The sequence below is a fragment of the Bufo gargarizans genome, chromosome 4, assembly GCF_014858855.1.
Source record: "Bufo gargarizans isolate SCDJY-AF-19 chromosome 4, ASM1485885v1, whole genome shotgun sequence".
Lineage (NCBI taxonomy): Eukaryota > Metazoa > Chordata > Amphibia > Anura > Bufonidae > Bufo > Bufo gargarizans.
The window spans coordinates 504,141,105-504,429,462 of record NC_058083.1 but is presented as its reverse complement, the minus strand read 5'-3'; the positions used below and the strand labels follow the sequence as shown (position 1 = coordinate 504,429,462).

General features: G+C 45.7%; 3 protein-coding genes across 3 annotated transcripts; 1 reads left to right on the top strand and 2 right to left on the bottom strand.

Annotated features, from left to right (window-relative positions):
- Window positions 1-28,404: 28,404 nt before the first annotated feature.
- NENF (neudesin neurotrophic factor) lies at window positions 28,405-58,628 on the bottom strand. Its single transcript, XM_044291712.1, has 4 exons — window positions 58,457-58,628; window positions 31,634-31,694; window positions 31,392-31,495; window positions 28,405-29,121 (listed from the first exon to the last, which is right to left on the bottom strand). Exons 1-4 carry the CDS (start codon window positions 58,613-58,615, stop codon window positions 28,945-28,947), a joined length of 501 nt encoding a protein of 166 aa, XP_044147647.1. The 5' UTR covers window positions 58,616-58,628; the 3' UTR covers window positions 28,405-28,944.
- Window positions 58,629-69,024: 10,396 nt separating this feature from the next.
- Window positions 69,025-106,605, top strand: PACC1 (proton activated chloride channel 1). The gene is made up of 8 exons (XM_044290581.1): window positions 69,025-69,154; window positions 82,797-82,899; window positions 87,805-88,008; window positions 89,509-89,663; window positions 93,363-93,505; window positions 103,562-103,706; window positions 103,913-104,020; window positions 105,565-106,605. Exons 3-8 carry the CDS (start codon window positions 87,828-87,830, stop codon window positions 105,724-105,726), a joined length of 894 nt encoding a protein of 297 aa, XP_044146516.1. The 5' UTR covers window positions 69,025-69,154; window positions 82,797-82,899; window positions 87,805-87,827; the 3' UTR covers window positions 105,727-106,605.
- A 16,585-nt stretch (window positions 106,606-123,190) lies between these two features.
- Window positions 123,191-228,115, bottom strand: PPP2R5A (protein phosphatase 2 regulatory subunit B'alpha). The gene is made up of 13 exons (XM_044289120.1): window positions 227,713-228,115; window positions 174,922-175,118; window positions 155,994-156,095; window positions 149,729-149,821; window positions 148,209-148,339; window positions 145,985-146,044; window positions 145,234-145,342; window positions 143,100-143,153; window positions 136,908-136,958; window positions 132,590-132,709; window positions 132,150-132,277; window positions 130,942-131,043; window positions 123,191-128,037 (listed from the first exon to the last, which is right to left on the bottom strand). Exons 1-13 carry the CDS (start codon window positions 227,858-227,860, stop codon window positions 127,911-127,913), a joined length of 1,422 nt encoding a protein of 473 aa, XP_044145055.1. The 5' UTR covers window positions 227,861-228,115; the 3' UTR covers window positions 123,191-127,910.
- Window positions 228,116-288,358: the final 60,243 nt, after the last annotated feature.

Here is a 288,358-nt window from a genome sequence, read left to right as displayed (position 1 = left end):
GAGCGTTGTGACGTCAGCGCAGGTCCTTCTAGATGAAGATAGAAGATCCTTCTATCTTCATTCAGCAGGACCTGCGCTGACGTCACCACGCTCACCACGTGGTGAGCGCGATTACGCCATCAAAGGTCCTTTGGCAGGTCCTGAAAGAAGAAGAAAGAAGATGATGCCGGCTGCGCGAACAGGATGAGGTGAGCTATGTTTTTATTTATTTTTTAACTCCTAAAGCCACATTTTATTAAGCATTCTGTATTAAGAATGCTATTATGTTCCCTTATAACCAATGTGATTGCATTCCGATGTTCAGTATTGCAATGCGTTTTGCACGTTATCCCGATCGTCTCCTAGCAACCATGAGTGAAACTCGCACCGCATCCGCACTTGCTTGCGGATGCTTGCGATTTTCACGCAGACTCATTAATTTCTATGGGGCCTGCGTTGCGTGAAAAATGCAGAATATAGAACATGCTGCGATTTTCACGCAACACACTGCTCATCTGCACAGCCCCATTGAAATGAATGGGTCTGGATTCAGTGCGGGTGCAATGCGTTCATCTCACGCATTGCACCCACACGGAATTCTCGCCCGTGTGAAAGGGGCCTTATTCTCTGGGTCAGTATGATTACAGCGATTTGTGAAGTTTTTTGTGTGTTTTAAAACATAAAGGGGTTATATGCCATGATGGATGTAAAAAATGAAAATCAGACATCCTATAGTGCATGACAATACCTTTCTAACAAAGCTAGAACCAGCCCTGTACCTCACATGGACCCAGAGATCTCCACCTTCACAGCTTAAATTGCTCGGCTAGATTATCTTCACCCTGGCAGCTCAGGGGGCGTGTCCTTTCTGCTGAAGCTCAGAGGGTGTGTCCTTTCTGCTGAAGCTCAGCGGGCGCGTCCTTTCTGCTGAAGCTCAGAGGGCGTGTCCTTTCTGCTGAAGCTCAGAGGACGTGCCCTTTCTGCTGAAGCTCAGAGGGCGTGTCCTTTCTGCTCTAGCTCCTTCCCTGTAATTGCTACAGCTTTAACAGAACATAAGGCTGGTGACAGTTGAAGATATAATCGGAGTACGTTCAATCAGCTCAGTGAGTTGGACAAAAATATGAAAAAGAACAAACAGCAGGTGGTGCTATACTGATACATATTATTGAATAATTCAGTGGCTATACAAAATTTTAAATTACGTGCAATTACAAATATATTCAGATCCAGGTGCTGGTTTGAAAAATGTAGAATATGCTCCGTGACACAACCTCTTTTTTTATTTTTTTTATTCATCTTTTAATCGCCATATTCTAACCCCCAAAACGGTTTTATTTTTACATCTACAGAGCTGTTTAAGGGTTCATTTTTTGCCGGATGATCTGCATTTTTTTATTGATACCATTTTGAAGTGTGTATGACTTCTTAATCACTTTTTATTAAAAAAATTTGGAGAGGTGAAGCGATGATAAAATGGCGAATCGGCCATTAGATTTTTTTTTAAGTTATGCTGTTCGCCATATGGGATAACTATTTCGATATTTTAATAGTAGGGTGTTTTGGGACACAGCAATGCATATTGTTACGGATCATGCATACAGACAATGGTTGTGGAACCACTGTGCCAAGTAACTGGTTTGACATTGGGCCAAACCCTAAAGGCGTTATTCTGGCGCCTCCTTGGTATTCACCCTTTAACCCCTGTACATGGATGTGGACCTTGTTGCAGGTTGCCGACCAGACCTACAGTACCTCCTGGGATGGTCCCAGTGTACTTGGCAGCTGACCCTCGGACTCAGAAAGGCAGGAGGAGCAGATGAACAGATCAGGAACCCAAACACATAGATTTCATGCACTTGAAGACACGGGCTACTGGAACTAGGACTCTGTACAGACATAGCACACTTGGCAAGACGGACGTCAGGAACAGGAACGTAGTTCAGCCAAACATACTAGGTAAGATAGACTTCAGGAACTGGACACTGTTCAGACACAGAAGACATGGCAGAACATGCACTCGGACATTCAGACAGACAGAAGCTCCATGCAGACTAGGGAAATTACTATGACAAGGACACAGGCAGATTTCAAACAGTTCAAGGCAAAACATGTTACAACAAACAAGAAAAACTTGACAGGACATGACATGAATGTAAAACCTAGGCAGGTCATAGCATTCGAGACAAATCCAACACTGACACAAAACTCAGGAACTAATACAGCAGACAGAAACTAGTACATTAGTCAGACAGGTGCACACAAACGGAAAGAGGCATCAGGGGTGAACCACCAATGAGGCCAGGTAAGGTGATCGCCTCAGGCCGCACCAGGTACGGGCAAGAGGGGGGCAGCGGAAGGGCCATGGGCAATGAGCAATGAGGTTAAGAATGGCATGGGGAGGCTCCGTTTTAGTTTTCGCTTCAGGCAGCAGAAAGGCTCGGTGCACCCCTGAGAGGCATTAACACCTGCTAAGGCAGGCATGTCCAAACTGCGGCCCTCCAGCTGTTGCAAAACTACAACTCCCAGCATGCCTGGATAGCTTACAGCTATTAGGGCATGCTGGGAGTTGTAGTTTTGTAATAGCTGGAGGGCCGCAGTTTGGACATGCCTGTCTAAGGAATCAATGTGATTTTTCTCATAGACGGCAATGAATTATCATTGAAGTCTATGAGAGATTCACTATGTTCATATGAAGTCCTGCCATAGGCAGGGTCTGCATAGGACCATAGCTGTTGCAGCCTCGAATCCTTCAAAGGGACTGAGCCTGCCACAGATAAATTACGGCTCCCCCTATTGCGCAGCGCTACTGGGTTTCCAGGACTCACATTTGACCACGGCATCTAAGTGATTAAATGTCTGCGATTGTCGTTATCTCTAATCGCAGACAATAGCCCCGGGTGTGAAACAGCAGGCACCCAGCGGCTTTGGTGCCACAGCATCTGCCATACATTTATGCCAGATGTCATCAAGAGGTTAAAGGGGTTTTCCAGGATTAGAAAAACATGGCTGCTTTATTTAAAAAACAGCCCCACACCTGTCCATGAGTTGTGCCTGGTATTACAGCTCAGCCTGTGTGCCAGAGACCCCCAAAAAGCCCCCTAGTTAACAAAAATGCCAATAGGCTATTTACAAAGGCTGCGCTGTGATTGGTCGCTGTGATCGGCCTCCATGGGACGGGCCTGGTGTGTGTCTCAGATAAGGAACGGGTTCAGGACATGTGAGGAATCCAGTTCTGTGAGAAAGCAGCTGTGCCCCGAGATTTCACAATCATTTATTGTTATCATTATTCACATTTCTTTTCCTTTTTCTAAAACATACAGTAAAATTCCTGCCTTTCACAAGTCCCAGCGCTGGTAAATGAAACTTAACCAATGTACTCAAATTTTAACCCCTTGAGGACCAACCCTATTTTGAGGGTGACATTATTTTTGTTTCCTCCCATCCTTCCAAGAGGCGTAACTTTTTTTATTTTTCTGTCGACATGTATTTTTTAATGGGACCATTTAAAGGGGTTGTCCCATCTCGTCATTTCCATGGCAGATATGGGACCATGGCGGCATTGTGCTGTTTCCACAACTCCCATAGCAGTGCATAGGAGCTACGCAAAAAGCATAGTATGGCACGATATGCTAACGTTAGGCAAGTTACAGAAACAACGTAGGCTGTCGTGCTATGCTTTTTCAGTGGCTCCCATGCACTACTTGAAATGGCGAGATGGGACATCCCCTTTACTGTTCCATGCAATATACTGAAAAACTTTAAAACCAACAAAAATTATCCATGGAACGGAACTGGGGTAAAAAAACACACAATTTTGTTACATTTTTGGGTTTCGATTTTTTTTCCTGCAAAAAAATCGTTAATTTCTAACGATAATTTGTTTTCCCTTAGTCCTAACAGCAGCACAGATGGGGTTAACTGCCCCTGTGGACTGGTAGGACCGGCGGAATTTTAATGAGCCCAAGAACCAATAAACGATCTTCAGCTCCCTGAAAGGGAGGAGATCACCCCCCAGCCCACCGTGTCTTTAACAAGTATGATGTAAGTTAGGGAGGGATATTTGTGTGCTGCTGTTAGGACTAAGGGAAAACAAATTATCGTTAGAAATTAACGATTCCCTTACGTCCTACCAGCAGCACAGATGGGGAGATAGCAAGATAAAACCCCTAGGGAGGGTCCTCATGCCTGGCAGAAGTAAGAACTGTCTGCCCGAAAGCCGAAAACTCTGCCATCCTAGCATCTATCCTATAATGGGAGATGAAGGTTGACTCAGAGCTCCAGGAGGCCGCCTTACAGATCAACTCTAAGGGGAGAAGACTTCTTTCCGCAACCGAGGTGGAGACCGCCCTAGTAGAATGGGCTCTCACAAACTCGGGAGGATCTAAGGTTTGGGAGACAAAAGCTTCCTTAATGGCCTCCTTGATCCAGCGACTAATGGTGGCTTTAGACGCTTTACGGCCTTTAGACTTACCGGCAAACAGGATAAGGAGATTCTCATCTATCCGGAATTCCCTGGATCTATCCACATAGATCTGGAGGCATCTAGAAATATCCAGCGGATCTCTAGCTGGAGTATCAGAGGAGGAGGCTGTAAACAAAACTGGTAAGGAGATTACCTGGTTGATATTTTGAAAAGTAGGCACCTTAGGTCTGAAGTATGGTAAAAACTTCAGGAGTACTCTGTCCTGTAAGAAAATAATATATGGATGAATTGCAGAGAAAGCCTGCAATTCAGAGACTCTTTTGGCTGAGGCTATAGCCAGAAGAAAAACCATCTTTAGAGTTAAATATTTAAAATCAACCTCCTCCAAAGGCTCGAAGGGGGGAGATGCTAGACCCCTGAACACTACTGAAAGATCCCACTGGGGAATGGGCTTCAGTATAGTAGGCTTTAGTCTTTCCGCTCCCTTCAAAAAGCGTTTGATGAGTGGGTCCCGAGAGTATGGCCTGTTGAGACAGGCCGAGATGGCACACATTTGTACCTTCAAGGTAGCTGGAGATAGGCCTCTATCTAATCCGTCCTGAAGGAAATGTAGTATCGCAGGAAGGGGCGGATCTGCAGACGCCACCTGTTTGGAATCACACCATGCCACGAAGATTCTCATGATCCTGGAGTAGGCCTTGTTTGTAGACTCTGCTCGGGAATGCGACAAAGTTCTCAGGACCGACTCGGAGAGCCCTTCTATGTTGGGAAGGGGCTGATCAACCTCCAGGCTGTCAGGTTGAACCTGTGCAGATCTGGGCAGAGTTGAGTGTCCCACGACACCAGGGTCTGCTCTGGGGGGAGTCTCCAGTATTGTCCCCGACTCATCTGAATGAGCTGGGTAAACCAGGATCTTTTGGGCCAAAACGGTATGATGGCTATTACCGAGGCCTGATCCTGACGGATTTTCATCAATACCCTCGGTATCATGGAAAAAGGAGGGAAGATGTAAGCCAGCCTGAACCTCCACGGTATCGACAGAGCATCTATTGCCAGGGGGTTGTCTTCCCGGTACAGGGAACAGAACCTCAGCACCTTGGCGTTGAACCTGGTTGCCATGAGGTCCACCTCTGGCATACCCCAACTGTGAACTAGCTGCCTGAAGACCTCCGGATGCAGAGACCACTCCATGGTCGGTAATCCTCGACTTAAGCGGTCTGCTATCATATTGAGGGAACCTCGGATATGAACGGCAGATAGATAGGAAAGGTTCAGCTCTGCCCACCGAAGGATCACCCCGATCTCTGATAGAAGGGGTAATGACCTTGTGCCTCCCTGCTTGTTTATATAGAGAACCGCAGTCATATTGTCTGACTGGACTTTCACCGCTTTGCCCCGAATCTGAGGGGCGAAGTGAAGGAGGGCTAGCCGGATAGCTCGAATCTCGCGAAGATTGGAGGAAAGATGCCGCTCCAGGGGGGACCAAGATCCCTGCACTTGGGATCCGTCCAGGTGAGCGCCCCAGCCTACGAGGGACGCGTCTGTAGTCAATATGACCCAAACTGGTTGGGTCATAGACTTCCCTGCTGGCAGTCGAAACCACCATCTGAGGGAATTCCGGGTTTGACCGGACAGGGAGCACAGGGAATCTAGCCCCGCAGGGCTGCCGTTCCATAAATGTAAGACCTCCGACTGAAGAGGACGGAGGTGCCATAGCGCCCAAGGGACTGCGTCCGCAGCCGCTGACATGAGCCCCACCATCTTCATGAGAGTCCGAATAGAGACTCGACGAGGGACATGAAGGACCTTTGCCAGGTCCTGAATCCGCGCTCTCCTTTCTTGAGTCAACCGGAGGGACATCTCCACAGAGTCGACCACGAATCCTAAATATTGGATTGAAGATGATGGGCTCACATTCGACTTCTGCCAGTTGATGATCCAGCCTAGGCGGAGGAGAAAGGAGATTGCGATCTGAAGATGGTGGGTAAGGATCGGAACTGAAGAGGCTATGAAAAGCCAATCGTCCAGATAAGGAATGATAGTCAGCCCTTGGAGTCTCAATGCTGCCACCACCGATACCACCACCTTGGTGAAGATAAGGGGGGCAGAAGAGATTCCGAAGGGGAGCGCGGTGAACTGAAAGTGCCTGCGAACCCCTGAAACCTGGACCGCGATCCTGAGAAATTTCCGGAAGGCGGAATGGATCGGAATGTGAAGATAAGCATCTTTGAGGTCCAGAGTAGCCATGACATCCCCGAGGTTGAGGATATGGGTGACTGACCTTATGGTTTCCATACGAAACCTTGTTTTCCTTATAAATCGATTGAGAAATCTCAAATCGATGATAATCCGGAGGTCTCCCGTCTTCTTGGGAACCAGGAACACTGGTGAATAAATGCCTAGGCCTCTCTCCCCTGCCGGCACCTCCTCTAGGGCTCCCTTGGAGATATAGTCCTGGATGTAAGATTCCAGGACCACTTGTTTGGCCGGCCCGAAGTTTCGTGTAGCGACGAATCTCTCTGGGGGGAGAGAGAGAAAGTCTACCCGGTACCCGACGGAGACTAAGTTCAGAACCCAAGGGTCTGCGATCAACTGACTCCAGGAGTCTTTGAAATGGGAGAGACGGCCCCCCACGGGCGTTTGGGGGAGTGGTATGGGAAAGTCTAGAGGAGACACTGCAGGGGCAGCAGGGCTTATCCAAGAGCCTCGACGAGGCCCATAGTCAGGAGGGTTTTGCCTCCTTAGCGGGTTTACGGGAGCGCCTCGAATACTTACGAGACGGTCCCCCCCAATCTCTGCGCCTAGATTGCTGCCCCGGGCGTCCTTCGCGCTTCTTTTCCTGCCTGGGGCGTCCCCGAAAGGGCTGCTGAGGGAGGCTCTTCCCCTTTTTGTCGGAGAGCCCCTCCATGATTTTATCCAATTCGGACCCAAACAGCCTGTCTGGTTCGAAGGGGAGCCCACAAAGATTAAACTTGGACGCGTTGTCCGCGACCCAAGGTTTCAGCCAAAGTGGTCTGCGGGCAGCCGAAACTAAGGCCATAGTTTTGGCGGCCAGCTTCAACTGCATCTGGGTGGAGTCGACTAAGAAATCCATAGCCAGGTTGGCTGACTTGAAAGCTGCTAAAATGTCATCCCTGGATACGCTCTGGTCCACATCTGTCTGGATCTGATTGAGCCTAGAGCGTAGATAGGTGGCCACTTCAGTGGCCGCAATCGAAGTTGATGCGGAGGCAGCGGCCGCCGCATAACTCCTTCTGAGGGTGCACTCTGCCCTCCGATCTAGAGGGTCCTGCAGACTAGACCCATCATCTGCAGGGACTAGAGTGCGCCGGGACAACTTGGCTATCGCCATGTCCACCTTGGGAATGGAACCCCACGATTCCACCAAGGGTTTAGCCATCGGGTACATAAGCTTGAACTTTCTAGTGAGAACTGGGCCTTTCTCAGGCTTTCGCCATTCTGTGCGCATCACAGAAAGAAGGGTCTCATCCGCTCTGAAGACACGCTGTGTCCGTACGGCGGGATCGGAGGACTCCCCAATGTCAACATCATGGTCCCCCGACCTGATGGACTTAAGTAACTTCTGCGTTTTTTCTGGAGGGAAAAAGCAAGAAGTGACCTCTTCTTCCTCAGAAGAGGACCCCACCGAACAGGGGGTGGGTCTTTCGGGTGGTGCGACTGGAGCGGCCATATCCATGGGAGTCTGAGAGGGTCCTGGTAACCTCTCATTCAATAAGCGCACCACTCCTTTAATGGAATCATCCACATATGTTTTCGTCCACTGAAACATCTCCTGCATCGTGGGTTCCGTGGACGTCGTGCGACAGCTCTCACACCTAGAATAGGGACAGCCGTCGTCTAAGGGCGTGTTACAATCAAAGCACGCCAAATGCTTCCTCTTGGCCCCAGATTTTCGCTGATCCGGATCCTTGGGGGAAGCCATAGTCCTGTAATTGGAAACAAAAAAGACAGGTCATAACACCTACAAAAAAATTGGAGGTGGAGAAACGAGACCTTAAGGGGGCCCACCAGCACTAGAGATATATAGAGCTGCAGAAGGAACACACAAACCCACGGTCAAGCAATACAACTAAGGATATCACAAGGCGCAGGGAACTCTGGAGCTAGCTTGTCAAAGCGATGCAACCAGAGCACTGAATGACAGGCTCTGGGCGCTTAAAAGGAAGAAGCCCCGCCCCCTGGGCGGGTCCCAAAGTAAGTATCCTAAGATCTAAGAGAGCTAACAAAACTAGCTCAGCCTGCTCTGAATAGCTGCCCCGGGTCATCCTGGATCACAGGATATCTATCGGGAAATAATTCTTTATAAAAAGGGTGAGGAAAGGACCTCAGCCGCGCTGCGAAAAAACCGGAAGTGACGTAGCGCAACTAGTGCGCGTCACTTCCGGAAGATGGCGGCGCCCATAGCGCCACACGTGTGTGGCGATGGGAGGAACGGGAGACCAGGAGAAACTGAAAAGGAGAGGGGAGGGGGACACCCCGCTCCCCGCGGTCCCCAGGTATAGCAAAATCGCCGCGATCCGCCTGAAAATAAAGGCAAAAGAGAGCCATGTAGAAAGACGGGGCGATCCTTTACATTAGAAAAAAAGGAGCCCCTAACTCTCAGCTCCAAAGGAGCGATACGCCAGTCCAACCTGTCCAAAGGACAGAAAAAAACACGGTGGGCTGGGGGGTGATCTCCTCCCTTTCAGGGAGCTGAAGATCGTTTATTGGTTCTTGGGCTCATTAAAATTCCGCCGGTCCTACCAGTCCACAGGGGCAGTTAACCCCATCTGTGCTGCTGGTAGGACGTAAGGGAATATGTTTTTGTGTAGCCATATTCTGACAACCACACAACCAGAACTATTTTATCTCTCTTTTTTTATTTATTTTTATCCCTTTTCGGACTTCTGTATATGCATGGAGGAAGTTGGGTCTTTAACCATGATGCTGAGAAGGCACCATAACCACCAGGTTTCTGCTGTTTTACAAAGCAGACACCAGGAGGCAATGTCTGTGATGGGTAATAATGCCAATCATGTACATTTAACCCCTCAGATTCCGTGGTCAATTGCAACACCAGCATCTGATAGGTCTTTTGGGCCGCAGGTGCACAGACCATTCAGTTGCTGTGGCAGCTATGGGCCCTCTGAATTCTCCGAGGCCTGGCAGGGCCGTGGCAGGGCTCCATGGGAACATGGCGAATCTCCCATAGAGTGCAGTGGTAATTCATTGAAAGGCAATCCTACATTCCCAGGAGTACCTTACAACAAAAAAGAAAAAAAATGTTTTTAAAAAGATAAAAGTATATAAAATGTAATTCACCTGCCCCTTTCCCCAAATTAAAGAAAAAAATTATGAAACCATTAAAAAAATATTATGAGCACCGCCGTGTTCCACAATGTCCGTACTATAGAAATATAATAACATTTATCCGATACCGTGAAAACAGTTTTTTTTGTCCCTTCACCTCCCAAAAAAATAGAAAAACATTGTCCCACAAAAAATGAGCCATCACATAACTCTGTAGATGTAAATATTTTAGTTTTAAAACACAAGAAAAAGTATATAAATTTGGCATTGCTGTAATCGTACTTGCGTAAATTCCATCCCATTTTTTTCCCCAGCTTCCCACTACATAGTCCCGCAAAAAACAAGACTTCATACAGCTATGTGAATGGAAAAATAAAAAAGTTATGGCCCGGGGAAGGCAGGGAGTAAAACACAGAAAATTGCAGGGTGTTAAAGGGTCACTGAGTTTTCATAAGGCTACATGCACACGACCGTGTGTGTTTTGCGGTCCGCAAATTGCGGTTCCGCAAAACAAACGGATGACATTCCGTATGGCATCCGTTTTTTTGGCGGATCCGTTTTTTTTGCGGATCTATTGTAATAATGCCTATCCTTGTCCGCAAACTAGAAAAAAATAGGACATGCACTATTTTTTTAGTGGAGCAACGGAACGGACATACTGATGCGGACAGCACACGGTGTGCTGTCCGTGTTTTTTGCGGACCCATTGAAATGAATGGGTCCGCATCCTATCCGCAAAAAAAACGGATCGGACACTGAAACAAAATACGGTCGTGTGCATGTAGCCTAAGTCGTAGAGAGTGAGTCATATCAAAGGGTTTGATTACTGGGGGTCTGAGTGCCGAGATCCCGCTGATCAAAACCTAAAGAAAACTCAATGATTGGCCTCTTTGACGCAGTCAGTATTTGGTCAGTATTTCGCATCAGTATTTGTAAGCCAAAACCAGGAGTGGAACCTACAGAAAAAAAGGTGCCTCTTCTGTGTTTTGGATCCACTACTGATCTTGGCTTACAAATACTGATGCAAAAATACTGACCAAATACTGACCGTGTGAACAAGGCCATTCTTAAAATTTTTGGTTTTTTTCCCAGTTATCCAATTCATGCAATTCCAAGACTGTACAGTTGTTTTAATGGCATTTACCATACTGGATAAATAACCTGATATTTAAATATTTCTGCACAATACACTGCAAAACTTCTGTACTGCAATGTATTCTGATTTCATCATTATCCTATTACACGGCATCAGGCAGTATCAGGATTATTTCCTATCCCCGCCACATGGAGATGTATGGAGTGGGCTGGGGAGGCGGGTGGCGGTTGTGTTATACAGCTGAGGCCTAGGGTTAAAGGGGTATAACTATCAGATTGGTCAGGGTCCTACCACAGGGACCACCACCTACCCTGTGGACCCCCCTCCTGAAATGGATGGAGCGACTGGTCGGAAAAGCTTGCCGCCATTCCATTCATTTCTGAGGGAGCACACTTGGCTTGGCTATCTCCAGCATTCCCATAGAAATCAATGGAGCAGCGGCGCATATTTCCAACCAGCCGCTCCACAGGTTATACAGGAACACAGAATAGGGGATAACTTGTTATAACCGGAATACCCATTTAATCAGCAATTTACAAGATTTAACTCCAATTTATTTGATTTTATTGATACTAAGACCGCCACCGATCCTGAGGATGGACCATCAATAGGAAAATCCTGAACAACCCCTTTCAGGAGGCCATACACATTGGATGAAAATACTGTAGGTTGATGGTCGAACAACTAGATAACAAACAATCACCTGGTGAACCTAATGGAAAGATAGTTCAGGGATCAGTGACTAGTGGCCGACTGGGCTGCAATACCAAGCACAGCCACTATACAGTGTATGGCGCTGTGCTTGGTACAGAGGCAGCAGCGCTTGTCCAAACAGCTGATTGGCGGGGGCACCAGGATTCAGACCCCACCGATCAAATACTGATGACCTATCCTGAGCATAAATCATCAATATTGTACTCGAAGAGAATCCCTTTAAGAAAGTTGATGGACGACAACACTTTTTTTTTCTACCTTTAAAACTTATTAGTCAAACAGGTCATGAAAGTAGGTCAAATGGGGATCCAACCAATTGGGCCCCCACTAAATAGGAGAAGAGGCACAGTAGGCATAATACATAGTGCTATTCTCAAGGACCGGTAGCAACGCCATCATGGCAGTGCCAATCGCTGGCCTATAAACCCCCCTAACCATAGTACTACAGAGCCCCCATATAGCACCATCCATAATGCCATCATACTGCAGTCAGCCTGCTGGTGTATCAGTACCAGCTGGTATGGAGTGCACAGATACACCAGCTACCGTATATCTTTTTCACTATGGTTGGCACTGTTACCGCATGGCGACCCTGCCATTTATCTGCCCTATGCCGTCATGTACGTTTTACTCATAATATGCACCTATTTTAAATACCGGAAGGTTGTTGGGAAATAGGGCGGACCCTCTAGAAAAACATCAGCTTTAATAAATCGTCACATTTGATGCTCATGGATAGACTGTATGTTGCTGGAGTCCTTGAACGTGTCCCTAAGGCCTCTTGCACACGACTGTATGTATTTTGCGGTATGCAAAAAAAAATACGAATGACGTCCGGGTGCATTCTGCATTTTGCGGAACGGAACAGTTGGCCCATGATAGAACAGTCATATCCGTGTCCGTAATGCGGACAATAATAGGACATGTTCTATTTTTTTGCACAACGGAAATACGGACATACGGAAATGGAATGCACACAGAGTAATTTCAGTTTTTTTTGCGGACCCATTGAAGTCAATGGATCCGCATATGGTCCGCAAAAAAAACAGAACCGTCACGGAAAGAAAATACGTTCATGTGCAAGAAGCCTAAGGCCCATTTCACACGGGTGAGAATTCCGTGCGGGTGCAATGCGTGAGGTGAACGCATTGCACCCGCACTGAATCCGGACCCATTCACTTCAATGGGGCTGTGCAGACGAGCTGTGATTTTTGCGCAGCACTTGTGCGTTGCGGAAATATTGCAGCATGTTCACGCAACGCAGCCCCTATATAAATTAATGGGGCTGGGTGAAAATCGCAAACATCCGCAAGCAAGTGCGGATGCGGTGCAATTTTCACATATGGTTGCTAGGAGATGATCGGGATGAGCAACCCCGGACCCCATTAAAGTCTATTCACTGTAACATTGTTATAAGGGAAAATAATAGCAGTCTTAATACAGAATGGCAAGTATAATGTTCCTTGAGGGGTTAAAAAAATTATAAAAAAATAACTCACCTCATCCACTTGATCGCGCAGCCGGCATCGTCTTCTTTCTTCTTCTTTCAGGACCTGCACAAGGACCTTTGATGACATAATCGTGGTGAGAGCGGTGACGTCAGCGCAGGTCCTTCTGAATGAAGATAGAAGATCCTTCACCACGTGGTGAGCGTGGTGACATCATCAAAGGTCCTTGTGCAGGTCCTGAAAGAAGAAGAAAGAAGACGATGCCGGCTGCGCGATCAAGTGGATGAGGTGAGTTATGTTTTTATTATTTTTTAACCCTCAATTGACATTATACTAAGCATTCTGTATTAACCACCTCAGCCCCCCTAGCTTAAACCCCCTAAATGACCAGACCACTTTTTACACTTCTGCACTACACTACTTTCACCGTTTATTGCTCGGTCATACAACTTACCACCCAAATTAATTTTACCTCCTTTTCTTCTCACTAATAGAGCTTTAATTTGGTGGTATTTCATTGCTGCTCACATTTTTAATTTTTTTGTTATTAATCGAAATTTACCGAAATTTTAGCAAAAAAATGAAATTTTTCACTTTCGGTTGTAAATTTGTTTTTAAAAAAACTAAATTTCTATATAAAATTTTCTCTAAATTTATTGTTCTACATGTCTTTGATTAAAAAAAATGTTTGGGTAAAAAAAAAAAATGGTTTGGGTAAAAGTTATAGCGTTTACAAACTATGGTACAAAAATGTGAATTTCCGCTTTTTGAAGCAGCTCTGACTTTCTGAGGACCTGTCATGTTTCCTGAGGTTCTACAATGCCCAGACAGTAGAAAAACCCCACAAATGACCCCATTTCGGAAAGTAGACACCCTAAGGTATTTGCTGATGGGCATAGTGAGTTCATAGAACTTTTTATTTTTTGTCACAAGTTAGCGGAAAATTATATATATTTTTTTTCCTTACAAAGTCTCATATTCCACTAACTTGTCACAAAATATAAAATCTTCCATGAACTCGCCATGCCCATCACGAAATACCTTGGGGTGTCTTCTTTCCAAAATGGGGTCACTTGTGGGGTAGTTATACTGCCCTGGCATTTTAGGGGCCTTAATGCGTGAGAAGAAGTTTGAAATCAAAATGTGTAAAAAATGCCCTGTGAAATCCTACAGGTGCTCTTCGGAATGTGGGCAACTTTGCCCACCTAGGCTGCAAAAAGTGTCACACATGTGGTATCGCCATACTCAGAAGAAGTAGGGCAATGTGTTTTGGGGTGTCTTTTTACACATGCCCATGCTAGGTGAGATAAATATCTCTGTCAAATGACAACTTTGTATAAAAAAAATGGGAAAAGTTGTCTTTTAGAGAGATATTTCTCTCACCCAGCATGGGTATATGTAAAAAGACACCCCAAAACACATTGACCAACTTCTCCTGAGTACGGCGATACCACATGTGTGACACTTTTTTGCAGCCAAGGTGGGCAAAGGGGCACACATTCCAAAGAGCACCTTTAGAATTTCACCGGCCATTTTTTACATATTAACTACTTCTCACGCATTAGGGCCCCTAAAATGCCAGGGCAGTATAGCTACCCCACAAGTGACCCTATTTTGGAAAGAAGACATCCCAAGGTATTTCGTGATGGGCATAGTGAGTTCATGGAAGTTTTTATTTTTTGTCACAAGTTAGTGGAATATGACTAACTTGTGACAAAAAAAGAAAAATTCTAGGAACTCGCCATGCCCCTCACGGAATACCTTGGGGTGTCTTCTTTCCAAAATGGGGTCACTTGTGGGGTAGTTATACTGCCCTGGCATTTTAGGGGCCCTAATGCGTGAGAAGTAGTTTGAAATCCTTGGATCCACAAAACACGGACACCGCGGATCCGCAAAACACATACGAACATCTGAATAGAGCCTTCCAGGGGGGTAATTAATGACAGGGGGGTGATAAAATGACAGGGGGGTGATCAGGGAGTCTATATGGGGTGATCAGGGGGTTAATAAGGGGTTAATAAGTGATAGGGGGGGTGTAGTGTAGTGGTGTTTGGTGCTACTTTACAGAGCTGCCTGTGTCCTCTGGTGGTCGATCCAAGTAAAAGGGACCACCGGAGGACCAGGTAGCAGGTATATTAGACGCTGTTATCAAAACAGCGTCTAATATACCTTTTAGGGGTTAAAAAAATCGCATCTACAGCCTGCCAGCGAACGATTGCCGCTGGCAGGCTGTAGATCAGCTAGTTTACCTTCCGTTCCTGTGAACGCGCGCCTGTTTGCGCGCGTTCACAGGAAATCTCGCGTCTCGCGAGATGACGCCCTGGCGCGTCCAGGAGGATAAACAGGGCCGCCGCAAAGACGCAATCCTGCGTACGGCGGTCCTGTAGTGGTTAAGAATGCTATTATTTTCCCTTATAACCATGTTATAATGAAAAATAATAAAATCTACAGACCCAACCCAAACCCGAACTTCAGTGAAGAAGTCCGGGTTCGGGTCTGGGTACCACATTCAGTTTTTTCTCACGCGCGTGCAAAACGCATTGCACTCGCGGGGAAAAAACTGAACATCGGAACGCAATCACAGACAAAACTGACTGCAATTGCATGCCATTGTTTCCCGCAATGTACCCTGAACGCATCCAGCCCTCACCCGCGACGCCCGTGTGAAGGGGGCCTAAGTGTAATGCAGGCAGGTTTGCTACAGGCATACAGATACAGATAGCGCACGCACGCCATCTAGAGGGACCCTGCAGAACAGCATGCACAGTTTGAACAAGCAAACCTAGGTAAGTGATGCCAACCTCCGTACAGCACTGCTGCCCATGTAAGCGCTATAAATAAAATAATAAATTATGTCAGGAGCCTTTCTATACCCATACCGGCCCTAAGTTGTGGTTTATTTTCCGCAAATATTTTTTTAGGCCATTTTTTCATTTAGGCCACTTTTTACTTTAGTAAGGTTTCACATGGCCATAGTCTGTATTTTTGCCTCCGCTCTATTGATCTAATCTGTAGAATCTGCATAGCCCCATGTGCTGTTTGCTCTTTTCCTTATTTCTCCATCCACCTCCGTAACATCGCTGATGTAGTCGTACATGCTCAGTTCCATTCCCGAACTACCACCAGCCGGATCTTCTGTTAGAAACGGTGCCACTGAACGGATGAGAGAGCTGCAGCAGAAAGGACACGCCCACTGAGCTGCCAGATTGAAATCAATGTAGCAAAGCAATAAGAGCAACGAATGGGGAGCTCTCTGGATCCATGTGAGGTACAGGCCTGGTTTTTAGAAAGAGATTGTCAAGTACTGTATGATGTCTGATTTTCATGTTTTTATATTAATCATGCAGGATGAGAGCTCAATGTAGCAGGGCACAACAGCTCCGTTCTCATAGGGGATTCCGGGACCTCCATTTTTGTGATCGTTGGGGGTAATGGCTGTCCGACTTCCAGCAATCAGACACTTATCCTCTCTCCTGCGCATAGAGGACAAGAATTGTTAGTAGGAAATCCCCTTTTTAAAGCCACAGTTTACAGACAAAATTGAACCAGTCCTGAGCTACAGCCTGTATTATGTCCCAGAGCTGCATTCACCATTCTGCAAGCATCAGTTCACATTTCTAAACATTTTCTGCTTGATCTGCATTAGGGAAAGTATAATTTTACAGCAGAAAAAAAAACTACTGTCCCCCTTCATAACCGGGGTTTCGCTAAGCTGATGAGATGTGAATGTCAACAAAATGCTGACTGTTTCCCATAACATAGTCGGACCCCAACCAATCAGATCCTGAGGATAGGTCATTGGTTTAAAACACTCAGAAAACCCCTTTAATTAGTGTAAAAAATGGAAATCAGACATACATGAAAAGCTCTTTCTAACAAAGCTAGAACCAGCTCCAATTGTTCAGCTACATTTATTTCAGGGTACCAGCTCCTTTCTCTGGGGGCATGTCCTTTCTGCTGCAGCTGGTGGTAGCTGAACGATGGAGCCGAGCATGTGCGTCCACCTCAGGGAGCAGGAGAGAGAAATTAGAAAAAGAGCAAACAGCAGGTGGCGCTATACAGATTTCAGTGAATAACTCAGTGGCTATAATACATTTTTAATTACATGCAATTACAAAAATATTCAGATCCGAGTGCTGGTTTTAAAACTGGGGAATATTTTTCACGGGACAATAGTTTTGGGGCTTATGATGTGAAATATCTACTATTCCAGAGAGCCCTTTCAAAGAGTCTGCGTATTAGAAGGTTGTGTAAAACCCAGCGGTGGTATACTGTACAGATATAGCATCCATGGGTAGAGAGTCGCGAGTGATGTAACTTGTGGTTTTCTGACTCTTACACAACGCACCGCAAGCTCAGCACAGCAGTCACTCATATTACAGGGCAACAGTCATCTATGTCATATACGTGGACGCTGGCCAAACACGACCACAAGTTTCCATCTGTGATGTCAGAAGTGCACGTAACATTGCTGCGTAGGACAAATACATGGTGTCAGCATGGTTAGATGTTCACAATGTACAGGACTGTTAACTAGGGGGAATATGTCTTGTACGGCACTGTGCAGACTGGGTCTGAGCATTCAAAGAGAGGTATACCGGATGCTGGGATTGGAAATAATGTACACTGCGTGGCAAGGGCCATTGCTAGGGTCTCAAAAGATCGGGGGGCCCAGGCCCTAATGAATATGGCACAGTTCTCTAAGTCACCCCCCACACTAAATCGCCCCCCTATGTTCCCCCGGTGGTAATACAGCTCTCTACAGACCCCTCTGTAGTAATAAGGCCCCCATAGTGCTCTTAGTAGAAATAAGGCAGATCTATAAGTCCCTCCTATAGAGCCCCAGGTAGTAATAAGACCGCCTAATGTCCCCCAGACTAATAATACCCCTACAGTGCCCCCAGTATTTATACTGCCCCCTACTGTTATAATGCTCACCTTGAAGTGCCCCCAGTATTTATAATACCCCCTGCAGTGCCCACTGTAGTTATTTTTACTGCCTCCACCATACAGTCCCATGTAAATAACCATCACACCATCTCTCCTGCCCCCTCCAAAATACTGTCCTATGTAAATAACATCACTCTCCTCCCTTCAGCCCCTCCAATATATAGTCCCATGTAAATAACACTATTTCTCACCCTCCACCATAGAGTCCCATGTAAATAACATAATTCCCTCCATCAGACCCCTGTAACATTCAGTCCCATGTAAATAACATCACTGCCTCCCACAGCCCCTTCCGACATACAATCCCATGTAAATAACATCACTCCCTCCCCAGCCACCTTCAACACACAGTCCCATGTAAATATCATCCCTCCCTTCAGCCCTAACATGCAGTCCCAGTTAAATAACCACAACTCCCAGCATTGCTCTGCCTCTCCCTTCACTTACATCTCCTCATGTACAGACATCACCACAGCTTCTTCCCCCAGGTCTTCTCCTCTCCTGCACAGGTCACATGATGGTGACATCATCGCAGGCCCTTCTCAACCACTGCCTGTTTTGCTGGTCACATGACCGGTGATGTCACCACAGGTCCTTCAGCTCTTCCAGTGCATTAGCTTCAATTGTATTGCCGTTAATAGGACAGTTGTATCTAGCTGGCAGGCAGGACATTCGGGGCCTGGGACAAAGATTTCAGGGGCCCGAATGTTTTAACCTAGCAACACCCCTGCTGCGTGGTATACAGCTTTCGGGCTCATGCACACGAACGTATTTTCTTTCCGTGTCCATTCCTTTTTTTTTTTACTACGTGTCCATTCCATTTTCGTATTTCCGTCCCGCAAAAAAATAGAACATGTCCTATTATTGTTTGCATTACGGACAAGGATAGTGCTGTGCTATTAGGGGCCAGCTGTTCCGTTCTGCAAAATATGGAATGCATCCGTATTTTTTGCAGATCTGTTTTTTGCAGACCGCAAAATACATACGGGTGTGTGCATGAGCCCTTCTGTTGTGACCACTACTGACTTCACTTGAGTTGAATGGGTCCTGCATCCACATATGGCGGCCCTACGGTCGGTGCCCGTGCGTGAGCCCTTATTCAATTAAATCTATCTGTATAGCACCACCTGCTGTTTGGTGTTTTTCAATATTGTTTGTCCAGCTCACCCAGACAGAAGCACATGCTCAGTTCCATCCTTCAACTGCCACCAGCTGCAGCAGAAAGGTCACACCCCTGAGAAAGGACACGCTCCCTGAGCTGACAGTTTGAAATAAATCTAGCAGAACAATTGGAGCAATGAATGTGGAGATCTCTGGATCCATGTGAGGTACAGGGCTGGTTCTAGTCTCGCCAGCGGTTTATACATTCATGACTGTGTTGAGTCATTTTGAGGGCGCGCCAAATGTACACTGTTATACAAGCTTTACACTGACCACTGTACATTGTATCAAAGCGTCAGATCTTCAGGGTTGTCCCATGAAAAGATAGAATAAAATATTTACATAAATGTGAGGGGTGCACTGACTGTGGTGAGGTACTGTATATATAGAAATCAATACACCATCGATTATAATACAAAGCAGTGGGTTCAGATACCAACATAAATCCAGATGGTCTACACCAGGGATCAGCAACCTTTGGCACTCCAGCTGCTGTGAAACTACAACTCCCAGCATGCACACTTACTTGGCTGTACTTGTAACTTCCATAAAAGTGAAAAGAGTATTCGGGGAGTTGTAGTTTCAGAACAGCTGGAGCGCCAGAGGTTGCTGATCCCTGGTCTACACTAAAAAGTGCAGTGACTACATGTAATTGTAGGTTTATAGTGCCATCTAGTGGTCATCTGAGTTTAATGCAACACAAGATTTTGCAGCTAAGGCTACTTTCACACTTGCGGCAGAGTGATCCGGAAAAATGTATGCCAACTGATGGCATTTGTAAGACTTAAAAATGCCTGATCAGTCAAAAAAAATGCATTGAAATGCCGGATCCGTCTTTCCGATGTAATTAGCCGGCATTTATTTTTTACACCTTTTTTTCGGTCTGCGCATTCCGGTATTTTGAATGCCGGATCCGGCACTAATATATTCCTATGGAAAAAAATGCTGGATGCGGCATTCAGGCAAGTCTTTAGTTTTTTTTTGCCGGAGACAAAACCGTAGCATGCTGCGGTTTTATCTTTTGCCTGATCAGTCAAAATGACTGAACTGAAGACATCCTGATGCAAACTGAACGGATTACTCTCCATTCAGAATGCATGGGGATATGCTTGATCAGTTCTTTTCTGGTATTGAGCCCTTTTGACGGAACTCAGTGCCGGTAAAGAAAAAAAGCTAGTGTGAAAGTACCCTAAGGCCTCTTGCACACGACAGTTGTATGCAACCGTGTTCCGTTTTCCGTGATTTTCCGTTGAAAACTCTGAAAATGCACCGTTTGTCATCCGTGTCCGTGATCCGTGTTTCCTGTCCGTCAAAAAAATAGGACCTGTCCTATTTTTTTGACGGACAACGGTTCACGGACCCATTCAAGTCAATGGGTCCGTGAAAAGACACGGAGGCACACAAGATTGCCATCCGCGTCCGTGATCCGTGTCCGTAGGCTACTATAGCACAGACGGATCCGCAGATCCGTCTGCATGCAGCTTTTTCAGAGCTGAGTTTTCACTTTGTGAAAACTCTGATCCGACAGTATATTCTATCACAGAGGCGTTCAAGTTAGACTATACTAAGAACTGTGTACATGACTGCCCCCTGCTGCCTGGCAGCATCCGATCTCTTACAGGGGGCTGTGATCCGCACAATTAACCCCGCACAATTAAATTCATTGGTGGCCAGTGCGGCCCCCCCCGGCCCCCCTCCCCTGTATTAAATTCATTGGTGGCCAGTGCGGCCCCCCCCCCCCCCATCGGAGTACCGATCAGAGTGCCACCAATGAATTTAATACAGGGGAGGGGGTCCCGGGGGGGGCCGCACTGGCCACCAATGAATTTAATACAGGGGAGGGGGGGCCGCACTGGCCACCAATGAATTTAATACAGGGGAGGGAGGGCCGGGGGGGACCCGCACTGGCCACCAATTAATTTAATATAGAGGAGGGAGGGAGGGGGGCCGCACTGGCCACCAATGAATTTAATACAGGGGAGGGAGGGAGGGGGGCCGCACTGGCCACCAATGAATTTAATACAGGGGAGGGAGAGAGGGGGGGGCCGCACTGGCCACCAATGAATTTAATACAGGGGAGGGAGGGAGGGAGGGGGGGTCGCACTGGCCACCAATGAATTCAAAACTGCGGAGGGAGGGGGGTCTGCCCCCTCCTGCCTGGCAGCACCTGATCTCTTACAGGGGGCTATGATATGTACAATTAACCCCTCAGGTGCGGCACCTGAGGGGTTAATTGTGCGGATCACAGCCCCCTGTAAGAGATCGGGTGCTGCCAGGCAGCAGGGGGCAGTCATGTACACAGTTCTTAGTATATTCTAACTTGAAGCGCCCCGTCACCATGGGAACGCCTCTGTGTTAGAATATACTGTCGGATCTGAGTTTTCACGATGTAACTCAAATCCGATGGTATATTCTAACATAGAGGCGTTCCCATGGTGATGGGGACGCTTCAAGTTAAAATATACCATTGTATTGGAGAAAACTCCGATAGGGACTCCTGACTTTACATTGAAAGTCAATGGGGGGCGGATCTGTTTGCAATTGCACAATATTGTGTCAATGTCAAACGGATCCGTCCCCATTGACTTGCATTGTAAGTCAGGACGGATCCGTTTGGCTCCGCACAGCCAGGCGGACACCCAAACTACTTTTTTTTTTTACTTTCCTTCATGTCTGGTGATCCTCCAAAAATCACGGAAGACACACGGAAGAAAAAACAGACACGGATCACGGAACAACGGAACCCCGTTTTGCGGACCGTGAAAAAATACTGTCATGTGCATGAGGCCTTACTGTGAAGAATTACCCCAGCCGCCATGTAGTAGATTACACTGTAGTAGATTTTTGTGTTGTACCATGATGCAATTTTCCCTAGAAAAAGAAAGCTATGTGTGAATGCGCTCTTAGGCCTCATGCACACGACAGTTTATTTTCACGGTCCGCAAAAACGGCGTCCGTAGGTCCGTGATCCGTGACCGTTTTTTCGTCCGTGGGTCTTCCTTGATTTTTGGAGGATCCACGGACATGAAAAAAAGTCGTTTTGGTGTCCGCCTGGCCGTGCGGAGCCAAACGGATCCGTCCTGAATTACAGTGCAAGTCAATGGGGACGGATCCGTTTGACGTTGACACAATATGGTGCCATTTCAAACGGATCCGTCCCCATTGACTTTCAATGTAAAGTCTGGAGTTCTTTTATACCATCGGATTGGAGTTTTCTCCAATCCGATGGTATATTTTAACTTGAAGCGTCCCCATCACCATGGGAACAACTCTATGTTCGAATATACTGTCGGATATGAGCTACTTCGTGAAACTCAGATCCGACAGTATATTCTAACACAGAGGCGTTCCCATGGTGATGGGGACGCTTCTAGTTAGAATACACTACAAACTTTGTACAAGACTGCCCCTGCTGCCTGGCAGCACCCGATCTCTTACAGGGGGATATGATAGCACAATTAACCCCTTCAGGTGCGGCACCTAAAGGGGTTAATTGTACTATCATATTCCCCTGTAAGAGATCAGGGCTGCCAGGCAGCAGGGGGCAGACCCCCCCCCCTCCCCAGTTTGAATATCGTTGGTGGCACAGTGTGCGCCCCCCATCGGGCCCCCCCCTTCCTCCCTCTAATGTTAGAAATCGTTGGTGGCACAGTGTGCGCCCACCATCGGCCCCCCCTCCCTCTATAGCAGTAACAACATTGGTGGCAGTGTGCGGCCTCCCATTTCCCCCCCCCCCCCATCATTGGTGGCAGCGGAGTTCCGATCGGAGTCCCAGTTTAATCGCTGGAGCTCCTATCGGTAACTATGGCAACCAGGACGCTACTGCAGTCCTGGTTGCCATGGTTACTTAGCAATAGTACAATAGTAGAAGACTCATAGTTACCTGCTTGCTGCTGCGATGTCTGTGTCCGGCCGGGAGCTCCACCTACTGGTAAGTGAAAGGTCTGTGCGGCGCATTGCTAAAGAACTGTCACTTACCAGTAGGAGGAGCTCCCGGCCGGTCACATACAGCGCAGCAGCAAGCAGGTAAGTATGAATCTTCTACTGTTGTACTATTGCTAAGTAACCATGGCAACCAGGGCTGCAGTAGCTTCCTGGTTGCCATGGTTACCGATCGGAGCCCCAGCGATTAAACTGGGACTCCGATCGGAACTCCGCTGCCACCAATGATGGGGGGGGGGGGGAGATGGGAGGCCGCACACTGCCACCAATGTTGTTACTGCTATAGAGGGAAAGGGGGCCGATGGTGGGCGCACACTGTGCCACCAACGATTTATTACAATAGAGGGAGGGAGGGGGGGCCCGATGGTGGGCGCATACTGTGCCACCAACGATTTCTAACATTAGAGGGAGGGAGGGGGGGGGGGTGATGGTGGGCGCACACTGTGCCACCAACGATTTCTAACATTAGAGGGAGGAAGAGGGGGCCCGATGGGGGGCGCACACTGTGCCACCAACGATATTCAAACTGGGGAGGGGGGGTCTGCCCCCTGCTGCCTGGCAGCCCTGATCTCTTACAGGGGAATATGATAGTACAATTAACCCCTTTAGGTGCCGCACCTGAAGGGGTTAATTGTGCTATCATATCCCCCTGTAAGAGTTTGGGTGCTGCCAGGCAGCAGGGGGCAGTCTTGTACAAAGTTTGTAGTGTATTCTAACTAGAAGCGTCCCCATCACCATGGGAACGCTTCTGTGTTAGAATATACTGTCGGATATGAGTTTTCACGAAGTGAAAACTTAGATCAGAAAAAGCTTTTATGCAGACGGATCTTCGGATCCGTCTGTATGAAAGCAACCTATGGCCACGGATCACGGACACGGATGCCAATCTTGTGTGCATCCGTGTTCTTTCACGGACCCATTGACTTGAATGGGTCCGTGAACCGTTGTCCGTCAAAAAAATAGGACAGGTCCTATTTTTTTGACGGACAGGATACACGGATCACGGCCTGCAAAACGGTGCATTTTCCGATTTTTCCATGGACCCATTGAAAGTCAATGGGTCCGCGAAAAAAAACGGAAAACGGCACAACGGCCACGGATGCACACAACGGTCGTGTGCATGAGGCCTTAAAGAGAACCTGTCCTCACTCCTGACATGTCCGTCTTAGTAAATAATTGTTTCTCTTCATGAAATAAGAATTCTGAAATATCTGCTCTTAGAACTTTGTATTGTGCAATTCCTCAGTTATCCTTCCTGGAATTCTATGAGTACCTTGACTAATAATGGTTAGGACCTAACCTGGGTATGGTTTATTAACAAATAATTTTACAAATGCCAAGGAAGGCAATAAGACCTATCTTGACCCAGGTGAAATTTAATACTTCACTTTTATTATTATATATATTAAAATCTGAATTACTAAGCGAGTGCTCATTTTATTTACCTTTATTAACTATTTTACAAACCAAAAATGGTGTGTACTATAGATTGTAGGGCTATTTGTGGTCTGGCATTAAGCTGGCCTCATGTGTATAAGGGGGTCATTAGCATCCCTCTGACAGTGGGTTGATGTCGCCTGTTCCCCACTGCTTTACACTGCCATACTGACAACAATATTCAGTTGGCAACAGCCCTGCACTAAGTAACACGGCATTGTCCTGTATTACAAGTTAGGCTACTTTCACACTTGCGTTCGGGGGTGAGCTCCGTTTGAAGGCTCTGACAAGCGGCCCCGAACGGATCCGTCCAGCTCTAATGCATTCTGAGTGGACGCAGATCCGCTCAGAATGCCTCAGTCTGGCACCGTTTGTCCTCCGCTCCGCTCAGCAGGCGGACACCTGAACGCTGCTTGCACCGTACGGATGTCCGCCAGGCCGTGCGGAGCCAAACGGATCCGTCCAGACTTACAATGTAAGTCAATGGGAACGGATCCGTTTGAAGTTGACACAGTATGGCTCAATTTTCAAACGGATCCGTCCCCCATTGACTTTCAATGTAAAGTCAAAACGGATCCGTTTGCACTATCATGAACAAAAAAATAATATTTTTTTTTTTGTTTTTTTTTGTTCATGGTAATGCAAACGGATCCGTTCTGAACGGATCTAAGCGTTTGCATAATAGGTGCGGATCAGTCTGTGCAGATACCAGACGGATCCGCTCCGAACGCAGGTGTGAAAGTAGCCTAAGAAGTCTTCCACTCCATTGTGACCCAACTGTGTTCAGTCCGTCTGGACTACATCTCAATAGAGAGAACAATCAAGCTATTCAGTTCAAACACAAGCTCATGGTGTGTACTATAGCTTGTAGGGCTATCTGTGGTCTGGCATTTAGCTGGCCTCACGTGTATAAGGGGGTCATTAGCATCCCTCTGACAGTGGGCTGATGTCGCCTGTTCCCCACTGCTTTACACTGCCATACTGACAACAATATTCAGTTGGCAACAGCCCTGCACTAAGTAACACGGCATTGCCCTGCATTACAAGTAATAGGGTGGGAGGTAGTGCACCCCTCCACGCCCCGTCATTGCCGTTCAACATCTCAATTCTCTAGTGGAGTGCTGACTGTATTTTTAACATCAAATTATTTTTTGGTTTGTAAAATAGTTAATAAAGGTACATAAAATGAGCACTCACTTAGTAATTCAGATTTTAATATATATAATAAAAGTGAAGTATTAAATTTCACCTGGGTCAAGATAGGTCTTATTAGGCATTTGTAAAATGATTACCTTGACAACCCGTGTCAGGCCTCATGCACACGACAGTATCCTTTTGTGGTCCGCAAATTGCAGATCTGCCAAATACGGATTTGTGTCTGAGTGACTTCTTTTTTGCAGACCCATAGGCCTCAATGGGTCTGTGGTCCACAGTTTGCATTCGAGTATAGGACGTGTTCTATCTTTTTGCAGTATCTTTATACAGTGAATATGGGGGGACTATATCTCTCCTTGGGGAGAGACGCCTTAGTCGGCATGAGAAGTCTTATAGGCCATGCATGCTCCTCTGGAATTCTGGGATGAAAATGAACTGTTAACAAGCTCTGCCTCTGAAGCCACCAGATGTAAGGCAGCTATCCTGTAAGTCAATGTCTGACCCTTTAAAGGGGTTTTCCCATCTTAGACAATGGGGGCATATTGCTAGGATATGCCCCCATTGTCTGATAGGTGCGGGTCCCACCTCTGGGACCCGCACCTATAAGGAGAACGGAGCTGGGGAGAGTTGTGGCTGGAGGACCCTGGGTTTCCCGGGGTCCGTCCACCACCAGGCGCAGCTCCCCGCCTCTCCCATTGAAATGAATGGGAGCGCACCGCGCATGCGCGGCCACCGCTCCCATTCATTTCTATGGGGCCAACAGAAATAGCCGAGGCAGCACATGCTCAATAGCGTCCCTGCTCCCGTCCTCCTCTCAGTACTGGCGAAGTGATCTCATAATGAAGCAGTCCAGACACCCATCCCTACTTCTAAATTCATAGAGAATACAGCTATATCTCTCTAGACCGTGGAGAAGGAAATGTGGGGGCATTACACAGCTTGTATCTCCGGGGATACATGCGAGGGAATATTTCTTTGCAGGGGAGAAAGGGGTTAATAAGAGCTAATTATATAGTTATATTTTCTGGGAGATACAAGTATCTGATGAGCTGCTGCCCACGCACAGAAAGGGGAGAAAGTCCTCCAGATAATGTGAGTAAAATAGTGATACCATTGAGGGATGGTGCTATATGTGTCTGTACAGTTATACATGTAACCCCCACCCCCAAGGTTAATTAACCCTCTACAATAAAAGCCTCCCACCAATAAAATGAGAATAACCAATAGACAACATAGATGAACAGTTTCCAGAGAAGAAGTCATTGTACAAAATCTTTATGGACCGATTGTTATAACAGAATACGAAGATATTGTACATGATGAGGTATATGGTTCAGGGCACGACGGCCATACAGTATCATAGCGATAGACACAACTCCACCCGGATCCTCTACATATACGTCAAATCAAAGGTACATTTACAGTCAAAATGTGTTTATTTGTCAAGATTTAGTGTTAATTAGTGCAAAACTACATTTTCTCCATATCGTGTGAACACAGACTAATTAATTCACACCTACGGTACTTTCCCTATAATGCTTCCTGCACACGACAGGACTAGGTATATGGAAGCTGTAGAAAGGCACATGGCGTCCTTGCATTACATAGACGTGCCGTAAGCCGCCATATGGTACCTCCAAACAAAGCCTCATGCGCACGACCGTATGTATTTTGCCGGATCCGCCAAATATGGATGACCGCATTTTGCGGCCAAGAATAGGACTTGATCTGTCTTTTGGAGAACGGATGCGGATTGACTTCAACGGGTCCGTGGTCCGCATTTTGCGGCCAAGTATAGGACATATTCTATCTTTTTACGGATTGGACATATGGATGTGGAAAGCAGACGGGTGCAACACGGACGTCATGTACATAACGCATGGGCATTAATCAGAATTGTTGTGCGGTACATACAGGTCTAACTAAAACACTTCGGAGGACGCTCGAAATACACTTAGCGCAGTTTCTTCTAGTGACGGTAAATGAATGAGAACCTAGTAACCACGATGCAGCAGGTGCATAAGGCGCCATATTTTTGTAATGGTCTTACTCATGCGTTACCCTTGGAGCAGTACAATTACCCAAAGGAGTTTTATTTCATAAGACAAGGACATCTACCTTCAAAGTAACCCTTGTACTGCCAAATGGGCCCCTGAAAAAAGGGGGCCCGCTACTGGTCGGCTTTCTCCTTGTAATGAGTGGCGAGGAGCTGCACAGGGATGGGGACTCCATAGATGCTGCCATGTAAGAAAACCAAAGCAGAAATGTATTCCCGCCATGGAAAGGGGATGTAAGCATCAAGACCTCCTGTCACAGATGGTTGTGGCAGTATCCGGCAGAAAGGGGCTCATTCTTCATCATTGAGGACACAGAAGGTTATAAATGCCAAATTGGATGCAGTATTTTTGGGACTGTTCCCTAAACTAGCAATCATGCCCCCCCCCCCCATTCTCTAATGACACTGCTATGATGAGGGTACTCCATCCACACTTGCATGGCTACATTGACGTTTAGTGCTTGAGGAGACGTCACCAACCGTGGCTTTCCATTACAGCATGTGTGCACGGCCGTAGACTGAATGTTTTCGATCCACCATCCCATATTGGATCGGGTACTATTATTTAGGGCTCATGCACATGAACCTATGTATTTTGCTGTTCGCAAAACACAGATCCGCAAAAAAAAACAAAAAACAGATGACGTCCGTGTTGCATCCGTTTTTTTGTGCGGATTCATTGTAACAATGCCTGCCCTTGTCTGCAAAATGGACAAGACTAGGACAAGTTCTATCATTTTTGCGGAACGGACATGCGGACACTGAGTCATTTCCGTTTTTTTGCGGACCCATTGAAATGAATGGTTCCGCATATGACACGCAAAAAAATAAAACAAAACGGGACGGACAAAAAAATACGCTCGGGTGCATGACCCTTAGGGTGCCTTTGGTAGTTCCCTTTCCTGATGTAAGCTGAACATGCCTTCTCCCTCCGAACCAGAAGACAGGTATATATAACTGTCTAAACCCTGTAAACTCTATGGTTTGTTACTCCTATGTTATAATACTCAGACTGATAGAAGAAGGAAAGAAAAAAAAATCTAATATTTAAATAATTGTGGACAACCCCTTTAAACAAAAAAATTGGCTTCTTTAAAAGAAACAGCGCCACAATTGTCCGCAGGCCGTGTCTGCTACTGCAGCTTTTGAGTGAATTAGGCTAAGCTGCAATACCACGGACAAGAGCGCGCAGTTTCATTAAAAGAACCCGCCCCTGTTTTTTAGCACACCACAACCCCAAGGCAAATATTTTCTTTATCAGTATTCAAGTTCTTTAAAATTCATCTTTGATCTTGAAGTGCGGTTGATCCTCGGGTTTAAAGCCCGAGTTGGGGATGCCGTCTTCATTCAGGATGCGCTGGGCGGTGTAGCCGACAATTGGGTATTTTTTCTTATACACGTTCTCAAAGATGTCGTCTAGAGACTTCAGCTGTTCCTCGGTGAGGCCGGTCTGAAGAAAATAGGATAGAAGACGGTGATAAAGTTATGCAGCACCATTCACACCGAACATGCAATCACACGACCTTCATCTTCCTAAAGGGGCTGGCCACCATTTTAAATTTTTTTTTTGCAAACCCCAAACCTCATCCTGGACAGACCCACAAGGGGAAGCATTATTACCTGCTCCAGGCTGCTGGGTCTCAGCTCCTTCACTCCGCGGCCCCGCTCCTTTCCTTTGGCCCTCCACTTTGACACCGCTACAGCCACTGGCTGCAATGGTGACTTGGCCCTCTTGCGTCATGTGACTAATTTACATGACGGAAGGGGAGCAGGTCACTGCTGCGGTCAGTAATTGGCTGCAGCGGTGTCAAAGCAGATATTGACCATAGGGGAGCAGAGGCCGGGGAGTGAGTAAGAATTCTTCCCTTTACAGGTCTTCCCAGGACAGGACATTTGCCAAAAAAAAAAAAAAGGTGGATGACCCCTTTAAGGTCCCTCCCATATCATCCAATATTTTTGGGGACTCCTCCTTAAAGGAATTTTTAAGGCTCTAAAAAAAAAAAAAAAAGTGTCTCAAGGAAGGGAATGTTCTGGTCAATTTTCTGATGCTCTGTTCAACACCTGCAGTGTTTACTTGGCTGCAGTGGTAACATAGCCATATAAGCCAGTGTGGTATACGGCACGGGACTGTTGAGGCCAATGATTGGCTGCAGTGGTCATGTGGGGTATGTCACCGCTGCAGCCATGTAAACACAGACTGGAGCAGCACGTGAATATATAGCGAGTACACAATGTTTAAATAGGAGGCTGACACATGATGGACCATAGATTCCGTTATTTATGTGTACAAGACCCTCCAATACACGTTGGTAGCTGTTTTCCATTGCTCTTCAATGACCAGAATAATGTGCAGGTCATAACAGATCTTGCCAGGTATGTAACTGACTGGATGGAGGATAACATGGCTTTGACATGATTGCTGGAAGCAGCAGACTCAGCCCCCACATGGCATCGGAAACTAACAAGAGATAACTCCTGGCTGCCCATCTGTGATGCCCAGAAGGGTCATCACAGCCATAAGTAGTATAATTGTTCAGGTTCCCTAATGTAGATGGCTGACGTCATTCACCCCAAGCTGAAATTCGAAACTGCAAACGTATCATGAGGCCTGTACTACATGGTGGCGAGAGGATCACCTGGGGATCTTCGGGGGGGGGGGAGGGAGACATTCCCTGAAACAACGGGGGCCAATAGTCCAGTAGAAGTTAACCCTATTTGGAGAAGACTTAGGGTAAATGCACACGTCCAGGATTTATGTGCGGACGATCCATACTGAAATCTGCAGGTGTTCGCAGGGAAATCTGTGCGGTCAATTCACATCAATTGGTGCGGATTTGGTTTGGATTTTCCGCATGCAGATTTTACTCTCCTCATTGAAGCGAATGAAGTAAATCCGGTCAGGAAAAAATAAAATAAATTTACATTCTGCAGATTTTAAAATCTGCACCGTAGGTCAAAATCCGCACAGAAAAAAATCGGCATCGTGCACATGACAATTTCAAATTCTCATAGAATACAATATACATTTTTTTCCGCACGCAATCCTGATCGCGTGCATTTAGCCTTAGGGTAAATGCACACGATCAGGATTGCGTGCAGATTTTCCGCATCGATTTGCGTGCGGACAATCCGCACCGTAGGTCATGTATATTGTATTCTAGGAGAATTTGAAATTTTGACCTATGGTGTGGATTTTAAAATCAATTTATTTTATTTTTCCTGACCGGATTTTCTCTATTCACTTCAATGGGGAGAGGAAAATCCGCACCAAATTCGCATGCAAAACCGCACATACATCCGCACCAATTGATGCGGATTGACCGCACGGATTTCCCTGCAAAGACCGGCGGATTTCAGTGCGGATTGTCCTGAACGAGTGCATTTACCCGTAGGTATATATTTTATGGGTTGATCACAAAAAATCTATTAAATCTTATCATACAGTGTACAATGATCACAGTTCACAGTGCCGTTAACATTGGATGTACACAAGTTCTGTACAGGTGGAGGGTGGACCTCAGAATCATCTCCTCTGGTGGATCCAAGGAAATTATCAAAATTTTGGTCATTATTTTAATTGTCCCCTATGGGAAAGAAAGTCAGCAGCCACAAAAAGTGACCATGTCTAGAATATTTTCCTCCGTAGGGAATGGGCTGACATTGCAGGACTGTATGTTATTTCGCCATTAGCCCTAGCCGTAGTGCGACTGCTGACCTTACCGTGTCAGAAATAAGATCTTCTGGTTCCAGAGACATCTTGGCCACAGCACGTGTAGAGTCCTTTCCCGCCAGTGCATTATATGGAGCTCCCTTTCCATAGAACTCTGGAAAATAATCAGATTCTCCCCATTAACCGCTGCAGATCCTCTGTCCGTGGGCTGTGTCTGGTATCGCAACCGTATTCGAGCTTTAGCAAAGGATGTACGGAACGCGTAAAAGATTTCTTAAAGAAGAAACATTACCTTTTCCAGCTGAAACATCAAACACAGCTCCCTTTACTGCCATGTATATGGGCTGATCCGCCTATGGAACATAATAAATCTGCGTGTAAGCTTTAATAGTACTTCCATATCAGGCATTGACAAATGATGGAAAAAGTGGGTTTGTTAATACACATGATTTTATATATATATATATATATATATATACATAAATATACACACTACATGAAGAAAGGTATTGGACTCCAGCTCTTAATCATTGAATTCAGGTATTTCATTCGGTCCCATTGCCACAAGTGTGTAAAAATCAGCCCCAGCTGTGCAGTCTGCCATTACCACAGGTGTATAAAATCCAGCCTCTGGGTTTTTTCTCCCAGGCTGTGAGCTCTGCGATGCGATTGGCCAGCGCTACAGCCTAGGAGAAGGAGATGCCCAGCAGAACAAGGGAAGACTCCGCCTACTATAACCAAGTCCCCGAACATACCGGAGGACATAACGGGAGTACGGAGCGGCGCCCAGGGATAATAGTAAGTGCAGTGAGATCTCTGGGCGCCGCTGTATATGTCATGATACTCAGTTCACAATGTTTGGACCGATGAAAGGTCCTCTTTAAGTTTAGTGTGCCAGCCACCCCGGCTAGGGGAAGGCTGTGCTGGTAGGTAGGAGCTCCCAGAAATAGGGATCCCAAACCAGGATCTTGTCTCGGTTGAGACCAAAGATCTTCATTCCCAGTCTGAGCCCTTCAGCCTCAACTGGTGACAAGCAAGCAGCCATCTTCAGAACTCCAGGACGAGCCATTCCCTCTGAGCATAACTGTGAGTACCATCCAGAGACCAGGAGAAGCCAAATTCCTCCTCAGTCCCCAACACAGCAGAAGATAGCCAGAGCAGAAGACAGATTCCTGCCATATTCTCCAGGCATATGATAGAAGCAGAAGAGATAGTAATCCCTGCCACATATTGCCAATACCTGCTGGGACCCAAGACTATTGCTGTAACTGAGATGGATTAATGCTGCCTCCAGTAAAGACAAGTTGAATTATATTTCAAGTCTGGATCTCATTCATTACTACCAAGTTCCTCAATTACTCCTACTAGCAACACACTCATTTATTGCAAGTGAGCCAGGATCCAGGAGTCCAGCCGTACCCAGGTAAGAGACACAGTTGCCAGAGACACAGCCATGAAGTCTGCCATTACCACAGGTATATAAAATCCAGCCGCTAGCCATGCAGTCTGCCATTACCACAGGTGTATAAAATCCAGCCTCTAGCCATGCAGTCTGCCATTACCACAGGTGTATAAAATCCAGCCTCTAGCCATGCAGTCTGCCATTACCACAGGTGTATAAAATCCAGCCTCTAGCCATGCAGTCTGCCATTACCACAGGTGTATAAAATCCAGCCTCTAGCCATGCAGTCTGCTATAACCACAGGTGTATAAAATCCAGCCTCTAGCCATGCAGTCTGCTATTACCACAGGTGTATAAAATCTAACCCCAGCCATGCAGTCTTCCATTACCACAAGTGTATAAAATCCAGCCCCAGCCATGCAGTCTGCCATTACCACAAGTGTATAAAATCCAGCCCCAGCCACACAGTCTGCCATTACCACAGGTATATAAAATCCAGGCCCTAGCCATGCAGTCTGCCACTACCATATGTGTATAAAATCCAGCCTCTAGCCATGCAGTCTGATATTACCACATAGTTACATAGTTAATACGGTTGAAAAAAAAGAGTCCATCAAGTTCAACCAAGGGATAGGTGGGAATGCGAATCCCACCACAGGTATATAAAATCCAGCCTCTAGCTATGCTCCGATGCTCATGTCAGGGGGCGGCCTGGGTGAAAATGGGGATATGTCTGGGCGCAGCTTCGAACCCAGACAACCCCTTAAAATGACTGGCAATATGTTGCTATCCATGGATATTATTTAGGTCAGCTTTTACTACCTTCACTTGATCGTACATGTCATTTTAATACAGTGGGGGAAGATTAGGGTTTGCCAGAAGCCTCTGGCGCCACTTATCTCCAGGGGAAAAAAATCCTTATTTCTCCCTATGGCAGAAGTCTGGGGGTCTTCCAGGCTCTGATTCTCATTTTATTCTGCAGTCTGAACAAGTAGCAACTGGTTGTCAGTTGCTGCAAATATCTGACAACCAATACAGAGGAGAATGGTTTGGTGTCAGATGTCAGGAAGAGGTTACTTTTCTTTACCGTCAGGCGTTATATGCCGCATTTCAGGTTTTACCACCATGCCGGTCCAAGACAGCCACCTAGGGTGGATCAAGGGAGGTGGTGCAATTTATAGACATAAAAGGAAGGCCACGTTTACAACAATGGGGGTCATTTACTAACATTATTACACTGGTTTTTGGCATTTTGTGACTTTTTTATGTCAGTGCAAAAATATTTTGTCGCACAGGCGTTTTATGCTGTGGTTGACACTAAGGAGTGTCAGGGGCTGGAACATCGGCCCTAGCAAATTTATTAACACTGCAGTAGTATTTATGCCTGGCAAAAGCTCTGCTGGAGGTGCACCTAATTCATGACAAGGTGCACGTCTAGTCATAAATTAGCCGAATCCTATGGCATTGCAGAGGGGAAACTAAGTAAATGACCCCCAGTCTTTTCTCTGCTTCTCCAATGTATTAACTTTGCAAACAGTCTCTTAATTTTAAAAAATCCCAATGTTCTGTGTCTACAGCTCCGGTGCAAACCTATGCGTCTCCTCCATGGCTACAGACTACAAATAAACTTCCTTCCATCTGCGCTCTACGTCCAGATGTCTGTATATATATTTACATGAGAGATGAGTAAGATTACATTATGGCCATGGGTGCAGACAGGGCGAGGACATTAATGGGACCTATAGAAATTAGCTTGGCCAAATCATCTTTTGGTTGACACCCATCACTCCTTATCGCCAAGTATCAAGGTGCATAGGGGGCTCCACTTCTCTTGGGAAGTTGAAAAGGGCTTAGTTCCCTCCGATCATTCGAGAAATAGACAGGTGAAACCTGCAGTGAATACAGTAGCAGCAAAGTGTGTAAGATACAGGCTGCGAAAAACTTCCACAACAGAATCCCCACATAAATTGACAGGCGGTGCACATACAGAATGTACATCTGCAGCATGTCAGTTGAGGATTTCTGATGCTGATTTGCAATGGAGAGGGCGAAATCTGCAATGAATTAATCACAAAAATCTGCACCTTTTGCCTGCGTGTGGCTGTACGCTCATGATATATGCACATATCGGCTCATGCACGCGGCCGACATGCCCGTATTGCAATATATGGACACAGGCCGCATGCGCACAGTATCACGAATGTGGATCCATTCACTTGAAGCTATCCAGAAGATACGGTGCGGAGGCACGGAGCGGAAGGCTAAGGAAGCACTATGGAGCACTTCCATGGCATTTCTGTCCATGCCTCCGTTGTTCTATTTTTTTGCGCTGCAGAAGGATCACAGACCCATTTAAGTTGAATGGGTCTGCATCTGTCTGTGCCAGTCACACGGACGGTGCCCATGGATTGGCGACCACAATATGAGGTCCCCAATGCACGGAACGGGCAACACACGTTTTTGTGCATGAACCCTAAGGCCTCTTTCACACGAGCGTCATGGATTTGGGCCGGATAAGATGCGGATGCGCGATTTTTCCGCGCGAGTGCAAAACATTTTAATGCGTTTTGCACGCTCGTGATCCGCATGTTTGGTACCCAAACCCAAACTTCTTCACAGAAATTCGGGTTAGGTGTTGTGTAGATTGTATTATTTTCCCTTATAGCATGGTTATAAGGGAAAATAATAGCATTCTTAATACAGAATGCATAGTAAAATAGTGATGGAGGGGTTAGAAAATAATAAAAAATAATTTAACGCACCTTAATCCACTTGTTCTTCAGGACCTAGGTAAAGGACCTTTGATGACATCACTGCGCTCATCACATGATACATCACCATGGTGATGGATCATGTGACAGACCATGTGATGAGTGCAGTGACGTCACCACAGGTCCTTTTCCTCCTGGGCATCAAAAAAGATGACAGAAGAGAAGCCAGGCTGTGCGAACAAGTGGATTAAGGTGAGTTAAATTATGTTTAATTTTTTTTTAACCCCTCCATCACTATTTTACTATGCATTCTGTATTAAAAATGCTATTATTTTCCCTTATAACCATGTTATAAGGGAAAACAATAACGATCGGGTCCCCATCCCATCCGCACTTGCTTGCGGATGCTTGCAATTTTCACGCAGCCCCATTCACTTCTATGGGGCCTGCATTGCATGAAAAACGCACAAAATAGAGCATGCTGCGATTTTCACGCAACGCATCAAGACATTTTGCAGGAGAACTTAAGGCCATCCGTCCACCAGCTGAAGCTCAACAGAAGATGGATGTTGCAACAGGACAACCACCCAAAGGATAGAAGTAAATCAACAACAGAATGGCTTAACCGCCTCCGGACCCCCTAACGCGTCTACGCGTCATCTCGCGAGACTTCCTGTGAACGCATGCACACAGGCGCGCGCGTTCACAGGATCGGCAGGTAAAAGAGTGGATCTACAGCCTGCCAGCGGCGATCGTTCGCTGGCAGGCTGTAGATGCGATTTTTTTAACCCCTAACAGGTATATTAGACGCTGTTTTGATAACAGCGTCTAATATACCTGCTACCTGGTCCTCTGGTGGTCCCTTTTGCTTGGATCGACCACCAGAGGACACAGGTAGCTCAGTAAAGTAGCACCAAGCACCACACTACACTACACCCCCCCTTGTCACTTATTAACCCCTTATTAACCCCTGATCACCCCATATAGACTCCCTGATCACCCCCCTGTCATTGATCACCCCCCTGTAAGGCTCCATTCAGACGTCCGTATGTGTTTTACGGATCCACGGATCGGATCCGCAAAACACATATGGACATCTGAATGGAGCCTTACAGGGGGGTGATCAATGACAGGGTGGTGACCACCCCATATACACTCCCTGATCACCCCCCTGTCATTGATCACCCCCCTGTAAGGCTCCATTTAGACATTTTTTTGGCACAAGTTAGGGCTCTTTCACACCTGCGTTCTTGTCTTCCGGCATAGAGTTTGTCGGGGCTCTATGCCGGAAGAATCCTGATCAGTTTTATCTTAATGCATTCTGAATAGAGTGAAATCCGTTCAGGATGCATCAGGATGTCTTCAGTTCCGGAACAGAAAGTTTTTTGGCCGGAGAAAATACCGCAGCATGCTGCGCTTTTTGCTCCGGCCAAAAATCCTGAAGACTTGCCGCAAGGCCGGATCCGGAATGAATGCCCATTGAAAGGCATTGATCCGGATCCGGCCTTAAGCTAAACGTCGTTTCGGCGCATTGCCGGATCCGACGTTTAGCTTTTTTAGAGTGGTTACCATGGCTGCCGGGACGCTAAAGTCCTGTTTGCCATGGTAAAGTGTAGCGGGGCGCGGGGGAGCAGCATACTTACCGTTCGTGCGGCTCCCGGGGCGCTCCAGAGTGACGTCAGGGCGCCCCACGCACATGGATGACGTGATCGCATGGCACGTCATCCATGCGCATGGGGCGCTCTGACGTCACTCTGGAGCGCCCCGGGAGCCGCGCGGACTGTAAGTATACTGCTCCCCCGCTCCCCGCTCCTACTATGGCAACCAGGACTTTAATAGCGTCCTGGGTAGGGATGAGCGAACTCGAACTGTATAGTTCGGGTTCGTACCGAATTTTGGGGTGTCCGTGACACGGACCCGAACCCGGACATTTTCGTAAAAGTCCGGGTTCGGGTTCGGTGTTCGTCGCTTTCTTCGCGCTTTTGTGACGCTTTCTTGGCGCTTTTTGAAAGGCTGCAAAGCAGCCAATCAACAAGCGTCATACTACTTGCCCCAAGAGGCCATCACAGCCATGCCTACTATTGGCATGGCTGTGATTGGCCAGAGCACCATGTGACCCAGCCTCTATTTAAGCTGGAGTCACATAGCGCCGCCCGTCACTCTGCTCTGATTAGCGTAGGGAGAGGTTGCGGCTGCGACAGTAGGGCGAGATTAGGCAGATTAACTCCTCCAAAGGACTTGATTAACTGATCGATCTGCAGCTGTGGATCATTGAGCTGCTGATCCTCAATTGCTCACTGTTTTTAGGCTGCCCAGACCGTTTGTCAGTCACATTTTTCTGGGGTGATCGGCGGCCATTTTGTGTCTTGTGGTGCGCCAGCACAAGCTGCGACCAAGTGCATTTAACCCTCAATGGTGTGGTTGTTTTTTGGCTAAAGCCTACATCAGGGTGAAGCTGTCACACCAAGTGCATTTAACCAGCAATAGTCTGTTCATTTTTTGGCCATATACAAAATCAGGGGCAAGCTGCGCCTGTCACCAAGTGCATTTAACCCTCAATGGTGTGGTTGTTTTTTGGCTAAAGCCTACATCAGGGTGAAGCTGTCACACCAAGTGCATTTAACCAGCAATAGTCTGTTCATTTTTTGGCCATATACTAAATCAGGGGCAAGCTGCGCCTGTCACCAAGTGCATTTAACCCTCAATGGTGTGGTTGTTTTTTGGCTAAAGCCTACATCAGGGTGAAGCTGTCACACCAAGTGCATTTAACCAGCAATAGTCTGTTTATTTTTTGGCCATATCCCAGTCTAATTCTGTCACTAAATCCATACCGGTCACCCAGCGCCTAAATACTAGGCCTCAAATTTATATCCCGCTAAATCTGTCCTTAGTGCTGTAGCTGGGCGAGTTATTTAGTGTCCGTTCAAGCACATTTCTTGTTCTGGGTTGAAATACAATTCCCAATTTAGCAATTTCATAATTTAGTGGTTTCTGCTATATCAGAGCTATTTGAAATCTATCCCTAAAAGGGTATATAATATTCAAGGTGCACATTGGGTCATTCAGAATAACTTCACACACACCCGCTACTGTGTATTTCCAAGTCTAATTCTGGCACTAAACCCATACCTGTCACCCAGCGCCTAAATACTAGGCCTCAAATTTATATCCCGCTAAATCTGTCCTTAGTGCTGTAGCTGGGCGAGTTATTTAGTGTCCGTTCAAGCACATTTCTTGTTCTGGGTTGAAATACAATTCCCAATTTAGCAATTTCATAATTTAGTGGTTTCTGCTATATCAGAGCTATTTGAAATCTATCCCTAAAAGGGTATATAATATTCAAGGTGCACATTGGGTCATTCAGAATAACTTCACACACACCCGCTACTGTGTATTTCCAAGTCTAATTCTGGCACTAAACCCATACCTGTCACCCAGCGCCTAAATACTAGGCCTCAAATTTATATCCCGCTAAATCTGTCCTTAGTGCTGTAGCTGGGCGAGTTATTTAGTGTCCGTTCAAGCACATTTCTTGTTCTGGGTTGAAATACAATTCCCAATTTAGCAATTTCATAATTTAGTGGTTTCTGCTATATCAGAGCTATTTGAAATCTATCCCTAAAAGGGTATATAATATTCAAGGTGCACATTGGGTCATTCAGAATAACTTCACACACACCCGCTACTGTGTATTTCCAAGTCTAATTCTGGCACTAAACCCATACCTGTCACCCAGCGCCTAAATACTAGGCCTCAAATTTATATCCCGCTAAATCTGTCCCTAGTGCTGTAGCTGGGCGAGTTATTTAGTGTCCGTTCAAGCACATTTCTTGTTCTGGGTTGAAATACAATTCCCAATTTAGCAATTTCATAATTTAGTGGTTTCTGCTATATCAGAGCTATTTGAAATCTATCCCTAAAAGGGTATATAATATTCAAGGTGCACATTGGGTCATTCAGAATAACTTCACACACACCCGCTACTGTGTATTTCCAAGTCTAATTCTGGCACTAAACCCATACCTGTCACCCAGCGCCTAAATACTAGGCCTCAAATTTATATCCCGCTAAATCTGTCCCTAGTGCTGTAGCTGGGCGAGTTATTTAGTGTCCGTTCAAGCACATTTCTTGTTCTGGGTTGAAATACAATTCCCAATTTAGCAATTTCATAATTTAGTGGTTTCTGCTATATCAGAGCTATTTGAAATCTATCCCTAAAAGGGTATATAATATTCAAGGTGCACATAGGGTCATTCAGAATAACTTCACACACACCCGCTACTGTGCATTTCCAAGTCTAATTCTGTCACTAAACCCATACCTGTCACCCAGCGCCTAAATACTAGGCCTCAAATTTATATCCCGCTAAATCTCTCGTTACCGCTGTCCTGTTGTGGCTGGGAAAGTTATTTAGTGTCCGTCAAAGCACATTTTTGTTCTGGGTTGAAATACAATTCCCAATTTAGCAATTTCATAATTTAGTCGTTTCTGCTATATCAGAGCTATTTGAAATCTATCCCTAAAAGGGTAGATCATATTGAAGGTGCACATAGGGTCATTCAGAATAACTTCACACACACGCTTCTGTGCATTTCCAAGTCTAATTCTGTCACTAAATCCATACCGGTCACCCAGCGCCTAAATACTAGGCCTCAAATTTATATCCCGCTGAATTTGAATACAATACATTGGGCCAAATAATATATTTGTTGTTGTGGTGAACCATAACAATGAGAAAAACATCTAGTAAGGGACGCGGACGTGGACATGGTCGTGGTGGTGTTAGTGGACCCTCTGGTGCTGGGAGAGGACGTGGCCGTTCTGCCACATCCACACGTCCTAGTGTACCAACTACCTCAGGTCCCAGTAGCCGCCAGAATTTACAGCGATATATGGTGGGGCCCAATGCCGTTCTAAGGATGGTAAGGCCTGAGCAGGTACAGGCATTAGTCAATTGGGTGGCCGACAGTGGATCCAGCACGTTCACATTATCTCCCACCCAGTCTTCTGCAGAAAGCGCACAGATGGCGCCTGAAAACCAACCCCATCAGTCTGTCACATCACCCCCATGCATACCAGGGAAACTGTCTCAGCCTCAAGTTATGCAGCAGTCTCTTATGCTGTTTGAAGACTCCGCTGGCAGGGTTTCCCAAGGGCATCCACCTAGCCCTTCCCCAGCGGTGGAAAGACATAGAATGCACTGACGCACAACCACTTATGTTTCCTGATGATGAGGACATGGGAATACCACCTCAGCATGTCTCTGATGATGACGAAACACAGGTGCCAACTGCTGCGTCTTTCTGCAGTGTGCAGACTGAACAGGAGGTCAGGGATCAAGACTGGGTGGAAGACGATGCAGGGGACGATGAGGTCCTAGACCCCACATGGAATGAAGGTCGTGCCACTGACTTTCACAGTTCGGAGGAAGAGGCAGTGGTGAGACCGAGCCAACAGCGTAGCAAAAGAGGGAGCAGTGGGCAAAAGCAGAACACCCGCCGCCAAGAGACTCCGCCTGCTACTGACCGCCGCCATCTGGGACCGAGCACCCCAAAGGCAGCTTCAAGGAGTTCCCTGGCATGGCACTTCTTCAAACAATGTGCTGACGACAAGACCCGAGTGGTTTGCACGCTGTGCCATCAGAGCCTGAAGCGAGGCATTAACGTTCTGAACCTGAGCACAACCTGCATGACCAGGCACCTGCATGCAAAGCATGAACTGCAGTGGAGTAAACACCTTAAAACCAAGGAAGTCACTCAGGCTCCCCCTGCTACCTCTTCTGCTGCTGCCGCCTCGGCCTATTCTGCTGCTGCCGCCTCGGCCTCTTCCTCCGCCTCTGGAGGAACGTTGGCACCTGCCGCCCAGCAAACAGGGGATGTACCACCAACACCACCACCACCACCTCCGTCACCAAGCGTCTCAACCATGTCACACGCCAGCGTTCAGCTCTCCATCTCACAAACATTTGATAGAAAGCGTAAATTCCCACCTAGCCACCCTCGATCCCTGGCCCTGAATGCCAGCATTTCTAAACTACTGGCCTATGAAATGCTGTCATTTAGGCTGGTGGACACAGACAGCTTCAAACAGCTCATGTCGCTTGCTGTCCCACAGTATGTTGTTCCCAGCCGGCACTACTTCTCCAAGAGAGCCGTGCCTTCCCTGCACAACCAAGTATCCCATAAAATCAAGTGTGCACTGCGCAACGCCATCTGTGGCAAGGTCCACCTAACCACAGATACGTGGACCAGTAAGCACGGCCAGGGACGCTATATCTCCCTAACTGCACACTGGGTAAATGTAGTGGCAGCTGGGCCCCAGGCGGAGAGCTGTTTGGCGCACGTCCTTCCGCCGCCAAGGATCGCAGGGCAACATTCTTTGCCTCCTGTTGCCACCTCCTCCTTCTCGGCTTCCTCCTCCTCTTCTTCCACCTGCTCATCCAGTCAGCCACACACCTTCACCACCAACTTCAGCACAGCCCGGGGTAAACGTCAGCAGGCCATTCTGAAACTCATATGTTTGGGGGACAGGCCCCACACCGCACAGGAGTTGTGGCGGGGTATAGAACAACAGACCGACGAGTGGTTGCTGCCGGTGAGCCTCAAGCCCGGCCTGGTGGTGTGTGATAATGGGCGAAATCTCGTTGCAGCTCTGGGACTAGCCAATTTGACGCACATCCCTTGCTTGGCGCATGTGCTGAATTTGGTGGTGCAGAAGTTCATTCACAACTACCCCGACATGTCAGAGCTGCTGCATAAAGTGCGGGCCGTCTGTTCGCGCTTCCGGCGTTCACATCCTGCTGCTGCTCGCCTGTCTGCGCTACAGCGTAACTTCGGCCTTCCCGCTCACCGCCTCATATGCGACGTGCCCACCAGGTGGAACTCCACCTTGCACATGCTGGACAGACTGTGCGAGCAGCAGCAGGCCATAGTGGAGTTTCAGCTGCAGCACGCACGGGTCAGTCGCACTACAGAACAGCACCACTTCACCACCAATGACTGGGCCTCCATGCGAGACCTGTGTGCCCTGTTGCGCTGTTTCGAGTACTCCACCAACATGGCCAGTGGCGATGACACCGTTATCAGCGTTACAATACCACTTCTATGTCTCCTTGAGAAAACACTTAGGGCGATGATGGAAGAGGAGGTGGCCCAGGAGGAGGAGGAGGAGGAGGAGGAAGAGGGGTCATTTTTAGCACTTTCAGGCCAGTCTCTTCGAAGTGACTCAGAGGGAGGTTTTTGGCAACAGCAGAGGCCAGGTACAAATGTGGCCAGCCAGGGCCCACTACTGGAGGACGAGGAGGACGAGGATGAGGAGGAGGTGGAGGAGGATGAGGATGAAGCATGGTCACAGCGGGGTGGCACCCAACGCAGCTCGGGTCCATCACTGGTGCGTGGCTGGGGGGAAAGGCAGGACGATGACGATACGCCTCCCACAGAGGACAGCTTGTCCTTATCCCTGGGCAGCCTGGCACACATGAGCGACTACATGCTGCAGTGCCTGCGCAACGACAGCAGAGTTGCCCACATTTTAACCTGTGCGGACTACTGGGTTGCCACCCTGCTGGATCCACGCTACAAAGACAATGTGCCCACCTTACTTCCTGCACTGGAGCGTGATAGGAAGATGCGCGAGTACAAGCGCACGTTGGTAGACGCGCTACTGAGAGCATTCCCAAATGTCACAGGGGAACAAGTGGAAGCCCAAGGCCAAGGCAGAGGAGGAGCAAGAGGTCGCCAAGGCAGCTGTGTCACGGCCAGCTCCTCTGAGGGCAGGGTTAGCATGGCAGAGATGTGGAAAACTTTTGTCAACACGCCACAGCTAACTGCACCACCACCTGATACGCAACGTGTTAGCAGGAGGCAACATTTCACTAACATGGTGGAACAGTACGTGTGCACACCCCTCCACGTACTGACTGATGGTTCGGCCCCATTCAACTTCTGGGTCTCTAAATTGTCCACGTGGCCAGAGCTAGCCTTTTATGCCTTGGAGGTGCTGGCCTGCCCGGCAGCCAGCGTTTTGTCTGAACGTGTATTCAGCACGGCAGGGGGCGTCATTACAGACAAACGCAGCCGCCTGTCTACAGCCAATGTGGACAAGCTGACGTTCATAAAAATGAACCAGGCATGGATCCCACAGGACCTGTCCGTCCCTTGTCCAGATTAGACATTAACTACCTCCCCATAACCATATATTATTGGACTCCAGGGCACTTCCTCATTCAATCCTATTTTTATTTTCATTTTACCATTATATTGCGAGGCTACCCAAAGTTGAATGAACCTCTCCTCTGCCTGTGTGCTAGGCCTAAATATATGCCAATGGACTGTTGCAGTGGTGGCTGACATGAAGCCTGATTCTCTGCTATGACATGCAGACTAATTCTCTGCTGACATGAAGCCAGATTGTCTGTTATGGGACCTCTCTCCTCTGCCTGGGTGTTGGGCCTAAATTTATGACAATGGACTGTTGCAGTGGTGGCTGACGTGAAGCCTGATTCTCTGCTATGACATGCAGACTGATTCTCTGCTGACATGAAGCCAGATTGTCTGTTACGGGACCTCTCTGCTCTGCCTGTGTGCTAGGCCTAAATATATGCCAATGGACTGTTGCAGTGGTGGGTGACGTGAAGCCTGATTCTCTGCTATGATATGAAGACTGATTCTCTGCTGACATGAAGCCAGATTGTCTGTTAAGGGACCTCTCTCCTCTGCCTGGGTGCTGGGCCTAAATTTATGAAAACGGACTCTTACAGTCCTGGGTGACGTGAATCCTGATTTTCTGCTATGACATGCAGACTGATTCTCTGCTGACATGAAGCCAGATCGTCTGTTACGGGACCTCTCTGCTCTGCCTGTGTGCTAGGCCTAAATATATGCCAATGGACTGTTGCAGTGGTGGGTGACGTGAAGCCTCATTCTCTGCTATGACATGCAGACTGATTCTCTGCTGACATGAAGCCAGATTGTCTGTTACGGGACCTCTCTGCTCTGCCTGTGTGCTAGGCCTAAATATATGCCAATGGACTGTTGCAGTGGTGGGTGACGTGAAGCCTCATTCTCTGCTATGACATGCAGACTGATTCTCTGCTGACATGAAGCCAGATTGTCTGTTACGGGACCTCTCTGCTCTGCCTGTGTGCTAGGCCTAAATATATGCCAATGGACTGTTGCAGTGGTGGCTGACGTGAAGCCTCATTCTCTGCTATGACATGCAGACTGATTCTCTGCTGACATGAAGCCAGATTCTCTGTTACGGGACCTCTCTCCTCTGCCTGTGTGTGTGCTGGGCCTAAATATATGCCAATGGACTGTTGCAGTGGTGGCTGACGTGAAGCCTCATTCTCTGCTATGACATGCAGACTGATTCTCTGCTGACATGAAGCCAGATTCTCTGTTACGGGACCTCTCTCCTCTGCCTGTGTGTGTGCTGGGCCTAAATATATGCCAATGGACTGTTGCAGTGGTGGCTGACGTGAAGCCTCATTCTCTGCTATGACATGCAGACTGATTCTCTGCTGACATGAAGCCAGATTCTCTGTTACGGGACCTCTCTCCTCTGCCTGTGTGTGTGCTGGGCCTAAATATATGCCAATGGACTGTTGCAGTGGTGGCTGACGTGAAGCCTCATTCTCTGCTATGACATGCAGACTGATTCTCTGCTGACATGAAGACAGATCCTCTGTTACGGGACCTCTCTCCTCTGCCTGTGTGCTAGGCCTAAATATATGCCAATGGACTGTTGCAGTGGTGGCTGACGTGAAGCCTCATTCTCTGCTATGACATGCAGACTAATTCTCTGCTGACATGAAGACAGATTCTCTGTTACGGGACCTCCCTCCTCTGCCTGGGTGCTGGGCCTAAATATATGCCAATGGACTGTTGCAGTGGTGGCTGACGTGAAGCCTCATTCTCTGCTATGACATGCAGACTGATTCTCTGCTGACATGAAGACAGATTCTCTGTTACGGGACCTCCCTCCTCTGCCTGGGTGCTGGGCCTAAATATATGCCAATGGACTGTTGCAGTGGTGGCTGACGTGAAGCCTGATTCTCTGCTATGACATGCAGACTAATTCTCTGCTGACATGAAGCCAGATTGTCTGTTACGGGACCTCTCTCCTCTGCCTGGGTGCTGGGCCTAAATATATGCCAATGGACTGTTGCAGTGGTGGCTGACGTGAAGCCTCATTCTCTGCTATGACATGCAGACTGATTCTCTGCTGACATGAAGCCAGATTGTCTGTTACGGGACCTCTCTCCTCTGCCTGGGTGCTGGGTAGTGTTGAGCGCGAATATTCGAAAAGCAAATTTTTTTCGCGAATATCGCAACTTCGCGATTTCGCGAATATTTCGAATATAGTGCTATATATTCGTAAAAACGAATATTCGTTTTTTGTTTTTCCCCCCCCCCCACAAAATTACAGTACACATATAATTGATTGTTTCCCAAAGGTCCAACAGCTCAGATCTTACTCACATTGCCTAGAAAGTGATTGAGGCGCGAATCTTCGTAAGGCGATTTTATTAGCGCACATGCGAATATCGGCACGTCCCAGAACAGAGGCAAAGGGCTTTGCATTCATACATTAGTGAATTGAGTTGCGAATCTTCGTAAGACGATTTTATTAGCGCACATGCGAATATCTACACTTGTCCCAGAACAGAGGCAAAGGGCTTTGCATTCATACATTAGTGATTGAATTGAGCTGCGAATCTTCGTAAGGCGATTTTATTAACGCAAATGCAAATATCTACACTTGTCCCCAGAACAGAGAGGCAAAGGCCTGTGCATTCATATAGTATAGCACCATATTCGCGAATACGTAGAACTTCGTAAAATTCGATTTACGAATATTCGTATTTTTTATTTTACTTTCCACCTTACAGATTACATTGATCTGTACTCTGTCAACTACTGTCATCACCCCCCACTGTATCTCGATTGATTCCCAAAAGTCTCACATTCCCTAGAAAGTGATTGAGGTGCGAATCTTCGTAAGGCGATTTTATTAGCGCACATGCGAATATCTACACTTGTCCCAGAACAGAGGCAAAGGGCATTGCATTCATACATTAGTGATTGAATTGAGTTGCGAATCTTCGTAAGGCGATTTCATTAGCGCACATGTGAATTTTGCATAGCATATGTATTATGCGATGCGAAAATTCGAATTATCGCATATGCGAAATAATAACGAATTTGAATAATCGCGAATATTTTACGAATATTCTTTCGAATATTTACAAAATTTCGCGAATTCGAATATGGGACATGCCGCTCAACACTAGTGCTGGGCCTAAATTTATGACAATGGACTGTTGCAGTGGTGGGTGACGTGAAGCCTGATTCTCTGCTATGACATGCAGACTGATTCTCTGCTGACATGAAGCCAGATTGTCTGTTACGGGACCTCTCTCCTCTGCCTGGGTGCTGGGCCTAAATATATGCCAATGGACTGTTGCAGTGGTGGCTGACGTGAAGCCTCATTCTCTGCTATGACATGCAGACTAATTCTCTGCTGACATGAAGACAGATTCTCTGTTACGGGACCTCTCTCCTCTGCCTGGGTGCCGGGGCCTAAATATCTGAGAATGGACTGTTCCAGTGGTGGGTGACCGGAAGCCAGATTCTCTGCTATGGAACCTCTCTCCAATTGATTTTGGTTAATTTTTATTTATTTAATTTTTATTTTAATTCATTTCCCTATCCACATTTGTTTGCAGGGGATTTACCTACATGTTGCTGCCTTTTGCAGCCCTCTAGCTCTTTCCTGGGCTGTTTTACAGCCATTTAGTGCCGAAAAGTTCGGGTCCCCATTGACTTCAATGGGGTTCGGGTTCGGGACGAAGTTCGGATCGGGTTCGGATCCCGAACCCGAACATTTCCGGGATGTTCGGCCGAACTTCTCGAACCCGAACATCCAGGTGTTCGCTCAACTCTAGTCCTGGGTGCCATAGTAACACTGAAAGCATTTTGAAGACGGATCCGTCATCAAATGCTTTCAGTACACTTGTGTTTTTCGTGATCCGGTGTGTAATTCCGGCAAGTGTGAAAGAGGCCTTAGTGGAAATTTATATTTTTTTTTTTGTTTTAGTTTTTTCTTACAAAGTCTCATATTCCACTAACTTGTGTCACAAAATAAAATCTCACATGAACTCACCATACCCTCACGGAATCCAAATGCGTAAAAATTTTTAGACATTTATATTCCAGACTTCTTCTCACGCTTTAGGGCCCCTAAAATGCCAGGGCAGTATAAATACCCCACATGTGACCCCATTTTGGAAAGAAGACACCCCAAGGTATTCGCTGAGGGGCATATTGAGTCCATGAAAGATTGAACTTTTTGTCCCAAGTTAGCGGAAAGGGAGACTTTGTGAGAAAAAACAAAAAAAAAATCAATTTCCGCTAACTTGTGCCCAAAAAATTAATCTTCTATGAACTCGCCATGCCCCTCATTGAATACCTTGGGGTGTGTTCTTTCGAAAATGGGGTCACATGTGGGGTATTTATACTGTTCTGGCATTTTAGGGGCCCTAAAGCGTGAGAAGAAGTCTGGGATCCAATGTCTAAAAATGCCCTCCTAAAAGGAATTTGGGCCTCTTTGCGCATCTAGGCTGCAAAAAAGTGTCACACATGTGGTATCGCCGTACTCAGAAGTAGGGCAATGTGTTTTGGGGTGTCTTTTTACAGATACCCATGCTGGGTGAGAGAAATATCTCTCTATAATGACAACTTTGTATAAAAAAAAAGGGAAAAGTTGACTTTTAGAGAGATATTTCTCTCACCCAGCATGGGTATTTGTAAAAATACACCCCAAAACACATTGCCCTACTTCTCCTGAGTACGGCGATACCACATGTGTGACACTTTTTTTCAGCCTAGGTGGGCAAAGGGGCCCACATTCCAAAGAGCACCTTTAGGATTTCACAGGGCATTTTTAACACATTTGGAATTCAAACTACTTCTTACGCATTAGGGCCCCTAAAATGCCAGGGCAGTATGACTACCCCACAAGTGACCCCATTTTGGAAAGAAGACACCCCAAGGTATTCCGTGAGGGGCATGGCGAGTTCCTCGAAAAAATTTTTTGGCACAAATTAGCGGAAAATTATAACTATCGTTTTTTTTTTTTTTTTCTTACAAAGTCTCATATTCCACTAACTTGTGACAATTTTTTTTTTTAATTCTAGGAACTCGCCATGCCCCTCACGGAATACCTTGGGGTGTCTTCTTTCCAAAATGGGGTCACTTGTGGGGTAGTTATACTGCCCTGGCATTTTGGGGGCCCTAATGTGTGAGAAGTAGTTTGAAATCAAAATGTGTAAAAAATGCCCTGTGAAATCCTAAAGGTGCTCTTTGGAATGTGGGCCCCTTTGCCCACCTAGGCTGCAAAAAAGTGTCACACATGTGGTATCGCCGTACTCAGGAGAAGTTGGGCAATGTGTTTTGGGGTGTCATTTTACATATACCCATGCTAGGTGAGATAAATATCTCGGTCAAATGCCAACTTTGTATAAAAAAAATGGGAACAGTTGTCAAATGTTGTGACACTTTTTTGCAGCCTAGGTGGGCAAAGGGGCCCACATTCCAAAGAGCACCTTTCGGATTTCACAGGGCATTTTTTACACATTTTGATTTCAAACTACTTCTCACACATTAGGGCCCCTAAAATGCCAGGGCAGTATAACTACCCCACAAGTGACCCCATTTTGGAAAGAAGACACCCCAAGGTATTTCGTGATGGGCATAGTGAGTTCATGGAAGTTTTTATTTTTTGTCACAAGTTAGTGGAATATGAGACTTTGTAAGGAAAAATAAATAAATAAAAAATCATCATTTTCCGCTAACTTGTGACAAAAAATAAAAACTTCCATGTACTCACTATGCCCATCAGTGAATACCTTAGGGTGTCTACTTTCCGAAATGGGGTCATTTGTGGGTGTTTTCTACTGTCTGGGCATTGTAGAACCTCAGGAAACATGACAGGTGCTCAGAAAGTCAGAGCTGCTTCAAAAAGTGGAAATTCACATTTTTGTACAATAGTTTGTAAACGCTATAACTTTTTCCCAAACCATTTTTTTTTTATCAAAAGACATGTAGAACAATAAATTTAGAGAAACATTTATATATAGATGTCGTTTTTTTAAAAAAAAAATTGCAACTGAAAGTGAAAATTTAATTTTTTTGCAAAAATTTTGGTAAATTTCGATTAATAACAAAAAAAGTAAAAATTTCAGCAGCAATGCAATACCACCAAATGAAAGCTCTATTAGTGAGAAGAAAAGGAGGAAAAATTCATTTGGGTGGTAAGTTGCATGACCGAGCAATAAACGGTGAAAGGAGTGTAGTGCCGAAGTGTAAAAAGTGGTCTGGTCATGAAGGGGGTTTAAGCTAGCAGGGCTGAGGTGGTTAACCACTTCAGCCCCGCTAGGTGAAACCCCCTTCATGACCAGGCCACTTTTTACACTTCGGCACTACACTCCTTTCACCGTTTATCGCTCGGTCATGCAACTTACCACCCAAATGAATTTTACCTCCTTTTCTTCTCACTAATGGAGCTTTCATTTGGTGGTATTTTATTGCTGCTGACATTTTTACTTTTTTTGTTATTAATCAAAATGTAACGATTTTTTTGCAAAAAAATGACATTTTTCACTTTCAGCTGTGAAATTTTGCAAAAAAAACGACATCCATATATAAATTTTTCGCTAAATTTATAGTTCTACATGTCTTTGATAAAAAAAAAATGTTTGGGCAAAAAAAAAATGGTTTGGGTAAAAGTTATAGCATTTACAAACTATGGTACAAAAATGTGAATTTCCGCTTTTTGAAACGGCTCTGATTTTCTGAGCACCTGTCATGTTTCCTGAGGTTCTACAATGCCCAAACAGTATAACTACCCCACAAATGACCCCATTTCGGAAAGTAGACACCCTAAGGTATTCGCTGATGGGCATAGTGAGTTCATAGAACTTTTTATTTTTTGTCACAAGTTAGCGGAAAATGATGATGATTTTTTTTATTTATTTTTTTCTTACAAAGTCTCATATTCCACTAACTTGCGACAAAAAATAAAAAATTCTAGGAACTCACCATGCCCCTCACAGAATACCTTGGGGTGTCTTCTTTCCAAAATGGGGTCACTTGTGGCGTAGTTATACTGCCCTGGCAATTTAGGGGCCCAAATGTGTGAGAAGTACTTTGCAATCAAAATGTGTAAGAAATGACCGGTGAAATCCGAAAGGTGCACTTTGGAATATGCGCCCCTTTGCCCACCTTGGCAGCAAAAAAGTGTCACACATGTGGTATCGCCGTACTCAGGAGAAGTTGGGGAATGTGTTTTGGGGTGTCATTTTACATATACCCATGCTGGGTGAGAAAAATATCTTGGTCAAATGCCAACTTTGTATAAAAAAATGGGAAAAGTTGTCGTTTGCCAAGATATTTCTCTCACCCAGTATGGGTATATGTAAAATGACACCCCAAAACACATTCCCCAACTTCTCCTGAGTACGGCGATACCACATGTGTCACACTTTTTTGCTGCCAAGGTGGGCAAAGGGGCACATATTCCAAAGTGCACCTTTCGGATTTTGCAGGGCATTTTTTACACATTTTGATTGCAAGGTACTTCTCACACATTTGGGCCCCTAAATTGCCAGGGCAGTATAACTACGCCACAAGTGACCCCATTTTGGAAAGAAGACACCCTAAGGTATTCCGTGAGGGGCACTGCGAGTTCCTAGAATTTTTTATTTTTTGTCACAAGTTAGCAGAAAATGATGATTTATTTTTTTTTCTCTTTTTTCCTTACAAAGTCTCATATTCCACTAACTTGCGACAAAAAATAAAAAATTCTAGGAACTCGCCATACCCCTCACGGAATACCTTGGGGTGTCTTCTTTCCAAAATGGGGTCACTTGTGGCGTAGTTATACTGCCCTGGCAATTTAGGGGCCCATATGTGTGAGAAGTACTTTGCAATCAAAATCTGTAAAAAATGACCGGTGAAATCCGAAAGGTGCACTTTGGCATATGCGCCCCTTTGCCCACCTTGGCATCAAAAAAGTGTCACACATCTGGTATCGCCGTACTCAGGAGAAGTTGGGGAATGTGTTTTGGGGTGTCATTTTACATATACCCATGCTGGGTGAGAAAAATATCTTGGTCAAATGCCAACTTTGTATAAAAAAATGGGAAAAGTTGTCGTTTGCCAAGATATTTCTCTCACCCAGCATGGGTATATGTAAAATGACACCCCAAAACACATTCCCCAACTTCTCCTGAGTACGGCGATACCAGATGTGTCACACTTTTTTGCTGCCAAGGTGGGCAAAGGGGCACATATTCCAAAGTGCACCTTTCGGATTTTGCAGGGCATTTTTTACACATTTTGATTGCAAGGTACTTCTCACACATTTGGGCCCCTAAATTGCCAGGGCAGTATAACTACGCCACAAGTGACCCCATTTTGGAAAGAAGACACCCTAAGGTATTCCGTGAGGGGCACTGCGAGTTCCTAGAATTTTTTATTTTTTGTCACAAGTTAGCAGAAAATGATGATTTTTTTTTTTTCTCTTTTTTCCTTACAAAGTCTCATATTCCACTAACTTGCGACAAAAAATAAAAAATTCTAGGAACTCGCCATGCCCCTCACGGAATACCTTGGGGTGTCTTCTTTCCAAAATGGGGTCACTTGTGGCGTAGTTATGCTGCCCTGGCAATTTAGGGGCCCATATGTGTGAGAAGTACTTTGCAATCAAAATCTGTAAAAAATGACCGGTGAAATCCGAAAGGTGCACTTTGGAATGTGCGCCCCTTTGCCCACCTTGGCATCAAAAAAGTGTGACACATCTGGTATCGCCGTACTCAGGAGAAGTTGGGGAATGTGTTTTGGGGTGTCATTTTACATATACCCATGCTGGGTGAGAGAAATATGTTGGCAAAAGACAACTTTTCCCATTTTTTTATACAAAGTTGGCATTTGACCAAGATATTTATCTCACCCAGCATGGGTATATGTAAAATGACACCCCAAAACACATTCCCCAACTTCTTCTGAGTACGGCGATACCAGATGTGTCACACTTTTTTGCAGCCTAGATGCGCAAAGGGGCCCAAATTCCTTTTAGGAGGGCATTTTTAGACATTTGGATCCCAGACTTCTTCTCACGCTTTAGGGCCCCTAAAAAGCCAGGGCAGTATAAATACCCCACATGTGACCCCACTTTGGAAAGAAGACACCCCAAGGTATCCAATGAGGGGCCTGGCAAGTTCAAAGAAATTTTTTTTTTTTTGCATAAGTTAGCGGAAATTGATTTTTTTTTGTTTTTTCTCACAAAGTCTCACTTTCAGCTAACTTAGGACAAAAATTTCAATCTTTCATGGACTCAATATGCCCCTCAGCAAATACCTTGGGGTGTCTTCTTTCCAAAATGGGGTCAGTTGTGGGGTGTTTGTACTGCCCTGGCATTTGAGGGTCTCCGCAGTCATTACATGTATGGCCAGCATTAGGAGTTTCTGCTATTCTCCTTATATTGAGCATACAGGTAATGAGATTTTTTTTTCCGTTCAGCCTCTGGGCTGAAAGAAAAAAATGAACGGCACAGATTTCTTCATTCGCATCGATCAATGTGGATGAAAAAATCTCTGCCAAAAAAAAAAAATGGAGGGGAAAGGCGTCTGCCAGGACATAGGAGCTCCGCCCTACATCCATACCCACTTAGCTCGTATGCCCTGGCAAACCAGATTTCTCCATTCGCATCAATCGATGTGGATGAATAAATCATTGCCGGGATTTTTTTTTTTATATATATATACATACAAAGTGCTTGCCAAAGCATAGGAACGCCGCCTCCTCCTCAGCTCGTATGCCTCGGCAAACGTATCTGTCACTGCAGAGGAGAAAATCCCGTCTTGCAGCGCCGCATACACCGACTTGCGTGTAATCTGACAGCAGCGCAATGCTTCTGTCAGAATGCACATCGGTGCTGCAGCTAGTAGATCGGTTGGTCCACCTGGAAGGTAAAAAGACAAAAAAAAACAAAAAAAAAAAAAAAAAACAGGCCACAACGCAATAATTTTATTAACTTTGGAACAGAACATGTAACTTTAACTTTTGGAACTAAACATTAACCTGTTTGCTTACCTGTTTTTTTTTTTTGTTTTTTTTTTTGTTTTTTTACCTTTATAGAACAAACCTCTCCTTCCCCATGGGTCAATGTGCAAAGCGCAAATCGCCCAAAGATGTGGCGAAGTGCGTTATGCACTTTGTCCCATGTGAAAGGAGACGTTTGCAGCAGCAGTGAGTGAATGGGCCCTAATAGCCCTGTGTGCCTGTCCTGGTGAGATGATCCCTATGCTAATAGTGTACCTGTGAGTGGTACTTCCGGAAACACTCTCCAAAGCATAGGGCAGGGTGGTCCGGACAGTCAGGACAGAAATAGCGGGTGTCACGCCTTATTCCACTCCTGCTACAGACACGACATCTTTTTCGGGGTGACGGTTGGGTTGAGGTACCAGGAACGACATTGGGGAAATGTCGCTCGTGTAGACGGCTAACTACACTGGTGGTTGGGGCCACGGAACCTCCTGGATACAGGAGGTTCTCGATGATCTCTTCCTGAAATTTGAGGAAGGATCCAGTTCTCCCAGCCTTACTGTAGAGAACAAAACTATTGTACAGAGCCAATTGAATTAAATATACAGACACCTTCTTATACCAGCGTCTGGTGCGTCGGGAAACTAAATACGGAGACAACATCTGGTCATTGAAGTCGACCCCTCCCATGTGGAGGTTATAGTCGTGGACTGAGAGGGGCTTTTCAATGACACGGGTTGCTCGCTCAATTTGTATTGTCGTGTCTGCGTGAATGGAGGAGAGCATGTAAACGTCACGCTTGTCTCTCCATTTCACCGCGAGCAGTTCTTCGTTACACAGTGCGGCCCTCTGCCCCCTTGCAAGACGGGTGCTAACGAGCCGTTGGGGGAAGCCCGCGCGACTAGTTCGCGCGGTACCACAGGCGCCAATCCGTTCTAGAAACAAATGCCTAAAGAGGGCCACACTTGTGTAAAAATTGTCCACATAAAGATGGTACCCCTTGCCGAATAAGGGTGACACCAAGTCCCAAACTGTCTTCCCACTGCTCCCCAGGTAGTCAGGGCAACCGACCGGCTCCAGGGTCTGATCTTTTCCCTCATAGACACGAAATTTGTGGGTATAGCCTGTGGCCCTTTCACAGAGCTTATACAATTTGACCCCATACCGGGCGCGCTTGCTTGGGATGTATTGTTTGAAGCCAAGGCGCCCGGTAAAATGTATCAGGGACTCGTCTACGCAGATGTTTTGCTCTGGGGTATAAATATCTGCAAATTTCAGGTTGAAATGGTCTATGAGGGGCCGAATTTTGTGGAGCCGGTCAAAAGCAGGGTGGCCCCTGGGACGGGAGGCGGTGTTGTCACTAAAGTGCAGGAAACGCAGGATGACCTCAAATCGTGTCCTGGACATAGCAGCAGAGAACATGGGCATGTGATGAATCGGGTTCGTGGACCAATATGACCGCAATTCATGTTTTTTTGTCAGGCCCATGTTGAGGAGGAGGCCCAGAAAAGTTTTAATTTCGGAAACTTGGACTGGTTTCCACCGGAAAGGCTGGGCATAATAGCTTCCCGGGTTAGCGGTTATAAATTGTGTGGCATACCGATTTGTTTCTGCCACAACTAAGTCTAAAAGCTCCGCAGTCAAGAACAGCTCAAAAAATCCCAGGGCCGAACCGATCTGAGCCGTCTCAACCCGAACTCCAGACTGGGCGGTGAAAGGGAAAACTACGGGTGCGGCTGAAGTTGGGGACTGCCAATCAGGGTTTGCCAGCACCTCTGGGATTCTAGGGGCTCTACGGGCACGTCTTTGCGGTGGCTGCGACGGGGTCACTACTGCACGTGCCACCGTACCAGCTTCAACTGCCCTTCTGGTGCTCGCTACTTCACCAGGTTGTACGGCAGTGCTGGTACTAGGTCCAGGAAGGGCTGGGCTGCTGGTGTATGCCTCACCACGTAATCCGACAGCACCAGCCCCACTCTGCTGCTCTTGAAGCGGATCCTGCGCAACCTGCGGTCTAGCGACACGGGGCCGGGTACGCCTGGTTCTATCAGGGACCTCAGCCTCCTCGTCCGAACTTTGGGTCAGAGAGCCACTGCTTTCTACAGGTTCGTATTCTGACCCGCTGGATTCATCAGATGAGGGTTCCCACTCCTCATCCGACTGGGTCAGAAGCCTGTAGGCCTCTTCAGAAGAATACCCCCTGTTAGACATGTGGGCAACTAAATTTAGGGGTATTCCCTGAGACTACCCAAGAAAAAAAAAGCAAGCCTGTCTTACAAAGGGGAGCCTAGCGAAGTACCGGAGGCCGCTGCGGTTGATAAAAAATATCAAAACTGATTTTTTTATCGCCGCAGTGCGTGTAAATTGAATGTGCAGCGATCAAAAAAAAATGATTTTTTTGTCACTGCGGTGGGGCGAGTGTGGGCGAACGCACGTGTGGGCGACCGATCAGGCCTGATCGGGCAAACACTGCGTTTTGGGTGGAGGGCGAGCTAAAGTGACACTAGTACTATTATAGATCTGACCGTGATCAGTTTTGATCACTTCCAGATACTATAAAAGTACAAATGCTGATTAGCGATACGCTAATCAGCGAATAACGGACTGCGGTGCGGTGGGCTGGGCGCTAACTGATCGCTAACTACCTAACCAAGGGACCTAAACTATACCTAAAACCTAACGGTCAATAACAGTGAAAAAAAAAAGTGACAGTTTGCACTGATCACTTTTTTCTTTTCACTTGTGATTGACAGGGGTGATCAAAGTGGTGATCAAAGGGTTAATTGGGGTTCAGGGGGGTGATCTGGGGCTAAGTGTGATGTTTGGTGTACTCACTGTGAAGCCTGCTCCTCTGCTGGATCCAACCGACGAAAAGAACCAGCAGAGGAGCAGGCAGCCATATAACAGATCATATTTACAAATATGATCTGCTATCTGGCACTTTGATTGGATTTTTTAAAAATCAGCAACCTGCCAGCCACGATCATTGGCTGGCAGGTTGCTGACGAAATGGTCCTTAACGAAATGCCGGCGCGAAGTGCGCACGCGCGGGCGCATACTCGCGTCATCTCGCGTCTCGCGAGATGACGCGTATATGCGTGACTCTGCGCAGCGCTGCCACCTCCGGACCGCACATCTGCGTTAGGCGGTCCGGAGGTGGTTAAACAGAAGTAAATTTGCCTTCTGGAGTGGCCCAGTCAGAGTCCTGACCTCAACCCGATTGAGATGCTGTGGCATGACCTCAAGACAGCGATTCACACCAGACATCCCAAGAATATTGCTGAACTGAAACAGTTCTGTAAAGAGGAATGGTCAAGAATTACTCCTGAGCGTTGTGCACGTCTGATCTGCAACTACAGGAAACGTTTGGTTGAAGTTATTGCTGCCAAAGGAGGTTCAACCAGTTATTAAATCCAAGGGTTCACATACTTTTTCCACCTGCACTGTGAATGTTTACATGGTGTGTTCAATAAAACATGGTAACATATAATTCTTTGTGTGTTATTAGTTTAAGCACACCGTGATTGTCTATTGTTGTGACTTAGATGAAGATCGGATCACATTTTATGACCAATTTGTGCAGAAATCTAAATCATTCCAAAGGGTTCACATACTTTTTCTTGCAACTGTATATGTGGATTTTCAGCTTGGTTTTAGCTGCGTTTTAAAATCCGCACGACAGGTCAATTTCCGCACAGAAGAAAAAAGCAAACTGTGCATGAGATTTGCTGGTTCTGTACTGCGGTTTCTCCATGTAAAAATCCACCCCTAACAGTATGTGCAGATGGTGCATATTATGTGCACATTTTCAGGTGGAAAATCTGCAGGTTAATACTCTACCAGTGGTACTTGAGATTTTGACCCGTGGTGTGGACTTTGACATCCTCAGCATGTCAGGTGTGTTTTGAATTTTCTGTGCAGACGTCACCCTTTAGGCCCCTTGCAGACGAGCGTTTGTCACGCTGCGAGTCCGCAGCGCAGCTCCCGTCCTGACCTCCCAGCACTGCCGGGGTTGCATAGCGTTATATTAATTTATAATGCTATGTAACCCTTACAGCTCTGGAATGTATTGCATAACACTGACAGCTTGATGTCAGTGTCATCTAATACATTCCAGAACTGTAAGGGTTACATAGCATCATAAATCAATATGCGACCCCCCAGCAAGTGCTAGGAGTTCCGGCCAGGAGCTGCGCTGCGGACTCGCAGCGTGACAAACGCTCGTCTGCAAGGGGCATTACAATGCAAATTTGCAACAAAATTCACAAGCAGCCCACGTGGATTTTTGTATGGAAACTGTGCAGAAAATCTGCATAAAATACACAGCCGCTGATGGGATCCACCATTAGCAATCTTAATGGATCTATGAGGGGGGGCGTTAGAGTACGTGTTTTTTTTTTTGCAGTCCGTCAGCAATTCCATGTCTATTCCATCCGTATGCTTTTATATCTTTCCCGTAGAGATCACACATTTTCCATGCTAGCACATTATCCATTTGCCTCCATTGCTGGGACTAATTATTTTTCCGCATTTGACCGTTACAGCAATACCAGCCATTGTCAGCTAATATCTGCATCGAATTGGACCAAAGTCATCTGGTTCATGAAAGAGATCGGAGGAAATGAGACAAGAACAGCGCCACCTAGGACAATGTCCTGTGTCTGGCATTGCAGTTTACAGGGCGCTGCTACAACACATTACACACATCACTTTCCTCATGTACCCTCCGTCTAATGGATGTTCCAAATCCTAAATGACATAAATTGCACATCAACAAGTAGCGCAAAAGCAAGTCGCAGACGAATCGCACTTAGTTTTTTTAAGATGTGTAACTTGTAGCAGATCATTGATTCATTTCTGCAATGCACGAGAGCATTAGAACCCGGGATAGTTACCTGTTCCCCATTGTAGTTTGCCAGGTCCTCGTCGGTGAAGAGCCTGACTGGCTTATGCGGATTCGTGCGTCGTAACTCGGGGTCCACGTCCGCAGAGCTGAAAACGACAGAACCCAGCAACAGCACAAAGTAACACACAACTCTGCTGCACGGCGACATGTTGTGCACCACTTCCTAGAGAGGGAGGGGAGCAGCAGCCTGTACAAACCCACCCACGTGTAACCCTTACACTGCCGGGCTGTAGCTGCCAAGGAAGCATTCTAGACATTAGAAGCATGAGAGCCACAACATGCATAGACCTGTGCATGCATATGTGAGATATACAGACACATGTCCGCACTTCCGCAAACCACCTTGCTGTATTAATTCATTATTTATAAAAAATATATACAACAGATGTCTACCTGTCTGAGACATAAAAGACATATAAATGACAAAACATATGAATAAACAAATAAATAAGCAAATAGATAAACGATTAATCTCATGGTCATGGATCCTGGTCCGATCTAGTCTAAAGAAAAAATAAAATTAGATTAAAACATGCAGTGGGGTCTGCGCTCGCACATCAAAAATTTGCAGTCACTAGTTAGCAGTGATGGCCAGTTCGCGAACACATGCGGGCTGCCATCTTAACTCACAAGTCCGGCGAGGCACAGGTAAGTCCTTACCTGTGCCTGCGCCGCGAGCCCGTCTGAAAACAAATGCGGTCAGCGGGAGCAGGCAGCTCCGAGAACAGCCCGATGAAGGCCCCCTGCGGCTATTCTCGGAACTGCCTGCTCCCGGTGACCGCATATGTTTTAGACGGGCTCGCGGCACAGGCACAGGTAAGGGCTTACCTGTGCCTCGCCGGACTTGTGAGTTAAGATGGCAGCCCGCATGTGTTCGCGAACTGGACATCACTGCTAGTTAGTATCTATTCAGACTGCATCCAAAAAATATAGTACTGCGTGCGCCCAAGCCACTTTGATAGCTGTTGCTTCGTCTCTGTTCGGACTGTATGTTCACACTATGGGGGGTCATTTATTATACTGAAATATGCCTATATGTAGACCTACTGCTACCTGGGTACCAAAGCCGAAGTGTTTTCAAGTTGAATAATCAATGTCCGAAGTTATTCACCGAAGTCTTGCAAGATTTTGGGGATAACGAATGTCACCTCCGCGAAGCCCATACATTTGAATGCTGTACAGAGACGGATCTCCATACAGTATTCAAATGAAGCTTTGCCTGAAGCGACTTCAGATCTATGATCGCTTCGCTCAACACTAGTAATCGTCGTACTGTGAAGAGATTGTGGCTGATTCAGGGCACAGACGGTTCCTGCAGATAAAGGCAGAACGAGGAAGGTTTCTGCCAGACAAATTCATCGGATTAAGGGCTCTTTCACACGAGCAGATGCCGTGCGGGTAATCCGCTGCGTGAAAGAGAGCCAAGCCAAGCAGAGACACAGAGCATTAACATGATGATAATGCCTGTGCCTCTCTGTGATCTTCTTACTACACAGTGAGATAAAGTTGTCACTGTGATTTTGTAGTAAAAAGGTCACAGAGGCACAGAGCATTATCAATCATGTTAATGCTCCGTGTCTCTGCTGTCCGAAACGGGGCTTGGCTCTCTTTCACGCAGCGGATTACACGCACGTGATCCGCTCGTGTGAAAGAGCCCTAAGGTCCCTTTCACACGAGCGAGTTTTCCGCGTGGGTGCAATGTGTGACGTGAACATCCTGGAAGGAATCCTGACCCATTCATTTCAATGGGTCTGTGTACATTAGCATTATTTTTCGTGAAAAATGTAGCATGTTCTATATTCTGCGTTTTTCACGCAGCCCTGGCCATATAGAAGCGAATGGGGCTGCATGAAAAACGCATTGCATCCGCAAGCAAGTGCGGGCACGTGCGTTTTTCACTGATAGTTGCTTAGAGATGTTGTTTGTAAACCTTCAGGTGTTTATCACACATGTGAAGAACGCATCAAAACGCATTGCACCCACGCGCAAAAAACTGAACAACTGAACGCAATCACAGACAAAACTGACTGAACTTGCTTGCAAAATGGTGCGAGTTTCACTGAACGCATCCGGAGCCAATCCGTCACGGTCGTGTGAAAGAGGCCTAAGAGAGCAGCTGCTAAAAGGCCATTACAAAGCAGCAAACGGGTATTTGAAGCTGCTGGTGCCTCTGGACTCCCGCGAACCTCAAGGTGTGGGATCCTCCAGAGGCTTGCAGTTGTGCATAAACCTACTATTCGGCCACCCCTAACCAGTGCTCACAAGCAGGAATGGTTACAGTGGGCCAAGACAGACATAAAGACTCATTTCCAAACAGTCTTATTAATGGATGAGTGCCGTGCAACCCTGGATGGTCCAAATGGATGGAGTAGTGGATGGTTGGTGGATGGCCACTATGTCCTAACGAGGCTGCAACATCAGGAAGAAGGTGGCGGACTCATGTTTTGTGATGGAATCATGGGAAGAGAGCTGGTAGGTGCCTTTAGGGTTCCTGGAGGTGTGAAAATGACCTATGCAAAGTATATAGAGTTTCTGACTGACCACTTTCTTCCATGGTACAAAAAGCAGAACCGTGCCTTCTGAAGCAAATTCATCTTCATGAATGACAATGCACCATCTCATGCTGCAGAGAAGACCTCTGAGTCATTGGCTGCGATGGGCATAAAAGGAGAAAAACTCAGTGTGGCCACCATCCTCCCCTGACCTCAACCCTATTGAGAACATTTGGAGTATCCTCAAATAAAAGCTCTATGAGGGTGGGAGGCAGTTCACATCAAAACAGCAGCTCTGGGAGGCTATTCTGACGTCCTGCAAAGAAATTCAAGCAGAAACTCTCCAAAAACTCACAAGTTTAATGGATGCAAGAATTGCAAAGGTGATATCAAAGAAGGGGCCCTATGTGAACATGTAACTTGGCCTGTGAAGATGTTTTTCATTGAAATAGCCTTGGATTTTAGTAAATGTGACTTCTTAATGCTGCAAATTTAACAAATGACCATTTTCAGCTCTTTACAACTGTGACAGGACCAGGAGGAAAGTAGTAGAAGGAGTCTACATTTCACTGAGGTTCCTGTCTAAGGGCCCTTTCACACTTGCGTTGTCCGGATCTGGCGTGTACTCCACTTGCCGGAATTACACGCCGGATCCGGAAAAACGCAAGTGTACTGAAAGCATTTGAAGACGGAGCCGTCTTCAAAATGCGTTCAGTGTTACTATGGCAGCCAGGACGCTATTAAAGTCCCGGATTTACAACAGGTCTGCTAAAGTAAGAAACTTTAACCCTGGGGATAGGGTACTAGTCCTTGTTCCCACAGTAGAAAGTACATTTTTGGCCAAATGGCAAGGGCCTTATGAAAAGGTCGGAGAGGTAAATTACCAGGTTCATAAACCAGGTAGACGTAAGCCCTACCAAATCTATCATGTGAACTTAATCAAACCCTGGAAGGACCGAGAGGCGTTGTTAGCAGCTAACGGTAGTTGCAAAAAGGGATGTAGCACTGAGATACCAGAGGTAAAGATTGCAGACCTCTTGTCAGGGTCTCAAACCCAAGAGACAAAGGAATTTGTACAGAAAAATAAAGATGTCTTTTCTGAGCTACCTGGTCGAACAGATATAACCAAGCATGATATCCTAACCGAACCAGGGGTCAGAGTATACCAAAAGGCTTATAGAATACCTGAGGCTAGGTGGAAAGCCATTTCCCTAGAAATACAAACAATGCTTCAGTTATAGAGGGGTTATAAAGGAGTCCCACAGTGACTGGTCTAGTCCTATAGTCTTACTTCTCAAACCTAAAGGCACCTTACGTTTCTGTAATGACTTTAGAAAACTGAATTCTGTCTCCAAGTTTGATGCTTTTCCAATGCCTCGAGTGGATGAGCTGATTGATGGGCTTGGTAATGCCAGATTTTTTTTTACCACATTAGACCTTACAAACTGTTACTGGCAAGTACCGTTGACTGATGAGGCAAAAGAAAAAACAGCTTTCAGTGTCCTGGATGGCCATTTTCAATATGTAGTCCTTCCCTTTGGTTTGCATGGGCCCCAACCACATTCCAAAGATTGATGGACAACATTTTAAGACCACATCGTAAATACGCAGCTGCCTATTTGGACGATGTAGTATTCTATAGCCTGGATTGGGAAAGTCATCTACCCAGGGTACAGCAAATCAAAAAAATGTGCCACTGGGCAAGAAGAGGCAAAGTACGTGGGATACACGATTGGGTGAGGGGTTATAAAACCTCAAACAAAGTGGAAGCCATCCAGAGCTGGCCAAGGCCTTTGAACAAAAATCACGTTAGAGCATTCCTGGGTTTAACTGGTTGTTATAGGCGATTTATAAAAATTTGTGCTAGCCCTTTAACAGACCTTACAAAAGGGAAGGATTCAACCATGGTCAAGTGGACCACGGAGACAGAACAAGCTTTTCAGAACCTGAAGCAGGATCTATGTGCCCAGCCAGTGTTAGTCACACCAGATTAAAAAAAAGAGTTTGTCGTGCAAATAGATGCCTCAGATGTGGGTGTAGGGATGATGTTGTCGCAAATGAGGGCTGGTGAAGAGCATTATGTAGTTTACCTGAGCAAAAAGTTGAATGAGCATGAGAAGAAATACTCCATTGTAGAAAAAGGAGAGTTTGGCAATTAGGTGGGCGGTAGAAGCACTCGGGTATTTGGTAGGGAGAACATTCAAACTGGTAACTGACCATGACCCCCCTCAAATGGATGTGCGAAAAACAGACGAGTGACCCGATGGGTTATATCTTTGCAAGATTATAGTTTTACAGTGGAACATAGACCCGGGCGTCAGCTTTGAAATGCCGATGCCCTGTCCAGGGTGTACTGTTTTTAAGAGCAGTGTGTTCCTACCCCAAGGTCGAAACAGAGGGCAGGATATGTGACAGGACCAGGGGGAAAGTAGTAGAAGGAGTCTACATTTCACCCAGGTTCCTGTCTTATACATTTTAGGCCTATTGCACACGGCCGTTTTTTTTTCCCGTTTACTGGCCGTTTTTTGCGTTCCGTATACGGTCCGTATACGGAACCATTCATTTCAATGGTTCCGCAAAAAAAACGGAATGTACTCCGTATGCATTCCGTTTCCGTATTTCAGTTTTTCCGTTCCGTTTTAACATAGAACATGTCCTATTATTGCCCGCAAATCACAGTCCGTGGCTCCATTCAAGTCAATGGATTCGCAAAAAAAACGGAACACATACGGAAATGCATCCGTATGTCTTCCGTTTCCGTTCCGTTTTTTTCTGAACCATCTATTGAAAATGTTATGCCCAGCCCAATTTTATCTATGTAATTACTGTATACTGTATATGCCATACGGAAAAACGGAACGGAAAAACGGAACAGAAACGGAAACACAACGGAATCAAAAAACGGAACAACGGATCCATGAAAAACGGACCGCAAAACACTGAAAAAGCCATACGGTCGTGTGCAATAGGCCTTAAATAGCAGCCAGGGAGTTGATGGAGCAAGGAAAACTAGGTTTTCTGTTTGTAAGGGTTTTATCAAAAACCTGGTTAGAAGGGCCTGGCTGCTTGGAGCAGGGAGTTGGGTGGGTCCTTGCTCCAATTAGCCGCTCCAGGTATTCATGGTGAATGTGGTTAATCACCTGAGCACCTGGGTGGACTATAACAGAGGCAGACAGCTCACTAGCTGAGGCCTCTGCTCCTGGGAAAAGCTCTGATGTGAGTACAAAGCAACAGTGTGGTTTGGTTTATGGTGCTGGGCATAAGGCTCCTGTAGTTAGGAACTGCTGTATGTATAGATGTAGCAGCCAGACGGCCAGGTATTTCTTTTATGTTGTACTGTTTTATTTAATAGTTTTGCCGGCAAAAGCCAAATAAAACTGGCTGCGGTCAGTTGCACCATACTTGCTTGGACTGTGTTTTGTGTGCGTACAGCGCCCGTCTATCCCAGGAGACGCTAATCCCGGTACACAACCTATAAAATGTTTTGAAACTCTGTTGTGAAGAATAGTGCATTTTGGGTTTTTTAATTTGAAAAAAAAAATATTGTTAGCATTGGGAGGTTTGGTCAATAAAATTTGATTTAGGCCCTTTCACACGAGCGAGTTTTCAGCAGGGGTGCACTGCGTGATGTGCATCAGTTCTGCGTTGCGTGAAAAACGTAGCATGTTCTATATTCTGTGTTTTTTCACGCAGCCCTGGCCCCATAAAAGTGAGTGGGGCTTCAGTGAAAAACGCATTGCATCCGGAACCAATGTGTTTTTCACTGATTGCTAGATGTTTGTAAACTTTTTTTTTTTCACGTGTGTAAAACGCATCAAAACGCATTGCACCCGCTCGGGAAAAACTGAACGCAATCAAAGACAAAACTGACTGAACTTTTGTCTGCGATTGCGTTCATTTTTTTTCTGTGCGGGTGCAATGCGTTTTTTACTTGGGTGCTAAAAAGCTGAAGGTTTACAAACAACATCTCAACAATCATCAGTGAGAAACGCATCGCACCCGCACTTGCTTCTGGATGCAATGTGTTTTTCACAGAAGCTCCTTTCACTTCTATGGAGCCAGGGCTGCGTGAAAAACGCAGAATATAGAACACGCTGCATTTTTCACGCAACGCAGAACTGATGTGTCTAAAACGCTCATGTACACAGGCCCATTGAAATGAATGGGTCCAGATTCATTGCGGGTGCTGTGCGTTCACGTCACGCATTGCACCCGCGCGGAAAAATTTATCGTGTGAAAGAGTCCTTAGGCTAGGACTACACAGCGACATGTGTCGCGCGACAGATAAGGAACAACTACACTGCAACATTTTTTACCATAGTGTCGCACTGCGACATGCTGCGACAGTCTCAGAATAAATCATTTTGAATGGCTTTTTTGCCACTGGTGCGTTGCACAGACTATTATAAAAATTGTCGTGCAACAAAATGTCGCTGTGTAGACCTAGCCTTATTTGCATCGACCACTTAGGAAAATAGGAGAAATATAATTTGGAATGAGGTGTATGACAAAGCGGGTATCTCTTGCAGTGGGTGGCGTAGATTTTGGTCTTTTACACCAGAAAACTGGCGTAAAAAAGATAAATGTGCTGGGCCCGCTGCCCCCCTCGTCACACCCTCTTTTCGGGAAAGTGGCGAGGACAGAGGAAAAACTAAAAATGTAACCGCCAAAAAACTGGCGTGGGGGATAAGTCCCCTCCATGATGATTCTTCACCACAAAATGTGGGCTCATGCACATGCCTGGATGTGTAGTGTAATGCAGAGCAGATGAGGCCCCATTCTTTTCAATGGGGGCTGCAGAAGATGCAGACAGCACACTGTGTATTGTCCGCATCCGTATGTCCGTTCTGCGGACCTGCAAGAAAGATAAAACGGACAAGAATGGGACAACTCTATAGAGGGCAGGACAAAGTGCGGATCACATGTGGCCGGTTTCCGTGTTTTGTGGATCACAAAAAACGCCAACAGCCGTGCGCATGAGGCCTATGTGCGAGAAACCAGCCTAATATTTGTTGGTTGCATGAAATGAAAATGTTAAAAATGGCACATGAAGTAACACTCGACGTATTTCACACATATTCTAGCATCCACTTATGGCTGCCATCAATACTTTGCGCAAAAATATTCATCTTTCTGACTCCTCTAGCCCGTGCCCCCCCCCCCCTTTTTATAAAACAGTAAAAATTTCTGTCCGTGTGCTTTTGCGCCTCTTTCTAACTCCCATTAGTAGAAAACACATGTCCTATAGCTGGCGGAACGGCCGTGCTGATCCACAGAAAATACGGATGTGTTAATGGGTCAGTGTGCTATCCGGGAAAAAATTCTGAGAAGACGGGTGAAATGTCGTGTGCATGAGGCCTAATCTAGTACACGCCATGTAGTAATCTATACTTTTTTTTTTTTTTGTTGTTGCCGCCCATAGCAACCAATCACATCACATCTTTCACTTTGTACAGTGCCCATGACTTATGAAAGCAGCACTGTGATTGGTTGATATGGGCAACAAAGTCAGTTCTTCGTTTAGACATTTTTTCGTACATATGACTTCATGTTTTGCCGCAAATTTAGGGGCCATAGAGAATAATGGAAATGTAATATTTGAATTAGAGACAAACATTTGACATATCTAATAATAATTTAGCAGACATGCTCTCCAAATTCTGTGTGATTATTTAATGTTCAGATCAAGTGGGATTATCATTGGTTTCTATGAAATGACAAGGGGAATGACACAAAGGAATGCCCATAGACTACAATGGGAAGTAAAATATGCGTTCATTTGCAGGTAAATCTGTGTTATGTAGGACATTAACCTTTACCGCAAGTGTTCCCTGGGTAGAGTAGCAAATTGTTAAATGAAAATTACCTTGGATTATAACCGTTTTCTATAGAATGCAAAGGTGAATGACATAATGGAATGCCCATAGACTATAATGGGAAGTTCTATAGAAAACCGCTATAATCCAGGGTAATTTTCATTTTACAATATGCTAGTCTACTCGGGAAACACTTGCGGTAAAGGTTAATTTCCTACATAACACAGATTTACCTGCAAATGAGCTCCTAGTTTACTTCCCATTATAGTCTATGGGCATTCCTTTGTGTCATTCCTCTTGGCACTTCCTAGAAACTAACGATAATCCTAATTATATATAATCCCATTGAACTTGAAGAGTAAGCCTGCTACAGATTTATTTGATATGTTGAATGGTTCAGGCACCAAGTCACGTTTTACTTCCCATTATAGCCTATAGGCATTCCATTGTGTCATTCCCCTTGTCATTTCATAGAAACCAATGATAATCCCACTTGATCTCAATTTTAATAATCCCACTGAACTTGAAGAGTGTCTGCTAAAAATTTTATTTGATATGTTGAATGGTTCAAGTCACGTTTTTTCTTTTTTTTTTTTTTTTTTTTTAAACACATTAGTCTATGGCAGGGGTCTCAAACTCAATTTACCTGGGGGCCGCAGGAGGCAGAGTCTGGGTGAGGCTGGGCCGCATAAGGGATTTCCCCAAAAAAAGTCCTCAAATGTCATTATTAACAGTTTTAATAATTTCTTCTGAACATGAAGTGTCCTGAACATGAATAGAACATTGAGTGAAGATCATGAACAGTTCTTCTGAACATGGCATCTTTTGCCTACTCCCTGCTGCCAGAGACTCCCTCCGTGTTGTCACATTTCTCCCCCTCTGGCTCCCTCCATCTTGTCACATTTCTCCCCCCCCCCCATCCATGTTATCATATTTCTCCCCTCCATGTCACTCACATCACACTCGCTACCCTAACACAGCCTGACCTGTCCTGACTCTCCTGCCGGCTGCCTGCGACTCTTCAATTCAATCTTTTTCTGACCGCTGTGGCTGTGTCAGACTGCTCGCCTCTGACAGTCCCTCTGCTCTGGCTGCTTCCCGCCGCCGCGGCCGCGCTGCTCACTCACCCTGTCACACCCCCGTGGCCTGCCCTGAGCCCATGTGACCGTGTGTTGCCATGACGGCACTCGCGGGCTGGGCGGGCGGCGCGGCGTTGCAGCAGTACTACAGTAAGTCAGATGTTTTTTTTTTTTTCATTCATTCATTTTTGCGCAGGCCGGCCGTTGGTGCGGGCCACAAAATATTGTACTGAGGGCCGCGAGTTTGAGACCCCTGGTCTATAAGCATAATATTGCTAAATAACAGATTAACCTACAAATAAAAACATTATAGTCTATGGGAAGGGAATTCCATTGTGTCATTCACACTTGTCATTCCATAGAAAATAATGATCCCACCTAATCTCAATTTAGATCAATGCTACTGTGTTCGGATAGTATGTCTGCTAAAGATTTATTTGAGGTGTCCTATGGTTCTCGTCTCCAAGGCCCATCTTTCTTCCCATTATACTCTATGGGCATTCCATTGTGCTATTCGCCTGTCATTCCATAGAAAACAGGAAAAATCCAAAGTTATTTCAATTGTAAAAGATGTTACTGTACACGGGGAAGGTCTGTGGTAAAAGATAAGTTGATATTTTTTGCAGATTTGCCTACAAATCTGATACTTTGCTTCCCATTATACTCTATGGGCATTCCGTTTGGCTTCATTATAGTCTATGGGCATTCTCTTCCCATGTCAAAGTCTATGGGCATTCCATTCTGTCATTCCTTTTAGTATGCCCCCAAACTTAGTCATTCATCCCCAATTATAACCAAGACTTTAAGAACTTTGCCGCCATGTTTGATAAGTGTTAAAGTTTTGTCATTTTGACTCGGGCTGTGCTCGGGTGACCACTGACTGCTATATATATATATATATATATATATATATATATATATATATATATATATATATATATATATATATATATATATAGTACAGCTATCACTTTGGCATGACGTGCAGGGTGACAAAGTCCCACTAACTCCGCACTACTGTGTCCCGCTGTGGAACTACAAAACCCAGAATTCCCTGCTGCCTGCCCGGGAAAAAAAGATGACTACTGAGAAGTCCACGGACTACATTTCCCAGCAGCCTCCGGGGCAGTGTGTACTGCGCATGCGCGCGGCTGTCCGGGCGCTGAATACGGGACCGCAGTAGGAGCGGAGGCAGCATCCTTGTACCGAGAGCCCGGGGATCCTGTGCAGCCAGCCCGTCACCCTGGAGTCCCTGCCCAGTGCCATAATCAGGAGGGAGATCTCCAGATCCTACCAGGAGGTAAGTGATCCCTGTGAGATCCCTTCAGAAACTTCATATCCCGGCACAGCAATGCCTGCAACTACAGCTCCCAGCATGTCCTGCCTCCCAGCCTGGACACATCTGCTGTGAGCTGACCACTCCAAGCACGCTCTGGCAGCCAGCTGTTGTGGAACTGCAACTCCCAGCAGACCCTGACGTGAAACTAACTCCCAGCAGATGGGGAAGGCTGGAATATGTAGTTTCCTAGCAGCTGGTGGTTGTAATTTTATAGCTGTGGTGTGAGAATGCTGGGAGTTGTAGTTGCACTGTTTGCGCCAGTCCAGGGGAGGTGCAGATTACTGGAGATGATGGGTGATAACACTCTGATCGCCATGTCCTGTTACGACGCACATCGCATTTCATACGTAGATCTTCTGACAACTCAGAATAACGAGGAGGTAGTCGGGCTAGGAGGGGTTATGTGTGCGCCAATTTATTAGAGGAAAAAAAATCCCTTTATCAAATAAGGGATTATCAAATATCCTGGATTATCAGATGTCTCATGGGTCGTTCCCTCTGTGGATCAGTTACCAAACAGCTGATCGATGGGGATGTCAGATATCGGGCCTTCTATATATGAAAGGAGTGGACAAAACCTTTAAGGCCTCTTGCACACTGAACGTTGTGTGCACTCTGCATTACGGAGGCGGACCCATTCACTTGAATAGGTCCACAATCACGGAGATGTGGAACGGAAGCACGGATCGGAACTCATTAGTGCTTACGTGGTGTTTCTGTCCGCACCGCAAAAAAATAGAACTTTTTTTTGTGGTGCGGACGGATCACGGAACCATTCAAGTTGAATGGGTCTCGCTCCTTCCTGGCCGCCGCACGGAACGGACGCACAACGTTTGTGTGCAAGAGGCCTAAGTATGTGATGCAGTTATTGGAAGACTGTCTGTACTGAAGGCAATGCAAGTCATGGGCAGCACGTGCCCCAAAAACTGCCCTGTGTGAACCCGGCCGTGTATCCTCTTCTTCGGTCACGTGTCGGCTGCGCTCCGGCTGTCACCCTTCACCGCTCCGTAACCTTAATACATTATTTATTGCTAAAGCCGGCGGCTGAGACCAACACGTCCCTCCTCGCTGAGGTTTTTAGTTCGATCTGTTTCTTGGGTGACCACCAGTCCGGCCGCCATTACGGGGTTGTCTGGTTTCCCAAAAGCCTGAATGGCGTATTGGCCCTGACTGCTGCGGCACAGCTGGGCAGACGTGTAGTTTGAGGTGCGTAGAGACGTTGGGTGACAACCCACTGGACACTGTCATGGCAGCTGTTAGTGGTTGTCACCCAGAAACAAGAAGATGCGGATTCCGGGTCTCCACGGATGAGGATGGACCGGAGGATGTTTACTAGGAAGTCACGAGATAAGGATGTGTTAGAGGAGCAGGAAATGTCATCTGTGAGGAGGCTTATTCAGCTCTTACCAAGCGCCCCTTTAAGGCCGGGTTCACACTCAGGTTTTCCAATGTAGTTTTAGAAGCCAAAACCTGGTGGAGATCCTAAAGAGCGGCTAAGTAAAAACGACAGATATTACTTCACTTTTATTTTTTAAATCCACTCCTCGCTTTAGATCCGAAAACTGCAACGTGTGAACACAGCCTAACCGATCCCTCATGAATCCTCCACACTCACAGGTCAGGTCAAGCAGGCTTGTGTTTTCAGTGGGGAAAGTGGGATAATCCTCTCCCAAAAAGGACTCGTGCACACGACCATATGTATCTTACAGTCCGCAAAAAAATACAGATGACGTCCGCGTGCATTCCGTATTTTGCGGAACTGAACAGTCCTATCCTTGTCTGTAATGCGGACAATAATAAGACATGTTCTAATTTTTTTTATGGAGCGGACATACGGAAACTGAATGCACACGGAGTACCTTAAATTTTTTTTTTTTTTGAGGACCCGTTGAAATGAATGGTTCCGTTTACGGTCCTCCCCTCCCTACATCATTGGTGATAGTGGCAGGGGTCCCCCTCCCCCCCCACATCATTGCTGGCAGCAGCAGTTCCGATCGGAGTCCCAGCTCCCGGTTACCATGGCAGCCAGGAGTCTCGCTACCTATGAGAGGGAGCGCCCGGCGGCCACGGCGCACGTGAGTATAATGCTGCTCACTGACATATCATGGCAGCCAGGACTTCAGTAGCGTGACTCCTGGCTGCCATGGTACCCGATCGGAGCCCCAGCATTACACTGCTGGGACTCCGATCGGCACTGCCGCTCCGTGATATTGCGGTCCGGCGATATGCACAAAATCCATATCGTGGCACAAATTTATATTGCATATCGCCTATACCGCCCACCCCTACATGAGCTCTAACACCTCTACCGTCCATGGGCAAAAAGGATTAGGAATCTTTAAATCCAACATGCCTGAACCTTCTTTTCTACAAGGTCTGCTGTCGGGGGAGCAGTGACTAGTGCTGAGCACGAATATTCAAAAAGCGAATGTTTATCTCCAATATCGCCACTTTGAGAATTCGCAAATATTTAGAATATAGTGCTATATGTTAGTTTTTCGAATATTCGTCATTTTTTCCATCTGAACACGACTCCTTCTTGCTTGTGGGCCAATGAGTGATTGGCCCAAAAGCAATTTGAGCAGGGAGGAATCATGACTTCAGATGGAAAAAAATGACTAATATTCTAAAAAAAACTAATATATAGCACTATATTCTATGGTGCTATATATTCGTTTTTGACCCACACCTGTATTGATTGTGTAATATTTGCATATTACGCAATCATTACCTTGCCGATTTTCGAGTAATAAAAAAAAAAAGGGGGTAGAATATAACGAATATTCAAATTCGCGAATATTCTCCAAAATATTTGTGAAATATCACAAATTCGAATATGACCCCTGCCGCTCATCACTATCGGTGACGCCCCCATACAATTCGGATAGATGTCTGGGCCTTGTAAACCTACAAAACCTCTGTCTATACTTGACAGCACAACATTCCACCTGGAAAAACATCCAATATCCTAGCAAAAAAGCAAGTGGCGATCATATATCCAAAATAATATCAATTTTATTATATATTAAAATATGTAGAAAAAGGGGGCAAGATGGAAAGCGGTAAACAGAGAAGCGAAGGGCAAAATATACAGCGGGACTGTCATGTAACCCCACAAGGCAATTAGGCACTTAGCTGGTACCAGGTCAAATACTGTGACTCACGGGCACCCAAAGTCTGTGCCACTGATAATAAATAGCACCCCAAAAGGGGACTATATGGCGTGATACACAATAGATGGGAATTCCCGGGATGTCCGTGAGATACAGTCGGCGTCCTAGACAGCATATAACTAGCAGGCTTAATACAATGTATCCGCAGCCTAGTCTATAACACAGTACATATATACAGCCTAAGGGATAACGTAGGCCTAATATGGATATGGTCTATAGTAAAACGTGGAATGGTGTCTTATTACACCTAACACAGGACGTACCTGAAGACATGATATATGTGACCCTAAGCGCAAGACCTTGACGCGCGTTTCACCTCAGCGGCTTCGTCAGGAGGTATCAGAATATGAAGTAGCAGGATATATATATATATACTCGAGATATAAGTGGGAGGGTTTACCTGGGTTGCGAACACCTGTGGTCTAACACAGCGGGCGTGGAAGCACCATGATCCACAAAGCCATCTCTCAGCGCGTCCCCGCCAATGCACCGCCAATGCACCGGCGCATGCACGGCGCATAATGACGTATCGGAGCACGTTGAGATGGCGCCGTGCAGTGCATGCGTGGAACCGCGACCCAGTGAAACGCAGGTGACCCGCAAACACAAGCAAATGGAACTAAGCTGGTGCAATTTAGAAGAAGTACGGAATCCCTGTATATAACAATCATCCATATTAGGCCTACGATTATCACATATTTGTAGGTGCTGTTATTTGCATGTTAAAATATGACAGTAACATATCTCTAAATACACTCTACATAAATGAGCGAAACGTCCAGCAATTAATACACCAAGTTAGATTATACCACCAATCCACATGATTGCAGTATAATGTTGATTACTAAGGATGGTATAGCACATGATCAAAGTTAAATAAATATTACAATAATAAATAGAAAAGACACATAAGATAAACCCCATAAAAGAAGTCCATAACAATCCATAGACATAGTGATTGACACAATAATTCATATAAAATATCTAGTTCATAATCTACAATAATTCATAATGTCCTGCATCACCTTGATTCAGAGTAGACTAAAAGTGCCTATAGTGTATAAGATACTGAAATAAAACTCAGTCTATAATAATATATTGTGCATGGTATTAGTGATAAAGTATCCGTGCCAAGAGTTACTGGACACACTACTGATAGTGTAAAGTGTATATGATATCATAAAATGGGGCGAGAGTGCCAGAAACAATCCATCAAAGACATGGTTATGATGATTATAACAGTGGTAGAGGTGGCAACCCGTTAGGGAAAACGACCCCACCAATGGTCCACTCATGGGATCGGTTGTGGCACTCCCGACCCATCGCCCATAAAACCAAATCGACCAACAGTTAACTCGACACTTATATAATAATGACGTGTTAGTTTATGCAGAGATTACCCCCAGGTGATTCTGTATCACGGAATAACTAAACTGCAAGTCCCCAAAGATAATACAGGGAAGGGACCCAGCCGATACACATAATCTTCAGTGTGATACATTCCATGTGTGTTTTTATCCATTTCGGGTCATCTCTAATTGGTTCGAAGCTCTTCTTCCCCCCCTGGTTGCTTGTTGGATCAGTTGCCACCACATCCCATATAGAGGATGGAACAATAATCTAAAAAAAAACCAACAATATTATAATGACGAATTAAAGAATACTAGAACTAAAACCTGCTATACCCTACAATTTTAAAATTTGCGCTGTTCTTATAGAAAGGAGGAGAAGCTATTGGACTCATTGAGGCCATACGGGGCTTCAGTGTCCAGGACAACTATCCATCTGGTTTCTCTACGGAGCAGGGCTTGTTTAACATTCCCGCCTCTGGACCCCAAGCTAATTTTGTCTATGCCCCTCACTTTCAGGCCCCGTGGGTCAGATCCATGGAACCTACTGAAATGCCGTGGAATAGCTTGCAATGTGTCAGTCTTTCTCGGGTACCTCGGGGGCTGCATGAATTTTACTAATATGTTCCAGCACCCGGACCTTGAGGGCCCTGGTAGTCATCCCAATGTAAATCAAGTTACATGGGCATGTAATCGGGTATACCACTGCCTCTGTATTGCATGTGATGTTATGCACAATTTTAAAGTTCTTTTTCCCAGAGGAATCGCAGAAGGCAGTGAAACGGACCATATACTTGCATGCCACACCTGATCCGCACGAGCATGATCCCCATCTAGGACCCTTACTACCAAATACGCCTCCTGCTGTTTTTGGTACATAATGACTATTGGTCAGGAGATCACACAAATTACGCGATCTCCTCCATGTAATCTGAGGGTACGGGTTCAGACACGTTGCCAAGTCCCCATCCGTTTGGAGGACCGGCCAATGCTTGCGCAAGATGTTTTGAATGAAACGCCATTTGTTATTAAATGGGGTAATAAACCTCACCCCTGAGTCTCTACTGTCTTTTCGTCTAACTTTGCTTACCAGTAGGGAATCTCTTGTGGTATTTATGGCTCTCTCGTAACCTTGTTGAATCATATTTGGTTGGTACCCTCTCTCCAGAAATCGTTGTCAGAAGGGACGCCTGCTGTTCAAAGTGCTTGTCATTAGAGCAGATCCTAGGTGTTCTTAAAAATTGTCCCGTTGGTATTGCCTGTATGGTTTTCGGGTGATGTGCAGAGGAGGCGTGGAGAAGGGAATTGACAGCTGTAGTTTTCCTGAAAAGATTAGTGGATAAATATCAATCGGGTCCCTTCGTGATCATGATATCCAGGAACTCAACCTTGGTCTGGCTATACTTCCGAGTCGGCTTAATATTACGTTCATTGGTATTCAAGCGGACCAGGAAATCCTCCAGGGCAGGTACAGAGTCCTGCCACAGGAAGAATACATCGTCTATATACCTAGACCATAGGAGTGCGGCATCATACCCAGGAGTCTTCTGGACAATCTCTTTCCCATAGCCCCAGGAACAAATTAGCATATGAGGGTGCACAAGACGCCCCCATCGCTGTTCCCTGGAGCTGTAGAAAGAGGCGGTCCTTTAATTCTAATGGGGCCAAAATCAGTTCTACCGTATTGTTGCCATAGTCAGTCATGGATAGAAAAGATCTAGATGCCCGCACTCCCTGGTCATGGTATATAGACGTGTATAGAGACTTTACGTCACAAGTGACGAGAACTGCATCCTTGTCCACGTGGATACCATCGAGACGTCTCAACATGTCTGGTATCCTTCACAAATGATGGGAGGATCTCCACGCTTTTCTTGAGAAAGAAATCAATACATCTCCCCACATTAGCACATAGACCACCAATCCCTGAAACGATAGGGCTTCCTGGGGGATTTGTTTGGTTTTTGTGGACCTTTTGGGAGCAGATATAATGTTGGTTTGATAGGAAATTCCATCTTCAACCCTTCCATCATTTTTAGGCTAATTGTGCCCTGATCATATCCATCCACCAAGATCTCGTCTAACTCTCTTATAGAGGGCAGTAGGGTCTTTATCAATTCTCCTATAACAATGTCTGTTGTTCAACTGACGAAGGGCCTCTTTCTCATACATCTGCACCGGCCAGATCTCACGGACATCCCGGGAATTCCCATATACTGTGTGTCAGTCCATATAGTCCCTAGTGCTATTTATCATCAGTGATACAGACTTTGGGTGCCCGTGAGTCACAGTATTTGGCCTGGTACCCACTAAGTGCCTAATTGCCTTGTGGGGTTACATGACAGTCCAGCTGTATATTTTGCCCTTCGCTTCTCTGTATACTGCTTTCCATATTAAGATGTCTGGGCCTGCCAGAGTTTTCATGGAATTCATGGACTCTTTAAAGGGGTTCACTTTGTTTAAACTGATGATCTATTCTTCTGGATAGATCATCAGCTTCTGATAGGCGGGGGTCCGACACCCAGGACCCCCGCCGATCAGCTGTTTGAGAAGGCAGCAGCGCCGCGGCCTTCTCGCTGTTTACCGCAGGCCTAGTGACGTCACGACTAGTATCACTGGCGTGGGCGGGGCTACGCTCTATTCAAGGGAACAGAGCTTAGCCTCGCCCAGGCCAGTGATACTAGTCGTGACGTCACTGGGCCTGCGGTAAACAGTGAGAAGGCTGCGGCGCTGCTGCCTTCTCACAGATGATCAGCGGGGGTCCCGGGTGTCGGACCCCCGCCGATCAGAAGCTGATGATATATCCAGAACAAAGTGCAGAACCCCTTTAAGGCCTGATGCATACTGCCAGGTACAGCGTTGTACGTGTCGGCCTCCTTTGCCCCTACTGTACCTCTATCTGCTTTTTTTGTTTTGGAAAAGTGACTCTCGCGGTTCTCCATGATTTATTATTTTCGGAAATTACTTCTAAGACCTTGTGCGCACACCCGGATTTTTTAAATTTTTTTGCAGATTGCACACTGGCCAGTTCACTTCAGTGGGGCCATACACTCATCCGGATTTTTGGGGGATCTGTGTGGTCGTTCTGTAAATTATAGAACGTGCCCTATTCTGCTCCATATTGTGTATGATAATAGTCCTTTCTAGTGATGGGAGTGAGAAAATGCGAAGTGAAGGGGTCTGTAATTTGCGGATTGAATTACTGACACGACCGCGAGCTTCAAGCCTCGGAAAGATTTCGCTGCCTCCCGCTGCATCTCATAGGGATTGTGGGGCCAATTTATCTCAAGGAAATCCATTTTGCTTTGAGTTTGTTGCCACAATTTGCAACGAGTGTATCAGATGGCGCGTGTAGTAGGATACATTTACTCTTCTTTTTTTTTTTTTTTTTTTTTTTTATAAACGTCATCTTTTTGTCTACAGCAGTTTTGGGCGGCTCCCAAATAAATTCTTGCATTTTAGTTTTATTTGGTACTTTTTGTGCCTTTTTTTTATTTTATTTTTTTACTGGTGGTTTTTGCCCAAAGGGGCCCTATCTGCACCAAAAATCTGTGAAAGGGGCACGGTTTTGCACATCTAGAGTATCTACACACTTTTCCCGATTTATTCTCGACTGGGGTGGGGCTTAGTAGTAAGTGGGCGTGGCTTTGTTAGAGGCAGACTGTAGATGCACTATTTTGTGCCAAAAGTTTGGCGCAATTCTGCTGTAAAAATCTGTCTCAAAGTTGGGTGCATTCACACGACCATGTTTTTGGTCGGATCAACACTTTATGCAGATCGCACGCGGACCCATTCATTTCTATGGGGGCTGCAAAAAATTCTGACCACTTGCGGACGTCATCCGTGTGGCCGAGCCGCAAATTATAGAATCTGTCCTATTCGCTGTTTGGTGACAATAGGCATTTTTTTTTCAATGGGGCCCTCAAAGTGTGGGATGCACGTGGACCGCGTCTGTATTTTGCAGATTCTGGCTTTGCGGACCACAAAACGGATACGGATTTGTGAATGCCGACCAATCGTTGGTATAGAGTCAGAGAAAAGTGTCCCCCCCCCCCCCCCCCCTTCACCATATTCATCCTCTGAGCCCCGTGATAAGTCTGAGCGTACGCAAAATACTGGATTAGTAAATTTGGGCCACTGTGTCTTTACCACTAGTGTGTGTTTTTTTTTTTTTTTTTTTTTTTTTTTTTTTTTTTTTCTTGCCATTTTTCTCTGATGGAGAAAATGATTGAAAAAAATGCCCAAACACCAAGAGCTCCAGCATGCTGCATTTTTGTAAGGCTCCATTCACACATCCGCAATTCCATTGCACATTTTGCGGAACTGAATTGCGGACCCATACATTTCGGGTATGCAATTCCGATCCTGAAAAAAATAGAACATGTCCTATTCTTGTCCGCAATAGCGGACAAGAATAGGCATATTCTTAGTGCCGGCAATGTGCGCCGGCACATTGCCGCTGTCCGTGTTTTGCGGATCCGAAAATCACACACGGATGTGTGAATGGACCCTAAAGAAGCCAGAAAGACAAGTGTCACCTAATGAGCAAACAAACTCTTGTGCATCCTGCATTTTGCTATAGACCAGGGGTCGGCAACCTCCGGCACTCCAGGTGGTGGTAAACTACAACTCCTAGCATGCACAATTGCTAAGCTGTTTTTGGAACTCCCAAAGAAGTGAATGGGCATGCTTGGAGTTGTAGTTTTACAACAGCTGGAGTGCTGGAGGTTGCTGATCCCGGCTATAGACTTTCAGGTATCATCTGGAGCTGGTGTTTTTAGTGCAAAAACCTATGACTGAACCCGTCCTCACTGCGATTTTTTTTATTTTTTATTTTTTGCAACTTTTTTAAAACTCGACATTGATAAATCTGGAGTGCCTCTAGTTAAGGCCTCCTGCACACAAACGTGTGCGCCCCGTTGCCGTATTGCGGATCCGCAATACACAGGTGCCGTTCCGTGGGCATTCCGCATCACTGATGTGGACCCATTCACTTCAATGGGTCTTGAGATGTGGAATGGTGCAGAACGGAACCCTACGGAAGCACTATGGAGTACTTCCGTTCCGCAAAAAGATGGAGCATGTCCTTTCTTTTTGCGGAACCGCCGGATCGCGGACCCATTAAAGTGAATGGGTCCGCGACCTGCATTGCGGCCCGCAGCACGACCACGGGGCTCGCACGTTCGTGTGCAGGAGGCCTAACCTAAAAGCTAACCAGGTGCCGAGAGAAAAAAAAACACAAAGGGGAATCTGTTTTTGCGCAAGTGGTGGTTAAAAAAAAAAAAGATGCAAACACTGTATTTTCTGCCAGAAAACTAGCGTGCGGGGGATGGTTAATTCCCCCCTCCCCCCCCCCAAAATGTTGCAAAATTGGCATGTCTGCTACCATATGGGGGCTGTACAGGCCTCCTTTTTTTTTATATATATTTATTTATTTTTTGTCATGAGTTTTTATCTGTTTTGTTTTCATCATGTCATTGGTATAAAAAAGAAAACTAAACTGCCGACAACTTTTCCATGAAAACACCCGCCTCCCCCAAGTTTCCAAAACTGAACCTGATTTTGCTGCTGATTATTTGTATTTTTCTCAGAAAACTGATCGTGGCTGTTGTGACGCCAGTTTGCCGGTGGTTTAGGTCTGATAGCCGCTAGCGCCTCACTTAATTTCTTTCTGAAGAAGTGACGTGTTTTCAGATTCGCAACTGGATTCCCATTGTACACAGTGAGTTTGATGCAGATATTGGTGGCCTAGCTGCCATAAAATTACCGCCATGTGAATATACCCCGATAGTGCTGCAGTTCATATGTACAGTTAAGGTTCAAAAGACGATATTAAGGGCTCGTGCACATGAACGTATTTTCTTTCTGTTCCTTTTTTTTTTTTTTTTTTTTTTTTTGCGGAACCATTCATTTCAATGAGTCAGCAAAAAAAAAAATCTGTTTCCGTATGTCCGTTCCGGAAAATATTAGAACATGTCCTATTATTGGCCACATTATAGACAAGGATAGGACTGTTCTATTAGGGGCCGGCTGTTCCGTTCCGCAAAATACTAAATGCACACGACGTCATCCATATTTTTTGCAGACCGGAAAATACATACGGTCATGTACATGAGCCCTAACGGTGTAAGGCCTCATGCACACGACCGTGCCTTTTTTTTGAGGTTCGCAAAAAACGGAAGCCGCCCGTGTTGCCTTCCGCAATTTGCAGAACGGAATGGGCGCAGGCAATATAAATGCCTATTCTTGTCTGCAAAGCGCGGACAAGAATAGGACATGTTATATATTTTTTTTTTTTTGCGGGGCCGCGGAACAGAGCCACGGATGCGGACAGCACACGGAGTGCTGTCCGCATCTTTTGCGGCCCCATTGAAGTGAATGGGTCTGCATCAGAGCCGCCAAAACGGCTGTGGGCAGGAACCCTAAAATCGAGAAGAGGGCTGTTGTGGGTAGTGTGAGCCTGCTGCCTGTCTAGTCTTCAGCACTACCATACAGTGTGTTTTATTTATATATAATAAATCACCCACTTTTTTCATGAATTTTTGGAGTGCTGCCTTCTCTTTTTTCAAGATAACTAGCAAGACCTTGGTCGCTGGTCTTTTGAAGGAATTTGCACCTCTATTTGCTGTTTGTGTGCTGCTCTTTACTTTTTTTTATTTTGATATATAATTAATATATGGTGTGTATGTTCCGCGATCATTTAAAAACGCAACCATCAATTTCAACTAAACTTGGTATACACATCCCTTGCTACCTGGAAAGAAATCTTGTGGGGGTCAGAGCTCCCTAGGACGTACCGTTCCTGAGATATTCCCCCAAAATGACCTGCATTAGCCAATACAAGCCTGCAAGTCTCTCTCTTCACATCCCAACTGCCATACACACGGTCACATGACTTATCAGCCAATTGAAGCTCGCAGGCCATTAGTCTCCACATACACACAGTTTTACTCCAGGTTTCTATGACAACCCAGCCATTTTTCTTCACTGCTGTAGCTCCGCTTTAGGCCTCATGCACACGACCGTTGTGTGCATCCGTGGCCATTGTGCCGTTTTCCGTTTTTTTTCGCGGACCCATTGACTTTCAATGGGTCCGTGGAAAAATCGGAAAATGCACCGTTTTGCAGCCGAGACCGTGATCCGTGCATCCTGTTCGTCAAAAAAATATGACCTGTCCTATTTTTTTGACGGACAACGGTTCACGGACCCATTCAAGTCAATGGGTCCGTGAAAGAACACGGATGCACACAAGATTGGCATCCTTGTCCGTGGTCCGTGGCCGTAGGCTACTTTCATACAGACGGATCCAAAGATCCGTCTGCATAAAAGCTTTTTCAGATCTAAGTTTTCACTTCGTGAAAACTCATTTCCGACAGTATATTCTAACACAGAGGCGTTCCCATGGTGATGGGGACACTTCTAGTTAGAATACACTACAAACTGTGTACAAGACTGCCCCCTGCTGCCTGGCAGCACCCGATCTCTTACAGGGGGCCGTGATCTGCACAATTAAGGGGTTAATTGTACTATCATATCCCCCTGTAAGAGATCAGGGCTGCCAGGCAGCAGGGGACAGACCCCCCCCCCCCCCCTCCCCAGTTTGAATATCATTGGTGGCCAGTGCGGCCACCCCGTTCCTCCCTCTATTGTAATAATTCGTTGGTGGCACAGTGTGCGCCCACCCGGCCCCCCTCCCCCCTCCCTCTATTGTAATAATTCATTGGTGGCACAGTGTGCACCCCCCATCGGCCCCCCCCCTCCCTCTATAGCATTAACAACACTGGTGGCCAGTGTGCGGCCTCCCATCTCCCCCCCCCCCCCCCCCCCCCCCCGATCATTGGTGGCAGCGGAGTTCCGATCGGAGTCCCAGTTTAATCGCTGGGGCTCCGATCGGTAACCATAGCAACCAGGACGCTACTGCAGTCCTGGTTGCCATGGTTACTTAGCAATAGTACAATAGTAGAAGATTCATAGTTACCTGCTTGCTGCTGCGATGTCTGTGTCCGGCCGGGAGCTCCACCTACTGGTAAGTGACAGGTCTGTGCGGCGCATTGCTAAAGAACCAGTAGGAGGAGCTCCTGGCCGGACACAGACATCGCAGCTCCCAGGTAAGTATGAATCTTTTACTATTGTACTATTGCTAAGTAACCATGGCAACCAGGGCTGCAGTAGCGTCCTGGTTGCCATGGTTACCGATCGGAGCCCCAGCGATTAAACTGGGACTCCGATCGGAACTCCGCTGCCACCAATGATGGGGGGGGGGAGGGGGGGAGATGGGAGGCCGCACACTGGCCACCAATATTGTTAATGCTATAGAGGGAGGGGCGCACACTGTGCCACCTTCCTCAAGGAAGACCCACGGACAAAAAAACGGTCACGGACCTACGGACCCCGTTTTTGCGGACCGTGAAAAAATACTGTCGTGTGCATGAGGCCTTAGGCTAGGGCTACACGACGACAATAAGTTGCACGACACATAGGGCACAACTACACTGCTACATGTGTCGCGCGACATTGTCGCACCAATGTTGTGCGACAATTTTTATAATGATAGTCTATGGTGTTGCACTGAGACATGTGATGCGACTGACGCGACAATCACTGAAAAATCCATCTTGGATGGATTTTTTGCAACGGTCCTGTCACATGTCGCAGTGCGACACCACAGACATCATTATAAAAATTGTTGAGACAAAATGTCGCGCAACACATGTCGTCGTGTAGCCCTAGAATTAAAGAGGCAGGGCACTGTGGAGGTCACTGTTAAGGGGGCAGGCTGCTGTGGAGGTCACTGTTAAAGGGGTGGACACTGTGAAGGTCACTGTTAAAGGGGCAGGGCACTGTAGAGGTCACTGTTAACGAGGCGTTTACTGTGGATGTTACTGTTAAGGGGGCGGACACTGCGGGGGGGGGGTCAGTGCTAAGGGGTGGAGGACTGTGGAGGTCACTGTTATGGCAGACAATGTCGATATCTTTTAACGACACACAAACATTAAGTGAAATAGATGAAATATACCCCTGCGAAGCCGGGTCCTTCAGCTAATGTAATATAAATATATAACAGTCTTGCTTTTCCCTCAGTTAGGTGAAGAGTTAGAACAGAGTGCGGAGGATGCGGAGACTCTGGAGGACGTGGATGAAGAACAGGAAGACCAGGAGGAGCCCAACTCCGATCCTCTGCCAGGTGACAACTCGATTACCCGCTAATCAGATAAATCGGGTGCTGGGAATGTAAGGCCGTGTGGACAGGCCGCATTCCGCCCACAGCAGTGAATGGTTGTGCTATTTTGCAGTATTATTTCTGCTAGAAGTTATCAATTGAATTGTCAGCAGCCTAAAATAAAGGTCCAGGTGGGTGTTACCGGTTGGAAATGTGTCCCTGCACAATCTGACACTGGCAGCACTGATTTAGTGTTAGACTGTGCAGGGGAACACCCATCTGAATCTGCACCTTGTAGGAATATTGGGCTGCTTTCAGACGAGCGCGTTTCACGCATTGGACTTGCAGCATGAGTATGTGGCAGCACCCATCCTGACCGCCCAGCACTGACCGAAGTCGCATAGCATTATATTGATTTATGAGGCCATGTAACCCTTACAGTTCTGGAATGTCTTGGATAACACTGACAGCATTATGTCAGTGTTGCCCAATACATTCCAGAACCGTAAGGGTTACATAGCGTCATAAATCAATACAAAGCTATACGACCCTGGCAGTACCAGAGTGCTCAGGACGTTTGCTGCCACATACTCGCACTGCAAGTCCGGAGTATGCAACTCGCTCGTCCGAAAGTGGCCTTAGAGGAATGACCTTTATCTGCTTCAGAAGGCGCAATTTTGAAGTATTTTAACCTTGTTAATGTGACAATTAAACAAATAAACCACAGTAGGCCTGCACGATATATATCGCCAAAGCAATCGTATCGCAATAATTGCCAATTGCGATATAACAATTTGGCCAACCCAAAAATGCTGCGTTTATTTTTCGCTTTATAAGACACACTGTGCGTCTCATAAAGCGATGGTTGACTTTTTACGTGGCTGACACTGATGTATCGCCGACCGCTATGCTGCACAGCGCGGCTGGCGATACATCAGTTACAGTGGGGGGGGGCTGGAGGCAAGTCGCGGCGGGCCCCGTGCACATAACTGTCTTTGTATGCAAAGTCTTTCTTTACTGCTGAAACAATCGCTCTCCTATTGATAAAATCACCAGCCTCTGTACTCACTATGAATGCACTGCAGCGAGCGGGCCAGCCGACGCATGACTTCAGTCAGTCGCGCTCCTGCTTCATTAATGAAGTGGGAGGAGCGTGACTGAGTGATGTTAGTTATGCGCCGGCCGGCCCGCTCGCTGCAGTGCATTTATAGTGAGTACAGAGGCTGGTGATTTTATCAATAGGAGAGCGATTGTTTCAGCAGTAAAGAAAGACTTTGCATACAAAGACAGTTATGTGGGCGGTTTAGGACACATTAGGGGACATTAACAAACTAATGCTATGACACATAGGGCCATGAGGGGGACCAACATAATATGCTATGTGTGTCATTCACACATTCAGCATCTTATGCTGGCCCCCCTCATGGCCCTATCTGTCATAGCACACATCCCCTATAACAGTGCGTCATCCACAGTTCCCCTCCATAACAGTGCGTCATCCACAGTTCCCCTCCATAACAGTGCGTCATCCACAGTTCCCCTCCATGACAGTGCGTCATCCACAGGTCCCCTCCATAACAGTGCGTCATCCACAGGTCCCCTCCATAACAGTGCGTCATCCACAGGTCCCCTCCATAACAGTGCGTCATCCACAGGTCCCCTCCATAACAGTGCGTCATCCACAGGTCCCCCTCCATAACAGTGCGTCACCCACAGGTCCCCCTCCATAACAGTGCGTCACCCACAGGTCCCCCTCCATAACAGTGCGTCACCCACAGGTCCCGTCCCCCTCCATAACAGTGCGTCACCCACAGGTCCCCCTCCATAACAGTGCGTCACCCACAGGTCCCCCTCCATAACAGTGCGTCACCCACAGGTCCCCCTCCATAACAGTGCGTCACCCACAGGTCCCCCTCCATAACAGTGCGTCACCCACAGGTCCCCCTCCATAACAGTGCGTCACCCACAGGTCCCCCTCCATAACAGTGCGTCACCCACAGGTCCCCCTCCATAACAGTGCGTCACCCACAGGTCCCCCTCCATAACAGTGCGTCACCCACAGGTCCCCCTCCATAACAGTGCGAATCGTTATCGCACAAAATTCCCATATCATGCAGCCCCTAAACCACAGTCATAAAGTATATACCACACTAGTCATACACATAGTCTGAGTCCTCTGTTACCGCAGTTTCGGTTCATGCTGAGCACATTAATAGTCACAGACAGGATGTCACAGCGGCATAACAGGCGTCAGTGGTGCCGTTTTATTCCATGTTCGTAGACTGTCCTGGGATTATGAAGAGGTCTCTGTAGGGGCTCATGCACACAGCAAACGGCGGATCCGCAACATACAGGCACAGGCCGTGTGCACCCCGCATCACAGATGCAGACCCATTCACTTGAATAGGTCTGCTATCCGGAAGGTGCGGTACAGAATGTAGGCACGGAACCCCACGGAAGCACTTCAGAGTGCACTGCTTTTTTGCGATCACAGACCCTATTTAAGCGAATGGGTCCTGCGTCTGCATACGGCAGCCCTGCGGTCGGTGCCTGTGCATTGCGGACTGCAATTTGCTGTCCGCAGTACGGGCCCGGGCGGAACACATTCGTGTGCATGAGCCCTAATGAGGAGATGGCACATTATATGGGAGGGGTTCACATAATTTACCACCTTGTTTCAGTAAAGTAAGTTTTAAAGGGCATTGCCAGCCCCTGTGTAGCCTTTCTGTGTGTTAGTTCGGGTTTAGGCCTCTTACACGAGTATATTTGCAATCTATATATGGCACATATTTTGTGTACTGGAATCTGAGCGTATTCCTGGATCGGAATCCAGATGGTTTTCCAAACGGTTGTGTGAAAGAGGACATAATGATTGAACCTCATGTGCAGGTGCTAGGCTGTGTGGTGCTGACTACCCCTGCTATATATAGTGTCCCACCCCTTGTCTGTGCGATTATGTCTCTGTAGATTTGCCAGGTCACTCTCTGGTCTGGTTGACCCTGCAAAAAAGCTAATCTGTTTGTCTCCGGACTAGGTCTGTCTGTATGTCTGCCATCTGGCCTGTCCTGTGCCTGTTACCTTGATCTGTTTGCTCTGTTTTCTGCCCTGACCATGGGACTGTTTCTTGGATTTGCATGTACTCTGCCTGCCTGAACTCAGCCTGGTTCTGTCTATAGGGGTCATTTTTACACCGGTCTTTATTTCCTCTTTGCGTTGCCGGAAGATTAAGCTAATTTATGAGAAGGCATGCCCCTCGTCATAAATTAGGCGCACCTCCGGCACTCCAATCCTTGACTTGATAAGTTTTCACTTCTTTTACGCTTGTTTCTAGGTGTAAAAGATGGTAAATTTGTTGGTGCCGAAGCCCTGGTCCCCGCCACTCGCAAGTGTCAAACAGTGCAAAAACACCCGTGTGACAAAATATTGTCACAGGGGTGTTTAAAAATCCACAAAACACGGGCTTGCAACATTTTTTACTCCAAAAAGTGGTGTGACACATGTAGTAAATGATCCCTTGTGGGATTTGCCTTAGTGTATTTACTGCCAACTACATCGGGACTATTCGAAGAGGTAGCAGCCTGGTGGTTCCCCTGCAGCAAAGACCAGATCCCTGTATAGGATTTAAAAGGTGAAAACCAGGGGCCACTAGAACAGCGTCCTCTGGACTAGCCCAAAGTCAAACCGGTTAGTTGGAGCAGTGGTTCCACAAGCATTGTCAGTAACGCTCTGTAACTGAGAATGACATACGTGTATGTCATCGACGGGATGTAGCTGCTGTGCTCGCACAATCTGGAGATGGGGTGTGGCTCTGTCAGCCATCCTCCTGCACCAGTATTTGTGGAATTGCTTTGTCATGCCCTCCCCATACTTAAAAATTCATATAAATGAAACACTACCTGAAAAAAATGTCTACGACTCGTCCCACAAACTATAAATCCTCCTTAAATAGCTCTGTAGTTTAATAAGATGTAGGATGCAGAGGAAATGTGTATGCAGACTCTGACCACACAGGGTTTCTTTGTAGTCTGTTACTATGGAGACACATAGGTCTTCATAGGAGATGCAAATACAAAGCGGTAGGAAATTTTTAATCAACGTTGTTTGCGGAGTTGCTTCATTATTATTTACATGTATATGGAACAGTTAAGAAGTGATAGTGGACCTTCCCTTTAAATAAAGTTTATTGGCTTGTTCCTGGTAGCCATTTTTTCTCTCTCCATTTTCCAGCACCCATAACTTTCTTTATACTTTTATGCAGCTGTATGAGATGAGGGCTTGATTTTATGCAGCTCTTGATCCCGCCCCATACACCCACTGTGGCATTATGATGTATATGTATGGCAAATGTTATGGGAGGGGTTAAAAAAAACAGGAAAAACAAAATCCGTAGTGGAGTTGCCACATTCTGTGCATCCTGTCCTGGATGAACAGTGGCAGATAAGTACTATGTCAGTAGCTAACCTCCGGCAACTCCAGCTGTGGTGAGATTATGACTCCCAGCATTCTCCATTCATTTCTATGGAGTTCTGAGAACAGCCAAGCAAGTGTACATCTTGGGAGTTGTAGTTTTACCACAGCTGGTGTGCCAGAGGTTAGTCATCCTAGGTATGTCATCAATGTATAAGTTCAGGGGTAGGCAACCTCCAGCACTCCAACTTTTGTGAAACTACAACATCCCAACATGCATGCTTCCTCTGCTCTTCTCAGAACTCTCATAGAAATGAATGGAGCATGCTGGGAATTGTAGTTTCACAACAGCTGGAGTGCTGCAGGTTGCAGATCCTGTGTTAGGTCATCAGAATCTCAGTAGTGCAGCCTCAGGCTTTGGGACCTGTAACATTAAACAGTCACAGCTCTACATAGAAGTTAGATGTTAAGTGTTTTTCTCACTAAGGGTCTTTTTATGACACTTTTAACCTTTCTTGGCAGAGCGGGAGTTGGACAGGTCCTCCATGCGGTTCAGCAGGACGTGTTTGAAGAACGTCTTCTCGGTGCTGCTAATCTTTGTCTATCTGTCGCTCATGGCTGTCGCCGTCTTCCTGGTCTATCAGACCATAACTGACTTCAGGGACAAGCTAAAACACCCCGTCATGTCCGTCTCCTACAAAGAGGTTGACGTGTATGAGGCTCCCGGTGAGTGAGCACTGATGTATTTCTCCACACAACCTCTAATTTATGTCATAGAACTAAGGGTTAATAGTGGCATCATTCCCAGTGAAACATTTGTGCATTATGAGGTTCTGCAGCAGCTGAGGTGTGCATTTTGATGTTGTGCAGAGGATGATGTGTGTATTATAATGTTCTGTAGCAGTTAAGATGTATATTATGAGGTTCTGCAGCGGCTGTGGTGTGTAGCATGAGGTTCTGCAGTGGCTGACGTATATTATGAGGTTCTGCAGCGCCCGAGGTGTGTAGCGCGAGGTTCTGCAGCGCCCGAGGTTCTGCAGCGCGAGGTTCTGCAGCGCGAGGTTGTGTAGCGCGAGGTTCTGCAGCGCGAGGTTCTGCAGCGCCCGAGGTGTGTAGCGCGAGGTTCTGCAGCGCCCGAGGTGTGTAGCGCGAGGTTCTGCAGCGCCCGAGGTGTGTAGCGCGAGGTTCTGCAGCGCCCGAGGTGTGTAGCGCGAGGTTCTGCAGCGCCCGAGGTGTGTAGCGCGAGGTTCTGCAGCGCCCGAGGTGTGTAGCGCGAGGTTCTGCAGCGCCCGAGGTGTGTAGCGCGAGGTTCTGCAGCGCCCGAGGTGTGTAGCGCGAGGTTCTGCAGCGCCCGAGGTGTGTAGCGCGAGGTTCTGCAGCGCCCGAGGTGTGTAGCGCGAGGTTCTGCAGCGCCCGAGGTGTGTAGCGCGAGGTTCTGCAGCATATCTCCTCCATTGTTACCTCTGTACGTTTTCTTTGTGACTGAGAAGTGGTGCAGATATGATCCTGTAAAGTAGAAACATTGCTGAATAATTTACACTTTGTTTTTGTCAGAGATCCCGTTGCGTGCAGGTAGTGTCAGGCTCCGCTCCGCAGCAAGAAATACTGCGCAATCGGCAGTACACAAGAAGCTTCTCTTACAGTGCGCTGTCTCTTTAAGACATTATTTCATAGTGCTCAGTAACTTTGCTGATACTTTGCTTTACTTCTCTTGACCTACATTGACACCACGCTGTCTTTTTTGTTAGTCTTTAGTTTGGCTGACTTTGCATCTTCCAGCAGTCCCTGCTGATTCAGGGTCTGTGCTGAACACTCTAGTGTTTACAGTAAGTAAAGTAGTTTGATATTTGGGACAACATCTGCCATAGTGCATTGTAGAAGATTGCTTTGCATAAGATATTGGCACCCTGAGGGTGGAGATGCTGGAAGGCGGCACTAAAGAGCAGCTGTGGCCCAAGATGTGGCAGACATATAAATCGCACAGCTCTACCTTCTGAATTTTACTGCATGACCGTGTGCTCCAAGTTCACATCCCTTAGCAGACCCCTGCTGGTACAGTGTCTGCAGGGCAGTGGTTGCTGTGGTGCATTGTTGGATGCAGTTTTTACAGAAGTCTGATCTAGATGGGCACCATCTCCGCACAGGGCAACATCTTGGAGGGGTCAGTATTGTACTAGTATATTCCATGTGGATCAGATATCTCACCTCTCCGGTATTATGTTTCAGGTATAGCCATTTATCCAGGAAAAGCTCGGCTCCTGAGCTGTGAGCATCATCTCTATAACCATATTCCACCACTAAAAGATCCGGGACAGCCGGGGAAGAATAATTGCATCACTCAGACCATGAACTACACCGATCCCTTCACCAACCAGACTATGGTAATGGCGCTCCCATCTTGTACTGATGCAGAGCGGTAATATTTCCTGTGCAATGTTAAAGGGGTTGTTCGCCATGGGGGTGTTCTCTATAGACCCGCGCTGGTAATCATACTTGCTTGATCCCTCCCGCTGGGTTCTAGCTCCATCACTGCCCCGTTGGTTCTGCAAGTAGCCGGGTCTGTCCGTGCCAGCGTCTGGTTTGTTTCCAGTCACGTGACCACTGCAGCCAATGACTGGCTGCATCGGTGACTTGTGACTCGGGCACCACGTGACCGAGTGACATGGTGTCTCGTCACCAGATGTTGACACGGGGAAACCCGGAACCTGCATAGTTGGTGGGGCAGCAATGGGGCTGGAACCCAGCAGCGGGGATCAGGCAAGTATGATCACCACCGCAGGTCTAGGAAAGCATTTCCCGGAATGAACAACCCCTTTAGGTTTTCTTCTCCACACACAACCAAAGTAAAAATCTGGTTAGAGTACGATTGCTAATATCTGGCAAGTAATAGGAATCGTAGCCTGTCCCTGAAGATTCATACTTCCCTGCTGCAGTCCTTCCTCGCTGGATCCGCTGTGTCCATCTTCCGATCCCAACAGCTGTTTACATCCCGCAGTGCATGGACATGGTCACATGCCCCGCTCCAGCCATTGACTGGCTTCAGCCTGTGATGTGGCCACAAGCAGAACACTGCTGGAGCGGCGCATGTGACCATGTCCATGCACTGCGGGATGTAAACCGTGTTGGGATCGGAAGATGGACCCAGCGAAGCCAGCGAGTGAGGACTGGAGCAGGCAAGGCTGAATCTTCGGAGACCAGGCTGCAGGCACTTGCAAAGTCATCAATACCGGAAAACCCCTTTAAAGTGAATGTCCACCATTGAGCTCGTTTTATTTTAGCTTTATCAAAATTGATTCACAAAAACAGCCCGTTTCAGTTTATTCGTTGTTTTTCATTAAATTGAATGTTAAAAAAGTTTTCTCACTCCCATTTCTTCTTGTTGCATGTTGAAGCTCTACTTAGAACCTTGTTAAGCTCCAGCCATGCTAAATATGATTTTTTTTGCCATTTTTCAAGTGGTCTTAAACTTTTGATCAGGACTGTATATCATGTCAGTAGGTTCAAGGGTGTCTTCAGCAGATAGTTGCCAGCTAATGCCCAAACCCTCACGTACCGCTCAGCAGGATCGCCCCCAAGAACAGGGATACTCAGGGCTCTATCCCAGGAGTAGGATGCTAGGAGCCAGCCCTGGAGTGTCACGCCACCCAGAGCTACTTAAATTTAGTGTCTGTTCCCTCTTTTGAAATATTGATTTCTCCTGTATCAGCATTGTGTTTGCATTCCCCACAAATTCTCTTGGTAAGCGCACATGGCTGTATTTTCAGTCTGTTATTTAAAGGGGTTTTCGAGATGTTAAGGGTCCATTCACACATCCGTGTGTGTTTTGTGGATCCGCAAAACACTGACACCGGCAATGTGCGTTCTGCATTTTGCAGACCGCATATTGCTGGCACCTAATAGAAAATGCCTATTCTTGTCCACAATTGCGGACAAGAATAGGACATGTTTTATTTTTTTCGGGATCGGAATTGCGCAACTTGAAGTGAATTGCGGACCCGGAAATGAATGGATCTGCAATTCCGTTTTGCAAAATGCGGAACGGAATTGCGGATGTGTGAATGGAGCCTAATACTGATGACCTGTCCTCAGGATAGCTCATCAGTATCTGATCAGTGGGGGTCTGACACCCGGCACCCCTGCCGACCAGCTGTTTGAAAAGGCATCTGTGCTCACAGTAGTGCCGCAGCCTTCTCCAGCTTTTCCTAGGTCAGTGACGTCACGTATCCTAGGCGCAGCTCACCCCCCGTAGAAGTGAATGGGTTGAGTTGCGATACCAAGCACAGCCGCTATACAATGTACGGTGTTGTGCTTGGTGAGCTCCGAGGTTGTGGTGTTATTGCAAGCGCCACTGCCTTCTCAAACAGCTGATTGGGGGTCTTGGACCTTTACCGATCAAATACTGATGACCTATCCAGAGGATAAGTAATCGGTTAAAAAAAAAACTCTTGGGAAAACCCCTTTAACCAGTTCAAGACCGGACCATTTACCTCCCTTCTTGACCAGGTGTTCTGTTTTTTTTTTTTTTTTTTGTGTTCGGTTACATAAATATGATACATGGGGGCTTTATTTTTGTAACTTTTATTTTAGTTCATTAAAAATTTTATACCTGGGGAAAAAAATTATGCGCTTTTCACTTTTATTTTTTAGTAGCACAATGTGAATCTAAAATACTCCTTTCTGTCATATACCGTATGTTTGCCAGGGATGGGGCTAGAAGAATCTTTTGCAGCCCCATTGAGATGAATGGGTCCCCATCTGAGCCTCAAAAAATGTGACTCTGATGCGGACTGAAACTACGGCTGTGTGAATGAGCCCTTATAATACTGACTGTAACTCGGGGTCAAATCAACCAGTCATTTACAAAATTACTAAATTTTTAATGCATGTTTATTCTGGATCTAAACTGGAAAATTGCTTGCTTTATTTATCCCTTACAGTTGAAAAACACTAGAGGGCAGCACTGACCATGATAAGCAAATATAGTGCATGTCATGTAGAAGGAGGGCTGTGTAACAGTGATCATTGCAGTGACCGTTTCTTTTTTATATGTTCATAGAGATGGACTACTTCATTGTGAGTTTCTATTGCATTTTTAAAGTACCGCATTTCTCTTCCTATAAGACGCACCTGCCCATAAGATGTACCTATATTTTAGAGGAGCAAAATAAGAAAAAAAATGCTAATCACATCGAAGCTCAAAGCCCCAATCAAACCCTCAGTGTAAATCAGACCTCAGAACAAGCTCCCAATATGAACAAGAACTCAAATCAGACTTCCATATAATAAGTCCCCCAATCAGACCTCAGATTAGAACCCAATGTGAATGACCCCCATTCAGACTCCCATGCTCAAATCGGAGAAAAATAAATAAAGCAACTTACCTTTCCCACTCCAGACTCCGCTACCGTTCTTGTCATCCAGCTCTGTCTCCTTCTTCCTGCCGCACGCTGTGCTGTGACCCGATGCTGCAAAGTGTGTGGTCAGAAAGCATCGTCATCCTCATGCTGTGCGCGGTCTCTGCATTGCGAGCAGCCGAGGAAGACCAGGAACCGTTGTTGAGTACAGATGCTGGCAGCGCTTATTAGTATTCACCCCATAAGACGCTCTAAAATCCCCCCTCCCACATTTGAGGGGACAAAAGTGCGTCTTATGGGGAGAAAAATATTGTAGTTTTTTTTACCACAGATTATAATGAATTGTATATTGCTAACTCTGGGGCCCTTATTTATCACTGGAATGAAGTGACTAAAGCACTGGCAAAGTGGAAATCAGGATATTTCCATACACTTTACCTAAGGCTGTGGTCCCTCTGGGTTGGAGGGGGTTGCAGCCTTCAGACCCCACGTTCTACAGACATAGTGTACGGGCGTGTACATATATAGAACATATCTAATGCAGAAAGATTCAACCCCTTCAAGTCAGTACTTAGTAGATCACGTTCTTGTGATTTCACTTTGATATTGAGCAGTTTTTAGATGTCAAAAGCCTAAATGAAAGTGGTGACGCAGTAAACAAGGGAAGGAGGTGGGGTGTGAATACTTTTTATAGGCGCGGTAACCTTTTTGATGTTCTCTTTCCAGAAGCACGCCCTCATTGTTAAAGGGCCGCGTGAAGTGTGGAAGAGAGAACTGGTTTTCCTGCAGTTCCATCTGAACGAAACTGAACAAGACTTCAGCGCCATTGACTATCTGCTCTTCTCTTCGTACAAGAACTTCCTAGCCAGGTGCGTGTCCCCCTGACAAACATTACAGTCAGGACCAACCATCGTACAATAATGAGGGTGGATGCAACCATGCCAGATCACTCAAGGATACAATTACCTTGATTACATTAGTGTTATATGCTTTTCTGGGCTCTGTTCACACTAGCGTCATGGCTACGGTTCATAACCCTGATGGTTCTGATCTAGGATTGATCTGGACAGTTCCCATTGACTTTTAAAGAGGTTTTCTGAGAGATTTTAACGGATGACCTATCCTCCGGATAGGTCATCAGTATCTGCTCAGTGGGGGTCTGAAACCCAGGACCCCCGCTGATCAGCTGTTTGAGAAGGCACCGGTGCTCGCAGTAGCACCATAGCCTTCTCTCAGTTCACCAAGCACAGCGCCGCACATTTTATAGTGGCTGTGCTTGGTATCGCGCTCAGCCTCATTCACTTCAATGGGGCTGAGCTGTGTCTAGGCCACGTGACCGATGAGCAACCTGTACGACCCCCTTTAGAAGGGTTTTCCAAGACTTTAATAGGATAGATCATCAGTATCTGAACAGTGGGGGTCCGACACCCAGGAACTCCGCCGATCAGCTGTTTGAGAAGGCACCAGCATTTGCAGTAGCGCCACGGCCTTCTCACTGCTTACCAAGCACAGCGCCGGACATTGTATAGTGACTGTGCTTGGTATCGCAGCCCAGCCCCAGTCACTTCAATGCGGTTGAGCTACGCCTAGGTCATGTGACTGATGAACGTGTCATCACTCGGCCTAGGAAAAGCAGAGAGAAAGCCATGGCGCCGCTGCCTTCTCAAACTGCTGATTGGCAGGGTTCTGGGTGTCAGACCCCCACGGATCAGATACTGATGAACTATCCAGAGGATAGCTCATCTGTATTAACATCTTGTAAAACCCCTTTAATGGGGTCTGTCATGGTTTGCAAAACACGAAGAGTAGATAGCAATAGGGATGGTTTTGGTGTCCTTCTAGAAAAAGTACATAAACATAAAAATAACTTATTTTTGGACCCTTTAAAGCTTCTTTTAATAAAGATATAATTAAAATCGCCCTATATACCAAGGCGGATGAGATTATATATTCATGGGCAGAGATTTAGCCCAACTACCACTGAGCTTGTGACATCCACTAGGTAGTCAAAATGATGGTGTATAGATGGCTTAGATTGGGGCAATAGTAATGGCAGAAATAGGAGGCCTGGGGCAATGATATAAGTGCCAGGGAGAGAAGAAAAAACATTCTCTGTACTAGGCCTTAGCCCAGGGGCAATCCCTGATGGTGGAATTTCCCTGTCCTCGTACCTACCCTGTCTAACCCTAGGAGGCCCTACAAGGTAAAAACTCCCCTGGGGTAGAGGATTTATAGACAAGATAGTGAAAAAGTACCCCTTGATAATAACTAGTTGGAAATAACACCCCGACGCGTTTCTTTCCTTCCTGGGTTCCTCAGGGAGTCGATAATAGCTGAGTACATATAGGTAATGTTGGTAACATACTTTATCCAAGGGATAGTAGCTGATAACATTCAAATATACAGATGTAGCAGGGTTAGCACTCAATATTCTTAACTTGAAACAAAAGCCATTGAAAAGCAATTGAAGGTGTTTGCTTAGTTTAGATAACACATCTCAGAAAGCAGGAGTACATCGGTAGATACCATACCTATTTAGAAGATAAGACAAGAAAGGCAGACCTTATGGTAGAAGCTGAATACATCACATGTTCCCCCCTGTTAAAGGGAGAAGATACCGACAACAGATGTACATGTCTGCTAAATACATGCTTATAAATGGTGGAAGCATATAGTGCAGGATTGTGAACTTACAAGTGATGTGCCCCATTCAAAATCGGACTGCCTCCTGCCAGGTGCTCGATGCGGCAGTGGGGCATGCCCGTGCTGTGGAGGTTCAAATAGTAGCACCCACGCGCGTCTCACCGCATAGGTGAAGGCGCTTCCGATCTGTGGAGCGCACGCAGTGTCTCCACTTCCGGCGTCATGGAGCGCACGCGTCACTTCCAGTTCGGTGCCCGACATACGTTCCAACAACGCTGAGATATGGAAAAGAAGGGGCATCTGAGGAGGCAATGTTTGCTTCGTTACGCTGAGAGACCGCCCTGCAATAAAACTGCCGTGCCAGGCAGAAGATAATAGCAGATAAGACAAAGGCAGGCAGAAGAAAAACATCCGCATTTTCTTATATACTATGAGCCATTACATTATGCTCATGCAACAGGGAATCAGTCTCCCTTCAAAAGCATTGTGCCCTCCTACAGTTAAAAATATCCCAGAAAAATGCCGCTCCGGATGGGCAGACACAACAGTCGTAGGTCACCTGAACTAAAAGTCAGGTTGAAAAGAACAAGCGGGGTGCTTCAAATTGTTGTCACCCTAATATAAATTAATACGAATGCTTTTCACATTCCTGACCAGTTGGGGCTATAGTTTATATACAGAAGAAGAGGTATCAAATGAAAAAGGAAGACCATTTACAAAGTAATCTCCAAAAAACACCAGACAGTGATAAACTACACTCACCTAAAGAATTATTAGGAACACCTGTTCTATTTCTCATTAATGCGATTATCTAGTCAATCACATGGCAGTTGCTTCAATGCATGTAGGGTTGTGGTCCTGGTCAAGACAATCTCCTGAACTCCAAACTGAATGTCAGAATGGGAAAGAAAGGTGGGCTACAACAGCAGAAGACCCCACCGGGTACCACTCATCTCCACTACAAATAGGAAAAAGAGGCTACAATTTGCACGAGCTCACCAAAATTGGACTGTTGAAGACTGGAAAAATGTTGCCTGGTCTGAGTCTCGATTTCTGTTGAGACATTCAAATGGTAGAGTCTGAATTTGGCGTAAACAGAATAACATGTATCCATCATGCCTTGTTACCACTGTGCAGGCTGCTGGTGGTGGTGTAATGGTGTGGGGGATGTTTTCTGGGCACACTTTAGGCCCCTTAGTGCCAATTGGCCATCGTTTAAATGCCACGGGCTACCTGAGCATTGTTTCTGACCATGTCCATCCCTTCATGACCACCATGTACCCATCCTCTGATGGCTACTTCCAGCAGGATAATGCACCATATCACAAAGCTCGAATCATTTCAAATTGGTTTCTTGAACATTACAATGAGTTCACTGTACTAAAATGGCCCCACAGTCACCAGATCTCAACCCAATAGAGCATCTTTGGGATGTGGTGGAACGGGAGCTTCGTGCCCTGGATGTGCATCCCTCAAATCTCCATCTGCAAGATGCTATCCTATCAATATGGGCCAACATTTCTAAAGAATGCTATCAGCACCTTGTTGAATCAATGCCACATAGAATTAAGGCAGTTCTGAAGGCAAAAGGGGGTCCAACACCGTATTAGTATGGTGTTCCTAATAATTCTTTAGGTGAGTGTATATGAAACGGGTAAAAGTTAACCTCTCATTGAGGCCAGAGGGTGACTGTGATCTGCATCTATAAATCCATTCCGCCTCCCTCTGGAGAATTCTCTTGTCCAATCTCCCTTTCTGGGGGAGATGGGGACAAGCTCCAGAGCTGAGAATTTTAGGACTTGGGGGTTCCCACCATGGTATTCGTTTACATGATTGGCAACTGGCGTGATGTTTTTCTTCCTGACATCATTGACATGCTCTCATATCAAAGTCTTCCCGATATAATCCTAGGGACAGGGGCACTGACACATATAAATAACCCCTTTACTCCTACAGTTAACAAAATCCCGGATGGTGAAAATCTTATTGGTGGTTGAGCATGTGATTTGTTTTAGATACATTAATGCATGCACATGCTTTGCAAGTCCCACATCTAAACATGCCCACAGGTCGACGGTCCAGCCAGGTGCCGCAGGAAGGACATAGTGGCCATGTACCAGTCGATCCCTTATGCTCCTGCCCCTTTGGTATGTTATACTGGGATGGGGAGAGATCTTTTGTGCCACATTAGGGTCCATCCGTAGTATTGGCCAGTATTTCTTCAAAATCGTTTTCACCTCTACATTAGCTGCATCGAACGTAGAGATGAGGCGGGTCTGCGTCTGTTCACCCACTACAGATTTTTTTTTTGGGGGAAGTAAGGTTTCCCTATTTATGGCTGATGCGTGTTGAAATGCCTGTCTCAGTGGCCTTGGTGTATCCCCTGTCCAATAATCTGTTCTATAATTTTTTTTGATTCCAAATGGAAATAATCCATGTTGGAACAGTTCCTACGTACCCGCAAATACTGCCCTCTCGGGAGGCCTTTTTTCTGGGGAACAGGATGATGGCTTTACCAATGCAGGATTGCATTAGTTGCCGTGGGTTTTCTAAAAATAGTAGTGGTGAGTTTATCCCCTCGTTTGTGGACCTTTTACATCCAGGAAATTTATATGCTCTTTTTGTATTTCAAACGTGAATTTCAAGCCTATTTCATTCCTGTTTAAGGTGTCAACAAACTTGGTAAAATCTTCCTTATTTCCAATCCAAAAGGTTATTTTCTCGTTCCATGTCCTGTGGCCGGGAAAAACTATATTGTCCTCCCTCCAGCCCAAGAAGAGGTTGACTTACGCGGGGGCACAAGGGCACCCCATCGCCGTCTCCCTGAGCTGGTGGTAGAACCGCCCATTAAACAAAAATTGTGCTTAAGGGTAAACTCAAGTAGGGTCATAACAGTGATTGTGGGCATTAAAAAATGTCCCTCTTGTACTGAGGTAATGTGCTACTGCCAGGAGTCCCTTGTCATGCAGCATACTACTGTACAAGGATTCGACATCAATACTGACGAGTAGACCTGAGGGATCGATAACCAGCGTTTCTATTTTATTCAAGAAGTCCATTGTATCCCTCGCATAGGATGCACGGGACAGGACAAATTCTCTCAGAACTTGGTCAAGATATAGCCCACAATTCTGTGTTAAAGGGGTTCTCCGGGCTTTTAATATTGACCTATTCTCAGGATAGGTCATCAATATTAGATTGGCGGGGGTCCGACACCCGGCAACCCCTCCGATCAGCTGTTTGAAGAGGAGGCGTGCGCCGTGCCAGCGCTGCCTCCTCTTCACTGTTTACCTTTACGCCGTTGCCTCTGCTGCGGTGAGCAGGTGTAATTACACCTAACCGTCCCATTCATTTCAATGGGACGGATCGCTCCCATACACTTGTATACGAGCGATCCGTCCCATTGAAATGAAAGGGGCGGCTTGGGTGTAATTACACCTGCTCACCGCTGCAGAGGCGACGGCGAGAAGGTAAACAGTGAAGAGGAGGCAGCGCTGGCACGGCGCACGCCTCCTCTTCAAACAGCTGATCGGCGGGGGTGCCGGGTGTCGGACCCCAGCCGATCTGATATTGAGGACCTATCCTGAGGATAGGTCATCAATAATAAAAACCCAGAGAACCCCTTTAAGGAATTCACACCTGATGCTATCGGGCGACCTTTTAAAGGACTTGTCCCTTCATGGACCTTGGGAAGTCTGTAAAAGGTGGAGATTTGTGATGTAACAGGTAACATAAAGTAAGAATATAAAACTCCAGCGAATTGCAGTTGCAAAAAGGGATTAAAGAGGGAGAGAGTGGACAGGGAATAAAGTGATAACGATCACAGAGTATAGTGTTTGGCCATTTGTAACATGCACCTGAGATACAAGGAGGATAGTATTGAAATCACAAACATGGTATGCCTGGCTGTCCCTCAAGGATTGAATAAGGTCTTACCTTTTGCCGCTTAGGGGTAGATATCCTGGATATAGGCGTTAGGGTAACGGTGCGCTTGCACTGATTGGATGCCGCCTGTATTGTGTAGGATGCGCGCCCTTATTTGAGGGAGCGCGTCCGGAAGCAGAGGGTGTGGCGCATGCGCAATGGATCCCGCTGGGTGTCAAGCCTCGCTGCTGTTAGAGATGAGATCCGGTGTGTGATACTGGCGTCACGCATGCGCAGAAGGTGTCCATGCATGTCAAGCCTCGCTCTGGTCTCCGTATAGACTATAGGGAATATCTGGGGCGCATATAGTCACAATGAAGAGAATATAGAAAGCGAGGTAGTCAAAGGAAAAAGCATATATAGGAAAGAATACAGGGAGAGGGTGACAGACAGAATTGTATGCATTATAGGAACATAGATAATATAGGCATATGGCATACGGATAATCTGACATACGAACCTGTAGACATAAGACTTATATATGTAACATACCATAACGTAGAAAAGGATACTATGGATGACCACAGGATGTGAGAGCAGTATAGTTAATTCATCTAAAAGGGAATGACATGACAAATAAGGTGGTGGAAAAATGCATCTCCACATACTATCACATATATAGATATAGTATAGAGGTATATGAGTCATAAGCAGAATCCCTGGATACAGTGAAAAAGATAAGAAAAAAAAGGGGAAAGAAAAAGGGAAAAAGAAAAAAATCTCGTTATATGTCTGATTCAGATGAGGTTGTGAATCTCATACTCCCTATTTAGTCCTTTTAGGTTCTAGGCTGTCAAGCATGTGGATCCAGTACGCTTCCCTCATTTTTAATAGTTTAATTCTGTCACCTCCCCTCCTACTTGGTGTCACCTGTTCTATCACTTGGTATTTTAATTGCGATAGATTATGGCCTGCTGCCTCAAAGTGTGCTGGTACTGGGAGTAAGATTTGTGCTGGCATACACGATCACGTATCTTTTGGGTTGTTTCTACCTTTCCACAGGGACACTTTAATAGGTATACAACGAAATTGGTCTCGCATGTAAAAAAAACGTGAATCGGAAAGCTTTTGCCTGACTGTGGGTGATGGAATTGGGATCCTTTCAGTACATTTGAGCACTGGAAACAGTGTATACAGGGAAATGTTCCTGTCTTTTGTTTCTGTATTAATGTTTGTCTCAGGGTGGTCTTGGCCGGGCCTATATCGGCTTTTACAATTAGGTCCCGTAAGTTCTTGGGTCGACGTGTGCAGGATAGTATCGGGTTTTTGTAACTCTGCAATGTCTGGGTAGGCTTTTTGTAGAAGGGGCCAGTGGTTCCTGATACTATTAATCATTTTGTTGGCCCTTGGATGAAACAGACGGCAGAGTGCCACGAAGTTTTGCTTAAATAGGTAACATAAAGTGATATTCAGCCTCACTAATGACCCTTTTCTCCAGACCAGACTTAAGAATAGACCGGAGTTCCACCTGAAATATATTGGTGGGGTCACTTTGTAATATCGGATAGCCATTTTTGTCCTTGAGAAGGTCCAAACACATTCTACAGTAATTGTCATGATCCATGATGACAAGGTTTCCACCCTTATCTGATGGTCTAATAATTATGGATCTGTCACTTTCCAGCGTTCTCAAGGCTTCTAATTCTAAAGTAGACAGATGCCTACGGTATGGGGGGGGGGGGGGGGGGGAGGACTTTCAACTTCTCGAGTTCGGAAGTTACCAGTTTGAAAGATATCTATATACTCGTAACTCGATGGGGCGTCTTAGTGCTTTGTTTTTTGTAATTTGCTGATCCTTTTTAGGGCCGGTCCTGTCAGCCTTTTATTAGTGACCTCTCCGTCGGAGAAGTCCACGTTCGAAGAAGAGATTTTAGACGCAGAAGGGTTAACCCCTCTTCTCCAATCGATAGGCCTTATTGTCCCGGGAATCACTCAGATCCTTAACGAATTGTCTGTTTTCGACTGACGTCTGGAGAGATGCCTCCTGTTTTTTTTTAATCCAAATCGGTTTCAACCTTCAGGGCTGTCTCCTTAAGCTCACGCCGTTTATCGTAAGTTTTCTCAAACAAGGCTCTTTCCTCTTCTAAGAGGATCTCCATAAGATTGAGTGAACTCCAGCTAAGTTCCTCTTCCCAATGTTTTTTTTCAACGTAGGGGAAGAGATACGATCTGCTGGAGTAATCGGGATACGTAGGCCCCCTAGGAACAATTTGATGTTGTAAATAACTTTCCACCACAATTTTATGTTTTCTTTAAAGCCTGTATGCAGCTCATTAAATGCTAGCTTACACGTGACAGATGAGGAAAGACCGGGGATCTCCTTTTCTGAAAAATATCTTGTGCCTCTTTCGTAAAGACAGTCCCACTAAGGAAACTGGCCATATCAAAACTTGAAAATACAAATCATGGTTTAGGTATCGAGAACCGCAAGATTAGAAACTGCCAGTCTTGCATAAAAAAATAAAAATAAAATTCCCTGATGGAAAAAGCATAATGCAAATATAAACAGAATCTAACTTGAGAGTCCTGGTAAAAACCAAAAAAATCTGTAGCAAGGCCTCCCAGCTTCACACCCTGCGCAAACCTTTCTGTATTTGCCGCACTTGATGGTGCAGCTGGGAATCGTCATCGTTTAGGTGAAGATGTGGTCTGAAAAGGCTACATCTCCTGCAATGCACTGTGCAGAGACTGAGACAGCAGGGGCTGCAGAGAGATGTGAAGCTTGGCAGCAGAATTTTTAAAGACCGCTCTAAATGTAACTCGGACTCTGTACATATAATGTACATAGATTCTCAGCTATAATACGCGGTCAAGTAATGGGTTAAAGGGCGGGTGGTTATAGATAATGTAGATATTGCACAACTTGGTGTCCCCGCGTCTCTCTCTGGGTAATGAGACGGCACAGACAATGTGTCCTTGTGATCGGCGTCTGAATGAGCTCTTTGTTCAGCGCACGCACAGGTTCCTCATCTAAGGCATTAGGTTTTTGGCGCGATGAGCCAGATAACAGAGCGTCTCTATTGTTCAGGGCAGTTACTGATGTCTATGGAAACATCTCCGCGTATCGCTCCTCGTCATCAGACTGCTCCAACTTCAAGTGTTTAGCGAGACCTTAGCGGAGACCTAGAGAGGGCCGTCACCTCTACGGACATGCCTGGTTTAGTAGCTACTACTTTGCAGTAAAATCCTACAACTATTATTCCTATTAGAAGTTTGACTGAATTGCCAGCAGTCTGTAATAAAGGTCCAGAGGGGTGTTACTAGTTAGGGGGTGTCCCCACACAGTCTGACTCTGGCAGTGCTGATTGAATAATATCAGACTGTGAAGGCACACCTATCTTCATTGAACCTTCACTGAAAACTGCTAGTAATTCATTCGTAGCTTCTAGTAGGAATAATAAAGGAATGGCACAACATGGTAATATGAAAAGAATTGTTACACGGGGAATGTAAGTAGTCAATAAAACGGACAGCAGATCGTATCTCTTCCCCTACGTTGAAAAAACATTGGGAAGAGGAACTTAGCTGGAGTTCACTCAATCTTATGGAGATCCTCTTAGAAGAGGAAAGAGCCTTGTTTGAGAAAACTTACGAGAAACGGCGTGAGCTTAAGGAGACAGCCCTGAAGGTTGAAACCGATTTGGATTAAAAAAACAGGAGGCATCTCTCCAGACGTCAGTTGAAAACAGACAATTCGTTAAGGATCTGAGTGATTTCCGGGACAATAAGGCCTATCGATTGGAGAAGAGGGGTTAACCCTTCTGCGTCTAAAATCTCTTCTTCAAGCACTGGGAATATGTTCAGAGGCTGTGATCTGCATTGAAATGAGCAGGAGGATCTACATTGCCCCTGGGTGTACATGCGGGCTGTTTTGTGAACGTAGGTGGCTTTCCTTGATGTACTGACTATACGACCAAGTATTACAGAACCTTGACCTCTTGGAGACCAGCTAATCGCTAGTCCTGACTGTAAAAATTATGGCCGCTTCCAAGACACCAACCCATGTGGAGCTCCTGTTCGGGGGTAAACAGCCCAACTTAAAATTTTTTTATATAAGCAATACATTGGGTGGAGTATGACCGGAGAACCATACTACAGGTTTTGGGTCAAGTTGGAAACGGCTTAGGTCTGCACAGATGCTGTGGTCGCAAAAACGGCAGGAGGTTTTCAATTTAAATTAAAATATATATATATATATATATATATATATATATATATATATATATATATATATAACATTTTTTTTATCATAAATGCAATCAAATTGTTATAATAAATGGACATACCCTTTAAGATACTACAGATACGGTAGGGACATCCTAGGATGTTCTTTGAAACTAATTTTCTTTTTTACCCAGTGACAACAAGACAAAATTCATGCAGGACTGCGAGAGCTCCTTCTCCAGCTGGAAATTCTCTGGGGGGTTCCGGACCTGGGTGAAAATGTCCTTAGTAAAGACGACTGAGGAGGACGGGAGCCAGTCGGTGGAGTTCAAGCAAGAGGTTAGTTTGAGTGTGATCCTGCATGTGGTTAAAAAAAAAGTGACCTGGTGGGAGTTATTGTGAGGGGTACAAGGTCACTGATAACTTTTTGTCCCAAAGGGGACATGGAAGATGAAGTCGTGGTGATCCCTCTACTCGTAGGCATCACCACGGACCACAATGATAATTATAATCACAATTCATTATAACGTCTGTTCTCGTCACAGACCAGTTTCGTCAACTACATCGATCGGAGGCAGGGGACGCAAAAGGGAGACCAGTTATTCTTTGTGGTTTTTGAATGGAAGGATCCGTACATCCAAGAGATTCAGGACGTGAGTATCCAACGTTCACTCCAGAAGATGACTACCTTGGCATTCATGTCGTGTTTGTGGCAAGATGATGTATAGGTCCAGTAGTAGGTTTACTAGAACTTCTTACGTATGGATAGTGCAGCCCTGCAGAAACCTGACAGATCCCACTGAAGTCCTTGGGTTGTGTCAGAAACTGTTTGAATGCAGCCTTGGACCTTCAGTAGGATTCACCGAATGTAGATGTATGTAGGAACATTGCTCTAAGGGGTTTATCTGAAAGCAAATTCTTCTTTACTTCAGTCTCTTCCATTAAGTCATGTAGGGCTAGAGGCATGACTATAGGGAGTGCAGAGGTGACAGTCGTACCCAGACTCTGTCATGATAAGTGGTAGGCAGGCACCTTTTTACAGATTCTAAATTGGGGCCTAGGAGTGTCGACTTACCTCTTTGAGTAGCGCTAACAGATGGCGGCTGTCCATAGAGGTAGCTGGCAGACCACACTTCTCTACCCCGTCGCTACCTGTCAGGAGCTACCCATATACATTAGTGATGTCCGAAACTGCAGGTTTTGTCCAACAATGCACTAATTGTTAACGGGGGATAATTCATCTGATAGTCCAACACTTATTAGGTCCACAATGGCTCCTGAAGATCAGGGGGTCAGGGGACAGGGCCTCACTACACATTACGCTCTGGCACTTGCATATATTGCATATTGGCGAGTGTTCCTGTCAGGCTGCTCGGCCATGATGGCATGTCATAGGCAGGATCACATTACACTGCTCTACAATCTATGGTAGTCCGGCATAGGCGCTCCAAGTGGATATAACCAGGACGTACCGTTCCTGAGATATTCCCAAAAAATGACCTGCATTAGCCAATACAAGCCCGCTAGCCTTTCACTTAAATCGTAACTGCCATACACACTGTCACATGTCCCTTATCAGCCAATAGAAGCTCGCAGGTCCTACTCCAGGTTGCGATAACTGATCACAGGTTTTATCAGTTCGCAGGTTCTGAAATAGTCAGTCATATGACGTATGACGGCACAACTACACTGCTACGTGCGTGGGGAGCAGGGGCCACTATTGAACGGACAGGAGCTGTGGAGTTCACTGTTAAAGGGGTGGGCGCTGTCGCTGTGGAGTTTACTATTAAAGGGGCGGCCACTGTAAAGTCACTGTTAAAGGGACGGTCACAGTTAAAGGGGCGCCCACTGTAAAAGTCTCCGTTAAAGGGGCGGTCGCTGTTAAAGGGACTGCCACCGTGAAAGTCACGGTTAGGCGGTCACCGTTAAAGGGGCGGCCACTTAGTTGCATAAGACGTACCGCTGAAATTACTATATAACGTATGAATAAACCAAAGGCTAACACCCATTACTGCTATTTAGTGGATCCGGCCACCAGCAATTATGATGTCACTGGCAGGCGGCGGAGCAGAATGCCGCCCCCCACACTTTACATACACTGCACAGTCCCTCTAGAGCAGACCCTGTACATCTGCTTCTTGTACCCCGTGATTTACTTGTCTCTCTTCTTTCCCTTTGTTTTATTTTTGGCCTGCAGATCATCGCTGCCAACCCCTGGAGCATGATCGCGCTGCTCTGCGGAGTCTTCCTGGTTTTATTTAAAGCTGCAGACTTTGCCAAACTCAGCGTGAAGTGGATGATCAAAATCCGCAAGCGGCACCTGAAGAAGCGGGTGCGGGAGCTGAACCACATAAGCTGAAGCAGGACATCCCGCCACTTTGTTATGGTCTGGGCATCGATGGAGCTGCTGGACCAGCGTCTGGACAATGCCCCTGAACTTATTCTTTGTCTTGATTAATATAGGAATAGCAGATTTGCAGGGGGCCTGTGCCGCCATTAATCCGTAGATGTGAACGGCTTCCTAGTATAAACCTGTGTTTATAGGGGATTTCTGCTGCGCCATTAAACGCTGCTGTAGAATAGCGGCTGCACAGGGGATTGTGCAACCACAGGTCAGGTGCCCGCCGTCAAAGATAGCGAGGCACCCAGAGGAGTAGGCAGATTTTTTTGCCTGCTTCATCAGGGGCATATTTTTATTTTTTTTACCATTCTGCCTGCTCCATCTCTACATACACAGCATACAATGACCGCCGTGTATACAGTAGTAGCAGCAGCGCCTCTGCCGATCCTGGCGATCACATGATTCACAGCGCAAGTAAATTGTGATACCGTCAAGTTATCACAGTTGCTTTTGTAAACTGGACTGCTAGGATAACCCTGGTTAGGGTTTGTTCTCACTAAGCCGATTTGCTGCACATTTTCGGTCCGAATTTGCAGAGAACAATTCTGCAGCATTTTACAGTAGCTGCAAAGTGGACGAGTTTGTAACAAAGGTCATCCTCGCGCTGTGGGGGGAAAAATCTGCTCTGAAAGTGCATGTCAATTCATTCTGCTGATATTCAGCCTTTGCAATGTACAGGTGCATCTCAATTAATTAGAAAATCATCAAAAACGTAATTTATTTCAGTAATTCATATAAAAAAGTGAATCTTGTATATTCTACATGTTCATTACTCACAGAGGGATGTATTTCAAGCGTTTTTTCTGTTAGTGTTGATGATTATGGCTTACAGCTAATGAAAACCCAAAAGTCAGTAGCTCAGAAAATTAGAATATGATATAAGAGCAATTAAAATATATATTTTTAATACAGAAATGCTGGTCCACTGAAAAGTCTGTACAGTATACACTCTCAATACTTGGTTGGGAATCCTTTTGCATGAATTATGCATCAATGCGGCGTGGCCTGGAGGCGATCAGCCTGTGGCACTGCTGAGGTGTTATGGAGGCCCAGGATGCTTTGATAGAGGCCTTGAGCTCGTCTGCGTTGTTGGGTCTGGGGTAGCTCATAGATTGTCTGTGGGGTTTAGGTCAGGCGAGTTTGCTGCCGAATCAAGCCTATTGATAATGTGGTTATTAAATCAGATATTAGTACTTTTGGCAGTGTGGGCAGGTGCCAGGTCTAGCTGGAAAATTAAATACACATCTCCATATAGCTTGTCAGCAAAAGGAAGCATGAAGGAACTCTAAACTTTCCTAGTAGACGGCTGCGCTGACTTTGGACTTGATCACACAGTGGACCCAAAACACCAGCAGATGACATGGCTCCCCAAACAATCACTGACTGTGGAACTTCACATGGACCTGAAGCAGCTTGGATTGTGCTCGTCTCCACTCTTCCTCCAGACTCTTGGACCGTGATTTGCAAATGAAATGCAAAAATTACTTTCATCTGAAAACAGGACTTTGGAGCTCTGAGCGACAGTCCAGTCCTTCTTCTCCTTAGCCCAGGTAAGACTCTTCTCAAATTGTCTCTGGGTCATGAGTGGCTTGACACAAGGAATGTGACAGTTGTAGCCCATGTCCTCTATACGTCTGTAGTGTGTGGTGGCTCTTGAAGCACGGACTTCAGCCGCAGTCCACTCCTTGTGAATCTCCCCCAAATTCTTGAATGGCCTTAACTTGACAATCCTTTCAAGGCTGCGGTTGTCCCTATTGTTTGTGCAACTTTTTCTTCCACTCAACTTACCGTGAATATGTTTGGATACAGCAGTATATGAACAGCCAGCTTCTATAGCAATGACATTGTGTGGCTGTCCCTCCTTGTGGAGGGTGTCAGTGACTGACTGTCTTCTGGACAACTGTCAAGTCAGCAGTCTTCCCCATGATTGTGTAGCCTACTGAACCAGACTGAGGGACCATTTAAAGGCTTAGGAAACCTTTTCAGGTGTGTTGTGCTGATTACAGTGGGACATCATGAGTGTCATATTGAACTTTTCCACAATATTCTAATTTTCTAAGATACTGACTTTTGGGTTTTCATTAGCTGTAAGCCATAATCATCAATATTAAAAGAAATAAATGTTTGAAATAGATCACGCTGTGTCTAATGAATCTGTAGAATGAGTATTCCTTTTTTGAATTTAATTTCTAAAATGTAGTTTTCGATGATATTATAATTTAATGAGATGCACCTGTACACACTGGTGTCGGCAACCTCCGGCGTTCCAGCTGTTGAGAAACTACAACTCCCAGAATGCTTCACTTATGTCTGTGGGAGTGAGAAGAACAGCCGAGCATGTTTGCATGCTGGCAGTTGTAGTTTCACAGCAGCTGGAGTGACAAATGCTACTGATCCCTGGTATAGGGAGATAACCGCAACAGAATTAAGGACATGTAAGAGAAATAGGCAGTGTAAAAATAAGTAAATCAGTGATTTTTTTTTTTATTTTTTGTCTTTTTGACAATCTGAGTTACAAACTAAAACAGCAAAAAATACAGAAAATAAACATAAAACAAAAGAGGTAGAATAATTATATTAAAATAATAAAAATTTATTATGTCCTGCCAACGTGTTCGACTTCCCCATCCAGACACTATTCCACTAACTAGGTCAAAATAAATGTTACACAGTAGCAAACAAAAATATAAAGTTTACATTTATGATAGTTTGCTTTTTAAATTGATAGAATCTTGAAATTTTTACTCCTGTGAAACTAAAAAAAAATACTGTGTAAAATGATTTTTTTTTTTAAATATCCCCAATGTGTCATAGACAAGAAAAATCATCTTATAACATAAATGTACACTCATTTAACCAACACAAATAGGAAATGGCCAAAAATGGCTCAGTGATTAAAGCACAAAATATGTGTCAGGTAAGGGGTTCAAACAAAATGGGTACAAACTTCAGTGCTAATTAATTCAGAATATATCTTTATGGGGATCCATTACTTTGTTACAGAGTTCAACCCTTTCCTGATTGAGCAATTTTCTTATTTTTTTTTTTTCCCGGAGCCATAACTTTTTAATTTTTTCGATCACATAGCCATATGAGGGCTTGTTTTTTTGCGGGACAAGTTGTACATTCTAGTGGCATCATTTTTAATAATGCATAGGATGTAGTGGGAAGCTGGAAAATAATACCAATTTTGGGTGGAATTGGGGGGAAAAAAAATGATTCCACCATAGTTTTGTTTTTACGGCTTTCCCAATGCTTACCGCAATGCCACATTTTTATATCGTTTTTCTTGTGTTTTTAATACTTAAAGAAACCACTTTGATCACTGAAGTGATCACTTGTTTGGCAGGTGAGCGATGACAAAACGGTGACTAAGTCATTTTTTTTTTATTTTTTTTTTTGTTACAGCGTTCACCATATGGGATAAATACGTTTATATTTTTATTCAGGCATTTTGGGATGCAAAGATAACCATGATCTTTATTCTTGTTTGTTTTTATTATGGAGAAAAGAGATGGTGTGTTTTTTTTTTATTTTTTATTTTTTTATTTTTTATTTTTTAAGACTACTTAGGGGATTTGAACATGTGATCATTTGATCGCTTCTCCCATAGATTGCAATAAATTACCATTGCAGTCTATGGGAGATAGGAGCAAGGCCAATGTTCACAAGCAGGGCTCCATAGGAACATCGCTGTGGCAGGCCTTTGATAGTTCAGAGGGTCTGCCGTTGCCACAGCAACCAAACTGCTTCCTTGATCTCTGCGGCAGTGCACCCAGGAAAAGAGCTCTCTCTGACCGCGACATTTGAGGGGTTAAATGTTTGCGATCGGAATTATTGCAGATTATAGACCAGGCATGGCCAACCTGAGGCTCTCCAGCTGTTGCAAAACTACAACTCCCAGCATGCTTAGACTGCCTACAGCTATCAGCCTGCAGCAGGGCATGGTGGGAGTTGTAGTTTTACAACAGCTGGAGAGCCTCAGGTTGGCCATGCCTGTTATAGACATTGCCTCCGGGATCCTGCTGTTTAAAGCAAGCACAATCGAAATAACTGACATGTGCTGTTAAGAACCCCTTCTTAGTGCAGTCATAGAGCCATGTAATAAAATTCTGGTAGCCTGCAGCCACCACTAGCAGGAGCTTATGGAATCTTTTTATGGAGCTGTGTAACTCTCTATAAAGCAATCTCCCCCTAGTGGTTGGTTTTAGAAACTGTTCTGGAATTATGAAACGCAGCAGACCATTTCCCGTTGTCTTAGTATCACGCGCTATAGCATTACTAACCGTATGAACGTACCTGTAAACCACACAGTATTGTATTTAAGCATCATGTAGATGTGTATTTATGAATATATGTAGCTTTACTTTTAGATTTCAGATCTTTTTTTTTTTTTTTTTTTGCAGTACTGTATTAGGCTACTTTCACACTAGCGGCAGCCTTCTCCGGCGGGTGAACAGCCTGCCGGTTCCGTGCTGCCGCTAGTGCACGTGTGCCGCCGGAGGTCCGCTCCGGCCTCATTGACTATAATGGGGAAGGGCCGGAGTTCCAGCGGCAGCACGGCAAACATGCCGAGAGGCGGCCGGAATAAAACGACGACATGTCATAGTTTTATCCCGGCACTTGTGGCAGCACGGATCCAGCAGGCTGTTTACCCGCCGGAGAAGGCTGCCGCTAGTGTGAAAGTAGCCTTAGAAGAGCAGATAACACTGGAATTTTTCGAGGGAACGTCAAATAAATTAGAATTTTTTAAGGGATATTAACTAAAAGAGGGATTTTAATCTTTAGTATTATGGGTTAAAAGTCTGTTTTTCTTGTACCAGGGATGAAATGTTCCATCTACAACCAACCAATCTTTATATGGCAGGAGACAGGCTGAGCATTGCAGGGCATCTGTCAGCAGTTCTGTACCTCTGACACTGGCTGACCTGTTACATGTGCGCTTGGCAGCTGAAGGCATCTGTGTTGGTCCCATCTTCATATGTGTCGGCACTGCTGAGAATAATATGAACATGGGGCCAACACAGATGTCTTCAGCTGCCAAGCGCACATGTAACAGGTCAGCCAGTGTCAGAGGTACAAAACTGCTGACAGATGCCTTTTTAAAGGGGGTTTCCTACCAAAAGTATGTGTGGTGAATCATTACCTATTATCAGACTTATCACCGGGGCATTGCCATCATTCCTTTAAGTACAAGGTTTGGGCTAATACATTGCCTAGTGTATCATGGCTGTAGTGGTTAGTGAGGGGCCCGTGAAGGTCAATGCCAGGGGCCAAGATCAGTCCATGTCAGTGTTGGCTTCAATGTTTTTTGGGGGTGACCGTATGCAGAAACATTCATTTCAATGGGTCCGCAAAAAAATGGTTACTCTGTGTGCTATCCGTTTCCGTAAGTCCGTTCTGCAAAAAATTAGAACATGTCCTATTATTGTCCACATTACGGACTGTTCTATTAGGGGCCAGCTGTTCCATTCCTCAGAATACGCCATGCACACGGACATCATCCGTATTTTTTGTGGACCACAAAATACATCCGGTCGTGTGCATGAGTCCTTGGGGTGGGGGATCCAAGTGTAGAAGCCTAGAAAGAAGTTCAGTATGGCAGTGTTGTAGCTCCTGATCAGGTGGGGCAACGTATCCGACGGAGGGGGAGCCCAAAAGGTGAATCCCCACAAAAAAACAAATGAAGTCGCCGTAGTAATGGGGATGAATTCCCACCACTGCAAATACTACAGTTCTCATTACGTCTATGGCCAACTGGGGTTAAAGGAGAAATTTACCCAATTGCTCCCTGCAGCCATCAATATAATTATGAGAACAGAAGTTTTCTTTTTTTTCTGTGTATCGTTAAGTTGTATTATTATATTTTGCAATTGTATATAAAAAAAATCTCCCACTGTTGTCAGAGATGGTGTTGCATCCCTAAAGAGTAGTTGGCCGAGCATTGACTTACAGGATAGGTACAATACATCAGGTGGCATCAGAGGCTCAGCGTTCCTTACAGCCATGCATGGGAGCAAAATCTACAACACTGCCACCTGCTGGCTACAAGTAGTATTACACAAAGTTACATAGACTTTATATAGCTACATACATAAGATATATAGACTGTCTCAAAACATTATTACATCAGATTTTTATGAAGATACTGTGCTTAGCTGAAACAGATTTTGAGGTGGAGTTTTCTTCTCTATTCACTTCTAAAGTAAGTACGCAGTTTATATTATGTAGATGTAAGCTAACTTTGCAGCTGTTACGGTTATCTGAGCTTCCGCATGATTATGATGGCGGCCATCTTGCCTTAGCTACTGTTAACAACATTCAGAGAAGCTTTACAGCAGCAACAAGGACTATAGACACACAAGATATTGACGTCTATGGGAGAGTGTTGTAGGCATGCTCAGTAACCTGTGCAGGGAAGGGAGTAGATAAGGTGTGATTTCACCTACTGTGAATGGTGTTACCGGTCATTGTTATCCTGTGATGATATTGAGGCGACTGCTGCTGCCAATTGATTTCTCTACGAAACAGGGAGGCGATACACCGGACAATGATTGGTAATGAAGTTCATACAAACGATATGTTCCCGATCATCGCCCACTTGTTTGCAGCTTTGTATGTGGAACAGTCATCACTGCTGTAGCATTCATCCCAATAGTTTCATTGTTTGACAGCACAATCCAGTTTACAATGTGGTGCTAAAAAATGATTTTTTAATATATACAGTACAGACCAAAAGTTTGGACACACCTTCTCATTCAAAGTTTTTTTTTTTTTCATGACTATGAAAATTGTAGATTCACACTGAAGGCATCAAAACTATGAATTAACACATGTGGAATTATATACATAACAATCAAGTGTGAAACAACTGAAGAACCTAGAATATGACATATTTTCAAAGTAGCCACCTTTTGCTTTGATTACTGCTTTGCACACTCTTGGCATTCTCTTGTTGAGCTTCAAGAGGTAGTCACCTGAAATGGTTTTCACTTCACAGGTGTGCCCTGTCAGGTTTAATAAGGGGGATTTCTTGCCTTATAAATGGGGTTGGGACCATCAGTTGCGTTGTGGAGAAGTCAGGTGGATACACAGCTGATAGTCCTACTGAATAGACTGTTAGAATTTGTATTATGGCAAGAAAAAAGCAGCTAAGTAAAGAAAAACGAGTGGCCATCATTCCTTTAAGAAATGAAGGTCAGTCAGTCCGAAAAATTGGGAAAACTTTGAAAGTGTCCCCAAGTGCAGTCACAAAAACCATCAAGCGCTACAAAGAAACTGGCTCACATGCGGACCGCCCCAGGAAAGGAAGACCAAGAGTCACCTCTGCTGCGGAGGATAAGTTCATCCGAGTCACCAGCCTCAGAAATCGCAGGTTAACAGCAGCTCAGATTAGAGACCAGGTCAATGCCACACAGAGTTCTAGCAGCAGACACATCTCTAGAACAACTGTTAAGAGGAGACTGTGTGAATCAGGCCTTCATGGTATAATATCTGCTAGGAAACCACTGCTAAGGACAAGCAACAAGCAGAAGAGACTTGTTTGGGCTAAAGAACACAAGGAATGGACATTAGACCAGTGGAAATCTGTGCTTTGGTCTGATGAGTCCAAATTTGAGATCTTTGGTTCCAACCCCCGTGTCTTTGTGCGACGCAGAAAAGGTGAACGGATGGACTCTACATGCCTGGTTCCCACCGTGAAGCATGGAGGAGGAGGTGTGATGGTGTGGGGCTGCTTTTCTGGTGACACTGTTGGGGATTTATTCAAAATTGAAGGCATACTGAACCAGCATGGCTACCACAGCATCTTGCAGCGGCATGCTATTCCATCCGGTTTGTGTTTAGTTGGACCATCATTTATTTTTCAACTGGACAATGACCCCAAACACACCTCCAGGCTGTGTAAGGGCTATTTGACCATGAAGGAGAGTGATGGGGTGCTGCGCCAGATGACCTGGCCTCCACAGTCACCGGACCTGAACCCACTTGAGATGGTTTGGGGTGAGCTGGACCGCAGAGTGAAGGCAAAAGGGCCAACAAGTGCTAAGCATCTCTGGGAACTCCTTCAAGACTGTTGGAAAACCATTTCAGGTGACTACCTCTTGAAGCTCATCAAGAGAATGCCAAGAGTGTGCAAAGCAGTAATCAAAGCAAAAGGTGGCTACTTTGAAGAACCTAGAATATGACATTTTCTGTTGTTTCACACTTTTTTGTTATGTATATAATTCCACATGTGTTAATTCATAGTTTTGATGCCTTCAGTGTGAATCTACAATTTTCAGTCATGAAAATAAAGAAAAGTCTTTGAATGAGAAGGTGTGTCCAAACTTTTGGTCTGTACTGTATATATATTTTTTTATATATGGACATGGAAAATGAGAAAAATAAAAAACTTGTATTTAACATAAAAACTTGATTTAAACGATAGTTCATTTTCTGATAAAAGTTATCCCTTATCCACAGAATGGGAATAACTATAAGATCAGGTAGGGGACCTACGACTGGGATCCTTACTGATCACTTACTGGGGATCAGAGGGGTACATGGCTCCAGTTCTCGTGATCAATGGGGGTAGGACCCCCGCTGAACTGTTATCCTTTAATAACTTAAAGGATAAGTGGAATACCGCTTTAAATATTGTGCTGCATTCTCATGGGTGTCCGGGGTTAAGGTCCTCCTCACCTCAGGCAATGCCCAGAGAAAGTACTTATAATGTGACTTTGTGCCTGCTCCTCATTGTCTTGGCTCTGTAACTCCATGTCAGTACCATCATCTTGTACTTATTAAAAAGGAATTATTATAAGAAATCTGGGACAGAACTATTTTTTGCCTTCACAGTCGGCAGTCTTATCAGACAGGAGCTCGAGCTTGTACCCTGTGGTTAGAGGAGCAGTTGGTGCTTCCTGACCTGTCTTAGTAAATACTTATATCCCCCCCCATTAATTCTGGAGCATCTGTTATTAGAACTCTGCTGTGCCTTTGTTATTCCTCCTGGAAACATGAATGAATATAAACAATTTACAGTTACATGAATAAACCTCGGGGGGCATTTATTATCCAGGAATATATTAGGGTTATTTCTGACACAGATTGTGGTGCAATAACCTTCAATCTGCGACTATTTCCCATTCACTCCAGGTCTAAAAGTCATTCATCATTTATTATGCCTGTTTTAGGCATAGAAAATGCTCTAAATATAAGACCACTAGAGATGGCCTTGCGGTTCGCCCGGCGGTCGTTTCGCGCCGAACTTTGCATGTTCGCGATTCACCGAACATATGGAGAAATTTGCGCCTGCCATATTCTTTTACATTGTAAAGAACTTTGACCCATGACACATCCATCAGGTGGTACAGGACAGCCAATTGAGACATTTCAGTACTTGGACATACCCCCTACCTTATAAATAAACCCGATCTGGCCGCCATTTTACATTCAGTGTTTTGCCAGTGTAGGGAGAGGTTGCTGTGTGGAGCAGGGACAGGCTGTTAGGGACACCAAACGCTAGCTAATAGGGCCACAAAAGTCATTTTAAGCACTGGTATAGGTGTGCTATTGATATGTGTGATACACAGAGGGGTGTGATATACTTATAATATACTTTTATAATGAGTCAAAAACACATAGATCTATATAGTGATCACCTGGAAGTCAGGGGCTAGGGGCTTATTAGGGCCATTTTATATAGGGTAAGGTTCCGGACGGGGTCGCTCTTATCAGGGCGGGTGGTCTGTGGTTAGGCTATCAGGGCCAGAATAGCCCCCCCCTGTAGGGCAATATCAGGGACAGTTCTTTGCCCACCCTGTCCTTCAATACCACATCATCATCTAGCCCAGGGATGGATGTTTTTTGCTTTCCTTCCGGGATTCATGGATGTTGTTTGCTTTCCCTCCGGGATTCATGGATGTGCACTGGAACCCCCCGGATTGTGGTAGGACATATGGTTTCTGATTTGGTGCCGCCGAGCACTTGTTATTGCCGACCACATCTATGCTTTTTGCTTAACTTTAATAATTTAATTTATTTTCATTTTGAGGAATATCTTTTCCATTCACACGTCCGCAAAATAGGGTCCGCATCTGTTCCTGCAATTTTGCGGAACGGGTGCAGACCCATTCATTTTCAATGGGGCCGGAATGTGCTGTCCGCATTTGTGGATCCGCACTTCCGCATCTGTGCTTCCGTTTCCGCCAAAAAATAGAACATGTCCTATTCTTGTCCACAACTGCAGACAAGATTAGGCATTTTCCATTATAGTGCCGGCGATGTGCGGTCCGCAAATTGCAGAATGCACATTGCTGGTGTCAGTGTTTTGCGGACATGTGAATGGATCCTCATAGTAACATTATTAAAGGTTACGTTTTATCTTTATGTATATTCTAATGGATTGCCTTCCTTGTACAATGTTATAATATACTTTCTATGTTAGACAGTATATTATAGTGCATTTATATTGTGCGGCAGTTGTTTGCGGTTCTGCTGCGATACTGCAGGTATATAGAGGGACAAACGCTATTGGAACAAATAATTTCTACTGGTGGGATATGCCAGTCTCCCCCAAAAAACAGATTGAGTTTTTTTTTTTTTTTTTTTTAAACCAATATACTTTCTTTATAGTGCATTTGGGTACTGTATAGTGCATTTGCGCATACGCGAAAATTGAATTGCCGATATTTGGCATTGAAAAAAAATAATGGAGATCGCAAATTCGAGTAATACATCTGGTATTTCACGGTCCATGCTGAAATATGAGCTAAAGGTTTTTCAGGTTCGCCTGCCATTAAAATGAATGAGACCCGCTGCAAACTTGCGGTTCGCAAACATTTGATAGTTTTCGCGCGATCGCGTTTCGCAAACCGTCCTGGCAGATGTTCGTCCATCACTAAAGACCACAAGGAAGCTGGCTTACTTTAGACTGGTGCAGGATATGCCGAAGTTATGTAGTAACCAGCGGCTCGTCATAACTTCGGAGGGTCCATCGCCAGAAATATGGGTTATTGCGACTGGCATTTAAAATGCCAGTCTTAATAAATCCCCCCCCCCCCCCTTTATTGTCCACATGTATACAGGGACATAGTTCAATTAACTAATTGTCGCTGAGATTTGGCTCACCCTCAGATTTCTCCATAGGAGGACAGTTGTGTAGCGCAGAATAGCCCCAGATATACAGGGTGTGCAGAATGCTTTCCTCTTTGTGCGGTCATCGTAGCTTGTGTGTAAAGCTGCCCATGTGACACCACGCCGTCATACTGCGTTCTGCTCTCATACTAAACAATGGAAGAATTGTTCAGTTACCTGCTGCTTAAGACATGTGCTGATATCCTCGTAGCATCACTGCACGCAGCAGCTTCATATATATACAGCGTATGCTGCCCAGACTGTATATACAATACTGCATGTATTATACAGGCTAACGAGATATGTGATAAGGCTGCAGCGCTTATGAGAACCTGCCACCGTGAAATGTAACTTGTAGCCAGCACGTTGCTGAACAGATTAATATTTAGTTTTGAGGGAAAAGATTGTTTGACTTGTAATTTATACATTTACATATCTGCCGTTTCTAAACTTACATGTGCTACCCGTGTACAGCTATCTCTGTATACATACTTCTACAGAGAATGCTATTAATCACTGACAATGCCTCCTCTGTATATAACCATCAGTGACTGACGGCTATCTCTGTATACACACTTAGGGCTCAAGTGCATTGGGGGACCGCAATTTGCGGTTCCCAATGCACAGCAACATCCATGCGACTGCCGCAGATCCATTCAACGTGAATGGGTCCGTGATCTGCCCGCACTGCAAAGTAATGCATGCAGTGCTTTTTTGCAGTGCGGAGGCACGGACAGAACACCCACGGAACCACTCCGTAGTGCTTGTTCCGCATCTCCTGGAGTGCTGACCCATTGAAGTGAATGGGTCCACGATGCGGGATGCACACAGCCGATGCCCGTGTATTGCGGGCCGCAATACGGCCATGGGCAGCAAACGGTCATGTGTATGAGCCCTTACACAGAGAATGTTATCAATCACTGATAACACCTCCCCCGTGTATGGCTATCTCTGTATACACACTTACATGGAGAATGCGATCAGTGACTGACAGCTATCTCTGTATACACACTTACACAGGGAATGTTATCAATCACCGATAAGGGGTGCACATTCTTTGCACAGGGGCCCTCTGCTGTCTGTGTCCGCCCCTGATTGTGGGGAAATGTTCCCTTTTAAAACAGGTTTTCTTGGATATTCGGATACTGCCCTAGCAGCAGGAAATGGTATAATTTGGGGGGAAGGAAAGAGTACCTGGTAGATCTCACATCTAGAGTTTTGGAACGGAAACAACAATGGATGGAAGTGTGGAATGAGGTACAAAGTGCAAAACTTTCTCGGTAGTGGGACCCATTCTTTACTGAACCACAACAGTAAATCTGTACATGTGGTCCCTCAAGATACAAAAGTCGTCCTGGAACCAATGAATAGTGTATGTTGAAACCATTGTAAGTTAAGTAATCTGTTCCCAAACGTCAAAGATAAGAGAAAATGAAGCTTTAAGCAGATAACTAAGAGAGAGAACACAAGTCCTTACATATAACAGCCAGGAATAGCTGGTAACTAGCATCTAGTACAGCTACAGGTGACAATCAAAAAATTTGAATATCATGCAAAGTTAATTTATTTCAGTAATGCAGCTTAAAATTTGAATATTGTGTAAAGGTTCAATATTCTAGGCTCAAAGTGTCGCACTCTAGTCAGCTAATTAATCCATACCCCCTGAGCAAAGGGTTCCTCAAAACTGTGACTTTGGGGTTTCATAAGCTGTAAGCCATAATCTTTAAAACTATAACAAATAAAGGCTTGAAATATCTCGCTTTGCAGGTAATGAGTCTCATATATTAGTTTCACCTTTTAAGTTGCATTACTGAAATAAATGAACTTTGCACAATATTCAAATTTTTCGAGTTTTACCTGTATTTTACCAGAGAAGTGGCCTTGATTGGTTGGACCTGATTCTGAGACATTGTATGTTGAGTCTAGTTTCAACTTACGATGGGTCAGAAAAGACCATTGTAAGCTGAAAATATTGTATCCCGAGGCCATTGTATTCATCCGGCCCTGAGGGGACTCCATAGCCATGTTACGCCACTTACAGTTGTGCATCCTTCTTAGGGCTCTTTCACACCTGCGTTCTTTTCTTCCGGCATAGAGTTCTGTCGTCGGGGCTCTATGCCGGAAGAATCCTGATCAGTTTTATCCTAACGCATTCTGAATGGAGAGAAATCCGTTCAGGATGTCTTCAGTTCTGGAACGGAACGTTTTTTGGCCGGAGAAAATACCGCAGCATGCTGCGCTTTTTGCTCCGGCCAAAAATCCTGAAGACTTGCCGCAAGGCCGGATCCGGAATGAATGCCCATTGAAAGGCATTGATCCGGATCCGGCCTTAAGCTAAACGGCGTTTTGGCGCATTGCCGGATCCGATGTTTAGCTTTTTCTGAATGGTTACCATGGCTGCCAAGAAGCTAAAGTCCTGGCAGCCATGGTAAAGTATAGCGGGGAGTGGGGGAGCAGCATACTTACCGTCCGTGCGGCTCCTGGGGCGCTCCACGTGCATGGATGACGTGATCGCATGGCACGTCATCCATGCGCATGGGGCGCTCTGACGTCACTCTGGAGCGTCCCGGGAGCTGCGCGGACTGTGAGTTTACCGCTCCTACTATGGCAACCAGGACTTTAATAGCGTCCTGGCTGCCATAGTAACACTGAAAGCATTTTGAAGACAGATCAGTCTTCAAATGCTTTCAGTACACTTGCATTTTTCCGGATCCGGTGTGTAATTCCGGCAAGTGGAGTACACGCCGGATCCGGACAACGCAAGTGTGAAAGAGGCCTTACCCAGGCATTGTAGATCATGTACAATGCATTCGGAAAGTCTTCAGACACTTTATTATTTTTTTCACATTTGGTTATGTTGTGGTCTTGTACTAACCCTAACCCCACAGCCAAGACAACACAGCAGTGGCTTAGGGACATGGTGTGTCCTTGAGTGGCCCAGCCAGAGTCCTGACTTCCACCCAATTGAACATCTATGGAAAGACCTGAAAATGTCTGTCCACTGACAGTCCCCATCTGATCTGACAGAGCTTGATAGGATCTACAGAGAAGAATGGCCAAAAATCCCCATGTGTAAACCGTGTGGCATCATCCCCAAGACTGGAGGCTGTAATCACTGCCAAAGGGGCTTCCACGGAACATGCATTTAGACGCACCAATAATCGCCCAGATTATCAGGAATGACCGTTCCTGTGAACAGTCGTTCTCGATCATCTTGCAGTCTAAATGTGCCACACTCTCATTCAGCTGGCGATCCTGTCGCCTAAACAGTGATCTGCTGCTCAGAAGCCATGATTTTGTATGGGGGACAAGGGATTGCAATAGTGATTTCCCCATCGTCATACAGTGAAGGAGACCCGACTGGCCGGAAGTAACGTTTCTAAATCCAGCTTTAGTCCCGAGTAAAGGGTATCAGTACTTACGTATATGAATGCAAATTATTATTATTTTTTTTAATTAAATAAGCCAAGATTGCTAACCTTCTGTTGTCTCATTATGGGGGACTGAGTGCAGAATTATGGGGGAAACGTGACTTTTATTTTAGCACAAGGCTGCAACATAACATGTGAAGGGGTCTGAAGACTTTCTGGATGCATTGTAGGTATTTGCATCCTGTGGAGTATAAGTTTTGAACAGATGAGTACCATATATGATATCTGTGGTCCCATGTGCTAGGAGGGTTACTAGCCATTTATAGGGAGATACAGGCTCTGTCCTGTGTTATGTCAGCAGCTCCTGGGTCTAGACATATCCCTTTCCTCTGGAGCACAGACACAGTCTTAATATACCAGTTACATCTCCAGCATCACCGCTCGCCATCGATCCTGCAGCTGTGACAGGCGTCACCACTGATTGGTCTTATGCCTGATGTCATCGATACAGTGGATCAGCAGACTATTTTAAAGGCTTTTGTTTAAAACAATTTCATATCTCCTAATACAATCATAAAGTGTCATTTTTAATATGTTACGGCAGGTACATTATTCCCTATAAGACAACTCTGTTACTGCAGAACCTTTTTTTCTGAAAGAAACAGGGGCATTATGAACATCAACTATGAGGTGCTGCAGCAGCTACAGTGTGTATTATACTGACTGCCACAGTCTCTCCCTCCCCCAAAAAAAAAATTATCTTTTTTATCATATTCTTTTAATCCATCTGGGTGGCAACAATAGCCCTGTTCACCCCAACTGTCCTGCTTTAGGAACATAATGCTAGAGCTACAGTGAAGACTGCCAGACCTTGCCATTCCTGGCTGTTAATCAGCATTGGTAACCCATGTAGGACTGATTTTTATAAGGGGTTGAATAGGATTACAAAAACACTTTCTTCCCAAAACCATGTCCATCCATGGGTGTGCATTTCCCTTAAAGTAAATGGGGGTGCGCAGGAACAATACACACAATCTGCGCCATTTCTGGACTAGAGCACCCATGGGATTTCTCATCCTGTACAACCCTTTTAACTTGGGTCGTATTCAGATGGACTCCGTTCACTATGGAGCAGGTGAGGTCCGGGTATGGCCATTATATGGACACTTACATGCAGCTTTATATTAAGGCCCCATACACACAGCCACATTGTGGTTCCATAATCTCAGAGTCTCTAAGAAACACGATCTAGCACCCTGAACCGTCAATGGGGCCATAATGTACCTTCTCTGGTTCAACCACAAATCATGATTATGTTGGTAAAAAATAAATAAATTGTAATAGTGAATATGGAGACCTTCATGGCCTATACACACTGTCTACGGAGAGAACTTTGAGTTATGAGGTGCAAACCATCTCATACCGAGCATGTGATATGTAAAAATGAACCACAGACCTGAAGCGAAGACCGACTGGGTGGTCCACTTAGCAGCTAAACGCCACTCGCACCTGTCCATTCCACTCTAGCCGTTGGTCCAAGAGCTATATAGGACACGTATGTTTTGCAGTCCACAAGTCACGGATCTGCAAAATACGGATACACTCCATGTGCACACCGCACTTTACGCAGGCCCTGTTGTATAATTTGTGGCTCGGCCACGCTGATGCAGACAACACACCGATGACATCCACTTGCAATCCACATTTTTTGTGGCCCCAAATAAATCAACGTGTCCATGTGCGATATGCAAAAATTAGAGGATCGGACGTGGGCCGAAAATACGTGTGAATTCACCCTCAGGGGGAGCCAACTATAAGTATAATAGGGCTCATTTATCAAAACCACCAGCAACCAATCTCAGAGCAGCTTTCATTTTCCTGCCCACCGAGTCATTTTCTTTCTGCCTCTTTTCACCTAGTTATCCTTCGTGTCCCTTTAAAAGGGGTTGTGCCATGAAAAATATTCCACTTTTTTTTTAAACCAACATCTGGATCAGAATACTTTTGTAATTGCATTCAATAAAAAATTCTATATAGCCGCTGAGGTATTCAGTAAAACGTATCTTTATAGTGCCACCTGCTGTTTGTTCTTTTCCCAATTTTTCCATCCACCCCTGAGGTGGTCACACACGCTCAGTTTAAATCTTCAACTGCCACCAGCCATATCTTCTGTTAGATCCCCCTCCCCCTGAGCTGCAAGCCTAAAATAAATCTAGCAGAGTAAGGCCTCTTGCACACGACCATATGGCTTTTTCAGTATTTTGCGGTCTGCAAAAAACGGATCCGCAAGAAATATGGATGACGTTCGTGTGCATCCCGTTTTTTGCAGAACGGAACAGCTGGCCCCTGATAGAACACTACTATCCTGGTCAGTAATGCGGACAATAATAGGACATGTTCTATCTTTGAACGGAACGGAAATACAGAAATGGGAGGCATACGGAGTACCTTCCGTTTTTTGTTGTGGATCCATTGAAAAGAATGGTTCCGTCTATGAAATGCAAAAAACTGAACATAATCGTGTGCAAGAGACCTAATTGGAGCAATGAATTGGGAGATCTCTGGATCCATGTGAGGTTAAGGGCGGGTTCTAGCTTTGTCAGAAAGATTGTCATGATAGGATACCGGATTTTCATATCCCTTTTAAATCAGCCATGATCATCCAGACTGCCCATCTCCTTGGGGACAGGTCCTGAACACGTTGTCACAGAGGATCACATCATGTTCCCTCTCCAGGACAATGATAGATGTGCAATCTATAGGCTACGAGCAGCAGCAGATGGAAGATCAGGATTATCCTCCGTGATTAGACGCTATGTGCTGATTGCTTTAAGGCAGCGACAGCGTTTTTTCCGGTTCATTTACTTCCCGGCGACTCGTGGTGTCAGAGATATAGGATAATGGACAAATCACACACACTACACGGCACGATATACAAACAGAGAGTTTATTAAATGACGTTCCCCTGGTGACTGCCTTTAAATGTACAAAACAAGAGTTTCACACGACTGCCAGTGATTGGAATGGTACTTCTAGAGAAATGCTTCAGCACGGAGCAGACGACAGAAGGTCACTCAACGCGTTCTGTTTCATACTGCGTTTCTGTGACATAAAACGGGGCGCCATCATCTAAAGCCTACAGGATGAAGTACAGACAGTAACCATGGAACAGCAGGAGAATTCATATAGTCACACACTTATCATGAAACCCAGCTGTTTGCCTCCAGACTTTTTTTTTCATTGTTGTTAAAGCCTGACGCGTTTCAGCCCACCAATTTAAGAAACGGCAACCGAGCAGGTTCTGGCGCCATTACAGACCATTTGACCGGGTGCAATAATAGAATCTGCAGTATCCTAAAGCTTTATCGAATATAAATTCAGATTTTTTTTTTTCTCCCAGGAAAAAATGTTACATGAAATTTAAAAAATAGAAATATATCTATATATACTGTCATTCTCGTTGAATAAATCATTCTAGTATGAAAATAGTCATCCAGAGACAAAAAAAAACAAAAAAAAAACGGGGAAAATGCACGGAGTCCTTCATTTCTGGTTCTTAAGAGCTCTTTAAAATAGGATAAATAGAATTTTATTTACTAAAAGAGGAAAAAAAAAATATTGGACTAAAAAAAAAAAAAAAAAACTACAAAGTTTCCCTGTATTCCGTACAGTGACATTTCCTCTTAGGCATAAATTTTTTATTTTCGTACATTAAAAACTAGACAATCCCTGAAAACAAATCTCCCTGAATGTAGGTATTCATTATTGCAGGTCCCCGCACGTGATTGGTATAGGGTAAGCTTTAGTCCCAGCATGCAATAATATAATATCTAGGGGGTGGTCAGATACCCTTGAGTGTCTATGGGCTGGGTATTCCCAGCAGCTCATGTATGTCAATGGGGCAGGATTTGGGGGGCTACGTCTCCCCTCTAATAGATTCTGCATGGCATTAATGGGACTACAAAAGCCGGAGTGTTGGCCAGCAGCATGGCTCATCTCCTGCACGTAGGTAGTAGCGTTTTAATGGACCCCCGACCACTGAAAAGAGTCATCCTACATGGACCATAATCAGCATTTCGTTGTTCACATTGTAATCCAGATTATGGAATGTTACCGTACAGCATAGTGGTATATCTCAGCAGGGTGTTGACGTGAACATGGCTGCTTCTTCCAAAAACAGCGCCATACTCGTCTGCAGTTTGCGTGTGGTACTGCAGCTCACCCCAAATTACTTTATTGGAGCCAAGAGGCAATACCAGAAACATCTCATTGGTTTCGGCAGAAGGCAGCCATGTTCTTGTAATCCTGTACAACCCCTTTAATAATGGGGTGCAAGATTAAGGCTGCTGACAGTTGATGCCAATTGGCTATTGTGAGTTATAAATCATTTCCCCTAATAAAAAACAAACAAAAAAACCTTGGCGCTTCTATGGGGCTTGTCACCAAGTCCCACAGTCATTCATGTCAGTTATGTCCCGTAGTAATAGATAAGTCAAGCAGTTGACTATGGTGTCTTTTTTCCATTTACTTAAAGGGGAAACGCTCCCAAGTCATGTCAATGCTCAATGGACAAAGTTATTAAACTGACGACCTGCTGTCCTTCCATAGCAGCAGACAGAAATCTGCATGTAACGTGGGGCATTGAGCTAAGACACATACCGGGCTGCCATGTCTGATCTACAGGATATAGGATGGAGAATACCTAGAAGAGATCAGCACAGAACTTGAGAGGTCCATAGAGCGACCCCTTGTATAATTGGCGCACAGTAAATGGGGTTCTCTCACTGACCGTGCTAAGGAGGGAGAAATACAGAGGAAAATTAGGCTATTGCTCCAAGGCTATTTTTATGGGGTCCATAAAGTTGCATGTGTGACACATACTGTATGCCGGAGTTTCCCCCATAAGATATTGGAATGACACGTGACCTGCAATCTAGCAAAAGTAATCTGAAGGACAGGTCCCTGTACATAGGACATCGTACAGATCACCTAAAAATGCACAGGGTGCAATACCTTTGCTCTATGAACCGCTCCCCAAGGAGCCATTAAAGAGGTTTTCCAATAATAATAATTATTTTTTATCAAGTGCCTGCTGCCTGCCCCCTGGAACACAAGATTGACACTTACCTGCTCTAGTCCACTCCAATCCTCCGCCCCGCACGGCTTACACCTGGCAGTGGATGGACATGGTCACACGCATGCTCCAGCCAATGACTGGCTTCAACGGTGATGTGCAGCTCCTGGCCACGTCACCACTGAAGCCAGTCATTGGCTGGTGCAGAGCGTGTGACCATGCCAGTGGCCAGCTGGATGTAAACAGCGCCGGGACTGGAAGATGGGGGCCGCATGGCGGAGCAAGTAAATATGAATCTTCTGTTTCAGGGGTCAGGCGGCGGACACGTGATAAAAAGTTATTACCGGTAAGCCCCTTTTAAGGCCAGGTCCACCTTGGACACCAAATTTCCCTCCATTTGCCACACATTGGTAGTGTAGCAAGAAGTACAGGTAGCAGGTAATAACTGCAAGATCAGACTACACGGGGTTTGTTTGCTGTCTGTTACCATGGAGACACATAGGTCTGTATAGGAGCTGAAGGAAGTTTAGTATTTTCACCTATTGCAAAGCTGCTTAATTTTTCATTTTGGATTCACTGGGACAAAAAAATTATAATAATCGGGTTGTGAAGGCAGCCATAGTGTTTTATCCGATTTAGGTTATAGGGTACTTTACTAAATGGCATCTATAGAATGCCATAAAGGGGGCGCCCCGACCCACAACATGAATCAGATTAAATGCCATGTCCACCTTCACAAAGTTATTTTTGTCAAAAAGTGTCTAAAATGAGAAATGTAGCAAATCTGCAATGGGTTATAATAATAAAAAAAAAGCTCCTATATAGACCTATTGTCTCCATGGTAACAGACAACAAACCAACCCTGTGAAGTCGGATCCGGTCATCCCACGATCAGAGTTCAAGTGGCTCTATGTCAAGCCTGAAATTCAGTTGCAACAATCTTGAGGTGGAGAATTTGGTGGGAAGGGGAGCCCTGGGCCATTGAGGGGCTGTATAGTGTGGGTGTTCCTACTCTTAGATTTGGAATAATACCGTAAAAAAGTGGAGATCCCCAATGTGTGACAGAGGACACACGGGTCAGTGATAATCCCTAACCAAACAAGCACCGCTGTAGGATTAACCGTCCAATCCCCACGTGTGTAATAAAATCATTTACAATTCTATCAACTATTGCATCATTTCCATTAGATCGGCTGCCAATGCAAAAATTCAATGCAGCTATTGTGCGAGCGGTCAAGCCTAGACTGTCGCAACCTGTCGGCTCGTGCAAAAGCTACTTGCATTATGCAGAGATGTAGCAGAGCTGAATTGTATCAAATGACAAACCTGGCTCTGCTACGTGTTGCATGGCAACTGGGAGGACGTCACAAAAGAACTAGGCCCGCTTTAAAAAAATAAAAAACACAACTCTGAAGTGAAGAAGTAAAGCAACTATTGTCTAAGGGGGGGCCATCTACTCATCGGAGCGCCTGCACCGCTGATCTCCGCCTGCACACAGACATTATTGTAAAGCTATTATCTCATTAAAGGATCACTGGGGGAGAAGTGCACGACACCAGCACGGACACAGACGTCACTAATACTTCCTTGCCACTCACTACACATTGTCTAATACTCACTGGAATGATTTGCATAGGTGACTGCTACAACGCAAATGAATGGCAAGGCTACTCCATGTGCGCGTCTTTAAACCCAGCAGGAAACAGAGCAGCTACCTTGCGGTACGGGAGACTTCTATAAGCCGTATTGTCTCAGGGGTTTAGGAAATGGAGCAAAGACAACCCAACCCCCCTTCCCCCCCAACCAAACTTCCCTACTTGCTCAGTATAGAAAAATCTGCATTTACAAGGCTGGTAGTCAAAAAGAAAGTACCTTTTCTATAGAAACAGTAGTGCCAAGAGCTATAGTAATGATGTGTACCTGTTATGGGGGAGATAAATGGCGGTCTATCATGGGTTCAGCAAACCAAAAATGAAGTCAGTGGGGTCTACTGATACAGCACCAGTTCCCAGGGAGATGCATTTCATGGATACTGCTGGTTCTGCCCATAAAACATGGCTGCCGCCACCGCGGAGGGTGTCCGACGTGGGGGCGCCTTAAGAACCTCCAAACACAGAACAGTAGAGAGATTAACACAAGAAAAATGTACATAGCAGACTAATACACCTATGTGCAACACAATCAAAAAATATATATATATAATAATATTAAAGAATTCAAGTCATAATTCTCACCACCCCCAGAATTACCTCACTCAAATTATAGGTTATAAAAAAAAAAGAAAAAAAAAAAAAAAAAAAAAAAATAATAATATTCTCCTCCCCAGTAATCATGACTAACGCTGTAACACAGAGCTGGTTAACATGCCCGCTGTCCGAGGGGTCAGCAACAAGTTGCCCTGCAATGAATCGCTGACCCCCCACTCACAGCGGAGCAGATCTCAGGAAGGGGAGATGCACCCCCCTAACAAAAAAAAATTATAATAATCGGCTTTTACTTTACAATTTCAGGGGGGGAAATAGAACAGAAAAAAAATATACAAAAGTATGCCTATGAAGCAGAGGTCGACATGATGTGGTCTATTTGGCACTTGTATTGTTCTGTACACTAAAAGCACTGTTCGGCTGATCGGCCAGGGCCTTCTTCAGCTGCAGGTCGTCCAGCCTTCTCCACAGCTCCTCGCGCTCCAGCTCCTTCTTCTTCTCCCTGAAGCATAAATGGATAGGCACAATGGTAAATACATTTGAGTAGTACTTTAATAATAAATCTCTTTATAAAAAGGTTTGTGCATCGTCTCTCCAAATTCCTGCTTACAATCACACCGCCATATAGTTACAGGTCAGACAACAACTGACAATGGTAAAACAAAACAAAAAGTAGTATTACTTACCTTACCAGTCCGGTCACTCTCATGCTGACACTTTCCGAGGCCCCCGCCGGTCTCCATTCACCCGACAATATGTGACCCGAGTGGTGTCAAGGTGCCATCGCTACCGCCAGTGGGTCATAGGTCAACACGCCACACCTTTGTTATAGTAAAGAGAGGCAGCGGGGGAGCCAGGAAGCAAAAGCACAGAAGCAACAGGGGATCGGTAAGGCATTACTTCTTTGTAAGGCCCAGTTCACCCATCAGTTATTGTGAGCCAAAACCAGGTGTGGAGCCTCCACAGACATAAGGTGCAATGGAAAGATCAGTTCCTGTCCTGTGTTTTTGATCCACACCTGGTTTTGGCTCCCAATAACTGATGGAAAAAAACGGACCAAATAACGATGTGAACTCGGCCTAATTGGTTTGTAAGAAACTTCATGTAGTTGGACAACCACTTTAAAGAAGACCTCTCCTGGCATTAAAATTTTAGTATCTACTGCATTCTCCACTTCTGGGGCATATATTCTCATGACGATGTTGTGCCATTCCTCTATTATTCCTATTAGACATTTTTGAATAAACGTACAACGGTGTGACATTATCCAATCTGTGCTGCCAGTGGCAGACTGTGCAGGGGCACACCCCCCAAATGGTAACACCCGGTCTGGACTTTCGTTGTAAACAAATTTTTATAAATGATAGTCTATGGTGTCGCACTGCCACTTGCTGCGACTGTGAGGCGACAGTCGCAAAAATCCATTCGAGATTGATTTTTCTGCGACTGTCACGTCGCAGTGCGACACCATTATAACAAATGTTGCAGTGTAGTTGTGCCTTGTTGCGCGAAACATGTCGTCGTGTAGACCTAGCCTTAAACAGCAAACACCAGAGACTAGCGTCTGCGATCAGCAATAGCACCAGGTCAATTGTGGCCACAGCATCTGAGATATGCTCCCCCGTTTCTCCAGTGAGGTCCCCGTAGTGCAAGCAGTAGGCTACCAGAAGTGCAATTATTTAAAGGGGTTATCCATAAGTACAAATACCCCCACAATGCCCAGGCCCCTGCTATAGACATTCCCTGCACGGCCACCGCTGCATCTCCCCGTCACGCGGATCCCCGGGCGCCGCTCTATATGGCAGCATACTCAGTTCACATAGTTTATACAAGTGAAAGGTCCTCTTTAACTATATGGCAGAGTCTATGGAAGGGGATTTAAAAAAAAATAAAAAATATATTGAAAAAAATTCGGTCCGCAATGCACGGGCACCGACCGTAGGGCAGCTGTATGCAGAAGAGGATCCATTCACTTGAATGGGGTCCGAGATCGGCATCCGACGGTCCGCACTGCAAAATAGTGCATGCATGACGGAGTGCTTCCGTGCTTCCTATCCACACTGCACCTTCTGGATTGTGGACCCAATTAAAGGGGTTGTCTGAGTTATGGAAAAAAAATAGCACTGTAAATCTGATGGCCAGCGATATATAAGCTAAGCAAGTTTTAGGCAAAAAAAAAAATCTATTTCCTAATTTCCCTGGTTCTCTTCTGGCCGTTTACCTGCAATAAAAACAATCTCTGCCCCTCCCCCTGCCCTGCTAAGGGAGTGAATACAAGAGCTGCCCTGAGTGACATGTCTGCCTGCTGGGAGAGACCGCAGCATGTTGTATGTGTAGGACTACAAGTCCAAGCTGTATAATGACACTGCTAATACACACAGGATCTTCCCCCTACCTGCAATGCTCTGCAGAACTTCTCTTTCAGCTCCTGTGCCCAGCATTTGTCTCCTCACTGCCTGCAGCTACACAGTAAACACTTCAGCCCTGAGTCTGTGCAGCTGAAGGGGTTAAGAATCATGGGAGAAAGCAATAAGCAGCAGCAGGCAGTGCAGGGGGCGTGGCCAGCACAGTGAGTCTGGTGTACAGATCTCTCAGGCTTGTGTACATCATCAGAGCAGGGAGAGAAGCTGACATCACTGGAGATAAAGTGAGTTAATTGGAAAGCTGTTACATTTGCCTAGTTAGAAACCTAGAAAGAATAAAAAAATAACTCGGACAACCCCTTTAAGTGAATGGGTCCACAGCTGTTTGCGGGCCACAATACGGGCACCGTTCAACAACGGTGCATGAGATTGGGTCAGGTTGTGTCAGAACCTGGGCCGGTTTAATGCTAGGCATGGCATCATGGTAAGCAACAGACAGTACAACTTATCCAGTAAAAAACCCCGTTTGTGTGAGGTTTCCATTTACAGTCACCATATTTCATATGCTTCAGTAGTGGGAATCGCACAGGGCATCTCCTGGGATGCAGCTGAGTGGGCGAGTCACTATTAACATTCATCCATCACATTAGCAGAAATGCTTATTTCACCTACTGCTGAAACTTCCAATGCAAATAAATTAACAGAGCGCATCGATGCTTAGGATTCTCTTCATTAATCGCCGCGCTGTATGGCGCGCGTGTCTCAGTCTATGAGAGCAGTTCATACTAGTCTCCAACTGCTCCTTAAAGGGGCTGTATTAAATAAATGTAAAAAAATAAAATAAATCATCCATATAGTACTTTTGCAAAATTGCACCGCTGTTGTCCAATGCTAATACCATTTATGGGTCACAGAGGCGCTGTTTCTGCAGGAAAGCAGCCCCTTTTTTTTTTTTAAACCCTCATACAGCCTCTTTAATGCAGAAACATAAGCTGACATATAAAAACAATACACTGTACGGAAAATAAATGTATAAACTGCACCTCTGACGTTCTGCTTTATAGGAGCCTGTAAGCTCATCAAAGAGTTTCCCATTCATTTCCATTAACGTTTTCAGCACGTTGTACACCAGGGCTACAATTGTCCTGTACAGGCATAAAAGGTTATAACAAATAAAATAAAAATTCAGAACATTAAATGCAGCTCAAAATGTAAAGTAGTCAGATTTTTCCTGCTGAACTACACTGCTAGCATGATCTTATCCAAGGTCCTAGTATGTACAACACTGATGTGAATGTCCATCTGATGGGTCTTACTGGGTCACTGCTTTATTAGATTAAGGCCTCATGCACACGACCGTATTTTGTTTCCGATCCGTTTTTTTTGCGGATAGGATGCGGACCCATTCACTTCAATGGGTCCGCAAAAAACGCAGACAGCACACCGTGTGCTCTCCGCATCTGTATGTCCTGTTCCTCCGCAAAAAAAAATAGTGCATGTCCTATTTTTTTTCTAGTTTGCGGACAAGGATAGGCATTATTACAATGGATCCGCAAAAAAAAAAACGGATGCCATACTGAACGTCATCCGTTTTTTTTTTTTTTTTTTGCTGATCCGCAATTTGCGGACCGCAAAAAACACATACGGTCTTGTGCATGTAGCCTACACCTCAGAGCTGAACTCGCAGTTCTGCTGGTAACTATTGGAAACCATCCAGAATATGGCGACAGACCAGCCCCTAACTGCAGAGATGGTCCAATTCTTCTTCCGCAGATCCTGTCCAATGTATTAAAAATGGTAACCACCACTGCATAGAGCAAAAAATACCACTATAGATACTAATTTGGGGGGGGGGGGGATTTTTACACTATGCATATTAGGACTGAGGTAGAACTGTCCCCATAATATGCTGCTCTTTTTGAGGTCAGCATACTCTTGGGACAGGTCTTCTGTGATAATAGACCGAAGGCACAACATAACACTGGCCAAATAAAAGTTAGGAGCCAGCTGTATTGATGAAGGGAGCACTCCGTCCGTCCGCCTGCCCCCCTCACCAATGACAGGCGGCAGCCGTGTATACAGCACTGGAAACCCTCCATACGGTCATCACGATTTCTCCTATGCCTGACAGAAAGCAAAGGATGGTGTTCCTCTCTGGTTCCAAAATCTGAGGTTGGGCGACCAGGCCACGGACCCTCAGCAATCTACCAACAATCTATAAAGCAATGTATAGCAATCGGCATGTACTTACGGGTTCCAGTGTTCTTTGGAGATTTTGTATAAGCTGCCGAACATGATGGGCAGGATCTTATCAATATTCTCCTCGATCAGGCTGAGAATATACTCGTTGTTCCAGAAGTAGAGGGCCCGCTCGGCGACCTGCACAAGACACCTTGTTGTAAACCCAGCACAGAACACTACCGAGACAGTCTGCGCCTCATCCACCGCTCTGAGACTACAACTCCCAGCATGCCATGAGTCTCATAGGCCTCCACATCACGCTGGAGAGCCTTTTACTACTGTTCATGGTGTAGCTGGGAGACAAACCTCTACCCCTTATCCCCCCCCCCCCCCCCCCCCAAGACCGCATTGTGCAAGATGCAGAATGGAGCATCCTGCTTTGGCTTTAAACCCAATATATGGGACCTATTACGACATAAATACCGCGGATGGTACGGTTTAATCGCCCACCTGAAAGTGAGAGCTGGACACGCATTTCGATATTTGCTTAAACAGAGGTTCTTGAATCTTTTTAAACTGAGTCGGCTCGATGACATCCAAGATTTCTTCTATTTCCCCCAAGTACATCACCTGTGAGAAAGCAAATGTAGAGGCATTAATGAAAGGAGGACACGCGCCACGCCTTGCACTACATAAATAGTGGATGTGCTGAGGTAATAAGGCACTCTGCTGGTCAGTTGCCTGCAATCAGTTTTCCCTGTTATCAGCCACCATTCTTCAATGGGACGCCTGACAGGAGATCAGCCAAATCCCAAGAGCTGTGCCATTACAACAACTTCGCAGTATCCACAGCATAGGTCTGACCTGTGGCGGTGCGACTGCTGGAGCCCCCACTTATCACAAGAACGGGGTCCCCCCAGTTGAATGGAATGGTGGACACGCATGTGCACTCCCTGGCCAAGCGCTTGTATTCTGTCATCTATGGCAGTCCAACAGAGTTGAAGCATACAGCTGCAAGAAAAAGTATGTGAACCCTTTGGAATGATATGGATTTCTGCACAAATTGGTCATAAAATGTGATCTGATCTCCATCTAAGTCACAACAATAGACAATCACAGTCTGCTTAACTAATAACACACAAAGAATTAAATGTTACCATGTTTTATTGAACACGCCATGTAAACATTCACAGTGCAGGTGGAAAAAGTATGTGAACCCTTGGATTTAATAACTGGTTGAACCTCCTTTGGCAGCAATAACTTCAACCAAACGTTTCCTGTAGTTGCAGATCAGACGCGCACAACAGTCAGGAGTAATTCTTGACCATTCCTCTTTACAGAACTGTTTCAGTTCAGCAATATTCTTGGGATGTCTGGTGTGAATCGCTTTCTTGAGGTCATGCCACAGCATCTCAATCGGGTTGAGGTCAGGACTCTGACTGGGCCACTCCAGAAGGCGTATTTTCTTCTGTTTAAGCCATTCTGTTGTTGATTGTTTGCTTTGGGTTGTTGTCCTGCTGAGCTCCAGCTGATGGACAAATGCCCTTAAAGGGACACGGACAGGCCTTCTGAGCATAATTAGCTCTTTATATGCCCCCCTAGGTCTTATAATAAGTTTCCAATTCATATAAGTATTATCCCTGTGCGCATTGTAAAACGTTAAAAAGAATCTTTATAATCACCTGTCCTTTCTGCCCAAGGGGCGTTTTGTGCCGCATTTGTGCCCAGCCGCGTCCCAACTGCCGGATCCTTAGACACGCCCATCTCATTAGTATTCACTTCGCTGGGCGGTATTTTCCTGTCCCCGACATTCGGAGATCCTGCGCATGTGCCCGGCACCCTCGCTCGTCGCTCGCCGGGATCACATTGCGCCAAGTGAATACTAATGAGATGGGCGTGTCTAAGGATCCGGCAGTTGGGACACGGCTGGGCACAAATTCGGCACAAAACGCCCCTTTGGCAGAAAGGACAGGTGATTATAAAGATATTTTTAACGTTTTACAATGTGCACAGGGATAATACTTATATGAATTGGAAACTTATTATAAGACCTAGGGGGCATATAAAGAGCTAATTATGCTCAGAAGGCCTGTCAGTGTCCCTTTAAGTTCTCCTGCAAAATGTCTTGTTAAACTTGGGAATTAATTTTTCCCTTCGATGATGGCAATCTGTCCAGGCCCTGACGCAGTAAAGCATCCCCACAGTTGGGATGAGGTTTTGATGTTGGTGTGCTGTGCCTCTTTTTCTCCACACATAGTGTTGTGTGTTTCTTCCAAACAACTCAACTTTGGTTTCATCTGTCCACAGAATATTTTGCCAGTACTGTTGTGGAACATCCAGGTGCTCTTGTGCAAACTGTAAACGCGCAGCAATGTTTTTTTTGGACAGCAGTGGCTTCCTCTGTGGTATCCTCCCATGAAATCCATTCTTGTTTAGTTTTTTACTTATCGTAGATTCGCTAACAGGGATGTTAGCATATGCCAGAGACTTTTGTAAGTCTTTAGCTGACACTCTAGGATGCTTCTTCACCTCATTGAGCAGTCTGCGCTGTGCTCTTGCAGTCATCTTTACAGGACGGACACTACTAGGGAGAGTAGCAGCAGCGCTGAACTTTCTCCATTTATAGACAATTTGTCTTACCGTGGACTGATGAACAGCAAGGCTTTTGGAGATACTTTTATAACCCTTTCCAGCTTTATGCAAGTCAACAATTCTCTATCGTAGGTCTTCTGAGAGCTCTTTTGTGCGAGGCATCATTCACATCAGGCAATGCTTCTTGTGAAAAGCAAACCCAGAACTAGGTGTGTGTTTTTTATAGGACAGGGCAGCTGTAACCAACACCTCCAATCTCATCTCATTGATTGGACTCCAGTTGGCTGACACCTCACTCCAATTAGCTCTTGGAGATGTCATTAGTCTAGGGGTTCACATACTTTTTCCACCTGCACTGTGAATGTTTACATGGTGTGTTCAATAAAAACATGGTAACATTGAATTATTTGTGTGTTATTAGTTTAAGCAGACTGTGATTGTCTATTGTTGTGACTTAGATGAAGATCAGATCACATTTTATGACCAATTTGTGCAGAAATCCATATCATTACAAAGGGTTCACATACTTTGAATGATATGTGAACCCTTGCAACTGTATGGCCTCTTTCACACGGGCGTTGCAGGAAAGTGTGCAGGTGCGTTACGGGAACGCCCGCGATTTTTCTGCGCGAGTGCAAAACATTGTAATGCGTTTTGCACTGGCATGAAAAAAAAATCACGCATGTTTGGTACCCAAACCCGGACTTCTTCACATAAGTTCGGCCTTGGGATCGGTATTCTGTAGATTGTATTATTTTCCCTTATAACATGGTTATAAGAGAAAATAATAGCATTCTGAATACAGAATGCATAGTCAAATAGCGCTGGAGGGGTTAAAAAAAATAATTAACTCACCTTAGTCCACTTGTTCGCGCAGCCCGGCATCTCCTTCTGTCTCCTTTGCTGAACAGGACCTGGGGTGAGCATTAATTACATGAACAGGACCTGCAATGATGTCACTCCGGTCATCACATGGTCCGTCACATGATCTTTTACCATGGTGATGGATCATGTGATGGAATATGTGATGACCGGAGTGACGTCATCACAGGTCCTGTTCATGTAATTAATGCTCACCCCAGGTCCTGTTCAGCAAAGGAGACAGAAGGAGATGCCGGGCTACGCGAACAAGTGGACTAAGGTGACTTAAATTATTTTTTTAACCCCTCCAGCGCTATTTGACTATGCATTCTGTATTCAGAATGCTATTTTCCCTTATAACCATGTTATAAGGGAAAATAATAATGATCGGTCTCCATCCCGATCGTCTCCTAGCAACCGTGCGTGAAAATCGCACCGCATCCGCGCGTGCTTGCGGATGCTTGCGATTTTCACGCAACCCTATTCATTTCTATGGGGCCTGCGTTACCTGAAAAACGCACAAAATAGAGCATGCTGCGATTTTCACGCAACGCATAAGTGATGCGTGAAAATCACCGCTCATGTGCACAGCCCCATAGAAATGAATGGGTCCGGATTCAGTGCGGGTGCAATGCGTTCAACTTACGCATGGCATCCCCGCGGAATACTCACCCGTGTGAAAGGGGCCTATGAGTCTGTCATTCCATGCAAATAGGGGAGCATGGGGCCCTCGGCAGGGAGGAGGGGGAAGATCAATGGTCGAAAACCCACCAATCATGCACTTATCCCCCCCTAATCCTGTGATTAGAGGATTAATTGATGTAATGAGACAACCCCTTTTAAAGGACCTGTTTATCTCACATTTCCAAAAACACTCGCTAATGACACTGCGCTTTTAGATCCATTTCCTCTTAATTCACTGCATTTTAGTCAGGGGGGCTTAGCTAAAGGGATAAGGTTTAGTAGAAACGGGCATGGTTTAGCTAACCCCTGCTGCAGACTGGTCTGGTCCCAAGGTATCTGCATAATGTGCTGCAATATTTTTGGAAATATGCCCCGCCCCTTTAATATAAAGGCCATGCACTAAACATCATTGAATGGAAAGTCAACAGGCCACGCCACAAACATAATTAAATAGACAGTCATGTACATGAACTATATGGAAACACAAGGCCACTAATGTGCTCATGGAAGCCCTACTCCTCTAAGAGCGCTCCCTTTGTTTTTTTTTACCTGGGTCTCATGGACTAACCTGAAATGCATGCAAAGAATAAATAATAAAAAACATGTCTGCTTCAGAAAGTTTTGTAGGGACAGGATCATAGGAAAATGGAGGAATTATGGCAGCATTATTATAGGAAAAAACGCAACTTACCTCTTTCTGGCTACAAGTTTTAGGCCAGAATTTTAACAATCCTCCAATAACCTGCAATAAGAAGGAGCACAGTTACTATCCAGATAGAAATAGCTTTACGTGTTTTGTGTGTGTCTGTCAGGGGTTTCCTGAATTAGAAAAGCATGGCTGCTTTCTTCCACCAAACAGCACCGCCCCTGTTCACAGGTTATGCCTGGTATTGCAGCTCAGCTCTATTGCAGTGAGCTGGACTGAGGTGCAAGGACCAGTACATCTGGAGGACAGCAGCCGTGTTTTTTAACGCTTTTAGACGGTGGATCGGTGAAGTTATGAAGAAGCGCTGGCCTCTACATAACTCCGGCATATCGACCACCGATTCTAAATGTAAGATGGCCTCCTTGCTATGTTACATTTAGACCATTTTCTACGCCTAAACCAGGGGTAGAAAATTATGAGACAGGACATGCCAGCCATTACCCTTCTGCATCCACGCCACGACCCCCTTTTTAATTTTTTATTTTTTTTGTTAGACCTGGCGTGAGCAGGGAAGAAGTTGCAGATTCTGCCGCAACATGACGTACGACAGAATCTGTGCCACAAAAGTGGTGTATATCTGTCCGTAAATGACTCCCTTAGTTGCCAAGCTGTCCAGCATCTCCAACAATCAGCTACATTGTTTCCCAGGCACATTGTACAGTGGCTGTGCTTCGTATTGCAGCACAGTCCTATTTTCTTGAATGGGGTTAAGCTGCAGAGAGCTGTAATACCCGACACAGCCACTAGGAAATGTACAGAGCTGTGCCTGGAAAACCAAACGGGTCATGGAGGATTCCACACAAAAAGCTGCAGCAAATGATTACTACATTTCATCTGGAAGGGGTTTTGAAAATGGAAAAGTTAGCATGCTGTGGAGCTTCAGATTCACAACATGCCCATTCTATTACAGAATTGCCACAGGTTTTCACCCCTTCAAAGTATAAGCGTGCAAACTGCAGTTCAATTTTAAAGGGTAAGGCTACTTTCACACTAGCGGTACGGACCTCCGGCAGGCTGTTCCGTTGGGTGAACAGCCTGCCGGATCCGTCCTGCAGCTAGTGACCGGGTGCCACCGGACTGCCACTCCGTCCCCATTGACTATAACGGGGGCGGGGATCCGGCAAGGCACGGCAGCGCACGGCGAGAGGCTGCTGGAAAAAATGTCGGACATGTTGTAGTTTTATTCCGACAGCGTGCCTCTGCCCCTGCCCCCATTATAATCAATGGGGACACAGCGGCACTAGCGGCAGGACAGATCCAGCAGGCTGTTCACCCGACAAAACAGCCTGCAGGAGGTCCGTGCCACTAGTGTGAAAGTAGCCTGACTGATTTTTTGATGAAAACATGACAATTTTAGCATATGTTACTGCTGCAGCAGCATTATGTATAAAGCAGTCATAAGTTTCTTCACACACCACTGTTTTCCTTGAGTTTTTCCCTTAGTTACAGCGGTTTAAACATTTACAATATTAGGATCTTCTCAAGATGGCTTCTCTGCCAGTTCTGAGGCCAAAACTGCTTTCCCTCACTTCCCATACACACTTGCTGTAGCCAGCAGTTTCCTGCCAGCCAATCAGATTGGATTACTGAGAGACACGCCTCCTCACTCTGAAGCCTAATGCAGGCATGCAGTGTGAAGGGGCCGTCCTTCTGTCTTCTGTTTATACTAAAAGGAAGACAGACGAGCCCTAGCAACGGTCTTTTAAGGGAGAAAAAGCTGTTATAAGGTAATTACAGATCTTTTGACAATCATTGACAGACTAACTCAGGTATACATGCCTAGCTCTCAAACTAGCAGAAAAAATAAAAAATTATGACAGTTACCCTTTAAGTGGTCTGCCAATTTTTTTTTATACATTCTGGACATGGGCAGTAGTCTCTGCTGGCCTGTATACTTATTCTGCATAGTGGTCTGCCTGCGGCCACCAATAGGGGGAGCTCAAGATCTCACTGCATACCATTACACCCTGAACTCAATATCATAGCGAGTAACTAGCTCCCTCTAGAGGCCGCTGTAGGCACAATGTTTTAAATCTGTGGCTATGCAGGGGATTTGAAGCTCTGTACCAGGAAGACAAACTTCTGTCTGCTGTAAGGATATAATAAGAGGTTAAAAAGGAGTTTAATATTGATGGCCTATCCTCAGTATTAGCCATCAATATCCTAACACCTCTGCAGATTAGCTGTTTGAAGAGGCAGCGGTGCTCCGGTGATTGCTGCAGCCTCTTTCAAGAGTGACATCACATCACTTTCATCAGTCACATGGCCTAGGCACAGCTCAGTCACATTCAACTGAATTGGGATGAGCGGCAATACCAAGCACCGCCACTATACAATGTACGGCGCTGTGCTTTATAAACTGTAAGGAGTTTACGGCACTCACTGGATCATAGAGGCCTTGATTAGCAGGGAGCCCTAATGATCAAACAGTAATGGCCTAAAAATAACCTTTAATTATATAATTATTATATAATAAAAAACAAAAACAAAAAACTGTTATTTTAACAGAGATGGAGATTTGCACGCCACTTATCTCTGGGAACTGAAAACACAGGGCATGTTAAACTAAAAAAAAAAACTCGCTCAAAAGCAAAGGCTGGGTCACCGTCCTCCAGACCCCATAATCATTCTAGCAGGTGGATCTCAGAGATTGCCAGGATCTGCCCAACATCTTGTAGAAATTAAATCTCTGAATTCCCAGCATCTGTCAGATCTTCCGGCTGATATTATACCATGAAGCGCCCGGATAGCTGCTCACGACCTCCGGATGCACCTGCACAGAACAGCCGAGCTATCCCCAAAAACCGTCATTGCGTGTGGCCGCTCAATACAGCTCATTTCTACTCAATGCTTTTAAGGTCAGTGATGTGGAGCGGCTCCTATAAATAAGACTGTAAGGCCGCTGTGCGCCCTGAATGCAGCACACCGGATTCTTGTTTTTCATGTTTATGCTATTTAATAGCTGAGACCTTTCACGGCACAGATAGGACTCCATGCTGCACACCCACATACATGTCCCAGCTATTATTAGTCCTGCTGCTTTCCAAGCGAAGCTCATGGTGCGGCTCCGTGACGCCCGCTCAAACGGGAGGTGGGCATTTCCTATCCTCTCTGTAGCAGTGTGCGATCTACAGGCTGCATTCAGCTTCACTGTCAGCACCAGGATAGTCACATCTGATCATACTTTTACGCTATCATTTATAATGGAAGCCACAACATTGGTGGACTGTCGTGCGGTTGGATTCAACGGACCTCTCTGACCTTTAAGGGCTTTTCTGAGAATTTATAACTGATGAACCACCCTCTGGATAGGTCATTAGTATCTGATCGGTGGGGGTCCGACACTGGGGGCCCCCGGTGATCAGTTGTTTGAGAAGGCACTGGAGCTCCTGTGAGCACCGCAGCCTTCTCTCCGGTTTTTCTAGGCCATGTGATGTCACGTTCATCTGTCATGTGGCCTAGGCGCAGCTCAGCCCCATAGAAGTGAAGGGGGCTAAGCGCGATATCAAGCACGGCCGCTATCCAATGTACGGCGCTGTGCTTGGTGAGCGGCAAGAAGGCCGCAGCACAGCTGATTGGCGGGGGTCCCAGGTGTCGTACCCCCACCGATCAGATACAGATGACCTATTCAGGGGATAGGTCATCAGTAACGCTGGGTTCACACCTGAGCGTTTTACAGCGCGTTCAAACGCGCTGTAAAACGCTCAAGACATGAAAACCAATGCTTCCCTATGGGAATGGTTCACACCTGGGCGTTTTACAGCGCGTACGAACGCGCTGTAAAACGCCCGACGCTCAAACAAGTACTTGAGCTTCTTTGGGGCGTTTTGACGCGCGTTTGTGGCCATAGGACACTGCAGTCAATGACACAAACGCGCGTCAAACACGCGTTTACTATTACAAAAAACGCGCATAAAAACGCGCGACAAAAACGCGCGTTTGAGAAACGCTCAGGTGTGAACCCAGCGTAACAAAATCTTGGAAAACCCTTTTTAACAAGTTCCGTCAAGTTATGCCCAAGAAAAAAGGGAACTGTCTGCACTATTTTTTTGTCGTTAAATGTGACGGCATTTGTGACAGAGGCTCCAACACAGATGTGAACAGAGCCTTACAGTGGTTTTTAAAAAAAGGTTAGTGACATCTAATATGGCTGCTGTCTATCATTCCATTGATTTTATTCTTGAAGAAAGAAAAAAATGTGTTTTTTGTCCATCCACTGAAACCAGTACCTGATGCAATTGATGACAGATGCGGTCATTAGCCACATCAGTTTTTGTAGTCATTTCCCAGCTGTTTCACGACTGAACAGATGGCAAACCTGTAGGTGTTTAAAGGGGTTATCTGATATCTGCTGAAAAATAAATTCATCATCTTTTGTAGTTGTTTCTTTTTCTTGCAATGGTGGTGATAACCATTATGGCTTCCTTAAAGGGGTTATCCGATATCTAAAATATGCCTCCCCCCAATGCCCGTGCCCCCTTGTATGGATTATACTTACCTGCTCCCCAACACCCGTGTCGCTCCAGATCCCTGCACGGCCACTGCTGCATCTTCCTGCCGCTTGGATCAAACATCCAGCGACCGTAGGGGGTGGGGTTTGTAGCCAACAGCAGGCCATGACGGGGACAAGCCCCCTTGAGGCTGGTCACCATCGCGGCCTGCTATTGGCTGCTTTCCCCATTGCCGGAGCAACTATAGCAGGCCGCGACAGTGACCAGCCTCAAGGAGGCTTGTCCCCGTCCTGGCCTGCTATTGGCTGCAAACCCCACCCCCCCACGGTCGCTGGTCGTTTTGATCCAAGCGGCAGGAAGATGCAGCAGTGACCGTGCGGGGATCCGGAGCGACACGGGTGTTGGGGAGCAGGTAAGTATAATCCATACAAGGGGGCACGGGCATTGGGGGAGGGATATTTTAGGAAGCCATAATGGTTATCACCCAAGAAAAAGAAACGACAAAAAGATGATGAATTTTTCAGCAGTACATAAATGTAAAACTGGGTAATGTTAAAATATTTGAGGATATTTGTGATAATGGCATGACACACCATAGATCATCCACTGCAATCTTACAGGGCATCAGTCAGCAGATTTGTACCTATGACACTGGCTGACGCCGACGCAGCAGTTGCAGAGAGAGCAGAGCCTCTAGGTGTAATGGTAACGCCCCCGTTGCTCCTAGAGGCTCATTTACATATATTAAAACATAATTATTCTCAGCAATGCGGGCACATATGAACATGGGACCAACACAGATGTCCTTCAACTTGCCAAGCGCACATGTAACAGGTCAGCCAGTGTCATAGGTACAAATCTGCTGACCGATGCTTTTTAACCTCTTGATCTGGCAAATAGATTGTAGATGGCAGATGTCCTTTATATTTACACCCCTGTGTATTTCTATCACAAAGCACATTATTGTATTATCTCTGGTTATTCCATCTATCTATATGTATATAAAATAATAAAATAATGTTTTTCTGTTTAAGTTCCGGTTTTTACGTTCCGTTTACGGAACTATTCTTTTCAATGGATACACAAACGGAAGGTACTCCATATGCCTTCCGTTTCCGTATTTCCGTTCAAAGATAGAACATGTCCTATTATTGTACGCATAACGGACAAGGATAGTCCTCTTCTATCAGGAGCCAGCTGTTCCGTTCTGCAAAATACGGAATGCACACGGACGTCATCCGTATTTTTTGCGGATTGTTTTCTGCGGATCGCAAAATACTGAAAAAGCCATACGGTCGTGTGCATGAGACCTTACACTAATAATCTAGATGATGTCTTCTTGATTTAGACTGCACACAGGACGATGGGGGGGGAGAGGTGCGTTTGGATATTTTCTTTTTGAAGACTGGTTTTAGGTTACAAAATGTAATAAAAAATATAGGATAAAAAAAAAAAAAGATGAATTTATTTTTATTTATAAAGCTCCAGTTTTTGTCAAATGGCTTGTATGAGATAGGAAAAAAAAAAAAACACATCTGCCCCCAACCCTCCACAAACAGCGCCAATCTTAGGCTGTGCGTGGAATTGCAAGTAAATGGGGTTCAGCTGCAAAATCAGACACAGCCTATAGAGAATAGTGGTGTCAGTTTCTGAATGAAAGTAGTCACATTTTTCTTATCCCATACAAACCCTCTGAGGGCACATTAAAGGATAAAATAATACTTACTGGTTCTGTCAGGGTGGTGTCCTTCTCCAAAAACTGGACAACACAATATGCAAGCTGGAGAGACACAAAAAGGTATTACAGCGGTTATATTTAATTTAAAGAGGTATTTATTTTTAAAAACATGCAGCTTTAGCTGCGAGATGACATTTATGACTGCCTAGACTGTACTATAGACTGGCATTATTCACTGCAGATCCTATTGGCAAAGCAATCAAATGAGTCAGGGAAGCCGCACACAGGTCCAGTGGACAAGTGAACCTAGACTAGACTTCCATGCCTGACTGATATGGACCAGGGCACCTGCTGAGGTTTGCTTAGTGCAAACACTGGCTTTAATTGCATGGATTAAAATTTAAATGTCATTTTTAGTGCATCTTAAAGGGGAATCCCCTCTCATAGAAACAGGTCAGGAGATGACGGCTGGTGCCTGTGAGCGGGAGTCCTCCCCTTATACAAGGAGCCAAGGGTTCATGGCACTTGATAAACAAAGTCCATGTGGTCTGGACTCTTTACCAAACGCCCTGTCCAGATCATACTAAACATAGATGGAGATGCCCGCTCATGTTATCTTTCTGCCTCTCTTCATGATGCATCAGATTGATGGAATTTAATGGAGTGATTTCGCTTTAAAAAGTTTTTTTTTTTTTTTTATAGTCTTGGGAAAAAGGGCACAGAGCAGGGGCTATACAAAATAAAAATCTTTACCTCTTAAATGTCTCGCTGTTCCAGTGCCACCCAGCTGGTCCTGCCGTGATGACGACATCTATTGTTCACGTAGCCACTGCTGCCAATCAATGGCCTCAGCGGTGGTACTTGTATGTACAGTATGTGACCATCATCACTGCAGGACCAGTCGGAGATTTAAAGGGATTTTCCCGGATTCCTCAGGATAGGTCATCAGTATCTGATCGGTGGGGGTCTGACACCCGGGACCCCCGCCAATCAGCTGTTTGAGAAGGTACTAGCGCTCGAGGCCTTCTCTGTGCTCACCAAGCACAGCCCCATAGAAGTAAATGGGGATGAGTGCAATACCAAGCACAGCTGCTATACAATGTACGGCGCTGTGCTTGGTAAGCTGCCAGAAGGCTGCTATGCTCAGGAGCGCCGCGGCCTTCTCAAACAACTGATCAGCGGGGCACCCAGGTGTAGGACCCCAACCGATCAGAAACTGATGACCCAACAATAGGTCATCGGTATAAAAATCCTGGAAAACCCCTTTAACAGGTGCGTAATGGTTACTTCATTATTTTACACCATTTCCTGCAAATTTCTTCAAATCATAAGCAACCCCACGGCTCATCAGCCATAACACCGCCCCCTGGGCACTTGAGAGGCCTTATTTGCATAAAAGTTGCAATTTTGTTTTGGCAGCTTCAATACACTGGGATAAATACATAGAAGGTACTGTTTTATTCATGGGTATGTGTGCAATAACGCTATATGAGCAATTTAAAACATGAAAACCTGGAGACAGACTCCCTTTAACATGCAGAGAGGCGATACGGTTTTTTAAAGAGGATCTTTCTCCTCTCCTGACACTGCCTGTTGTAATAGCTACTGACATTCCCCCTCTGATAACAATTCTGAAGCATCTATTCTTATGTCTCTATGTTGTGCCGTTCCTTTATTATTTCTACTAGAAGCTATGAATGAATTACTAGCAGTCTGCAGTAAGGGTACAGCGGGGAGGTAACCAGTTGGAGGTGTGTCCTGCACCTGTCTGACAATAGCAGCACTGATTGGATAGAGTAAGTCTGTACAGGGACACACCTCCAACTGGTTACCTCCCCTCTGTACCCTTACTGCAGACTGCTAGCAATTCATTCATAACTTCTAATAGGAATAATAAAGGAACGGCACAACATAGAGTCCATAAGAATAGATGCCCCAGAACTGTTATCAGAGGGGGAGTGCATGAAGCTATTAAAACAGGCATGTGAGAAAGGGTGGCAGGTCCTCTTTAAATGGTACATGTGTATTCTACAGATGTGCAAGGTCCTCTGGGGAGGAAAAAAAAAAAGAGGGAACTCAAAACACCTTATAGGGCAGACTACCGGGTATCACCTTATAAACCGCACTATTCTCAGTGACTCTGCCACATGCAGTAATAGTATTCCTAATGGGGACTATTCACCTGTGCATGAAATAAAGCCAGACCTTTCGCCGTGTGCATCGGAATCAGGACTTTCATGAGGAACTGTTTATGTTCAGATTTTAACGGTAACGCAAAACCATTGATAATGCTGTGAAGAGAAGAGGGAAACCCCAGTGTTAATAAAAACAATACTGTTTGCAAAAGTAAAAAATAAAATAAAATGGTTTATAGTACAGAGGAATTATAAGGAATATTTTCAAGGTGCTAAACAACTTTAGAAAAACAACAAAGTCACAGCTCTTCATACAGGAGAAATCCTAGGGACTGTCAAAATCATAACGGGCATCATAGGACAGGACTGTTGCTTCATAAAGCTGTATGGGAGATGCAGGATTGGGGGGGGGGGGTGATAAATGGTTAGAAAACCTCTTGAGGATTCCACTAATTTTCCTCATCACCGCAGTCAGCAGGACAGAGACAAGCTGGAAAGTAACACATGGGATCATCACACCCGGGCTTGTCAATCAAAGAGAAGAGGGGGCGGCAGCTACAGAGCAAGCAGACCCTCTAGGTGTAATGGTAACGCCCCCGTTGCTCCTAGAGGCTCATTTGCATATATTAAAACATCATTTTTCTCAGCAATCCGGGCACATATGAACATGGGACCAACACAGATGCCTTCAGCTGCCAAGCGCACATGTAACAGGTCACCCAGTCTCATAGGTACAAAACTGCTGACAGATGCCCTTTAAAAGTGTTGATAATAGGGCGGGTCATATAATTTCATTACCTTCCCAATATTTCAAGCAATTCGGCAACCCCATTAAAATGTTCTGTTTCATAGATAAACCTGCAAACGGAAGGAAGAAATCAGAAGTGAAAAATACAAGTTCATACATTTCTAAGACACTTAGGCTAGTTTCACACTTGCGGCAGGACGGATCCGACAGGCTGTTCACCATGTCGGATCCGTCCTGCGGCTATTTCGCCGTGCCCGCGGACCGCCGCTCCGTCCCCATTGACTACAATGGGGACGGGGGCGGAGCTCCGGCGCAGCACGGAGAAAGCCGCCGGACTAAAAAGCCTGACATGCAGTAATTTTAGTCCGGCGGCCTTTCTCCGTGCAGCGCCGTGCTGCGCCGGAGCTCCGCCCCCGTCCCCATTATAGTCAATGGGGACGGAGCGGCGGTCCGCGGGCACGGCGAAATAGCCGCAGGACGGATCCGACATGGTGAACAGCATGTCGGATCCGTCCTGCCGCAAGTGTGAAAGTACCCTTAATGTATATTATTTCTCACTTTAATGCAAAAAAAAAAAAAAAAAGATAATGATCAGTCTGTTAGATTGATGGAATGTAGATACATATTTATTTTCCTCGCTTATATAGCGCTGACATATTCCGCAGCGTTTTACAGACTTTACCATCACTCGCTGTCCCCAGCAGAGCTCATGATCTAAATTCCCTATCAGTCTGTCTATGGAGTGTGGGAGGAAACCGGAGAACCCGGAGGAGACCCCCACAAACACAGGGAGAACATACAAACAAAGCCAGGACCCCAGGGCTAACCAAGCAGCCACCCTGCTGCCCCTACAATTTATTTAGCACAACAATGGCTAACATACTATTAGGTGCTAAGACCCCATTATAGCTAGATTAACGGGCTGTGCTCATTCGGCTTCACTTGTGGAAAACACAGACCAATCAACTAAAATTCTAGTTTTTAGTCAGTATTCACCTCTCTAAAAATGAAGGTGAAAGAAGCTGGCCGATGGCGAATGGGAGGTCTGGAGCACATGGACCCCCAACTGATAAATATAGGGAGACATTAAAGTGAAAAACCAGCAAACATTGCTTTTCTCATTTTATGAATATACTTTTGTCGGCTAGCTGGGGCTATTATACAACTTACTACTACCTAGCAATAGGTGCTGTAGGATGAACGTGACAACTACACAGTGCCTGACTCCTGTGCGCTGTTCCCTCAAAGCTGTCCCACAGCACCAAAAGCTCGAGACCCCACAGCACACTGTACTTAGGCATTGCACTGTCCTAGGCAACAAACAATACTGAAATGAACATCTTGACTGCCTGAGACCGCCAGGAATCCTTATAATAACCCCTTCACTGCTCTAGATCACCAAGGATGCTTAAAATAGCTGCTTAGCTGCCTTAGACTACCATGGATCCGTAAAATAGCCCCTTCACTGCCCTAGACCACAAAGGATCCTTTAAAAAGCCCCTTCACTGCCCTAGACCACCAAGGATCCTTTAAAAAGCCCCTTCACTGCCCTAGACCACCAAAGATCCTTAAAATAGCCCCTTCACTGCCCTAGACCACCAGTGATCCTTAAAATAGCCCCTTCACTGCCCTAGACCACCAAGGATCCTTAAAATAGCCCCTTCACTGCCCTAGACCACCAAGGATCCTTAAAATAGCCCCTTCACTGCCCTAGACCACCAAGGATCCTTAAAATAACCCCTACACCACCAGGGATCCTTATATGAATCCATTACCTGCCATAGACCACAAGGGATATCGGTATTCACTCCTTTACTGCGCTAGATTACCAGGGATTCTGAAATCAACACCTTCACTCCCCTAGACCACCAGGGATACAGATATCTACCCCGACACTGCCCTAGATCACCAGGGAGACACACAATCTTCACTGCATTAGAGCTGGATCCTGTAATACGACTGTCCTGGATGCTATGTGGTCTTCGAGTCTGGCTTCTGTACGGTAAAGGTAATCCTTAGGGCAGTGCATATTGATATGATGATGTATTGCCCGGGCTAGAGGAAGCAGCACGGACTGTATACAAAGGCTTAGAGGGAACAATGCTTCTGTAAAACCAAAACTGGCAAAGTGCTGCTGGCTCTAACTAAAGACACACAACCAGGATTACACCATCAAAACCTGTTTTTGGTACAGCACAATGGGGTATAGTTATCAGAACCAATGCAAAATGTTAGTCTGTATATTATGGATTTTACACAGCTCGAATCCAATACCTGAGAAAAATGTTGTTAATTTGTTTTCTGATGAACGCTCTTAGGCCTAGGAACTTGCCATAGATCCGATGTAATACAGTCTTGAGGAAATCTCGCTCCCGGGGATCTTCGCTGTCAAACAGGTCCAAAAGCTGGAAAATGACAAGAGCGCAGACGTTACAGGAAATTCTGGTTTGAGCAATTATGTGAAACAGTGAGTCTGGTATAAGAAACACTGAAAATAACGTATCTGGTGTAAGATACAAGGAACAATGTGCTCAAATAATAAAACTACACAGTGAAAATAGAAGAGGGCAGGTTATGTTGCAATTATCTAACGCTGGACTGCACAGCCTATCCTTTCAGAGGAGTTTTAAAAAAATGTAACCAGCTCCACGCCTAGGCTAGCTGCACACTACAGTCAGAGAGGGAGGGAACAGCCTGCGGGACCTCTGCGCACTCTGGCATTGCCGGAAGTTTGTAAGGCTCCGTCCGGCCCAACTCACTCCAATAGGGACTGGAGGGCATCCGGCCACATCCCAGGAAATACGCCGAGAATCGGCCAGAAGAAAACTGCTGCGTGCATGGTGGCGGACGGAGCCTTGCAAACCTCAGGCAATGGAGTGCGCAGTGGTCCTCCTGGAACAGCCTGCCGAATCTCTCACAGGTTGTGTCTGGTATTGGAGTTTAAATGCAATATCAGACAGAGCATGGGACTGTTTGTAGAAAAAAAAAAAAAGCATACCTTATATTTCACACCCCACATAACCCCTTTAAGAACCAGGTCCAAACAGATGGGGTACTAGTGTGTTGATTGCCCCAACAGCAGTTCCATCAATTGCTTTAGACCACGTGCTTCCCAACCCGTGGCTCTTAAGCAACTGTAAAACTACTACACCCAGCATGCCCCAACAGCTACAGGGCTGGAGATTCACAGGTTGGGAGACGCTGCTCTAGACCAGTGTTTCCCAACCAGTGTGCCTCCAGCTGTTGTAAAACTACAACTCCCAGCATGCCCGCACAGCCAAAGGCCGTCAAGGCATACTGGGAGTTGTAGTTTTGCAACAGCTGGAGGCACACTGGTTGGGAAACACTGCTCTAGACTAACTTAGTTAGGCCTCATGCACATGGCCGTTGCCCTGCCGTGGCCGTATTGTGGCTCAGATACAGCAGGTCCGCAGTACAAGGGCACCGGCCGCGTGCACCCCGCATCATGGATGCAGATCCATTCAAGTTAAGTGGGTCTTGAGCCATCCCAGCTGCCGCACGGATGTTGCCCGTGCATTGGGGACCCCCCCAATCCGATCAGCTGTTTGAGGACTGGGACTGAGGTGCAATACCACGCACACCCACTATACAATGTACGGTGCTGTGCTTGGTGAGCTGCAAGGAGGCCGTGGTGCACACCAGAGCACCGCTGCCCCTTCAAATAGCTAACCAATGCGGGTGCCAGACCACACTGATCTGAGGACAGGTCGTCAAACAACTGGAAAAGCCCTTTAAGAATCTTAGTGCTGCTGAGAAGATGATGAGACAATTACCTGCTGTACAAATTTCTGGTCCACAAACCTCTTTGCAATGCTAGGCTGAAAATCTGGACTCTCCAAAAATCTCAGGAAAAACTCATACACAAGCTGTGAAATTGAGAAGAAATATTTTTACACATAAATAAAGCAACGTAGAGTATTACTACAGCAACAGCTTATAAACTGATGCAATACAGAAAGGCATCTAAAGTATCTGTTACGCACAGATAATAAATTGCATGTTTTAAAAAGGCACACCACTGACGGGTAGAATCAAAAATGAAAAAAAAAATAAAAATAAACATTGTTGAGATGCCCAGTTACTGTAAGAGCAGCAAATCAGGATCACAAGCCGCTGGTCTCAGCAGTGAGAATATAAATACGTAATAAATATTTAGGTGGTAATTCTGTAGGGGGCAAAAATACAACAGCAAACTAGTACATTGACCCCTGGAATGATCTAGCTGGGTCTTTTTTTTTTTAGGCCTCTTTCACAATTGCGTGGTCCGGATCCGGCGTGTACTCCACTTGCCGGAATTACACGCCGGATCCGGAAAAACGCAAGTGTACTGAAAGCATTTGAAGACGGATCAGTCTTCAAAATGCTTTCAGTGTTACTATGGCACCCAGGACGCTATTCAAGTCCTGGGTGCCATAGTAGGAGCGGGGAGCGGTATAGTTACAGTCCGCGCGGCTCCCGGGGCGCTCCAGAGTGACGTCAGAGCGCCCCATGCGCATGGATAACCTGCCATGTGATCACGTCATCCATGTGCGTGGGGCGCCCTGACGTCACTCTGAAGCGCCCCGGGAGCCGCACGGACGGTAAGTATGCTGCTCCCCCGCTCCCCACTACACTTTACCATGGCAAACAGGACTTTAGCGTCCCGGCAGCCATGGTAACCATTCAGAAAAAGCTAAACGTCGGATCCGGCAATGCGCCGAAACGACGTTTAGCTTAAGGCCGGATCCGGATCAATGCCTTTCAATGGGCATTAATTCCGCGTCCGGCCTTGCGGCAAGTGTTCAAGATTTTTGGCCGGAGCAAAAAGCGCAGCATGTTCCGTTCCAGAACTGAAGACATCCTGATGCATCCTGAACGGATTTCACTCCATTCAGAATGCATTAGGATAAAACTGATCAGGATTCTTCCGGCATAGAGCCCCGACGACGGAACTGTATGCCGGAAGAAAAGAACGCAGGTGTGAAAGAGCCCTTAATCAGATCATTTTTATTAAAGGTTTTACATACAGCCTATTGTTCAGATAAACCATACATTATATGACAATAGGATATCAATACAGTAAAATCAATCACATACTTTATCCAAATCAGCATGTCAATAACACTGCATCAAAAAAAAAAAAAAAAATCTTTATTAAATCTCCCAGTCCCCCCCCCCCGCCAACTCCCCCTCTCAGTGTGGTCATCTCCCTCGACATGGACAAAAAGGCTCCAATTCTCTTACATCTTAGCTTCCAAATCCCCTTAGGACCATTCCATTCCAAATATGCATCAATCTCTGAGACTTCCCCCCCCCAGGTCCAGCCAGCCACACCTGCCATTGCTTCTTAAATTTCTGATCTAGCTGGGTCTTAGAGAGTGCACCACTCCATGGGATGTCTCTGATATGAAGTGAATGGTACTCAGCTGCCATATCAGACACAGTCCATGGACCGGAGTAATGGTGTCTCAGGAGAGAACAGCAGCCCCCATCTTTTTCCCTCTCATCCATCGGCTTACAGCAGTAGGGAACCGTTTAGAGGCAGAGTGACCAAACTGCAAAACAAAACTTATTGATCGCAAAGTGCCAACATGGCAATTTAACCTAAATACTACAGTCCAGTATAGTATATCTTCCATGTACTTTATCATATAGCGCGCCCCTGCCTGCGCCGTTCATAGCGCGCCCCTGCCTGCGCCGTTCATAGCGCGCCCCTGCCTGCGCCGTTCATAGCGCGCCCTATGCTGATGAAATGTAGGAAGAGTCTAAGGCTTATTGGTACACCATAGACTTCTTCCAGGGCGCGGGTGCCCACAGAGAGGGCTCTGAGTGCTGTCTCTGGCACCCGTGCCATAGGTTCGTCACCACTGCCTTACAGTTTTTAGTCTATTCATATCCATTATCAAAGCAGATTCCTTTATAATCAGAAGCAATTTCCATAAAACCGGGGAATTTCCATTTACGATGTTCATGTTTGAAGGCCAAATTCCAAAATGGACAATATTAAAGGGAACCCGTCAGGTTCTCCTGGTGTAGTCCTTTGTGCGGTGACAGACCCCGATTAGAGGCCTGTGACGTACGTGGATGTGTGGGGTTACTTGTCAGGACTTGCATTATACTCTGCAGTGAGAAGTCCTCTGATACTGATGACTCCCCCGCCCTCCGGCTGCTGATTGACAGGTTTCTCTGCATTTCTGCGAGACAGAAACCATCAGCATGGGGAGAGCAGGGGATGCCTGAATCACATGAATATCACGGAATCGTATGCTGTAGTGCTAGCCACGCTATCCATTACAGAGCATGAAAATTCGTAAAAACTGCGTAAAGGGACTGTCCGGTTTCATCCGATTGATTACGTTGCCAGCCCTACGTCCTCCTCAATCTTTACCTGCACACAGTCTACCTTGTAGCAGAGGCGCAGTGCAATTACAGTGAATGGGAGTGGAAGCTGTAATTACCCTGAACTGCCACTACAATGGGGGCGTGCAGGACGTAACGCTGGCATGAGCCCAGTGGCCCCTTCAAACAGCTGATCGGCAGGGGTGACAAATCGGACCTCCTCTGATCTGACATTTGAGGTCTTATCCTGAGGAGAGGTCATCCATATCATGAAACTGGACAACCCCTTTAAATCCACAAAAGTGACAAGACTGCTAAAATCGGCACGTCACCAAACTATGCAGCCCACAGCGGAGGTTTCCTTTCATTTACGTTCACCTTCAATTCCCTTTACTGAAATGATCTGTAAATGATGTACCGCTACATTTTCTTTGATGTAATTCAGCACCACATCTCCAATGCACCGCAGCGGTGCACTACACAGCAGGAAGGGGATAGGCTCTGATCCCTGCGAGAACCAGAAATCAGCAGAACATTGAACGTCTCACTGGGGCGTATAACAGGAGATAAAGCAAAGTCTTCACAAACTTTCTTCGTGTTGAAGGTGCGCGGTTTTGTGGCTCATTCAGATTTTATTATGTGACCGACACCGAGGTCTCCGCCAGATCACAAGATTTACATAAAAGGACGCTCTACACGGAGCGTGACAGGACAATGGACGCTTTGTACTCCGTGGCACGGGATGCCATTAGATTGTGCTTTAAAAAAAAAAAAAGAAACAACACTCTCTTTCTCCACATTCACCAGCGGCTTTTTCTACATATTCCTTATGCAGGATTTCTGTCCCAAAACAAGGATGCTCTTGCAAAAGGGAACCAAGCGACGTGCTTTATACCATAGCTATCCACAACTACTAGTAACAGACACAAGCCTAGGGAAGCTATCCCTGTACAACTAAGGGTCCATTCACACGTCCGCAAGGTGTTTTGCGGTCCGCAAATTGCTGATCTACAAAACACGCACACCGGCCTTGTGCAGACCGCACATGGCCGGCACTTTAATAGAAATGCCTTTTCTGGTCCGTGTCTGCAGACAAGAATAGGACATGTTCTATTTTTTGCGGAGCGGAAGTGGAACAGAAGTGCGGATTCGGCCAGCACACTGTGTGCTGTCCGCGCATTTTCCAGCCCCATTGAAAATGAATGGGTCCGGATCTGTTCCGGAACGGATCCGGATCCATTTTGCGGACGTGTGAATGGACCCCTAAGGCTACTTTCACATCTGCGCCGAAGTTTGGGGGCTGGCAGTTTAAAGCCACATGCCCCTTCTTGGCGTGGTGTCCAGATGGCTGTGGTAGTTGTCCACTGGCGGCTTAGCTATATTCAATGGAGTTAAGCTATGAGCAGGTCCACACCATCTAAAGTGAACAACCGTGGCAGAAACCGCTGAGCTTTCTGCCGTGGTATACGGGGGAAGGGGGGATTTAAACAGCTTCGTGTGAATGGACTCGTCAAAAGAACACTCCTGATAGACTGCGTTGTACCAGGTGCAGGGCCGGAGGGGGTAAAGCACGGCAGAGATTTATGCGTCACAAAAATCCAACTAACACTAAACCTAGGAAAGAAGGGTAAATGTAACCAGGGACTAATCTTGCCATCTTGCCTTGTCTTGTAAAAATCCTGCTTGGGTTAAATTCCTGTTGATCTGTTCGGTTTTTGGCTAGGGAACTGACCAAACAGGGTGAAGCTCATGCATTTTTTTGTCCTTTATTCGCGTCCCCTCCTATCCCTTGGTTGAACCTGATGGACTAATGTCTTTTTTAAACTGCATAACTATGCAACTAGTACAGAAATCGTACAGGGGCGCCTGCTGCAGCCAGCTGTCTTACAGCCAGACACAGGACAATGAAGATTTGGGGGGGGGGGAGATTTCCTGACAGACTTACTGATATACACTCACCTAAAGAATTATTAGGAACACCATACTAATACGGTGTTGGACCCCCTTTTGCCTTCAGAACTGACTTAATTCTACGTGGCATTGATTCCACAAGGTGCTGATAGCATTCTTTAGAAATGTTGGCCCATATTGATAGGATAGCATCTTGCAGTTGATGGAGATTTGAGGGACGCACATCCAGGGCACGAAGCTCCCGTTCCACCACATCCCAAAGATGCTCTATTGGGTTGAGATCTGGTGACTGTGGGGGCCATTTTACTACAGTGAACTCCTTGTCATGTTCAAGAAACCAATTTGAAATGATTCGAGCTTTGTGACATGGTGCATTATCCTGCTGGAAGTAGCCATCAGAGGATGGGTACATGGTGGTCATACAGGGATGGACATGGTCAGAAACAATGCTCAGGTAGCCCGTGGCATTTAAACGATGGCCAATTGGCACTAAGGGGCCTAAAGTGTGCCCAGAAAACATCCCCCACACCATTACACCACCACCACCAGCCTGCGCAGTGGTAACAAGGCATGATGGACACATGTTCTCATTCTGTTTACCCCAAATTCGGACTCTACCATTTGAATGTCTCAACAGAAATCGAGACTCATCAGACCAGGCAACATTTTTCCAGTCTTCAACAGTCCAATTTTGGTGAGCTCGTGCAAATTGTAGCCTCTTTTTCCTATTTGTAGTGGAGATGAGTGGTACCCGGTGGGGTCTTCTGCTGTTGTAGCCCACCTTTCTTTCCCATTCTGATATTCAGTTTGGAGTTCAGGAGATTGTCTTGACCAGGACCACAACCATACATGCATTGAAGCAACTGCCATGTGATTGGTTGACTGGATAATCGCATTAATGAGAAATAGAACAGGTGTTCCTAATAATTCTTTAGGCGAGTGTATTTCTGTTTTAAATGTAATATGAAACCAAATAGAAAATAAAGGGAGGAAGGGCTGGAATAGTTTTTATTCTTCTATGTGAACACAGTTGCTGGTGACAAGGTGAAAGCCTTTTTTTAATATGCTCCTAAGGAGCAACTGATAAGCATTTAAAGGGGACCTGTCACCGGGATTTTGTGTATAGAGCTGAGGACATGGGTTGCTAGATGGCCGCTAGCACATCCGCAATACCCAGTCCCCATAGCTCTGTGTGCTTTTATTGTGTAAAAAAAAAACCGATTTGATACATAAGCAAATTAACCTGAGATGAGTCCTGTCCCTGACTCATCTCACGTACAGGACTCATCTCACGTACCCCGACTCATCTCAGGTTAATATGCATATGTATCAAATAGTTTTATTTTACACAATAAAAGCACACAGAGCTATGGGGACTGGATATTGCGGATATGCTAGCGGCGATCTAGCAACCTATGTCCTCAGCTCTATACACAAAATCCCGGTGACAGGTTCCCTTTAAGGTGGTACTGCAGGATTTTAATATTAAATGGTGGATCACTTGTATCAGAGTAGCTCATGATGTTGGTTACTGCAGCGCTGCTCCCATTGAAGGACAGGCCATGAATTTAAAATTCCTGAGGACCCCTTCAAGTCTCTTTTACACAGGCTGAGGATCAGGGCAATTAATTTGGGTGAGCGTTCATACAAACGTTCGTTCCCGTTAACTGCCCCAGATAAAGGTGCCGCCCAACGCCTGAGCAAGCGCCCGTTCTTTGGTTGGCCGCATCTTTTATAGGACACAAAGTCATTGTTTGCCGGCATCTCTCCGACCTCTCATTACTGCTGTATATAACCTGATGACCTTACCTGTATGTGAGGCCATGAAACTTCTAATGTCGGCTCATCCTCTTCCGGATCAAAGTCTGGATTGTCACTAGGAGGGAGTGTTCGGAAAATATTCGAACTAATCTGTGAAAAGAAACCAAGAAAACCGCAAAGGTTAAATGCAAATCAATAAGGAAGGCTCCGCACACATCATGTTGGGGCTATTGCCTGTACGCTAGCGTAAACCCAACAGTAAAATACGGCCGATACTGGCCACAATGGGATAAAAAATTAATAAAAATATTGTACAGTGGGATATATATTTAAAGGGACTGTGCAGTACCTTTATATTGATGGCCTACCCTGACCAAAAGTAATTCAAATCAAGGATGGGTCAGACATTTCCAGAAACTGAAATCTTTGAGCGATGCCAAAGGGGTTTAGAAGCATCAGGCACAAGAGTCACATCAGCTGGCGGATGCCCGGATACAAAGACTCCTCTATATAACCTTTATACCTTATCCATGATATACTGGAAGCACATTTTGGCTGGAATTAAAGGCTATGTACTACACCTTCGGAGGCAATTATTTTTTCATGATTGCAGGCTACTGATTTTTGGATAAAAATCTTTTTTTTTTTTTCAATTGGCCTTTATTAAAAATATTCAAAGGGTTAACTGTTTTTCTAGCTGTGTGACTGGTACTTTCACTTTGTGCAGGTCATTAATAAATCTTATCTCTAAATTACTAAGAGGTCATAAACACTTATTTAAGCCACATTTTTATCAGTAAGATAAGAGCTGAGCTATAATGAGTGTTTATAATGTCAGAGAGCAGAGATAAGGAGTCTGTCAGCTCCTGGTCTGACGGAAAAGAGAAAAATCCAAAGGGTGCTTCTAGAGCATCTCAGCTCTGTCAGAAAAAAGGATGCCATATTGTTAATAAAGACCAATTTAAAAATATATATTTTAGCTTAAAATGAGTAGATGCAATAATAAAAAAAAAAAAATTGACCCCAAAAGATGTACATAGCCTTTAAAGGGGTTATCCAATTTCACAAATAGCCCTCCGATGTGCCGGGCCCCCCGCTGCTACTTCTCCCTCTACACAGATGAAAACATCCGGTGTCCGGGGGAGCAGCCAATGGCGAGCTGTGATGAGCCTCCCTAGCGTCACCCGGGATGCTAGGGAGCCGCGTCACCCGCGATGCTAGGGAGGCTCGTCCCCCCTCCTTCAATCCATGTACAGGGAGAAGCAGCAAGCAGCAGCGGGGACCAGGAGCGGCACAGAGAGCAGGGAGTGGGGTAAGTATATTACCAGTGAGGGGCCCGGCACATGGGGAGGGGGGCTGTTTGAGAAATTGGATAACCCCTTTAAAGAAGCACGCCAGAATTATTTTTTTTATCTGCCTATATAGTGCCTGATAGGCCATTATTAAAGAATAAGATTGTGTAGACCTGTTGATGTGCCATTTGAGGGTTGCTTTTTCTAATGAAGCCTACATTTCCCATCATGCCTGGCTTTGCAGAGACAGAGGTGGCAGAGTCTCACAACACTGTGCGGCTCTGTGTCCTGTGTAAGAGCAGCCATAACAGATCAGCGACACAGAGCTGCTGTCCCCTCACACTGCAGGGTCTCCATGTTCTCCGGTGTGATACAGCTTCAGCCTGTCTCCCCTATCAGCTTTTATATGCTGGAGGCGGGGAGACCAGTGTGAAACTACATCTCACAGAACTACACTGGAGAGTCGGCACACACAGATAATAGAAACATAGAATGTGTCGGCAGATATGAACCATTTGGCCCATCTAGTCTGCCCAATATACTGAATACTATGGATAGTCCCTGGCCCTATCTTATATGAAGGATGGCCTTATGCCTATCCCATGCATGCTTAAACTCCTCCACTGTATTTGCAGCTGCCACTTCTGCAGGAAGGCTATTCCATGCATCCACTACTCTCTCAGTAAAGTAATACTTCCTGATATTACTTTTAAACCTTTGCCCCTCTAATTTAAAACTATGTCCTCTTGTAGCCGTTTTTCTTCTTTTAAATATTCTCTCCTCTTTTACCTTGTTGATTCCCTTTATGTATTTAAAAGTTTCTATCATATCCCATCTGTCTCGTCTTTCTTCCAAGCTATACATGTTAAGGTCCTTTAATCTTTCCTGGTAAGTTTTATCCTGCAATCCATGTACCAGTTTAGTAGATCTTCTCTGAACTCTCTCCAAAGTATCAATATCCTTCTGGAGATATGGTCTCCAGTACTGAGCACAATACTCCAGATGAGGTCTCACTAGTGCCCTGTAGAGCGGCATGAGCACCTCCCTCTTTCTACTGCTTATACCTCTCCCTATACACCCAAGCATTCTGCTAGCATTTCCTGCTGCTCTATGACATTGTCTGCCTACCTTTAAGTCTTCTGAAATAATGATCCCTAAATCCCTTTCCTCAGATACTGAGGTTAGGACTGTATCACTGATTTTATATTCTGCTCTTGGGTTTTTACGCCCCAGGTGCATTATCTTGCACTTAACATTAAATTTTAGTTGCCAGATTTTTGACCATTCCTCTAGTTTTCCTAAGTCCTTTTCCATTTGGTGTATCCCTCCAGGAACATCAACCCTGTTACAAATCTTTGTGTCATCAGCAAAAAGACACACCTTACCATTGAGGCCTTCTGCAATTTCGCTGATAAAGATATTAAACAATATGGGTCCCAGAACAGATCCCTGAGGTACCCCACTGGTAACAAGACCTTGGTCTGAATATACTCCATTGACTACAACCCTCTGTTGCCTGTCCCTCAGCCACTGCCTAATCCATTCAACAATATGGGAGTCCAAGCCCAAACACTGTAATTTATTGATAAGCCTTCTATGTGGGACAGTATCAAAAGCCTCACTAAAGTCTAGATAAGCGATGTCTACTGCACCTTCGCCATCTATTATTTTAGTCACCCAATCAAAAAAATCAATAAGATTAGTTTGACATGATCTCCCTGAAGTAAACCCATGCTGTTTTTCATCTTTCAATCCATGGGATTTTAGATGGTCCACAATCCTCTCCTTAAGTATGGTTTCCATTAATTTCCCCACTATTGATGTCAGGCTTACTGGCCTATAGTTGCCCGATTCCTCCCTACTACCTTTCTTGTGAATGGGCACAACATTTGCTAATTTCCAATCTTCTGGGACGACTCCTGTTGCCAGTGATTGGTTAAATAAATCTGTTAATGGTTTTGCTAGTTCACCGCTGAGCTCTTTTAATAGCTTTGGGTGTATCCCATCAGGCCCCTGTGACTTATTTGTATTAATTTTAGACAGCTGACTTAGAACCTCTTCCTCTGTAAAGACACATGCATCAAAAGATTCATTAGTCTTCTTTCCTAACTGAGGTCCTTTTCCTTCATTTTCCTTTGTAAAAACTGAACAGAAGTATTCATTGAGGCAGTCAGCTATTTCTTTATCTTCTTCCATATACCTTCCTTCTTTAGTTTTTAATTTGGTAATTCCTTGTTTTAGTTTCCTTTTTTCATTTATGTATCTGAAGAATGTCTTATCGCCTTTTTTCCCTGACTGAGCTAATTTCTCTTCTGCCTGTGCCCAATACAGGCAGTGTGAGTCAGGAGTAGGGTTGTTGCGGGTATCGAAATTTCGATACCCAATCGATACTTTTGTCCCGGTATCGATACGATACCGGGATTTCCGTTTTTTCGATACTGGGCTGCGCTTCTGCGCAGTCTAGTATCTCTGAACATGAGCGCGCTGCTATCGGCGCGCTCATGTTCTCTCTCAGCAGCACGGGGAGAAGGAAGCTGTCCTCCCTCCCCCTGTGCTGCTGCTGCCGCTGCCACCAATGAGAAGCGAGGGGCGGAGGAGGGGCGGCAATGAGAAGCGAGGGGCGGAGGAGGGGCAGCGCCGGCAATGAGAAGCGAGGGGCGGAGGAGGGGCAGCGCCGGCAATGAGAAGCGAGGGGCGGAGGAGGGGCGGCGCCGGCAATGAGAAGAGAGGGGCGGAGGAGGGGCAGCGCCGGCAATGAGAAGCGAGGGGCGGAGGAGGGGCAGCGCCGGCAATGAGAAGCGAGGGGCGGAGGAGGGGCAGCGCCGGCAATGAGAAGCGAGGGGCGGAGGAGGGGCGGCGCCGGCAATGAGAAGAGAGGGGCGGAGGAGGGGCGGGCGCACTGCGCCACCAATGATAGGATTATTTCAACACAGAGCTGCGCCCAGCGATGCCCCAGCACTCACCATTAGTCCTGGGCGCCGCTCCGTTCGCCTGCAGTGCCCCATTACTGTCTCCTCTCCTGCTCCACATGCTGCTGATTACTATCGGAGCGATGGGAGGAGACATCAGCTTCACTAGTAGGCGTTCCTTCTCCCTGCGCTGCGATTGGACAGCGCTACAGCCAGGGAGAAGGAACGCCCACTAGTGAATCTGATGTCTCCTCCCATCGCTCCGATAGTAATCAGCAGCATGTGGAGCAGGACAGGAGACAGTAATGGAGCACTGCAGGCGAACGGAGCGGCGCCCAGGACTAATGGTGAGTGCTGGGACATTGCTGGGCGCCGCTCTGTGTGGCCTGATAGTGAAAGTCTGGACTCATATACAGTAGTCAGTCTTTAACACATACAGGAGGCGGGTGCCGGCAGCAGAATCGCATTGCCGGCACCCTGCCCCTGACAGGGAGCTGCGATCAGCGGCAGTTAACTGCCGCTGATCTGCCAGTACCCGCCTCCTGTATAAAGAGGTAGTTATCATTGCCCCCCCCCCCCCTCAACCCACCCATCCCATTAAAATCATTGGTGGCACAGTGTGCCGGCCCCTCTCAACCCCCCAGTATTAAAATCATTGGTGGCAGTGGCCACAGGGACCTCTTCCCCCCCCCCCCCCCCTCATTGGTGGTGCAGTGGCAGCTTCTGATCGGAGCCCCAGCTGTGTAAGCCTGGGGCTCCGATCGGTTACCATGGCAGCCAGGACGCTACAGAAGCCCTGGTTGCCATGGTAACATCCCTGATGCTGTGTGCACAGAGCAGCAGGGACAGTGTGGAGTCCTATTCACCCTAATAGAGATCTATCAGGCTGAATAGGAAAAGGGATGAAAGATCCCAGGTTCTAGCCCCTAAGGGGAAAATAGTCATTAAATAAAAAGTGTAAAAAAAACAAACAAAAAACACTAAAATATGAAGTATAAATCACCCCTTTTTCCCAATTTCACATATAAAATATTTAAATAATAAACATATTACATCGCCACGTCAGAAAAGTCCAAACTATTAAAATATATAAAAAAAAATCTAGGTGGTGAATGCCGGAACAGAAAAAATAAAATAAAAACTGCGCGATTCGCCATTTTTAAAAATGAGGAATGCACGTGGCTTTTTTTGTTTATTTTTTTCGCGTGGTATCGAATGGTATCGAGTATCGCAATACTTTTTCATGGTATCGAAACCGAATCAAAAAATTGGTATCGCAACAACTCTAGTCAGGAGGTTTATATAACTGCAGCTAATCACTGTATATACTCATCTACTATATATCTGCACCCCGGATTGGCTATAGAGCCTACAGGGAAACTTCCCAGTGGGCCGATGCCCAGGAGGCCACTCAAGCCTTCTTGATGGTCGAAGCGAGATACATAATGATTCGGATGCTCAACAGCCACAGGTATCCTCCTGATTTCAACTGTACTACTGTCCTCATGACGGTGATACAGTTGAATACTGCGTTTGGTGCGGCTGCCCTGTGGTATTTAGTTCTGCTGGGGCGGTATTCTGTGCTGCACTACGGTATTGCAGACCCTGCCTACTTCACTTGTCCCTGACTACTTGTTTTGTCCCGCCTACAACATGGGGCCACCTTTAGGTTTTTTTCCAGGGCCACTTCAAGTTCCCAATCTGCTTCTGTCCTGGGTCTTCAGATAGAGGAGACATTATATCTTCAGCAGGATACAGGGATACACAGAGGAATATGGAGTGTGGGGAGGGGCCCGAGAGGAGCCAAAAGGGATTTGATTTGTGGTGATGTCATCCTGTAGTCTACATAGTAGAGCAACCTCTGGGCTGGGGGTCAGACTTGTGGTCACATGACCAGGTCCCTATAACGAAAAGGTTCAAAATGTATCTATGCAACTGAGTTTAGAGTACTGGTAGTGAGTTAGGCTACTTTTACACTAGCGTTTTAGTTTTCCGGCATTGAGATCCATCATCCGCTTCAGTTCTTTCCCCATTCATTGTCAATGGGGACAAACATAACTGAACTGAACATAATGGAGTGCTCCAAAATGCATCCCGTTCCGTTTAGTTGCTGTTCCCAGACTGGAGAGCAAACCGCAACAGGTTGTATTTTGCTTTCCCTCCTGGTATGCGGAGAAAAACGGATCCAGCATGATCCCCTAATGCAAGTCAATGGGGATGGATCCGTTTTCTCTGACAAAAGAAAACGGATCCGTCCCCCATTGACTTTTCAATGGTGTTCATGACGGATCCGTCTTGGGAATGTTAAAGAATAATACAACCGGATCCGTTCATAACGGATGGAGATTGTTGTATTATCAGTAACGGAAGCGTTTTTGCTATACCCTGCCGGATCCAGTAAAAAAACAGTAGTGTGACTTAGTAATATGTGTAAAATAAAAAATTAAAATAAAATAAAAAAGGAATGATCCTTTAACCAGGATTTCTTCCGGACATTGACCGCGGGTGCACAGATCAGCCCTACACAAGCACACGCTGTAACAGATTAAGCAGAAACCACCAAACAAGGTCAAGGAATGGGACAATTCGCTGCAGGCCTGATTAGCAGAAAGTAAATAAAATCATAATCTATAATATGAATCCAGTAATAAAATCAGGAGACGAAAAAGAAAAGAAAAAAAAAAAAACGAAAAAACCTTCAACGCGTCCTGTGTGTGCAGATCACATACGGGAAATGGCGCTTCCTGCCAAACACAAAGAGGAAACCTGAACACAGAGCCCTGGGCGCAGGAACGCAGCGAGCGCTGGGCACTGCCGCACCGGGTAGAACAAAGCACATGGCATCTGATTTCTACAGGCAGGTAGAGAGGTGTGGCGAAAACACCCAGATTACAGGAGGATAGGCAGAGCGGCGTCAGATGGATAGAAGACAGACAGACAGACAGACATTTCTCCCTTTGTCATCTAATGGCTGATCTCACCAAGTATTCCCTTCACCAAGTCTATTCAGTTTACCATTGTACGCAGACTCCAGCTAGTGGTACAGGAAGCTAAGCAAGGCTGGACACGCGCATAAGGGGGCATTCACACGACTGCATCTAAAAACACGGATACCAGCTGTATGCTTTCCGCAATCTGTGGAGCAGCATGTCCTGCTCTTTGTTAGAAACGCCTATTCTTGCCCACTAAACAGACAGGAATAGGATTTTTATTTTTTGCTGGGCCGCAGAACGGACACACGGATGCGGACGGCACACTGTGTGCTGTCGGCATCTGTTGCAGCCCCATTGAAATGAATGCAATCACATCCGATCCACTACAGTGGTGTGAATGCCCACTTATAGACCGCCGTCGGCTGAACATGCCACCTCCTAGTTCCCACCGTACACATGCATGCTCGAATCGGCTGAGCATCCAGCTGTTCAGAATGGGGAGAGGCGAGTAAGCCACTGTGGCAGCTTCCGTGGACTCTGTTCTGAAGTGTGGAAGGCAAAAAATATAAACCACCACCTACTAATAGAGCCTCAGCACAAAACATCAGTTCACTCTGAAAGGCACACCGCACCTCCCCACACGGCGACATTATTCTGTGGGTCAGTGCGATTACGGCAAATCCAAATGTATACAGTTTTTATTGTGTCTTACTACTTAAAAAAAAAAAAAAAAAAAAAAAAACAACTTGTATATATTCTGACACCCATAATTTTTTTAAACTACAGTTTACAGAGCTGTGTCAGGGGCCTGTAATTTTATTTATTTTTTTAAATTGCAACTTTTTTTCCCCCATTATGGCGTTCACGATGCAGGAAACATTTTGATATTTTAATAGTTTGGACACTTTCAGACGCAGCGATACCTGTAAAGGTTTACTTTTTATAAAAATATGTAATATGTTTATATGTAAAAATCGGGAAGGGGGGGGGGGGGCGATTAGAATTTTTATTTTTTATTTATGTAATTTTTAGTCCACTTAGGGGGACTTGAACATGCAATCGTCTGACGCAGCCTGAGAAACAGTGTCCTGTGCATGGCTTTTCAGGCAGTTTCGTGGCAGTTAGCACCCAGCTGTCATCAGCAACTATCCGGCGCCTTGTGATTTCACTGCAGGGGCACCACTGGGAGCACAGGAGGAGCCCCTTCCCTCTGTTTAACTCTTCAGGTGCAATGCTTGCTATAGATCACGGCATTGAGGGGGTTAAATCACTGGCATCGCCGATCCTAGTCATTGCAGCAGGGTGGCAGCATCCGCAGCGTATCACACAGAGTCCGCTCCATACACTTTACACCGTCTCCATGATTCTGTAGTAATATGTGCGTAAGACTGCATATAATGTTATATACACTGCAGATAAGGAGTCGGGAATCACCATTTTTCATTGGTTACCCCGCTGTCAGCGCTCAAATACACAGTCAGGACTCCTGTGAGCATGCACAGCAGTCCTGACCATGCATTTCAAGGTAGCTCTGAGTGTGGACAGCGAGATGAACAAGGGACAGTAGGGAAATAACAAATCATGATCTGAACTCCATTTCTGCAGCACCACTCACATATTACTGCAGTTATTGGTCCAATATCATGCTGACAGAATCCCATTTAAAGGGGTTCTCCATTGAGGACCTTTCAACATAGGTCATAAATATCAGATTGCTTGTTTCAGGCTGCAGTGTATGGAGTGAATGCAGAAGGCTCCGCACACTGCCGAGTATCTGGTGTCAGTGGACTGAAGCTCAGCTCCTTTTCACTTTAACGGGAGCAGAGCTGCAGTGCCCAGCACGGCTACTACACAGTACATGGAGGGGGTGCGAGGTGCCGGACCCCACCGATCTAATATTCATGACCTATGCTGAGATTGGTCCTTAATATCTGTAGCTCAGAGAACACCTAATCCCTGACTTTATGCCGTAGGTGAAAAAGTATTGACACCCCATACACATTAGGTGGTTGGGCGGTCCAGGAAAAAAAAAAAAAAAAAAAAAAAAACACCCTTTAAATCAAAAGGGAATGAAGGGAAACCAGGGAATCCAAATCAATTCAATCACAAGAAAAACACCAACTCTAAAATTGTAGATATCAGGGGCCAGTCACACCAAGCCAGGAGCCTATTTTCCCATTTTAGCATCCAGCTATGGGAATTTTAGTGCTGCAGAATATGCTATTCTTGCCTTTTTGACCATTTTCTGGTGAGAAGAATGAGGGTGACATATCGACCAAAGAAGATCTGCCATGTTGGATTTTTATCAGCCATTATTCAGGGCACCCACTGCACCTATCACAGATCAGTTCAGAGATCGATCAGTGATCATCATGTGCTGGTCTGTTTCTCCATACTGAGGAGGAGATTGCTGCATGTAAGAGCAGCAGTCTCCTCCACAGACGAGCAGGCAGATTGCTGGGAAGGAACGCTTCCCTCCCGACAATCGCCTGCAGAGTCTGTAGGTGTAATAGGGCCCTAAAGGGTCCAAGATCATTAAAAATCTCAGACAAGGCCCTGAATGGCCTAAAAGTCTTGTTCACAAACTGCAGCGGTGACGTGCCGGGTACTATGGCAGATGTAATACGTGACTGCTGCAGCCACTGTCCTCAGCAATCTTGGGAACCTCTATAGCAACTACTGTAAGGCATGGACCCAGAATTTTTAGAAAAAAAAATCCCAGGGACATAGGGTTCTTTTAGACTAGGAGCTAGGTCTAAGGGGCTGGGGATAGTGTCCAAGCATAAAAATAAAAAATATGTCACCTGTCACAAACGTGCGCATGCATCTCTGCCGACCAATCAATGCCCTCAGTGCAGACCTTTGTCACGTGCCGTTTTGGCACAGGTCAATGCTGAGACCATTGATTGCTCGGCAGTAGTAACATACCTATACAGCAGGGACCAGAGGCAGTAGACATGCATGGGAGCGCGGCCATTTTTTTTTCCCCTTTTACATTGGCACAATGCCCGTCCCCGTAACCCTGGGCTTCATAGTCTAATAGAACCCCTTTAATAGACTATAGCTATACCAATTCTGTTTTAGGCCTAAATTATTTGTTCTCTCTTTACAAAAAAAAAAAAAAAGGTAAAAAATAATTATATAAAATATGCCCGTTATCCCCCTTCCACCTACCGTAATAACTGTTTTATTTTACTTCAAGTAACTATTATCCCATATGAAACCAAGTCTGGAGACATGCGCAGTAGGAGGAAAGGGCAGTGAGTGGAAAAGTCTGATGCCGCGAAAAGGAGAGCGCAGGCGCGTTTCCGAGCGGTGCATTGGTCCACTCTATCGTGATGTCAGGTGAAAACGTACACCCTATAGGTTAGATATTGTTAGGTCTTACTTTCTATTAGGTGATCGGTAATGTCAATCTGAGCACTGAGAATGGGAGAAACGGGGAGAGGAGAACGCTCTACCGCTACAAAGATCCGATTTACCCGGCGCTCGTGTTTACAAGCTCCTAACCCCTGAAGACGCCACATTTGTGGTGAAACATGTCGGCGGGAGCTTTGTTTGGAATTTTAAATACAAAAAACATTAGTGTCTGTGAAAAGCCCGCGGGTCGGCCTGTAGGCGTTCCCCAGCATTGTCAGTGAGGAACAGATTTGAGGAAAAGGATGGATGATAGTTGGGAAGGGAAATCTTAGAAAGATGTTAGCGCCAAATGAGCAGGAAAGGATGTCTACATGGAAGCGAATACTGAGAGCTGGTTGAAACAAAGTAAATGGAATATGGAAACAATTTATTATATTGGCAACATGAATGCTGCTAATGGTAAGCAAATAACTCAGTATATAGCAGCCATTGCTATTTGATACTATTGTAGCGGTGATGTGTGTGAGCTAAGGCTACTTTAACAATACCGTATCCGTTTTTTTCCAGACTGACACCGGAGAGACGGATCCGGTATTTCAATGCATTTGTCAGACAGATCCGCATCCGGATTAGTCTGACAAATGCCATCCGTTGCGTTCCAGCAGGCAGCGACGGAACTGCCGCAAGTGTGAAAGTACCCTAACACAATCACCGTTCTTATATATCCATACTCAACCACCAATATATAGAAAAGATAGTTTTTAGTTTTTTTATATATCACTAAAGGCTTTTTAAAAACACATAACAGAGAAAGATACAAGTCTGTAATATAAGAGACACTCATCCGCTCCGTGTTCATTTTTAAATGAATATAATAAAAGGTTATTTTTTACCTTTTAAAAAAAAAATTATAATAATAATAATTTAGGCCTAAAACAGAATTGGTATAGCTATAGGCTATTGATTTGTATTCATTCTCGAAAAATATTCTGGGCTAATTTCTTTCTAAAATCCTTTAATAGCCCGACACATTCCACTGCTAAACAATGTTCTAAAGCAAAACAGACAATGAAATCCTGTTTGGGAGAGATTCTAAAACGTTATCTCCGATTTGAGGTTTAAAAAAATTATATTTATTTAGCTGATATTTGAGAAAGTTTTCAGTGTTAAAATCTGTAACCTCTCTCTGCTGTTAAGATGCAAAGGGGAAAAAAAAAGGGCACGTCCGTCATCAGCTCGTTAGCACAAGGCAGGCCTCCGGACGCCAAGTTGATCTAAGTTTACAAGGACACCATGGAGACTGATACGGAAGCTGGACGCCTGGAAGCTATTAATACAGCCCAGTTATGTGCAATTCTGTCCAGGTCTGAGCATTTGCTAATTTTAAGTGCTTCACCCACAAAATCTCGACGTCAGAAAAGGCAAATATTGCACGGGTTATGGAGGATATAATAGCGCCATTCATAAATGGTGGCAGTGGCTAGTGTATGGGCTTATCCACACGTTCATGTTCAAAAATCATTAGGGTTGTGGCTGCAGCAATTGGCTGATTTTCCTCTTCATTTTTAATACGGCAGGGGGTCTGTGCGTCCTGCGTGGGGTATGGACCTGGCGACCATCAGACACGACTGCCTCCAATGGTCTCCACATTCGGCAGACACAGACCACAGTAAGACGCATCTTTACCTCTATGGATCCGTGTGCAGTTTTCTGTCCACAAAATTTGCTCGTAGGAATCAGCTCATGACATGCACAGTTGACATTTACCAAGCTGTAGAGTCCAGATTTTGCATAAATGTGAATTAATCTGTAAAAATCTAATTTAAATGGGTTGTCCCAGCGTTTAACCCCTTAGTGACCACACACTTTGTAAAAAAAAAAAAATGCATTCCAGGAGCTATAACTTTTTTGTTTTTTCATCGATGTACTTGTAGGAGATCTTATTTTTTGCAGGATAAGTTATAGTTTTTAATGCACCACTTTGGGAACATGTGATGATAAACGGCTGGCTTAAACCAGTTGGTTATGTCAGAAAAAAAAAAGTGTATTAGTGGTCACTAAGGGGTTAACCAACCTATAAAACATCACCGCCCCCCCAGTGCCCAAGCCCCTCATATAGATTATACTTACCCGCTCCCCGGCACCTGCATCCTCCTGATCCCCGCACGGCCCTCCCTGAGCTCCCCGTCAGATCAAAACATCCGGCGACAGGTGAGAGCAGACAAGGGCAGGGTGCGGCAGGGACGAGCCTCTCTAGCATCATGGGTAACGCATGGGAGGCTCGTCCCCATCGCAGCCTGCTATTGGCTGCAGCAGACAGCCGCTGCTGATGTTTTGATCCGTGGCGGCCACGCAGGGATCAGGAGCGATACGGGGAGTGGGGCAAGTATAATCTATATGAGGGGCCCAGTCGTTGGGGGCATGTTTTATAGTTTGGATAACTCCTTTAATACTAAGGACCTATCCTCTGGACAGGTAATCAGTATGCGATCACTGTGGGTCTGACACCCGACACCCTGGCCAATCTGCTCTTTGAAGAGGCTGTGAGCACAGTACTCTCCTCACAGCGCCATATATTGTACAGTGGCCATGCTTGGTATTGCAGCCCAGAAATGTTCACTTGAATGGGACTGACCTGCGCCTAGGCCACGTGACCGATGAATGTGTGAATGTGACGCTACTGGCCTAGGAAGGGGGCACAGCTGTCCATCAGTATTAAACACTCAGACAACCCCATTAAAGTCTGCGTGCAGATCTTATGTTCTGGCTCACCCCTGATTATCTCTAGGAGGAAAAACCAAAAAAGTACTGAACACTAGAGGTCCAAACTGTAGCTGTTTTTTCATGGAGGCAGTGGAAGCTTTGCCGTGTTCCTGTCCCCAAACTCCACACCCACCCCACACTGCTGTCTTGAAGAAAAATTGTGCAAATGTCTGAAATAAAAAAACAAGGTCCAAAAAACCTGCTGGTATATGTAGCCTATTTGCTGATGGTATGTGGAATGCTTAAGAAAGGTGTGCAACAGATGACTGTGTTAAGTGGCATGCAGGAAAGGTGCACCATAATTTGCAGGTAGAGGTGTTGCAAATGGCTGGGCTTCAAGGTCATATTTTGGGTCCTTGCTTCAATCAAAGTGTGGCCTCCACCACCGTTTTTCCAAATGACATGAACGTATATGCAGCTTATACATGTAGGGACTGATGGCAGGTCGGAGGGTCGGCATAAAATACAAACTGGTATTATAGAGCATTGAAGGTAGGAGAACACAAGATCCAGTACCAACCACTAGCGTAAACTAGATCCCTTACTTGGTTCTTGTGGAATTGGCGCAGATTTAAGGCTACGAAATTCTGCTGCAATTCATTGTATAAAATCTTGTGATGCAAAGAGTTCATCATTTGTATATCCAGCGGCAACATTTCCAGCTCTTTTCCCTCCAGGTCAGGGTGACATCACAGATCTCACTTCTACACTAACTGAAGTTTTTTTCCCAGTAATAAAGTTGTTGGGGGCCGCCGTTCTAGCCGCCTCTCTATAAAATCAGCGGGGGATCTCGACCCAAACCAGTGTATGTTAATTGATTTGAACTGGATGACTGGTTCCAGTAACAACCAGCAGAGAGCTGAATATAGCTCTGTAATACAGGCCTGGGATTAGTAGAAGATACTCAGGTGGTTGTGTAAATGTTTAAAGGGGCATTCTGACCTTTAAACATGATACGTAAATGGTCTACATGCATTAGATTAATCACTTAAGACCCTATTACATGGAGCTAATATCGTCCAGATTCTCGTGCCTGCGAGCGAAAATGAATAAAAACCATGTGATGTAATAAGCAAGAATGATTTAAAGACAAGTGACAAATAGTTTTTCGTCCATCGTGATCTTTCAGCATGCTAAAAATAAAAAATTATCGCTCCTCGTTAATAGATCCGTTCGTATAATATGGAGCCGTCTAGCTAACGGTCTAATACAGGCCTTCTGATCAAGCATCCGTCCCCCATCTTTACATGTAATAGCAATGAACGATTTAAAAGCAAACGAGTAATGACCACAGGTACAAACTATTATCTATGTGTTTGTAGTTAACGAGTCGCTACATCTGCGACCATTTATCGCGATCTGTAGGACATCTGCTGGTGTACCGCCTCTAGCAAACACTCCGCTGATCCCAGCCTCACACCATTTGCTGAACACCTGGTTATCTCCTTTCTCCATGATGTACAGGAGATCACACGCCTATTGCTCCCTACTCCCCTTTCACTCTCTGGAGGGATGGCGTTTCACATGCTGGGCAGCAGATGCTGTAGCGTCCAGTAGCAGATCTGGGTTGTGTGTTTAGACCGTGAGTAATAACAGCACTACCTCACACTTTGTAATAGAGGGGCATGCAGGATGCTGTAAACAGACAGTGGGCAGATTTACTAATTGTGTAGACAGCTCAAACTAGACAGGCTGTCCAGACAGGACAGTTGCTTAGAATGAATGATATTATTTGGTGCATAGCTAGAGACTTTCTTCTAACTTTATACCAGCTCTTTGGCTTACTTTGCGACATAATTCTATGAAAGCACTGAGGCAATTCGGTGTACAGTCGTGGCCAAAAGTTTTGAGAATGACACAAATATTAGTTTTCACAAAGTTTGCTGCTAAACTGCTTTAGATCTTTGTTTCAGTTGTTTCTGTGATGTAGTGAAATATAATTACACGCACTTCATACGTTTCAAAGGCTTTTATCGACAATTACATGACATTTATGCAAAGAGTCAGTATTTGCAGTGTTGGCCCTTCTTTTTCAGGACCTCTGCAATTCGACTGGGCATGCTCTCAATCAACTTCTGGGCCAATTCCTGACTGATAGCAACCCATTCTTTCATAATCACTTCTTGGAGTTTGTCAGAATTAGTGGGTTTTTGTTTGTCCACCCGCCTCTTGAGGATTGACCACAAGTTCTCAATGGGATTAAGATCTGGGGAGTTTCCAGGCCATGGACCCAAAATGTCAACGTTTTGGTCCCCGAGCCACTTAGTTATCACTTTTGCCTTATGGCACGGTGCTCCATCGTGCTGGAAAATACATTGTTCTTCACCAAACTGTTGTTGGAAGAAGTTGCTGTTGGAGGGTGTTTTGGTACCATTCTTTATTCATGGCTGTGTTTTTGGGCAAAATTGTGAGTGAGCCCACTCCCTTGGATGAGAAGCAACCCCACACATGAATGGTCTCAGGATGCTTTACTGTTGGCATGACACAGCACTGATGGTAGCGCTCACCTTTCCTTCTCTGGACAAGCCTTTTTCCTGATGCCCCAAACAATCGGAAAGAGGCTTCATCGGAGAATATGACTTTGCCCCAGTCCTCAGCAGTCCATTCACCATATTTTCTGCAGAAGATCAATCTGTCCCTGATGGGTTTTTTGGAGAGAAGTGGCTTCTTTGCTGCCCTTCTTGACACCAGGCCATCTTCCAAAAGTCTTCGCCTCACTGTGCGTGCAGATGCGCTCACACCTGCCTGCTGCCATTCCTGAGCAAGCTCTGCACTGGTGGCACTCCGATCCCGCAGCTGAATCCTCTTTAGGAGACGATCCTGGCGCTGGACCTTCTTGGACGCCCTGAAGCCTTCTTAACAAGAATTGAACCTCTTTCCTTGAAGTTCTTGATGATCCTATAAATTGTTGATTGAGGTGCAATCTTAGTAGCCACAATATCCTTGCCTGTGAAGCCATTTTTATGCAACGCAATGATGGCTGCACGCGTTTCTTTGCAGGTCACCATGGTTAACAATGGAAGAACAATGATTTCAAGCATCACCCTCCTTTTAACAGGTCAAGTCTGCCATTTTAACCCAATCAGCCTGACATAATGATCTCCAGCCTTGTGCTCGTCAACATTCTCACCTGAGTTAACAAGACGATTACTGAAATGATCTCAGCAGGTCCTTTAATGACAGCAATGAAATGCAGTGGAAAGTTTTTTTTTGGGATTAAGTTAATTTTTATGGCAAAGAAGATCTATGCAATTCATCTGATCACTCTTCATAACATTCTGGAGTATATGCAAATTGCTATTATAAAAACTTAAGCAGCAACTTTTCCAATTTCCAATATTTATGTAATTCTCAAAACTTTTGGCCACGTCTGTAATCTACTGCATTTTAGGCCACATGCCTTGGCGAGCTAGACGCAGTGCATTTTGCTAAAACTTAAATTTTGGTGACGTCGACAACAACTAGGTGCTCTCACGTTAGTAAATTTGTCTAAATAAGTCTGAGATGAATCATGGGAACTGTAATCCCAACCACAGCAAGCCCTGGCAGCATCAAAACAAAGGCGCAACACAGTGATGGTAAAGATCATGAAAGCACACATACTGCTGAGGTATAGTGGCATCTTTTTGTGAGCCTTCAGGCAGATTTGGACCAAAACTGCAAAGCTGATTGAGCCAATTTGTGTCACACCTATGATAATGCCGCACACTGAAGATGAACATACTGAACTACCCATAGCCACGTTATGTTCCCACAAAAATGGATGGTAAATGGTTAACCAGCTTCACATTAATGACCAATGGGATCAGAATAAATGCTCAGTAAAAACTAATGCAGATGATGTTTGGGTGTTCACACACTTTAGCCCATGTATTGCAGGGGTGATAAAATACTGCAGCTGTTGAGAGCCAGTTACACCAAAATGAAATGTCCATGGCCTCGTGTCTTAGACTTAGTTTATATCTGATGCCGTGAATCTAGTCAATGAATTACAGATCTTAAAAAACCTTTTTATTTTTGGTACAGCATATGTCAACCGGTGTCATCACAGAACAAAGCAAAACTATAGTAAATAAAATAAAAATAATCCACCATACAATTTAAAAATAAATAAATCTCTCAAACTGGGCATAATTTTCAAAGAATTTTTGATGTCATTTTAAAATTTTCCATGTTAATATCTATATTTACACAAAAAACCATAAGATCCTGCAGTTTTCACGCTTCCCACTAAGCCTAATAATTGGCACCACTTCTTGGTCTGTACAGATCACTTTACTGCAGTTATCTGCTTATCGGTCATTCTAATCCTGCCTGTAATGATATCACCTCTGTGTATAGATAAGAGGTTGTCACAGGCGATTGTCACAGATTTTCTATTCTTTCCTTGTATAATGAGCTCTGCACAGGTCACAGAGCATGCCTAGAAGACTCTGCCATAGAAGAAGTCACTGAGGTCCCATCCATTGTGTCTATGGCCCATGGGGCTACCGCAAACCAAATTTCGTAATGCTTTGTAAATGCTATTAGGAACGGCTCAGGCAAGATGGCTGCCCTCATAATAATGTTCAGGAAATTAAATAAAAAAATAAAAAATTAAAAAATCTGAAAATAAAAAAAGATTAGAAAAAAGCAGATCTGTTACTATCTGGCAGATAAAGTTTTTAGTGACACATTTCCTTTAAGGCTTTGTAAATGCTGTTAAGAACAGCACAGGCAAGATGGCCGCCCCCCATAATTGTGTTCAGGAAATAGAAGAAATAAATCTATAAATCACAAAATAAAATCAGATTAAAGAAAAAAGGATGTGTGTTGCCATCTGGTTTTAACTGGCAGATAACATTTTGGTGACATTTCCTTTAACTACATAAAGATGGTCCACACCGACTCACATTTGTGCCGCAAGCTCCTGACACATTTACAAAAATATTAGGACCGTTCACACTTGGAGATAACGGTGCAGCCACAAACAGGTTTGCACATGCAGGTTGTATACAGCGCCATGCGGCACTGTATTACGGGGCGGTACTTGCCTACAATCAATGCTTCTAGGGGAGAATAGCTTAGTGCAGTGATGGCGCTCCAGCTGTGGTGAAACTACGACTCCCAGCATGCCCCATTCCTTTTTTTATGGCGTTCTGAGAACAGCCAAGCAAGTGTGCATCTTGGGAGTCGTAGTGTTGCCACTGCTGGAGGTTAGCCCTTGCAGGGGTAGTATATGGCATCCATGTAACGTGTCACATTAGGATATGGCGGTACCGTAAGGCCCTGCACATTTGTATGGGCACAATATTATGGTGCCATACAGCTCAGATGTGGAGTCAGTGATACGGCCTATATGCATGTGACATTTTTGTATTCAAATATTTTACAACTGTATAAAAGGGGGGGGGGAGAAACCAGAAAATACTGCAAATCAAAGCAAAAATGTACTCTTTTTCTTGTTCCCATGACACCTATTGAACCTGATTTCATAAGAAACTAAGGAGGCCGCCCCTTGAAGAATCCGTCCTGCCTCATCTACACATCGACCTGTACAAGGTACTGCCTGTTCTTATTTACAGCTCCACTCCTGTCCACTGGTAGAGTCTGGTAATGCAACTCAGCCCCATTTGACCCCCACCTGGGGGGGGACACAGTGCAGAAAGACTTCCTCTAGTCCTAGACAATCCCTTTAATATAAAGGTTTGCAGGGTAGATTTCGCTCGGCAGGACTTACCATTCGTATGATATCGGGGTACGCAGTCTCTATGATCACTCCACGATTTGTGGACACGTACTCCACCAGCTCATTCAGCGTGGCTCTCTTGATTTCTTTGCTCTTTAGGTCGGATATAGAGTCCATAAAATCAAACAGTACACAGCACTGCTGTAGCTTCTGACAGAAGAGATCCTGCTGGTCCCCGGACGTGGCATCTATAGGGGAACACAATGACATGTGTAAGTACAGAAGGCAGGGCCAGTTACACCTATGCTCATAAAGCGCAGCCGGGACTGTGTAAACGATGCTAAACGGGCAATTCTTACTGGTCGCCGAGACCGCGCTTCCTGCAGCCGACACAGCAAAAGCATACATTACATTATTGATGGCTTCAGACAATGAAAAGGCTTTTTCACAAACAATACAGTTACTAGAGAGAAAATAAAAGACATCTCACCCCCTCCCCCTCCCTGAACAATCACAGAGCACGCCCACAACACTCCCATAGAAGTCTAGGAACATTTCCATGTGGGTGGAAGTCATCTCTCTAAAGGTCATTAACAGCAGCTCAGACAAGATGGCCGCCCCCCACAATCATGTAGAGAAGCTAGCCACAGAGCATGCCCACAACACTCTCCAACAAAAGTCTATGAAAAAGTTTACAAGTTCCTATAGCCTATATGGGTGCAAGTGATCTCTCTAAATCAGGGATCAGCAACCTCCGGGACTCCCAGAATCCTCCTTTCACTTCTACGGGAGTGACAAGAACAGCCAACTAAGTGTGCAGGTTGGGAGTTGTAGTTTCACAGAAGCTGGAGTGCCAAAAAGGTTGCCAATCCCTGCTCTCAATGCTATTAACAAAAGCTCAGGCAAGATGGCCGCCCCCATGATCATGTAGAGAGGCTAGCCACAGAGCATGCCCACAACACTCTGAAATACAAAATTTGTGCAAGGTTTCCACCCCTTGACCTGATGCACACTATACGTTTTGCACACCGAGTCACATCATGGCAGTATGAATGAGGCCCAACTCTGTTGCTGAGGTTGGCTGTTACATGAATGATTTGGCCCATGATGTAAATACAAAAATAATCTAAAAACACGAATAAAAAAAACTTCAATGCAATACAAAGAATTTCAGGATATCTACTGAACATTTCACCACTGGCCCTCTAAGGCCCTGGTCACCGCTACGTCCGGGATCCAGTAGCCTGATCCGGCTGAATATCCGGTGGTAAATGGTCGTATGCGGCAATGCCAGATATGGTGAGCTCCGGTAGCCTGATCAGTAACGCAACTGTGAACAGGGTCTAAGTAGGCAGAGCCGCTCTGGACTGGAGCTCGGGGGTTGTGCAGCTCCCTTTGGCCCAGTTGTCAATTGTCCTCCTAAGGTCCAAAGTGAACAGCGCCTTTTTGATTACTTTCTCTGCGTTTTACTGATCTCATGTCGGTCACTAGGACACAGATATTGTATATAACTTCCCTCTTTATAGCAGCTGTAAAACTGAATGAGCTGAGTCACAGGGCTCGACTTCTCCACTGCTGTCAGCTTTAGGGCTTGTTCACACAACTGTGCCGTGTTTTGCGAATCCGCAAAACACGGGTGCCGCCCGTGTGCCTTTCGCAATTTGCGGAACGGAACAGGAGGCCCATTATAGAAATGCCTATTCTTCTCCGCAAAACGGACAAGAATAGGACAGGACTCATAATTTTTGCGGACGCAACGGATGTGGACTGCACATGGAGTGAATGGGTCTGCACCAGAGCGGACCAAAACCACGCTCGTGTGAACAAGCCCTTAGTCTGTGGGGGAACCCAGAAGCAATTACTCTGTAGCACCACCACAGGGGAAATGAAGCATTACATGGTGCTCTGCATTTGCTGTAGGGGCAAACATGTCTTGCTGCACTCAGGAGAAATGAGTGTTTTTAACAACATGCACATTAGTGCATCTTAGCTATTCTGCTCCGTTTCCCTGGACAGATGTCCTTTAGGCCTCATGCACACGACTGTTGTGTGTTTTGCAGTCCCCAAATTGCGGATCCGCAAAATAATAACACGGATGGCATTAGTGTGCGTTCCGCAACTTGCGGAACGGCACGGAGAGCCATAGATATAACTGCCTATTCTTGTCTGCAAAACGGAAAAGAATAGGACAGGTTATATTTTTTTTTTTTTGCGGACCACAGAACGAGGCAACGGATGTGGACAGCACACAGAGTGCTGTCCGCATCTTTTGCAGCGCCATTGAAGTTAATGGGTCCGCATTCAAGCCGCAAAAACTGCAGCTCGGATGCGGACCGAAACAGCGGTCGTGTGCATGAGGCCTTAGAGGGGTTATCCAAGACTATAAAAAGCTCCCCCATATGCTGGGGCCCTCACATTGAATATACTTACCCCGCTCCCCACACTGCACTGCGCGGATGAAAACATCTGGTGTCCTGGGTAGGGGGTGTGGGGAGGCGGGGCAGCGGTCGTTGGGGACAGCCAATGGCAGGCTCGTCTCCATCCCTGCCTACCATTGGCTGCTCCCCTCCCCCACCAGATAGCAGATGTTTTCATCCGCGCATGGGAAGTAGTGAGCGGGCTCTGAAGCTGCCCGCACCACTGCCACCAATGAATGTGCCGCTATTAAAGCAGGAGGCGGGACGGGGGAAGGAAATACACTGCTGCGCCGTCTGAGCAAGTGAGCTCGGCGAACAGCGGCAGTCAAGCAGCCAGCATAGCAGGTGCCTGGCCACTGTGGCACCAATGATAATTAACCTTTAATACAAATACAGGAGGAGGGTGCCGGCGATACCCGCCTCCTGTATCTGTATTAAAGGTTAATTATTAGTGGCGCAGTGTGCCCCCCCCAGCACCCCCAGTATTAACCACTTCAGCCCCGCTAGGTGAAACCCCCTTCATGACCAGAGCACTTTTTACACTTCGGCACTACACTCCTTTCACCGTTTATCGCTCGTTCATGCAACTTACCACCCAAATGAATTTTACCTCCTTTTCTTCTCACTAATGGAGCTTTCATTTGGTGGTATTTTATTGCTGCTGACATTTTTACTTTTTTTGTTATTAATCAAAATGTAACGATTTTTTTTGCAAAAAAATGACATTTTTCACTTTCAGCTGTAAAATTTTGCAAAAAAAACGACATCCATATATAAATTTTTCGCCAAATTTATTGTTCTACATGTCTTTGATAAAAAAAAAAATGTTTGGGCAAAAAAAAAAATGGTTTGGGTAAAAGTTATAGCGTTTACAAACTATGGTACAAAAATGTGAATTTCCGCTTTTTGAAACAGCTCTGATTTTCTGAGCACCTGTCATGATTCCTGAGGTTCTACAATGCCCAAACAGTAGAAAACCCCCACAAATGACCCCATTTCGGAAAGTAGACACCCTAAGGTATTCGCTGATGGGCATAGTGAGTTCATAGAACTTTTTATTTTTTGTCACAAGTTAGCGGAAAATGATGATGATTTTATTTTTTTTATTTTTTATTACAAAGTCTCATATTCCACTAACTTACGACAAAAAATAAAAAATTCTAGGAACTCGCCGTGCCCCTCACAGAATACCTTGGGGTGTCTTCTTTCCAAAATGGGGTCACTTGTGGCGTAGTTATACTGCCCTGGCAATTTAGGGGCCCAAATGTGTAAGAAGTACCTTGCAATCAAAATGTGTAAAAAATGGCCTGCGAAATCCGAAAGGTGCTCTTTGGAATATGTGCCCCTTTGCCCACCTTGGCATCAAAAAAGTGTAACGCATCTGGTATCGCCGTACTCAGGAGAAGTTGGGCAATGTGTTTTGGGGGGTCATTTTACATATACCCATGCTGGGTGAGAGAAATATCTTGGCAAAAGACAACTTTTCCCATTTTTTTATACAAAGTTGGCATTTGGTCAAGATATTTATCTCACCCAGCATGGGTATATGTAAAATGACACCCCAAAACACATTCCCCAACTTCTCCTGAGTACAGCGATACCACATGTGTGACACTTTTTTGCAGCCTAGATGCGCAAAGGTGCCCAAATTCCTTTTAGGAGGGCATTTTTAGACATTTGGATCCCAGACTTCTTCTCACACTTTCGGGCCCCTAAAAAGCCAGGGCAGTATAAATACCCCACATGTGACCCCACTTTGGAAAGAAGACACCCCAAGGTATTCAATGAGGGGCCTGGCGAGTTCCTAGAAATTATTATTTTTTTGCATAAGTTAGCGGATATTGATTTTTTTTGTTTTTTTCTCACAAAGTCTCACTTTCCGCTAACTTAGGACAAAAATTTCAATCTTTCATGGACTCAATATGCCCCTCACGGAATACCTTGGGGTGTCTTCTTTCCGAAATGGGGTCACATGTGGGGTATTTATACTGCCCTGGCTTTTTAGGGGCCCTAAAGCGTGAGAAGAAGTCTGGAATATAAATGTCTAAAAATGTTTACGCATTTGGATTCCGTGAGGGGTATGGTGCGTCCATGTGAGATTTTATTTTTTGACACAAGTTAGTAGAATATGAGACTTTGTAAGAAAAAACAAAAACAAAACAAAAAATTTCCGCTAACTTGTGCCAAAAAAAATGTCTGAATGGAGCCTTACCAGGGGGGGGGGGGGGGGGGGGGGGGGATCAATGACAGGGGGGTGATCAATGACAGGGGGGTGATCACCCATATAGACTCCCTGATCACCCCCCTGTCATTGATCACCCCCCCCTGTAAGGCTCCATTCAGACATCCGCATGATTTTTTACGGATCCATGGATACATGGATCGGATCCACAAAACGCATGTGGACGTCTGAATGGAGCCTGACAGGGGGGTTATCAATGACAGGGGGTGATCAGGGTAATCAGGGTGATCACCCCCCTGTCACTGATCACCCCCCCTGTAAGGCTCCATTCAGACATCCGCATGATTTTTTACGGATCCATGGATACATGGATCGGATCCACAAAACGCATGCGAACGTCTGAATGGAGCCTTACAGGAGGGTTATCAATGACAGGGGGGTGATCAGGGAGTGTATATGGGTGATCACCCGCCTGTCATTGATCACCCCCTGTAAGGCTCCATTCAGACGTCCGCATGTGTTTTGCGGATCCGATCCATGTATCCATGGATCCGTAAAAATCATGCGGACGTCTGAATGGAGCCTTACAGGGGAGTGATCAATGACAGGGGGGTGATCAATGACAGGGGGTGATCAGGGAGTGTATATGGGTGATCACCCGCCTGTCATTGATCACCCCCCTGTAAGGCTCCATTCAGACGTCCGTATGCTTTTTGCGGATCCGATCCATGTATCCGTGGATCCGTAAAAATCATACGGACGTCTGAACGGAGCCTGACAGGGGGGGTGATCAATGACAGGGCGGTGATCAATGACAGGGGGGTGATCAGGGAGTTTATATGGGGTGATCATGGGTGATCAGGGGTTTATAAGGGGTTAATAAGTGACTGGGGGGGGGGGGTGTAGTGTAGTGTGGTGTTTGGTGCGACTGTACTGACCTACCTGAGTCCTCTGGTGGTCGATCCTAACAAAAGGGACCACCAGAGGACCAGGTAGGAGGTATATTAGACGCTGTTATGAAAACAGCGTCTAATATACCTGTTAGGGGTTAAAAAATTCGGATCTCCAGCCTGCCAGCGAGCGATCGCCGCTGGCAGGCTGGAGATCCACTCGCTTACCTTCCGTTCCTGTGAGCGCACGCGCCTGTGTGCGCGCGTGCGCCTGTGTGCGCGCGTTCACAGGAAATCCCGGCCCTCGCGAGATGACGCGTATATGCGTGACTCTGCGCAGGGCTGCCACCTCCGGACCGCACATCTGCATTAGGCGGTCCGGAGGTGGTTAAAATCATTGGTGGCAGTGGCCACAGGTACCCTCTTAATTGGTGGTGCAGTGGCAGCTTCTGATCGGAGCCCCAGCAGTGTAATCCTGGGGCTCCGATCGGTTACCATGGCAGACAGGACGCTACTGAAGCCCTCCATGGTAAGCTCCCTGCTGCTGTGTGTACAAAGCACAGAGAAGCAGGGAGTGTGTAAAGTCCTATTCACCCTAATAGAGCTCTATTAGGGTGAATAGGACAAGGGATCAAAATATCCCAGGTTCTAGCCCCTAAAGGCAATAGTTATTAAATAAAAATAAAGTAAAATAATAAAATAAAATTATTAAGTCGCCCCCTTTCCCAATTTTACATAAAAAATATATAAACAATAAATTAACATATTACATATTGCCACGTCTAAAAAGTCCAAACCATTAAAATATTTTAAAAAAATATACGAAATCCTATGCGGTAAACGCCATAACACAAAAAAAATAAAAACCGCACAAATCGCAATTTTTTTTCTTTTAGTCACCTTGCCCCCCCCCGCCCCCCCCCAAAAAAAATAGGATAGGACTGTTCAATTATGGGCCGGACGTTCCATAAAATACGGAATGCACGCGGCTTTTTTGGCGTTTTATTTTTTTCGCGTGGCATCGCAATACTTTTTTATGGTATCGAAACCGAATCAAAATTTTGGTATCGAAACAACCCTACTCCAAAGACATACTGATAGGGAACTTACATGTCTGTAAAGCGCCATGAAACATGTCAGCGTCATATAAATGTACCGGGTATACAATAAATACATTTGCACTAATAACCTGATCTTACAGCGCTGTGTGAATAGTTCCTTTATACCTGTATTTAGGTCACTATTTTGCAATAGTAATTGAAAGCCAAAACCAGGAACAGATCTTCTGTTCTATCTTCTTCTATTGTAATTCCTCTGTTTAGGTTCCACTTCTGGACTTGGCTAATGAATATGGATGCAAAATACTGACCAGAATGAGGCCCAAGTGCGTATTTACACATGCATATCCGCAGTGTTTACTCCATGTGGGAGCATATCCTTATCCTTAGGGCTCATTCACCTCTTTAATGCAGTCAAATAATAATTGCTGTTGGCAGCGCATCGCCCCAGGTAAGCGGAGGAAGTGCTGCAGACATATGTACCGTGTATGCGAGGAGTCGGGGTACCAAACACACTGATGACTGCAATGAGAGCCGATCGACATATCATCAACCTCTGTTATGGGCAGAAAATCTGGACCCTCAGACCTAGTTCACACAATCGTGTTTTTTTTTTGCGAGTGTATGGGCCGTTTTTTGGTGTTCCGTATACGGAACCATTCATTTCAATGGTTCCACATTAAAAACGGAATGTGTTCCGTAAGCAGTTTCCGTATTTCCATTTTTCCGTTACGTTGAAAGATAGAACATGTCCTATTATTGCCCGCAAATCACGTTCCGTGGCTCCATTCAAGTCAATGGGTCCGCAAAAAACGGAACACATACGGAAATGCATCCGTATCCGTTCCGTTTTTTCAGAAACATCTATTGAAAATGTTATGCTCAGCCCAATTTTTTCTATGCAATTACTGTATACTGTATATGACATACGGAAAAACGGATCAGTGAAAAACGGACCACAAAAAACTATAAAAGCCATACGTTCGTGTAAACTAGGCCTAAGGCTATGTTCACGTGGTGTCTTTTGGCGTGGAATGCGCGCCGGAATTCTGCTGGCGCCACGTGTTTTTTTGTTAGTGTCTGCCTGGCCTTCATTTCAGTGGGAGGCAGCGCTGAGGATCACGGAGCGGGAGCCTAAAGCCATGACTGTACCAGGATGGGATACGTGTTCTCAGCGGGGCCACGGCTTTAATCCACCACTCAGTGATCTTCAGCGCTGCCTCCCACTGAAATCTATGGGAGGTGGAAAGGATGCAGCCGCCAGCAGGTTTTCAGCGTGCCCCAAAGTAAGCCTTTAAACCCCGCCATGTGAATGGCGCTGTAGGGTGCTGCCACATGGTCAGGCTTTTTGATGCAGTTTTTGAAGCCAAAATCAGGAGTTGATCATAAAAAGGGAAAAAAAATAATTTTACAAGACCGATCCGACTCCTGGTTTTACCTTCAAAAACGGCATCAAACCGCCTGGCCGTACCCTCAGGGTGAAGATGGTTTTCAATTTTGTAGAATACAAAAGAGGAAGTGAAACCTTTTTTAGTAAAATCCGTAGTAAAAGTCTGCAGATCTCTCACCCCTGGGTGCAAAAAATAAAATAAAAAATTCCAATGTCATCATCGGACATCCACATCATACAAATGTAATCATCTGACAAAATATAGCAAATACAATGTTAGAACTCAACCAGAAAACACAGATGTCTAAGGTATTTTTACCAACCATAGCCCCCTATTTCTATGGGGCCGCTAAACATGCGGACAGCAAGCCGCGTGCTGCCTGGATCCGTATGTCCGTTCCGCAGTCCTGCGAAAAACATGTCCTAGTCTTGTCTGTTTTGTGGACAAAAATAGGCATTGCTACAACGGGTCCACACACAAAAAAACAAAAACGAATGCAACATGGACATCATCCGTATTTTTGGCAGTGCAAAAAATACATACGGTCGTCTGAATGCACCCTTATCAGGATGGGCCATCACTAGCCGATTGCCGAGGTCCGACACCCTGCACCAACACCAATCAGCTGTTCTGTGTGGGTTCGGCACTGAAACAACACTGCTCCGTCAACATTCTCATTAAAGTCAAGGGGAGTGACAGTGCGGTGTAGTACCGGTGCCGACCCTACATCAAACAGCTGATCGGTGGGGGCGCAGGGTGTCTGACCTCCGCCGGTGATAAGGCTGGACAACCCCTTTAAATTCCAGATCAGGCAAGTACCCATAGCCACAGACAGGAGCAGAACGAACAATACAATCACATAGGACAGAAAAAGAAAACGGAAAAATTAAGACAGGAAAGTAAGAGGACAAAGAAGATGAAGCCAGCCAAGAGCCACCCGATACCTCCCAGGTAGGTCATTCAAGGGGATTACCGAGCTTCCTCGTCTCTAAGAATGTCTGAGCGTACTGTAACCCGTCACGTCGCATCTGACCAATAGGTTGTTTTTTTTTCCTTTTTTCCCTGAACATGTCAATACTAATAGGACAAATGTATTCCTGCGCTTGTGCCAAAACCATGTAGTAAAACGCAGCAAATTCTGGTACATTTATTAAGGCTACTTTCACACTTGCTTTCGGGGCTCCACTTGCGAGCTCCGTTTGAAGGCTCTCACAAGCGGCCCCGAACGCATCCGTACTGCCCCAATGCATTCTGAGTGGATGCGGATCCACTCAGAATGCATCAGTCTGTCCTCCACTCAGCAGGCGGAGTTACAATGGAAGTCAATGGGGGCGGATTCGTTCGAATGTGACACAATATGGTGCATTTTTCAAACGGATCCGCCCCCCATTGACTGTCAATGTAAAGTCTGGACGGATCCGTCTGAATACAAATTGTACTTAGACTTTTTTAGTAAAATATAATGCAGACGGTTCCGTTCAGAACGGATACCATCGTTTACATTATAGGAGCGGATCCGTCTGTACAAATACCAGACGAATCCGCTCCGAACACAAGTGTGAAAGTAGCCTAAGGCGCATCAACTTTTACATCTAATAATGAAGCAAACGCACCAAAAAAAGAATCATCCATTGCGGCTGGCTCACCGGTGTCTGTTCTTATTGTTTTGCAGGGTCGCAGAATGGATATATGGATGCAGGCCGAACACGGGGTGGTGTCTGCACCTTATATAGCTCCACTGAAATTAATGGGTCCGCATGCGGACTGAAAATACGGTCACGTGAATGCACTGTAAGGTAGACTTGCAACAGATTCATCACCCAGCGCGAGCCGCATCGGCTAATTTGGTGCATCTTAGGATGTGTTCACGTCACTGATTGTGATGTTCGCTTAGCGTATATGGCAGGAACGTTCCCAGTCGTACGCTCTAAACGTGTCCATAGGGTAACATTAGGAGACTGGCTGGTACAAGTCATCATCCTGCAGAGGAGACCAGTATGGCACAGTGTCGGTGCACACACGTACGTGTATATAATGTGGTATACGTTCATTTTTCTACAATGGGAATATAGACGACGTATTCAATTGTATGACAAATGTAACGCAAAAACAGGATGTGAACATAACCTTGGGCCCCGTTCACACAGCGCATTCTGCAAAAGACTCCCTGTGACTGGGCCTTGTTATTCCATCTTGGACATTGGAGGCATATCGCTCCCTACACCTATCCTTAGGACGGAGCTTGCAAATTGACACTGTGCATGCGCAGCTGCCCTCCTTTCATTTCTATGGGAGTGCCAAAAATAGCCAAACGGTGCACTCGGCTATTTTCAGACGTCCCACTGAAGTAAATGGAAAGGACATCGCGCAAGCGAGGCCACCGCTTCTTTCACTTCTATGGGGCTTTCCAGAAATAGCCGAACAAGCGCTCAACTATTTCCCCATAGAAATGAATGGGGACGGCTGCGCATGCGCGGTGCGCCCTCCTTTACTTTGCTGGGCTCCATTCTAAGGATGGGTGCAGATCTAAAAGGTAGGACCCAAACTTGCGTGAGGACATATCCCCCAATGTCCAAGATGGGAACACCCCTTTAAGGCCCCTTTACACCGATCAACGGAGCAGGTGACAATCGCCTGCTCGTCAGTGAAGGAGTCCACTGGATTTCATGCAGCGATCTCCTCCACAGTATCGGGTGGAGTGATCGCTAAAGCCATCCCTCGTCCCCATACAAAATCATTGCTTGCCAGTGGTAGATTGTGCCATTTTAACAGCCCCAGCGGCACATTTACACAGAGTGGACGTTAGGGGGGCCTTCCCCTCCCCAGTAATGGAAGTCCTTCAAATCTACCATCCTCAGGATAAGCCAACAATATCGGATTTTCGGGGGGCCGCTTAACAGGTGTTCGGGAGTAGCTCCTTCCATTATGTATTGGTCGGCACTGGAAGCGATGCTGCAGTAACAAGCCCTGTCCACGACACACGGACGGGCGGACCCTTGCCGATCAGATATACAAGTAGTGGACAACCCCTTTAAGCATCTTGCTGGTGTACAGAGAAATGCAGAGCGATACCATCTGGAGATTGTAGACACGTCTTCTCCCAGCAATCCTCCTCATCCTCGATATCTTATGACAGCGTCCCCAAGTTAGAATCAATTAATTGCTTTTTCCGCATGTCACCAAGAGGCGATGTCCTGCAAGTTGCTAGGAAACAAACACCGAAAATAATCCGGGAGTCTCCAGAGACAGAAGATGATAATATCACATTACACATGTAATAAGAGGAGCCCAGAAACTCTAGAATACGTCTGTGCCATTTATTTTTAAACAGCAAGCCTCTGACCAGGAATGAATAATTGGGTGCCACGCGGGGGGGGGGGGGAGCTGATGAAATGGCATGCAGCTATTTATTGAGCCTGGCATGGAGCGAGAGATAAATACACACAGGTTTCCGAGAGGAAGAGTAGTGGGCGTCGGATGCCGGCAGCCTGGATTCACCGAATATTGCTCCTTCATTTACTTGGATTATCTCTTGGTGTAGAAAACAAGATGACAATGTGCGGGGGGGGGGTGGTGGGGACCTTGGTCGTACACGCAAAATGCTGCAGTGGAGGTTGAAAACGTTGTACTTTGTATAGTCCCAACATAGTCCGTAGCGCTGTACTGAGATCAGTCATGGCTCATGTGGGGGCCTGGAGTTCCGAATTTCACAGGATATGCCAGATGGAGTGTGACTGCAGAATCGGACTACAGGTCTTACTGCTATTTCCAGCAATCCTATAGAAGTGAATAAAGCGGTGACCGTGCGCATGCGCAGTGTGCTCTCAATTCATTTCTATGGGACTTTTGGAAATAAAACGATTACACTCGCTCAGCTATTTCTGGAACTCCCATAGAAGTAAATGGAGCACATGTGCGGTGCCCTTTCAGTTCACTTTGGGGGGCCCTGTTCTAGAGATTGGTAAGGGTCCCATCTAAGCAAGTGAGCCTCTAGGAGCAACGGGGGCGTTGACATTACACCTAGAGGCTCAGCTCTCTCTGCACTTTGACAATGTAAACTTCATCACACCTGGTCCTGTCAATCAAAGTGCAGAGGATGCAGCAGTAGTAGAGAGCGGAGCCTCTAGGTGCAATGTCAACACCCCCGTTGCTCCTAGAGGCTCATTTCAACAGAGGTAAACTTATCAAAATGACTCTGTAAAGCTGAACAACCAATAACTGATTAATTCAAAAAATTCTCCACATGCCATTCGCCACCGTCTTGTGATTGTGTGGCCCCTAGACTAGCATTTCTCAGACACTACTGCTTCCTATATTAGAAGGGCAACATAACAGGACCTTTAATAGAAGGCACTGGATGTAACAATTCACAGACAATGTGCATGTACCTATTGATTTCCAGTGTTATCACAACAGCGCGTTATGTACAGTCATCACAAGAACATGACCCTGATCTACACCGCACAGCACAAATATCTCAAGCTTGGGCCGGCCAAACACTTAGGCTGAGCATGCATGTGTTCTCAGCAGAAACCCAAATCAGACAGACAGACAATCTAGTAGAGGACGATCTCTTTCTAAAAAAAGCTAAAAACAGCCCTGTACCTCACATGGGTCCAGAGATCTTTCCATTGCTCTGGTAGATTTATATGCTGCCTGCAGCTCAGGGGGGGCGTGTCTTTGCTGCCTGCAGCTCAGGGGGGGCGTGTCTTTGCTGCCTGCAGCTCTCCCTATCACAGCTCAGGAGGCAGTTAAAGGATGGAACTGAGCATGTGCGGCCTTCTCAGTGAGCAGTAAAAGAAATAAGAAAAAAGAACAAACAGCAGGTGGCGCTATACAGATACATTTTATTGAATAACTCAGCAGCTATAAAAAATTATATGCAATTATAAGGCCCCTATAACACGAGCAAGTCCCACGCATTGGAATCTCAGCGTGTCAGGGAGAGCACCTGTCCTGAACTCTGGGGCACTGCCGGAGTCACATAGCATTATATTGATTTATGATGCTATGTAACCCTTACAGTTCTAGAATGTATTGGATAACACTGACAGCATTATGCTAGTGTTATCTAATACATTCCAGAACTGTAAGGGTTACATAGCATCATAAATCAGTATAATGCTATGTGAATCCCGTCAGTGCTGGGAGGTCAGGACGGGTGCTGCGATGCGGACTCTCTGCAGGGGGAACGCTCGTCTGCAAGGGGCCTTAGAGGTCTGGAATGTATTTTATAACCCTGACACAATGCCGTCAGTGTTATCCAATACATTTCATTCATTTCGATGGGGCTGCAAAAGATGCGCACAGCAGTCTGCACCCGTACTTCCCTTCCGTGGCCCTGCAAAAAAGATAGAGCATTTCTTATTCTTGTCTGACATTGCGAACAAGAATAGGCGTTTCTATCATAGGGCTGGCTGTGTGCGTTCCGGATCTGCGGACCACAAAACACATATGGTCGTCTGAATGAGCTCTTAGGGAGAGGCCACATGCAGCCGCCCGCTGCGGTCAAAAGCTACAACCACATGAGATTTTACCACAAATCACTATGTTTTACTTGCAAAACAGCAAAAGGTTTACAAAAATGAGTACAATATGGTGGTGGAAGTCCTCTTGCAATGCAAAACGAGCTAAACACAGAGGAAGGAAGGGGCACTGGTGCCCAGGCCTAGAGAACTACTTACCAGACACTATGGTGTAATCGTATGCTACAAATACGTACTTTGTGTCCTGTTTAATAGTTACAGGGACCGACACCCGATTACATCTCTATTTCCCACTAGTGCAGGGGTAGGCAAGCTCCGGCACTCCAGCTGTTGTGAAACTACAATTCCCAGCATGCTCCATTCATTTCTATGAGCGTTCTGAGAAAAGGACAGTAAATATGCATGCTGGGAGTTGTAGTTTCACAACAGCTTGCCTACCCCTGCACTAGAGAGTGGAAAAGTTTGGTGAATACGCCAGATCCTTTTAGTATTAGGGGGAGATATCCTAAAGTCCATTATCATCTCCATGGTCCTAAGAGCATTAAGTTGTTGTTTCTGCACCAGGAGGAAAGACGTCCTCTTCCTCTTCATCAATCAAGTGCAAGGGGTTCTCCTCACCCACAACAGATCGGGGATAAATGTCTGCTCATTGGGGGTCCGCTATGGAGCAGTGTCACCCATACACCCCAATGCTCCATCCACAAAGGTGTCTTGGGGACCTATCCTCTCTAAGGCCTCATGCACACAACCATATTTTGGATCTGCGTCCTTTGGGGATTGCACATGGACCCATTGATTTCTACTGGTCTCCCTATGCGCGCACACATACGGATTTCTGCAAGTGCTATTCACGTGAATGAAACGGATTTTCAGTCGCGGAAAACTCTGCAACAAAATCTGCAATGTGTGAAGGCAGACTAATACAGCTCCTGACGGATTTCCTCTCACTTATAGGCACATGCTGAAGGGTGTGACCACCCTCGCACTGCAAAGTCTGCAGTGGGTGCTCTACTTTCCCCCTGCAATCTGTTTGGCGAGCGTTTCCCATCCAATATACACCTCTGAGAGCTAGCTTTCATGGGTTCCCCCCCCCCCCCCCCTCTGCTCTAGGGATCAACCGATTACCGATATTATCGGCCAATATTCAGGATTTTGAACGTTATCGGCATCTATTTTGCCGATATACGGATAACGTATAGGGGACAAGGATCGCGCTGCTGTCAGCGCTCTCAGTGTTCCCACAGCAGCATAGGGGAGAAGGAAGCAGTGTCTCCCTCCCCCCTGTGCCGCTGCTACCACCAATGAGAGGAGGGAGGACAAGGAGGGGCGGGGCTGTGGCCACCGCGCCACCAATGAAGATAACTCTCTCATTCATTCATATACAGGAGGCGGGAGCTGGCAGCAGAATCACACAGCCAGCTCCCGACCTCTATGACAAGTAGCTGCGATCTGCGGTAGTTAACCCCTCAGGTGCCACGGATGGCAGCTAACGCTCATGGAGGTCGGGAGCCGGCTATGTGATTCTGCAGCCAGCTCCCGCCTCCTGTATATGAATGAATGAGAGAGTTATCTTCATTGGTGGCGCAGTGCGCCCCCCGACCACCACCCAAGCCCAGTATTAAAGACATTGGTGGCAGAGTGCGCTCCCTCTCCCCCAAACCCCAGTATTAAAGACATTGGTGGCGCAGTGCGCCACCCCCACCCAAGCCCCCCAGTATTAATCATTGGTGGCAGTGGCCACAGGGTCCCCTCTCCCCTCCTCCTCAGTGGAAGTTCTGATCGGAGCCCCAGCAGTGTAAGCCTGGGGCTCCGATCATTTACCATGGCAGCCAGGATGCTACTGAAGCCCTGGCTGCCATGGTAAGCTCCATGCTGCTGTGTGCACAGAGCAGCAGGGACAGTGTAAAGTCCTATTCACCCTAATAGAGCTCTATCAGGATGAATAGGACAAGGGTTCTAGTCCCTAAGGGGGCCAATAGTAAAAAAATAAAAAATAAAAAACACACACCAAAATGTTATTTATAAATGAAGAAGAAAGATTTACAAGAAAAAAAAAACCTACACGTTAACAAACATTAATTTTCAGAAGATTTGTGTAAAATGAAAATTCCCAGAATATCGGTATAAAATATCGGCTATCGCCCTTAAAGTACATAGATTATCGGTATCAGCCCTAAAAAAATCAATATCGGTCAATCCCTACCACACAGAGGAGGGATAGGTAAGAGTAGGGCTGCACGATATGGGAATTTTGTGCGATTGCAATTAGGGCCCTAAAAATTGCGATAACGATATGCGATATTTTAAAGGAATTGTGCTAGAGGTCTATTTGCTTGGATTTTCCCATATGAGCCGCTGACGCGGCTGGGTATGACAGTGTTGTGGGGGATCTGTGGAGGGCGCCGTGTTGTGGGGGATCTGTGGAGGGCGCCGTGTTGTGGGGGATCTGTGGAGGGCGCCGTGTTGTGGGGGATCTGTGGAGGGCGCCGTGTTGTGGGGGATCTGTGGAGGGCGCCGTGTTGTGGGGGACCTGTGGAGGGCGCCGTTATATGGGGGACCTGTGGAGGGCGCCGTTATATGGGGGACCTGTGGAGGGCGCCGTTATATGGGGGACCTGTGGAGGGCGCCGTTATATGGGGGACCTGTGGAGGGCGCCGTTATATGGGGGACCTGTGGAGGGCGCCGTTATATGGGGGACCTGTGGAGGGCGCTGTTATATGGGGGACCTGTGGAGGGCGCTGTTATAGGGGATGTGTGGAGGACACATAGGGCCATGAGGGGGGCCAGCTTAAGACATATAGCATCTTATGCTGGTCCCCCTCATGTGTCCTAAACTGGGCACATAACTGCCTTTTGCGTGTAAAGTGCTTTACTAGTGTGTGTGGGTGAAACAATCTCTCTCCTAACAGGTCCGGCCTCTGTACTCACTATGAATGCAATGCTCTGCAGCGAGGTGGCCGGCCGGCGCGTGACTGACGTCACTTAGTAACGCTCCTGCTTCCTGAAGTGGGAGGAGCGTTACTAAGTGACGTCAGTCACGCGCCGGCCACCTCGCTGCCGCTCGCTGCAGTGCATTGCATTCATAGTGAGTACAGAGGCCGGACCTGTTAGGAGAGAGATTGTTTCACCCACACACACACACACACACACTAGTAAAAGACTTTACACGCAAAAGGCAGTTATGTGCGCGGGGCCCCTTTATATATAATCGCGGCATTTTCGGGTCGGCCAAATCGCCATATCGCATTTGCCAATTATCGCGATTCGATTATTTTTTCGATTTATCGTGCAGCCCTAGGTAAGAGCAGAGAGCTGCCAAACAGGAGCATTGTGCTGACAGATTTATGTCGTCAATTTCAACAGCGCCAGCAGCTAGGTGAAGGACTTGCACACACTCTACAGCAAGAAACTTTTAATAATTTATAAAGTTAATTTAATTCAGTATTTAGGAAGCAAATGAACATGTTAAAAACTCCAAAAGGTGTCCTATATAGGAGGTGGGGGTCAACCAGGAAAATGGGTAGTCTAAAGTCTATGAGGCCTTCAGAAACTCTTCTACAGGCTCATTTTTACGGTCACTTCATGGAAAACACAACTAGTGAAGGAGACGCTGCATTTTAGTCTAGTCAAGCTAAAAATGACTTCTAAATAAGGAGTTTGTAAAGCGTGCATGCCAATGTAATATCAGGTTCAACTTTTTCCGTCCCAAAACAAATCTGTTCCCACTAAGGTACTGGAGGAAGCCGCGTCTCAAGATGCATACTTGGTGATCACAGATACATATTTGGAGGCAACAGACAAGATTCACTTTTAGATCCAGCAATAAATTATGAAAGACACACAAACTTTTATCCGCCTGCATTTTTTTATATTTTTATTTTCAAGCTTAAAAATGTTAATGAAACCATCGAATGTTCAGATGAAACCACACGGCCGCATTCACATAGCCCCACAGAACAGATGTTCCCAGTCCTGGCAAAGCACGTGGCTATGGGCTGGGAAGAATAAAACCTGCTTTGTATATTCACTTTACCTGTCAAATAAAAACCATTTCCAGTCCGGATAGCATTTGTCCTGGCAGCATGACCCGAGAGGAACCGCTCGGGAAATGATCAACCCATTTGCATCTCATGTAAGGGCCCCCATAAAGGCTCATGCACACAATCGTATTTTCTTTCCATGTCCGTTCCAGGTTTTTGCGGGAAAAAAAAAAGAAGGAAGTTACTCTGTGTGCATTCCGTTTCCGTATGTCCCCATTTCCGTTCCGCAAAACAATAAAACATGTCCTATTAATTGTCCGCATTACGGACAAGGATAGTACTGTTCTATGAAGGGCCAGCTGTTCCGTTCCGCAAAATATGGAATGCACACAGGTGCCATCTGTATTTTTTGCGGATCCGTATTTTGCGGACCGCAAAATACATACGGTCGTGTGCATGAGCCCTAACTCTGACTTCTTTAAAGGGAACCTGTCACCCAAAAATCGCCTATTAAGCTGTTTACAGTACCTTATAGTGCTGTATAGTCGTTTCCTGATGCACTTTTTGTTAGTTTTGCAGCATGTATGCTCAGTCAGAAATCGATGTTATATTCAGCTGCTGCCCCGTGCTGCAAGTCAGGCTTGAAGTCACGGGGGCAGCGGCCTCGGCGTCTTACATGGCCCTCTCCCCGCCCCCTGCCTCTGTGACTGACAGCCGAAATCCGATTCCGGGACCGCGCTCAACGGCCGCATGCGCAGTAAAGGGCGGCAGGAGCGCGGTCCCGGCTGCCGCGCGTACTACGCGCCGTCTTACTTTCGCCGCACTGCGCATGCGCCCGACATCCTGTATCAAACGCGCCCGCGCCCGCCATCTGGGCGCGGGCGCGTTTGATACAGGATGTCGGGCGCATGCGCAGTGCGGCGAAAGTAATACGGCGCGTAGTACGCGCGGCAGCCGGGACCGCGCTCCTGCCGCCCTTTACTGCGCATGCGGCCGTTGAGCGCGGTCCCGGAATCGGATTTCGGCTGTCAGTCACAGAGGCAGGGGGCGGGGAGAGGGCCATGTAAGACGCCGAGGCCGCTGCCCCCGTGACTTCAAGCCTGACTTGAAGCACGGGGCAGCAGCTGAATATAACATCGATTTCTGACTGAGCATACATGCTGCAAAACTAACAAAAAGTGCATCAGGAAACGACTATACAGCACTATAAGGTACTGTAAACAGCTTAATAGGTGATTTTTGGGTGACAGGTTCCCTTTAAGTTACAAAGTCAGAGCTGCAATGGAGGCCTTCCTCAGGCCCCTTTCACACCGGCGAGAATTCTGCGCGGGTGCATTGCATAAGGTGAAGGCATTGCACCCGCACTGAATCCGGACCCATTCACTTCAATGGGGCTGTGCACATGAGCAGTGATTTTCACGCATCACTTGTGCGTTGCGTGAAAAATCGTAGCATGTTCTATATTCTGTGTATTTCATGCAACGCAGGCCCCATAGAAATGAATAGGGCTGCGTGAAAATCGCAAGCCTCCGCAAACAAGTGCGGATGCGGTGCGATTTTCACGCATGGTTGCTAGGACATGATAGGGATGAGCAACCCAGGACCCCATTAAAGTAAATTCACTGTATTAGGTTTCCTTATAACATGGTTATAAAGGGAAAATAATAGCATTCTTAATACAGAATGCATAGTACAATAGGGCTGGAGGGGTTAAAAAATTCAATAAAATTAACTCGCCTCATCCGCTTGATCGCACAGCCAGCTTCTTCTTTCAGGACCTGCAAAAGGACCTTTGATGACTTCATCATGGTGAGCGCGGTGACGTCAGCGCAGGTCCTTCTGAATGAAGATTGAAGATATAAGGAACTTCTATCTTCATTCAGAAGGACCTGCGCTGATATCACCGCGCTCACCATGATTACGTAAAAAGATCCTTTTGCAGGTCCTGAAAGGAGAAGATCCAGGTGGATGAGGCGAGTTAATTTTTTATTATTTTTAAACCCTCAATTGACATTATACTTACCATTCTATATTAAAGACTGCTATTATTTTCCCTTATAACCAGGTTATAAGGGAAAATGATAAAATCTACAGAACACCTAACCCTACACCTTACCCAGTGAAGACGTCCGGGTTCGGGTCTGGGTACCACATTCAGTTTTTTCTCACGCACGTGCAAAACGCATTGCACTTGTGCGGGGGGAAAAAATAAAACTGACTATTAGCACGATTTTCCCTGAACGCACCTGCATCGCATCCTGCCCTCACCCGCGACGCCCGTGTGAAAGAGGCCTTAGTTTAAGGCCTCTTGCACACAAACTTTTTTTTCTCCGTTTACGCTCCGTTTTTTGTGTACCATATACGGAACCATTCATTTCAATGGATTAGCAAAAAAACAGAAGGTACTCCGTATGCCTTCAGTTTCCGTATTTCCGTTCCGATTCAAAGATAGAACATGTCCTAATATTGTCCACATAACGGACAAGGATAGTACTGTTCTATCAGGGGTCAGCTGTTCCGTTGCGCAAAAAAACTGAATGCACACAAAAGTCATCCGTATTTTTTGTGAATCCGTTTTTTTGGGGATCGCAAAATACTGAAAAAGCCATACGGTCGTTTGCAAGAAGCCTAAGGCCTGTCATCCCTGGCCATATTACAGATCCTTGTTATATAAACCCAGGATAAATAACACATACAGGTGAATAAGACTACATGCACACGACCGGGGTGTATTTTGCGGTCCGCAAATCGCGGATGGTATCCATGTGCGTTCCGCAATTTGCGAAACGGCACGGACAGCCTTTAATATAACTGCCTATTCTTGTCCGCAAAGCACGGACAAGAATAGGACAGGTTATATTTTTTTTTTTGCAGGGCCACGGAACGGATGCGGACAGCACATGGAGTAGTGTCTGCATCTTTTTCAGCCCCACTGAAGTGATGCGGCTCGGATGCGGACCAAAACAACGACCGTGTGCATGAGGCCTAAGACTAATTTCATGTGTCAGCGTACAGCACATACATAAAAAATAAAAAATAAATCACGGTAGGCCTCATCACGATTTATGGCATGTTCACCCATAGAAGATATGCTACAGATTTTCAGTCTGGGTTTGCAGTGGACAAAAAAAAAAAAAAAAACACCTAAATTGCTGAGATTTTAACAAACCCATGAAATTAGCAAAAAACAAAAATTCAGCGCAGAATTTGACCTGCAGTGTGATTTTTCTATCTGCAGCATGTCAATTCTTCCAGGTTTCAACTGGAAGTGTGACATCATCATCGCTTCTGACTTAAAGGCCATCTGTCAGCAGTTTTGCACCTATGACACTGGCTGACCTGTTACATGTGCGCTTGGCAGCTGGAGGCATCTGTGTTGGTCCCATGTTCATATGTGCAACCAATACTGAGAAACATGACATTTTAATGTATGCAAATGAGTCTCTAGGAGCAACGGGGGAGTTGCCGTTACACCTAGAGGCTGCTGCTCCCTCTGCATTTTGACAGGGAGTGTAAATGTCATCACACCTGGCCCAGCCCAGTCAAAGTGCAGAAAAAAGTCTCAGTAAAAAGACTGAAACATCACATGGGTGAATAAAACACAAACTTTTTCTACTTTACTTGGAGGTGCTGTGGAAAAGCCTTGACCAACACCAAGTTAAATAAAACAAAATAATCTACAAGGCAAATAAAACATTACAATTATTCCCTCTAGAAATGCTAGGATTTTAGACAATAGTTACACATTTTGTATTTTTAGAAAGGTTTATCAAAAGAAAAGGTCATTTTCCGCGCCATCAGGACCAAGAACATCTCAAACAGCCATTGCAGAGAGCACAGCAGCCTTTTACATCAGTTCAGTCCATAGGGGGCAGCATTACAGAACCTTGTGGCGGCCATGTCATTTACCTCTCAGATCAGCTGCTTGTCTGAGACCCACTGTAAGGGTCCATTCACACGTCCGTAGTGTATTGCGGATCCGCAAAACACCTGGCCGGCACCCCCGTAGAACTGCTTATTCGTGTCCGCAACTGCGGACAAGAATAGGACAGGTTCTATTTTTTTGCAGAGCCGCGGCTCGGACGATCGGATGGCGTGCGCCGGAAATGCAGATGCGGAGAGCACATCGTGTGCTCTCCGCATCTCTTCCAGCCCCATAGAGAATGAATGGGTCCGCACCCGTTCCCGATATTGCGGAACGGATGCGGACCCATTTGTGGATCCTAAAGTGCATGAACCAGCAGGGGGCGATGAACACAACATAAGGTGACTCTCATAGTTAGACCTCGTACACATGGCGGTTTTACAGAGTACAGAGAAGTCTATGGGATCAAACTGCAACTTCCAGAGCTGTGCCATCTGGCGGCCAATGCCATACTACTGCAGGGATCGGCAACCCCCGGCACTCCAGCTGCTGTGAAACTACAACTCCCAGCATGCAAACATGCTCGGCTCTTCTTCAAACTCGTGAAAAAGTGAATGGAACATTCTGGGAGTTGTAGTTTCAGAACACGGAGAGGCGGAGGTTGCTGATCCCTGCACTACAGAGATCTTGCTTTTAGAGGAGAATACCCAAGTAATACCGTACCCTACTAAAACACCATATGGCAACTCATGGAGCGCTCCGAAACAGACAGTGATGCACAATGTGACTGACAACTGGAAATCCTTTATTAGGGTTGATTCATACTGCGATTGCAGCGTACATCAGAGGTATACATCAAGATATTCTGACATGTACCATCCGTAATACAAGTGGACATTGCAGACGCGCAGAATGCAGCCATAAGGTCTCAGGAAGAATCACACAAGGTGTGCAGTGTACGTGTAAGGTATGCATCGGGAATGCTCCCTACAGCTAGGGCTCAAATGAGGACTCGAGCAAATTGACAAAAATAAATAAATTATAATAAAATATATATATATATCATCCATGCAAATTTTTTGTATCGAGGATTCGTTTGTACCATGTGACCACGAAGCGTTGCGTGAAACACTATTACTCACCACTCCATGGTCTCCCGCCGGCACTGCGCTGAAGGCATGGGGGAGAGACTGATTGCACTGGTGACGGATGGCGTGGGGTTGGAGACTGATGGCAGCATAGGGGGTCTGATTTTCAGCTGATGGCATGCGGTACCGATTTGAGACCGATTGACTTGGGGGTCTTAATTTAATGCAATTTAAGAAATAAAAATATTAAGGTTTTATAAAGGATAATGTTCTTTGAGTTAATAGATTACCCAATTAATTGGTGGAATAAATTCGGTAGAATACTTGATTACTACAATAATCGATAGCGGCAGCCCTACCCATAGGCCCCCGTTATATCGACGGACACCGATTGTTTTTTTAAATAGTTTTATTATCCAAAAAACAAATCATATCCGAAGTTCCATAATATAGCTGTATGTTTTTCTGATAGAGAGCCCCCATATCCATGGATTTTCTTCACATCACCATAAAGTCGAAAAAATAACCGACTTCCCTCAGTCGTCATTTGGAAGCGCTCACAGAAGGCAAATTTAGGCTGGAATGACATGCAGTTTTTGACGTAGTCGCTTTCAAGCCAAAGCCAAGTCCTTCCTTTATATGAACAACACTGTCTTCAGCAAGCTATCTAGCTCCCCCTAGTGGTGACTGCATGCAAAAAAAATGCACCGTGCAAATCATTAGAGTCTGGTCTTTCACATACATCTGAAGGTAGCACATTAGAGAAGATTAGAGGAGGAAATTGTGTATTTGAGGATATATAAAGTCCTATACTGTTTTATTCCTTATTTTTGCTGCCAGTAGTCAGAAAAGATCTGCAATTTCCCCTGCTCAGAAATAGTCAGAAAGACTTTCCTCTAGAGGCTGGTATACAGAATTGGGCCTGCGGCATTCGTCCGTCATATATCTGGCCTCCTGGCAAATTACCACAGCGGCTAATGTGTAATAAGAGCCGATACACAAGTAGGCAGAGACAACATAAGTAGGAAGAGTCAGCAATACCATAGATCAGGCATGCTCAACCTGCAGCCCTCCAGCTGTTGTAATACTACAACTCCCACAATGCCCTGCTGTAGGCGGATAGCTGTAGGCTGCTCGGGCATGCTGGGAGCTGTAGTTTTGCAACAGCTGGAGGGCCGCAGGTTGAGCACGCCTGCCGTAGAGCAGCACAAAGCACCGCCCCAGCAGGACCAAATACCACAATGCAGCATAAAATACAGCCCTATCACCAGGCTGAGGATGGCAATACAGTTGAATTAAGGAGGGCACCTGCTGGCCAGGTATATAAGTACATAATGCTCCTAGCATTAATTAATACTGAGAGCATCAGATCGTTATGTACCTGGCCAACAGGCGTGAGGAGGTGTCACGGACATACGGACGTTCCCGCGAACGTTCCCGAGATCTGTGAAACTGGCAACATGTGGTTGGATCCGACAGGTTTTCCTTTTGGATCAAATGACGTCTGTGTTGTTTCTGGTGCTTGCCGTACCTTCTTTCCCCAGGTGTGGCTATTGTGGTCATTTTACCTTCTCTATTTATTGTTATTTCTCCCACTATGCCATGCGGTTTATAGCTTCTGTTGGACTTGTGGTTAGCTCTCGGCTGAGTTCCCGGTGCTACCAAAGCTTCATTGAAGATAAGCGTTTCTGTTTGTCATTAGGCCTGAGGGAGACTCCTGTTCGTCCTTCCCTTCGGAGGAACAGGTGGACTTAGTCCTGACATTAGTTCCAGGGTCCTATAGGGCGAGATCGGATTCTAGGTATCCGGTGTATGAACTTGTCTACCTTTGGGGCCTGTTCATACTGGTAGTCTGTCAGGACTGGAGTTGGGGTTTTCTCTAGGAGGTCTCCATTCTCCTTCCCTAGTTACCAGGCCCTATTCCGGTATCCTTTTTTTCTCCTATGCTCAGTGTGGTGTTTTCCTCACACACAGGAGCGTTACAGGAGGGCTCTGGCGTCCCTCTGGGCATCGGCCCACCAGGAGATTTCCCTGTAGGGTCTATGACCAGTCCGCCCCTACAATAATTGATTGTTTTTTATTTTGTCAGAAAACCTCTGAATATAGGCGTACGAGTACAGGAACAGGATCTGCATCTTCCATGGTGGCACTGTAATACAATCATGTAGAAATCCTCCTGTGTTTGACACAACGTCATTACAACACTGTGTACAGATCATCGTGTGCAAACAGTGCGGGAAATACCAGCACTGACACAAGCTCACAACGCACGTCCACTGAGCAAACACCGCCATACACCGGCGCCGCCTGCCCGGACACCGCACCATTTACAGCCACAGATTCCTGAAGAGATAAAGTCTACAGAGGAGCATGGTCAGAAGAGATCACCCTGTATTTATGGTGTGAAAGTGTATTTAACCCCTGATGGGTCCCTACACAGACAAATTTTGTCTTGCCATTTTTTTTTAACCAGGTAAAAAAGGTCAGAATAAGAGCATGCATTTTAACAATTTTTTTTCTGCTATAGTGTGATGTGTAAATGTTTGAAGAGGCAGCAGGAGCTGGAGTTTTTACTGCAGAAAAAAAAAATTCAGAAAAATGCCAGCAAAAACTTAGTCACATCTCATCTTATTAAAAAGGGCAGCTATCAGCAGTTTTGTACCTATGACACTGTCTGACCTGTTACATGTGCGCTTGGCAGCTGAAGGCATCTGTGTTGGTCCCATGTTCATATGTGTCCGCAGTGCTGAGAAAAATGATGTTTTAATATATGCAAATGAGCCTCTAGGAGCAACAGGGGCGTTTCCATTACACCTAGAGGCCCTGCTCTCTCTGCAACTGCTGCTGAACAGGGCATAGAATAACGCACAGCAGATACTAGCAGGACCAAATTCCAAGAAATAATAAATTAAGAAAAAATAGCAACAAAGTACAAGTGCAGATATGGCACAAAGAACCAATTCACACTACGAAAAGTACAAATACAAAGATACAGGGGGGCACACGAAAAAGTAGCCCGCCTCAAGATGAACGAGCAAGTGGATTTTTTATTTTTTTTTTATTACCCCACTAGTCACAAAAGATGCCGGCAATGGTCCCCGTTCAGGTCTCTGCACCTTTGGGCACGTCAGATTATGTCGGCCGATACGCCTTGTGATGCTGCGGATGGCGTTTGTGATGTTCTCCTTGCGTTCATCCAGTGGATGTGGATTGTTAGCGGACACTTTCTGGTTTAAAATTTCCCCAGATAAAAATCGCATGTGGACAAGTCTGGGAACGCGGTGGCCATTACTCCTCGCTCACAGTTCGCTCCTCCGTGAACCTGTGCCAGTGAGTCCCGTGAGGTGCGTAGGACGTTTTTTTCTTCTGCTGCATCACAAGACGTACCAGCCGACAGAATCCAACCTGCCCAAAGATGCACAGAACACATCTTTTGTGATTTGTGGGTAATAAAAAAAAAAAAAATACACAATCCACTTGCTCGTTCATCTCCTCATGTTGTCGCTGGAGGCGGGCTACTTTTTCGTGGACCGTCCACGTCCTGACATGCAATTTGCAGAAGTTTTTCCGAGCAGAATTCCCAATATTATTCAACCCGGCCTGGCAATCAGCTGATCGCTGCAGGGGCTGCGGCCACTAATGAATATCCTATGCAGGGGAAACCTATTGCGCCGGGTGTGCAGAATCCAGAGCCATGCTTGGCTAGCCGATCGTCACTCTGTCTAATAGGGGCTCACGAGCAGGACGTCCACACACCCTACATCAGACAACTACAATAAGACGCTGTGGTGTAAAGGCGCTAGCTTTCGCTCTGTAGGTACGCCGGCACAACCACTGCGGTCACCGCTTTCCCTCAGATGTCTGGCCGGATTTTCCGCTTTCCTTCTCGGCCCCTTACACACAGTTCCCCAGATAGAGGAAGCCGTCACCACAACAGATAGGACGCAGCACAGGGCTGGCACTGGTGTATTAGAACAACATGGCTGCTCTTCTCCAGGTACAGCGCCTCACCTGTCCAGGGCTTTGGTATTGCAGCTCAGCGCCCACTAAGTAAAGCTGACCCGCAATGCCGCTAAACCAGCGGCCAGCAAAAGCAGCCATGTTTTTCTTTCCTTGGATGACCACCTTAAAGAATGCCATTCAAATAGGCAGGTTATTCTCGGCTCCGATATGGTCTGACAAAAGGTACGGATTTCGTATTTCTATTTATCCTGTAGTTAAAGAGGACCCGTCACCGCTCCTGACATGTCATGACTTGCATTCCCCATGTAACAACAATTCTGGAGAGTCTATACTTATAACTTTATGTTGTGCAATCCCTCTATTATACCTATTAGGGTCCATTCACACATCCGTACCGCAAAACACGGACACCGGCAATGCGCGTTCAGCATTTTGCGGACTGCACATCGCCGGCACTCTAATAGAAAATGCCTTTTCTTGTACGCAATTGCGGACAAAAATAGGACATGTTCTATTTTTTTACGGATCCGGAAGTGCAGATCGGCAAATGCGGATGCGGACAGCACATTCCGGCCCTATTGAAAATTAACGGGTCCGCACCTGTTCTGCAAAATTGCGAAACGGATGCGGACCCATTTTGCAGACCCTTAGACGTCATGAATGACTTTCTAGCGGTTTGCAATGAAGGTCCAACTGAGCCTTACCAGTCTGACATGACACTGACCGCACTGATTGGATAGTATTAAACTGGTAACACCCAGATGGACCTTCATTGCAAACTGCTAGCAATTCATGCATAGCTTCTAGCAGGAATAATAAAGTCATCACAGAGTCATAAGAATAGATGCTCCAGAATAGTTATTACCTGGGGAATGTAGGTAGTTACTAACAGGAGAGGGGACAGGTGCCCTTGACATGGTGGCTGTACTTCCATACAACTTAATCTTTATCTGACAGGCAATGTCCCGAATAGCAAAACATGTAAATCACTAACAAAAATTCTGTCTTCCACCTCTAAAAATACTGTAAATTGCTGGCTACTCGGAGGTCTCCTTCCTGCCCAGTCGCTGGCCACCGCCAGGTATGTGAAGTCTCTGGCAGCAGAGATACCGAGATGGGCTTCAAAACTGGGGCAGGGGTGTGGAAATTAAAATAAATAAATAAATACTTGTCGAAGGACTAAAGCGGGGTCTCAATCTACTTGTCCTGATACAAAAAGTAATTTTAAATCAAAACCATATTTAAGTGAATCCCTTTAATGTACATGCAATACTGGGGCAGTGAATCCCTTTAATGTACATGCCATACTGGGGCAGTGAATCCCTTTAATGTACATGCCATACTGGGGCAGTGAATCCCTTTAATGTACATGCCATACTGGGCCAGTGAATCCCCTTGATGTACATGCCAGTATGGGGAAGTCCCCGTCCCCCCCCTATTCATGGAGGGTGAGTGGCTGGAAGTTGGAACCTGGCAGCACTCCTATTGACACTTTAATGCCAGGGAGAAGAAGCAGAGCGGCAGCCTGACAGCAGAGCATAGCTGAGTCACCATACACACTACCTGCTGGGCTATCCATCACGGCACGGGCTGCCACCATGTCAGGAGCTCCTACTACAGCCGCTGACTAACGTGTGCCTCCGCTGGGAGCTGACTTCCGGCCTGCACAGGAGCGCTGATAACACTGCGGTAAGCAGCCCGGACTTGCTGCACCGGGCTGTGTATTAGAGGAAAACACGGCGCAACCCTAGCCCTGCTACTTGCCCGCAGGGCTAAGCTGCCTGCACAAACTACCTGCCCGGCGCCCGGAACTGCATGTCCCGGGCGTCGGGCGATAGGAATTCCACACCCCTGTGGGGGCACGTCCTCTGCGATCAGAGCGCATGATGTCCTACCTGCACGGTAAGGCGGGTTTACACCGCGCGATGTTACAGCCGATTGTCGGGAAGGACGTGTTAGACGGCACGATCTGCTGCCCAGAAACTATGATTAACGTGCGTGCGTGAACCACGGGATCACCCCACGAACTAGTGTTTTGCTCATTCATCAGGTCATCGGCAGCACATTTAAACGGGAAGATTGTCGGGAATGGAGCGTTTGCAGCAATGGTCATTCCCAATAATCTGCCCGAAAATGGAGCCGTGTAAATCCGCGTTAGAGTCCTCTCATTTTAGGAAATGGCTTTTATCATGTAGAGAAAGTTAATACAAGGCCCTTACTAACGTATGGAAAAAGCACCAGCCTATGTGCGCTCCCACGGTCCCGGCCTTCTGCTTTTCCCTATAGTGTACAAGCACGACCACCACCGATTGATTGCATGGTGGTCGTAACCATGGAAATGAGCAGTGTATAACGTGATGGAAAAATGAATCTAGCCAGCAAGGAGGCAATATGGACAATCACAATACATTAGTAAGTGCGTTGTGTTCACTTTCTCTACATGATGAATGCCACTTGCTGAAGCGAGACAACCCCTTTAAGGCCACCTGCACAAGGTTACAAGTAGACAGGCAGAAATTCGGCTCAAATGTCTGTACGTTTCCACACCAAATCAGCATCAAAATCCGCATGTGTTAGGCCTCCTGCACACGAACGTGCGCGCCCTGAAAAATCCGCAATGCATGAACACCGTCCATGGGGCAGCCGTAGCGGATCGCGGACCCATTAACTTTAATGGGTCCGCAATCCTGCCGTTCCACAAAAAGATAGGACATGTTCTATCTTTTTGCAGAACGGAAGTACAGGACGAAACCCCACGGAAGCACTCCATAGTGCTCCCGCAGGGTTCCGTTCCGTGCTTCCATTCCGCATCTACAGATTTGCAGACCTATTTAAGTTAATGGGTCCACATCCGTGTGCATTCCGCATCACAGAACGGTGCCGGTGTATTGCGGATCCGCAAATGCGTTCCACAATACGGTTACGGGAAGCACACGTTCGTGTGCAGGCGGGCCTTACTTGTGGATTTGATGCTATTTTGTCGCAGATCTGGTCATTCCTTTGAAAAGGGTGAAATGCTGCGGATTTCAAAATCCACACCTCCGGTCAATTTTCGCACAGAACGGAAAAAAGCTAAAAGTGTACATGAAAATTCTCTAATCTCATACACTTTGCTGGTAAAATATTATGCTGTGTTTTTTTCCCCCACACAAGAATCTGAACCGTGTGAAGGTAGTCTAAATTCTCCATGACTTTATATACTGTATATGCTAAGAGACCATCTCTCCAGCGCCCCCTATTGGAAGTTGCTTCCTATGAATCAAGATCTGACTTTTCAACAAGCCTTAGGATTTGACAAGGGAATATAGCCAAGCCAGACATCCATCTGTAGATGGCTGTTTCAGGGCTTGCCCCTCGGCAGTACGGAGTAGGGTCCTGGCCGGCTCAGTGCCATGCCTTGGAAGCAGCTTAGGCAGGAGACCTCAAGGCTTGTCGGAGAGTCAGCTTTTGACTTATAGGGGGCCACTTCCAGTAGGTGGCGCTGGTGAGATTGTTCTACCTCTGTGCATGGAGCATTGCTAATAGGTCTCCATACACGACTGGTCTCTTTAAGGGGATTCAGAACCCTGCCTAGGCTAGAAATGCTGTAACATAGGAATGCACAGGCATGGCAGAGGGTGCTCGGCTTTCCCCTCAGGGCATGAATCTGACAGTAAACACTACGGGGAGTGAGGACAGGACGTCTCAGCATGTGCAGTGCTGGCAGATCTCAGAGCTGTGGACTCTGTTAAAGGATAAAAAATTAAAATGGAAAAAAGGTATGAGGACTAAGAGACCTTTCTAAGGCCAGAGGACAATCTATTCTACAAGCCCATGTCACTTTGTAAGAAAAGCGCAGGCACACTTTAAATGGATATTATCCAGAATGCAGCCTCATTAGCATCCGGCAATCCAGAAAACCACTGCAACGTCATCGCTCCCCGGCCAGGAGAACGTAGCTCCAGGCCGGGCAAGCTCCAGCTGGTTCCCCTGTTTATGCAAGGCCATTCAATCCCACATTCATTACCAGGACGTCTGGCGCTTCCTTCATTCTGGTTTCCATCGGTTTCTTCTGAAGACGGCCTATAACCAGGTCCACCAGCACAGACCGACCTGTTCCCGATGACACTATTATTCTTTCACTTATTCAGCAAATTATATGTACGCCCCAAAAAAAAAAAAAAAATGGTCTGTGGAACAAAGTGCTGAATGCGATAGCCCCAATTTATCGGATGTCCAGCCTTTATCCGCAGGGATGGCCATCACTAGCTCACCATTGACTTTAATGGGAGCAGCGCTGCAGTGACAAGCTCTGTCCACCACATCATTGGGGGTGCAGTGTAATTCCAGCACAGACTTCCAGCAACGTCGCTACACCCGGACGGTGGGGGGTGTCAGACCCCTGCTGATTAGCTAGTGATGGCCTTTCCTGCGGATAGGTCATAACTTTAAGGGGTATTCTGGTTGTTTCAAGTTATCCCCTATCCACAGGACCACCACCGATCACGAGAACGGAGGACCCGTACACTCTGCAGACCCCCTAAAATGAAGGCAGCATATGCATGCGCCCGTTCCCTTAATTTCTATGGGAAATCGGGAGATCGCCGAGTATAGAGTAGAAATGAATGGGGCGGCCGTGCACATGTGCGACCACACACTCTGTTCTTTTCAGGGGGGGGGTCTTCATTCTCATGATCGGTGGGGGTCACAGTGGTAGAAAGAAACCCCACCGATCTAATAGCCCACAAGATAAGTGATAACTGGACAGCTTCTTTAAATGGGGTGCTTACTTTCTATATAATGTATGCTAGTTGCTGACTTTATGTTAAAGGGGTTCTCCTATATTGATGAACTATCCTCAGGATATGTCATCTATAGCAGATCGGCAGGGGTCCGACACCTGCCCCCCCGATCAGCTGTATGAAGAGACGGCGCGTGCTGTGCACACATGCCATCTCCAGTCTCTCTTCATGTTCGCTGCTGCTTTGCCATAGACGGCATGTGCGTACTCATACAGCTGATCGGCGGGGGTGCCGGTGTCTGATCCTCGCTGATCTGATACTGATGATCTATCCTGAGGATACGTCATCAATATAGGAGAGCTCGGAGAACCCCTTTAAGGGTTCCTAAACCTAAACCTTTGCAAAAACCAGGAACGTACAGCAGTGCTCCTCGGAGAGCTCTGTGCCTTTGGATTTCATCCGCTCTGCTCGACTTTACCACCATGGGGAATAAGGATCCATGAAAAGCATAATGGGATCCGTACTCAGCAGGCAGCTGGAGCTGACGAAACCTGAAGACGCAGAACGCTATGAGAAGCACTGTGGCACCTTCCTGGTTTCAGCAAAGGTTTAGGCCCCCTTTAAAGGATAGGTCATCAATTTGAGATCCACGGGGGTCTATCTCCCAGCATTCCCGCTGATCAGCCATTCCAAAAGAGTGCAGCGTATGTGCAAGCGCTGCGTTCCCTTCCCTGTTCACCTGCACGCCGCCGACACTGCAAGTGAATGGGACGGAGCTGTTGTAGGTACACTGCAGTGTCAATGGCGTCCATGTAAACAGTGACCTGTATGGGGTACCGAGAGTAGGACCCCCGCTGTTCTGATATTGATGACGGACGTGAGGATAGGTAATCAATATGGGAAAACCAGACAACCCCTTTAAGGGAACATGACTAAAGTGTTCGAAAAAAAACTTTGTAAAACTAAAATTGTAGAATCACAAACAAACGACACCGAGCCTCTGTTAGCAGCGATGGTCTCCACCTCCGGGGTGTAACGGTGATTAACATGTATAACGGCGCCAACCAGCAATGTCACACGTACTGTGGCCTGCTAAGATCTGAGAATCGGAGGTCTGCCAACCTCCATCTGACAAAGTGTAAGGAGAGGAAGAAACATATGCAAAATGCAATCTGCTATTCCAGGGAAGAAGCTGTAATCCTGGTCAGCCGGGCCCTTGTGCTGTGCCTATGTCAGACCCCGACGGGCGGCCATGGCACTGTGGGCAGAATGTAAGACTGACGTTTTTCACACAGGCCTTAATATTTTGAAAAATATAAATGTCTGGCTCCTAGTAATTTTAGAGTTTTAATGCCAGAAAAGAAACATGGCGTAGATGCCTGGTGTAATGCGCGCCAGTTTATCCAATTAACCCTTAGACGACAGCTGCTGTACATATATGACAGAAGTAATTAGTTTAAATATGGCTCCCGCTATTTTAAGCAGCACACACCATAGCTAATGTTTGCGAAAGGCAATAATGCCGATCGCAGACATTTAACCTCTCGGATGCAGTGGTCAAATGAGATCAGGGCACCTGAAAAAAAAAAAAAGAAGCATGTGCTCCCATGGCGGAACACCTTCCCCTCGCCGATATTAGGGAAGGTGTTCCTAAAAAGTTATAGGCCCAAAAGTACATTCAGATGAACATATGTATTTTGCTGTCCGCGATACGAGGATGACGTCCGTGTTGCATCCGACTTCACTAACTTCAATGAGTCAATGAATCGCATTTTGCGGGCAAATATAGAACATGTTCTATCTTTAGCGGAACGGACATTAAAAAGCCCGGCACTTCTGGTATCCTGTATATGACAAGGACTGCCCTGCCTCCGACTTATTCACACAAGATATTTAATCATTAAGATAGGAGACCAATCATGCAGGACGGCAGCACCCACCTTAAATCCATTTCATTTCCACGTATGCATTTATTTGAAAATCAGCTCCCAAAAAAATGCCTCAAAACAGCCTTCCATTCATTTCAATGGGAAGCAGCACTTTTTTTTATTTTTATTTTTTTACATTTGTAAAAAAAAAAGTGGAAAGATGCCTTGGGGCAGAATCCGCGATGAATCTCCCATTAAAATGGAAACGGCTCCAAGTAAATCCTTTTTGTGTTTTCCATGCGTTTTTTGGTGCAAATCTGCTTCAATTTGTTTAGAACCTATTGGTTAAAAAAATAAGCGCATCAAAATACCACATAAAAAAAAAAAAAAAAACACGTCTAAAACCGCAGGAAAAAAAATAAAAATAAAGCACGTTTTTCAAAATCAGTCAAGTGAACTGGCCCTTAAAAGGGGTTGTCCAGGCTTTTTAATACTGATGACCTATCCTCAGGATAGGCTATCAATATCAGATCGGTAGTGGTCCGACAGCCGTCACCCCCACCGATCAGCTGTAAGAGGAGACGGGGCGCACAGTGCACACATGCCATCTCCCATCTCTCTTTCTGCTCCATGTCTATGGCCAGGGGCGTAGCTATAGGGGGTGCAGAGGTAGCAGTCGCTATCGGGCCCAGGAGCCTGAGGGGCCCAAAGACCCTTGTGCCACATAAGACACTGGCATTATAGAAAGTGCATGCTGGTCAACTTACACCTCTGGCTGGAGGGAAGGGGTTAGGTCAAGGATTTGGCATGAGGGGGTGCCCTTTCAATGTTTGCCTCAGGCAGCAGGAAGGCTACGTGCTCCCCTGCCCCTTGCCAACAAGGGAAGGGGGGCCCAAGCTGAACTCTTGCACTAGGGCCCATGTGCTTTTAGCTACGCCCCTGTCTATGGCAAAGCAGCGGCAAACAGGAATCCACTCCAAGTGAAGATTGGCGATATGCAATACAATCGCCGCTCATCACATTTTCCAGCGACTGAGGGCGATTTCTTATACCCCCTCCTGTCATTTACACAGGGAGGCGAACTGCCGGAAACAACTTATAACATCAGCCAACCCCTGTTTACATTGGACAATGATTGGGAATTAACATGCAAACCATATGGGGAGGGGACCGCACTTATTAGGCTACTTTCACATTAGCGTTTTTTTGCAAGATCGGTCATGGATCTGCAAAAACGCTTCCGATACAATAATACAACCGCATACATCCGTCATGAACGGATCCGGTTGTATTATGTCTTATATAGCCAAGATGGATCCGTCATGAACTCCATTGAAAGTCAATGGGGGACGGATCAGTTTTCTATTGTGTCAGAGAAAACGGATCCGTCCCCATTGACTCACATTGAGTGTCAGGATGGATCCATCTTGCTCTGCACCACATTGCGGACAGAAAAACACTGCGGTGGGGATGCAACCAAACGGAACGGAATGCATTTTGGAGCACTCAGTTTCGTTCAGTTCGGTCCCCATTGACAATGAATGCTGACAAAACTGAAGAGTTTCTTCCGTTATTGAGAACCTATGACGGATGTCAATGGCGGAAATGAAAACGCTAGTGTGAAAATAGCCTTAGGTACCCTAGCGTTATTCTTTTTACGGTATTGAGTTCCTTCACAGGGGTTCAATACCGGAAAAAAACTGTTCCGATTTATCCTAATGCATTCTGAATGGAGACCAATCCGTCCAGGATGCATCAGGATGTCTTCAGTTCAGTCCCTTTACGGTATTTGGCCGGAGAAAATACCGCGGCATGCTGCAGTATTTTCTTCGGCCAAAATTCCGGAACTCCACATCCAGCAATAATTCCCATTGAAATGTATTAATGCCGGATCCGGTACCAAGTGTTCCGGAAAAAAAGCAGATCCGGTTTCCCATCTGCACATGCGCAGACCTTTAAAAATGCAAAGAAATTTATAAATACCGGATCAGTTTTTCCAGATTACACTGGAGACTCATCCAGAATTTCAATGCATTTGTCAGGTGGAGCCGCATCCGTCTACAAAAGATATCCGTCGCTGGAACTGCCTGCCGGATCCTCACAACGCAAGTGTAAAAGTACCCTTATACAGTCAGCTGACACTCGCTATGGCCAGGCATTGGCCCAGGTAAAAGGACCATCGCCATCCTGCTTAGATCTCCAGCAGTATAATAGAGTTGGCATTATCTCAACTGCTCTCTAATGACAGTGAGACGACTCTGCTCATTGTATCCCAATCTATACAGCCAAGCTGAAAGTGAACTACAGAAAACAGGAAGCCCGCCTATTGCGACTGCTCTAGTGTCCACCAAAGGATGGCCTGATCTATGGAAACCCCACTTAAAGGGCCTTTCAGACAAGCAATCAAAAACTAATTTCTGCAAGGAGGATATTTGAAGTAGACTGACCGAGGATACAGTCTGTGTGCTGTCCGTGTTTCATTGCACACCCATTCACTGGAATGGATGAGTCTTGTAGGAAAATCAGACCTAAATGGTACAGGCATGTGAATTGGCCGACTGACTATAATGGGTCATTGAGCAGTATGACAAACTCATTACTTCTAGGAACCAGTAGAAGTCTCTATAGCCAATGACTGAAGAGGTATTGGGGCGACCATGGGGGGGGGGGGGCTTCCTCAATTGGGCTACCACTATGTAGCAGAGCAAAGAGCAGATAAGTAAAGGCCCCCCTGATGTGGCTCTTGGGACGTCCAACACATTACGGCCCAGACTGCCTAAGGCCCAGTTCACATTTAAATGTTTTTATTTCTTGTACGCTAAAAACCTGTAAAAAACATGACTTCGGGATTAAGTTCCCTATATCCATCACGTCGGCCAAAGGTCACAGAATATTTATTATATCATTTCTATTATTTACCGCAGATTTATCATATTTCAGTGGTGGGAACACACAAACATGGTGCCGCTAATCAGAGAAGTGTGAATTCAACCTTTTGAGCCCAATTTCCCCATGTTGGAAACAACAAGGCAGGGAGCAATACTGATCAGGCGCTTGTTAACCTCCTCCTCACACTGGTAATCAGCGCTGCGCGGTCGGCTTATCTCACTGCCCACAGTGATCTGTGCAGATTACTGGTTGTTATCACAGACGCTGCACGTCTTCACCTCACGGCGCAGGGTTTCTGACCTTATCTGGGGAGATCACAGACCGGCTTTACAGGTTGCACCCTGTCAGAGATGATATCACAAAACGCTAACGAACACGCAGGCCCGAAGGTCTGTACAAACGCTCACTCCCAATAATACACTGTAGGTCGTACTACGTTTTTTCTGGGAGAGTAAAAATGCTCCACTTACTATTTTTGAGAAGTCATTTTAGCCGAGGAGGAGAACGAAAAAGTTACAGTAATAAGATGTAGGCCAAGTGTAAAATATGCAGGAAAACCATTAACCTAAATAAAGGGGTCCTCTCACGTCAGCAAATTACATTTACCATGTAAAGAAAGTGTTAATACAAGGCACTTACTAATGTATTGCGATTGTCCATATTGCTTTCTTTGCGGTTTGGATTAATTTTTTCATACACTGCTCGTTTCCAGGGGTTACAACCACCATGAAATCTGGCAGCGCTGGTCCCGATTGCACACTATAGAAAAAAAGTACCAACCTATGCGCTCCCACAGTCCCGGCCACCAGAGAGGCCTATTGTGTGCAAGCACGACCACCACTGATAGATTTTTCGTTTCTAGGGGTTATGGCCACCCTGCAATCTATCAGCGGTGGTCGTGCTTGCACACAATAGGAAAAAGTGGCAGCCTCTCAGATGGCCGGGACTGTGGGAGTGTATAGGTTGGCACTTTTTCCTATTGTGTGCAAGCATGACCACCACTGATTGATTGCTTGTTTCTAGGGGTTACGGCCACCCTGCAATCAGCGGTGGTCGTGCTTGCACACAATAGGAAAAAGTGCCAGCCTCTCAGGTGGCCGGGACTGTGGGAGTGCATAGGTTGGTACTTTTTTCTATAGTGTGCAAGCAGGACCAGCGCTGCCGGATTTCATGGTGGTCGTAACCCCTAGAAACAAGCAGTGTTTGAAAAACATTAATCCAGCCAGCAAAGGAGGCAATATGGACAATCGCAATACATTAGTAAGTGCCTTGTATTAACACTTTCTCTCCATGATAAATGCCGTTTGCTGAAGGGAGAGTAACAAGCCGATCATTGTGAACAGCAGCGAGTTCCCGCATAGACATCGTAATTTTATCTGCGATGCATTTTTGGGAGAAAGCTCACAGGAAAACAAGTCTATCAGCAGAGAAATCTCGCCAGTTTTCTCCATGTTCTTGGCAGGCGGCTACCGCTCTAAATACTGTAAACCTGCTGGATCCGTTACAGACCAATCGCGGCCAAGGAGCAGGAAAATCAAGATAGAGAAATGTTTGAAATCTTAACAAGACTAATATTCCTGTTCACAAAGAACATCCAAAAAATTCCTATCTAATAAACTGTGAATCAGGGACGGACGGATCCCAGGAGACCAGTACAGAAATTTACTACGAACTTAATTACCAAATTAAAAACCTAATCACACAAGACGTTTCACTATGAATGTGACATGAAATTTACAGTAATTTTTTTTTTTTAAATGCATAAAACAAAAAAAAAAAAATTTAAATCAACTATACAAAAACTGCATGTGTGAATTCAGTTAGGCCCTTTCACATGGGTTTAAAGGAAAGACGTAATTCGATACCTTGATAGAAACCTATCTGCCATGGGACGTGTCCGCTGCTCACCACATGAAGTCTTGCAGAGGAGCGCTCGGCACATGCGCAGTAGAATGCTGGAGATTGCCGAGCAGATGTACAGTCTCCAGACAAGTACTGCGCATGTGCCGAACACGCTGCTAAGAGACTTTAGGGCCAGGTGAGAGTACACCTTCCCTACTTGGACCTGTCAGTCCAATTCAGTGGGGGTGTGAACATCAAGGCAAGTGATCGGAGCCTCCGGGGCGCAGCGTGCAGCGGTTTTGTGTCTGGTCACGAACCGGAACGCAATGCATCCTGATCTGTTTTGTTCCCCGTTGACAATGCATGGGGACAAAACTGAAGCGCTTTGCTCCGGATTTGAGATCTTCTGCCGGATCCAAAAACAGCAATACAAAGGGTCAGATGAGAGTAGCCTTATACGTTTTTTTTTTCCGCACATTAATTGGCCATGCAGCACGCTACTGAAGCCTGTAAACCCAGCCATAGACAAGAAACTTATCAATTGCACTATTTTCAATTTTTGCTACGATTCCGCCTTTTGCCTGAAGGTCACATGCCCAGAACCACGCATCGTTTAGAGATGCAACAATCGGCAGCACCTTTACACCGCCAGATAATTGCCAACAAGCATTCCTATGAACGCTTGTTGGCCGATCATCTGGCCCTTAACTAGAAAATGAGGCCTAAAAGAGCTGTCTCAGCACACAAAGATCTTTTATAATGTGAACGTCTCGCGAAATTCCCAGTAAACGGCTGATTTCGCTGGTGAGGCTGCTGTCGGAGTCTCATTTCCCCCGCACCGTCCACTACAAGGCTATACGTAACAAACAGCTGGACCAGGTCCAACAGAGAAAGGCATGTTGCTTGTAATCTGCTCTGGGACATAGAGAGGGTCCTGGGGAAAAAAAAAACACTATGGCCATTTACATTGAAAACCTAGAAATCCATAAGTCTACAGGAACGTACAGTACGGACACTAAATGGTGTAAACGCCCGGGTAGGTATGTTACCATTCAATGGGTTTATCCGTACAATGGAAGCGGCATCTCCAGATAATGAAGGTCACGACGGGTCAGGCAACTCCCAGCTAAGGACGGCCATATCTAGGATACCAGCACAACAGAGGAGCAGGGAGGGCATGGGGGAGACAGGAGAGACCAGCAAACCAGTTCCTTCAAACTTTAAAAACCAGCAGACGGAAAAGTAATCCGCACACTGCGGGAAAACATCTGTGAGATGCGATGCAATTTTTATCTTTATTGCATCATCGGTGTACTCCTTTTTTCGGCAGATTTTAAGCTTTGCCCTGCGGAAAGTGCTGCGACTTTGCTGCAAAATCCACAGCAGATTTTTCATTTATTTTTTATCCCCTGTGGATGTATAGACAAAATACTGCAGAAAAGGGGTCTGCCCCGTGGTTCTCCAGGAGCTGCAGAGCGAGGCTGCCCTCACACGCTGCGGATTGTGGTGCAGAAATCCTCGACTAAAAATCACTTCCATTTATTTGAAGGGGGCGGCAAGTACGTGGATTTCTGAAGCTCCATTAAGGAGAATGGAACTGAATTTCAGTAGCGGAAATTTCTGCAAGTCAGTCCACAGCGTGGGAGCGCACCCTTACGGGTTACAGACCATGGCAGTAGCCATTCAAACTGCTCTAGGAACCAGTAGGACTCATAGCTCAGCAATAAGATGGTTACTAGAGATCAATCAAAATCAACCCAAAAAGTTAGGGCTCGGGAACGTGTGCTGCCCATTGCCGTATTGCGGACCGCATTTGCAGGATCCACCATACACTGGCACCGTTCCGTGGGCATTCCGCATCACAGATGCGGACCCATTCACTTCAATGGGTCCGCAAACCCGGAGATGCGGAACGGAAGCATGGAACACTATGGAAGCACTACAGAGTGCTTTCTGGGGTTCCGTGCCTCCGCACCGCAAAAAGATAGAACATGCTCTATTTTTTTGCGGAACTGAGGGATCGCAGACCCATTCAAGTGAATGGGTCCACAATCCCCATGTGGCTGGGCCATGGTCGGTGCCCATGCATTTCGGACTGCAGTTTGCGGTCCACAGCACAGACACTGGCTTCACACGGTCGTATTAACAAGCCCTTAGGCAACATGGCTCCTTGGTAGGGAAATACGGCCTGTTCATACGGAGTGGCAGCGGTGACAATACGCCTGACGCCTTCTTTAAGAAAAAAAATTTGTGTACTATGTAGGGGCAGTGATACTGACCATTTTTGTAATATACTTTAATTACTAAAATCGTACATTTCTATTAGAAAAATAGCTCTAAAGTGACCCATTTTGAGCATTATTTAAGCAGAAGACAGAGGAGCCTTACTAAGGCTCAAAATTGGTCACTTTAGAGCTATTTTTCTAATATAAATGTATGATTTTAGTAATTAAAGTATATTCCACGCGGGTGCAATGCGTGATGCGAAATCCGGACCCATTCATTTCAATGGGGCTGTGCACATGAGCGGTGATTTTCAGGCATCACTTGTGCGTTGCGTGAAAAATCGCAGCATGCTCTATATTCTGCGTTTTTCACGCAACGCAGGCCCCATAGAAGAGATGTTGTTTGTAAACCTTCCGTTTTTTATCACGCACGTGCAAAACTAAACGCAATCGCATACTAAACTGACTGAACTTGCTTGTGAAATAGTGCGAGTTTTCCTGAACGCATCCGGACCTAATCCGCTCATCTGCAAGGGGACTTTAAATGAGGCTACATGTGAGGACACACAAACCCCTGCACCACACGTGGCACATAGCTGTAAAAGTGGCGTGTATCTCCACACACAGCGCACGGATGCGAGTGGTGATGAGTTTGTCAAAACTCAGGAACTGTTCTGCTCCATCGAGCCTGTCTGATTACAGGGGCCCTGGGGGCCCAATCTCACACTGATGACCACCTGCATCTTCAGCAATCAGTCCAGTGTTGGGGGTTGTCCCGAGAGGACAGGCTCGTCCAGTCTTCAATGGGATGGACTACCTTAGGAAGCACTGTCGAAAGGGGCACGCCTCCACTAAAAAAGTATTTTGCACATTGATGTTACTAACAAAAGCATGGACGAAGGTTACCAGCTCTCTAATCCTCTATCCTGGTGCAGTCAGCAGTTTAGCTGCATCAAAACTGCTGATAGACTCGCTCTAAGGCCAGCATACATAGAACAGTAAACTGAAAAACCGCATAGGCCACCACAGAAAAGGTCCAGCACACCACACCCCCGCCGATCAGCTGTCCGGTGTAGAGTCTATGCCGGACGTCAGCGCCTGAGCTGCAGAGCACCGTCTACCTTGTAGTGGACAGCACTCAGCACTGCAGTGCTGCTTCCACTGGCTTCAATGGATGCTTTACCGCATTCCCACGCGCATGTACGTGATGCGGTTACACCGTCACCGCACAGAGCGATGCGTTGACAGTTCAGTGAAGCAGGCACGCGGGCGTTGCTAGGCAACCAGTGACGCCGGCGGGAACGAATCACAGCGCTCACTGGCCGGCGATCGCTGCGATTGGTCCATTACTGCAGACGGACCAATCACAGCGCATTGATGCTGTTTAGGGAGGAACCGTGTGTACTCTCCTCCTCTGATCGTCCCAATTCCTGTCAGGGAAGCGATCAGAGAAGGAGCTTTGTCAGAATCCACACACCAGAGTTTTAACCCCTTCAGTGCCCCAGATCAGTTCTGTAACTCATCTGTCATCAACAGTTCTGAGCCTCATCCCCTGCCTCACACATAATTAACCCCTTCAGTGGCGATTTGCCCCAGTCAGCGACAGATCAGTCCTGTCCAGTCTGTCATCATCACCTCCTCCAGACACCCGCCACTCCAGCCTGCCTGTCCGTCCGTCGACACACCCGCCACTCCAGCCTGCCTGCCCGTCCGTCGACACACCCGCCACTCCAGCCTGCCTGCCCGTCCGTCGACACACCCGCCACTCCAGCCTGCCTGCCCGTCCGTCGACTCACACGCCACTCCAGCCTGCCTGCCCGTCCGTCGACACACCCGCCACTCCAGCCTGCCTGCCCGTCCGTCGACACACCCGCCACTCCAGCCTGCCTGCCCGTCCGTCGACACACCCGCCACTCCAGCCTCCCTGCCCGTCCGTCGACACACCCGCCACTCCAGCCTCCCTGCCGTCCGTCGACACACCGCCACTCCAGCCTCCCTGCCCGTCCGTCGACACACCCGCCACTCCAGCCTCCCTGCCCGTCCGTCGACACCCCGCCACTCCAGCCCGCCACTCCAGCCTCCCTGCCCGTCCGTCGACACACCCGCCACTCCAGCCTCCCTGCCCGGTCCGTCGACACACCCGCCACTCCAGCCTCCCTGCCGTCCGTCGACACACCCGCCACTCCAGCCTCCCTGCCCGTCCGTCGACACACCCGCCACTCCAGCCTCCCTGCCCGTCAACACACCCGCCACTCCAGCCTGCCTGCCCGTCAACACACCCGCCACTCCAGCCTGCCCGTCAAAACACCCGCCACTCCAGCCTGCCCATCAACACACCCGCCACTCCAGCCTGCCCATCAACACACCCGTCACTCCAGCCTGCCCATCAACACACCCGTCACTCCAGCCTGCCCATCAACACACCCGTCACTCCAGCCTGCCCATCAACACACCCGTCACTCACTCCAAAGTTACATAATAAAAATACAATAATATGAATTAACCCTGTCACTACGTGTGCCATCCTCCTGTGTGTACATACCAGTGTCCTGTGGTTGAGTGGCACCATTCTGTAAAATATAAGTCTCCTAGGCCCCATGTGGATTTGTACCACCTATAACTGTAAAATAATATATTAACCCCTTTTCTGCCCCAATAAGGATATTGGCACTACTCTGTGCCCCATACTAGAGCCCTGTATATAATTTTCAGCCTCCTGAGGCTCATTGCCAGCCATCTGTGCCACCTGTCAATAACTGCCAAAAGGATATACAGGATTTTAGTTTGTTGTTCAATAAAAAAAGTAAATAATAATAATAATATAAATCAACGTTAGTATACAGTTTAAAATGACTAAACGGCTTTTCACTGCCGAAGAGGCATATGCTGTGCTTTTTGAGGACACTGACTCCAACAGTAGACATGAAGTGTGAAGTGTCATTTTTAGTTTCATCTTCCTCTAACGATGAGCCCCCTGGTAGGCGTCCTAGGGGTAGTGCGCAGTCGCAGTCCCGTACAAGTGACTCTTCATGGATCCAGGTGCCTGAATTTACAGCCACTCCAGGCATCAATGTAGATACCACAGGTTTCAGTGAAATTAATTTTTTCAAATTATTCTTCACTGATGACCTAATTAACTTGATGGTGGAACAAATATGTACCGTATTTTTCGCCGTAAAAGACGCACTTTTTCCCCCCCAAAAGTGGGGGGGAAATAGCAGTGCGTCTTATACGGCGAATGTAGCCGATTTTGCCTAGTTTTCAATGATACACCCGCCGCGATGCCGTGCGGCGGGTGTATCAGCTGTGAGGGAGGAGGGGCTGGGGGCCGGCATCTGCATTTATAATGACAGCGGGGCCCGTGCAGTGACTGTATTCTACTACACGGGCCCCGCTTACTGTACAATCATATCCCTAATAGTTAATTGTTGTGTGCATGTAAAAGCATAATGAGCGATAATGATGAGCGCTGTCTATTACTTACAATTAGAAGCGCTCGCCGTTCGGAGCAGAGAGGAGGGAGGAGGCAGGCCGGGAGGACGGGCACTGGCAGTGTGAGTCATACGTCAAGCGCCTGCGCCGCCCACTTTATGAATGAAGCAGGCGGCGTGGGCGCATGACGGATGACTCACACTGCCAGCGCCCGTCCTCCAGGCCTGCCTCCTCCCTCCTCTCTCCTCTCTGCTCCGAACGGCGAGCGCTTCTAATTGTAAGTAATAGACAGCGCTCATCATTATCGCTCATTATGCTTTTACATGCACACAACAATTAACTATTAGGGATATGATTGTACAGTAAGCGGGGCCCGTGTAGTAGAATACAGTCACTGCACGGGCCCCGCTGTCATTATAAATGCAGATGCGACCCCCACCCCCATTATAAAAGCAAATGCGACCCCCACACTTATGGAGGGGGATCTGTGGATGACACATAGCATAAGATGTTATATATGTGTCATCCACAGATCCCCCCCCATAACTGTCATACACAGATCCTCATAACAGTGCCATCCAGAGAGGATCCCCCATAAGTGTCAGCCACAGATCCCCCAGAACAGTGCGTCACCCACAGATCCCCCAGAACAACAGATCCCCCATAACAGTGTGTCATCCACAGATCCTCCATAACAGTGCGTCACCCACAGACCACAATTAGTTCAAAAGCGCACCTTTTGGTTCAAAATATTTTTTTTCTTATTTTCCTCCCCAAAAACCTAGGTGCGTCTTATACGGCGAAAAATACGGTATATGCAGAGCAACTTATTGCTTCCCATCCAGAGAGTTATCTTTCAAGGATCCACAAATGGACCCCTACTGACACGACGGAAATACAAAAACGTTTTGGGGACTTCTCCTAAGCATGGGCATTATAAAAAAAATATATAAAATTATACATTCGTATTGGAACAAAGATATTTTATATCACACCCCTTTTCACTGTCTTGCCATGCCCCGGGCCCATTTTGAAGCTATTCAAAGATTTCTATACTTCAGCAATAATAATAAATGCCAACCCCCAAGCGACCCCAGTTATGACAGACTCTTTAAAATTAGGCCGGTGGTTGCCCACTACAATTCCAAATTTGGTCAAATATATACCCCCCAAAAATGCCTCTCAGTGGATGAATCATTGGTCCACTTCAAAGGCCGATTCCATTTCCGCCAGTGCCTGCCCAATAAAAGGGCTAGGTATGGCGTGAAGTTGTATAAGGCCTGTGAAAGTGTATCCGGGTATACACTGCGCTTTCGTATTTACGAGGGAAAAGATTCAAAAATTGAGCCACTCGGTTCTGGGTATAAGTGGGAAGATAGTATGGGATTTAGTCCACCCCCTGCGGGACCACAGATACCATCTGTATTTAGACAGCTTTTACAATAGTGTCCCTCTCCTGAAGTGCCTTGCTGACAGGGGCATAGGCACACGTGGCACAATTAGACAAAATCAAAAAGGGCTCCCTAAATCCTTTATAGACCAGACAGTGCGTTGCGGGGAAAGCAGGGCTGTTTCCTCAGAAAATTTGATGTTGCTAAAATACAAGGACAAACGGGATGTTTTTGTGTTAACTACCATCCATGGTGATCAGTCCGAGGAACCACAGAGCAGAACACCAAGCCTGTGTGCATCCAGGATTACTACCAGTTCATGGGTGGAGTGGATCTTTCAGACCAGGTACTACAGCCCTACAGTGCCTTAAAGGGGTTGTCTGGGTTCAGAGCTGAACCCGGACATAACCATAAATTCACGCAGGAAGCCCCCTGATGTTAGCATCAGAGCATTTCATGCTCCGATGCTCTCCTTTGCCCTGCGAAGGATCGCACACGCAGGGCACGGGCTCTTATTTACAATACCACACTGCCTGGCAGAGGCTTCCGCCCAGCATTGTGTTCGGTGACGTCACCGGCTCTGATGGGCGGGCTTTAGCGCTGCCCTGGTCGTTTTACAGGCTAGGGCAGCGCTAAGCTCCGCCTATCAGTGCCGGTACGTCATTGGAACTTCAGAATATGCCTTTGCCCTGCGTGATTTAGTGCAAGGCAAAGGAGAGCATCGGAGCATGAACTGCTCCGATGCTCCTGTCAGGGGGGCTGCCGGGGTGAAAATGGGCATATGTCCGGGTTCAGCGCTGAACCTGGACAACCCCTTTAAGAAAATCTAAGGTGTGGTACAAAAGATTAGCTGTGTACCTAACCCAAGTGTCACTATATAATGCCTTTGTCATCCATAGAACAGCTGGTCATGGGGGGACCTTCCTGGAATTTCAAGATTTTTTTTTTTTAATTTTGATTTTTGGAGTTCAGGAAGGAGAGGGCAATACTTCAGTCAGCAGTGCTTCTGGGGTCTCAAGAATAATACATGGGCAGCATTTCCCTGGAGGACTTCCCCAACAGGAAAAAAAAAAAACAAAAAAAAAACGGCGACCCCAAAAAAGGTGTAGAGTTTGCTCAGTTTGAGGGATTAGGAAAGCGACCACTCACTACTGTCAGAATCTCAGACTGCCTTGGATAAGTAAAAGTGTTCCAAAGTTATTACCACATAAAGTGACATGTCAGATTTGCAAAATGTGGCTTGGTCCTGAAGGTAAAAACTAGCTTGGTCTTGAAGGGGTTAATGGTGCTCTGTAGCTGCACCAAGCAGCTGATCGGCAGGCACCCCAGACCCCCATGGCTCAGCTAGTAATGGCCTATCCTGAGGACAGGACTCACTTAAAGTCTGGAGAATTGCTTTAGTCTAATTTCACACAAACTGGTTTTCTGTCCGGATGTGTTCCTTTTCACACAGGACGGCATCCGGCCTGAACCCCGACCCATCCATCTCAGGGGTGTACAACCATCTGCCCATCCAGGAAAGACCTCAGCATGTTCTATCTCCATCCGCTTTTCAGGCAGGACTGGCGAATTGGTCAGCAAAAAACAAAACACACAATCTGACAGCACATACATGCCATCCGGACGCAGTCCGCTTTAGGGAGCATTCACACGGCCGTAAGTGTTTTGCGGTCCGCAAATTGCGGATCCACAAAATACGGATACTGGCCGTGTGCGTTCCGCATTTTGAGGACCGCACATGGCCGGCGCTATATAGAGAACTCCTATTCTTGTCCGCAACCGGGGCCACGGAACAACGGATGTGGACAGCACATGGTGTGCTGTCCGCATCTTTTTTCGGCCCCATTGAAATGAATAGGTCCGCACCCGTTCTGCAAATTTGGGGAACGGATGCGGATCCATTTACACGGTCGTGTGAATGCTCCCTAAGTGTCCATTCACAGGCCTGTGTGAGTTTTGCGGACCGCACATCGCCGGCACTTAATAGAAAATGCCTAATCTTGTCCGCAATTGCAGACAAGAATAATACATAGTTATTTTGTTTTCGGGAACGGAATTGTGGACCCAGAAGTGCGGATCCGCAGTTCCGGATCCGGGCAGCACATCGTGCAGCCCCATAGAAATGAATGGGTCCGCAATTCCGTTCCGCAAATTGCAGAACGAAATTGTGGAAGTGTGAATGGAGCCTAAAACTGATGGTTGTGAGGAGATGCTGGGTGTTAGGGCTCATACACATGAGTGTCGGCTGTTTTGCAGACCGCAAATTGCAGATCCGCAAAACACAGATACCGGCCGTGTGCATTCCGCTTTTTGTGGAACAGCCGGCCCCTAATAGAACAGTCCTATCCTTGATTGTAATGCGGACAAGAATAGGACATGTTCTATATTTTTGCAGAACGGCAGACATACGGACATGGAATGCACACAGTCATTTCCGTTTTTTGCGGACCTATTGAAATGAATGGTTCTGCATACAGCCTGCAAAAAGACGGGCTGTATGCAGATTTTCCCGGAACGCACCCCCAACACATCCGGACCTAATCCGCGACGTTAGTCTTCAAGGGGCCTTATTCTGAGTAAAAACTGATATAAAATGGATGCAATGCTGATGAAAAAACAAACACTAAATGCAACCACAGACAAAACTGATTCAACTTGCATGCCAAGCCATCAGTTTTTCACTCAACCCAGACACACTGCGTATGTGAACTAGGCCTTAAAGGGGTCCTCTCACTTTACGCAACTGGATTTATTATGTAGCTACAGTTAATACACTTAAGGCACTTACTAACATTGTTATTATTCATATTGCGTCCTTTGCTGGCTGGATTCATTTTCCTATCAGATTTTACACCACTTGTATTCATGGTTACGACCATCCTGCAATCCAACAGTGGTGGTCGTACTTGCATACTCTAGGAAAAAGCACCAGCCTCACTAGTGTTCAGGACCATGGAGGGGCACATAGGCTGGTGCTTTTTCCTATAGTGTGAAAGCACGGCCACCGCCGCTGGATTGGTGGGTGGTCATAACCGTGGAAACGAGCAGTGTATAATGTGATTAAAAAAAGTGTCCAGCCAGCAAAGGAAGCAATATGGACAGTCACAATAAATTAGTAAGTGCCTGGTATTACCTTTCTCTACGTCATAAATACTATTTGCTGAAGTGAGAGGAACCCTTTAATGGCGTGTATATCGGTGGGATGACTGACAAAGTTGAGAAATAGGGATGAATCCAGGTACTCCATGTGCATTCCATATGTCCATATTTCGTTCCGCAAAAAAATAGAACATGTCCTATTATTGTCCGCATTACGGACAAGGATCGGACTGTTCTATGAAGGGTCAGCTGTTCAGTTCCGCAAAATACGAATGCACACGGATGTCATCCGTATTTTTTGCAGATCTGTTTATTGTGGACAGCAAAATACATACGGTCGTGTGCACGAGGCCTTAAGGTGACCATACATATATAAGATTAAAGCCAGCTGGAATGGAGATCGTTCACTTGCCATTGTGCTCAAGCATCAGGGAGTAAGTTGTTATATAAAAAAAGAAAAAAAGAACACTAACACTCCGTGGTCGGGCAGTTTAGATGGTGTGATCAATCATACGAACAATCCCATGGACAACTGATTGGCTGCATGATCTCAGATGTACGGCCAGCTTGATGGCGGCAGTATAGGAGGTTCACCCTGCTCGCACTAGACAACCATCCAAAGTTATCACTAATGACGAAACTTAAAAAGAAGTCAGATTGGCCGATCACAGACAGCTATCAGCATATCCACAAACACCCCGGGCCTAGAAACAAACTCATTTGTGTAAGCTAATTAAGATTGTCTTTAAGATAGCAGAAGGCTGGAGGGTATGCACTGGGTTCACACCATCATTAGCCGACAGCCACCTAGGTGCCGGTCATGTCTGACAGCGGGCGGTCTCAGCTGACCTCCAAGTCCCCGTCACCTACCTCCATCTCTCAGAACGAGCTCCGGCCTTGCAGTAGAGGTGCCCGTGCAGCAGCTATTCCTCCTCCACCCATACACAGACTGTGCAGCCGAGCATGCAGGTGTGCTCAATGGGGAGACGCTGCACAGAAAATGGACGCTGGTGGTCAGCAAAGAAAGCGTCAAGAAGTCAGGACTACCGCAGTTCATTACCACCTGCAGACAAGGGTCCAGCCCCGGTCACACAAGTGTATTACAGCCTGTATTCTGCTAGGAGGGAAATGGTTTTCCATGGAAATTATTTACATTGAAAGGAAAATCTGTCATCTGTCTCCACAAGAGCGATCCTTGGAGAACAAACACTATAGTGTGAACAGGACCACGGCCACGTCCTACTGCCTAACCACACCGCCTTTCTACATGTGATGGCAAGCTGTGGATCTGAGAAGTCTGAGCAGATAATTTCCTCCAAATGCGACTTGGGTTTTGTAGCGTGCATCGTACGGCACAGCGTTCTTAGGACATCCGGTCTGAGCACGCGCTGTCACACCAGCGAGTCCCATGCTGCGCGTGTCAGGGAGAGCACCCGTCCTGACCTCCCAGCGCTGCCGGGGTCGTATAGCATTATACTGATTTATGACGCTATGTAACCCTTTACAGTTCTGGAATGAATTGGATAACACTGACATGATGCTGTCAGTGTTATACAATTACATTCCAGACCTCTAAGGGTTATATAGCATCATAAATCAATATAATGCTATACGACCTTGTGTGTGTCATGACCTGCCATCCCTATGATGCTGTCAGTTTAGGTCGGGCCATGACGTATGCCATGTGTGAATTCAGGCTAAAGTGCACAATATTCTTACTGACTTCTATGGAGAGAGAAAAATAAATGTAGCACTAAATTTAAGGGGTATTCCGGTAACAAGGTCATTGAAAACGGATGTAAGTCATTGGCTTTTTATTATTTTTTTTAACACAAAACCCAACCGCTGCAGCGCCCTCAGTATACATCATGTCTCAAAATACCCAAGTGCCCCAGCATACATAATACCCTGCCCCATATTGCAAAGATCTATTTTTTATTAAAAAAAAAAAAAAAAAAAGCTCACCTCCCCACTTGCACCCAAGGGAACATTTTCTCAGTGCTGGAGGCAGCAGGACCTGACGCTCCCTGTGTGATCATGTGACATCACGTCTCAGGGAGCGTCAGGTCCTGCTGCCTCCAATGCTGAGAAAGTGTTCCCTTTGGTGCATATGGTGAGGTGTTTTTTTTCAGTTTTTTTTTATTTATTTAAAGGGGTTGTCCTATCATAGACAATGGGGGCAGGATATGCCCCCATTGTCTTATAGGTGCGGGTCCCACCGTTGGGACCCGCACCTATATCGAGAATGGAGCCCCGCAAGGTGGTGGCTGAAGGACTCCGGTCCGGCCACCACCAAGCTGGCTCCCCATAGAAGTGAATGGGAGCGTACTGCGCATGCGCATGTGCGGCCCCCGCTGCCATTAGTTTATATGGGGCCGATGGAAATAGTCGAGCCAGTGCTCGGCTATTTTCGCCGGCCCCATAGAAAATGAATGGAGGGCGGCTGTGCATGAGCAGTGCGCCCCCCTTCACTTGTGGGGCTCCGCTCTCGATATTGTTCACGATGAGACAACCCCTTTAACCCCTGAAAGGCCCTTTTTCTACACAGTATACCCTTTTTAAATAGCCGTTAGATGGGCGCACTCCTATCTATAGGTCTGATAAAAACAGGCCCATTGATTCCAGTGGGGTCTGGCTGGCTGTGAAAAGGGCCAAAAATATGTATGTTTGTTTTTCTGCCGCTATCCACTGGCAATTAAGAAAAACGGGCGTGTGAACAGCCCCATAGATTGGTTCTGAATACATCCGTGTGAGGGCCATTACAAAAATGGCCGTTATTCACCGATGTGCGAATGCAGGTGCTGTTCAAATCCGTATGTCCGCCATGCAAATTACAAAACATGCCCTATTCTTGTCCTTCGGACTCATGCCCACGACCACTGGCTGTTTTGCGGTCCGCAAAACACGGATACCGGCTGTGTGCATTCAGCATTTTGTGGAAAGGAACATCTGGCCCCTAATAGAACTATCCTTGTCCGTGACGCGGACAACAATAGGACATGTTCTATTTTTGGGCGGACGGGCCATGCGGACATACGAACACGGAATGCACACAGTAAACTCTTTTTTTAATTTTTTATTCAGGCCCATTTAAGGCTGGGTTCACACCTGAGCGTTTTACAGCGCGTTCCTACGCGCTGTAAAACGCTCAACAAGGAGAAACCAATGCTTCCCTATGGGAATGGTTCTCACCTGGGCGTTTTACAGCGCGTACAATCGCCCGACGCCCCAAGAAGTACATGAGCTTCTTTGGGGTGTCTTGTCGCTTGTTCCCGTACATAGACTTTCGGGAACGCGCGACAATGGGCGTTCGCTTGTCTCTGTATGCACGATTGCAAACGCCGGTACAATCGCGCATACAGAGCGCTCCATCGCGAACGCTCAGGTGTGAACCCAGCGTAAGGGAATAGATCCGCATACAGGCCGCAAAAAAAAAAAAGAACGGACAAGAAAAAAAAATCCGTTTGACCCCTTATTGGGGCCAAGAAATGTCATTTGTAGTGATCGGAGTGAGAAAAACGCAGAGTGCACACAGAAGGTGTCTGTATTTTGCGGATATGGCGCAATACGGACGCGGTTGAGGCCTTAGACTGCTAGGGGGGGCACCAACGATCACAAGGCTGGGGTCCTGCGTCCGACGATCCGCCTCATTGCATGCAACGAATGGGGTGGCGGCGGCGGTCCAGCGGGATCCCTGCAAGTCCATTCACAGCCTATGGGCTGAGGAGGATAGCGGCGCACTGTACACTATCTACATCAGACACTGAATATGGCGGCTCCATGCAAGGGGGGGGGGGGGGGGTCACTACTAGTGAAAAAATATCCATTAAATCTAAAATAATTTTGTAATTTTTTGCAAGAATGAACTCCAATAATGTCATCAGGAAGGCGACCCTGCAGTGGTATTAGTGTACGGACAGAGGTGACATCATCGCATCTCTCCTTTTCTACTCTCGGACGTCTCTGTAGGGTTCAGCGCTCTCAGGATTACTATGCATTATAGCGGTTTATTTATATGAATAAGGCCTCATCCACACGGCCGTTGTTTTGGGCCGCATCCGTGCCGCCGTATTGGCGGCTCGGATGCGGACCCATTCACTTCAACGGGGCCGCAAAAGATGCGGACAGCACTCAGTGTGCGGTCCGCATCCGTGGATCCGTTCCGTGGCCCCGCTAAAAAAATATAACGTGTCCTATTCATGTCCGCGCTTTGCGGACAAGAATAGGCATTTATATTGCTGGCGCCCATTCCGTTAATTGCGGAAGGCAACACGGGCGGCATTTCGTTTTTTGCGGATACGCGGTTTGCGGACCGCAAAAAACGGCACGGTCGTGTGCATGAGGCCTAAAAGGGCTGAAACATACAAGCAAAGCTTCAAAAGAGTGAGTATTATTTATACCTCACGAATAACCTTTTGAATAAGGGCTCGTGCCCACAACCGTGTGCTGGCCCGGGCCCGTGCTGCAGACCACAAATTGCGGTCCGACCGTGGGGCAGCAACGTGCAGATCGCAGAACCATTCACTTGAATAAAGGAATTTGGTGGTCCCAGCCATAGGGGTCCTCAGCAATTGTCCATCCTGCAAAACCCCTTTAATGCACCCAAATACTGTACCTACAAAGTGATCCTATGCATCAACGCGCCCCCTAGGTTTAGGTTGCTACCCACTCCCTGATCTGTCTAGATCCACTTTTCACAATTACTAGGCACCATGCATAGTGCCCCCCCCCCCCTTAACCTTTTCATTTACCTAGCACCTTTATTAAAAAAAGAGTGTGACCCACCCCCCCCAACAGGTGTCATAAAGGGCTGCACTTCTCAAACACACCGGCAGGGGGCTCCCTGCATTCCACAAGTCGGGCAGCTGGCTGCACTTCCTCACACAGGCCAATAGGGTGCGCTGTGCCCACCGCCCCTCCTCCTCTCAGCCCCAGCAGGGGGCGCACTTCTGTAGAGCGCCTCACAGGTGTCAGAAAACAGTCTGCCCCCGGGCCGGCAGGGGGCGCACTCCTGAGGAGCCCCCCTCCTCACATGGGCGACACATGACGGCTTACCTTTGAGCTGGGGGAGCGGGGACAGCTCCACCAGGGGCCCCTGCCCGTGGAACTGGGACGAGCCCTGCGACCGTTTCTGCCTCTGCGCCTTTCTCACGGACTTCCGCGTGAAACCGTCCACTTTCTCGGCGGCAGAGATCGCCGACATGTCGAAAGCGCCCAACTCTGAGTAAATCCGGGTGTGCGTTGCCCGCGGGTAACCGGCCTCATGTAACTCCTGCGGCCCCCCCACCTCTAGCTCCTCTCAGTCGGACCTCTCCCCGTCATCTTCTCCGGCGGCAGCGGCGGGGGGGAACTTTAGACTTCACAGCGCAGGCTCCATGCGGGATAAGTAGAGAAGCCGGGGAAACCTGTGGCGGTAAGTCGGTAACTGCTGCCCGCACCGAGTGCTAGAGAAGGGGGGGGGCTGGGGGGGTGAAAGATGACTGACGGCTCGGGCAGCCAATGGGAACGCGGGGAGAGCCGTGACGCGCGCGTGGCATTAACTTCTCTCCGCCAGACGGGGGCAGCTGAGCGCTGCGAAAGGCCGGGGGGCGGGACGTTCAGATTGACGTCGCATTACAAACAAACTATTGAAGAAATCCATCGCTGGGAGACGGAAAGCTGCGCGTTGCCATGGGGACGAGGACGGCGCTCTGACGGGCGGGCGCCTCAGCCAATGAATGAGCCATTTGTCAGCGGATCGACCAATGAAACGCGTCCAATCGGTTCTGCGGGAGATCAATGAGTGTTTGTTGAAAAGTTAGACAGGGAGAGGAGAGCACGTGTGGCGGAGCTGTCAGCAAATGTACCGAGTGCCGGTAATTACACGTCTGTGCACACGTTATTGTTTATCAGGGTGAGTATCAATGGTGGCAGGGCTGCACCACCAATGAGGCGATCGCCTCAGGTAGGGGCAAGAGGGGGGCAGCCGAAGGGAAGGGGTTAGGTTAAGAAATTGGCATGGGGGGGGGAGCCTCAGGCAGCAGAAAGGCCCCTGGATGGTGGTGGTCGCACCAATGGGTGTGTGAACGCCGCAGCGAGTGGTGGCCACATGACACGAGAGAGAAATGTCACTGGTAATCATGGTGAGTGTGGTCGCGGCAACTTACGGGTCACGACGACACCGCATTGGTTGCCGTGTATCAGTGGCGATGTTGCGATCTCATGTCGCCCCTCCATTGCGGCATATTGCACAAGATTGCTCCCCAAAATCACGTGAGAGAAGTATAAAATAATTTTATGCCGTGTCGTATCATAGAAAGATTCATGCAAAAAACGGTGCATTATTTATTTTTACGTTCAGTTTAGGGCCGGAACCCTCAGTCTACAGCCTGCTTCCCGAACCAGCGCAAATGGCGGACAAAAAACGGCCAGATCACCGCTGGACCTCACAGCCTGCCAGATCTCCTAATGGAGATGTGAACGAGGCCTTACTACCCGGGTAGCAGACCTGGTAACTCTCACCTAGAGGCTCTGCTCTCTCTGCAACTGCCGCGCCCTCTGCACTTTGATTGACAGGACCAGGCAGTGAAAACGTCATCACATCTGCCCGTCAATCAAAGTGCAGAGGGTGCGGCAGTTGCAGAAAGAGCAGAGCCTCTAGGTGTAACGGCGACGCCCCCGTTGCTCCTAGAGAATAATTTTAAAACACTTTTCTCAGGCTACTTTGACATTTTGCAGACTGCAAAACCGGATACAGTCATCTGAATGAGCCCATAGAGTAAGGGTAGGTCATCAATATCAGGTGGAGAGAATCTGATTAAGATCCCACATACCAGGCCACATCTACGTATTTAGTCGGGGGGCTACACATGTAGCAGAGGAGCCATTGAATTGAATGGAGTCACTTTCACAGTTGGCACAACTGGTGATGTATGGGGGGTCTCAATGCTCAGACCTCCAAGAATGGCATCTTCTGACAGACCTCCCTTTAAATGTTAGAATTTTGTACACAAATGAGCTCATTTATTTTAAGCACTAAGAAGCAGCGGAGGACAACCACAGGCCACACAAAACAGCATCGCGGCCCATTAGTACAACTCAATAAAATTTAGTGACCTGCTGCAAGCAAATATATCAACATGTAATTCATATATCTCTTCATTTATTTCTGCATCGTTCTGGGATTTTGACCTCCCCCTTCCCCCCCATTGCTCTGATATTGATAACCAATCCTGAGGATGTCATTATTGTTTAAAGGGGTTGTCCAGGTTCAGAGCTGAACCTGGACAGCCCTCCATTTTGACCCCGGCAGCCCCCCTGACATGAGCATCGGAGCAGTTCATGCTCCAATGCTCTCCTTTGCCCTGCGCTAAATTGCACAGGGCAAAGGCATTTTTCTGAGTTCCGGTGACATACCGGGCTCTCTATGGGGCTGACAGGAACCCCGGTGACGTCACCGGCACTGATGGGCGGGATTTGGCTCTGCCCTAGCCAGTAAAACGGCTCAGACCGGTAACGTCACCGAACACACCGCTGGGCGGAAGTTACCGCCCGGCAGTGTGTTATTGAAAACAAAAGAGCCCGTGCCCTGCGCGATCTAGGGCAGGGCACTGGAGCGCATCGGAGCATGAGATGCTCCGATGCTAGGCTCAGGGGGGCTGCCGGGGTGAAAATAAGGGTATGTCCGGGTTCAGCTCTGAACCCGGACAACCCCTTTAAGTCCTTCTCCCTGGCTGGGACGTTCTGCGCTTTTGATTGGACAGCACTACAGCCAGGGAGAAGGAGAGGCCCATTGAGAAAAAGGGCAGTCTCCTCCCCATTGCTCCGCTGGTAGCAATTAGCATACAGAGCGTGAGAATATACCGGGGGCCACAGCGGGCAAACGGAGCAGCGCCCAGGAATAATAGTAAGTGCAGTTAGATCCCTGGGCGCCGCTCTACGTATCCTGATAGTTCGTTTACAAAGTCCAGACCCATGAAAGGTCGTCTTTAACCTTTAATACAGGAGGCAGGTGCCGGCAGCAAAATCACATAGCCAGCACCCTGCCTCTGACAGAGAGCTGCGATCAGCGGCAGTTAACCCCTCAGAGCAGATCAGTGCCGCACCTGAGGGGTTAACTGCTGCTGATCTGCTGCGGGCACCCGCCTCCTGTATTAAAGGTTAATTATCATTGGTGGCATAGTGCGCCTGTCCCCTTTCTCCCCAGTATTAAAACATTGGTGGCGCAGTGCAACCCCCCCCCCCCCCCCAGTATTAAAATCACTGGTGGCGCAGTGGCAGCTTCTGATCGGAGCCCCAGCAGTGTAATCCTGGGGCTCCGATCGGTTACCATGGCAGCCAGGACACTACTGAAGCCCTGGCTGCCATGGTAATCTCCCTGCTGCTGTGTGCACTATGCACAGGGCAGCAGGGAGAGTGTGAGCTCCTATTCACCCTAATAGAGCTCTATTAGGGTGAATAGGACAAGCCCCTAAGGGGGGAAATAGTTATTAAATAAAAAGTAAAAAAAATATATAAATATATATATCACCCTGACAAAAGTCATAAATCTCTTTGAGCAAGGAGGGCAAGGAAACACGGGGGTTAGTAATATAAAAGAGGAGATCATCGCCATATGCCGCACATTTGTGTTCCCGTGAGCCTATCCTAATCCCTGAGATGTCTGGGTTGGCTCGGATGGAGGCAAGAAGTTGTTCCATAACTAGAACATACAGGAGGGGAGACAGGGCACCCCTGCCGCGTCCTGTTGTGAATTGGGAAGGAGGATGAAAGGGTTCCGTTAATCTTAAACCGGGCTGTAGGGCCGCTGATATGGAGACAGAACCTTAGACAGAAACATCGGGCCTACACCAATATGGGATATGGCTGGCCACGCTATCCTGTCAAAAGCCTTCTCGGCATCTAAGGATAGGATCATAAGGGGAGTCTTTTTCAATTTGGCATAATGGATAATATCAAGGGTCCTAAGGGTGTTATCCCGGGCCTCCCTCCTCGAAACAAATCCGACCTGATCATTGCAAATTAAAGAAGGCAAATGAACATTTAATCTATTCGCCAGCAATTTGGCAAAGATCTTAAGATCTATGTTTAAAAGAGACATAGGACGATAACTGGGATGACAGTAATATGGGCCTCTGTGGACTGCGCCGGGAAGGGAACCCCAGGAGACACCACGTTGAAGACCTACAACAGGACCGGGGACAGATCTGTGGAAAAGGTTTTTATAAAAACAGGCAGTAAACCCGTCAGGGCCAGGGCTCCTGCCACCAGGTAGGGTCTTGAGCACTAACTGAAGTTCAGCGTCCGTAAATGGGGCCTCTAGACTGGATGAGTCAGTGTCTGACAGTTTAGGGAGCAAATCGGAGGAGTTAGAAGGGATGCCCGTCTGCTGTACTGGGGTGTGGGGGAGATTATAGAGTTGCGAATAAAAGGTGTGGAAAGTGGCAGCTATGTCCGGGGTGGTGTGTACCATGCGATCTCGAGCCGTTTTGATGGCGGGGATATGAGAAGCAGCCATCTTCCCCCGGAGAGCTCTCGCCAACATACGACCACTCTTGTTCCCAAACTCGTAGAATTTACTCCTGCAAATTTGCAGCATACGTCTATAAGACGATTCCAAAAGGCGCTTAGCCCCCATGCTTGCATTCTGGAGGTCGGCAGGGTTTGCAGAGAGAGCGCTCGCTTGTGGGCAAGTTCCAGCAATGCAAGTTTAAGGGAATGGGCCTTCTCTTTTTTGAGGCGGGAACAGTGTCTGATAAGAACACCCCGAAGGACACATTTCATAGCCTCCCACTGCACAGGAAGCGGGGTGGGATCGTCTCTATGGTCCGCTAAGAAATGTTTTATGCTATTGGTGAGGTCAGCAACACGGACTGCGTCGAAAAGGAGGGACTCGTTAAGGCGCCAAGTCCACTCCTGTTTGACCAAAAAGGGGAGGGTCAGGGAGCAATACACCGGAGCATGGTCGGACCACAAAATGTTACCAACATGCGTGGCGGTCAGCCAGGACAAGGCCGGTTGTGGGAGAAGGATATAATCAATACGACTATAAGAGTCGTGAGGAGCAGAATAAAAGGTATAGTCCCTGTCTGCCGGATGCTGAAGACGCCAGGGGTCTCTCAGCTGCAACTGAAGCAGGGCACGTTTGTCTTTTTTTTAAGGGAGTGATACGTGGCCTGCAGAATTATCAAGGGTCAGATCAAGGTCCCCACACAGAACTAAAGTCCCATGGATCACTGGAGCTATTTTGTCCAGCAGATCCTCCCAAAAGAGGCCTGATTCTGATTGGGGGCATATACATTAAGGAAGGTGAATTCCCTACCCCCTATGAGCAGCATAAGTGCTAAATACCGGGCATCCGGGTCGACCGTACAGTCCAGGACCTGGTGAGGAAAAGATCGCTATGGCGACTCACCTTCGTCTTATTAACCAGGTTATTCGCAAAGTGCCAAGTCGTGTAGTGTCGATGACGGATGGCCGGGGCATGACCCACCTTAAAATGTGTTTCCTGGAAACAAACAACCTGTACCTGCTGACAGTGAAAGTGGTGAAGCACCTGGGCTCTTTTCTCTGGGGTGTTAAAGCCCTTCACGTTGAAGGATGCAATTTCAAGGATGCCATACCTGCAGGGAGAGGGAAAAAACACCAAGGAAGGGAAGGCAAACAATTGACAAAAGACGAGGAGAAAACAAAAGGAACAGGAAACAAACGCAAAAAGGAAAGAAGAAATGGGAATAGAGTGACCAAAGGGTCAAAAGAGGCTATCACTTGGGACCAGGCGCCCAAAGGGAGAGTCTTCGGGAGAAGCGTCAACCAGACAGGAGCTACTCATTACGACCCCGGTAGGTATGAGAAAAACAGAGAAAAAACACAGAATACAACAGCGCCAGCCACAGAAGGTTCAAGAAACATGCAAAAAGGGGCAGGCAGAAAACAGAAGGGTAACAGATTCCCCATTAGAGGAAGAGAGATACTAGAATATAGTAACAATCAGCATCCCAAAGAAGGGTCACAGAAAACCCCTCAGGTAGCAGAGAGAGACGGAGAGCTGCGTTTCGACCCATTCGCACGGGTATGTCGTCGTCCCTGCTGGGTCAAAGGAGAAGCATTGGTCATGCCCCCAACTGGTGGTGAACGGGGTCGTCCCGGCGGTCCTGGAGCATATGGAAGGATGGATGGCCAGGGACCCAGGTCCACATGAGGTAAGTTCAACTGCTGAAGAAAATGAGGAAGGTCCGACAGGTCTCGGAGGGTAGCCTGCTGTCCCTTAGGGCCCGCGAGGAGAACAAAGGGGAAACCCCAACGGTAAGGAATGCCACGGTCCTTAAGGAGGGCCAGGAATGGACGGAGAGTGGCTCGTTGCGCCAAGGTGTGGCGAGAAATATCTTGCAGCAGAATGAAAGGAGAGTCCTTGTAGGACAAGGACGACGACTGCCTCGCTTTCAGTAGGATCTTTTCTTTCACGGAGTAGAAGTGAACTACAAATAACATCCCTTGGCTTTGAAGGATTAGGAGGGCGTAGCGCCCTATGAGCCCGGTCAATTTCAATATTGGCGCTAGGAGGGCACCCCAAGAGTTCTTTAAAGATCTTCACCAGGGTGGGCATAAGGGACGCTGGCGATACAGATTCCGGGAGGCCACGGATTCGCAAGATATTGCGACGGTTCCTGTTTTCAACATTATCCAAATGATGGTGCAGGATGTGCAATTGAGTATCATAAGATTGCATTTTCTCAGCCAGCGATTGCACAGTAGCTGATAAGGAGACATGGTCCTGTTGAATAGAGTCCACTCTAACACCCAGTGTGGTCATCTCAGAGCGAACCTGGGCGAACAATTTTTTACATTCTTGTAAAATAGCTGCAAAGCTGGAGAGATCCGCCTTAGACGGCAGGGAGCATAGCAGGTTGCGTAGATCCGCCATAGTGGGTGGCCGAGAATCCTCGTCCAATGACAAAGCGGAGGCGGGAGGCCTCCGAAAAGGGCTGAGGAGATCCCTGCGGGTCCTCGATGGCAGTGGCAGCTGAGGCACGCAGGTAAGGAGAGGCGACTCCGCCACGGCGCGAGTGGGATCCATCCCATGAGGAGTCCGCAGACCAGTGCGGTGATGCCGCCAAAGATGGTTCAGGGGAGTGAGAGGGAGGGCGGAATGGGTCCCGCGGAGAATGCCGCACCGGAGCCACTTCAGGGTACGGGGACAAAGCTGCGCTGGAGGGTACACCCGCAAATAGAGAAGGCGCCCAGGAAGGGGTCTGATGGGTGGATGAGTTACTGGCCCCGGAGGGCCGCATGGAAAGTTCTGTGGCAGGGCAAAATGGGGATGCAGAAGGTCTGAGAGCCCCAATATCCGGCCTGGTCACATGAGGAGACCGGGACTGCCGTTGTGGAAGAGGGGTCCCTCCATTACTGACCTGGGTGAAGGCAGGCTGCGGTGACAGCTGCGCCGCCTGGAGAGGTTCCCGCCATGGAAGTTCTGTAGGTCCAGGCCGGTATCTTCCGTGTCTGGAGATTTTGATGCAGGTCCTGGTATGGAGCCTGGGAGCAGCTCAGAGGCCGACAGGGATCGGGTGCGGCAGTGTGGAGGATCAAGGAGGCCACTGAGGAGACTGCAACCGGGCGCTGTATGGGAGGATCGGCGCCATCTTGCAGGCGCATGTAGCGCTCCTTCAGGCTGGAACTCAGCGCGGCGCAAACAGCCGAGGTAAGCCACCCTGGGAGGATGGCAGGGGAGCCACAGACCTGGCTCTGCTCTTTTTGAGAGTTTTCCCCATGTTGAACGAATGGCTGGCACTGAGGAATAACGGGGTAGCAGAGGAGCTCAGTCCGCACACGTCCTCACTCCTACATGGCCGGACACGCCCTTCCCCCCGATTCGATTTTTTTTTTAAATGCAGAATGCACGTGCCTTTTTTGGTGTTTTATTTTTTTTGCATGGTATCGAGTATCGCAATACTTTTTTATGGTATCGAAATCTACAACCCTATTCCACAATATTAAGCACACACAGGTTTCAAGCAATATGGGAAAGAAGTATCTCTCTGCTGCTGAAAAGCATCAAATAATGCAATGCCTTGGACAAGGTATGAAAAGATTAGCTATTTTCACGAAAACATAAGCGTGATCATCGTACTGTGAAGAGATTGTGGCTGATTCAGAGCACAGACGGTTCTTGCAAATAAAAGGCATAATGAGGATGGTTTCTGCCAGACAAATCAGCAGATTACGGACTCATTTACACAACCGTATGAATAGGTCTGCATCTGGACTTATATCTAAAATATATGACCTGGAACGCCTTCATAAGTCTACACTAGATAGACACCTGGGAGCTGAACTGACCCAGTTACGAGAGCAGGTCCAATCCTTGTGCCTGTCTAGGGCAAAAGCAACCTTAGCAAAATGTAGCAGACACTTCTACAAACACGGAAATAAACCTGGCAGAACCTTAGCGAGGGCAATGCGTAAGAACAGGGTAAACTCATATGTACCATTTCTCCCTGATAATACAGGTCAGCGTGTAACTTTGCCTCAAAAGATTACTGAAACTTTTATATCATATTATCAATCCTTGTACAACTTACAATCCCCAAACCCAGAGTCCTGAAACTCGCATACAAGCCATTCGCGAATACCTGTCATCCTCGGGACTAGGTTGCCTATCGACTGCAGCAATTGCCACATTGGAGGCGCCCCTGTCTCCTGCTGAATTGGCCTTAGCCATTAACCCCCCTGGTGGTAATCCCGAGTGTGGCTCGGGGTTAACTTTCACTGCCAGAAGTGGTAACCCCGAACCACACTCGGACCGCAAAACACTGACGCGGCCGGCACTTACATAGAGAAGTCCTCAGCTATTTTCTTGCGGAGCTGCGGAACGGAAGTTCACGTCCGCGCTCCAGAAATGCAGATGCGGACAGCACACTGTGTGCTGTCAGGATCCATTCCTGCCCCATTGAAAATGAATGGGTCCGCACCCGTTCCACATAATTGCGGAACGGGTGCGGACCATTCATACTGACATCTGAACCCTCAAAGTCCTTTACCCTGCGAGTTGGACGGCGCATGATGCAGAACTGGGAGGGAAATTCAAATCAATAAACTGACATACAATACACACACAGTGATACAGTGAGGATTACACTGTATGAAACCAAATCACCTCAGATTTGTCCCTAGGGATCATTCTCCAGTGCCCTGCCTGCCCTTTTACTGTCATTTCTGTCTGGAAATTTTTTGGCCATGGCATCAAAAAAGCGTCAATTGAGTGCAAAAGCAGTTTTAGACCAGATAAATGGCAGTGATTTAGAAGTACTTTCTGAATTGAGAGATAGCGATTTATGGGGAAATTCCTCATCCGACACTGATTAGACAAGTGGCAGTGACGAATCTGCACCTGAGCTCAGCGATGTGCGAACCTGGTGCCCTATTGACTGTGGTACGGGTCAGGCAGCTCCCCCAAGATTTCCGTTTACTGGAACACCTGGTATCAAAGTAGACGTTGGGCACAACAACCCTTTGGCATACCTACAATTATTTCTGACCGATGAGGTAATTGAAAAAATTGTTACGGAGACAAACCGGTACAAAGAGCAACAATCCGCTACTCTGTGTCACAAGCAGAAAGTGGGAACCAGTGACCAAAGATGAAATTTGGAAATTTCTGGGCCTAATATTACTTCAGGGAGTGGTGGGAAAACCCCTGTAGAAATGGTATTGGACCACTAATAAATTACTTGCAACTCCATTTTTTGGCACCGTCATGTCAGAGTACAGATTTTCCCTGATTATGAAATTTTTTCACTACACAAACAATGAAGAATTTGATGAAACTACTCATCCTGCACCAAAACTAAAGAAAATTTGGGAAATATATCAAATGATTGTAAAGAATTTCCAACAGACCTATGTGTCAGAAAGAGACAGTATAGATGAAAGTCTAATGGCCTACAAGGGACGGCTCAGCTGGATACAATACATTGCATCAAAGAGAGCACGATTTGGAATAAAATCCTATATGCTCTGCGAATCGTCAACTGGCTACATTTGGAATTCAGTTAAATACACTGGAAAAGGCACAAAATTCAATCCAAAGTACAGTATGGAATGCCAACATCTTCCGTCCTCACACTCAGTGAACCATTGCTAAATCAGGGCTATTGTGTGTAACAACCTACAACTTTTATACATCTCCTGAACTTTGAGTTACTTCTAAAAAACAAAACCGATGCCTATGGAACCGTTGAGGCTAACCGCCGTGACATGCCATCAATGTTTGGCAAGAAGAAGCTGAAAACTGGAGAAATGGTTGCCTGGCATGACACAAAAGATGTGTGCCTATTGAGTACTGTTCATAATACCTTGACTGTTATGGTACACACGAAAGGTGGAAAAGAAGGTCATGAAGCCACAAGTAGTGATAGACTACAATAAAACCATGGGAGGTGTCGACAGAGCCGACCAAGCAATTACATTCTACTCAGCAATGCGGAAACAGCAAAAGAAGTACTACAAGAAGATCTTCAGGCATCTTCTTGAGCAATGCTTGTGGAATGCCTACATTCTGCACAGAGAAAAGAGTGACAAGCCTCTGGTTCATTCTGACTTCTTTGAAAAGTTGCTGAACGGATCTTTGTGAACCACCAAACACCATTAATGGCTGTGAATAGACCTGGACGTCGTGCTGTTGATGTTGTCAACCCGGAACGCTTGACTGGTTGTCACTTCATGGACTACATCCCACCAACCGAAAAAAAAAGCACCTACACGGATGTGCATGGTTTGTAGCTCAAAGCGAGATGATAATAGAAAGAGAATCCGAAAGGAAACCAGGTTCCATTGTCCTGATTGTGACGTCGGACTTTGTGCAGTCCCACGTTTCAACATTTTCCACACCCTGGAGGTTTATTGAACTAATATGCAGTGTCTATTATTATAGGGACTGTTTGACAAATTGCAGTGTTTTTGATTTGATTACATTATTGAATAAAATTATATTATTTTTGAAAATTATTTATTGTATTATATTTTATGATTTTGTGTTTCAAATTTTATCATACCTGGAATGTCTACTAGACTTTTGTTTAGACAGATTTAAGTGAGTAATTCCTAAGAATTAAAGGCCTACAATATAAAACGACAAATTTCCATGCAAAACAATGTACTGCTTTGGGTACAAAATTACTGACATAATCATACCGCCAGGGAAATTAAGGATTCTCAGACGGGCAAAGCCCCAGGCCCAGATGGCCTGCCCTTAACTTATTATAAAACCTTTACCGCAATCTTGTCTCTGCAATTCCTGTCCACCTTCAATTCACTCGCCTCGACCCACACCTTACCACCCGACACACTTCGAGCTCCTATCACGGTAATTCCCAAGGAAGGAAAAGACCCATCGCAGGGTCAAAGCTACCGATCCATATCTCTTATAAACGTTGATTTAAAATTATTCTCCAAGATCTTGGCTACCCGTCTTATCCCACACATGCCCTTCAGGGAAGCACAAGACAATACCACCAGGGCTATAAATATGATATACCATGCGATTATGACTAAACTCCCCATGATCCTTCTCTCCACTGACGCCAACAAGGCATTCGACAGGGTCGACTGAACTTTTATGTTTGAAACGCTGGGCCATGTGTCCACAGCGTATACTCAAACCCCTTAGCGTCAGTCAAGATGAACATTCAATATTTAGCACCATTTTTGAAACGCAATGGTGTGATACAGGGGTGCCCCCTCTCCCCCCTGAACTTTATCCTTTGTCTGGAACCACTACTAGGTCACATAAGAGCCAACCACGACATAACTGGAGTCCAGGTTCAGAGAGTCTCGCATAAGATAGCCACCTATGCGGACAACCTTCTTTTCTTTCTCACACGCCCCCGTATATCTTTACCAAATCTTTTGAGAGAACTCAAAATGTGTTCACTGCTATCTAATTTTAAGATAAATTTCCAAAAATCAGAGGCCATGAACATCACCCTCCCTCTGAGGCTTGCTGTGGAACTAGCAGACTACTTTCTATTTAAATGGTCTAGATCCTCACTAAAATACTAGCGTATACAGCTAACCCCAAACCTCTCCAATCTCTATTCAGCGAACTATCTTCCCCTTTTGAGGACTATAAAAGCAGACCTTGACCGTTGGAACAATGGTATCTTCACGTGGTTTGGACAGATTTCCATCTTTAAAATGAATGTTCTTCCCAGAATATTGTATTTCTTGCAGGCTATGCCCATACATATTCCCAGATTGTTTTTTCATACATTATTGTCTACTCTAACACGCTTTATATGGGCTGGGAAAGCACCACGAATAGCCCAATCAATCCTATTCAGACCCAAACACTGCGGAGGCTTGGGTCTACCGGATTTTATCTCTTATCACCGAGCCATGCATCTGCTAACGGTGGTTGATTGGTGACTGCATCAGCCAAATAAACAATGGATAGCGACAGTGCAATCATTTTTACCCACCCCACTAGCGGCTACACCCTGGCTAGGATCCCACATACCGTTAGTAGCATGCACTCACCCCACCATAGGCCCGACATTGAAGTTAATATCAGCTAGCTTTGAATTTTCAGACATCTTGCCGTCTCCCTTGCCAATGTTTCCTATTCTTGGTAACCCCATGTTCCCTCCGGGATTAGATCAGGGACCGTTCCGAAGGTGGGTGAAGGCCAGTAAGTTCAGAACACATCACTTTACCATATCCAACACCTGGCTCTCTCCTCAAACACTTAATGACATCTCGGACCCAGTTAATCTATCGAGTTGGCAATCACATCAGCTACAACATTTCCTTGCATCGTTACCTCCAGCATCCACATACATAAGAAACAAAACAGACTTTGAACAAATATGCGATGCGAAGGGGGTAATCAGACATGCGCTGTCTAGATTGTATGGCCTGCTCATCTCCGACCAATCAATCCTCTCCTACCTATATCCTCAAATGGGAAAGAGATCTTGGGCTAACCTGCTCAATGGAACAGAAAGAACGTCTTTACACATTAACACATAAGACCTCTGAAGCCAGCAATATACAGGAAACAGGTTTTAAGGTCCTATACAGGTGGTACATGGTCCCTACCAAGTTACATTCTCTCTTTCCTACAGTCTCCCCGCTATGTTAGCGTTGTGGGAGAAACAGAGGATCGATTTTACATGTTTTTTGGGAGTGTCCGTTGCTAGCAAGCTATTGGCATGAGGTGTGGCGCATCGCGTCTAAATTCACTAATCATGCTCTCCCCAAGATACCTGCATTCTTCCTACTCAATCATAGCGAGATCCCCATGTCAACATACAGGAGGTCGGTCGTACGACATATGGTGAACGCAAGAGTCCCTTGCATGTGGAAACAAAAATCTGCTCCCACAATAGCAGTGTGGATCAACAAACTTCAGGAGGTCATGAGAATGGAGGACCTAACAGCAGCTTTAAGAGGTACAGTATCCAAATTTCACAAAACGTGGCAGCACTGGATTGCGTTCCAAAACTCACAGGAATGCACAACATTATTGACAGCATAGAATCCAGAAGGTTTTTTTTTTTCTTATTTTCTCCCCCTCCCACCTTCCTCTGTTCCCTCACACTTCTCTCCTCTCCTTTCTTAGATTCACACCTATCTCTTAATGTATTATGCTTCTGCTCACACTCCCAATACCGGATGTTAAGTAGATGTCTATGCTATTCAGTCTTTTTATTTGATTCAGTTGCTTATATATGTGCAAATACACCTAATACAATTGTTGGACTGCGTCTCTTCACTGATATTTTTGTCTGTTCAAAATACATTTGAAAATTTAAATAAAGAATTTACAAAAAAAATAAAAGAATAGGTCCACATCCGTTCTGCGATTCTTTCTAGAAAGGAATGGAAAAAACTAAAAATTCGGATACTGATTTAGCATTTTTTAATTTTCACTCTTGCGATGATCTACAATCACGGCTCCTGTGCCCACCCAATCGCCACGAAGTGCCTCTGGAAACTTAAAACAAGCCTATCCATGGAGTACCTGTACATCATGGAGGCTTAAAGTGGTATTCAGGTTGTTACAAATTATCCCTTATCCACAGCATAGGGGATAGCTTTAAGATCGGTGGAGGTCCTATCTCACAAGAACGGGGAACCTATACCCCCTGCAGGCCCCCCATTCATTTCTATGGGAGTTCTGGAGATTGGCAAGTACAGAGCTCACCTATCTCCGAAACTGTAGCGGTTGTGCGCATGTGCGAACAGCAGCTCACGCCTTTTCAGGGTGGTATGGGGCCCCCGTTCTCATCATTGGTGTTCCCAGCGGTAGGACCCCTACCGATCTTAACCACTTCAGCCCCGCTAGGTGAAACCCCCTTCATGACCAGAGCACTTTTTACACTTCGGCACTACACTCCTTTCACCGTTTATCGCTCGGTCATGCAACTTACCACCCAAATGAATTTTACCTACTTTTCTTCTCACTAATGGAGCTTTCATTTGGTGGTATTTTATTGCTGCTGACATTTTTACTTTTTTTGTTATTAATCAAAATGTAACGATTTTTTTGCAAAAAAATGACATTTTTCACTTTCAGCTGTAAAATTTTGCAAAAAAAAACGACATCCATATATAAATTTTTCGCCAAATTTATTGTTCTACATGTCTTTGATAAAAAAAAAATGTTTGGGCAAAAAAAAAAATGGTTTGGGTAAAAGTTATAGCATTTACAAACTATGGTACAAAAATGTGAATTTCCGCTTTTTGAAACAGCTCTGACTTTCTGAGCACCTGTCATGATTCCTGAGGTTCTACAATGCCCAAACAGTAGAAAACCCCCACAAATGACCCCATTTCGGAAAGTAGACACCCTAAGGTATTCGCTGATGGGCATAGTGAGTTCATAGAACTTTTTATTTTTTGTCACAAGTTAGCGGAAAATGATGATGATTTTTATTTTTTTTATTTTTCTTACAAAGTCTCATATTCCACTAACTTGCGACAAAAAATAAAAAATTCTAGGAACTCGCCATGCCCCTCACGGAATACCTTGGGGTGTCTTCTTTCCAAAATGGGGTCACTTGTGGCGTAGTTATACTGCCCTGGCAATTTAGGGGCCCAAATGTGTGAGAAGAACTTTGCAATCAAAATGTGTAAAAAATGACCGGTGAAATCCAAAAGGTGCACTTTGGAATATGTGCCCCTTTGCCCACCTTGGCAGCAAAAAAGTGTGACACATCTGGTATCGCCGTACTCAGGAGAAGTTGGGGAATGTGTTTTGGGGTGTCATTTTACATATACCCATGCTGGGTGAGAAAAATATCTTGGTCAAATGCCAACTTTGTATAAAAAAATGGGAAAAGTTGTCTTTTGCCAAGATATTTCTCTCATCCAGCATGGGTATATGTAAAATGACACCCCAAAACACATTCCCCAACTTCTCCTGAGTACGGCGATACCAGATGTGTCACACTTTTTTGCTGCCAAGGTGGGCAAAGGGGCCCATATTCCAAAGTGCACCTTTCAGATTTTGCAGGCCATTTTTTACACATTTTGATTGCAAGGTACTTCTCACACATTTGGGCCCCTAAATTGCCAGGGCAGTATAACTACGCCACAAGTGACCCCATTTTGGAAAGAAGACACCCCAAGGTATTCCGTGAGGGGCATGGCGAGTTCCTAGAATTTTTTATTTTTTGTCACAAGTTAGCGGAAAATGATGATTTTTATTTTTTTCTCTTTTTTCCTTACAAAGTCTCATATTTCACTAACTTGCGACAAAAAATAAAAAATTCTAGGAACTCGCCATGCCCCTCACGGAATACCTTGGGGTGTCTTCTTTCCAAAATGGGGTCACTTGTGGCGTAGTTATACTGCCCTGGCAATTTAGGGGCCCAAATGTGTGAGAAGAACTTTGCAATCAAAATCTGTAAAAAATGGCCTGCAAAATCTGAAAGGTGCACTTTGGAATATGTGCCCCTTTGCCCACCTTGGCAGCAAAAAAGTGTGACACATCTGGTATCGCCGTACTCAGGAGAAGTTGGGGAATGTGTTTTGGGGTGTCATTTTACATATACCCATGCTGGATGAGAGAAATATCTTGGCAAAAGACAACTTTTCCCATTTTTTTATACAAAGTTGGCATTTGACCAAGATATTTTTCTCACCCAGCATGGGTATATGTAAAATGACACCCCAAAACACATTCCCCAACTTCTCCTGAGTACGGCGATACCAGATGTGTCACACTTTTTTGCAGCCAAGGTGGGCAAAGGGGCACATATTCCAAAGTGCACCTTTCGGATTTCACCGGTCATTTTTTACACATTTTGATTGCAAAGTTCTTCTCACACATTTGGGCCCCTAAATTGCCAGGGCAGTATAACTACGCCACAAGTGACCCCATTTTGGAAAGAAGACACCCCAAGGTATTCTGTGAGGGGCATGGCGAGTTCCTAGAATTTTTTTTTTTTTGTCGCAAGTTAGTGGAATATGAGACTTTGTAAGGAAAAAAGAAAAAAAAAGAAAAATCATCATTTTCCGCTAACTTGTGACAAAAAATAAAAAATTCTAGGAACTCGCCATGCCCCTCACGGAATACCTTGGGGTGTCTTCTTTCCAAAATGGGGTCACTTGTGGCGTAGTTATAGTGCCCTGGCAATTTAGGGGCCCAAATGTGTGAGAAGTACCTTGCAATCAAAATCTGTAAAAAATGGCCTGTGAAATCTGAAAGGTGCACTTTGGAATGTGTGCCCCTTTGCCCACCTTGGCTGCAAAAAAGTGTCACACATCTGGTATCGCCGTACTCAGGAGAAGTTGGGGAATGTGTTTTGGGGTGTCATTTTACATATACCCATGCTGGGTGATAGAAATATCTTGGCAAAAGACAACTTTTCCTATTTTTTTATACAAAGTTGGCATTTGACCAAGATATTTCTCTCACCCAGCATGGGTATATGTAAAATGACACCCCAAAACACATTCCCCAACTTCTCCTGAGTACGGCGATACCAGATGTGTCACACTTTTTTGCAGCCTAGATGCGCAAAGGGGCCCAAATTCCTTTTAGGAGGGCATTTTTAGACATTTGGATCCCAGACTTCTTCTCACACTTTCGGGCCCCTAAAAAGCCTGGGCAGTATAAATACCCCACATGTGACCCCACTTTGGAAAGAAGACACCCCAAGGTATTCAATGAGGGGCCTGGCGAGTTCCTAGAAATTTTTTATTTTTTGCATATGTTAGCGGAAATTGATTTTTTTGGTTTTTTTCTCACAAAGTCTCACTTTCCGCTAACTTAGGACAAAAATTTCAATCTTTCATGGACTCAATATGCCCCTCAGCGAATACCTTGGGGTGTCTTCTTTCCGAAATGGGGTCACATGTGGGGTATTTATACTGCCCTGGCTTTTTAGGGGCCCTAAAGCGTGAGAAGAAGTCTGGAATATAAATGTCTAAAAATGTTTACGCATTTGGATTCCGTGAGGGGTATGGTGAGTTCATGGGAGATTTTATTTTTTGACACAAGTTAGTGGAATATGAGACTTAGTAAGAAAAAACAAAAACAAAAAAAAAATTTCCGCTAACTTGTGCCAAAAAAAATGTCTGAATGGAGCCTTACAGGGGGGGGTGATCAATGACAGGGGGGGTGATCAATGACAGGGGGGTGATCAATGACAGGGGGGTAATCACCCATATAGACTCCCGGATCACCCCCCTGTCATTGATCACCCCCCTGGTAAGGCTCCATTCAGACGTCCGTATAATTTTTACGGATCCATGGATCGGATCCGCAAAACACATGCGGACGTCTGAATGGAGCCTTACAGGGGGGTTATCAATGACAGGGGGTGATCAGGGTGATCACCCCCCTGTCACGGATCACCCCCCCTGTAAGGCTCCATTCAGACATCCGCATGATTTTTTACGGATCCATGGATACATGGATCGGATCCACAAAAAACATGCGGACGTCTGAATGGAGCCTTACAGGGGGGTTATCAATGACAGGGGGTGATCAGGGTAATCAGGGTGATCACCCCCCTGTCACGGATCACCCCCCCTGTAAGGCTCCATTCAGACATCCGCATGATTTTTTACGGATCCATGGATACATGGATCGGATCCACAAAAAACATGCGGACGTCTGAATGGAGCCTTACAGGGGGGTTATCAATGACAGGGGGTGATCAGGGTGATCAGCCCCCTGTCACGGATCACCCCCCCTGTAAGGCTCCATTCAGACATCCGCATGATTTTTTACGGATCCATGGATACATGGATCGGATCCACAAAAAACATGCGGACGTCTGAATGGAGCCTTACAGGGGGGTTATCAATGACAGGGGGTGATCAGGGTGATCAACCCCCTGTCACGGATCACCCCCCCTGTAAGGCTCCATTCAGACATCCGCATGATTTTTTACGGATCCATGGATACATGGATCGGATCCACAAAACACATGCGGACGTCTGAATGGAGCCTTACAGGGGGGTTATCAATGACAGGGGGTGATCAGGGTAATCAGGGTGATCACCCCCTGTCACTGATCACCCCCCCTGTAAGGCTCCATTCAGACATCCGCATGATTTTTTACGGATCCATGGATACATGGATCGGATCCACAAAAAACATGCGGACGTCTGAATGGAGCCTTACAGGGGGGTTATCAATGACAGGGGGTGATCAGGGTGATCACCCCCCTGTCACGGATCACCCCCCCTGTAAGGCTCCATTCAGACATCCGCATGATTTTTTACGGATCCATGGATACATGGATCGGATCCACAAAAAACATGCGGACGTCTGAATGGAGCCTTACAGGGGGGTTATCAATGACAGGGGGTGATCAGGGTGATCACCCCCCTGTCACGGATCACCCCCCCTGTAAGGCTCCATTCAGACATCCGCATGATTTTTTACGGATCCATGGATACATTGATCGGATCCACAAAAAACATGCGGACGTCTGAATGGAGCCTTACAGGGGGGTGATCAATGACAGGGGGTGATCAGGGAGTGTATATGGGTGATCACCCCCCTGTAAGGCTCCATTCAGACGTCCGCATGTGTTTTGCGGATCCGATCCATGTATCCATGGATCCGTAAAAATCATGCGGACGTCTGAATGGAGCCTTACAGGGGGGTGATCAGTGACAGGGGGGTGATCAATGACAGGGGGTGATCAGGGAGTGTATATGGGTGATCACCCGCCTGTCATTGATCACCCCCCTGTAAGGCTCCATTTAGACGTCCGTATGCGTTTTGCGGATCCGATCCATGTATCCGTGGATCCGTAAAAATCATACGGACGTCTGAACGGAGCCTGACAGGGGGGTGATCAATGACAGGGCGGTGATCAATGACAGGGGGGTGATCAGGGAGTTTATATGGGGTGATCATGGGTGATCAGGGGTTTATAAGGGGTTAATAAGTGACGGGGGGGGGGGTGTAGTGTAGTGTGGTGTTTGGTGCGACTGTACTGACCTACCTGAGTCCTCTGGTGGTCGATCCTAACAAAAGGGACCACCAGAGGACCAGGTAGGAGGTATATTAGACGCTGTTATGAAAACAGCGTCTAATATACCTGTTAGGGGTTAAAAAATTCGGATCTCCAGCCTGCCAGCGAACGATCGCCGCTGGCATGCTGGAGATCCACTCGCTTACCTTCCGTTCCTGTGAGCGCGCGCGCCTGTGTGCGCGCGTTCACAGGAAATCTCGCGTATCGCGAGATGACGCGTATATGCGTGACTGTGCGCCAGCCTGCCACCTCCGGAACGCACATGTGCGTTAGGCGGTCCGGAGGTGGTTAATGTTATCCCCTATGATTTGGATAGCGGATAACTTGTACCAACTAGAATACCCGTTTAAAGGGAACCAGTCACCGGGATTTTGTGTATAGAGCTGAGATCATGGGTTGCTAGATCGCCCCTAGCACATCCGCAGTACCCAGTCCCCATAGCTCTGTGTGCTTTTATTGTGTAAACAAAACGATTTGATACATATGCAAATTAACCTGAGATGAGTCCTGTACGTGAGAGGAGTCAGGGACAGGACTCATCTCAGGTTAATTTGCATATGTATCAAATAGTTTTTTTACACAATAAAAGCACACAGAGCTATGGGGACTGGGTATTGTGGATGTGCTAGCGGCCATCTTAGCAACCCATGTCCTCCGCTCTATACACAAAATCCTGGTGACAGGTTCCCTTTAAGGGATTAATGTTATAGTCCTGAAGAACCTCTTTGGATCTTCAGTACTTTTGCCTCATATGTAGCCCATTTTACCAACGGGCATGTCTGTCAACATGCTTGTTGACTGTTTCCAATAGCAAACAGCCACATTCACTATAATCCATGCTGTAAAGCAGGACTGGCACTGTGTAAATGATACAGTGTATGTACAAACATACTCTCACTCCCCTGTAGGTACATACAGTGGAATAGGATGTTGGTAATAGAGCCGCACGGCGGATCAGTAAGTAGTTGGCAGTACTTCCTCCCAGTGCTTGGGCCGTGATTTAGGATCTCATCGGGGTGTTATCTGAGTAGGGTTTGTTTGTTCTCCCATGTCTGAGTGGTTTTCATCTGATTGCTCTGCTTTATTCCCAGGGCTCATTAACAGTCCGGCTTGTTCACCAGCTGATAAATGAACTGTATCTAGCATGGAAGGCCATGTGCTTTGATTAAATTAGTGTGTTAGCTTCCTGGCTGGGATCGGGGGAGAGATGGCCGCACATGTGCACAGCTTTCTCCATTCATTTCTATGGGAGTTATGGAAACAGCAGAGCATATGTTTATATCAACCAGGATGTATGGCTGGATCCATCACATGGCGGACAGCACCGGCGTCCAGCAGACCATATGGACGTACAATGGAGTCCATCCTTTTCCATTCTGGTTTCTGCCGTTTTGCATGTAGTGCTGTTCCTTTTGTAAAATCTGCCAGGACGGCGTCTTATTGACAGTAGGAATGTAGCCTAATTCTTACTTATTGATGACCTATCCTTAGAATAGGTGATTGATATCAGATCAACGGAGGTCCAACTCCAGGCACACCCACCGATCAGCTCTTTATAGTAGCCAGATACCGGACCTACACAGCTCCATACACTGTATAGTGGCCGTGCCTGATCACCACAGTGCTGCTCCCATTCGCTTGTTTTATTTTTCATGGGTTTTCTTTTTTTCCCAAATTTTACATGTTTTTGTTTTTTCACAATTTTGTTTTGCACAGTTAGGCCTCATGCACATGACCGTTCCGTTTTTTGCGGTCCTCAAATTGCGGATCCACAAAACACGGAACCCGCCCGTGTGCCTTCCGCAATTTGTGGAACGGACCAGGCGGCCCATTGTAGAAATGCGTATTCTTGTCTGCAAAACGGACAAGAATAGGACATGTTATATTTTTTTTGCGGGGCTACGTAACGGAGCAACGGATGTGGACAGCACACATCTTTTGTGGGCCCCATGAAAGGAAATGGGTCCGCACCCGAGCCCGTATGCGGACCAGAACGACTTCAGTTTTTTTTGTAATGCTTTGCCTGTTGAAATGTCACTGTCATTCTGGCTGCAATTCATTGACCAGGATGTGCAGCCCCTTAAAACATGTGTTGCTCCTATGTTCATATGTGCCCACATTGCTGAGAAAAATTGAGTTTTAATGTATGCAAATGAGGCTCTAGGAGCAACGGGGGCGTTGTCATTACTCCTAGAGGCTCTGTTCTCGTTGCAGCTGCCGCTCCCTCTCCACTGTGACAGCGCCAGGCCCTGGCAGGCGTTTTCACTGCCTGGTCCTGTCAACGTGCAGATGGCGCAGCAGTTGCAGAGAGAGCAGAGCCTCTAGGTGTAACAGCAACGCCCCCATTGCTCCTAGAGGCTCGTTTGCATATATTAAAACTCCATTTTTCTCAGCAATGTGGTCAACATATGAACATGGGACCAACACAGATGCCTTCAGATTGTCATAGGTACAAATCTACTGACAGATGCCCTTTAAAACCCATCACGACAGACAAATATTTAACCACTTATACGTTTCATTGGTCATAGCATATGGTGATAATAGTACATGTATTTTATATAAACAGAGCAATGATAATAACTGTGGACAAAAGATCTCAGAAAAACAAATATGCATGAATTCACACATGATGGTGAAGAATTAGATCTTGACTACGAGTATTGCCATGAGAAGAACAAGTGCTAAGAACAGTAACCAGAATGGCTCTCTGTGGGGAAGCCTGTGGCGGTGATTGCTGCCCTGCAATGGTAAATTAACTCAATACTTTTAAGAAAGATTTCCCCCCAAGGACCTGCTGAATATCTAAAGATCCGGCTGAAATATTTTTAGAGTTTGCATTTGAAATATCTGACAGATGCCGTCTTATCTTAATCTTTAGACTCCCTTTAGTGCAGCCCACATATTGGGAGTTTGCATATCTCACAGGTAATTAAGTATATTACATTAGTAGTAGTACAATTAATATTGTTGGATATTGAAAGTTCCCCAAGGTAAGCACTCTGAGAGACACAATTTAAACCTGAAGTTAGCACCTACAAAAATGCCTTGATGGAGAACAGGGTCAACCTTGTATATGATTTGGTTGTAAGAGTATGTTTAAGTCCTGATTAGTTCTGTCCCCTTTATTATTTCAACTTCTATATTCTTTAGAACGAATAAAAGCATGGCTGCACAACATTTCACCTGCAGACAATAGAACTACCTACTAGAAATGAAAAAAATAGAAGCTCTTTGCGCACATTTTTGATCAAACGTGTGTCGGGCCCATCTACCAGGCGTCAAGGTGGCTTCAGCAGATGGGTTCAAATGTAGCAGGTTCCTACAAATGTAGCAGGTTCCTACATCGCCCTGAATATTGTAGGCTTAGGTAAGTCCGAGAGAGGCAGTTCTGTTAGTGTTAGGAACCTAGTTAGTGTTGGGAACCCATCTGCAGAAGCCACCTTGACGCCTGGTAGATGGGCCTGACACACGTTTGATCAAAAATGTGCGCAAGGAGCTTCTATTTTTTTCATTTCTAGTAGGTATAATACCACATTAATTTTGAATGACCCCCATTTCTCAGTTCTATTGTTTGCATGTGAAATGTTGTGCAGCCATGCTTTTATTAGTTCTCTATATGCTTGCTTGATGGATATGCACCTGTGACCATGATTGTGTAAGTCTAAATTTTCTTGTAGTACTTCTATATTCTTTGTAATTATATTCCTTGTAAGGTAGTCAGTTAGGGATAGTTAGATAACATGTGCAAAGACCCCTATTGTGCTGAGAAGGCTGCATTCCTGAGTGATTATGACAGAGACATGCGTACTGCACATTGGACATCCTTAGGAGGAGGGGTTGAAGGGTATTAACCTTTTCGCAAAAAGACAAATAACTGAAAGTCAGTCCGCTGAGAACATCATCCAGGTAGGCTATGGTAGGTCATTATCTCTTTCTTGTATCACCATGGGCTGTCAGTCATGTGCTACCACATGGAGACAAGAGTTTCCCACCATACTGTATTGTGTAGGCCAGGTGATTGAATATTATTTATTCTTTGTGTGATTTATCTATTTTACCTTATATTTAACCCCTTCTACCCCGGGCCAGTTTTCGCTCCCTTCTGCCCAGGCCATTTTTTGCAAATGCAAATTTGCCATGTGTCACTTTATGTGGTAATAGCTTTGGAACTCTTTCATTTATCCAAGCCATTCTGAGATTGTTTGTTGTTTTCTCGTGACACATTGTACTTCATGATGGTCATAAATTTGAGTCAATATATTTCACCTTTATTTTTGAAAAAAAACAACAAATTTACCCCCCAATTTTTTTTTTTCCATAACATTTTATGAATTCATTTTTTGGGAGCAATCAAAATAACAGATTGTCTGGACAATAATACATGTACAGTATGACATACGTATCAGATACAGCAGGTCTCATCTGAGAATACAAACATTACATGTGTCATTCCCACAATAACTATGGCAACTAACCCCCGTTCTTCCCCCCCCCCCCCCCCTTACTGTCTGAATGCGTCTCCACTCCTCTACACACTATTTCTTACTATAATAAAAGAGTCATTAATTATGACACCTTCAAATTCCCCAAGTTTCCTCGAATATCTTTTTTAAGATACCATTCTGTATATTTAAAGTTATTCATAAGGATCCTAATTTCTTCTGCAGATAACTGTTTGGCTATGAAGGTCGACCATTTATTCAAAAATCTCGTCGAGCTATCGTTTTTATGAGCTATTGCTTCCACCTGGTCCATTAACAGGAAATATCTCATTAGACTTTGAAATTCCTCCTTTGTGGGAACTTGCGGCTCTAGCCACTTTTGTAACAGACATTTTAAAGCTACCAATAGAACCCCATCTATCAATTTGGGTATTGATATCTTGTCCGGGTAGATATGGAACAAAACCACCTCTGGATTACATGGTAGGACAATGTGCCACATATCTTTAATCCATGCCAATACCCATTCCCAATATTGTTTTGACTTGAGACATAACCACACTCCATGGTCTAGATCCGCCTTCATCAATCCACATTTTGGACAGTTGGTCAATCTGGAATCTCCACTGTTCTTTGGAGCTATATTAAAAGCGTATATCGCTTTATGTATCAGTTTCAATTGCGTTTCTCTCCACCTCTCACATATCACTGCTTTCCTTGTCCTAATCCACCCCACCATCATTTTATCTTTCCAATCTGGGCCCTTCAACAACTTATTCCATCCCCCACTGTTTGCAGCAAAAGTCTTATCATTATCTCGATCCCTCAGTATCTTATAAATGTCTGAAAGTGACCATTTCTTTCCTATCTGCTTAAGTAATGCATCAAATCCGTTCATCTTACATTCTTGACTAACATCTTTTAGCCTCTCCTTGCAGAAGTGCATTTTCTGGTAGTATTGCAATTCTTGTCCTATTGGGAGTTGATACTTATTGCTTAACTCCGATAATGTCAAGTATCTTCGTTCTGTATCATGTATTAAGTGTTGGAACGTATTAATACCCCTCTCTTTCCAACGATGGAGCAATTTGTTAGTGCTTCCCACCTTGAAGTCAGGGTGAGACCATAATGACATGTACTTGGACGCCCTAAAGGGAAGATTATATAATTTTCTCACTTCCTTCCATGTCACTATTGTGTCCCTGATTATTACTGAGCCTTTAATTTCTGCTGGCAAAGTTGCCAACTGAGCATGTAGGAGAGCTCCTAAATTCCAACCCTGGGCTAGTTCTTTTTCCAATGTCACATTGGAGTAAAAAGAATTCATAGCCAACCAGTCTCTACAATGACGGAAAAGACTAGCTAAATTGTATCTCCTCAGGTCCGGAAAGCGTATTCCGCCCTTTTCCACCGGTAAGTATAATTTCTTCATAGCTATTCTAGCTCTCTTTTTTGACCATATAAATCGTGAAAAGGCCTTGTTCAATGCCTTTACATCTCTATGTCTGATTAATATGGGCAGGGTTTGCATTGGGTATAATAACCTGGGGACACTTATCATTTTAATCAAATGACACCTACCCAAAATAGATAGAGGCAAGGAGAGCCATCTATCTAGTTCCTGTTGTATTTGTTTTATCAGTGGTGTATAGTTAAGGTCATATAAAGAGTGAGGGGAGGAACCAATTTTGATACCTAAGTAAGTAATATGGTTCTTGGCGACAGACACCGGACAATCATGTATTTCTTTCCTTGTTCCCAAATGCGGTTTTCCTATATAGAGAAGTTCACACTTTTCGGTATTAACTTTGAATCCCGAGCTTTTCCCATAATCTGCTAGCGTATTGAATATTTGGTGTATATCCCTAGAGGGCCTTGACAGATATAAAATTATATCATCTGCAAAAAGCGAGGTTTTAACTTCACATGATCCTATTTTTATGCCTTCAAACACTCCTGGTTGCCCCAAATATCTAGCCAGTGGTTCAATTGCTATATTAAACAATAGTGGGGATAAGGGACACCCCTGCCTTGTTCCCTTGGAAAGTGGAAAGGATTGAGAAATAAAGCCCGGTAGCACTATTTGTGCCCTAGGGTCTGAATACATAGCCTTTATATACGTGCGAAAGGCACCCTTGATATAAATTGCATCTAACACCTGTGTCAGCCATCCCCAGCGAACATTATCGAAAGCCTTCTCGGCATCTATTGTAAGGAGCGCTGGTGATTCTTCTATTTGCTGTCCTCTATTAACATAGTCCAATACTGTCAGCACCTTCCTCAAATTGAATACAGCCGATCTGCCTTTTACAAAGCCCACCTGAGATATACCAATCAGGTCCGGCAACACAACAGCTAGCCTATCCGCCATGATTTTCGAGAATAATTTGTGATCTGTATTAATGAGGGATATAGGCCTATATGATGAGGGTAGGAGCAAGTCCTTCCCTGGTTTCGGTAGTAATCTAATATACGCTGAGTTATTAGTAATTTTCTGGACTGACCCATCTAGGACTTTGTTAAAGCTCTCCATTAACAATTTAGCTACTTCATCTTTAAGTATTTTATAAAATTCACCCGTATACCCATCTAGGGCCCGGGGCTTTACCTGAAGGCATGGCTTTCATTGCTCTAGAGACCTCTTCTATCGATATTGGCTTATTGAGATCAAGGAGCTGACTATCCTGAAGCTTAGGCAAACCAGGCTGATTAAGATATTGCACTAGGGATGGTTGACTGTCTGGCTGAGTACAGTTTCTGATAATATTCTTTAAAGATCTCTATTACTCTTTTAGGACTACTTTGCCGTTTTTCCCTGCAAATCCATTAGTGTGGGGATAGATGTCTGAGCTACTGACCCTTTAGATAGTCTTGCTAACAATCTCCCCGATTTATTTCCAAAGCGGAACAGTTTAGAGTCTTTTTGTGAGCGGTACAACTCTTCCCACTTCATGTACCATAACTCATAGTTTTTCTTTGCAGTAACCCATTCCAGCTTAAGCTGTTCTGTGGGGGACTGCAGAAAAGCCGTATAAGTTCTTCTAAGTAAGTCTGTCATCTCTTCTAGTTTTTCCTTTGTTTTTGCTTTCAGCGCATAAAAATAGGCCATAATTTTACCACGTATTACTGCATAGAAGGATAGGATCATCTCTATGTGGGGCATTATCTTCAAGAAACTCTAGATGCCATCCCCTTAGTAACTCTTTGAAATTATCATTTTCCCCTAGGAATGTTGGGAAGCGCCAAATATAATCAGACCCCCTTTGTATTTGTTCTCTCAAATCAATTTGCACTGGGGCATGATCCGATATGACCATATCCAATATTTTAGGATTTTCAAACATATTGCGCATTGAGCCAGACACCAAAAGGTAATTGATACGAGACCATGAGTCATTTGGGACAGAATAAAAAGTATACTCCCTGCCCTCTAGGTTGACTAATCTCCAAGGGTCAATTAGGTCATTGTCCCGTTTCAGTTGTCCTAGAACCTTTTCCCTCCCAGTTAGTGCCCTTTTCATTTCTTTGACGGATTTACGGTCTTCATTGATCGACATCACTGTGTTCATATCTCCACCTATAACTAGATTACGTTGTCGTATAGTGCCTATGCGGGCACTTAAAGCCTCAAAGAACCTTATGTTGTCCCCGTTGGGGCCGTAGACATTTAGTAGGGCCATTTCTTCTACTGGTGTTTCTAAGTGCACTATCTGCCATCTACCCTCATCATCCGTCTCATGACATACTATTTTATATTGCAATTTCTTGTGAAACAATACTAGCGTGCCTCCCTTCCTCTGATTGGATCCTGACCCTACTACCTTCCCCACCCACATCCTCTCCATGCGAGCAAAATCCTCTGCCTCCAAGTGGGTTTCTTGAAGTAGTGCAATATCAGCCCTGCATTTTTTCAAGTGTTTTATGACCATATTTCGTTTAGCAGGGGAGCGAAGTCCCTTCACATTCCAAGATATTACTTGCATTCTATTGATAGCGCACAGAGAGGATGTGGCTAAGGATTTGAGTACGCATCCAGACAGTTATTACTACCCCCCCCCCCCCAGCATCTCTTACAACAAACATAGCAACTCAATCCAACCCCCCCCCCCTAACATCATAACCATGTATAACCATACAGATTAACATACACCTCTGTTCAGTGCTTATCAACTTCACTTTTTTCCAACATGGACAATCGGACTCTGTGTATGAGCTACAGCATAATAAAGGCCTATAGTGCTCATTTTCTAGCATACAATCAATCTTGTTTCCTGTGGGCATAACTTAAAATCACCATATAAACATTTATTTTGCCCTCATATTCACCCCTTCCATGCTACGGTAATGTCCGCGCTTCCACCATGATGTCAGTTCATGATCCAGCTTCTCCACCCTTGGTCTCTCCGTTCTTGGCTGGCTTTACTGGCGGTCTGAATCTTCCCAATGGTCTTGATGGCAGATGTTGTAGACCCAGGTGGTTTTTCGCCTCTTCTGCATTTTCATACGTAGACGACGTGCCGTCCGAATGAAATATTTTGAGGACAGCCGGGTACAATAGTGCAAACCTGGTGTGTCTCTCGTATAATTCGGAACATATCCCGGAAAATTCCCTCCTCCTCCTCCTTTGCACATCGGCCGAATAGTCTCCAAATATAAGGACTTTTTGTCCCCGGATTTCAAAAGAACCCCAATTTTTTTTTTTTTAATTAGCAATTTTCAAAATTTTCATTTCTTGGCTTTTAAGACAGAAAGTAATACCTCATAAAATATTTATTACTTAGCATTCCCCATATGTCTACTTTATGTTGGCATCATTTTGTAAATGTCTTTTTTTTTCTTTTCTTTTTTGGGGATGTTAGAAGGCTTAGAATTTTAGAAGCAATTCTTAAAATTTTTAAGAAAATTTCCAAAACCCACTTTTTAAGGACCAGTTCAGGTCTGAAGTCACTTTGTGGGGCTTATATAGTGGAAATGTAATGACCCAGAGTGCCATTACCACTCTTTTCACCTTGCTACTGTCTCCTATGTGCTAACTTATGCGATCCAAATGTATTCTACACCACCTCTGAATAATGTGCATATCAATTTCTATGTAACTGTTCATGTTCATGTAATTACCTTGTTTACCACAAGTGAACCCTTCCTCCATTCTATTCCCCTCTCTAGAGAGGGAAAAGTTTTAGCTAGTGTAGGCGAGTAACAGCCTACCCCTCAGGGGGTGAGGTTGTATGTAGCTTGTCTTCTGCTAAGGGGAGAAAGCAGGCCTTGTCCTGTCTGTACAGGCCTCGTCTGTGAGTTTATACATGGTTTTATGTCCCCTCCTGGGCTTGCATTACCTAACAAGCCAAGCCAAAGTAAGCTTGAAGCCAGGAAGAAGTTTCCTAGGATTACAGTGAGAGTCAGACTAGAGAATGCTAAGTTACAGCCTACAACAGAAAGCTAAAGAAAAAGTTCTTATTTGAGCCAGCCAACATAGTAGAGCTGAGAGAGTTAAGATGTAGCAGAGATGAGAACGTTTGCCTGCCAGAACTTCATGCCAAAGCTGCTGGAAACTAAGACCAAGTCTGTAAACTGTTTTGATTACCGTTTATGCCAAGTAAAGCTGTGTTCAATGTTACTACAAGTCTGGACTCCATTTATTCTACTTCCTTCATCACCCGTTATTCATCCCCTATTTGCACTGCTTCGTCCAACCACGTCTGGGATCCAAGGATATCCAGGTAGAAGCACCGTGACACGTGCATACAACACCTTCAGGGACATTGTAGGCCCACCTACACCACTCTGGCATTCCTACCCTATCAATACCACCATCCTTAAAGGGAACTCTATGTCCTCGTTGCTTAAATGCAACTGGCGTCACGATTACTTGCTCTATAAGAGGGACATATTTGGTAGAAACCTCCTAAGGGGCAAGGGATACCCGAGACGCCGGGATTAGGGTGTTGCAGAAACCCCCCAATAAATCACCCCATTGTAGAAACTACACCCCTCAAGTTACTTAAAACTAATTTTATAAACTTTGTTAACTCTTTAGGTGTTCCACAAGAATTAATGGAAAATGGAGATAAAATTTAACTTTTTGGGCAGATTTTCCTTTTTAATCCATTTTTTTTCTTTAACACATCGATGGTTAACAGCCAAACAAAACTCAATATTTATTACCCTGATTCTGCGGTTTACAGAAACACCCCACATGTGGTCGTAAACTGATGTAAGAGCACATGGCCGGGCGTAGAAGCAAAGGAGCGCCTTATGGTTTTTGGAAAGCAGATTTTGCTTGACTGGTTTTTAGATGCCATGTACCATTTGAAGCCCCCCAGGTGCACCTTTCCGTAGAAACTCCCAAAAAGTGACCCCATTTTGGAAACTAGGGGATAAGGTGCCAGTTTTATTGGTACTATTTTGGGATACATATGATTTTTAATTGCTCTATATTACATTTTTTGTGAGGCAAGATAAACAAAAAATGGCTGTTTTGACAGGGTAGATCATGTGCTATTTTTATAGAGCATATTGTTATGGAAGAAATTATATCAAATATGTCTACTTTACTTGTTTGTTTGTTTTAGTTTTACATAAAGCATTAAAAAAAATAAAAATGTTTTTGTGTCTCCATTTTCTAATCGCGTTATTTTTATTTTTTTCTGCCGATCGTCTTATACAGGGGCTCGTTTTTTGCACGAAGAGTTGACGTTTTTGTTGGTACCATTTTTGGGTACATATGATTTTTTGATCATTCATTATTACATTTTATGGGGCAAGGTGACCCCAAAATTTTTTTGTTTGTCACAGTTTTTATTTATGTATTTTTACAGCGTTTACCTGAGGGGTTAGGTCATGTGACATTTTTATATTACGGACGTGGCAATACCTAATATGTATACTTTTTTCTTATTTATTTACGTTTAACCCAATAATAGCATTTTTGAAACCAAAAAAATGTTTGTGTTTGAGACCCATAGATTTTTTATTTTTTTCAGCGATTGTCTTAGGTAGGGTCTAATTTTTTGCGGGATGAGGTGACGGTTTGATGGTACTATTTTGGGGGAGCATATGCCTTTTTGATCGCTTGGTGTTGCAATTTTTGTTATGTAAGGTGACAAAAAATTGCTTTTTTGGCACTGTTTTACATTTTTTACGGTGTTCACCTGAGGGGTTAGGTCATGTGATATTTTATAGAGCAGGTTGTTACGGTTGCGGCAATACCTAATATGTCTACTTTTTTTTATTTATTTTACTTTAGCACAATAATAGCAGTTTTGAAGCAAAAAAATAAATAAATCTTATTTTAGTGTCTCCATTGTCTGAGAGTCAGTTTTTTATTTATTTTTTGACTAATTGTCAATAGGGTTTAATTTTTTGTGGGATAAGGTAATAGTTTTATTGGTACCATTTTGTGGGACAAATGCTTTTTTGATCGCTTGGTGTTGCACTTTTTGTGATGTAAGGTGACAAAAATACTTTTTTTGACACCGTTTTTATCGGACGGGGTGGATCATGTGATATATTTATAGAGCCGATTGTTACTGATGCGGCGATACCTAATTATGTGTGTTTTTTCCTTTTCTTTTTTTATTATAAAATCTGGGGAAAGGGGCGTTTTTTTCTTTTCTTACTTAAAACTTTATTTTTTTTAATTAAACACACTTTATTTTACTTTTTTTTTTTTAAACTTTATTTCTGTCCCACTCTGGGACTTCAACTTTTGGGGGTCTGATCCCCTCTGCAATGCATTACAATACATCTGCATTGCAATGCATTGCCTGTTAGTGTATTACACAGAGTAATACACTAACAGGGTGCCTAGGAGACAAGTCTGGGGCTGGATCTCCTGGGCACCCGTAGATGCGGGAAGTCACTGACTTCCATGACGTAATAGTCCGTCATATGTTAGGAAGGGGTTAATCACAATTAGTAAACATTTTTATCACTTAGCCTGCTTAAGCCTATTTATTCTCAAATTGTAGAATTCACTTTATAACAATGATATCACAAATCATTTTATATTCAGCAGTACATGAAATGGAAAATACCATAAGATACTGACAGTGGGAAGCATCAGGACACTGTATGCAGCAGCACCTGAAGGTGATAGGGATTTGGGAGCAGTAAGTATATATTTTTTGTTTTGGCTAGTCTGAGGTCTGAATATTTTTAGGGTCTAGGTTTTTAATTTATGATGTATGAATGAATTTAGCGGGTCAGATCTAGGGTCTGAATGAAATCAGGGGTCTGATCTAGGCTCTTGATTTTGAGGTCTGGTCCTGTTCACCATTAATAAATCATAATCTTGATGTACCATATTTTTATCACTTTTTATATAGAAAAAATCTTGCTATAAAGTGCCTGCATCTTATAAACAGCAGTCAGAGAGAGCCAGCATGGCCAGACCCCCTGACGCTGTCCTTAATGATCTGGCATAGTTGCATAGATGCAGCACTTTGTCCGATCAGTGAGAGAGCCGGCAGGCAGGAGAACCATCCGTTCAGCGTTTGGGGAGGATGGTCCTATGCTGTACTGAAATGAAATTAACAAAATATTAAGTATAGCTTAAGGACCTTTGAAGATGTCATCAATTGTAGGAACCCAGAAGCTGTAGGACTATACAGTCGACACGAGTGTAGGGAAATGTGAGTTTTTACTAAAGATAAGTGTGTGTAGTGGTGGTGCTGTATGTGTGTAGCAGGCTGTGTGTGTGTGTGTAGCAGAGCTATATATGTGTAGCAGAGCTGTATGGGTGTAGCAGGACTGTATGGGTGTAGCAGGACTGTATGTGTGTAGCAGGCTGTATTATGTAACGGAACTGTGTGTGTAGCAGAGCTGTATGTTTGTGTATAGTAGAGCTGTGTGTATAGCAGTGCTTTATGTGTACCAGAACTGTGTGTGTATCGCAGACAAATACTTAAAAATAATCTAGCAGAACAAGAAGCATGGCAGGAAACAACAGAGCAATAGAGACACATTTATTTGGATAGGTACATTTAATGAGGTGACCACATGCACCATTGCTGGTTGTTACAGTGGTCAGCAGATGACACACTAAGGGTAACAGGAGCCAAAACTATTCCCTCCACGCTACACCCTAAAGTTACTGACCTTGACCCTTCCACTTCAATAAAACACCAGTAAACCACATTTTGTTCAAAGAGGACCTAGAAAATATTTTTTCTGTTGTCTAAACCTAGGATGTGTCTTATAAAGCAAAAATCATTGTAAATAGTTCTACAAAGTTTGTGAAACTAATAAGGTGACAGCTTTACTGTCAGTGTTCATCTCACCATTACATGACCACAGATCCAGATAAGTGGACCATTACAAATTAAAAAAATAATATCAGATATCATATAGTACAAGACAATCACTTTTTAACAAAGCTATGACCTGTCCTGTACCTCATGTGGACTCACATTCCATTCATTGCTTCAGATATTGTGCTAGCAGCATCCTTTCTCAGGAGTTGTGTACTTGTGTACACCAGATTTTATTGAATTAGGCCTCATGCACACGGCCGTTGTCAGCCGTGGCCTGTATTGCGGCCCGCAATATGCGGGCACCAGCCGTGTGCTCACCGCATCACGGATGCGGAACGGAGGCATGGAAGCACTACGGAGTGCTTCCGTGGGGTTTATCTCCGTGCCTCCACACCGCAAAAAATGGAACTTGTTTTTTGTTTTTTTTTGCAGTGTGGATGGATCACGGACCCATTTAAGTTGAATGGGTCTGGATCCGTTGCAGCAGCTGCACGGATGGTGGCCGTGCATTGGGGACCGCAAATTGCGATTCCCAATGCACAGAATGGCCGTGTGCATGAGGCCTTACTCAGTGGCTATACTACGTTTTTAATTACGTGTGGTTATAAAGTTATGCAGATCCAAGTAGAATATTTTTCGTGGTACAACCTCTTTAGGTACTTCGGGTCTAGAGGACAGTTTGTCCTAGCTTAGGGGGTATTCACTGTGGGATCTGATTTCTTCCTCCACATTCGGCGTACACCGCCATTTAGTTTATAGAACACATACTTGTTGAAAGGGAAAGTGGCGCAGTTGATTTAAAATCTCCTTTATTAATTAATTTCAAAACAAGTATTATAAAATTATTGAAAATACAGCACTATATGCTAGCAATGAGGGGGGTGCTGAAATTGGATATATGCATCACCTGGGAGGCAAAAAAGGCTGATGATCCCCTTTAAATAGCTTCATGCATTCCCCGTGTAATAACAGTTCTGGAGCATCTATTCTTAGGTCTCTATGTTGTGCCATTCCTTCATTATTTCTACTAGAAGTTATGAATGAATTGCTCACTCTATCCAATCAGTGCTGCCATGTTTATGTGTGCAGGTACACCCTCTCCCCCCCCCCCCCCCCCCAACTCACCCCTCTGTACCCTTACTGCAGACTGCTAGCAATTCATTCATAACTTCTAGTAGAAATAATAAAGGAACGGCACAACATAGAGACATAAGAATAGATGCTCCAGAATTGTTATTACATGGGGAATGCATGAAGTAATTAAAACGGACATGTCAGGAGTGGTGAAAGGTCCTCTTTAAAGGGGTTCTGCACTTTGTTCTGCACTCTGGATAGATCATCAGCCTCTGATCGGCGGGGGTCCGACACCCGGGACCCCTGCCGATCAGCTGTTTGAGAAGGCAGCGGCGCTCCAGCAGCGCCGCGGCCTTCTCACTGTTTACCGCCGGCCTGCCTTCTCAAACAGCTGATCGGCGAGGGTCCCGGGTGTCGGACCCCCGCCGATCAGATGCTGATGATCTATCCAGAGCATGGGTGTCAAACATGCGGCCCGCGGGCCGCATGCGGCCTGCAATGAATATCTTTGCGGCCCGGCAGTCTAGTATCTCTGAACATGAGCGCGCTGCTATTGGCGCGCTCATGTTCTCTCAGCAGCACAGGGAGAAGGAAGCTGTCCTCCCTCCCCCTGTGCTGCTGCCGCTGCCACCAATGAGAAGAGAGGGGGGGGGGAGGGGCGGGCGCACTGCGCCACCAATGAGGAGAGAGGGGCGGAGGAGGGGCGGGCGCACTGAGCCACCAATGATAGGACTATTCCCATTTCCCACACAGAGCGGAGCCCAGCAATGTCTCAGCACTCACCATTAGTCCTGGGCGCCGCTCCGTTCGCCCGCAGTGCCCCATTACTGTCTCCTCTCCTGCTCCACATGCTGCTGATTACTACAGGAGCGAGGGGAGGAGACATCAGCTTCACTAGTGGGCGTTCCTTCTCCCTGCGCTGCGATTGGACAGCGCTACAGCCAGGAAGAAGGAACGCCCACTAGTGAAGCTGATGTCTCCTCCCATCGCTCCGATAGTAATCAGCAGCATGTGGAGCAGGAGAGGAGACAGTAATGGAGCACTGCAGGCGAACGGAGCGGCACCCAGGACTAATGGTGAGTGCTGAGACATCGCTGGGCGCCGCTCTGTGTGGCCTGATAGTGAAAGTCAGTCTTTAACACAATACAGGAGGCGGGTGCCGGCAGCAGAATCGCATTGCCGGCACCCTGCCGCTGACAGGAAGCTGCGATCAGAGGCAGTTAAGCCCTTAGGTGCCGCACCTGAGGGGTTAACTGCTGATCTGCCAGTACCAGCCTCCTGTATAAAGGGGTAATTTATCATTGGTGGTGCAGTGTGCCCCCCCCCTCAACCCCCCATCCCATTAAAATCATTGGTGGCACAGTGCGCCAGCCCCTCTCAACCCCCCCAGTATTAAAATCATTGGTGGCAGTGGCCACAGGGACCTCTCCCCTCCCCCTCATTGGTGGTGCAGTGGCAGCTTCTGATCGGAGCCCCAGCTGTGTAAGCCTGGGGCTCCGATCAGTTACCATGGCAGCCAGGACGCTACAGAAGCCCTGGTTGCCATGGTAACATCCCTGATGCTGTGTGCACAAGGCACAGAGCAGCAGGGACAGTGTGAAGTCCTATTCGCCCTCATAGAGCTGAATAGGACAAGGGATGAAAGATCCCAGGTTCTAGCCCCTAAGGCTACTTTCACACTTGCGTTCAGAGCGGATCCGTCTGAGACGGATCCGCTCATATAATGCAGACGGTGGATCCGTTCAGAACGGATCCGTCTGCATTATATTGTAAAAAAAAAAAAATTATTTTTTTGATGCGGCCCACATAAACTTAAATTTAGTTTTTTTGGCCCATTGTTAGCCTTTGAGTTTGACATGCTTGATCCAGAGGATAGATCATCAGTTTGAACAAAGTGCAGAACCCCTTTAACTTTCAGTCAGCCAAACCACCTACACTGTGAGAAGCACTTTACTGAGTGCAGTACTTTACAGTAGATAATCTGTAGAGATAGATAGATAGATAATGGATGGATAGATAGATATGGGATAGATAGAGAGAGAGATAGATAGATAATGGATGGATAGATAGAGAGAGAGAGATAGATAGATAGATAGATAGATAGATAGATAGATAGATGGATAGCGCTTGGCAGGGGAGTTTTACCATAGGAGACTAGACTCTTAATGTCACACCTACTGTATATGCCTTCATGTTTTACAATGTTATTAGCTGCTGAGTGTTATCATTAACATTTGCCCTGAGCTCGTTATTAATCATTTTTTATAGGAGCACCGTGCATTTCGTGGACTGAAAACATTATTGCAGCATTTCTAGCACTAGCTTTGACCCTTTAATCAGCTCTAAGCTAATTGTTTGAAAATGAAATTGAAAAGTGCAAGCTGCTGTTCACACGCAGCATCCATGAATACTGTTTTTCTTGATCCTTTTCCTTTTTCTTTTACATTTTATTATGCTAATTATGTCAGTTTTAGGCATCATTCACATTTCCTTGTTCATTTGACGTCTGTGGAAAAGCCATCCGTGTTTGGTCCATGTGCCCATTTTTTACAGTCCGTGTCACAACCAGATTTTCCGGACATTACTCAGCTAAAAATTAATTTCCAGAGCATCTCCTACCAATGGTCAAGGAAGCCATCAATGTTGTTTCATTGGTTTTTCACTGACCCATAGACTTTAATACGCTTGTGCATGTCTCAGTGATTTTTCCACTGTTCCACATTTGGTGGAAAACCACTGCTCTGTGAACCAACACATTAAAATCAATGCGTACGTTCGCTGTCCATGGAGAACACGTACAGCACATGTCGGTTCACTGAAGTGTGAATGAGGCCTCAAGCTGCATTGAGAGCGAAGCTGCATTAGTGTTCACACAGCACGAGTTTTGTTTTTGATGCTCAGACTCCAGTGCAAAAGTGACTTCAGACGAGCAGTTTCTGCGAAGGTATTAATTCTTTGATGGGATTCTTTTTAACATATTATCTAGATGGAAAATTACCATATTTTTCACCCTATAAGACGCACCTAGGTTTTAGAGGACAATAAGAAAAAAGTATTTTTCAGTAGACCTCAGATGAGACCATAAATCAGACCCCTCATGTTAAATCAGACCTCAGCTCAGACCCCCAATGCTCATGAGACCCCCCCCAATCAGACCTCAGATCAGAGCCACAATGTAAATAAGGCCCCTCATTCAGACCTCAGATCAGACCCCCAATATGAATAACCCCCCAATCTGACCTCAGATCAGAGCCGCAATGTAAATAATGGCCCCCATTCAGACCTCAGATCCGAGCTATAATGTGATGACCCTCATTAAGACCCCCATGCTCAGAGCAGACAAAAAAAATATATCAACTTACCTCCTGTCATCCAGCTCTCTTCCTGTGCTGTGACCCAAAGTGTACAGCGTGAGGTCACAGAGCGCCGATGTCCTCACGCTGTGCGCAGTCACAGCACAGCTGACTGGAGAGGACCAGGAAGCTGTGAATATAGAGCCAGGGGAGCACTGCCTTCACTGCTTCCCGATGCGTCTTATAGAGTGAAAATTACGGTATGAAAAATTATAAGGAGAAGATCACAGCGAATGCAGTGGCGGCCGTGCGGGGATCATGAGCGATGGAGGTGTCGGGGAGCGAGGTAAGTACATATGGGAGGTGGCATTTCAGGGGTTAGATAACCCCTTTAAAGAGAACCTATCACAATAAAATGCAATGCAATCTGTTGGCAGCTTGATCTAGAGCAGGAGGAGCTGAGCATATACAGTCAGGTCCATAAATATTTGGACATCGACACAATTCTAACATCTTTGGCTCTATACACCACCTCAATGGATTTGAAATGAAACTAACAAAATGTGCTTTACCTGCAGACTGTCACCTTTAATTTGAGGGTATTTACATCCAAATCAGGTGAACGGTGTAGGAATTACAGTTTGCATATGTGCCTCCCACTTGTTAAGGGACCAAAAGTAATGGGACAGAATAATAATCATAAATCAAACTTTCACTTTTTAATACTTGGTTGCAAATCCTTTGCAGTCAATTACAGCCTGAAGTCTGGAACGCATAGACATCACCAGACGCTGGGTTTCATCCCTGGTGATACCCTGCCAGGCCTCTACTGCAACTGTCTTCAGTTCCTGCTTGTTCTTGGGGTATTTTCCCTTCAGTTTTGTCTTCAGCAAGTGAAATGCATGCTCAATCGGATTCAGGTCAGGTGACTGACTTGGCCATTGCAGAACATTCCACTTCTTTCCCATAAAAACTCTTTGGTTGCTTTTGCAGTATGCTTTGGGTCATTGTCAATCTGCACTGTGAAGCGCCGTCCAATGAGTTCTGAAGCATTTGGCTGAATATGAGCAGATAATATTGCCCGAAAAACTTCAGAATTCATCCTGCTGCTTTCGTCAGCAGTCACATCATCCATAAATACAAGAGAACCAGTTCCATTGGCAGCCATACATGCCCACGCCATGACACTACCACCACCATGCTTCACTGATGAGGTGGTATGCTTAGCATCATGAGCAGTTCCTTTCCTTCTCCATACTCTTCTCTTCCCATCACTCTGGTACAAGTTGATCTTGGTCTCATCTGTCCATAGGATGTTGTTCCAGAACTGTGAAGGCTTTTTTAGATGTCGTTTGGCAAACTCTAATCTGGCCTTCCAGTTTTTGAGGCTCACCAATGGATTACATCTTGTGGTGAACCCTCTGTATTCACTCTGGTGAAGTCTTCTCTTGACTGTTGACTTTGACACACATACACCTACCTCCTGGAGAGTGTTATTGATCTGGCCAACTGTTGTCAAGGGTGTTTTCTTCACCAGGGAAAGAATTCTTCGGTCATCCACCACAGATTTTTTCTGTGGTCTTCCAGGTCTTTTGGTTTTGCTGAGCTCACCGGTGCGTTCCTTCTTTTTGAGAATGTTCCAAACAGTTGTTTTGGCCACGCCTAATGTTTTTGCTATCTCTCTGATGGCTTTGTTTTGTTTTGTTTGTTTTCAGCCTAATGATGGCTTCACTGATAGTGACGGCTCTTTGGATCTCATCTTGAGAGTTGACAGCCACAGATTCCAAATGCAAATAACACACTTGAAATGAACTCTGGACCTTTTATCTGCTCATTGTAATTGGGATAGTGAGGGAATATCACACACCTGGCCATGGAACAGCTGAGAAGCCAATTGTCCCATTACTTTTGGTCCCTTAACAAGTGGGAGGCACATATGCAAACTGTTGTAATTCCTACACCGTTCACCTGATTTGGATGAAAATACCCTCAAATTAAAGCTGACAGTCTGCAGTTAAACCACATCTTGTTTGTTTCATTTCAAATCCATTGTGGTGGTGTATAGAGCCAAAAATGTTAGAATTGTGTCGATGTCCCAATATTTATGGACCTGACTGTATTTAGATTTATGAGAGAAGGTTCAGCAAAACATATAATTTAGGCCTCATGCACACAACCGTTCAGTTTTTTGGCAGTCTGCAAATTGCGGATCCGCAAAACACGGAAGCTGCCTGTGTGCCTTCCGCAATTTGCGGAAAGGAAAAGGCTGCCCATTGTAGAAATGCCTATTCTTGTCCGCAAAACTGAGAAGAATAGGACATGTTATATTTTTTTTGCAGGGCCACGGATCGGAGCAACGGATGCGGACAGTGCACGGATTTCCATCAGTGATTGTGAGCCAAAATCAGAAGTGGAGGATACACAGAGATAAAGTGTAATGGAAAAACTTGTACCCATTCTGTGTTTTTTACCAACTCCTGGTTTTGGCTCTCAATCAATGATGTAAATCATTGACCAAATCACCAAAGTGTGAACTAGGCCTTACACAGAAAATGCTATCTATCACTGATAACACCTCCCCGTGTATAACTGAATTTAGAAATGGCAGATTTAAATGTATAAATTAAGGGGCAAATTTCCAGCCCAATGGGAGTTTTCTGGTACTAAAAGGCCTTTTTACACCACTTTCGCCAGGTTTCCAAAAAGGGTACACTTATCAATATCCACACTAGAAACTGGCGTAAATAATGACGCGGCCTGGGCCTCATCATAAATAAAATGCCTCCTCCGGCAGTAGCGCACTTGATAAATTGATAAATCCGAGGAATAACATACTGCCCGCAGATTACACTGCATTTTGTGGTGACGGGTCCTCTTTCACTATATCAAATAAGAATTTTCACTACCACTGCAATATACTGTATAAAGGCCTCTTGCACACGCGACCATATGCCCTACGAGACATACGGTCCGTGAGCGGGACATATGTCCAAGAGCGGCATTGATCATGCGCACGGGAGTACACAGCAGCATCATAGATTACAATGATGCTGTGCACATCGGGCCGCCCGCCGGGCTATTGTCCCGCACTCATATGATCTTATGAGTGCGAGACAATAGCCCCGCGGGCGGCCCGACATGCACGGCATCATTGTAATCTATGATGCTGTGTACTCCTGTGCGCATGATCAATGCCGCCCTTGGACATATGGCCCACTCACGGACCGTATGTCTCGTAGGGCATACGGTCGTGTGTGCAAGAGGCCTAAATGTTTGCTAATGAAGGGAGTGATATAGCCCCCAGGGGAGCATCAGAAATTTGAAGATGACATTTGAGTTTAAAGAAGAAATTGCGGAGAAAAGATATTCCTGTAAGGCCTCATGCACACGACTGTGTTTTGTGGTCCGCAAAGCACGGATCCGCAAATCACAGGTCCTGGCCATGTGCATGCCGCCATTTTTTTTCACAACTATAAAAATGTCCTATCTTTGTCTGCAAAACGGACAAGCATAGGACATGTTCTGTACTTTTTTACAGGGCCGCGGAACGGACATACATTGTTTTTTTTGGGGCCATCCCAATCCCAGGGGTGCGGCCAGATCCCATTTTAGTCAATGGGGTCCAGCAGGCACGCAGCACTATCCGCCTATAAAAGATGCACTGTTCCTGTACTGTGACAGGGAAGTGAAATACTGTACTCACTTCCCTGTAACAAAAAATTCCCCTGAACATGACGCTCCTTTTGATTCTGACGCTTGCTAGAGAACCCCATGACATCAGAAATGATGCCACATGGATTCTTTGTGCAGAGGCGGCTTGGAGACATGCAGAGAAAAAACGATCTGCGTCTACTTTGTGCAAACCGGATTCCAAAAAAGTTGGGACACTATACAAATCGTGAATAAAAACTGAATGCAATGATGTGGAGGTGCCAACTTCTAATATTTTATTCAGAATAGAACATAAATCACGGAACAAAAGTTTAAACTGAGAAAATGTACCATTTTAAGGGAAAAATAACTTGAATCAGAATTTCATGGTGTCAACAAATCCCCACAAAGTTGGGACAAGGCCATTTTCACCACTGTGTGGCATCTCCCCTTCTTCTTACAACACTCAACAGACGTCTGGGGACCGAGGAGACCAGTTTCTCAAGTTTAGATATAGGAATGCTCTCCCTTTCTTGTCTAATACAGGCCTCTAACTGTTCAATCGTCTTGGGCCTTCTTTGTTGCACCTTCCTCTTTATGATGCGCCAAATATTCTCTATAGGTGAAAGATCTGGACTGCAGACTGGCCATTTCAGTACCCGGATCCTTCTCCTACGCAGCCATGATGTTGTGATTGATGCAGAATGTGGTCTGGCATTATCTTGTTGAAAAATGCAGGGTCTTCCCTGAAAGAGATGACGTCTGGATGGGAGCATATGTTGTTCTAGAACCTGAATATATTTTTCTGCGTTGATAACAACTTGGGTTGTCCTTGTCCTCTTTGGTCCGGATGACATGGCGTCCCAGATTTCCAAAAAGAACTTCGAATCGTGACTCGTCTGACCACAGAACAGTCTTCCATTTTGTCCCAACTTTTGGGGGATTTGTTGACACCGTGAAAATTTGAATCAACGTATTTTTCCTTTAAAATGATACATTTACTCGGATTAAACGTTTGATCTGTCATCTACGTTCTATTACAAATAAAATATTGACATTTGCCATCTCCACATCATTGCATTCAGTTTTTATTCACAATTTGTTTTGTCCCAACTTTTTGGGAATCCGGTTTGTATGTTTGTCTATAGAGATCACTAGTAACGGTCATCTATGGGCTGTGAAATCTTTGGTAGCTAGGAGGTGGCATTGCTTTTAGGTGTAATCTATGCCAGTTTTCTGGTATGAATAATGGTAAACCTGTCTGGCACACCCTGCCTACTTCTGGAAAAACTGTGTTAAACAATCAAAAAGTCATATTTATGCACAAAAGGCTTCTGAAAAATAAATGCGGCTTTTCTGTACCTGTTTAGAACCTTTGATAAGTTTTCCCTATTGTATTAATGCTAAACCTATGCCCTAACATTAATTAAAATAATTATCAAATACTGTAAAATGTAACAACAAATAAAAGAAACAAAATGAGAGTGTCACGACCTATCGCTGACCCTGTTGTGCCTGGGGTCAGAAGGTCACAGCGGGTGGCTACTTGCTCGGTTTCTCAAGAGATCGCTCCATGACCTAATGGTGAGAATGGATTCCGGTCCAGGTTTTCCTGCTTAGGTTTGCGATCCATTTTGTCCCATTTAGGAATCTGTAGCTTTTCCTTTCAGCTGTTCTCTGTCAGCCTCTCCCAGCTACTATATATTCTCCCTTTCTGCTTCCCTTGTTGCCAGATATAGACCTTCTATTCTGACTTCTGGTGGAGTTGGAGTTGCTGTTGGAACTGGAGCTGTTGGATCTCCGGTTCTCTCCTATTTGTTGTCTCCTGTTGTTGTTGTCTTCCTTCGGGTATTGTTTCTGGTGTTTGTCCTTTCCCTGTTGTTACCCTGGTGTCATTGGTGAGGACTAGTGCTCCCACCGCCCTACTCACTACCTAGGGCTTATTTCAGGGCAAGCCAGGGATGAGGCACGTGATTGGCGTACGGGTTAACCGCCCCATCTAGAGACATCAGGCCAGCCAGGTGTCACGGATGGTGTTGAAGGAACATAAGGGTGAGCCCTATAAAAGCCCGAGAGCTCTCCCTGACTGCTCAGCCCATGCAAAGATCTTTATGATAGATAATTGCATGCCCTCATACCTAGACTGTGTGACACCTGAAAACCCTATAATCGTGAGGGGACATGATCACCGGCTCCCTACACTTAATACGGAGGGAGTCGGGGTCACCTAGGATCAAGCCAACAGGAAAACACAAATAAAGGAACAGACTTAACTGAGGAACCAGTAGTTGCAGCATCTAGCAGTGAGCACAATCCAGGAAGTTGTATAAACCGCAAAGTGATGCAGTATGGGAGGGGATATAAAGGGATGCAATCAGTGCAACTAGATGACAGCTGAGAGAGGGAAACGAGATGAGAAAACGAAACCAAAACAAAAGAACCTCAAGCAAGAGGTACTGAAGAACGTCTGTCAGAGCTTCTCAGAGATCTGGCGGTGACACCAGGTACCAGTGCTAGGTGATTTAGGAGTCACCACTTCTCCCTCTCCATAGTGGAAGGGTACTCCTCTTCTCTGCCCTCTGCGTCGCACGTCTGTTACCTGCCATCTCAGACGTGATAAGTGCACACTTTTTAATTGTATTTTTTTTCCTGTTTCTGACCATTTTCCATAAATAAGGCCTACAAATTTAAATACCCACTCCAATTTAAACCCATTTACACTGTTTTTAAAAATAAGTTTAAGTTAAAAAATATTTCTTTTCCCTTTTCAATGCCTTCATTTTCATTAAAAAGTACAAATTCATTTCCGAAGTTATTACACGAAGTCTCGTTCCGTACAGTAGTAATACGAAGTTTTATGCAAATCAACTTCGGACGAAGCATCCGAAGTAGATTCACTTATCCCTAGTGAACATCATAAAAAAATACGAAAAAAAAGGTCTAAACTTGCAGTTTTTTTGTTGTTGTTCAAACTAGCTCCCAAAAACAGCAATTAAAAGAGATTAAAAAGTTGTTGTGCCCCTTATGTGGTAACAATAAAGCTTGTCCTGCAAAGCAATAAGCCCTTGTAATGCTACCAAAGGAAAAATAAAAATGCTATGGGTCTTTGAATGCAGCAACATTGTTTTTATTGTGCAAAAGTAGTTAAATCTTGGGGGGAGGATTGTGTACATATATAATTTTGGTATTAAATGGAATTTCTGAGTTTTTTTTCCTGCTTCTCCTTCCCGAAAAGTTTATGAAAAATATGCATTACATGTACCCAAAATGGTGCCATTTAAGACTACAATTTGTAGAACTAAAAACAAGCCCTCAAACTGTTTAAATGTGGACAGACGAATAAAAAGTAATATTAAACCTATATTAGCAGCTCTTAGCTCTATGGCTCAATCCTCAGGATAGGTCATCAATATCAGATCAGACGGGGTCCTCCGGCACCTCCGACGATCAGCTGTTTGAAGAGAGGGCAGCGCTCATATGAGAGCTGCTTTCTCTGTTCTGTTCACCTGCTCGTCATAGCAATTGCAGTGATAAGCTGGTAAACAGAGCAGAGAAGGCAGCGCTCATACAAAAAGCGGCCAACCCCTTTAAAGACATACTTGGAAAACATTACCTACAGCGCTACAGAACATAGAGTCATACAGCGCCACATATGTACCTCTTACATCCAGTGACTTCTCTTCTCTGATGTAGACATTCTGTTTCCTCTTCTTCTCCTGTTAGACCAGACCACCATGGTGACTTCTTTCAGCCGTGCCTCGTCTTTGCAGAGTTTAACAAACAGACATCTTACTTTCCTACTTTTCCATCATCCTCCCACCTTCTCAACACCCCATCCTGCCCCCCCCCCCCAATACTGTGTCCACTGTGCTCCCCAATACTTTCCTGCAGAAACAGTCCCCCTGAAAATACTGGTACCACACAGACTTCCATTAGACCTCCATGTAAGACCCCGACCCAATATCAGACCTCAGATAAGACCCCCATTAGACCTCCAGACCCCCATATCAGACTTCTAGACCCCCATTAGACCTCCAGATAGCACTAGACCTCCAGACCCCAATATCTGACCCCCATTAGACCTCCAGACCCCCATATCTGACCCCCACTAGACCTCCAAACCCCCAAATCAGACCTCCAGACCCCCAGTCAGACCTCTCCAGACCCCCAGTCAGACCTCTCCAGTCCCCCCAATCAGACCTCTCCAGTCCCCCCCAATCAGACCTCTCCAAACTCCCCAGTAAGACCTCCAGACCCCCCAGTCAGACCTCCAGACCCCCAATTAGATCACTCCAGACCCCCAGTCAGACCTCTCCAGACCCCCTATTAGACCTCAATATCAGACCTCAGATCAGACTGTAAAATAATAAGGTAACTTACCTCTCCTGTCGCCACTCTCCCTGTCCTGACTGTCTTCTCTTCTCAGGGCCCGCGCTGCACTGCAGTCACCTGACCTCCTGCAGCATCAGCTCAGTGCGCTCTGTACGTCCTGACGCTGCAGGCAGCCAGGACACAGCAGCGCGGGCCCTGAGAAGAGCGAGCAGAAGGAGGGGGAAGTACTGTACAGCACTCACAGCGCTTCTCTCCCCCTCCTCCTGCAGACTAGTGAGCGCTTCCATTATGGAAGTGATCGCTAGTATTCCCTTTAAAGATGCACTGCATCTTATAAAGGGAAAAGTACAGTACCACTGGCTACTGCGACCGCTGCGACCCCTATAGTTACACCAGTGGTCTTGACTGAAAATAAGATTATGTTTTTGTTCAAAATGGACTAGATGAATGCTCTTACAGACAAAAACAGACAAAATATTTTTTATTTTTTTTGGAAAGATAACCCTTGTTTATTGCACATCTTTCACAGGATGTTGAAGTACTTTGTGGTACCTTTTGGAAGTTCTTCATGGACGTCCTATACCATGACCCGTTAGCCAATGAGCACCTGGCGGAGTCCTACGGGTACTACAGCAGGCACAGGACTCGGGAGGGGGATCTGTTTGGTAATCTACATATTATGTTGGAGTATTGTATTAGACTGACTTGGTTTTATAAAAGTCAATAAAAAGAATTTATAAAAAAGTTATGTTTTTTTAAATACAGAGCTGAAAATATCTTGGGGTAGAGTGGAAATGGAAACAAAAAGACAATCTTTACATTTTAAGTTTCCAAAGGGTGAACATTTGTTTTGGATATGAGTAGGAGCGGATTGACCATAGTCCTTACAGGGAAATTTCCCGGTGGGCCGATGCCCAGAGGGCTGCCTGAACCCTCCCTAAGGCCGGCCAGTGAAAGTTTTAGGGGATTTATTTTGTACTACTGGCAGTATTTTGTGATGGACTGTGGTATTTGGCTCTGTTGGGGTGGTATAATGTGTCACAATATGCTATTGTTGGTCCTGCCTTCCATGGACCCGGCTACAAAACGGGGCCAGTTTTAGTATTTTTTTCCAGGGCCTCTTTAAGTTCTCAATCCACCCCTGGATATGAGGGTCCAAAACACACAGTCTTCAATGGGATAAACACATGCTATCGTTAATTACAAGAAAGGAAAATAAACAAGCACCTTCTTGGCAACCTTGCACATTTTTGATTGTTCTTCTTCAGGGCTTTCTCAAGTCTAGAAATACTTTCCCCGGAATGTACTTTATCCCTGTGTTTGCAAGAAAAGTAATTTGTTGGCTGGAATCTGAAGGTTTTTCTAAATAAAATTTTGATAAAAATAAAAAAACTGGCAATGATGCAACATTTCTCTTGGCTATCCTCCACCTACCCTCTTCACAATAATAATATTTAAAGAGGGTGTATCATCTGAAAGCAGCATAATATGTAAATCAGGTTTTTATTATAAACACCTTTTTGTACATATATTTGGTGTTAGATTTTTATTTATTTTTTAGATTTTTCCCATGACTATTCTCCCCTAAAATAACACAATTCTCACCCAGCAATTAGATTGGAACTTTGAGTGCACTCGTCATTGCAAAGAAATAATAATTGTAATCCGTCCCTAGGAAGCTGTGGATAGAAATAGTGGAACCAGAAATGTTTGTGTAAGGCCATGTTCATATCTGCACTAGTTATTTCCATTGTTCAGCTTCTGACTCTGCACATAACTGAAGCCAGCGGAGCCGAACAGACCCTATGGCTAAGGCCTCATGCACACGACAGTTGTTTTTCTCGGCCTCTGTTCCGTTTTTTTTTGCGGATAGGATGGTGACCCATTCATTTCAATGGGTCAGCAAAAAAATGCTGATAGTTCATCCATTTGTGTTCCGCGTCCGTTGTCCGTGTTTCCCTTCAGCAAAAAAATAGTGCATGTCCTACTTTTTTCACATTGGCGGACAAGGATAGGCATTTATTACAAGGGATCTGTGGAAAAAAACAGATCCTCCCCAAAAACGGATGCCGCATCCGTTTTTTTGGGCGGACGCACAATTTGCGGACGCAGAAAACAACTGTCATGTGCATGAGGCCTTATACTGGAGTCCGTTTGGGTGTTAGTTTTTTTTTTGTCTGCTCTTTTTGGCAGGATCTGCAACGAAGGCCCAGAACAAAACCTCTGGCTCAGATGTGAACATGCCCTGAGCTGTAGATTTTGGTCTATTCCCTTCCCTCTGCTTCATGTTTGCAGAGTAGGCACACTCCTCCTGTTTTCACAAGGGTATAATAAGTAGAGAACCCCACAGCTAAATTTGGAATGGGACCTCACTCCAACATGATTATATTCAGCAGCAAGTTCCAAATATGAAAACCATGGGGGTAAATTGGTGTCACATGGGGATGGATAAATTTGCCTCATCCTTAAACCTACCACTTTTGTCTCGAAAAGCTACTCTAGTTTTCCAACTTCACCCTCCTACTGGAGACAGACTGCAACTTTTTTGTCACTTAAAAAAAAAAAAGTCTCATTGATAAATGTGGAGTGAAACTCATTAACACCCACTTCTCCACCTGGAGTGAGTTGTGCAAAAAGTTGCTAAACATTTCCACACAAGTGAGCCCAAAAAGTCATAAAAGCCCCCTCTTGCATTTAAAGCTAGAATTCTGGAATAAAGGCATGATAAATCAGTGCATTAATGTTTAGATACACAGTGATGTCACAGTACAGAGATAATACACACAGTGATGTCACAGTACGGGGATAATAAACACAGTGATGTTACAGTACAGGGATAATAAACACAGTGATGTCACAGTACAGAGATAATACACACAGTGATGTCACAGTACAGAGATAATAAACACAGTGATGTCACAGTACAGGGATAATTCACACAGTGATGTCACAGTACAGGGATAATTCACACAGTGATGTCACAGTACAGGGATAATAAACACAATGATGTCACAGTACAGGGATAATACACACAGTGATGTCACAGTACAGGGATAATAAGCACAGTGATGTCACAGTACAGGGATAATAAGCACAGTGATGTCACAGTACAGGGATAATAAACACAGTGATGTTACAGTACAGGGATAATAAGCACAGTGATGTCACAGTACGGGGATAATAAACACAGTGATGTCACAGTACAGGGATAATAAGCACAGTGATGTCACAGTACAGGGATAATAAACACTATGATGTCACAGTACAGGGATAATATAAACACAGTGATGTCACAGTACGGGGATAATATAAACACAGTGATGTCACAGTACGGGGATAATAAACACAGTGATGTCACAGTATAGGGATAATAAACACTATGATGTCACAGTACAGAGATAATAAACACAGTGATGTCACAGTACAGGAATAATAAACACTATGATGTCACAGTACAGGGATAATAAACACAGTGATGTCACAGTACAGGGATAATAAACACAGTGATGTCACAGTACAGGGAAAATAAACACAGTGATGTCACATTACAGGGATAATAAACACAGTGATGTCACAGTACAGGGATAATAAACACAGTGATGTCACAGTACAGGAATAATAAACACAGTGATGTCACAGTACAGGGATAATAAACACAGTGATGTCACAGTACAGGGATAATAAACACAGTGATGTCACAGTACTGGGATAATAAACACAGTGATGTCACAGTATAGGGATAATATAAACACAGTGATGTCACAGTACAGGGATAATAAACACATTGATGTCACAGTACAGGGATAATATAAGCACAGTGATGTCACAGTACAGGGATAATAAGCACAGTGATGTCACAGTATAGGGATAATATAAACACAGTGATGTCACAGTACAGGGATAATAAGCACGGTGATGTCACAGCACAGGATAATAAACAGTGATGTCACAGTACACCAATAATAGAAATTGATTTCACAGTATGTGGATAATAAACAGTGATATATATAAAAAACTAAATGGCTACACACCATTATACATACAAACAATAGAGCTTAAAAAATGGGGGTCATTCTAGATAAAAATGGTACAATACCGACTATAAATGAGTATGTATAATGGTGTGCAGTCATCTACCTGGGGCTTCTGAGCAGAGTACGTATGTAGCTGATCTCTACACTGCCCTGAATATTGTAGGCTTAAGTAAGTCCAAAGTGAGGCAGTATATTTAGTGATAGGGACCCATCTGCGGAAACCACCTTGACGCCTGGTAGATGGGCCCGACACATGTTTGAGCAAATATGTGCGCTAACAGCTTCCATTAACTCATTTATAGTCGGTATTGTACCACTTTTATTTAGCAGAAAAAGGTGGTCAGTCAGCACACCCCAATGCGCAGGAGCACGTTGCTATGGCTGAGAACAACACTGTAAGACAAAACATGCAATGCAACAGCTCTCTGCAAACCAAATAAAGTACAAAAATGCATAATAATTGCTAGTGCTATACTTATAAATTAGAGATGCTTGGCAAATCATTTTTTACAAAATTATCTGAGCCCGTCTGCCGCACGTCAAGGCGATCTCTGTAAGACGGGTTCCTAACACTAAATTCTACCTGTTATGTGCCATGACGGCTACCATACAATTCAGGGAGTGTAGGTTCCACATGCATGCTGGACATGGCACTAAAAATGACAGAAACTAAAGCAGGCCCAGCATGCATGTGGAACCTACACTCCCTGAATTGTATGGTAGCTGGACAACCCCTGCAAGTAAATTGCAAAGTAGTTGCAATTTTGATTATCATTACATGGAATATGATAGGATGACACTAACATTAAAAATGGGTTTAGTGTTTAATGCTAAATGTAACAGGGCTTCAATAGATCTAATTACATCTGAAGACGGCACATTTTGTTTCAGAAGAAGAGGCAGAATATCCGCCTTTCATATTTTGCTAAATGAGTCCACTACAGAGGAATTCATCTAACAGATCGCCAAGATGGAAAGCGCTGATTAGCTGCATTATAAGAAGCAGATGCTTGAATTATTTAAAAGAATAATTTAATATTACAAATGTCACAGTGCAAATTATTTGAAAGGTCAACACACTCAGTGCTGGTAGATTGCCATTAATATAGCGCATTCTCATTACTACTCTGATCAAGGGCTAAAACAGCACATACCGTCTAACAATGGAAATGACCAGAGAGGGACAATAGATACAGATAGATAACAAGATCCTGTCCCCGTGCATGAATTTACCAGACTTGTCTGCAGTGGGGAATTCAACTGGGTCCTCAGGATAGATCATCAGTATCCTGATAAAGGCCACTCACCCAGTTAAAGTGGTTCTCCACCTTTTTAATGAAGGTGGAGGGAAGTATACTTACCTGCTCCCCGCTACCTGGTTTTAGGTCCTTGATTCACTGATGCATTCTATGCGCTCCAGTCCTCAGTGGCATACCTTCAATGGAGGCAGACCACAAAACTGCTACAGGGCTCGGCACTAAACCCTTTCTCCTCCTTTCGAAATGAAAACACTGCAGCTGCCACTAGAGGAGCTCAGTGCAAAGAGATTATTACAGCTTCCATTGCATTCAATGATAACTGTATACATTCCTATGCACTTAGCGCCTCCCAGTGGTGGCTGCAGACAGACAGCTTTGTAATATATTATCTGAAAGGAAGCAGTTTTGAGCTGTAGGGTAGAGTTATCAATGTATTTATGTCAGTTGCTGTCACGGATGGTGTAACAGAAACAAGAAGTTACAAATAAGGATCCGACTGGTTTGATCCAAAACTAAGGAAGAAAAGGGTGACCCCTTTTTAAGCCCTGAAACTCTCCCTGTCTTCTCAGCCCATGCAAAGATCTCTATGATAGAAAATTGCATGCCCTCGTGCCTCGACTGTATGACACCTGAACACCCTATAATAGGGAGGGGACACGACCACCGGCTCCCTACACTTAATACGGAGGGAGTCAGGGTCACCTAGGATCAAGCGAACAGGAAAACACAAATCAATGAACAGACTTATCTGTAGAAGCATCAGTTGTAGCATCCAACATGTACACACTCCAGGAAGTTGTATAAACCGCAAGGTAAGGCAGTATGGGTAGGAGATATATAGGGAGGCAATCACTGCCAATAGTTGACAGCTGGGAGAGGGAGGAGAGATGTCAAAACGAAAGCAAAACAAAAGAAGATCATGCAGAAGGTACTGGAGAACGTCTAACAGAACTTCTCAAAGATCTGGTGGTGACAGTTGCCTGGTGAGAATACACTGAGAAATATGGTTGTAGTCAAAGATAGTGGGTGAAGCCAAGGGTAACTTTTTTGCACAATTTTTTTAAATTAGAAATCCAGGGTGTTACACTTTTTATTTTGTGTTACCTAGGAGTGATTGACGCATGTGCACTGGGAAACTGGGTGTGGTGGTGGGGAGAGAACCATACTAAGTTTGCTTAGGGGCTTTATGAGATCTGTGTATGCCCCTGTCGGACCCCGACTGTAAATGTCCGGCACGGACAGGTATCACATGTGCCGTTAAGCCAATGACTGGCCACAGCAGTGATTTGTTGCCCAAGTGGGTCAGCAGTGGACCTAAGGACTTGTAACAGAGTAGCGTGGAGCAGGTAAGTATAGTTCCCTGTACAGGTCCGGTTGGGGGGGGGGGGGGGGTAGGCCATAATTTTTTAAAAGGTTGAGGACCCCATTAAGCCAGTTCACAGATGAGGGTCAATCACCCAGAAACAGCTGCCTGCAGATGAAGTACTGGTTTAGCTATAATCCTTTGTTGACCATGTAATACAATGGACAGGTAGAATCCACAAGAGCAGGAGGTTATAGGACAGCCTCTGTGAAGTCTATATACCCTAACCAGGGCCCTCTTTAACATGGGGCAAAAGGGGCAGCTGCCCCGGGCCCAGTTGCTCTTGGGGGGGGGGCCTAAGGCAGCTGCCTCTTGAGCCCCGCTGGCCACTGGAGGACCTTTCATGGGTCCATACTTTATTAACTAAGTAGCAGGACATGTAGGGCATACATGAAGGATGTCCCTGCACTTACTATTATTTCTGGGCGCCGCTCCGTTGTGCCGCTGTGGCCCCCGTTACATTCTCCCGCGCTGTATGCTAAGTAACAGCATCGGAACACCAGGGAGGAGACATCAGCTTTTCTGGGCATTCCTTCTCCCTGACTGTAGTGCTGTCCAATCGCAGCGCAGAGCGTCACAGCCAGGGAGAAAAGCTGATGTCTCCTCCCTGGTGTTCCGATGCTGTTACTTAGCATACAGCGCTGGGAGAATGTAACGGGGGCCACAGCGGCGCAACGGAGCGGAGCCCAGAAATAATAGTAAGTGCAGGGAGATCCCCCATGTTTGCCCTACATGTCCTGCTACTTAGTTAATAAAGTATGGACCCATGAATGCGGCAGCGGCACTTGTGTTCTCCCTCTTGCCCAGGGTCCAATCAATATTAAAGATGGCCCTGACCCTAACTAGGATACATGCACAGTATATAATATAGTTGCAGATAGCACACCAGACTTGGTGTGCCATCTGCAACTATACTATATATTGGAAATAAAACCTTGGGTGGAGAGAGTTCAATTTGGTGACGTGCACCCAGGAAAAGCCATTAGGACGAGTGCTGTGGACACTATGTGATTAAACAGGATACATGCACAGTACCATAGATAACATTAGGATCAGCAAATGAAAATTTACCCTTGCTGGCAACGGCACAACGTTTGCATCGTTATCTCAGCATTAAAAGGGTTTTCTCATCTGAGACAAGGGGGCATATCGCTAGGATATGCCCCCATTGTCTGATAGGTCCAGGTCCCACCGATGGAGCCCTAAAAGTGGTGGAGGGTGCACTGCGCATGCGCAGTCACCCTCCATTCATTTCTATGGGGCTGCTGAAAATAGCCAAGCGCTGGCTGAGCTATTTCCGTCGAGCCCATAGAGGTGAATGGCAACAGTGGCCGGTCATACGCAGTGGGCTCTCATTTACAACTATGGGGAGAGAGCACTTGGTGGTGGCCGGACCGGAGTCCTCCAGCCACCACTTTTCTGGGCTCCGTTCTCGATATAGGTGCGGGTCCCAGACAATGGTGGTATATCCTAGCAGTATGCCCCCTTTGTCTGAGATGAGACAACCCCTTTAAGGGCTCTTTCACACGAGCGGATCCCGTGTGGGTAATCCGCTGCGTGAACGAGAGCCAAGCCCCAGTTCCGGACAGCAGAGACACAGGAGCATTAACATGATTGATAATGCTCCTTGTCTATCTGTGATCTTTTTACTACAAATCACAGTGAGATAAAGTTGTTGTCCGTGATTTTGTAGTAAAAAGATCACAGAGAGGCACAGAGCATTATCAGTCATGTTAGTGCTCTGTGTCTCTGCTGTCCGGAACGGGGCTTGGCTCTCTTTCACGCAGCGGATTACCCACATGGGATCCGCTCGTGTGAAAGAGCCCTAAGAGTCTGGGGTTTTGATTCAGAAATTTTTCCTTTGCATTGTAGTGTACAGTACTAATGGATTCCCAATAAAGGCTAAACCTATGAGGACCCAAGCATGAGAGAGTTTTTTTCTTTCTGGAAATGTGAAATCAGAGTTAAAACAAATATTTCAACTACAGGTATCTGGATTATGCATTATAGTCCTAGAACAGGAAACCCAGCTGTCAAAGGGTATTAAGAATAACTCTCGCATATACATTTATTAATGTCACATACTATGAGAAATTCCAAGCTTATTTTGTTTCAGTAACCTGGAACCTAGCGGAGACTGGACGATATGTCATGCAGTTTGTACTTAAAGGAATTGTGTCACAAACCATATTGTACATTTTTCAAACCAGCACCTGGATCTGAATACTTTTGTAATTGCATGTAATTAAAAATTTAGTATAGCCACTGAGGTTTGTTCTTTTCATTATTTTTTTTGTCCATCTCACTGAGCTGGTCGCACATGCTCAGTTTAAATCTTCAACTGCCACCAGCCATATGATCTGTTAGTAGCTGTGGCAGTTACAGAGAGAGAGAGAGAGAGAGAGAGTTACGGCAGAAAGGACACACCCTCTGAGCTGCCAGGCTGAAGAAAATCTTGCAGAGCAATTGGAGCATTGAACATGGAAGATCTCTGGATCCATGTGAGGCACAGGGCTGGTTCTAGCTTTGTTAGAAAGGTATTGTCACTCTAAACTCACCTGCACAGAAGTCAAGTACCTAGTAACAGTGCACTGGATCCTGGACAGCCATCTTCCCTGAATAGTAATTATATTGCAATTCCACTTTTATAATTTTGTACCTAAATAATACTGGAGCGCATGATTTATATTTTCTTAAATGCAATAATTTTATATCCATTTGTTCTATTTTATGACTTATTTTCTTTCATTAAGTAGTCCTTAAAGAGCACCTGATAGCATTAACAATCCTAGAAAACCAGACACAATGCCTGGTAGGGTTGATCTTGCAGACTAAAAGGACACCTGTCTTGTGAAAATCGGTGGTTGCATCCCTAAAAAAAAACACTTTTATTCTTTGTGCAAATTAGCTCTTCAGTGTACGGAGGGGCGGGGCCTAATCTCTTTAGTTGTCCAGTGACAGCCACGCCCCTCAATGCATTAAAGCCCTTATTGGCATCCAGAATGAAAGCCTTTTTTTCTCAGGAACGCTGTAACCGATTTTCACAAGACAGGTATCATTTTAATAAGGAGGAGCAACCCTATTATGCAGCGTGGCTGCTTTAATAGAGTTGATACTGCTCTTTAAAGGGAAATTTAAGGCTGACCTGAAAAACACACTGCGATTACGGCGGTATAACTGCAAGATAAATGTGATGCAGGATTTCATCCCGCTCCTATTAGATATGACAAAGAACTGGTTCAGACTTATCTCGTTTTACTTCGCTTATGGAGAAAACTGCTTCACGGATCGGAGGAAACTCGAAGGCATCCTGTAACGTGTTTATATTTGCCGAGGCATTAGATCACATGTCTCACGGGACGGCTAGCGTACAATCTGGAGATTCCCTGTTCGTTTTACGTAACATTTATACCACTTCCCCCACATAGGAAAATCAAGTTTGGCCACATTTTACTTTTTATTAGGAAGGTAATTCCAACCTGTTGTCACTGATTTCCTGCTTTACCAACTGTGAAAAATAAACTTGGGCAGATGATACTGGGAAAAAACAAGGTTACGAGGTTAAGCTAATAGTTAAAGGGGTTGTGAAGGAGTGCAATGCTGGTTACCGAGCCATTACACAGTCTCTTGGGGATTTATTAGGTTTCATGTTATGTCACTGTATGATTGTTACTATTCTTTTGTTAATTTGTTCTCTTAAAGGGACCATCCCACGAAAAATATTCTACAGTTTTCAAACCACCACCTGGATCTGAATACTTTTATAACTGCATGTAATTAAAAATTTGGTATAGCCACTGAGTTAGGCTTCTTTCACATTTGCGTTGTTAATTCCGGTATTGAGATACGGCAGAGGATCTCAATACCGAAATTAAACGGATCCGTTTTGATTTTGCACATGAGGATGCATCCGTTTAGTTAGGATGCGGTTGTGTGAAATCAAAAAGGAAAAAAACTGATCCGTCACTAAATAAATTGAAAGTCAATGGGTGACGGATCCGTTTTTTTTCTTAGGCTCCATAAAAAACGGATCCGCCACCATTGACTTACATTTTTTCCAGTGCCGGATCCGTTTTTTTCAGTTTTTATGACCGGACACAAAACCGCAGCTTGCAAAACGGAATGCTGCCGGAACGGATCTCTTTCTATTCAAAATGCATGAGGGCTGAACGGAAACATTTTTTTTCCCCGGAACTGAGATTCTCTGCCGGATCTCAATACCGGAAAACAACAAGGCAAGTGTGAAGGTAGCCTTACTCAATAAAATGTTTCCTTAGTGCGCCACCTGCTGTGTGTTATTTTCTTATTTCCTTGTCCAGCTGACTGAGATGGCCGCACATGCTCAGTTTCATCCTTCAACTGCCTCCTGAGCTGTGATTGGGAGAGAACTGCAGCAGAATGGGCACGCCTCCTGAGCTGTGATAGGGAGAGCATGGACACGCCCTCTGAGCTGCAGCAGAAAAGACACTCCTCTTAAGCTGCCAGTTTGATATAAATCTAGCAGAGCAATGAATGGGGAGATCCATGTGAGGTACAGGGCTGGTTCTAGCTTTGTTAGAGATGGTCATGTACTATATGAAGCCTGATTTTCATTTTTTACGACTCATGGAATAACCCCTTTAATATTGGGGTTGTTATTTCATTTGATTTTAGTACATATTAGTTAATGTGTCAGTTAGACAAATAGAAGTGAAAGTGATCCGCTCCAGGTTTTTATAGTAATTGTGACCCAATTTCCTAGGCCTTATACATTAAACTGTGACAGAGTTCAGCTACAGCCACTGAGGAAGGAGTCTAAAGCCTCATTCACACGTCAGTGTTTCACGGACGTGTGCTGTACGTGTTCTCCATTCATTTTAATGTGTGTATTCACACATCAGTGTTTTAGCACGGTCCGTGGATTCGTGTTTTTAGCACGGATGCATGCTCTATTTTGTCACGGATCCATCACGCCCATTATAGTCTAGGGTCCGTGAAAACCACGGATGCCATCCGTGTTGCATGCGTGTTTCACGGATTTATAAGAAGAGAGTCTTTGAAAATTATTTTTCAGCTGTTCCGTGTCAGTGAAACACGGATGAAACACGGACAGCAGAAAATGAACACATAGACCCAACACGGATCCTTCACGGACAGCTTCATGGATGCATCACTGACCACCTGCTCACGGATTTGAGCACGAACGTGTGAATGAGGCTTAAGGAGACTCTAAAACACATTTGGCGGAATACACTTGCGGTTTATGGTTTTATATAGCACTGATCTATCACCCTGCCATACTGAAATACTAAAGTGCTATCTCCTACCACATTGTGGAGCAGACACTGCCCGGATACTCTAAGAAGAAACTGGAGTCAAACAGAAGCAGCGCATGCGCAGTGCAGCGAGCTCCGGGATCATCAGGGAGTACTGCGTACTAGCAAAACACAGCAGCCTGCCGCCAGGAAACAACGGAGGGGGTTAGAGGTGCTGTGCACCAGATACATGTGCTGTTATAATACAAAACTATGGAGCACTTGAAAGTCCTGTCAGTGGATATAAAGAGGACAGACTGCCGGAGCTGTGTTGGTAACTTGGTAACTCGCTACCTGGCAAATTTGGCAGGGATTCGGCCGGACATAAACCGTTGCGTGCCGTGCTATGCCGAAACAGCCTGCCTTAAGGCTGCACCGCAAATGTGAATGAAGCCTAAGTGACTAAACACAAGGAACCAATAATACCATCTAAACATAGCATGGTGGGCGCGAGCGCCGGCCCCACAGCACACAGATTTTTGAGATTTACACATATACAGTATATATATATATATATATATATATATATATATATACACACACACACACTCGTATTTTTCACATTATAAGATGATGATAGGACACACCCCAGGTTTTAGGCTACTTTCACACTAGCGTTCGTCGGTCCGCTCGTGAGTTCCGTTTGAAGGAGCTCACGAGCGGACCCGAACGCAGCCGTCCAGCCCTAATGCAGTCTGAATGGAGCGGATCCGCTCAGACTGCATCAGTCTGGCGGCGTTCAGCCTCCGCTCCGCTCGCCTCCGCACGGACAGGCGGACAGCTGAACGCTGCTTGCAGCGTTCAGGTGTCCGCCTGGCCGTGCGGATCCGTGCGGATCCGTCCAGACTTACAATGTAAGTCAATGGGGACGGATCCGTATGAAGATGCCACAATATGGCTCAATCTTCATGCGGATCCGTCCCCCATTGACTTTACATTGAAAGTCTGGACGGATCCGTACGAGGCTATTTTCACACTTAGCTGTTATATGCTAAAAATAATGCAGACGGATCCGTACTGAACGGAGCCTCCGTCTGCATTATTATGATCGGATCCGTTCAGAACGGATCCGATCGAACGCTAGTGTGAAAGTAGCCTTAGAGGAGGAAAATAAGAAAAAAATAATTTTTCATCAGACCTTATATCAGATCCTCAGATCAGACCCACATATTAGATCCTCAGATCAGACCCCCATATCAGACCTCCATGTCAGACCCCCATCAGACCTCAGATCAGACTTCCATGCCAGACCTCCATCAGACCTCCATGCCAGATCCCCATCAGACACCAGATCAAATTTTCATGCCAGGCCCCCATTAGACCTCAGATCAGACTTCCATGCCAGACCTCCATCAAACCTCCATGACAGATCCCCATCAGACCTCAGATCAGATTTTCATGCCAGGCCCCCATTAGACCTCAGATCAGATTTTCATGCCAGGCCCCCATTAGACCTCAGATCAGATTTTCATGCCAGTCCTCCATCAGACCTCCATGCCAGATCCCCATCAGACCTCGGATCAGACTTCCATGCCAGACCTCCATGCCAGACCCCCATCAGACCTCAGATCAGACTTCCATGCCAGACTCCCATAAGACCTCCATGCCAGATCCCCATCAGACTTTCATGCCAGACCCACATCAGACCTCAGATCAGACTTCCATGCCAGACCTCCATCAGACCTCCATGCCAGATCCCCATCAGACCTCGGATCAGACCTCCATGCCAGACCCCCATCAGACCTCAGATCAGACTTCCATGCCAGACTCCCATAAGACCTCCATGCCAGATCCCCATCAGACTTTCATGCCAGACCCACATCAGACCTCAGATCAGACTTCCATGCCAGACCTCCATCAGACCTCCATGCCAGATCCCCATCAGACCTCGGATCAGACCTCCATGCCAGACCCCCATCGGACTTCCATCCCAGACCTCCATTAAATCTCAGATCAGAGATAACATAAATAACTTCACTTACCTCTCCTGCTCCACCTCCACCGCTCCTCTCCAGGTCCGACGGTCTCTGCAGAAGTCTCGCTCTCTTATCTTCTCTGTCTTCTTCCCTGGGGCCATGCTGCACTGTACATCCTGACCGCATGCTGCACGCATTCAGATGCCAGTGCAGTGTCAGGTCATAGTGCATGCACTACTTTGCGATGCTGCACGTGGTCAGAACTTGAAGTGCAGCGCAGCCCAAGGGAAGAAGACAAGGGAGGGTGAGTACCAGCAGCACTCACAGCACTTCACTCCCTGCTCCCCGCACCTAATGCATACTAGTGAGTGCTTCCATAATGGCAGCGCTCAATAATATTTGCTTTATAAGACAAATGGTCATTTTCCCCCACTTATGAGAGAAAAAAGTCTGTCTTATAAAGCGAAAAATATGATTTTATATATATATATATATATATATATATATATATATATATATATCACACTGATGACTCAGAACACACACACTAGGCTGATATTCCTTGTTTTCTGCAGTGCACTTCACAGCTTTGCTGTGTAGACTGGGTCAGAGTCAGCAGAGGGCAGGATATTCAATGCCAGATTCTGTTGCAGCAGGGTGTTAAAGCTGAAATTCACTGCGGATGAATCAGGCACAGCTCCTGCGCCCAGGCCATCCCCATGACATAAAGGCCACTCAAAAGCTAGACGTACAGTTATATTGTTTTGAAGGAAGGGTTAATACTTTGTTCCTCGGAAATCTCTTCTCCTATCAGTTCTTGAAACTTGGTAAGTACCTGCAATATTGGTGTTCTGCCATCTTTTCCAGGTACAGATATAACTAAAGGCCCAGTAACTCAGACTGGCAGATTTTCAGCCAGTAACAACATAACACACGTATGAGACCAGATGATCATTGGCGGGATTGTTTTGGCGCATACAGTATAATTACTAATTGTAATTATCTGCTGCTGACAGTCCATGATTTCTACGGCCACAATAAAAAAGCTAATCAAATGACAGAAGAGCTTGGGCGTGTTTATACAGGGTAATAACAAGCATTAAGAAGTGCGATTATTAACCCCATCATCCCCCTGTGCAAATGGGCCTTAGTAGGAACCTGTCTCCACTCTTGAACTGTATATTTTAGTATTCAATATGAAATGACAATTCTGCAGGATCTTTTCTCATAAATGTATATGATGTCCTTCCTCTATTACTCCTATTAGAAGTTTACAGATAGATTGACAGCCGGGAGTATACAAGTTG

What these genes read in the sequence shown, in the direction of transcription:
- PACC1 (XM_044290581.1), top strand. Translation starts at nt 87,828, where the DNA reads ATGCGGTTCAGCAGGACGTGTTTGAAGAACGTCTTCTCGGTGCTGCTA. An exon ending in CCTTCACCAACCAGACTATG is followed by an intron (nt 89,664 to 93,362) that starts GTAATGGCGCTC and finishes TTCTCTTTCCAG; the next exon opens with AAGCACGCCCTCATTGTTAA. An exon ending in CGGTGGAGTTCAAGCAAGAG is followed by an intron (nt 103,707 to 103,912) that starts GTTAGTTTGAGT and finishes TTCTCGTCACAG; the next exon opens with ACCAGTTTCGTCAACTACAT.
- PPP2R5A (XM_044289120.1), bottom strand. Translation starts at nt 227,860, where the DNA reads ATGTCGGCGATCTCTGCCGCCGAGAAAGTGGACGGTTTCACGCGGAAG. An exon ending in ACCCCGATATCATACGAATG is followed by an intron (nt 156,096 to 174,921) that starts GTAAGTCCTGCC and finishes TTCTTTTCACAG; the next exon opens with ATTAGTTCGAATATTTTCCG. An exon ending in ACCAGAAATTTGTACAGCAG is followed by an intron (nt 148,340 to 149,728) that starts GTAATTGTCTCA and finishes GTCATTTTCCAG; the next exon opens with CTTTTGGACCTGTTTGACAG.
- NENF (XM_044291712.1), bottom strand. Translation starts at nt 58,615, where the DNA reads ATGTCGCCGTGCAGCAGAGTTGTGTGTTACTTTGTGCTGTTGCTGGGT. An exon ending in TGATGTTTCAGCTGGAAAAG is followed by an intron (nt 31,496 to 31,633) that starts GTAATGTTTCTT and finishes ATTATTTTCCAG; the next exon opens with AGTTCTATGGAAAGGGAGCT. An exon ending in AAGATCTTATTTCTGACACG is followed by an intron (nt 29,122 to 31,391) that starts GTAAGGTCAGCA and finishes TATTTTCTTCAG; the next exon opens with ACCGGCCTCACCGAGGAACA.